Consider the following 281,795-nt stretch of genomic DNA (forward strand, 5'->3'; position numbering starts at 1 on the left):
TCTGTATGAGGTCCTTAAAACGCTGAGTATGAGTTTAAAACTAGAGCGGCTTAAACAAAGGGTGGGTAAAATAAAACTCCAAAACTTTATAGGCAGTAATCTTCATGCACATGTTTATAAAGATTTCAGTAATTGTGCTGTGTTCTCACGTTCACCACTTGGTTTTCCAACACAAATGCTTTTTGCTGCTATGATGCTGTTACAGGACCCAGCTTGAAAGAGCCTGATAACAGATTTATGCCAGGAAATGATTGAGACAGGCAAACGTGTAGCTTCTTCATTCAACGTCTTCTCAAGCTATATTTATTTCACACTTTTCCAAGTGAAAACAATCTCCTGTATGTTTCCTCAGTTTTACATGACAATGTACAGGAAAAATACATTCAATTGTCTCAAACTAAATAATCAAAGTTCACACTGCTATCATTACATTAACAAGTTACATAACTATGTTCAACCCACATATTTGTGGTAGCTTGGGACAAAGCCCTTCCTAACTGCACTTTTGCAATGTGCTCACAGCTACTGTGGCCTCCGTGAGAAAGACACTATTCCACATGGTGGCGCTGCTCTAACAGCATAGCGAACCGCTAATACATGCTAACCAACATTCACAACACTTATATACACATTTCAGTAACATTAACTAACATATTTAGGATGAAACGACCTGCCAGAACATAAAGAGTCCATTCACCTCATTATGAACAAAAAGTAGAATGTGTAGGAGCCAGAAAGAAACAAGGGAATGTAATGCAAGGCTACTATCAGTTTAGCGAGCACTCGACAGTCAGTCTTAAAACAACGTAGCTACCAAACAACCACATGAAACACAAAGTAATCTATAAAAATGTTCACTAAACATTGGTCCCCAATTCATATGTCATATTCGGTGCACTTTACAAGTCACTAACCTGAGAAAACAGGAAATGATCGAGACAGGCAAAGGTGTGGCTCCTTCATTCTTCTCAAGCTATGAGGAGACGCTGCAGGGCCGCGAGGCGAAACCACAGCGCTGCACTGCCACCTACTGGGCATAGATAGTAATACACTTCTAAATAAGTTGTATTATGATTAGCAAATCACAGGAATTCGTTCTATCAAATATTTCTCAAATAAACTAAAATGTGACCATACATTTTGTGTGCGTCACAATGCCCCCTTGTGTTTGAAGCTTTCACTCTGAGGTGTCCATGCCATTTATTTCCCTGTGGTCTTGTGTGGCTGGAATCAATTAGCCTAATAAAGAGGATGAGAAGTATTTACCAAAGGTTTACCAATCTAAGCATTATTTAGGTGAGCAAGAAACATGTCCGAAGCCTCACAGCTGTCACCTCGCACCTGAAGAGGAGGCATGGCTGGACTAGCCTGTTCAGGGGCCCCTACTGCCCCCCGCCCCTCTTCCCTCTGTGCTTTGTTTATACCATGTCACTTCCACAAAGCAGACTGCACATGGCAGCTTCATTAATTTCTACCCAGAAGGCAACCAGTTCCAACCAACTCCTGGTCTGGAATAAAACTGGATTTTATTAAAATTATCAAATTAAATGACAGTAAAGAAAACTTTAGGAATATGTACAATTTGAAAACTTGGACACAGGGCCTCTCTATAAGACAGGGCCTCAATATTATGAGAATGCAGCACCTGTTTGAGCTTTGCAAATTCTCTGAAAATTTAGAAATGAATCCAATTATGTGAAACAAATTGAAACAAGCTGAACCTATGGCATTTGGAAACCCAGAGCAGATGTGTTCTCAGTTACTCCTAGTTTATAATTCAGCTTGTATGGCAGGCCCATCTTTCGTAATTTGATTTAGTAACCCTGCTTTAAAGTCAAGATCAATGATGTGAAGTTATCAAACACAGAACATTGGGATGATGAAAGTTATTACTTTACAATGTTGTTGAATGTGGGGCTGCAACTAACGATTATTCTTATAATCTGTCTATTATTTTTTGGGGTTAATTGGGTCATTGTTTGGTCTATCAAATGTCATGAAATAGTAAATAAGCACAACACAACAGAATGTGACAACATCAAATTACTTCAATCTAAAATTCATATATATCCCGTTTAAGGTAAAGAAAAGAATTTTTTTACAACTACGAAGTTGAATGTAAAAAACAATTTGGCGTTTAAACAAAGTTGACTAATAACCCATATTCTGAAGTTATGGTGTCAATATGGACATGAGCTGTGAGTAGTCCAGAGTAAGATTTCGTCGACATTTCACCATGATTAATACAAAAAAAAAAGTTAAACAAAGATAGTTTATTTTCCTATCCCATAGACCCAGAGGCTTTACTTCGGGTACAAGGGATCCCGATCCACAGTTTGGGCACAACTGGCTAACATATTTGTTTATTACATTCCTAATTTAGTCAAAAGAAACCACTGACTGACTCACGACTTGTCTGTATACAATTATGTTTCCTACCCAGGAAACTAGCCGCTACACCCGTGACCCAAATGGAACGCGTCCTGGGGCGGTCTCGTGAATCATCGGACTCTGTCGGCTTTTCCCGGTGAGCTCAGTCAGTTAGCTAGCCAAGCTGATTAGCCCGCTACGACAAGCTAATGTTTGTAGGATATTTATTGTTAGCTGAATTTGGCTGGATGATACAAAGAGTATAGAAAAAATGGCGGACGTCGAGGGAGAAGGAATTTGTTCATCGGTCCCTCCGTTGCCTCACCCTTCTTCTCGCAACGGCTCCGGTAGCGGTAACGTTACACCGGGCACCGGCGGCAGCTGCCAGACGGCAACTACCGTTACTTCAGGCCCACGGCTGGTTCGAATAGTGAAGTCTGACTCTGGCTATGGTTTCAATGTTCGGGGACAAGTTAGTGAAGGCGGGCAACTACGAAGCATTAACGGGGAACTGTACGCTCCACTGCAGCATGTCAGTGCTGTCCTACCGGGAGGTGCCGCCGACAGAGCCGGTATTTCGAAGGGGGACAGGATTCTTGAGGTGTAAGTGGCTATACTGTCTTAGCTTAACCTGAAGCATATTTAAGTAACGTTAACGTACAGATGACCCCAGTATCTTTTACTGGGAGCAGTGTCAGCCACCAAAAAAGCCCGTGTGAGCATGCACTACCATACTGGTCTTGCAGGGCAGAGGAGCCGTTCTTCCTCATGAAAGGAGTGTGTGTGTGTGTGTGTGTGTGTGTGTGTGTGTGTGTGCGCGCGTGCGTGCGTGTCAGACAGAAACGATTGAGGGATCATTAAACATTCCCGTCACACTAAATCCTACCCCTTGTACACATTAATATGGAACCAGATGCAGTTTGTTATATGTCTGCATGCCCCACTGCATCTAACCATACATGGCTTTGATGTTGCTACCAGTGAGCATGTGTGTGTGTGTGTGTGTGTGTGTACTGCATTTAGGATAGAGGTGATCGTCCTAAATCGTTAGTATGCATGGAGATTGCTTGCTGATGTTAGGCTCTGTTGCTATGGAGAGGAACCCGCAGCATCAGTACTGATGCTCCAGTGTAGTCTGAATAAGGTGATGCAGAAAGGGAGGAGGGATGCCTTCAGTTCAATTCTGATTGGCTTCGCTCTCTAAAAAGCCAGTATCTCATTGGCTGGCTTTTTGCACACTGCTTTGTTGATGGATGGCCTGCAGTAACCTGGCAGTTTGTTGACCCCATTATTTCTGCGTGCTTGTGTGCAAGCATGAGAATGTATGTATGTGCATTTTTGTATACTGTACACACAGGACAACCTGTCAGTCAGGCCCAAATACATACTTGCTATCGATTATATCTTCGCACATTTACAAACTGCTTCTGAACCTTCGGTACAGAATAATTTATAGTGCAAGACAATAAAGTGTATAATGTTAAACACTCGGATCAATACCCCGTCTATCTTGCAGTATATATTGCTGTGGCAGATTTAGCTTTAAAGAACAGCATAGAAAACAGCAGTGATATAAACAAATACAATAACTATTACCTTGAATTATAAATACAGAAGAACTGAAAAAATGACACAGAGGAGAGAAATGCCTCTTGAAAATATTTATGATGCTCAGAAGTGCTGATCGTGCAAGTGCATAGGGCACCACATCAGGTGCTTATTTTATAGTCATAATAAAGCTGCTGAAACGAAAGAGCTGCCAAAATGCTTAGTCTGTATTTTGTGTTGTAGGAGACATTTGTTCTTTCTTCCACCTGCAAGATGGTTTTATTTGTGTCTCCCCTATCGGTCTTTGCTTATTTCCACTGACATAATCGTAGCTTTTGCATTTAGCAAAGTGGCTAGATGAGACTACAAAACGTCATCACTTTCACAGCCTCGTTGTGTATTCTCACGCTCATGTGACCGAGGTGTAATTCCTTTAATGCCTCATGTTAACGTTTTACTTCTGGCGATTACATTCATGCTTCCCGTGTGTATTTGTGAAGATTATCTTGCTAAACAAAACGTGTAATTATCATTAACTTGTGTTTGCCACGGAGCTTTTCTTCTGCAATTTTCGAAACTTCCAACAGAAAAATCCCATTGTTTTGTTTGTCGAGGGAACCAGAGCGATGCTAACTTCCGTGGTTGGCCTTTTAAAAAGACGTCATCCCTGCAGCACTCTATATTAGCACACTGCTGAAAACATTGCAAAAGTACATTAGCACGAAACTTAAAGCACAGAATAATGTGATTTACTAAATCTCATTCTGACACGGTTTACGTCTTAATTTGCCAAACTACCCATTATTTTGGGATTTAAACAAACGGCTGGAGGGGATGCTGAGAGCTTAATGCAGTGGCTGTTTAGAGTAAAGTTAACTATAGGTCAGGACGCTCCAGCACTGTCATCAGTTCTGTCGTGCCCTGACACATGCCGGCCAAAAGGGCAAACACCCAGCGTTACTCATGCTCAGCTTTCCTGATGACATAAACCAAAAGGTCTTACTCCTGAGGACAAAGCCTCTGTCACTGTGCCACGCAGTAACAGAAGCTGTTGCACTTAATTCACTTTTTAACTCTTCTTCACTTTCTGTCGTTTCATTCAGAACGTGTGTTCTATTTAGGGCTCTCGAATAAAAAAACAAACAAAAAACTCAACAGCTACCACATCTCTTCCTCCGTGTTTCCTCTAGTAATGGTGTGAATGTAGAGGGAGCGACCCACAAGCAGGTGGTGGACCTGATCCGGGCTGGAGAGCGGGAGCTGGCGCTGGCCGTGCTGTCTGTCCCGCCCCAGGAGACCGACTGCTTGGATCCCGGAGACGACATTTCAGCCCAGTCCTGCTACGACTACTCCGACAAGCAGGCCGTCCCCATCTCTGTGCCGAGCTACAAACACACCGAGCTCAACCAGGAAAAGTTTGTGGTGGGTGCAGCTGTGGATGAATTCATAGATGACTAAATGAGAGGAGGAAGTCGGATTTTGGAAGCATAAATGGATGAATAAGCGACAGGATTGGTCTTAAACTCCCTGTTATCGCGTTGGGACATTCATTTTTCTCTTTCTCTGCATTCACTTCCAGGTCTATAATGTGTACATGGCGGGCAGGCAGCTGTGCTCCAAGCGTTACCGTGAGTTCGTGATCCTACACCAAAACCTGAAGAGGGAGTTTGCCAACTTCCCGTTCCCCAAGCTGCCTGGGAAATGGCCTTTTTCCCTGTCAGAGCAGCAGCTGGACGCACGACGCAGAGGCCTTGAAGAGTACATGGAGAAAGGTCAGGCGGAGAGAAGGGGATGTACGGTTTCTAGAAAACATTGGTTCAGTCAGATTGTAGTAATTCGTGTCATCCTTTCTGGGGTTTGTAAAGTGAAGTAATGGGGGCGAAAGTGTGGAAAGGTCTGTGATAAACACTCCAGAGTGCATAACTATACCTTTTTATTGTATTGCGTTATATAACCACGGATATTTCACATAAAGACAATCTTTACCTTTTATGTATCTGGTCTGTTGTCTGCAGTGTGCTCTGTACGGGTAATTGGAGAAAGTGACATCATGCAGGAGTTCCTGTCTGAATCAGATGAGGTAAAAAGAAACAAACACTCCCATGTTTGTGTCGTTCTGCAGTTGCATGTGACTCACCGTGCAGTTTGTCTCCCCTTCTCATGACCCAGAACTATAACGGCGTGTCAGATGTGGAGTTGAGAATAGCCATGCCCGACAAAACCACGCTCACCGTTAGAGTTTGCAAAAATTCTACTACTGACCAGGTCTACCAGGTAAACAGGCCTGAGCCACTGTGAGCATTGTAAAGCCGACCTGATTACAGTCATCTTGCAAATGTTTTACTCTTTCTGTTTCCTTTTTTCTCAACTCTCATTCTGTCTTTCTGTTTTCCTCTCAGGCTGCGGTAATGAAGCTGGGGATGGACAGTGTAACAGCCAGCTATTTTGCTCTGTTTGAGGTCATCAACCACACCTTCGGTGAGTAAGAACACGTAGTTGAACTTTGAGTTTGCGTGTGTGTTCCTTTGCTACGTGGAGAAAATGTTTCCCATCTTTCTTTGAAATCTTGCATGCAGGTCACAAGAGTTCAGAATGGTTTCTTTCAGCCCAAAGAATGAATTGGAAGTTAAGAGTGTTGTATCCCTTCATGCGGAGAAAGTCATCCATGTTTTTTTATCAGTGGCAGATTAAATCATCATAAATATTTACATTCCTTCCACTCTCCGAAGTCTGTTTTATTTAAATTGGAGGAAGAATTCTTGGCGCAAAAAACAAAATGATGAAATCGCCTTTTCACACTGGTGACCTTTTTGCATCGTTGTTCACTTGAAGATATGTTTTCTTCGTGTGAGCTCTATAATGTATAACCAGACTCATTTCACTGTCCTTTTAACCCAATAAGCATCTGTTGGCTGCTTCAAGGTTTAGATATATGTTTCCTTAGTCAAAGCTACTTGAATTCAGTCTGTGTCCGTATTGCACGGACAACAGATTGTTTTGACCCGATGATGGTGCTGAAGGAAAAGTCAAAGGATCACCGATGCTTCCCGACTTCATTTTTTCAGTAGATGATATTTGCAGTGGGTTTGTCAGTTGATTGTCTTTTCTTTTTTTACTGCATACCACCAAGATGAGAATATCAAGCATCTAGTATCTAACATATTTGACACTAATCTTTCCTGTGGTTTGCATTTATAGCAACAAACGTCGATAAACTAGGTAGCGTGTCAAGATTTTTGAACAAGGCTTTTTTTTTTTCTCGCCACGTAAGAATGGGACGTCACTCTCTTTCATTCCCTCCCTCCTTTTTGTCTCTCTCTCTCTCTTTCTCCCTCAGTGCGTAAGCTCGCCCCCAACGAGTTCCCCCACAAACTGTACGTACAGAACTATACCTCAGCCATCCCAGGAACCTGCCTCACCCTGCGCAAGTGGCTCTTCACTACAGAGGAGGAGATTCTGCTCAATGACAACCAGCTTGCTGTCAACTACTTCTTTCACCAGGTGTGTGTGTCTTTCTTTATTCTGTGTGTGTGTGTGTGTATATGAACGTGCTTTTTGTGCGTTTGCTTTAACAGTGTCCCCTATCGTTGCAGGCTGTAGATGATGTGAAGAAAGGCTTCATCAAAGCAGAGCAGAAGTCCTACCAGCTGCAAAAGCTGGCCGAGCAGAAGAAGCTGTCCATGGTCAGTCTCTCACATGTGGACAGACACCACACAGCTACTCTACGACTGTTCCTGAATGACTTACAGAGGCAGATATTAGAGTTCAGTGTGGTCAATGTGATCCCTTCTCTCCCACCTGTTAAGTCTCCCTTCACTGTGTGTGGTATAACAGTGAGAGTGTAGGTTTGACTGGGGAGGAAAGTGTGTATGAATAGATTAGCCTCTCTACTTAGAGATTAAACACTCCGACCCTGTGTTCAGATCAGTTTGGCTGCAGACAATAACCAAGGTGTCTGACTGTTCTCTGCTTTTTGGCCATAAAGCTTAGATACAGTTCAGCATCAGAACTACATATTGTCATATATAGTAAAAACATCACTATCTTGTCTCCTCTGACTCTTTTCTTCCTTAGTATATGAGTTTGTTGAGGGATTGCGAGGGCTACAATGAGATCATATTCCCACACTGTTCCTGCGACTCCCGACGTAAAGGCCAAGTCATCACAGCCATCAGCATTCACCACTTCAAGCTGCACGCTTGCACCGAGGAAGGGACACTCGAGGCAAGGGGCAACTGTTTGTTCGTGTTTGCGCGTGTGTGTGTGTGTGTGTGTGTGTGTGTGGACACATTTTCTATGCATGATGGAGCGAGTGTACTAAAGCCTCAGTGTTGCTCCAGAACCAGGTGATTGCATTTGATTGGGCGGAGATGCAGAGGTGGGACACAGATGAAGAGGGCATGGCCTTCTGCTTTGAATATGCACGAGGAGAGAAGAAACCGCGCTGGGTCAAGATATTTACACCCTATGTGAGTATCTCACACGGATTATTACACATGTGCTATAATAGTCTAATTATTCTAGTGACAATACAGCTCTTACAGTTGCAACATTTATAACAGATTTTTCATCTTTAAAAACATGTCTTGATATCCAGTGTTTAAATTCCTGTTGCGTAACATCAGAACCTGATTGTCTTTGTAATTTTAAGGAACAGTTTGACATTTTGGGAATGTGCTTTTTCCCCCTCTGCGGAGAGAGTTGGGTGAGAAGATCGATACCACTCTCTAGTTACCATTAGCAGCCCGCTAGCTCAGCATAAAGACTGGAGAAAGAAATACAGTCTGGCTCGCAGCACATCTAAAGCTCACCTCTTGTTTGTTTAGCTGTTTCTTGGAGACTCCAGGAAGTTAAAGGTCCCAGCCACGAAAATAGTCCCAGGCACATAACGCCCCCTAAAACTGCACATTTCCTTTTTAAGGCGCGGTCGCACGAATGCAGGCAAGTGACCATCGCCTGCCGGGGGGGATATTCGCCTGACAGTTCACCTACGGTCAACTCCATGTGAATACCAATTTGATTTGCCGCCAGACAAATGTTTTTCACCCGCTCACTCGCATAGGATTTCGCGGATGTGTGACCGTGCTTTTACACTTCAGTTTTTGTGTGGAATAAATATAGATACGTGTTCATTCGTGAGCTTTGCAGGTGATGGTCGATGTATATTCTTAGCAATTGACAAAGCTAGGCTAGCTGTTTCCTTCTGTTTCCAGTCTTTGTGCTAAGCTAACCAGCTGCTGGCTGTAATCTTGAGACATGAGAGTGGAATCAATCTCGTGAATGAATTTCCAAAAAAAACGTATTTGTCTTTTAAATCTAAATTTCTGTTTCTCTCTCTGTATTTGCCGTGCATGGCTGATGTTCAGTTTAACTACATGCACGAGTGCTTCGAGAGAGTCTTCTGTGAGCTAAAGTGGAGGAAGGAGGTAAGGACCATCCGTGAACAGGCTAGCCTGCTATATTACAAGCCTTCTGTTTTGTCCTTCGCTCATTCCTGCAATGTGTGTGTTCCTACAGGTGGAAGAGGAGGCTACAGACAAGGACAATAAGAACTGTAGTAAAGATGGTATGTGTGGCAAGGTAAGGCTTTGCCTGCCTCTGTCCGGTATATGATTAATCAAGAGCTTGGATGAATTTTTCTGTTTTCTGTCTCTTGAGTTTGTGCGTCTTCTTCCTGATTGCCGTTTCTGTTTCAGAATATTTTCCAGCTGCTGAGGCACAGAAGGGATGGAGGCACCTAGGAAGGGAGATTGTTACCTCTTAACTAGACACCGTCGTCGCCGACTCAGCTCAGTTCAGCCCTCATCTAGCCCCAGACCCAGCAACACTCCTATACTATTAACTACATGGTCATCGTTTATACTCCATCAGCTACAACCTCAGAAGCTACCCCCCCCCCCCCCCCCCCCCCGATACATGCAAACCAACAAGCACCTGCAAATGAACGAATCGAATAATCCGAAGCATAAACGGCTACAGACACATGAACCAGAACTCTTGAATCCAGCGCACCATCATCTTGCATTAAAATAGAGCTCTGTCCAAAAAGACTTGGTCATGGATTCATGCAATCCTTCTTCTTATTGGCAGGGACTTGAAGTGGAATGTGACTTGTACATGTGGACGTTTTGAACTTCCTCTGAAGGAGTCCTGCTGGGAAGAGAAAGCTGAAGTGAATAAGAAAATATTGTTGGACTTACCAGAGAAAGTGAGGCTGTTTAATGCAGATAACACTGATCAGAGATGCTGACCACAGGAAGACACTTGGTCTTCTCCATTGACGGATGGGAGCAGCAGTTCTTCTTTGTCTTTTTGGCCAGTTGTTGGCGTGCAAAGTGTGTTCGTGCCTGTTAACGATGCGTCCAGGGGGCTCCCAAAGGCAAGGAGCCAACCAGAGTGAGGCCCTCAGAATGTAAGTCACAGCTGAATTACACCACATTTTCATCTGTCTGCCTATCGATTTGCATTTATAAAAGATAACTATTAACATTGTAATGTGGCAAAAGAGAGAAGGGAGAGAGAAAGTGGACTTTTTTTAAAATTTATTTTCTTTTTTGCTGTGTTTATTTCACACATGAGCTGGAACAACGTTAAACTTTAGACTAATGTTGTACTTTATCAAACAGTATTAACAGCCTCCAAATGTGGGAAATGTAACCTAAGAGGCAGATAGTGATCATATTACTGGAACTAGCCCGGGCTTAGTTTACATTCATTTTTGACTGACTACAGTATGATTATGTGCTACATCATCAAATGAGTCATGCATTCAACGTTTATGTATTCATAGTATAATGTGAACACTCCATGCAAATGTTTTGAGGCCATTATAGAGCGGCATTGACGAGGAGCACTGATCAGAAGGTGGAGTACATCATGTTTATCATGTATTACCCAAAAGAGACAGCAGGGGTCCTCCTCCTCCTTCCTGCTCCCCTACCGGCCCTGATTACTCCCACCGGATTTATTATAGGCCTGCAACCCAGAAGACCTTTCCACTCGCAGCACTATTTATCTCTGTAGCTGGTACTGCGCTGTACTGTTGAACCACTTATGCACTTTGGATTCAGGTTAAGTGGAAAGAGGAGTTCTTTGCAAAAAAAAAAAAAAAAAAAAAGGGCAGCTTGCACACTTTATCAACATGATGGATATGAAGATAACGGAGCACATTCACTAAAGGCTTTGTAGCAACTGATCACAGAACTGTGGTGCAGTTTAATAAACATTCAAGCTCCCTCTAAATGAGCCCAGTTAATGTTGTCATTCCTAGAATAATGTAATAAACATAATGTAATACGGTATAACAGAGTTATCTGATGCAACGGTGACTTCAGGCTGACAAAAATAAAAAATGTAATTACAGGTTATAACATCATTAGAATATGATTACATGCTGCCATTAAATAGGAATCATTGCTCAGTGCGATATTTTAACTACCATCGCCTCATTTAGAAGGACATTTAGGAAAGTTCTTATTTTATCCAAAAGATACTACATGTTCAGTTGCTTCGAGCTTTTACACAATGAGCCCTCCTATCAGTGTCATCATGGTTTATTATCACGAATATAAGAACATTCCTAAATCAACTTACTGTATGTCATGATATGGCTGATTTATGCAAAATCACTTGTAAGATAATCAAACTGATGCTCAAAGCACAGACCTGTGTTGCATTACATGTGTGCAAAAACAAAAACATCACCAACTGATGTTTGTTACTTCTTAAGTAAGTCATGTGATCAGTGTACGATGCCAGTGAACGTTTGTAAATGCTAATATTCAATTTTCACCCGTCCTTAACTCCTGCCTGGCTCGTAATGAGAATGTCAGCAGTATTTTTTGTTAGCTACAAGCAAGTTAAGAGTCATAGATTGAGATCAGTGGCTCTCGCTAAGACTGCTTGTTTTAATGATGGTGCTGATCACAAAGGCCATTTAGGGTGATTAATGAGCTTCAACATACCTTGCCGGGTGTGTAAAGGAGGTCTGATTGAATGTGTTGAGCCTTGAATTGAGAGAATTGCCATCCTAAAGGCTGAAAGCATTTCCCAGGATCCTTGTCTGTGTTATTGGACCATGTCTGACGTGGTCGATTGTCTGATCTGCCCACCTTCAAGTTCAGTGCTCTCTCTTTCTCTCTCTCTCTCTCTCATCCTGACTAAAGTTAAATGTCACTAATTGTATTTATTTCAGTAAGATTCTTTCTTAAATTCAGCATCTGTTAAGTTTTTCACCTGATATTGTTTTGGCTTTCGAAAAGTCACACGAAGAGGAGGAGGATGGAGATTGACAACCTGCAGATTCTTTGACATGTTGAAATGTAAAATTTAAGACAAAGTGTTTGGTTACGTCGCTTACTGTAATAAATTGTAACATATTCTTTTAAATAAACCGATTTATTGATGCTAAGTTAGTTTTTTGCGAAATTTTTTGTGTGTGTGTTTGTGCGGCTGTGGCTCAGGGAGAAGAGTGGGTCCTAATGCTTAGCATGGGTTAATGCAGAGCTCAAATTTCACTTTATTGTGTGTGACGACATAAAAGGTTTGAGTATGTTTTGTTTAATGTGTGTGTTGGAGTCGAGTCACACAAGCAGACTTCACTCTCACTTTGTGTACCCACATCTGTTTTCTTTCTTCCCGCTTCCTGCATTGACGTCCTTTTCTCTCAACAACTCCGATGTATTTAAATTAGATCTGGGAGACAATTACCCAGCAGGCCGTGGAACGGTCATTCCATATCGACTTGCATCGAGGGCCTGCATCACGTAATTAAAAGCTATTGACTGTTGGTGGTCTGGGATGTTATCTTGAGACATCTGAATTTTGAAAAGCCAACATCCCTGGGCCAGAAACCTGTCCTGGGAGACGTCTTGCTAATGGTCTGACTTCAGTGTTGATCAGTTTCTTACCAAAACTTGATCACAGAAATATGTGTAGCTTTGAAGGATCATGGAATTAAAAAAGAAACCAAAACAAGTAGATTTTTTTTGCCTATTTGTAGGTTTAAATATTTAAATTGTGACATTGGACATCTGAAATATTAAGATTATTATAGTTGGTTAGGCCAGTCAGAAAGACTGAGAAAAATATTTAATTATTGTGTGTATTATATCATTTCAGTAGTTTTATTATCAATACAGGACATTATATTAACAATTGCTCCCTCTCTTATTTTTCCCCCATGACCAAACGGAACTGAACTGACAGCACAGTCAGCAGCAGTTTACAGGACGCGTGTGTGTGCGTGTGTGTGTGTGTGTGTGTGTGTGTGTGTGTGTGTGTGAGTGTGAGTGTGTGTGAGCACTAGAGAGACATAAAGAGACAGAGAACTTTAGGAGTATGCGTAGTTACTGCATTAGGTCTGCAGCGGGCTTCCTTACTTTCACCGCTTGGTGTGCGTGAGTGGGTTTGCGGTTGCTCTGCTTCGTGTGGATGTGGGTGCAAATTTGTGCGACAAATGCAGCCACACATTGCCCCTTGATATTGCAGAAATATTTATGCATCCCACTCTCCTGCTCGCTGCATCAAGCTCCACTGGTTTTTGTATGACTGTGTTTGCTTCTCTGAACAAACAGCTCTGCGTGAAGTGTCGACACAGGACAAGTGACAGAGCCGCCGAAGGAGGGGAGCATCTTAGATTTATCACATGTGCTGTATTGCTTCTCTCAGCTGTGTGAGGAGGCAGCAGCAGCAGCAGTCACACGGGCAGAAGGAGCTGCGTAGGCCATTGAAATGCACAGCTCCACCAGTAAACTGCCCTGCCTGCACATATACTGTACTCACAATGAAAAAGTTGAAAGCCTAATTAATAGCCTCTGGGCTGAAGGTTGGGGTTAGGCAGTGCCAAAACAGCAATTAACCAAATTCAATCATCGGTGTGTTTGCATTATTATGTCCAGTCACCCCTAAATGCTGGTCTAAGAACAGTTTAGCAGCAGCAGCATCCCGGAGGAGGATGGGGAGGGGGGATTCACTCCTCTCCTCCCCCTCTCTTCTCCCTCTCCCATTAATGAGCAATCAGTAAAAAACTTTATCGTCTCCTATTGGCTTTCTCAGCACTTTTTGTCCCCCCCCCCCCCCTTCTCTGTTTCTCTCGATCATGCAACCACCATGTTCTTTTTCTTTTCCTACTCTTTCATTTTGCATCCTCTCCATCTCTGTGCCCCTGCATAGCCCTCCCTTCCATCTCTCTTTCCGTCTTTCTTCCCTTTTGCTCTCTTTATTGCTGCGCTTCATTACCTCCATCTTGACTCTCCTCTCTCTGGCTCTTTCCCCCCCCTCTCCCTCACTCATCCTGTCCTCTGTTTCTGTGTCCTTCTTAAAACTCAATCGAAGGGACGAGAGCCAGAGAATAGGACATTTGATGCATGTCTGGAGAGTACAAAACACAAGGCTGTTTATTTCACAATGTTTACAGCTCGGTCTGTCACAACTCATTGGCATTCAAAGTGTCCGACACTCAAAATGTGTGGCGCGGTTTACATTCAGGGTACAGCCAGGGTCAGAGAGATTATATTTTTCTGCATTCACAAAAGTCTGAGTGCGTGGATGAAAGACGGTTTGCTGCTGTGGTGTGTGTGTGTGTGTGTGTGTGTGTGTGTGTGTTGCACAGAAGGACAATATTGTTCCACATTATGCATAAAACCAGAGCTTTGAAATATCTGCTCTATGCTGTGACAGTCAAAGTGTATCCCATATTTGGAAACAAGGCAGAGTTCTTTAAAAGCCCTTCTCATCTGAGCTATCGTGTCATTGAACAGTTTCATTTTATAGAAAGTGAATAACAAATCCATTTTGAAAGATATGGAGACAGAATCGTTGGGGTGTCTGGATGCATGGCTTGTGTTGCACTTTCTTCCTCGTGATGTTATATGTTGTAGTATTGTCTGTTCTTCTGTTATTGTGTCTGTTTACACTCACTTTCTTGTGCTGCTGCATATCTTGACCAGGAGTCCCTTGAAAAAGAGATTTTTTGAATCCCAATGGAACCTATCTTGGTTAAATAAAGGTTAAAAACTCTGGCGGTAGTTGTCTCGGGATATTAGGTTTTTTACTTCATAGTAAGCACTTCAGTGTACTATCTAACGTGATTGTTAAAGTTGCCGCAGAATGAATCACCAGTGTCATCATCACATTACATATGGATGATGTTCAGGCTATATTATTGTGATAAAAGAGTGTTGGAATAAATACTGATCGCAATGACTTTAGGCATCGTATTGAAAGGGAACCCTTGGGAAAACCTTTAATGAAATAGAAAAAAATTAAATCCTGTAAAGAAACCTATCACTGGTAACAAACTGTGTGTACCGCTGTATAAATAGTATTTGGGGAAGCTTGTAACGAAGCAGCACACAGAGACTATGGTCTGTATTGTCAGGAAATGCAGGTTTACATGCAGCACGTCAGTGTCCAGTTTCTCTATTGAGCATCTTCATGTAGCATCGGCAACGGCAGTACAAATACTTTATAACAAATTTTGGTAAAGTCATGCTTCCCAGTTATCACATAAATTCTAGGATGATTTTCTTTTAGGATCCTCATTCACAAAACTCTTCATTTCTCATTTCACTGTCAAATAATATCAAATGAAAGGTACAAATCCACAAACGGTTATCCATATTCCAGTCAAGCATTTGCTGCTCTGTTGAAGGTTTCAGTTGACAGTTAAAAGTAAAACTCACCAAAACAATCAATTCATGAGAAAATTCTTTGACTGTTTTGGGCAGGTGGGAAAACAAAACACAATCAATCAAACTTTCATAGAAACCATTGCAAAGAGGATGTGTGAACAGCAAATGCGAGCATCGTCAGGTATATTGTATCGTGAAAAAATGGCGCGCGCAACAAAATAGCATCATAACATCTCTGCATCACAGTCCACTCCAGCTTACTGAATAGGAAATATCTGCTGTTGTATGTCCCAGTGTCATTAGCAGCCATTGTGCTTCCAACAAATCCTAAACATCTCCCACTCTCCCATATTTCTCTGTTTTTGGTCCGTCAGAGGAAGTCTTTTGACAGAGCCTCTCCAAAGTTGGGTGCAGCCATGAGAATAGCGATGGTACAGATGACGTTGAAAACACTGAATCCCATGAAGCACAGGCGGTCGATGACAGCTGCAGCAAACTGCCACTGCTCTGCCAAACTGAGCTGCCGGTCCTGCTCCTTAACGCGTTCGACTAAGAACTGCACCTCCATCAGAAGAGCCTGCAGCTGGTTGTCTACTGCCACAGATCGGATCACACCGCTGTGGGTATGTATAGCAGCTGATCTCCCTGCTACAACCCTAGCCTCTAGGCCGCAGGGTCCAGAGGATGTGGTTAATGGATCAGGGTCCAGGGTCAGTGGAGTTTCCTGCGGGGGGCTCCCAAACTTGGAAGATTGGATGTGGTGATGGATGGGTATATCTCCAGCTGGTCCTCCTCCTCCTGCCTCCGCTCCCTCTCCTTCCCCTCCACCGCTGAACCTCCCATGACTTGTGGCTCTGCTCCTCTGAACTGGCTCCAGCTCCGCAGTGGTCTGGAAGGTTTGGAAGCCCATGTAAAACAGATGGCCATTGGGCTGTGGATGTGGATTGGGGCTGGGATCTCTGTGGATGGGATTAGGGAGGATAACAGCCTGAGAGTTGGGCCGGTGGGGCGGTGGGTGTGACAGAGGGTGGTTGAGCTGAGCCAGGCTGGCCTGCAGGGAGTTGAGGCTCTGGGGGAGGTTGGAGGGCACTGGCGTGGGGATGGTGCCGGTGGTAGTGGTAGTGGTAGGAGAGGACAGGGTCTTACTCTGAGAGTCTACTTGGCAGCTGGAAAGAGGAGGCTCCACTCCCTCTCCTGGACGCTTCATCCGCAGAAACCAAGGAACCCACTGCAGCAGAACCAAGTTCACCTGACACACAAGGACACAAACACTGATAAGAACTCTTAAATGTTTCTTTATGGTCTTAATTGGCCTTCAACAGATTGCTGATCGGGGTTAACGATATCTAGTATTCTTATCATGCCACATTGAACCTCTAGGTTTTAATCTTGATATAACATTTTTCACCATCTTAATTACGAATCACCAGGTTACCAAGCTTGTGTAGTCTTGTAAGGAATATTGTTAAGATTTGACTTTGGTTAAAAGCCACCGTGAATCTCATACGAGACTTTATTTCGGAACATAATTATGCAGTGCGCGTTTCACCTGCCTTGATGAAATATACTTAGACAGGCTATAAAACTCAGCCGCAGGCTTTTAACCAGAACTAAGAGATGGGATACTGTTACATCTGTTTTTGCTTCTCAACACTGGCTGTCTGTTCATTTTTTGAATAGATTCAAAACTTTTACTGTCAACTCTCAAATCACTGCACAACCAGGCACCCTACATTACTGAATTTAACGGTCTTCACATAATCTGTGGCCTCTTGGCAAGAGCCAAATATAAAGACCAGGGATGATCAAGCGTTTTCTTGTTCAGGCCCCAAGACTCTGAAACGATCTGCCAAAGAAGATCTGCTGAGCTGAATGTGTGCCTTCTTTTAAATCACTTTTATTTTTCATTAATTTAGCTCCCGCCTATTTCATCAATTTTATCCAGTTAGTTGTTTTTTTTTGCATTTCATTGTACTATTTTATTTTACTTTTTTGTTGTAGAGTATTTTCAATATCATTTTTGATATTGTTTAGAAAGGTTCTCCGTGGATACAGTTTATTATCGTAATTATTACACTCACCCAACGTGGCATGTGTGCACTGTTGGGGCTGTGGTGATGGAACTGAAGGACGATGACTGTGGCCACTACTGACATCCCGACAATCACCATGGTGCTGACAAAGTACTGACCTGAGACAGACCGGAGGGAGGCACATTTCACTCATTAGGGTGCTGACAATCTGTATGCTATGAACGATGTCAATTCCCCCTTCCAAAAAAAACCACTAAAACTCACGGACAGATACACACATGACCATTATGCAAAAGGAAACTGACCTATCAGGGGCACAGAATCTGAAGTGGGGGGCATAATCTCTGCAACCATCAGCATGAAGACAGTCAGAGAAAGAAGAACCGTGATGCCTGGTGGCAGAAACAGGACACCAGGGATTAGTGGGATGCAACAAAAGAAAAGAAGAGAGAATCCTCAAGAGAAGAAGGTAAGTGAGTGCGCTTAGTGGGACAGTATATTTGGTGCATTAGACTTCTCTCCACAACCGTCGGTCTGTCTGACAACCCGAGGAAAACTCATTTGATTTCTCAAATTCCCTCTGGCTTTGTCTCTGTCTTTTCTCTGCCTCTACTTCTCTCCGTCCCAGCCCTCCTAACACACTAAAGCTCTGCTTTGCTGATTGAAAGTTTTCCAGTAATGTTGACAGAGAGATTGTAAGAGAAACACTAGAAGAGTGAAATAATCCAATGCTTTCACAAGGAAGGAGTAACGAATATGCAGCAAGAAATATATTTGATCTTACAGCAGTCACACATCTAGTTTTACGTATCTCATATATTCTCAACCGTTCTCATTATAACATCATCCCTCACCCCTGTTCTTCTCCACCTTCTCCTCTTATTACTCCTCACCCAGGCTGATCTTCTCCCCCGAGTTGGAGGGGAGCAGGAACACCACCAGAGTCATGGAGGAGAGGAGCACAACGGGGATGAGGAGGTTGAGAGCGTAAAACAAGGTCCTCCTTCGTAAGGTCACCACAAAGGTGACATCGAAGTAGGGCTCTGGACAGCAGTCATAGAAAACTTCGTGACGACCTCCAGGGACCTCTGAAGCGGAAGAGAAAAGGCGCAGGTGCGGCAAAGACGGCATTATAATACACCAGTCAGTGTGTGAAATGAGAAGCATATCAAACAGATCTGACATAGGACCAGCATCATAAAAAGATGCTGTTGAACACAGAATCTGTTGTTTATACATTACTGATTTGTTTTGTTGTATTTTCATTAGATGAAATGTTCATAGGGCAACTTCTACTAAAATCGTTGGCGGTAATGTGAGCTCTGTTACTAAGCAACACTGTTTGTCTTACCCACTAGGTCCCACTCTCCGTTGGTCATGTATCCTGACACATCTGCCTCCTTCATTTGGAGGTCTAGCAGCCAGCCGTCAAATGTCCACGAGCCAAACTTCAGTTCACAGCGCTGGACGTCAAATGGAAACCATCGCACATCCACGGCACATGTGCTGACAAATATTCCTTTCAAAAAAGCAGGGGAAATAGTTTAAAGTGAAAGGGAAGTTGATATCAAAGTCAAGTTAATTCATCTCAAGAAAATATTAAATAGATTGCAGTAAATATAGGATGAATTTGCCGCAGCATCAGTAATACTGTGTGTGTGTGCAGAATGACTGAAGACGTAGTTTGGTTTTGAGGACCAGATGCTGATTAATAAGAACGTACCTGGAGGCAGATACTCACAGAAGCCACTGGAGTTAACCAGCACGTTAGTCTTAAAGGTGGCATCAAACTTATCATGAGCACTGGAGGATAGTAACACAGGGGGGAGATAGTTTAGAGCTCAGCCGCAGCACTGGGGGTGTGTATGCTTATATTCCACACGTACCTGTTGTAGAGCAATATGTCAGGTGTCCAGACCTGGTCAGAAGTGAACCGGAGGTTCTTAACTCCAGGATACTCTGACTGGTTCCACTGGAGGTAGTGGTCATACCACTGCTGGGAAACACAAGCACAACACTGGTTTTACATATTAACATAATAAACATGACAACATGCACACACATACATGGACACACATTCTGATTTTCCATATTGTTCTTTTTTTATTTATTGTAATTTCAGTCTACACTGTACACAAAACATATCCTAGAAAAGGGATCCCTCCTCTGCTGCTCTTCCTGCTCTTCTTTTTGGGATATTTTGAGGAGTTTTTTTCCTACAATTCAAATCAATGGTTGAAGGACAGAAGGTGCCGCATGCTGCACAGATTGTAAAGTGTGATTTGTGATTTTGGGCTCTAAAATGAAGATTGACTTGACAGAGACAAATAGCCTGGTGAATTCTCATGATATTCACAAAAAGTTCCATGCGAGTGATGGGAGGCATACACAAGGCTTTTCACAACACAGATCGATATCACAGTTCATGTTATTCACAACACTCACCATCTGCAGCCAGGCATTCGTGGTGAGGATCTGGTTCTTTTCATCCTTGCATAACAGAAAACAACACAACAGCAACTTTGACATTCATGCCAATAATGGTAATTTGAATTGAATTGAGAGAGAGATCCCTCTGTAATGTGATTCCAGTTAGGATGGAGGACATAATCCACATTCTAAATTCGACTAAAGCTAATGTAATCTGATAAATCAAGTGGGTATCTTCAGTCTTTCTAGCATGATATTCCCTCTTTGTGTTATTATCCCCCTGCTGCAGCCCAACAAGGAAATGCTGTCCATGGAAACACATGATAAGATTACTTCAACTACTTCGTTTGGGAGATTTGATTTGACTGATTCAGACTCAGGAAACGTCGTATGAGCTATAGCTGAACTTTTGAAAGCGCTTTTACATGAGAATTACATTAGGAGGCGATACACAGTATTGTTTCTTGTTTGAATGTATTGCATCAGTGTATGTGCATGTTTATGATACGTGTGTGCCATGCGTACCACATCCATGACCTGCATCAGAGTAAAGGAGAACTGAACAGTGAGACTCTGTGAGTCGTTGGCCACCGGCCTCTCCATGGGGTTGTAGTCCCTCAGCAGCTCCCTGAGCAGAAACCGCTGGTGAGGACCCTGCACTGATACTGAATGAGGCAGAGGGAGGGAGTTCAATGGACGGGATGGAAAAATGGGAGAGTTGCATCAGAAAAGAAGAGCAAGAGAAAATGGGACTGTTACAAAGAGAAAGCTGTGCCAGCGAAGATAAGAGAGCACCGAAGAGAGAGCAATAACAGTAAAATGGTCTTATTACGATGATCGATGGAGAGTTTGAGGAAAAGTGGTGTTGAAATTGAAAGCCAGGGGAACGAAAGAGAAGGAGAAACAAACTAACAGAGGGAGAGTAGAGATGCTCCAGTAGAGGTAAAACAGAGGGTGCGCTTTTAGGGGTAAAGGAAAAGGTAATGTTTTAGAGATGTAGCACACATATATATATATATATATATATATATATATATATATATATATATATATATATATATATATATATATATATATATATATATATATATATATATATATATATATATATATATATATATATATACAGTATATCTACAGCACGGTGGATTACACGGGACAAGACGGAATGAAAATGTGTGAGAAAAAAATGAGAAAAGAAGGCAGGAGACCAGAGAGAAATAATCCTTTTCCTGCTAATCAATATACATATCTGATTGATCACCAGCAGACAGTCACAGTCTTTCCAATCGCTGTAAAAATTGTCAGTTTAATTTCATGCAGGAAATAGTGAGGCTGTTAAACACTGACACACACCTGACAGACACACTCAGAACGATGAGAGCAGAGAACTGCCTCTCTCTTCGCCCTATAACTCCACCAAAGCCCTCGATTCACTTTTTAATTCATTCTCCACACGGCAATCACTTTGATGTGGAGGGAGCTATCATTGGTGTATATCAGAGGAACATTGAATGAATGAAAAAAAACGAATTTACACTTTAAATAGCCCGTTCTGCAGGCAAACAGCACATACCACTTCAGTAGGAGTGCTAAATAGTCTTAAATGAATGGACTTACTGCATGGTGTCAAATCTATATTCATTTACGCTACCTTAATTAATATCAATATGAATCCACAGATATGCATATAATTCAGATTAATAGTCCCTACTGTCAAGTATATTATCCACTAGCTGCCTCATAATCCCCCTCTCTTTCTCTCAGCATATCTATCTATCTATCATCCATCCATCATTACAGTATTGTCTTATAGCAACAACAAAAAAATGCACAGCTCAGCTCTGCAATTTGCAGTAAAGATGATTGCATTTCATACTGCTGCTTGCTCATTACAAACAAAATAAATCCATTTTTTTTCTGTCTGCCTACACACCAACAGACTCTCTCCCGGTGTGGAAATGAGCTGCGGAGTGCACAGTTATTAGGAACAGGGTGCTCGCTTGCACAAGACATGCAAGAGCACATACAGTTTAAACAGCACATGTGGAAAACACACACGTGTTCGAGCACAGTATCTGTCAGAGCACCAATGAAAGTCACTCACCCCGGAGCAGAGTAGCGAGTATCAACAGCCAGAGAGCCACAGCCTGCCACATACTGCATTCCTCGGGATAAACAAAGAAAGAGTGGAAGAGGGAGAAATAGCGAGAGGAGATGAGGGAGGAAGGAAAAGGGGAGAGTGAGATAGAGAGCGGGGTCTGAAGAGGAAGAAGGATTATCGAGAACAAATGGAGAGAGTGCGATACGGGCAGAGAAGGGAGAGGGAGGGGAAGAGAGAGAGCAAGAGATGCAGAGTGTGTGAGAGATGCAGTGAAACGAATACTCCTCTGAAGAGGGAGATACATGTCAGAGTCAGTCAGATACTGAGATCTGTGCTCACCAAATTCACCCTTCATGCTTCTCTGCTCATTCATTCTTGCAGACTTTCTGATATGTGCTTATCTGTCATCACATCAGTCATCCTCTGTTATTTCACCATGGATGTACTCACTGTTGTATCTCCCTGGTGGTGTTAAGGATCTAGAAGGACATTACATTTTTGAGAGTCTATGGATTCAAATCATGGGATTATATTGCAGCAGTGATGAAGGTGTCTTCAAAGTTTGGGAGGAAAATTAATGGAGCAAAAATATTATTGTCTGTGTAAACACGTGGCAAGGAAACATCACTCATTTTTAAATCAGTCAAACAACAATTTTAAGTTACTATAGTACAGTCATTTTCTAATCTTCACCAGCCAGCAATATTCAAAAGCTGCTTTGCTTTTTGTCTGTAACTGACATCACAGAGTCATGGTGACACCCACTGGATGTGTTGGCAAAGTGCAACATGTATTTTGTTAAATAGAATCTGTGGTCTCCTAAAAGCTCTCTATATTATAAACACACTAATTGTAAGTTCAAAGCTCTACAAACATCCCTTGACTTTTACCAAAGAGGATGGTTGAGGAAGACACCTGCATAGTCCGAATTTAACTGAATAGACCCTGTCCCGGAGGTTCTCAATTGTTTGTCAGCCAAGGACCCCGTAGGCTACAAGATAGAGAATACATGGGGACCCCCTCATGTATGTCCTTTGGAATAATTTGGCATGTTTTTTTCCACTTCTTGGTAATGTTGTATTATTACACAAGAGTATATTATTCCAAATTATTCCACTGAATCTGAAAACGTTTCCCGGACCCCACTCTGAGAATCACTGGCCTAAACTGAAGGAAATAAAGTCAAACTTCACCCATGTGCTGATCAAGTCAGACTATACAGAGAAGGGAACCTTGCTTGAGCGACATAAATGTGTAATTTTGGTGGCAACACATTGTTGAAAGCTGAAAACTTTCCCCCGTAATAGTACACAACTCTAAATGTAACAACAAAGCATGCCAAGGACACCGCTGAAAAATAGTCGAACCTTGCCGATGTAGACGCGTCATCCACAGGCGACGCGTGGCTCTGTGTTGGTCGCAATCAATAATCATCACTTTTTTCGCGCACCAGTTCTTTGATTGTTTGTCCATGGTATCGCCGTACCACCGCATTAAAATATTGCACACCAACAAGAGCTCGCTGAGGCGAAACACTGCGAGTTCAGGTAATCCATTAAAGCCATTGGGGGTTCTTTCAATTGTTCTAATGGCTTTGGTGAAGTGTGGGTGTGTATGCTTTTTCGTTAGCAGGCAATAGTTTGAAATGGTGCAGTGCCAGTGCGGTGCAGTGCTACTAGTCATGAGCTAGCAGGCTAGCTAACGTTAGCTGGAGGAGGAACGACGTTCAGTTAGCTGCTGCTAGCACCGTTACCATGGCTCTACCGTAACACACTGCGAGAGTCACACGTCCGAGCACGTGTGTGTCGTGTTTGGTTTTAAAAGTCAGCAACACGTCCAACCTGTAGCTGCTCGAGCTAACGCGCAATGCTCCTTCTGAAACAATACGTCAAATAAAAAGCGAGGGATAACAGCCGTTATCCTTGGTGATTAACGTTAGCCCTCTTACAATAGTCCCCTTTGAAATGGGTAACAGCGTGTATCCATCTCTCCTCACTCACATAAACCCCACTGATGGATGCATTCAGAGGGTCACATTGCCAGGTTGATTTTTAAATGTCTATTGTAGTAAAAGCGACTGTGCCCAGAGTTTAAGCTAGCAGTCTGGTGTGTTTTTCTTCATACATGAGCTTCAAGTTTTCAGAATTGTGTGCACAGTCAGATGGAGAACTGGAAGACGTTATGTTTTGACCATATTAATTTAATGATGATGCAGAAAGGTGAAACTCTGTGTTTACTGTTTTTTTTATAACCCAATTAGCATATTCACGAGTGTAATGTCAAGTATCCAGTAGTGTTTGGTACATGTGTAGTAGAAATGGAACACGCATTGGATTTAATATAAATTAACTCGTGCATTATTAATTTGCTAATAATCATACTTTGATGTAGTCATATACTTTGTGTGAGTTTACGCTGCACTGCTGTTTAGGTTAAGCTGCATTTCAATGAGTGTAGTTACTAGATGGGCTATATTGTTCTTTTAGGCCCAACATGAGTCTGATCTACACTTGTTTGTCACAATCCAGTAACACGATCTCAACGTTTCACTGTGATATTTGTGTCTCCCAAAATCTATTACGTTCCGGTCTCCATCTCTCCGTTGCATTTTGAATGTGACCTGAGCATGTGATGTCTGTGTCCTTTCTGCCACCGTGTGTGCTGTATACAGCAGGCATTCATGTAGCTCCACAGTAACACAGGCGCTGTGGTTGTTGTTGTTGACCACACAGAGCCACATGACTTGTCTATACGCAACACACTCTTCTGTCCATCCTTGAGTCTGTGTGCATTAGTCATGTCTGCCCTCGTTGGTGCGTCTGCTTGTCACGTGACCAACAATGGAAACCAAACTTGTCGTCAGAAATGAAATCGAAACTTTACTTAACTCGTGTCTGCTGGCCTCTTGTTTCCTTTTCCTTAGCACGGTTCAAGCGGTGGGTTTCCCCCCCCTTAACTTTCGTGGTGCAATAGGCAGCAATGTGTGTTCAAGACGTGCGCACAGCATTTATAAGCGAGCGACATCACTGGTGTTTCCAAAGTGGATCTACAGAAAGGACCTCGCTCGTTCAAAGCGGAAGACCCTGCGCGTTACAAAGAAACTGTTTACATATTTTTCTAACCTACAACCGGTTCCCTGCTTACTTCGCGTGTTTACTCTGTGATTCATGTATTGGAAGTTGTTTTTGCTGGGTCTCGGTTTGAATCATCTGATCATTGGGAGCTTTACAACTTCACTGTTTTTCACCGTTGCCACTTTGGTTTGAGATACTCAAGGTGAGATCCGCAATACCTTGTGGGCCCAGTGGGCGTTGCGGTACCCGCAAATGTGGTATGTTGCGTGGACATGTTAAGATAGGTGGAGCACTACCACGGTTCCCTTCTGCACTGCTATGTGGACAGTGGACAGAGGTCTCAGTGATGGAGGAAGCGGTCACTTTGGACATCAGACATGTTTCGCTGTGTCTTGACACAACAGCATGAAGTGTGCAAAAGATTCATCCCTTATCCAGCCCATGCGTCTCCTCCTCAGGCTCACAGCAGTTGAGGAGTATAATAGACAGTGGATTCTGAAAAACAGAGTTGTTATTTTGGCTGTCAACTGTTGCCTTGCATCAGGGTCAAGATGAGTCGGCTCCAGCCCCGTTTGGCCCCTGGGCTTGTCGGTCCCCATTACTGTGATGAACCAACATTATGGTGTTCTCTACTAATGTGGCGGTGTTCAGGCTTGCTCAGCTCAATGTGACGGACCAGTGATGCTGACTGGGCCAGGGGCTTTGAAAGCTGACTCAGTATTGGGTGTCTCCTTGTTGTCCGTCTCACTGTTACAGACATTGAGTGTTGTCAGTTATGACACTTGAGGCTGAATCAATGTTTGTTGTATCAAAGAGGGATACTGGAATTCTACTCATTACCTTTTTTTTAATGTGTGTTTTTAGAGGAAGATATAAACCTAGCTCTGCAAAACCTTCTCTTTTATAGTCGGGACATCAGCTGGCAACTGCGTGTTTGTCTGTCCACAGCGTGTCACCGACAGGCCGCCCTTAACTTTCTTCTGTCCTTGGAAGTGTCCTTTTTGTCTGCACCAGTGTCTCACTGTTCCTGTCCGCTATGGATCCAGATACAGCAACAATTTGTCAGGCCAGAAATAAAACAGAAAAGTCACAAGAAGTTCTGAATTATTAATCACCATCCTTTTACCCTGGGATTAAGTTTCAGTGTGACTGGGAGAAACAATATGTCACCCTGCAGTACTCTTGTAGACTGGCGAGGGTGTAATCTGAACGTTGACAGCGTAGCTCTACGTTGGAGCTTATCTACCCAGCTATTTCATTGTCTACTGTATATTTTATTCTGCATTTCACGGAGGCAAGAATTTGGGATCACATCTTTGAGGCTCGTATAGATTCACTGAGTTATCAAGGACACTTGAGCAGGTTGGAGATTTGCCAGCAGTCGCCCGAACTTGTGTTATCGGCTGAAGCGGCAGTTTCTCTTTCCCTCCATTCAATCCATTTTACTCGATTAGATTATCTGTTGTTTATTTCTTCTTCTTAATATTCTCCTCACATTGTTCTTTTGTTTGTATTTCAGGAGTTATGCTGTGACTGGCCTGCCCTGACTTTCCACCAGGCTCTGCTGTTTGTGCCAGAGGACGTACACTTATCAAGGAAGCTACACACCAAGCTGCACGGCCCCCTTCACGCTCAACCCCTGCGCTATGAGCAGAGGTAGAGGAGGGCCTCTCAGAGAACACTACAGCAGGCATCCACCACCTGACTCCCAGGCCAACGAGAATTACTACAGGCCTGGCCCATCCTCACTCTTCCCTAGACCTGGCCCACAGCAGAGCCCGTATTCAAGTTGCCACAACAGCCCTGTCCGTCCCGTAGTGCCCATACAGCCACCCCCAGCTCCTTCTCTCACCCCCTCCGCTCCACCTGTATCGAAGCACGGTAAAGCGGACCCTAAACCAGAGGTGCTTAACAGCTCATATAATCAGAATCACGGTCCTGCTCCCAATTCCTTTCAGTACCAACAGGCAGAGTTCCTCAGAGGACACAGCTCTGAGGCGCCACAGTTCAGAGCCAGTCATCGCGGAGGAGGAGGAGTCCCAGACAGGCGTCCTAGTTCCTCATACCAGCCCCAGTCAGGCTACGGTAGATATTCATCATACCCCAACAACAGCCCAAGGGGTAAATGGGGGGGGTATAGTCAGGACCAGAGTTTTGGATACCCAGTAGCTCCACGCGGCAACACATGCCCTCAACACCTAAATCAAAACCAGTTTCATGGTACAAACCACAACCCATACTCCAACAGACAGTGGCCCGTCCCAACAGACTCTGTGTGTGACGATTTTCAGACGTTGTCTCTCCATCGAGACAGGCCCAACAGAGGAGGAGAGAGGTTTGACAGACGGTCTGCCTCCAGCAGTTCGGCAAACTCGCGCTCTACTAAAGTCGACATCACTTTCACGTCTGACATCCAGGAGCAGGTTTACAGGGCTTTAGCTGCTTTGAAGCCAAGTGAGGGCATCTCTGCAAAATTGTTAGCCAAAAAACTGCATCTTCCCAAAAAGATAGTCAACAAGGGTCTTTACTCGTTGGCGCGCTCACAGAAAGCCTTCAAGCAAGGACTCCTCCCCCCAGAGTGGAGTCTTTGCAGAGAACCTCTCAGAGGCGAGGAAGATCCACCTTCCCATCTGTGTGCCAGCTCAGGACACCCTCCAGAACCCGAAGCCAAGGTTGAGCTAAAAACAGAAGCAGCAGAAAACAGGGGACAAAGCAGAGAAGAGAACTCTGACACAGAGTGTAGTTATTCTTCCTGCTCCTCTTCAGAGTCATCAGACTCTGAAGAGTCCCAGTCACCAGCAAAAAGTCGGCACCAGGAGAAACAACATCCCGTCACTACCAGCTCACACGATCCGGCACTTCTCACAATGGCAGAACAGAAGGAGCTAGTTCTGCAGTTCCTGCTGGCTTCAAGGGAGGCAACTGCTCTCGTCATAGCCAAAAATCTGGATCTTAGGGGTACCAAGCAGGTCAATCCCACCCTCTACTCGCTGGAGAAGCAAGGTGAAGTCGTTAAGAATAGTGACGCTAACCCGCCCACCTGGCAGCTCTCCACCCACCGCCGAGAGAGGATGGAAAGGAGCCGTAAAGCCTCAAAGAGCAGCCGCGCTGAGGGGCATCAGATGTTGGAGGGATCCGATAGAGATCAGAGAAGAGGAGAGTCTGTCTTTCTGTCGTCGTCGTCGTCACCATTTCCACCAATACTGGGCCTCGAACCACTGCCACCCCCAGAGCGTTGGCTGCCAGAGCAAAGTCGTAGTGAGGCGGTAAGTACAATGTCTGTGCTTTTTATTTTGTATTTATTAAATGTTCACATGAATGTGAATTTGTATCAAAACATAACTAGAAATAACTAAATGGAATCTATTTGACCTAGATAGTTCAACGTAGAACTTCAAGGTCACCCAAAAACTGCTTGAAGAGTGTATTTTTACTAGATTCATATTCAGCTGATGTTACCAGAGTTGGGACTTCCTCCCTGATTTTATTAACCTTTTACTTCTGCTTTTCCCTTTTTTAAGTCCCAAAACTCATTGCAGCCTCCCTCCGTTACCTCAATTAAAGAGGAAGAGACCAACGAAGGACAGTGGGCTACTGACGACATCCCAGAATTCCTCAACGCCATTCGCAGAGAGACGGACGCTGGGAAACTGGCAGCAGAGAAGGTCAACGCTGTGGGAACTGTAGCCGTGTCGCTGGCTGCTCCACCTCCCCAGAACCTGTCGGCCAAATTACAGGAGGTGAGGCTGAAGAACCCCGTCAGTGGCCTCATGGAGTATGCCCAGTATCTGGGCCACAACTGTGAGTTCCAGCTCCTCGACCAGTCAGGACCCTCTCACGACCCACGGTTAGTCAATTAATCTGTATGATATGATGGTGTGTATGCATCATTGTTTTGCTCTTCCATCCACATGTTTGTTCTGTGGAGCAGCTGGTGACAAAGCCATCGATTCAAAATCTGAGAAATAAATCTTCCGTCGTAATGAAGACGTATGATGCTGCCAATTAGGAAAGAAAATGACATTGCTTGCAACACAGTAGTCTGGGAAAGTTGTAGCGGCTCAATTAATCACGTATCGGCAGATCAATGTACCTCATCTGTATTTATTTTCTCTCCCTGTGTCAGATTTCGTATGCAGGTGATGCTCAACGGAAGGCTGTTTCCTGTCGTAGAAGCTTCCAGTAAGAAGGTTGCAAAAAAGGATTCCGCTGCCGCCACCCTGCGCATTCTCATCGGAGAGATTGAGGCAGGGCCGACTACGGGAGACGAGGGAAATACTGCTGTCAGTGCGGACCAAGTGATCGATCTCCCCCCAGACACCAGTGTAAGTTTTTGTTTGAATGTGCTCAAACCATCATCCACCCGAAGACAGACAAATCTTGCTTTAAACACCTGAGGTTGGTCAGGCACGTAATTCGTGATTATTTTTGCAGCCCTGGAAAAAAGTTTGAATACATCAATAGCTTCTTTTTTAAATTTTATTTTTTATAACTCCAACCACCAAAAAGTACAGCCATAATTGAAATACATTTTCCTCCTCCACTGGCCTCTAGGGGCAAGCTGAAGGCGCAGCGGTGATTTTTGGGACTACTAGTGTGGAAGGAATGGATACAGTGGAAGGACCTCGCCAGCCGCTGTCCCGCTCCCTGCCTGGTGGGAAGAATCCGGTGTCTGTCCTGATGGAGTACAGCCAGCGCAGTGGGAATCCCATCGAATTCATCATCACCGGGCAGGCAGGCCCACCACATGACCCAAGGTACTGCCCCCCCGCCCCCCCCATATCTGAATCTGTCCCTTTTGGATGTTGTTCTTCCCCAAAGTGCAAGTTCCCCCTCAGGGAAGCAGTTGATCGGTTATTTCTGTGTAATCTGAAACTGTAGTCAGCTGACGTAGACACAATACCATCTCTGTCTAGTCACTCTTTACCACTCTTTGTTTATTATCCTTCAGGCAGCCGGCTGGTAGATCCAAACTTTTGTGTTCCTCGAGTCACTTTCTAAAAATGCTGCATGCATCTGTCTTGATCACTGTTCCGCCACAGGCTCTACTCTGTTTCGTCTTCTCATTTATCTAAGGTGAAAAGTCCCACCACTTCCCACCACTCTTAACCCGTCTCTGCCTTGTGTTCAGGTTCATGTACAGGGTGAAGGTTGGAGAGAGCTTGTTTACAGAGGCCTCAGCTCCAAGCAAGAAGGCCGCCCGCCAGCTAGCAGCAGAGGAGGCCGTCAAAGAATTGATGGCTGACGGGAGACTGCAGCTCAACAAGGTGAGAAAGTGCGAAGCAAAGAATAACTTGAGTGGTTCATTTGGGACAAAAGGGAAGGGCTTTGCATCTCCCCAAAATGACTGGAATGACTTTAAAAAAAAACACCAGATCACTCAGGCTGAAAGAAATGATTGTCGCCTCTGTCACTCGGTTCTGCTCTGTTTGCTCCATGCTGTTCACATCACTCTTTTTCTCTCTGTTCCAGCCTCAGCTGCCCCTGGGCTCTTCCAGTGATAGTGATGGCACTGGTTCTGGGACTACGTGTCCCTCTTTGCCACCTCTGACTGCAGATGAGTTGCGAGCAGCACACGAAGCAGGGGTCGGAGATCTCATCAACCACTTGAACAACAACGCAGTGTCGGGTCTTCTGGAGTACGCTAGAGCCCGGGGCTTTGCCGCTGAGATCAGAATAGTGGGCCAGTCTGGACCACCACACGAGCCCAAGTATGTGTGAACTGAATGAATGTACAAAAAAAACAACACAATTAACACATAAACACTGGATAAAAATAATATCTTACTGTGCTGGTCACCATGTACTCGGAAAATAATGTTCTTTGTTTACCTGAGAAAAAATATGTATAATAATTAAAAGTTTTGGAACATTAATGAAGGCTCTAAGACTTTGTTCTTCGAGTGAGAAAACCCTGATTATCCGATTTACCTTTCTCGTTGCCCCTGCTCAGGTTCACCTACCAGGCCAAGCTGGGCGGACGCTGGTTCCCTCCAGTGTGTGCGTCCAACAAGAAGCAGGGCAAACAGGAAGCAGCAGATGCTGCTCTGCGGGTTCTGATTGGGGAGGCTGAGAGAGCAGCCCGCACTGGGGAGCTCATCCCGGCTGAGGTACGGACTTTTCAGTGGTTCACATTCTCTATCATGAAACATGAGCCTTGTCCGGCTCAACACGGCATAATGGAGTTACAGTCAACACCTGCATGTAATTATAACCCCCTCACTTCAGCAAATCACTGACAAAATATCAACATATGCACATTTAGAGTAAACTACACCCAGAGACTCCACACACATCGGTTCTCCTCACTGGAAGGCTGAAGCTCTGTAGCAGCTTTAGGAAGTGGGGAATTTGAATCGACAGCATACAAACATAACGCGTTCTCTGGCAGTCTAAGATATGTTTGAAAAAGCTTAAATGTTTTACTATGTTAGTTTTTCAGATTTATCACTAGATTGCACAGTCAAATACATGTCAGACCTACAGAATATGAAATAATCCTCATCTCTTTTCTATTTTGCCTGTCCTGTCCTGTATACATCCCTTTCTCTAGCTTCCAGTGAGTGGCAGCACTTTGCATGACCAGATAGCAATGTTGAGTCACCAGCGTTTCAACGCCCTGACCACACGTATCCAGCACAGCCTTCTGGGACGCAAGATTCTGGCCACCATCGTCATGAGGAGGGGGGAGGGCCTGGGGACTGTGGTCAGCCTGGGAACTGGTATATACATTACCTAAGCATATAAGCACAGGGAGTTGGTAATAACAGGGTGTATAAGCAATTGTGTTGCAACGTACAAGTTACTTTTTCACTGCATTCTTCCATGATGTGAGTACGTTTTATTAGTTTCTGTAATCAGATGCATGCACTTTCAGAAAGCTAAAACAGAACAAAGTCACTGCAGAACCAAGAGGTGTTGCATTGTTGTGAACTTTGACATTGACTGTGTCTCTCTTGTTTTGTTGTTTTCCCTGTCAGGAAATCGCTGTGTTAAAGGGGAGGAGCTGAGCCTTAAAGGGGACACTGTTAATGATTGCCACGCTGAAATCATCTCCAGAAGGGGATTTGTTCGGTAGAAACTGATCTTGTTTTGCTTCTTTTTTTTATTTTTTTTATCTCTCCCTATTGTGGAAAATACCACGCTCCTCTCCTAGACCTAGTCTGCAGGATCTTATCTATAAGTCTCACTCACCGTTTCCTTTCTTCTCAGGTATCTGTACATTGAGCTGCTCAAGCACTACGATGGCGCAGACGACAGTATATTTGAGGCAGCGGAGGATAACAAACTGCGAATCAAATCTGACATTACCTTTCACCTCTACATCAGGTGGGAGTGTCTGATGTTCTCTTTCTCCTTGCCCCCCCCCCCTCTCAATGCTCTCCTGTCATGTCCACCTCTCAGATGTCTCAATGTGGTCTCCTTCCTCTTTTAGACTTTGTGTCATATTAATACCTTCTGTCTTGTCTTTCTCTGTTATCCAAAGCACGGCACCTTGTGGGGATGGTGCTCTGTTTGACAAGTCGTGCAGTGAGGCCGGGGATGAAGTCGAGGGCCATCAGCCGCTGTTTGAGAATGCTAAGCAGGGAAAGCTCCGCACCAAAGTGGAGAACGGTGAGAGATGAAATGGACGCACATATGTCTTTATATATATATATATATATATTAATTATATATATATATATATATATATATATATTAGTGCAGTGCATGGAAGCCAATTCTGTAGGTCTGTAGGCAAACACCTGTGACCTTTGTCTGTCTGTGTGTTGGTGCTCGTGTCAGGCGAGGGCACCATCCCAGTGGAGTCGAGTGCCATTGTGCCCACGTGGGACGGCATCCAGCACGGTGAGAGGCTGCGGACCATGAGCTGCAGCGACAAGATCCTGCGCTGGAACGTGTTGGGCCTGCAGGGGGCACTGCTCACCCATTTCGTGCACCCAATCTACCTGAAGTCAATCACGCTTGGTAAAACACACTATTGCTTTTAAATATATTCACGAGCGTTAAGGTGAGTGAAATTGGATGAATTGCCACTCTTGCATTGCGTCTCGTCTCACGTTTCTGTTCTCCGTGTCTTTGTTGTTCTGATCTGCCAGGCTACCTGTACAGCCACGGTCACCTCACACGTGCTGTCTGCTGCCGGCTGGCCAGAGACGGTGAAGCGTTCACCCAAAGTCTCCCTCCTTCCTTCAAGCTAAATCACCCGGAGGTAACCGCTCACGTTTTTGCCAATGTCAAATGTGAAAATGAATCGGGAGTATTGAGGTCATTCTCAAAAATATTATTAATTGAGCTGCCAACACTCTTTGCCCCTGCACAACTGTTACTTTATTGCTCATCTTCTTTAAATTTGGCTCATCCATCAATTAAGAAACAACAGGTCGGTCACTCTCATATTGCCTACATGTCTGAGAAATACAACTGCTGGCATTAAAGCACAATTCAGCTCGTCCCTTGTTTTAACCTGCTTTTGAACAATTTCTCGGTTGAATACACTGTTTTTAATCGACGCAGCCGTCCCACTGACACATGCAATACGCATCTAGTTTTACACGCTCTGTTTGGAATTGTTGACTCACAATGAAGGGCTAAATGAGATTGACCAAAAATATGCTCTTCTCTTCCCTCCTCCCTCACCACCTGGTTGGACTGTAGGTGGGCAGGGTGAGTGTGTACGACTCCACACGGCACACAGGCAAGACCAAGGAGTCCAGTGTGAACTGGAGCTTTCCAGACCAGAACAGTGTGGAGGTGCTGGACGGGACCAAGGGCAAACTGGATGGGTATGTAACTCATCCCAATGGTGTCTCTCCTGATGGCAACACACACTGTGTATTAATAGCTGTTCGATTGTTTGTAAAAGCCGGTTATTGTCCACTTAATAACTTATTATTTAGTGTAGTGCTGCTCTTCGGTGTTTTTGTTTTTGTCCTTCTGTCATGGTTGACAATCACTTATTTATCCCACAACAGATTCAAGTCCATTGTTTGCCCGGGCAAAGATTGATTTACGCAGCAGCTCAGTATGTCTCTGAAAGGCGTTCCAGAAATGTGATTTTGTTATTGATCATCGTGACATTGATCAAACACCATAACATTGTGAGGAGGCATTCTCGGAGTCCAGAAGACTTATTTTGAAGAAATCACAATCAGTTGTTAAAATGTAATTTGTGTTATGTATGCATCGCTAAGAAATGAGATGTGGTAAACAACACATACACAAGGTGAGAGAACCATTGGCAGCATTATTTTGGATAAACTAAAGTGCTCAGTAACAACTGTCAAGTAACCACAAGCTTCATTCAATTTGACTAAAATTGCCTAAAACGGTAAGTAAGCTAAATAGGAAACGCTGCACGATCAGAGGAAATGTTGCCATCCGTCGTTCGCTGAACACTCGTACTAAACAGCCCTCCAATGTCTTTCCTCTAGGAACAAACTCAGTGTGTCCAGAGTGTCCAAGTCCAACCTGTTCTGTCTGTTCCGCTCCGTGTGCCAGCGTTCTGGCCGCGCTGACCTCTTCGCACTGCCCTCCTACTCCCAGGCCAAGTTGACGGCCATGCCCTTCCAGCTAGCCAAGCAGAATTTCTTCCGAGCTCTGAGCTGCCACGGCTACGGCGCCTGGATCGGCAAGCCGCTGGAAGAGAAGAGCTTTGAGTCGGGGGAGGGAAACAGGAACAATGGGGGGGTCCCTGTGGGATACGGCAGCAGTAGAAATTGCGGAGCAGTGGAGTTGAAGCAAGAGGACGCGTAGAACAGTGCAAGAGTGGGTTTTTAGGTGGGTTGATATGAATACGTGGGGAGAAGGAAAGCACAAGGCAAGGGCAGATTGGAAGGGTGGATGGGACGGGAAAAAGACAATCAAACAATTCGTAGGCCGCAGCCAGAAGTGTATCTTCTGATGAACATGGTTAAAGGCTGCGGAGGAAGAGTAATGGAAGGAGACGATCATGGCAAAAGCCTGAAGGGATGAGTGGAGTCAGTGGAGACAGACGGAGCTGTGCAGCGATCCAACAAGTTTGAAGTCAGTAAATCACCATGGTGTAAACACTGCTACAAAGCTGGGTTGTATTAGTTTGTAAAACAATTCCTTTGTTTTTTTGCTGTATACGGTTTATACCTGTGGGTTGGTTTCAAGTTGTAATGTTAGTTTTTCCTTTTGTCGTTGCAGCGTTTGGCATATTCTCTCGTTATTGTCTCTCCGTTCTACTTGATATATCAACTTTTTTTTTTGACTATTGCAAGTGCAGTTTGGACCCGGGTGACTTGGCCTCTTTCGACTGCGGTTGTCTAATTTTGCCACGAGAACTTAAGTGGCTGACAAGTGCTGCTAATTGGCATTCGACCTAATACGACCCACCATTACAGCAGTGTTTGTAAATGTGATGAAGTTAATTGGAAGTTGGAGTCCTCGGTCATGTAGTGCTTATGATTGTGTCGGCTCCCTATGTTCTGCTGCATTCAAACAAGCAGCAGACACGATGGGACGCTCTCAGCAGGAATCTCACCCTGGATAGATGTCACACGTAAACTAGTCCTTGCTCAGCACAGCTTTCATGTACAGAAGAAGAACATCAATGCCAACTTTTACTCTGACCAGTGACAAACCAAACATTCGCCGTCCAACATTTGAGGCTTTAGCTCCTGAAGCCTTCGATCAGGCCTCTTTCTGAGTCAAATTTAAACTTACTGTACACCCTCAGCTGTTCACGGTTACCAATAACATAGCATATGCCAGAGCGCCCCGTTGATCAATCCCATAATTTCTCTGTGCTTTTGGGCTTTTCTAGAGAATTACTGATGTCAGGACCTCCACAAAGTACAATATTTCTGTTACTGCTTGTGTATTTCTACTTTTATCTTCACTTCTGGCAACAAAGTTCATAAGTCGCTGGCCATGCAAGCAAATCCTGGAGAGCATCAACTGTCCTGCGTATCGGTTTTTTTACATCTTGATACGAACAGGCTTTTAGGTTCTCTTGCATGGCCAGTTTCTGAGGACTGCTGGGTGAAAACAGTTCTGTTGTTTGAGAGTGTGTAGTCTGTTCTTGATTTGCTTATATGTAGATGGATGGTGCAATATATACATCAGGTATATACAAATACATGATCACGCAGATGTTACAGTGGGGTCCAAGAGCCTGAGTCCAGTTCCAGAAACTCATAACTAACAGAAATGTAAAGTCAAACTGTTTCGTATTGTTTTTATGAAGCAAGTGAAAGAAATTTATATTCATCTGGTTGTTTTTTTAAAAATAGAATTTCAGAATCCACTTTATCCAAGCGCTCTTTAAGATTACATCAGAGATGCATTGTGATAGCTTGATGTTACAGTTTGTCTCAGATGTTTGTTGTGTTTGAGGTCAGGTAGCTACAGAGGGAAAGCCGTACAAGTCAGCACTCCGATACGTCAAACCTTTTTTCTCTACCTTTTGATTGTAAAAGCCATTGTTTTGATGGAAAAGGAATGTTTTAAGCTTGAAGTAATGACACGCCTCTATAGAGGGGCACCTCTCTCTGGTCCGTCTGTAGTTATCGCTAAAGTTAAGTTTTAATTGAGGACTTTGTTATTGTCTTCAGCAGTGATTCATGCTATTGGTTGAGCCGTAATAAAGACATTAGACTTAAAAACAAGTAGACAAAGTCTTTTATCAAGTTTCAGCACCCACTGCAATAGGAATTACACACGAGACCTAATATAGAAAAGCAAGTATTTTTAGTATTTGTTTGCAAACATTGATTTGATTTATACCAGTTATGTATTTGAATACAAAGCTTTTTTTAATTTGTATTTGTTTGGGTGTTTTTATCATTAAAACGTAAAGTTGTTGGTAGTGGACTCTGACTCTTGGACCCCCCTGTATGCAAACATAGATGTTTTCGTATAAAGATGTATATATGTCTGTGTGTATGTATTTGTATAATTTTAATGTATATATTTTATAAATCATCTACAATTGCATTTCTATATGTTTTAATGAAACTGCAAATAAATATGCTGTTTTTTTTTACAAATGACGTTTGGAAAATCATTAAAAAGTGTATACCAATGTTCTAGTTGAGTGATGATTATCCGGTATTTTCTTTCTATCAGTGTCTGTTATACTGTCTATTATTTGAGACACAGTTTTGAATTACATTAATGCAGAAACAATGACAGGAAAGAGATGTTCTAGTTTGAGAGAGTATGAGATGCTAATTCTTACAGCCGGGGCTCTTTTCCTCAGGGTGGCGTCTCGGTCCAGCCTGGCCTCCAAATAGCCAAAGAGCTGATTGCAATGCTCCAAAGGATCAGTAGATGGAAACATGTCCTCACCTTAGGGTAGGAGGCTGTGTGTATGTGTGTACGCATGCAGAGAAAGGCTGCATGAAATCAGCCCCAGGTGATGATCAGTTCAGCACTGACATTTATTTTATCTATGAAGTAGTACCTTTATATTACGTGGGCTACTTCAATTAACTACATTATTTATTTTCAAGCTTACAAAATTTTCGTCCTTTTGCTTTCATTTTCAGGCGGCGTAAGTCTGAGTAGTATATTTGATTCAACTTTATTACCGTTGCATGCAGCAAATATCTAACCAGATGCAAACAGCATCAGAAGTGCATAAAGAGATGTGTAAAGATAAACAAATGAACAATAGACCATTTGGGTAGTGATCGTAAGCACGGATGTGATATGTACAAAATAATATAAAAGATGTAAAGCAGCTATGAGGATGAGGATCAAAATAACAAAGCAGGTATTATGGAAGAAAAATGTGTATTCTTGGTGCATTCATTCTGAGATGATAGTTATGTGCTGCAAAATCATAGTGATACTCCACACACTGTCTGAGTGTGATGCAGTAACACTGAGCTGTCATTGGGTGTGATGTCTCTCTGGGAACAAATAGTGATATTCAGTGTCTTAATTGTGAATCGGCTCTGTGTAGCATTAGATCCGGTATTGTCTCCGGTTCAACAGCAATTGTTTCTGTCGAGGGACAGGATTATGGCAGCAATATTGCCAGCCAATCAATGTATAGTGCCTTGTAAATAATTTTATTTTGAATGCCCCCCCCCCCCCCAAACAGCTAGTTTCATTAGAGGAGGCTGTGTCGCAGTGGAATCCCAACAACTTCTGAAAAAAGATTGCTGATACCCCTACACGTAATTACAGCTTGAGCTAAGAAATCAATTGGTGAGATTCCCTGCAAGTTGGCAATAATTATATAAAAATGTGTGAACATATTTGGATGCGTGTTTGTACTGTCCAAATGGTCTGTGTGCAATAGTGAGGGCTTGTTTCAATGAGGATCTCCACCCATCAAGTTGGATTCATACGTGTGTGTATTTGAATGATGGGAGGGCGGGACTAATGATGGAAGGAGAAGAGTTAAGCATGACAGAGCGAACACGGCTGCATGGAGTGAAATATTAGTCCAGACTGAGGGGTTTAAATGAGCCACTCAGTGCTCTTCAATAGAAATAAATGAGAGAGGGGAAGGAGGGAATACATGAAGGCTGAGTGGGGAGAGAAATGGCTTAGAATCTAAGCTAAAAAACACAAGATCAAGAGAACCTGTGGAGTCCGAGGCAAATTTATAATGGCCATCAGACAGGAGGGATGGAGCCTCAAGTCCACGAAGCATCAGCAAAAGAGACATTGAATAAATAGTGCATAGTGGGGTTGTACTTAGATAATACTGTGGCATTAAAAACAAGGAATGTTACTTGTACATATACAGTATGTATAATTGTATACATTCAGAATGAAAATCTGAATTCTGGAAGTATACCAATATATGTCCAAGCTAAACTATGAACTATAAATTGAATCACATCACATTTTTTACTAGCTTTTATTATCACCCTTTCCTCATTTATACCCTCATTTATACTCTGCCAGGAGAATCATGCTTTATCGCTCACACAAGTCTGTGCGTGCGTCCGTGAATGAATGTGCACCTCTGTGTCTGTCCACGGCTAATCCTTTATTCTGCTCCAGCAAACTGCAGAAGGTTTTGGGTGGCTAGTTATTATGGCTGCATGCTCAATTGCCTCTTGTGGTTGCATTGACTCACACTTTCTCAAGACACCTTTTATTGCCAGTTTTATGCAGCCATTGAGTGCCTGCTGACTCCTCACACACATACTCTTAACCGGCCGCAAGTGGTAACACAGCCGACCCCCAGCCACTACTCTGCGCCCAGGAAAACAGTTTGCTCTCTTTGACTGTTTTGGACGGTGTGTTTGGCTAACAGCTAACGGAACTACACACACAGCTGACTGCATCGCAGGCCCTCAGCTGCTGCTCTGCGTCCAGAGACACAGGTATTCCATGCCTTTTAATTAGGCATCAACATGATGTTTACACGGATATTGACGAAAAATAGACCAGCCCAGCCATCTGCATTGATTAAAATGAGAGCGTATCTGTGAGACGTGCAAGTGAAAAACACATCTGATACACTTGTGTTCTAGACAGGAGGGTTAGCCAATTGTGGGCTGTATTCATTCAATTAAACATTACAGCAGTGGTTGTTGCGGACACACCTGGTATAGGTATGAGTGCACCTTTCTAGTATTTAGTGCACAAGCGTCCACTAAAAGCATGCACAGCTGGCCCGGCTATGTGAACAAAGCAAGGAGAAGCTTGTATAACGGCGCACATAGAGCGACATCATTTTCTGTTCAGGTAAACATTATACCACTATATCTTTACAAATAGTCGTTTACTGCTATATTAATGTTCAGAATGTTAACTTCAGCTCTTTTAAATTTGGTAGCTACATTTATTGATGGTTATTCCACACATGCTATTGTATAGCAAAGCTAGTGCTTCCTTAATGCTACAATCATGAGTAATATCACTGAATGTAAAGTTGGACACTACAGTGATTGTACAGTTTAGCACCTTAAAAATGGAGCCACATGGTAATTTGACTATCACCATAATGGTAATTTGACTATCACCATAATGGCACAGTACATCAGATAAAGTAAATCAACTTTTTAAATTAAGGAGTACAATGTCACAAACAGTCTGGCAGAAATCAGGCATTGTCACTTAGCTGAGAGATAGGAGACAGCTGACTCAGGAGGACTGCAGTCATCTCTCAGGCAGACACACACAAACACCAAGCCGGCATAAACTTTAACTATCATGCTGACACTTTGAAACTGTAATTAGCTTCTGAACACTTCTAAATGTTAGTATCAGGACAGCTGATATACTTAGCCGATTGCCTCTTCCATCAAGGGTGACACATAGCATACATCAATAGGCCTGAGACCTTGACTCCCTGCTACCGATACATTAAGAGAGGCCTAAATTTGACACGGCCTCTCAGAAACATGACAACGCAGAACAGGCCACAGACCTCTCGCACCACATTATTCCCCACCATTACAGCATCAACAGAAGAACGGCTGGTGCTGGCGGACGAGGGGAAGAGCTTTGTGCAGTTGATCAGTGGTAAGGTTCAGAAGAAGGATGAGAGTAGCCTATGGGTAGTCATCTGAATTTTTGTGCACTATTGCACACCCTTAAGGACATCGGGCTGGATATCAAGAAAGAAGTTGTTCCAGGGGAGCTGGACCAGGAGGAGCAAGGCAAGGCAGGTTTATTTGTATAGCACATTTCAACAGCAAGGTAATTCAAAGTGCTCCACATAAAACCATTAAAAGCATCAAAAAATAAGGCAAAAGAAAAAGAGATTTAAAAACAATTAAGAACATTCATTGAAACATTAAAAACAGTCATTAAAACATTAAAAAGCGGTGTAAGAAATAAAATACAGTAGTAAAATGCAGAAATTGATTAATATTCTTGACTCTGGTCCAATTAAAGGCAGCAGCAAACAGAAAAGTCTTCAATCTTGATTTGAAGGCGCTGAGGGTCTCAGCAGACCTGCAGCTTTCTGGGACTTTGTTCCAGATATGTGGAGCAGAAAAACTGAACGCTGCTTCTCCATGTTTAGTTCTGACTCTGGGAACAGAAAGTAGACAGGCGACCTAAGGGGTCGGGATGGTTCATAAGGTAGCAGCAGATCAGAGATGTATTTTGGCCCCAAACCATTCAGTGCTTTATAAACCAACAGCAGGATTTTAAAGTAAATTCTTTGTTGGACAGGAAGCCAGTGCAAAGATCTCAGAACTGGAGTGATGTGATCCACCCTCCTGGTCTTAGTGAGGACTCGAGCTGCAGCGTTCTGATTGACTTTTTACAGAGACCTGTAAACACACCGTTACAGTAGTCCAGTCTGCTGAAGATAAATGCATGGACAGGTTTTTCCAAATCCTGTTGAGACATAAATCCTCTAATCCTTGATATATTCTTCAGGTGATAGGAGGCTGATTCTGTAATTGTCTTGATATGGCTGGTCAGGTTGAGGTCTGAATCCATAACTAAACCTAGATTTCTGGCTTGGTTTGTGTTTTTTAACATCAGTGATTGAAGCTGAGCGCTGACTGAGCAGGTGGTATCAAGTAGGGAAGGCAAAGAAGCACAGGTCACAGCCATCATCTGGATAGTGATCTGGGATGTGGTGGTGGCCTCAACAAAAAACAAACAAAGCACCTGACATGGAGCTGTTTGGTGTTTGGTACCATTGTTCGGTAGCATTTCTGACATTGATTATCATAAAGCTGTATCAATATGCTGTGTGTGTGTGTGTGTGTGTGTGTGTGTGTGTGTGTGTGTGTGTGTGTGTGCCTGCTTGTGTTTCATTAAAAGGGCACAGTTGTTTTGAGGCGAGATGCTTGCTCGCCACTGAAAGCAGACGCATTACCCAGAGCTTTCTGCTGGCTCCGCCGTTCACTCCCCTCCACACCTCTCTCTCTCTTCAACTGTATCTTCTACCCCCTGCAGTCTCCCGCTCTCTGTATTTGATTAGGATATTTCAGGCAGTCAGATCAGAGGGCTGTTTGCAGAGATATGTTGTGCAGAGATCCATCTGCATATAGCGGCCGTTTTTATGCTGTGGGTTAGCCCGCACAGCTTCCAGGCCCCTAATGCAATCTGAGCCATTAGGACACAATGGAGCCGGTGTAAGGCAGCGTTTAGAGCATGTCTGATGGAGTGGGGCCAGCCCGGTGGTCTATTAAGAAGAGCCATGCAGCTATGCAATGCACTCACTCATCACCTCTCTGACATTTATCATACGCCTGGTAGCAGGTGTCTGATTCGGAGAGAAAGAAAAGAAAAATCAGTTTCTCCTCTTTCTCTTCCTCAATGACTGACCTTCTAGTTCAGTCAGATGTGGCTGTGTTTTTCAGTAAGCCAAAGTATCATTTCAAGGTACTTGTACTTTACTCTGATTTTCTATATGATTCCACCTTATACTTCTACTCATTTCAGAGGGAAATATTGTATTTTTGCTCCCATACATTGTAGTGGAGCAAAGACACATAGCATGCAGACATATTGTATTACCTGCCAGCTGCGTCCCCCTGTTTCCAGTCTTTGTGCTAAGCTAAGATAAACTAAACTTACATAATAGGCTGACATTTACCTTACAAACATAAGAGTGGTATTATTGTTATCATCTAAGTCCCAGCAACATCAAACTGTTCCTCTCATGTAAAGGACATGAATACTTCCTCCCCCTGTGTATTTAGAGGGTACTTTACAGCTAAGAATAGGCTAGAGGAAAAAAAGTAACCTTTTCTAAAAAACATTTAAATATTGAGAAAAAAGACATAATAGCGAATGTGAAAAGGTTTGAAAGAAATGGTGAATGGAAGAACTCTGCTGGAAATGCAATGATTGCTAGTTTGTGTGAAAGTGTCTAGGTGTGTGTGTCTCTGTGTGTGTGTGTGTGTGTGTGTGTGTGTGTGTGTGTGTGTGTGTGTGTGGTGGGAGGGTCTTTTGTCCTTTTGGTCAGAATCTAATCAATCCTTCTCTCCTTTCACTTCTGGACCTCCTTGTCCAAATGCTCACATTTCCTACACATTACTCTCTTCGTCTATTTCCTCTCCCACCCACCTGTTGTGTCACTTCGAAGTTGTATGTGATTTATACAGTATCATTTCCTGTGGTCGAGCCTTTGTGTGGCATTAAACTTAAACAAAAAAGAGATAAAGGACTCATCTGTGTACTACAGCGTTGGCATAGCAACTGCCATACCTTTGTATTATACCTCTTTGTATTCTATTATTCACTTTCTCGTTCACATACATCTCACACCATACATCTGATGTATGCTGCAGGGCAGAGCTGTAGACTAACCTTTTCATTCAATGGGCCTATCATTACTCCTCTGCCACTCCCCTCTGCTTTCATTGCTCCAAACTCTCCATCTTTCTCTGCTGCCCTCTAACCTCTGTCGATAACAAATAAGACCAGCGAAATATAAATATACTGCCATCATTCTTTTCTGTCAGTCCTAATGTCCCCCTGGACCTCCGGCAGCGCTTTCCCCCCATTTACTGTGCTTTGTTGTATTGTGTTTATCAAATCTCTTGCTCTGTCTCCTGCGTTTTATTCGCAGAACAGCTGTGAAGAAACTGCTGCCAGAAGATTAAAGGAGATGTCTTCAACATTCTGACCATTAATATAGCGACAAACCACTATTTGCAGTAGTGGAGTAATATACCCACTCTCCAGTTCCCCCTCAGGTAAACACTGATAGCTATATCAGCTCTTTTGCCATTGTTAATGCGGTTAGTCACAGGCTCGCCACTGACATGTTGAGAGCCAATGAGAGGCAATAGAAACATTCCCAAAAACAAATAAACAAACAAAAATACAAATTGATATGGTATTGGCAGCAGATTAAAAAATGTAGTACCCAGGATTTGTTCATTATGTTTTGTCATAAATGGACCACTGTCTGCTCTACTTCCACATTAGCTGTCTGAGTGAGGAGTTGGCATATGGGTGGTGTTGTCTAAATACCTGGAATTATCTTCCACGCGATATATGATTTGCTTTATTGATGCCTTTCAACTTGCATAATCCTAGGATAGGTTGACCTGTTATATGATAACAGTCTAATCCGCTTCCACACAGTAGGCTACCTCATGTGCTCATCTGATTAAGTGTGCACACAACACACAGAGAACCACAATGTTAAACCGGTTAGGCCAGGTAGAATAGTCTCATTATGCAGGATTATTCTGTATAGACTTTGTAAAGGTAGAATTATAAATGTATTAGTCTGCTGGGAATTAAATAAAAAAGTCTCTCAAGAAAAACTGCTGTTACATCCATCTCCTGCTAATTATCTTTTCTTTTTTTTTTAATTAGGCATTAATTATAACACTAATATTAAATTGAATTCAATGCAACTCCATTTATCCCTGCAAGAGCAATTGGCAGCTCACGGCCAGATCAACAGATAAGAAAAGAAAGAAAAGACTAATGTAGTTAGAGTCTTACATTATCCTATAACGTCTTATCATAGTCTAAACCAGGGGTCACCAACCTTTTTTAAACTGAGAGCTACTTCAAGGGTACCGAGTAGTACGAAGGGCTACTTATTTGATACAAACTTCCTGAATAACAAAATTGCACAGATCACCTTAATAATAATAATATATGTGAGACTGTTTGATCACATGTCAGTTAATTATTCCTCACAATACTTATTAAGAATGATTTCCACAACAATGATGGTATAGCTACACATACATATTTAAACATGCAACTTTTATTTCTGTTAATCTGTTTCAACATTTGAAAGTCAGAGGTATCACATCTCTGATATTTTTGTATCATCACATGATCAAAGCCGGTTACTTTTGCACATAGCGCCTGCTGGTGAATGATCCAGTGGTAATGTAGACATTATGGGTCACCTTTGCATTGCGCAATGAAGCCTGCATGCCGGCCCGTCATCGCGGGAGCCCCGTCTGTTGTCACCGACACCAGCTTTTCCAATGGTACCTTTTTCTCAACGAAGAAACTAGTAAAAAGTCTCGTCTATATCCGAGCGGGGGATCCAACCCTCCGAGGCGCGCGAGCGTCTGGGCCTTTTCGGTCGGATTGCGTTGCCTCGCCTCTACCCCCGCCACCCCTGAGTTGTTGCCCCGCGGCCTGTTCCGAGCATTTACGGACCTGACGACGGGGTGCGCTCGCGGCGCGCGTCTGGCGCCAACGGGAAGCGCTCGCCATTCGGAACCTGAAAACCTAGTGCGGTGCGGCGGCCTCGTCCTGGCTGTCCGCCGTGCGCCTCCGGGTACCCAACTCTCTTATGACAAGAAATATTGTCATTTTAAAATCTACACTAATGCAAGCGTTTTTGATTTAAAAAAACCAGCAACGACAATTTTAGACGGAGCTCCATGGTGACTCGTGCTATTTTTAGAACATGCCTTACGGGCGACTCACGTGGTCCCTGCGGGCGACAGGGTGCCCGCGGGCACCGTGTTGGCTACCTCTGGTCTAAACCATCAGTTCTCTCAAAGTAGTTCCTGTATTTATTATAAAACACAGAAGTGAGCAGGTCCTTCCCAGCTGAAGGCGCTTCCACAATCCACACACATGTGCTGCAGGTTTTATTTTTTGTTTATTCACATAAATGCGCCCATTTTGCTATACATGTGAAAATAATTCTCAGAACGTCTGTGTTTTTAAGTTGCCAAAACCACCGTCATCAAACAGCCATATGCGACCCAATGGACCATATGGTCTTTATTACAGAAGCAGTTACAAATACAAAATGGATCACATGTTTTCTAACGATGCGGTAAAAAAAGAAAATTATAATAATTAACCCCCAAACAGCCCGGGATAGAATACATTAGACATTTGTTTGGCTCCTACACCTTACAAACCCTGCCACCTGTTTTCAGCGCTTATTCCGCTCCTCTGATTCCGTCCAATGGGAATGAACGGCAGGTCTGGAGGCGGAGAAAGAGAAAGAGGGAGATAAGTTGGAGCAGAGAGTGAGAGACAGATCCGGGGACACAGTGAGCTGTAGATTGAGTGGAAGTCGGTGGAGCTACATATGAAATCACAGACTTCACTGCGCGTCTGATGACTGTTACTTGACGTCCAGCTTTGCGGGGTTTTTTTCTACCGCCGGTTTCATGTCGCTGCACATCTTTGACGTGCAGCCACAGGTTGACCGATTTAATCCACTCCCTGTGGATCATTCCTCTTCATCTCGAGTCGACTGTCACTGACGGAATCGAAATGGGCACCGTCGAGCGATGACCGGTGATTGAGAAGGAAACAAACTGATCGCATCAAGTGGAGACGGAGACGGAGGCAACATCTGTGGGGGGAGCGACGCACAATTTCGAGAGACAAGAGAGGGACCTGTGGAGGGACTTGTATGAAAGGAGGCGAAGCAAAAATATGATGGGATGGCCGTGACAACATGAAAAAGAAAAAGTGTGGAGGTCTATTTTCATCCAGCCAGTGATTCAACACAACTAACCTGAGAGACAGGGACTGAGAGAGAAGAGGTAGGTAGAGACACAGACAGGGAGGAGGGGGCCGTGAAGGTGTCTGGTTATATCATACTGAAAGTAGGTTATTGTTTTGGATCAATCACATGCAGCCAATTTATGGTCAACTGAGGCAAACACAGCACTTCTCCTGCTATCAAAACTGACTGATGTGGAATTATTATTATTTAGTCTCTCAGCTTGATTTCAATGGTGTAAAGCATGAGGATCTGCACCATTCTTCTGGCTAACATCAGTGTAACACAGATGACATTTAATGGCATAGATTGAAGCATTTAGGGATGCGAGAGGACACTGGGAAACGGCGAGAGAGGCACTGAGAGAGGCTGACTGGGCAGCTGACTCAAATGTGACTCAAGGAATAACATATTCCCCAATTATGGCCACTTTTCTTCACTCTGCTGCCCTTCTTTGTCACACGTCTCCAGCTTTTTGAGTTCAGTCTTTACGCTCGTTTGTTTTAACTAACCGTTATCAATCACAGTCCTCCCCCCCCCCCCCAGCCACTCGCTCTCCCTCTGTCCTGTCTGCATTGCTACTGTCATGATAAATAGTCTGTGTTCTCTGTTTTTCCCCATTTCTTTCTTTACAGTTCTTCTCTTGTTTTTGTGTTTGTCTGTAGACAGGTGCGTGGCCACGTCCGTGACCATGGAGCCTCCCCCCTCTCTGAGCTTGGCTCTGCTAGGAGGGAGTGAGGATGAGGACCAGCGCTTCCTCCTTCCCCTGGGCAGTATATCCCATCCCTCCACCACAGGCAACCAGCCCGGATCAAACCACTCCAACCACATGGGAGGATCAAGCCTCGATCGTCTAAATGGCAGCACCCCGTCCCCTGCCACGCCCAATTTGCCTCCAACATCGCTCCCCAAGTTGCCCCTGTCATCCTCTGGAGGCCAGCCTCTACCCCCACCCATTCCCAACGCCCTGCACCCCACCAGCACCCCGCTCTCCTCCTGCCTGGGCTCCCAGCACAGCCTGAGTGGGGACAACTCCCCGGTATACAACGCCCTCTTCTACTCCTCCCACTCGCCCTCCATGGAGAGGGACCGTGACAGGGAGAGAGAGAGGGGCTGCAAACACAGACAGGCCAGCCCTCTGGTTCACCGTAGGGACAGCAACCCCTTCACGGAGATCGCCATGAGCTCCTGTAAGTACACGGGCGGGGTCATGAAGCCCCTGAGCCGCCTCAGCGCCTCCCGCAGAAACCTCATCGAATCAGACAGCGGCAGCGAAACCAAAGAGGGTGGCGTTTCCGCTGTTGCCGGGGCAACGGCGACTGGGGGGCATGACCGACAGCGAGAAGCCCCCCCTACCTCCTTGGTGGCCCTGTCCTCTGCCAATCAACCCCTAATTCAGAGCCCTCCAGAGATCGTGATCTCATCCAAAGAAGACTCGCCTTACCCCAGAGCCGGGTATGACATCACTGACTCCACTTCCAACCAGCTGTCCATCTATCACCAGAACCACGCGCTGGTGGAGAGCAGGCGGGTTCAGCCGGGGAGGGTTAGCAGGCAGGCGGGAGTCGGGCCGGCGGGGTCCGGGGCCAGGGGCAGCACCTCCAAGGCCTCCAAACGGAAGAACCAAAACATTGGTTATAAACTGGGGCATCGCAGGGCGCTGTTCGAGAAGAGGAAGAGGCTGAGTGACTATGCCCTCATCTTCGGGATGTTTGGCATCGTCGTCATGGTGATTGAGACGGAGCTGTCGTGGGGCGTGTACACCAAGGTGAGGGGACAGACCGATGATGCCTAAAGGGGCCCGCCACTGATTTTACTCATAGAGGTCCCTGTACCCAGTCATGGTTATTGTCGCCACAGTTATCTGGAGGAGCAAATAACCCCGATGATGTCATAGTGATGTCATTTGGTTTCGGCTTGGGTTACAAACTGAGGGTGTGTATTTTGAAAGACGCGGTCATTATCAGGCAGGGAGGGTGTAATGAAAGACAAGTTGCATTATGGAAAGTGTAGGATCCAGTCAGACTCTCATTAGGGACTAAAAGTTGCAATATCTCAACCTCTGATGCTAAGATTTGAACCATTCTGTGTTTAATTTGTCAAAGCAATAATAAATTGGTAGATTGTGCCTTTAATGTAGCCTCAGTACGTAAACAAAGTCCACAAATCTCACACCACGCTGTCTTTGTGGTAGCGTTGTGCACTGGCGCTTAGCTGGAATCTATCTTGGTTCATTTGGCTAAATTTGGGTCATATTTGCCTTTTTGTTTTGATTTTAGCCTGTCGAAGTGACTTGAGATTCTTAAAGCCAGGACGACCAAACTTTAGGTGTTTTGGACACGTAATTGGCCCGATAATTAGAGTCAGCTTTCCCCAGTTAATCACTTCATTCACGATGGGTAGAAGTCTGACCAGCACCATGCCCATGTTGTTTGCTTGTGTACTGTTATGACCAGGCTTGACAGTTGCTGCTTCTGGATGATGTAATACAGCGATGCAAAGGACATGGGGGGCAGATTATCAGTAGGAGGCCAGGATCTCATTTGTCTGTGTAATGGGAGGTGTAATAAGCTGGATCGGCCCCTGGCTGCTGTTGTCTATTTATTTTGGTTGTGTGTGTGTGTGTGTGTGTGTGTGCGCACGCAACATTGTCTCAGTGAGCCATTGTCTCAGTGAGCCATGAGCTCACCTTCCTGATGCAGACATGCTTCTGCCCTCGTTCCATCCCTTCTCTCTGTCCGACATGTCACAGAGCTTTGGTTTTCTTTAGCTAATAAGGTGGAAACATTACTTCCACTCACAGCTTGTCTTGCATGGATCACTGACCATGTGCAGGAGGCTATGGGATCATGTGAGAGCACAGGTTCACAGGTAGCCTATGAGAATAGGCCTGCTGGGTGTGTCTCTCCTTTCTATCCCCCTCCTTCTCTGTTTGTAGTCTCCAGTTGATACCTGGTTTATCTCCGTTATTGTCATAGAGAAATCAGCCTGTTCTGTTTTGCCGGCTGTGTCTCCCCTTTTTCTCTTTGCCTCTGTTTCCCATCATCTATGAAAACCTTAGTTTTAGAGGCTCGGTCTTTTTATTAATGAAAATTGATGGTGGGAATTTCTTTCTCTTATGCCGTCCTTGTCTCTGTTATTCCTTTCTTCTCTCGACGTATCCTCCTCCCTGAAGGAGACGGCGGACTTTCTACGCTCTCTGTCTTTTCTTTTCAGTTCTACGCCTGTCTCTTTATCCTGCTTTCTTCCTTTCTTTCTTCCCTTCTTTCATTATTCTCCGCACTTTCTCTCTCCCTCTGCTCCACTGCTCTTCCAGTGGGCGTCAAACTGGGGGAGTGTGATCGGAAGACAGAAGCGGCTGGGCGAGAAATGAAAGGCTGTAGAAGAAGAGGGGAAAAAAGGAAAGGCGATAATGATTTAGCTTATTAAGCTACAACCAATGCCCTCCTTATCTGAATCGGGCAGCATATGTCTGTCAATAAGAAATGATGGACAGCTGTGAATTCAAGCAGAGCGGCCACTGTGTTTGCCGGTGCTCTCACTCTATATTTGTTAGTCGATGTTTATGAAGGAATCTAGTTCAGAACAGAAAGTTGGAGTTGAAGAAGAATAGTATGTTAATATCTTCGCACCTCATTGTTTCCCGTCAGGGTCGAGAGTTAAGAATGCCTCTGCAAATCCTAATCAAAATTAATTTCTAAATGCCGAGTGCCAAGTTATACAGTATATTCCTTTCTTTTTTCATGGTTTGCAGTTTTGGGTTGACTCCAGCAGATACTGGAGTTCTATCAGACAGTTCAAGCCCTCACTTAGATAATTGAGGTGGAAAGAAGCCCGCTGGTTGTTGTGAAAAATGGATATCGAGATTGTGAGGATGAAAGAGAGAACGGAACGGGAGATGGATAGGAGGACGGCAGAGAGGAGAGTAGAGAGCTGCATGCAGTGCTTTCAACCAGTCTAGGGGGGGAGGACTTGAATGATTTCTCATATTGATTATTGATTATCACTCACCCACACATGCACTGTCTACCATACAAAATGGCATATTGGATGCTGGCTTTCAGAGGTGTGTGTGTATATATATATATATATATATATATATAAAATCGCGTTTCTACCAAACTAGCTACTCTATCTTGCTCCAAAAAATAGAGATGAAGAATGGAACTAAACAGGGTGGGTTGGATTGTGCGTGCGTGCTATGAAGGATAAGGTGAGCGAGGTTAACAGAGGAAGACGTGGTGTTCGTGACTGTGGGTGTAGTAAGCAGATGTGTATTCATTTGCAGGAACAGATTTCAATCCCGGTCAGCACTGTAGCTGAAATGTTCCATTCATTGTATTCGAGCTTCTCTCTTCAGTTATTATTCTGTCTGATTCCAAGTCCATCGTCAAGGCCACTTTAGAGATCAGCAAGACACGTTTTGATGCAGATACAAACTGCTCTTATGTCCGTATATTCAGCAGTGGTGGAAAGTAACTAAGCCATTTACTCGCCTACTGCCCTTAAGTACAATTCTGAGGATTCCTGCTGCTTTAGACTTCCACTTCACTACATTTTACATGTAAATAAATATTAAACTTTTTTTTGGGCTGCTATAGTAACGAGTCACTTTTCAGATTTTCCCTCAAAAGTGTATATATAGTAAAGCTCCACCTCAACCAGTCACAATACTTACACATTGATGCATCCTATTAACAATCTATTGATATAATAAATAATAATACATCGCTCACAGAGGCCAGATCAACACGTTCACTTTGATACTTTCAGGACATTTTGCTCCGAATACTTTTGTACATTTTCTTCAGTAAGATTTTTCTAGTGAAGGAGTATTTTTGTTGTAATTTCTGCTCCAATAAAGGATCTTAGTACTTCTCCCACCATTGATATTCAGCGCTCCAGGCAGTGGCAGTAAATTATTGTACTGTAAATGTCCAATCACAGTTGTTGAGCCACAATAGATTGTGCAGAGAGAATATTGGATTATTGATAATTCATGATGTGAAATAATTTGCTTTGCAGAATTGTGAGTTTTCCTACGAAAAGCATCTAGAGACATGTACTGAGAGTTTCTATATACTGTACATCTTCAGAGTGTCAAGCATCACATTGTGTTTTTAACTTTACAATTTATTTTAATGATCAGTGTCACCCAGGACCTTGACACTTCAAATGTTAACAGCAGTATGAGGACACTTCCTCTTAAAAGCACTTTTATGACTTTCTATTATTGATTTTATTAAGAACAGGTTAAAGAGGAGGGAGTTCCGGTCTGACATTGTCTATGTGAGAATAACTGAGGCCTTTGGACACCTCGGACCTGTCGGATCAATGGATCATTTCACAGACGCCCATGTGGCTCCTTGGGGCCCCGGCTCTACGCGACGTTTCAGGCCTGCAATGGAACATAGCTATTCTGAGGGAACCCACAGCTGTTGTCAACTTCACCTGTCACACTGTCAATGCACACACTTGACACCTCAACTTACAGGACATGCGTTGTGTGTATGTGTGACAAGCAGAAGGACGGGGTATCATGTGTGAGCGTGTGCCCACTTACTTTTCACCACGAGCATCGACAATTCCACTGATTAGCAGCAGTGCTCGCTTCCATTGTCCCTTTTTCCTTTCTTCCTTCTTCTCACTTACGGGGAGTGTTAATGTTTCTCCCCTGGTGAGTTTCACATATGTCTCCATTTCCCCAAGGGGAAATTGCCATCTCAGCAGGCTTACAACATCTTTCACATTCCCCTTCCGCTACCTCCGTCTCTTCCTCCCCGCCCTTGCTCCCCTATATATGACATTTCTTACAGACATTTACTGGGGACCTTTCCAGACCTTTCTATGTGAGGCCACTTACAATGGTCATATGCTGCTGTACATGAAGATCATCAGGGAATTAAACCTACCAACTGCCCCCATATTCTCTGAAGGAGCTATCAGCCATCTCAGCACTTCTGTGCCACTCTCACCCTCCTCTCTTCCACCTCCTCCTCTCTTCCACCTCCACTCCATTCTCCCTTCATCTTTTAGATCACAGGCTTCTAAGGGGAGGTAGATCCCACAGGTCTTGCTACTAACAGGTACAAATATGTCTTTCAGCGTAACAAGGCTAGGCTACCTCTCTCTGTATGTGTGAGCGTGTTGGTATGGGTGTGTTAGAACTCGCATCATCCACCAGTAACGCAAACATCCACGTCCGTATACGTCATCTCCTCTGTGTATACACACCTATAAAGTATATGTATTGTCACGTGTGTGTGTGTGTGTGTGTTTATCCTGGTAAGGTGATATGGCTCCTTTGTCTACTGCCTGTTTCCCTGGAGACTGATTGCAGGAAGGCAACGCTCTGACAGGGAGAGACCCCCAAGGCTAACTCATTACAACACGCTCACACACACATACATCCACCTTCAAAGGCGTTACCAACACATAGGGACCAACTTATCACTATGTGAGTGATGTGTTGGTAAGCAACGTGTATTTGCTCTCACATCTGAGTCAATAAGGTGAAGGTGGGGACTATTGGGAAAAACCCTCAACAAGATACTACGTGTGTGTGTGTGTGTGTGTGTGTGTGTGTGTGTGTCTGACGATTGAACTAAAGAAGCTCAAAAAAAGCTCATTATCTCTGCATGCTGTCCACCAAGCCATTTATCAATACACACTTATCACACACTTATGCACAGCTGGACAAAAAAGAGGGGAATACACACACTTACACACATAACACATGCATCCACATTCAACCATACATAGTTAATGTGACAGTAAGCCTTGCTGTTGCTAGAAACTAATGGAGCCCTGCCAGCCAATTATAATCAAGAATTATCCGTGGTCATGGTATAAAATGAACAAAAGGCAAGCATGTGCACACATATGTCTCCGTCACAGTGGAGTCATTCACTATATAGGCAGAGTAAGTGAAGTGGAAACAGGCGGAAACTAAATGCTCTTGACAGTGTGATGTGCAGAACTGAGAAAAAAACAACTGAGCAGCCAACAGACAGCTGGAGGTAAAAGTAGTGAGAGAGAGAGAGAGAGATAGAGAGTAAACTCCAAGCAAATCACATTTCAGCTCACCAGTGTGACTGTGTGTTCACACAGATACGCTGCTGAAATACAAGTTGGGATTTTTCTCATTAGCGCAACAATCTTGGCTTCCTTTGCACCTAGTTTGCTTCAGTGAGTACAAATGAGATGTTAGCAGAGGAGAAAAGACCAAGACAGGGAAAGATTGGAGAGCCAAAGCTAGATGGTATTTTCCAAAGGAAGTGCAGTGTATGGGCAGACGCATGTCGTCTCTATAGGAACTGAGTTTTAATCATTTATTTCTGAATATGAAATATTTAATTTGAATAACTGCATTGAAAGCTGAATCTGAATAGCACAATTTGAATACATATTTCTGCCCTTAGCAGTGACCCATAACCACATTGATATGAGCAACAAATGAACAACACTTACTTAATGCCATTAAGGCCGTGGAGAATCTGCAGAGTCCCTAAATAGATACAGTTACACACTAACGCACTCTATTTTCCAGGAGGCTGACTTACAATATATATTCATGAACCCAAAATGCAATGTAGATTCTGCTTAATAATGTCATGAAGGAAAGGCTGAGTAATATGTGTTTAAACTCAGAGTGCACTCTCAGATTAAGAGGGTGTTTGGCGATGAATACTTATCAGCAGAAATATCTGATCTGAGATGCTGCAGTCTTTAGGGTGCTCAACTCTCCTCTTGAAGAGGACGGCAGGCTGTCGAGTTCATCACACAACTTTGGTGATCTTGAGAGTGAATGCACTTTGTGTTTTTTGTGTGTTATATTCTGCAGTTCAAAACATAGTCCTTGATCTGATGAAGCCAAATTAATCATTTAAGTGAGTGCTTTTTTTAAGAAACCAAAGTACTAAATGCAGCTAGTTTTTTTTTTTGTATGTATTTGTTTTTTTCGTGAATACTTTCATGCAGAACGCAAATATTATGCGGCAAAAAAAGCGGCATTGTTTTCCGAAAGAAGGCAATCACTCCTTGTGGGTAGTGCATATCATATCCATTCTTACCTTTCACAATAAAAGCCCGGGACATATATTATTTACAGGCGGGTATTCTGTATTTTTGTGTCTTTTATTTGTGTGAAGGCTTGATATGTTTTGCTTTACTGCTGATTCCTGACATTTTGCATCTGTGTGCAGAATCTATTTCACCATATATTCAACAGGTTAAAAGAGCTTTTGAAACTGAACATTGACACCAATCTACTCAATTAGAAATTAGGAAATAACACCTGAAACCTGGTGAACTAGGACAAAATCCAATCTCTGGTAAAAGCCACTCTAATTCATCCTTGTTTATAACAAATTGATACATTAAACAAAGAGAAAACAATGTAGGTTTAACTGAGATGTATGTAGTTTTTTTATTAGTTCTTGTTCCTCTTTTCTCAAAAATGTAAAGGATAAGTCTATATTTTTCTTATTGTCAACAAATCCCATAAAAAGAACAAAACCAACAATGACTTGATCACGCTAACTATCACAGTGTGTTCCTCTGTCACTCTTCTTCAGCCACATTCTCCAGGCTCCTCCATTGCCCTTTTCCTTCCATCCACCAGATGTCCTCGGACTTTCACTCCTTTCCCTCTCACCTGACTGACACACACGCACACACACACACACCTGCTTCTAATTCCCTCACCTGCTCTGACTGGCTTCCCTGCTCCCCACCTACCTCCTCAGCTGCATCACCCAATCACCCACCTGTTTTCCATTCCTGATGATAAGATCCAAATACCTGTTCCTTGTTAGTTTCCTGTTGCCTGTTGCTACCTGTTGTAGGGTCTACTGTCTCACTTGAACTCTCGATACCTGGAAGCCCACCCATACTCTTGTTTCCCCATTATTCATCCTGCTGCCTCCTCTACTGTCTGCATCTGGGTCCAGTCCCTGTTGCCTCATACACCAGCAGTGACATTAACAATCATTGCCTGTGTTGCCAAAGCCTGATATATCTTATTCCTCTGTGCCATAGAGCCTAAAACCTACACATCCATGAGCCACACTGTTGAACTGGGTTCCTTCATACACATTCTGCTGTAGATACTAACAGTGCCAAAGCCATATTAATCCACTGCTGAAAATAGTCCCCAACAGATTACGGTTAACTCCTGTTTGATGAACGTTAGCTAAAATCTGCAGTGACCTGCTGTCTGAGGAAATTACTTGTCTCAAGTTTTTTTTAGTTGTTATTTTTGGTGTTATATGGGATAAAGAGTGTTCTATATTTATCAAAAGCATGCTATCATGATCTGCAGCCATGCTAGCAGTACAGTAAACTGTGCTTAATCATAACAGTGATTTAAGCTAAATGCTCACATCAGCATGTTAACATGATTCCAATGGTATTGATTGCATGTTGATGCTGGCAGGTGTAATGCCGATTTGATAATTGCGCTAGATAAAAGGTCAAGAGATGCATTTTATACAATTCATCCTCTGCGGACCATGAATACTTGTACCAAATTCCATGACAATTAATCCAATAGTTGCTGAGATATTTAATTAAAAATAAAGAAAACAAGGAAAGTCAAGGGATCACCAAAGTCAGTAGGATTCATCCTGTGTGGAACATAAACGTGTGTAGAAAGCTGCGTGACAATCAATCCAATAGTTGTCGAGATATTTCATTCTGGACCAAAGTGGTGGGCCAACATACAGACCCACCCACCGACTGACAGACGGACTGACATTGCGATCCCTAGAGAGCCAGAGCCAAGCTACCAGCATGGTTAACAAGGTTGCTTGATGCATGACAATTATGGATGAGGTGAAAGCAAAGCATGGCAGAAGCTGAAGCGGCATAACATCACCTTATTTTTGTTGGTATACCAATGTGTATCAGAAGCCATTATTTAATGTACTCTATGGCCACTTACCGACAAAATAGGCTTTGTTAAAATATCTAACATGCACGCTTTCTTATTACCACCGCTTTTAACGTCATGTTTAAGTTACTCAGGCTTCATTTTCTTTCATTAATTCCCATTTAGTTGACACACAACCAAACATGCGCTACCCAATGAAAATATATTCTGAAATGAACACATTAACTCACGAGAGAACAGCTAACAAAACAATTTAATCAGTTTCCCTTTGCTATATTATCTCTATTTCTTGATTTAGATTAAGTGTGTGCAGTTGTGTTTCTTGTGTAAATGTGTGCTTGTGTCGGCCTATATGTGTGCACACATGCGTAGGATAAGGCTTTGCTGTGCTCCGAGTGTGTGAGGTGAGGGGGTTAAAGAAGCCACTGAAGTGCTATGAGTTGTATTGATCGGAAGTTCCCCAGTGCATTGATTATAAGCCCGATGAAACCAGACAAGCTAAGGATTTAAAGCTCGGCTGCAGTGATATTGAAGGGTGGAAGACTTCCAGTCCACTTCTGCTCAGCGTTTTGAAGTCTGTTTTGTAAATGTTAGTTCTTATTGTCTATGCTGAGGCAGTGCTATGGTACACTTGCCATTTCAGCAGAGGAGTGACAGAGGACGTAGTGACATCTGGGACTCGCTCCGAGTTTCACCTTGACTTGTGACAGAATGTGTGTGGGATCTTACATAAATGTTTTCTGTCATTGTAGTCTGAATATTAAAACAACCATAATTACAAAATTGACCTTAAATGTATATTGTGTTTGTGCTGCTTGGTCCTAAGAATCTGTTTGTCAATTTTCTCTCTACAGAGCTCCATGTATTCTCTGGCCCTGAAGTGTCTGATCAGCCTGTCCACAGTCATTCTGCTGGGCCTCATCATAGCCTACCATGCTCGGGAAGTTCAGGTAAAACACAAGCACGTACATCCACAGGCAGACATACTCGTAGGCCTATATACTGTATATATGCTGACACAAACTAACTCAGTCTTGCTTTGCTGAGAATCGATACTACACTCATGTCTGTGAGTATGACTCGAAGCAGGGGTGAACAGCTATTCTGACTAAATCTGCCTTTCAGCACCTGTGAAGCTCACTAATTAACACATTTTATATCTTGTTTGTTTCAATCGTGTAAAAAGTTTAGGTATGCTAGAAAGTATTGCTAGTGTCAGAACAATCTGTGGATTTACAAAAGGGTTGCGACTATTTCAAATCTACAGGAAGTGACAGCAGCTAGCCAGGAATAAGTTAACGCACTGTAAAACTTTTTGCAAAACTTTAGAGATTGCTGGTAGGAAGACTTTGGCTGCGTTCCAAATCGCATACTTTTTATTTGTACGTTTAGTCCGCACTGCAACTGCCCTTACAAAGTACGTACTGTTGCATGCAGTATGCATATAATTGGGATATCTTTCATAACATTGCACCTTGAACTTTGATGCTCTTCCTTGTATATCCGGAGGCTCCAAGTAGGTCTATCTGCGGGTGCACAGTACAACAGGACGTCAACTACATGATACACTCTCGTTTGGTAGGTTTAGGCAGAAAAACTACTTGGTTAGGTAAACAACATGGTTTGGGTTGGAATAAGTATATTAATCCCAGAAGTTATCTCACAGGGTGTGTCTTGTAGTAAAGAGGATGAGCCGTGTAGCCTGCGAGACTGCAGATAGACCGTAGATCAGAGGTAGCCAACACGGTGCCCGCGGGCACCCTGTCGCCCGCAGGGACCACGTGAGTCGCCCGCAAGACATGTTCTAAAAATAGCACTAGTCATTATGGAGCTCCGTCTAAAATTGTAGTTGCTGTTCTTTTTTAATCAAAAACGCTTGCAGAGAGTTAAGAGAGTTGGGTACCCGGAGGCGCACGGCGGACAGCCAGGACGAGTCTGCTGCACCGCACTAGGTTTTCAGGTTCTGAATGGCGGGCGCATCCCGTTGGTGCCAGACGCGCGCCGCGAGCGCACCCCGTCGTCAGATCCGTAATTCCTCGGAACAGGCCGCGGGGCAACAACTCAGGGGTGGCGGGGGTAGAGGCGAGGCAACGCAATCCGACCGAAAAGGCCCAGACTAGAGGTTTGAACGCGGGCGCCCGAAGACGCTCGCGCGCCTCGGAGGGTTGGATCCCCCGCTCGGCTATAGACAAGACTGGTTACTAGTTTCTTCGTTGAGAAAAACGTACCATTGGAAAAGCTGGTGTCGGTGACTACAGACGGGGCTCCCGCGATGACGGGCCGGCATGCAGGCTTCATTGCGCAATGCAAAGGTGACCCAGACTTCGCAAAATGTCTACATTACCACTGGATCATTCACCAGCAGGCGCTATGTGCAACAGTAACCGGCTTTGATCATGTGATGATACAAAAATATCAGAGATGTGATACCTCTGACTTTCAAATGTTGAAACAGATTAACAGAAATAAAAGTTGCATGTTTAAATATGTATGTGTAGCTATACCATCATTGTTGTGGAAATCATTATTAATAATTATTGTGAGGAATAATTAACTGACATGTGATCAAACAGTCTCTTCACATATATTATTATTATTAAGGTGATCTGTGCAATTTTGTTATTCAGGAAGTTCGTATCAAATAAGTAGCCCTTCGTCCTACTCGGTACCCTTGAAGTAGCTCTCAGTTTAAAAAAGGTTGGTGATCCCTGTAGTAGAGCATGTCGAAAAGTCAAAAACTATACTGACCGTTTTTGACTTTTTTCGACATGCTGATTTTACTTTTAAAAATAAAGTAACTTAATAAGTAACTTAACAAATAAAGTAACTTAAAAAGTAACTTAACAAATAAAGTCACTTAAAAAGTTACTTAACAAATAAAGTAACTTAAAAAGTAACTTAACAAATAAAGTAACTTAAAAAGTTACTTAAATAATAAAGTAACTTAAAAAGTAACTTAAATAATAAAGTAACTTAACAAATAAAGTAACTTAAAAAGTAACTTAACAAATAAAGTAACTTAAAAAGTAACTTAACAAATAAAGTCACTTAAAAAGTAACTTAACAAATAAAGTCACTTAAAAAGTAACTTAACAAATAAAGTTACTTAAAAAGTAACTTAACAAATAAAGTAACTTAAGTCACTTAAATTAAGTAACTTAAAAAGTAACTTAAAAAGTAACTTAAAAAATAAAGTAACTTCAAAAGCAACTTCAAAAATAAAGTAACTTAAAAAGCTACTTTAAAAATAAAGTAACTTAAAAAGCTACTTTAAAAATAAAGTAACTAATTGAAAAAAGTCAAAAACAGTCTCAGTATAGCATGTCGAAAAAAGTAATTCAATCAGGAGCAACTTCATTAGAATTTCACAATCATTTATTACACATTGTACAAATTTGAATAATGCAACGTCTTTGACGATTGGACTCCATCCTGAAGGAAGGCAATCGAGGGCTGATGATGCTGAGGTCAGATAAGGCATAATCCCGCTGGAGTCCAGCCACTGGTCGTGGTGTTGATGAAGGGAGTTGCTGCAGTTATAAACGTCATAGTAGAGCATGTCGAAAAGTCAAAAACTATACTGACCGTTTTTGACTTTTTTCGACATGCTGATTTTACTTTTAAAAATAAACTTAAAAAGTAACTTAAAAAATAAAGTCAATTAAAAAGTACACCCTGTCGTGCACCCTGTCGCCCGCAGGGACCACGTGAGTCGCCCGCAAGACATGTTCTAAAAATAGCACTAGTCATTATGGAGCTCCGTCTAAAGTTGTAGTTGCTGTTCTTTTTTAATCAAAAACGCTTGCAGAGAGTTAAGAGAGTTGGGTACCCGGAGGCGCACGGCGGACAGCCAGGACGAGGCTGCTGCACCGCACTAGGTTTTCAGGTTCTGAATGGCGGGCGCATCCCGTTGGTGCCAGACGCGCGCCGCGAGCGCACCCCGTCGTCAGGTCCGTAATTCCTCGGAACAGGCCGCGGGGCAACAACTCAGGGGTGGCGGGGGTAGAGGCGAGGCAACGCAATCCGACCGAAAAGGCCCAGACTAGAGGTTTGAACGCGGGCGCCCGAAGACGCTCGCGCGCCTCGGAGGGTTGGATCCCCCGCTCGGCTATAGACAAGACTGGTTACTAGTTTCTTCGTTGAGAAAAACGTACCATTGGAAAAGCTGGTGTCGGTGACGGGGCTCCCGCGATGACGGGCCGGCATGCAGGCTTCATTGCGCAATGCAAAGGTGACCCAGACTTCGCAAAATGTCTACATTACCACTGGATCATTCACCAGCAGGCGCTATGTGCAACAGTAACCGGCTTTGATCATGTGATGATACAAAAATATCAGAGATGTGATACCTCTGACTTTCAAATGTTGAAACAGATTAACAGAAATAAAAGTTGCATGTTTAAATATGTATGTGTAGCTATACCATCATTGTTGTGGAAATCAATAATTATTGTGAGGAATAATTAACTGACATGTGATCAAACAGTCTCTTCACATATATTATTATTATTAAGGTGATCTGTGCAATTTTGTTATTCAGGAAGTTCGTATCAAATAAGTAGCCCTTCGTCCTACTCGGTACCCTTGAAGTAGCTCTCAGTTTAAAAAAGGTTGGTGACCCCTGTAGTAGAGCATGTCGAAAAGTCAAAAACTATACTGACCGTTTTTGACTTTTTTCGACATGCTGATTTTACTTTTAAAAATAAAGTAACTTAAAAAGTAACTTAAAAAATAAAGTAACTTAAAAAGTAACTTAAAAAATAAAGTAACTTAAATAATAAAGTAACTTCAAAAGTAACTTAAATAATAAAGTAACTTCAAAAGTAACTTAAATAATAAAGTAACTTCAAAAGTAACTTAAATAAAGTAACTTCAAAAGTAACTTAAATAAAGTAACTTCAAAAGTAACTTAAATAAAGTAACTTAAAAAGTAACTTAAAAAAAGTAACTTAAAAAGTAACTTAAAAAAAGTAACTTAAAAAGTAACTTAAAAAAAGTAACTTAAAAAGTAACTTTAATTATAAAGTCACTTAAAAAGTAACTTTAATTATAAAGTCACTTAAAAAGTAACTTTAATTATAAAGTCACTTAAAAAGTAACTTTAATTATAAAGTCACTTAAAAAGTAACTTTAATTATAAAGTCACTTAAAAAGTAACTAATTATAAAGTCACTTAAAAAGTAACTAATTATAAAGTCACTTAAAAAGTAACTTCTAAAATAAAGTAACTTAAAAAGCCACTTAAAAAATAGTTACTTAAAAAGCAACTTAAAAAATAAAGTTACTTAAAAAGCAACTTAAAAAATAAAGTAACTTAAAAAGCAACTTAAAAAATAAAGTAACTTAAAAAGCTACTTAAAAAATAAAGTAACTTAAAAAGCTACTTTAAAAATAAAGTAACTTAAAAAGCTACTTTAAAAATAAAGTAACTAATTGAAAAAAGTCAAAAACAGTCTCAGTATAGCATGTCGAAAAAAGTAATTCAATCAGGAGCAACTTCATTAGAATTTCACAATCATTTATTACACATTGTACAAATTTGAATAATGCAACGTCTTTGACGATTGGACTCCATCCTGAAGGAAGGCAATCGAGGGCTGATGATGCTGAGGTCAGATAAGGCATAATCCCGCTGGAGTCCATCCACTGGTCGTGGTGTTAATGAAGGGAGTTGCTGCAGTTATAAACGTCATAGTAGAGCAGAGGTAGCCAACACGGTGCCCGCGGGCACCCTGTCGCCCGCAGGGACCACGTGAGTCGCCCGCAAGACATGTTCTAAAAATAGCACTAGTCATTATGGAGCTCCGTCTAAAATTGTAGTTGCTGTTCTTTTTTAATCAAAAACGCTTGCAGAGAGTTAAGAGAGTTGGGTACCCGGAGGCGCACGGCGGACAGCCAGGACGAGGCTGCTGCACCGCACTAGGTTTTCAAGTTCTGAATGGCGGGCGCATTCCGTTGGTGCCAGACGCACGCCGCGGGCGCACCCCGTCGTCAGATCCGTAATTCCTCGGAACAACTCAGGGGTGGCGGGGGTAGAGGCGAGGCAACGCAATCCGACCGAAAAGGCCCAGACTAGAGGTTTGAACGCGGGCGCCCGAAGACACTCGCGCGCCTCGGAGGGTTGGATCCCCCGCTCGGCTATAGACAAGACTGGTTACTAGTTTCTTCGTTGAGAAAAACGTACCATTGGAAAAGCTGGTGTCGGTGACTACAGACGGGGCTCCCGCGATGACGGGCCGGCATGCAGGCTTCATTGCACAATGCAAAGGTGACCCAGACTTCGCAAAATGTCTACATTACCACTGGATCATTCACCAGCAGGCGCTATGTGCAAAAGTAACCGGCTTTGATCATGTGATGATACAAAAATATCAGAGATGTGATACCTCTGACTTTCAAATGTTATAAAAGTTGCATGTTTAAATATGTACACAGCAAAATCGGAAGTGTGAATTTAACTCGCATAGTGTTAATATTAACACTTTGCTGGTGTTTATATAATCCTCACGGGTTCCGAGTTAAATTAACACTTTGGATAGTGTTGATATTTTAACTCTTTAATAGTGTTAAATATTTTTATGACACATGACAGTGTATTTTTAACACTAAATTGAGTTGTTTCCTTTCACTAGGAGTGTTGATTTCTAACACTCGCAGTGTTGTTTAATGACATGTAAAAGTGTATTTTTAACACTAAATTGAGTTGTTTCCTTTCACTAGGAGTGTTGATTTCTGAAAGTGTATTTTTAACACTAAATTGTGTATCTATACTTACATAAGGTCAAATGTTTTCACCCTAAAGACAACAGTGAACTACAACAAATCATTGATACACATTTCGTTTTATTCAGAAAATCTCTGTCTCATCTGTCCAAAGGACATTCTCCCAGAAGCTTTGTGGCTTGTCAATATGCATTTTGGCAAATTTCAGTCTCAAAACTGGAGCTTTTTGGCAAGTCACATCAGCCCTATGTTCACAGACATGAAGCATACAGAGAAAAGAACACTGTACCTACTGTGAAACATGGAGGAGGCTCTGTTATGTTCTGGGGCTGCTTTGCTGCATCTAGCACAGGGTGTCTTGAATCTGCAGGGTACAATGAAATCTCAAGACCATCAAGGCATTCTGGAGCGAAATGTGCTACCCAGTGTCAGAAAGCTTGGTCTCAGTCACAGGCCATGGGTCCTCCAACAGGATAATGACCCAAAACACAGCTAAACACACCCAAGAATGAATAAGAGCAAACCATTGGACTATTCTGAAGTGGCCTTCTATGAGCCCTGATCTAAATCCTATTGAACATCTGTGGAAGGAGCTGAAACATGCAGTCTGGAGAAGGCACCCTTCAAACCTGAGACAGCTGGAGCAGTTTGCTCACGATGAGTGGGCCAATATACCTGTTGACAGGTGCAGATGTCTCAATGAGTTACAGAAATCACTTGATTGCAGTGATTGCCTCAAAAGGTTGTGCAACTAAATATTAAGTTAAGGGTACCATCATTTTTGTCCAGGCCATTTTCATTAGTTTGTTTTTTTAAATGATTCTGTTGAACCACAATTCAAAAGCAATGTCTGATTTTCATTAGTTAATTTTCAGTAAATTTGTATTTATTATTACTTTTGTCAGTTTCAAGTTATTTCAGTGACCATTGTGGGTTTCTTTCTTTAACGGAAGGGTACCAACAATTTTGTGCACGTGTGTATGCACATTTACAAAGAAAATAATGGTACAATATATAGGCTCTCATCTTCACCATAAGCACTTTGTAAATCAAAGGGCTTATAAATAACAAGACTGTCTGCTTGTATTACATCTTTCTCATCAGTTTCATATACTTGGTAGGCATGGAAATGCTCACTGAAATGGTCAACCACAAGCTTGTTCACTTCAAAGTAGATAACACTGTTGACTAAAAGTATCTTCTTTATTCTACAAAACCCAGGCATATCATGATCAGTCTCACTGCAAATGATTAGTCCTGCCCTGTACTCTGTCCCACTGATTTTAAACCCAGTTGGTAGAGAAGATGTCTTTCGGGACAGCAGCATGCAGGGCTCGGGCAAATAGGTCACTATTGTCCACATAGGATTTCAAAGGTCCATACTCAATGTGGTTCAAAGGTGATGTTTCCCAATGATATCCTATGGACATTTGATGTTTTTTTGCAAGAGATTTAGTTATGTTCTTGAAGTTTTTCAGAGTGTTTTTAAAAACCTTGTGTTTTGCTTCAAATCTCATGCTCCACATATGTATCAGGGGTCCTATTTTTCTCATACAAGCCGGGTAATGTATCATAAAGTGATGTTTAGGGATCAGGTTTCTATGTGGATACAACAGTTTGAACAATTCATGGTGTTCCATTATTAAATGCTTTAAATGTACAGTCATGCCTAGTGTAACAGATGGAGAAAATATGATGTTGATTATCTGCAGTAAAAGCAGCAGCAAAGTCCAGTTTTGGTTTCCTTCAGGCACAATATCACCAAAAAGCAAAGGAATGTTCCTTACCAGACAAAGAGTCTGAGTGGAATTGAGTCCTATGTTATTGCCACTACTGTCCAAGTTAATCCTTGTAGGGCAATTTTTGCGCTCCAAGTACCCATAGTCAAAAGCACAAATCCTTGAGAACATGTCAAGTTTTGACAAAACATTTTCTGAGAGATACTCTAACAATAACTTCATCTCATACTGAGCCACTCCTTCAAGAATGTCGTGCATTATGTCCAAAGAAAAATTGTGGCAAACATGAAAAAACTGCAGGCTGTTAAGAGTTGAATTTCTCTTTAAACCAAACACGGATAACTTCTGTGGGTCTGATTGCAACTCATTGCAGTGCATTTCAAAAAGCTCTTTTCCACGCAAGATTATCTTGGGGTCATCCTCATTGTAAACATTCTGTGCATCAGCTTTTTCCAATCAGACACAAACGACAGAAATAATGTCCACTAAAAGACTCTGTAAAACCCAGAATTCCATGCATCCCTAAATTGTCCCCAGTTATCTGACATATAGTGCCATGGACTTTTTCAGTGGAGAAAGGCAAATCAAGGCCGTGACTCTCCAGTGTTTTGATGTCATTAATCAGAGGTTGCAGAATAGGATCAAAGCCATATTTTTTCAAATCTTCAGTATGAAACAGTGCAACCAAATGAATGTTCATCAAAGCAGAGTTAAACTTTGGCGGCAGATTTCTGAGGACAAAATAGAGAGCCCCTATTTTGTGAACGCCACGTTTTGAACCCAGCGGGTTAGCCGTTTCAAAGTCATCATAGTACATCTGAATTTGTAAAGACGTTTGTTGTTTAGAGAACAAAGAATGTGTCTTGAAGTAATTTCCATCGCAGAAGTCTTCATATCCATCAGTTTTTGATACACAAGGCTCCCCAAGCAGTTTACAAATATCAGAATTGCGGCACATGAATTTGATTGTTTCCAAAATTGGAATGTAAACAAAAGTGTCTTTCACTGGGACTTGGTCATAAGTACCGGTTTGTTTATTTCGCCTGGTATCAAATCGAACTCCTAACATTACTTCTACTGGCTCCACAACCCCCCATTTCTCATTGAAATATTTCATTCTTTTTGTTTCAGTATTAAAGTTAACAAATGGGTTTTCGAAATTCTCAAGACCTTCTTCTAATGTAGATCTTACAGGATCATCTTGAGGCACAGCAGACAGTACATCATGCTTAAATTGAGAGTGCAGCCCAGTAGCAAGTTCTTCCAAATCACTAACTATTGTTGAAACCACACTATTTGCCACACTGCTACCTTGGAGTTTAGCAATAATTGACTCGCAAATATTTCTTGTGTTTTCTCTGTAAAGACCTGATGCATTGTCCTCAGAACACCCGGCCTCTGGGCTCTGCGTGGCACTTGTTACAACAGCTTCTGTAGCATCTTGTTGACTGTGAAAATTTGCTTGAAATGACTCAGAGTTTGCTGCATCACCACTTTGACAAATATTCCTCTCATGAACTCTAATTAAATGTTTTTTTAAACCAGAATAAGTTGAAAACTGACGCCTACAACGATCCTGTGCACAAACCAACTTAAACCTGGTGCTAGGATAGAAACTGTGATCCATTCTTAAATGGGTTATCAAGTCCTGGCAGGCCGCATGTACAGCTTGACAAATGAAACACTTTAGCATTTTTTTAAACCACGTGTAAGACTTTTGCCCGGAACTCACGGACTCTTGGAGACTCATCTGTTGTTGTAATATCGATGTTGTAGACTGTTGTCTGCACGAAAGTGAAGAGCTGGACCAGGGTTTCATCATAAGACAGGTTGAACACGTAGTGGGATTTAAACAGTTCATCAAAAGCACCCAACGAGCTGGTGGCTTGGCAGGGGATGAGCTGTTTGTCCACAACGATGTAGAAGGCATCAATTCTGTTTTTGGTTCGGCGAACAGCAAGGATGTATGGTTGTTTAGCCTCTCTTCCCTGCAGGTGTTCAACGATGCTGCAGCATGACTGAAAAACAGAATAACATGAACACCTTAGAGTGGAAGCTCAGGATCTGAGCCATGCAGTGGTACTTGTTCCATGAGAGTTTAATAGATCCTCCAGTTTGACCAGTCACCTGCCCACGTGTTGCTAAAATGCGAGCTTCACTGGGAGTGTGTTCCTCCCAAATGAAGTCCCAGTTCATTTTTAAAAGGAACACACTCCCAGTGAAGTGTGCGTAAGAATCTGAATTATCACTTTAAACTAGCGTAGGAGAGGGATGAGTTAGCAAGTTTTCAACTGCTCACTGCATACCTGGGTCGGTTAGACAAAAGAAAAGTTGAGTTGCTCTTGTGTGTGTCCAAAAAGTCCTCGCTGTTGAGGAATTGTTGTAAAGTTTGCAATATTGAGACATTCAGATGAGTCCTTTTTTTGCAAACTTAAATCTCTTTTTAATTGAGTTAATATAACTGGAAAAACTGGCTTGTGGGATTTAAACAGATGATACATACCTTGTGAAAGTGTAACATTTTGCCCACTGCATCACTGGGACTTATTTTGATCCTCTTCCGTCCAGCTGTGCGTGGCAAGAGATGGAGAAGGAGCAGCAGAGAAGCCATGTCACTGTCCCAGTCTACCAGGAGTAAATGAGACAAAACAAGTCATTAGTATGTACTTGGAATACACAAAGTTAATAGCATCAGCCATTTATTAAATAAACCAAGGATATCATGTAGCTTACTGGTGTGATCGTTCTCTGAAAGGTTTTCAGCAGCTGTCAGAAGTCGGCACAGCTCAGTTGACTGAGTCAGGTGTTTGGCCTCTTTGATAACCTTGGGCTTGAATGCTGTATCCCACTTCTCAAGCATCTTGGAAGCTGTTTCAGCACCAAACAGCAGTAGGAAGTCTTGATTCAGCTGTTGATCATACATAGATGCAAAAACAAAGAGAAGAAAATCAAGCAAATGGTGTGTGCACGGTTAACTACTTACATCCACCCAAATTAAGGACTAGAGTTTAAATAAAAGATAATCACAACTCACTAGTCCTTTGACATCTAAAAAACGTGGAAATGTTTTTAAGACATCTGTGGTTCTCAGCGGGTCATGCACTAGGTCCTGGCGATGTTGCAAGGTCATCTTCATCTTCTGAAACACACTCGTTTCATCAGGAGAGTGAACAAGAAATGATACATCCTCCCTACAGGCATCTCCATCAAGCTGCTGAGGCTCTGTGGCTGCTGATCTTCGGCGGTTTGGTCCCTGTGCTTGAGGCTTCCACTGCTGTGTCAGGCTGCCTTGACTGGCTGTTGGTATTTATTCCTGGACATGGTCTTGAGTCGCCATGCTAAATATCCTGTGCCTTTTTCCCCATCATAGAAGTGCTCCTGTTAAGTTATTTAAAAAATATGAAATTACAAAGGTTACTCATTGATCTTATATAAAAAGGCAATTATGGGATTGTGAATGAATGACTTCATAACAATGCCAATCAAATCAATATATAGAATATTTTGTGTTTGTATATCCAGTCTTTTGATGTTTTGAAGAAAAAAAGAGTTTTTGTGCAAAACTCTAGTCTGTAAAACCGGTGTGTATTCTGGAAGTAATCCTTTTTAAAAACTTACATAGCCCTTTGGAGAAAAGGGATCCTTCAGCGAAGGAAAGAGTGTAATGATTCCCAGGGCAAACTTCTCCTTCTGGTTACGGGAAGGAATCCTCCTTTAGAGCAAAGACGATAAAAAAAAAAACATGAATTTGAAATGCCCCGTAATAACTATAGTGAACCACCTTTGTTAATTCCCTGCCATGCATTCTGAAAATGAATTACATTCCTTCTTAATATAAACCCTTTCAGTCCGAAATTGTTTTAAAAATTCTACAATTTATTGAAGAAACACTTACCCATGCATTTCCGTCATATGGCTAGCCAATATGTTGACAAGCTGTCTACGGGTGCGGTGCTTCAGTGAATTTTCGGACTTGTACTCTTCGAGGACATCCTCACCTCCAGGTTTCGTGAGCAAGGCATTTTCTACCATCTACTCACATAAGAGAATTTTTTTTAGTGTACAATTCAGTCTTAATTAAACAATAACCACAAATTGGTCGATTCAGATTAGGGGTGAAAAGAAATTCCCTGCATCAGAGGAAGGTTTCAAAAAATAAATGAAACAGCAGTGTTGCAAAAGAAGATGAAAAATCAGGTAATGCAGCAACACTTTTTCATGATATGTGGGGCATGTTAAAGCCAAAATAAGCAATATAGACTTATATACACTACAAAAGAGAAGGCACTGTTCCATGTATGTGAATGATAACCTAATTGAATAAATATGTATGAAAGAAGAGTTACACAATACAAAGCTACGCAACAGCTAAACCCTGTGTTAATTTTTTACTTGACACTAAATTAAGTTTCTTAACTTTCTCAATCTGGCTTTCACCATTCTAAATGTCATTATACTCCAATTGGTGAGAAGCTTAATTCAGTTCAACAATTTTCTTGATGATATTGTGAGTATAAATTGTAACTGACATCATGCTCTCAAGTACCTCTTTTGCAGCCTCTGAATCCGAAACCTCTGTGGTAGACCTGTTCATGACGCCAGAGCTGGATATATTTCTGCCTGTCAAACTACCCCTTTGTCTTTGACTGGAGAGGTCATTGTCACTTGAAGAAAGTGACATGGTATCCGTGAGAGAAGATGGTGTTGAATGATCTAAAGGAAAAACATTATTAATAAAATATATCCAGTTACCCGATAGAAATGCGCCATTCCACTATTAGAGATTATTTGTGATATGAGATAAAATTACTGGAAGTCACCATTTTTAACATAGTAAACTGTGACCTTGGGTATCACAAGCTTGGGACAATTACAACCAAACCAAAATTTTCAAACTGTTTTGGCAATTGGATGCAGATCTGTCTTTTGCTGTAATATTGTTTCTTTGTTCATCTACTTTGTCACTGTAGTCAAACAGTCAGGGACATAAAAGGCTTCACAGCAGAAAAACTGAGCATTGATTACAACAGATTTAATAATGAAACCTACCTTCATCTGAAATGCTGTCACGCACTGTCAGGCATAAGTCTGGATTGGACTCCATCAGTTCAAGAAGGATGTCTTCTTCCACTGCTGTGTCAGTTTCATCAAAAATGTGAAGTTCAGCTGCATCATGGAGCCCAAACTTGTTTTTGACTACAGGATGATGAGCATGACAACAGATAAAGATAAACAGGTTTTAACTGCACATAATAACTGACTGATGAACCATATTATCTATAAAACGTATCTGAAATTGCATGCTTTGACTTAACAGCAGTATTATGATGTTGCATTGTAGCCATTACCAACATTGTAGTGTACATAACAAAACAGTAACTTTCATAAGCAAGTTGAAAACTAAAAGCACCATCAGCCGTCTACTAATGTTTATAGCTGTAATGGCAGACAAACTGTTTTCCAGTTGTGGCAACACTTGGATTTTTAGCTAAGCAACCAAGAGAATCCAGATAAGGGAATTTAAAAACTTTTTATTTTACACAAGATGTTACTCACCTTCATTGATGAATTCCAAATAGGTGAAACCAAGCTGTAATCGGATGTACTTCTTGGTACTCTGGTATTTCACCTTCAGCAGCATGATGACATCTTGCAGAAACTGCACACAGTGGAAGAAGCTAGCTGTTCAACTTTCTCCAGGCAAGGAGTTATTAAACATATCTCAAGTCAAACAAGTGGCTAAAGTTACAGGCTATAGAGATGCCGAGTCTACAATTACCATTTTAGTATCAATTAGGCAGGCGCTGCTCCTCTATTGTCAGTGTCGCAGTTTGGCACACACCCGCGCACGTAAGCTTTGTTGAGATGCCCTGTACTGCGATAAAGGCGGTGAACGAAACACCAGTGAAATGCAAGAGATGGTTTAACTAAGTTCTGTTCTGTATGGTGGTAAGCAGTGCCGCGAAACTAGTAACGTTAGCGTTCGAGACGGCAGTGCCGCGAAACTAGTAACGTAAAGTCCTGAGACGGCAGTGCCGCGAAACTCCCGTTTCTGTCCTGTCATGGTGGATAGTCACATTTGTGATTGCAAAATAATGCGGCATACATATTCTCAAAGAAATGTACTGAAATACAAAAGGCTATTTATTATTTTGGCCTGTAATTAAATATGCTCGGCCGGTTTGGACACCAGTGTTTACCAGACATATTGACTGATTTTTAACGTTAGCTAACATTGAACGTTAGCTATATTAGCTATATTGCATTAACAATAATTCACTTCCGAATAGCAAAACCATTTAACTTTGGCCATCTGAATAACATTGAAACACACTTAGCGAAGCAATACATTTGACGTTCTACCAGAGAAAATGCCCCTTAATTGACGAAGTGAACTGCTTGCTAGCTAGCATCTTAACCTAAATTTGTATTAGCTAGTTAGCTATTAGCCACCAGCTTCAATGACATATATCACGTCACACCACACTTGACGTTAACACATCATTTCATATGAAGATAAACAGCCTGGTTAAGTAAATATATTTGTTCTTACCTTCTGAAATAGTATATTCCGGACACCGAGTTTTCTTCACCGTCACCGTGAGTTCAAGAAGAAAGTGCGCGTTACAACCGGATGTGTAAGTAACTCAGTCAGGAGAGCTTTACGTTAACTCGCTGCAAGAACTCCGCCCCCAGAGCTATTTCAGCACTGCAAGTGCTAAAGGAACACCCAAATCAACACTGATCAACTCAAAATATTTGTCACTGGAAAATTAACACCAATTAACACTACCAATTTTGCTGTGTATGTGTAGCTATACCATCATTGTTGTGGAAATCATTATTAATAATTATTGTGAGGAATAATTAACTGACATGTGATCAAACAGTCTCTTCACATATATTATTATTATTATTATTAAGGTGATCTGTGAAATTTTGTTATTCAGGAAGTTCGTATCAAATAAGTAGCCCTTCGTCCTACTCGGTACCCTTGAAGTAGCTCTCAGTTTAAAAAAGGTTGGTGACCCCTGCCGTAGATAGAGTCAGTGAGCTGTCATCAGGGTTTCATCTGTCTCCTCTCTCAGTTGATGTGACGTATCTTCCGCTGAGGATTGTGGATCAGAAAAGCAAGGAAATCATGCTGGCTTGCATACTGCAAAATGCAATTGGATGCAATAGGACATCCTGGTATTTTTGGCATAGTGCTTTTGACAAACTATGTATTGGGACATACTAAACCTTTTTTCTGGCATACTAAATTGTATGGTAGTATTGATATTGGAACGCACCATACGCTACCTTTGGAGAGAGCCAAGCTAGCTGCTTTATGCTAAGCTAAGCTAACGCATTGCTGGTTGTAGCTTCATATTTAAGGGAGGGATATGAGAGTGCTATAAATCTTCTCATCTAACTCTTGGCAAGAAAGCACATTTCCCAAAATAACGAATGCTTCTTTAATGTCTTCACCTTTTTGTTTAGAAGTGTTTTTTTTATAAATATTTAAGCAGAGGCACATCTGAGCTCTGTCCACAGTACATTATCCAGCCAATTAATGACTTTAATGAGGGTCTTAGTGGGATTGACAAAACAGTCTGCATGGCTTTGCATCGAGTAGATACGCATTGAATTGTTAAATATACACTCAGCCAATAACAACCCTGTCATTTGGCAGATGAATCGACACATAAACAGAAAAACACACACGCAAGGCACACAAACACACATAGCAGCAACCTCTTGTACAGCTGAAACAATCGATCAGAAATGCTTTCATGCTTCTTGATATCTGTTTTGCTGTTTGTCATTTCACTAATATAATGGTACCACGGTCATTTAGCCCAAGGTTTCCATCTGAAGCCATTTGCAATCTATGCACATTGACTATTTATGGGAGCCTTGCGGGAGTCGGACCCAATGAGTGCCCCCACACCAGCTATTACTCCCACCAGCTAAACCACTGAGCAACACTCATCCATCTCACCACATATTAGTTTAATGCTGGGACTTTTTTTTCATTACATCACAGATTGGATGTTGCTGGAAATGTCTATTACAGTTCCAGTTGTGATGGAGATTCTGATGCATTCTGCTCTTAGGTTTAGGCTCTCCGTCTGTGGATCAATAACTAGATGGCCATTGCTTATTCACTGACATACACAGGGGCTGATAGACTGGCAATCAGTCTGTAATGGGCAGGCGCTGTGTAATAAGATGCCAGATGATGCGAGTGTTTGTGTATATTGTTCAGCATTCATTGATAAAAGAGCCCTCGTTTCTGCTCACAAGTTTGATGTCACAATCACATACGGAGTCAGTCCTCCTCCCACGCACACCGTGGCTGCCACACGTGACAGGCACACTAACACCATCAGGATAAGAAAAAATGAATACTGTAAGGCGGACAGAGAGAGAAAAAAGATCTTCAGTTGATAAATGAGGGTAGGAGTTAGGGGAGGCGGGCTGTGGAGGTATGGGGGGGAATTGTAGCAAGGTGGGGGAGGTGATGTTGGGATTGAATATCACTTTGATTTTAAGTAAGGATGGTAAGAATGTAAAAGTATTTTTACCGTTTTGGCCGTAATTTCTATTGTGATGACACTCTACTCACAAAAATTGCTGAAATCCGGGAACACACTGACATTGCAGTCAGATAATTTAGGTTTCAACCACTTTATGTCAGACCGAAGTTGAGCACACCTGAAATGCTGGTAATAGTTCCCCCAATGCACAATGGGTTTGGAAGTTGAAACAGGAAGTTTAATACATCTTAAAGTTTCTTTTTTTTTTACTAAATATCTATTTATCTAATTTAATACAATGTCATGATTACCAATAGGAATGAAAAAAAAGAACTACGGTATAATAAACTGGAATTATCCTTTAAACTGTTGCTGAATGCTCCTTAATAAACCTGCAGTTAACATGTTTTTTGGCTACTTGGTGGCAGCAGAACAAAGTTCATATTGTAAATTTGTCAGCAAACAGTTGCTTATTTACGTATCCAGCAGTTACGTAGAAACTTTTCATCCATTTGGAGTCTGCTACTTAACACTCTGCTATTGCGTATACATGGGGCCCATAGAGCAAGCGCACTAGCGTTTCCTTTAACCCCGCCTCCCAGCCCTCGGTCCAGCCCTGTTCTCGGGCTTATTCACATGAACGGAGAAATATAAAAATAACTCTGGATTCAGCTATTAGTACATTTTACAACTTCAAGACCTAATGCTTTAAGTGTACGGGCCATTCAAGTGTTTGTACTGGGAAGTTGATTCCATTAAAAAAATGATCCGCTGAGTTACAGACGTCTCTTTCCCAATGTAAGTCTATAGGAGAAACTCTTTTTGGGCCCAAATGCATCATGTGGCGGACCTGGAAATTGTAATTCCACACCGTTTGGCCACTATATAATATTTGCTTCAAAGCCCTGTGTGCAGCATCCTAGAGTGCATGCTTTCATATATGTAGGCTACACCTACAACCATACACGTGTTTCATTAAATGCATGTTCATGTTACTATTCAGTACCTGCCTGCTGGCGCCGAGCCTGTTTGCTTAGGCTATATACATGAGCAGCATAAGAAGTGCCAGTTTGTCTCTGCTTTTGGATGCTTCAAACAGAAACGCTGTGTGAAATGAAAGGCATTGTTCAATAAAGATCTCATTCTCAGATTATGACACACTCTGCTGGAGCATTTTGCCCAGCATGTAACAGGATATTACATGCACGCACACACAAACATATACACATGCGTGTGCGCGCACGCACACACACACACACACACACACACACACACACACACACACACACACCTACAGGCTACATTTGCACAGACGACGCTAGAGATCAGATTGATGTTATCGGGTTTAACTGGCATTTATACCACCTTTCTCTCTCTCACACTGATATCCATTTCTCTCTCCCTCCTCATGTCTTTTATCTCACAGTACTTTCTGTTTACCACCATCAGTGTGCTTCTCTTTTTCTCTCTTTTTTCTTTCTTTCTCCTGCTGCTTCTTCGTCATTATCCGATTAGATCTGTCTCCTTCTCGTCCTCTACCGGGCCTCAATTAAATTGTGTTGTTGGGTTTCACATCCTTTCTTCCTGACTCCTCTCCTGCCTCGTTACTCAGCATTCAGCTTCTCACCTGTACCCTTCTCCTGTTGTACTTTAACACTCGCCTGCTTTTCTCTCCGCCTAAAACCCCTCACCGTCTGTTTTTTGTTTTTGTTTTTTCCTTTTATGTTTTCCCTCTCTTTTGTCTCTCGCATCTTTCTTCTCTGCCTTAATCTTTTTGATGTTTCTCGCCTCTTCCTCCTCTCTTTTCATCTTCACTGTTTCTTCTAATCTGTCAGGGGACAACTCAAACCAATTGTGCTCAAACAATCTAGAATGTAGTGAATTCATTGTTAATCATCACAGATTATAGCCTTGTTCACTGCCATCAAAGAAAATAATTCCATATCTAGTTCTTGTAGAAGAGAGAAAATTGTTTTCAGTATAAACTAAATGCTGTAACCGACATAAACGTAAAGCAAACGTGTGTCTCATTTATATGGTTTTGTTACAGTGAAAAATGAGCTGACATGAGGACGTTTTAATTTGAAGTGACAACATTGCATTTCTGTGAAGCACATTTGTTGTCAAAAATTACAACAAATGATAACTTGGAACACAAAACATCTTCTATAACTTTCTTTAGTTTACTGCATGTTTAGATTAAATCAGTGGAGCACAAACTAGCACATTGCCAACTCCTCTAAATTATTTGACAGTAAGATAATTGCTGTTGAAATACCCAAATGTTACATTTTGTCATGTTCCAACATTTCACTGGGATGGCTTCTGATTCTTACCAAATTTGATAAAGCCTATCACGTTCTCTCTGTTGTTCTCACATACTTCTTTGAGCAAACTAATCTCAACAATCCTCCTTAAACTTGTACAATATGCAGCCGGGGTTCTGACTGTAACAAAAATACATCATCCTTATAATTACCATCTCATCATCACATATTAACAATTTATTATCAGATTGTATCCATGTATCAGTGCAGATGGGTCTGAGACCCTTTACTATATTATCTGTAAAAAAGAAATATAAACATTTTGGGGATACATTAATAATTCCATTCAATACAATAATGATACATGAATTCTAGATGTTTTAGTGTTTCATAATAGGAATTTTCTTCATTGATACAACAAATATATTCTTCCAATTATTTAATAACTCTACATTTTGATCGTCAGCCTATAGCTATTACATACGTTCATAAAGCAGTGATCGTAATAATTCAACTCCATTATTACAACAAGACATGCAAATTGGTGAAATGCTGATACTAAAGGACAAAGCTTAAAGTAAAAAAAGGGAATGTACTTTCTCTTCCTTTACCTCTTTGGGTGAATGTCTTCGTCCTGATAATATCTCAAACCTTGACAAAAATGTACATCTCTCAAGTGCTTCTTCAGATAGTCGGTGTTCCGGCTGGTATTTCCAATTTGCATAAAAGCACAAGATTGGACTGCAAGTGGCCATCAGACCCCGCTGGCTCTGGCTCGGTGAAAAAGGTTTTGACATTTTATTTAAAAGCAGTCTAGAATTAATCATTTCAGTTCTTAACAGAACAGTTTGTTCCTACACATCTACAGGTTCAGATGATTAAGATTTTTTTCTTATGAGTGGTTGTATTAAGATTTCTTCAGAAAACAATGAGTTGCACAGGTTTAACTGAACTCATATTGTCCTCAAAGGGGAGCACACGTCAACATATGTTAACAAGTGTTGGGGAGTACGTTTGTAACAGTATAGAGCTTTTTGTGGCTCCAGAGGGAGCTACATAAAGTCTGCCTCAGGTGATGTAACTTGAGTCGGCGTCGGTGGAGTCGGAAGACTACAAGGTTAGAAAAAATAAATAAAGAATCCGGGGGGGGGGGGGGGAGCTACATTAGCCGCTATTAGCATAACACACCCAAACCTCTGCACTGTCGGCTTTCAAGTTGCACTGTGGGTAATGTGGGGGCCAGATTTGAATATATGCTTGAAAAAAAATAGTCCTTAAATATATATTCACAAGGGTTTTGGGACAGAGAAACTTTAACCAGACAAGATACATTATCTTATTGTGGTATTTTGCTCAGGCCATATTTATTCATTTTATACTGTGTGTATACACGCCCACTTTTCTCTGCATAAGATTAAAAAATGAAACACTGACTGTTTGCTTCTTTGTAAGATTGCGTCACTGATTCTTTGTTACTGTGTTTACACACCAGATGACATATTGAGACAATTATCTTACAGATATTATTAGAGTTTGAGATTGTTATCACCACCGTGAACTCAGGGGGCTTTTTGAGAGAGCTGTGATTGACTGTCCAATCTGTGCAACCACACACCATTAGTTTGAGTTAACATTGTACCCGAGTGAATAACATTGGTCAGGAATAATGGAGTCTGAGGGTTGAAATATCATTGGTCTATCTATGATGAACCAAGAAAAACACTCTAAAGACAGCTGTAACGATGAACCACAGTTTCCAAGTGGCCAATTAGAAGGATACATTATAAATAGGGCCAAAACCAAGCTAAATGTTTGCTTAAAAAAAACTATCTGCAGATAGCTTTCATGTGTTTTGTGTAGCATCCACGGACGTCCATTCACGCACATTCATGTGATTGATGTTCTGGTCTGTTGAGTATGTCACTAATCTGCCATCTCCAGTGGCCTTCTCTTTATTTCTTCACACATACACACACACACATTTCCTACAGCAAGAAACTGAACGAAAAGATTAATTTTAAGCTCATACTTGAGCAAGAGATTCAGACTTGAAAGGCAAGAATTGAATTGTTGTTGAATCTAATCAAATAGAAACTCTCAGAGAATGTGTGAGAAACAGATATTTCTCCAGTCCATTAGTGCACTTTAAGCATTGGTGAACTTTGTTATTCAGTTACTTTTAAAGGATTTTAGAAGCAGTTCATTCATCAGGAAGACACCAGCTTGGCACTCACAGCCACTCAAGGCAGGCAGATGGTATTAGGAAAATAAAGTGAGCGCTAGTTTTCTAAAAAAGGATTGTCTTCTTTCAAGTGAACCTGCAGTCCTGAGACATACTTGGACGGACATTTCACGATGTCGTGTTCTGCAAACTCTGCATAACATACATCCGCCCTGGGAACTGTAATAGAATAGAAAATGAGACTGAGGTATAAACCACAGCATCCTCCTTAGATTGTAGACATGAAAGAAGCATTTCACCCGCTCATTTCAAAGAAATGTTTTCGGATGCCATTTGTGTCTTACCAGCCTCTGGCCATTTTTAGAAACGGTTTGTTTTTCGTATTGACTGAAGGAGATTCCTGGTCTCAAGACACCACTGGTGGAATCCTTTCTTCACTCTCTCTTCGTTGCTATTTTTAGACTTTCTAGTTGCAAGCTAGGCAACATCGCTTATGCACGAACCAAAACAGTGAACCTTTCCTCATATCTTACACTTTCCAACACTTCCTTTTCACTTCCATGACACCCTCTCTCCGTCCTTTCCGCTGTTGTCTGCGTAGAAACAGTCCCGAGGGTGTTCCCGCAGAGCTGCAATTACAGTCGAGGAAAGCGTGTTACCCTCTCTGCATATTTGCGTATATCTGTGTGAATCTCTGCTTGTGTGTGTGTTTAGCTCGTCCCAGTTATTTTCTGCCTGCTCCAGGAATTTCCATGCTGTAGGACCCAAACATTTCCCAGAGGTGTGTCTATGTGTGTTATATGCGTGCATGCTTTTCAGTGTTCCCTCTGTCACAGTGTTCTTCAGTGATTAGAGCCGTCTCCATCCCAGACTGAGGTTTCTTTTCTCCCCATGAGTAATGCCGATTTGAGGCTGATTTGCCTGCATCTACGTCTTTTTTGAGAGCTCGACCGGCCGTCTGGATGTGTGTATGCACGTGACGTGTGTGTGCATGTGTGTAAAATTGTGTGCCTCTGCATGTCTCGCTTGCTCGCTTGGCAGAGACTGGCCAGCACTGTGTCTGGTTCCGTGATGAGAGGCATCTGCAATCAGGGACTTAACACGATTACCAAGGTACGATGGCCGCGGACTCTGGAAGGGGTCGAGGCATGGGTGGATGGATGGAAGGAAGGCTGGAGGGGAAAGATAGCGGGGTGACAAGTCCATCCGGCAGGTTGCAGATGTAGAAGTAGAGGACACTTGAGGTGGAGAGTCTTCTCTTAGACATCACACCTCCACCTGTGAAAAGACCTCAGCCTATCTTTGGTCATTTTCACACATTTATACATTTTATTTTTTTTTTTGCCTCCATACTCTCCCAGTGGCCTGCTTTTTGTTTGTCTTTTCCTCTTCCTGTTTTTGCCCTCCTTCTGTCTTGTCCGCTTTCTGTTGCCTTTCCTTGCCCCTCTGCCCTGTGATGCCACGTTTTGTTAAAATTAAGAAAATAACAGAGGATTTACCATGATCTTGTTCATTTTCCCCGTGGGCTTGTTCTTTATGTCCCAGTTTACTTAGCTTTGCTGTTCCCTGACCTTCTTCCCTTTTTTCTCATGCGTTTGAACTCCCTCTCACACACACACACACACACACACACATACATAGATAGACAATCCCTACCTCCTTTTCCTCTTCTCATCCGCTCCACCATCATTCCCTCCCTCTGTCCTAGTCATGTAGGGCCAGTGGCACTCACTCACTCCCATTGACAGATGACTTTCCTAATGGAATTTAATTATTTATCCCTTCCTCATGGCGATTTAGCCAGGAAAAGACCAACAGCAGGAGCGCGAGGGAGGACAGGAGGGGACGGGAGGGAGGAGGAAGGGAGAGCCGCTCATTTCCTTCAGTGGCAAGAAACTGGATCACCTCTGTTTTGATTTGGAGACATGTCATTCAGAGAGAGGAGGACGGGGAGTGAGGGAGGAAAAACAGGGAGGAGAAAAAGAGAGACAGGGCTGGATGAATAATGACTGGTTTGCAGACAAAAAGCAATGATCTGAAGTATGAATGAATATACATGTGTGGTGTCCTACTCTCAAACAAGCACACACACAAACTCATTTTTATCACTTAGGAGGACACTGCGTTGACTTGCATTCATTTCCTGGAGAGTTACCATAACTATTATCCATCTAATATATTTATCCATAAAACAAGTCTCAACCCTTAAATTCAGTGGCTTACCTCATGGTAACCAGCATTGTGTCCCCAAATAGGACGTGAGTCCCTACAATCTGACTGCGACTCATTTATGTGCCCAAAATGTGACTCTACACACACACACACACACACACACACACACACACACACACACAAACCTTTGCAAGTGTTAGACAACCTGTCTGTGCTTTCCTCTCTGTACCTCTTCACTCGCTGTCACACACCTCTCCCTCTTACTCCCCAGATCTCCTTTTTCTTTCTTCTTGACTCGTCTCTCTCACTGCGTTTCTCTCTTTTTGACTTCCCCCCCCCCTCTCTCTCTCTCTCTCTCTCTCTCTCTCTCTCTCTCTCACTGGGGATCCTAATTAAGCTTGGCTGCTCTTTGATGTTGTCGCCTTGGCAACAGTCACCATGACGAGGCTGGGTCTGCACACTCTTCCTCAAACTCACTCAGGCATACACAAATACACACAAGTACAGTACACACACGCACACACATGCACGCTCACTGAAATCATTAAAGAATACGGGCAGCGTTTGACCCTCGGTTCAAATGACGGCTTACACAATGACTCGGGCGCGTGCGTAGGCTACATATGTGTGTGCACACATGTTGATTACGTGCACAGCAGAACCAGGGAAACACTCAGTGTGTGTATCCAAAGATGGTTGAGGAAGTGGCAGAGCTTCAGTCTGCCTTCCCTCTGACAGTGAATAGTTGGCTATGACACAGAGCGGCTGGCTGTCATGCCCGCTTGTTCTAACGTTTGACCTGTGATCGTAGTTTTCCAAAATAAACGTTTGTGTGGACTAAAAGCCCTCGAGATGAATCATATGGTAAAGAGCAATTGTTAGCACCAGCTGTTTGTCGAGGCAGCAGCATCTGCTGCTTTACAGCAGGGGAGTTCCTCATTCTCTCACTGTGCCCGGGCCTTCCTTTTTAGGATGTTGTGCGTCTCTTTCTCTCTTTAACCTTTGTTGTCCACTGCAAGAATCTCCACTGAAGACATTTTTATTCATAACTGAGACCTAAAAATTATATTATATTTTAATAATAGTAATTTCACGGCTAAATTGAAATCCAATCCTGTTTCCGTTGCAAACCAAACAGTCAAGAATATTGTACAATCAAGTTCAAGTCTTCTTGATTTATATGAGGTATCCAGATATGAATATCTAGAAAATCCTTAAAACAATTTCTGTGTGCAAGATCATCATTATTCTACTGCCCTAGAAAAAATTACTGACATTTCCTGAAATTTACTGACTTCCTATCTTTATCTCCTCATTTCCTCTGCTCTTCATCCATCTCTTTCCACTGCCTTCTCCTCCCCCCCCCCACACACCCCCCACACCCAGTTCCTGTCAGCACCGTAAGGAAAGGAGGATCGCCCCTGTAATGAAACCCTGCTCTTATCACTTCCCTATATCAGCAGCTTTGGCAACAATATCAAGAGTAACCACAGCAATTACGAATACAAAACATCAACATACAGGGACGGAAAACTGCAATTAAAGTAACAATGTGAGGCACATGCTCATGACACCGGAAGTGGTCGTGTTTTTGTTTGTTTTTTAAATATTGTGATTGTTATAATTAGGAGCCTGTTTTGCTGCTTGAGATGACTTTGGTTTCATTTTAGTGAGACTTGTAGGGTACATGGAAATGAGCCAAATCACTGTGGAGAGACTGAATAGATTACTGATTAGATGGATGCTGTTTTACATCTCAGGAAAGAGACATTTACTCTAAATTGCTGCTTGTCCCTTTAATCAAAAGATCAGTCAGCTGTACTGATGAGTGGACTGTGCCAGCAGAGGATCATGATGAAAAGTGTACACAGTGGCGCATTAAAACATGTGTAACTCCTTCCCTCTTTTAACTCTCCTCATGTCCTTCCTGTCCTCGCAGCTGTTTGTCATCGATAACGGAGCTGACGACTGGCGCATCGCCATGACCATGGAGAGGGTTCTGCTGATCTCTCTGGAGCTGCTGGTGTCTGCGGTGCATCCAGTGCCAGGGGACTTTAAGTTTCAGTGGCGGGCGCGGCTGGCCTTCTCGTACGCGCCGTCGCATGCCGAGGCTGACCTGGACATGGTGTTGAGCGTGCCCATGTTCCTGCGCCTCTACCTCATCGCCAGAGTCATGCTCCTGCACAGCAAGCTCTTCACAGACGCCTCCTCCAGGAGTATAGGCGCCCTAAATAAGGTCAGAAGGGTTTAGTGCTTGCAGGTGTGTGTGTGTGTGTATATGCACAGTGCATTTAAAAAGTGTGGTTATTAAAGCTTCTGCGAGAGAGAGAGAGGCGAGGGGGTTGTAAAGGTATTAAGGTCAAGAGCTCTCTCTTCAGAATTAAATCTGTGTCCACCATGTCCCTTTCATTCTTGGCCTCTATCTCTCTAACAAGTCCTTCCTTCTGTCCTTCTAGCCACCCTGTTTCTTTTCATCTAGCAGTTCAATTGCCCTTCCGCTCCATTGTCATCGCTGTAGATGGAGACTTAGATGTAAGCTGTGGTGGATCTTTTTATAATACAATGTGAGATGGGAGCATGAAATGAGAACAAGATATTGCGTACGGTTCAAATGGAGCATGAAAAGGAGTCGAATGAGATTGCAATACGAGTGCGGAGAAATGTGTGCAAGCCGTGCAATAAATGATTGTGTTTGCCACGTTTGTAATCACTTCAAACGATAAACACATTATTGTAGAATCAGGAAGAAGGGATGTAGCGTGTGGTGGCAAATTTGCAAAGTGCAAGACAGAGGAGGACGGCGGGAGAGATGGAGTCGATTTTAGATGGGTCATTTAGCAGGTTGTGAGTGTATCTGTGATGGCACTATTCTGACCCTCAGGTCACAGTGCTGTGGAGGAGGTGAAGCTGACACTGAAGTGTAGCTCTAGCATGACAACTCATTTATCAGCTGCTTAACCCTTCCAGGGCTCAACCGCTGCTCTCAGATCATCCATCTGCCAGAAGTTGATGACAAATGAGCCACGGGTAAAAACTACATTGAAAAAGGCCAATTACTCAAAGACACTGTATAGCTTGACCCGAGTCAGAGGGCGAGCCCCGATCTTGACTCCAATTACAGTGGAGATTCACAGAGAACTGCCGCTATCAAAAGCTACTCAGAAAACTAATTAGTAAAACACCAAGTCTGGGTGGGAAACGGTGAGCAGGATGAGGATTCAGAGCTACGCAGTAGCCCATCAAAAAACGTGTATAACATTGTCATCTATCAGCTGTGCTACACTGAGTGTGTGTCCTTGTGTGTGTGTGTGTATTGCAGGTGCATTTTAACACACGGTTTGTAATGAAAACCCTCATGACGATCTGCCCCGGGACGGTGCTGCTGGTCTTCAGCATCTCTCTGTGGATCATCGCTGCCTGGACCGTACGAGTGTGCGAGAGGTGAGTTGCGAAGCTGGTTAGATTGTATTTGTCGTGTTTATTCATGGTGTGCGTGCATGAGACGGAGTGACGGACTGACGGGCTGTGATTGGACGAGGAATTCAACTGAGCAATTCAATTCATTTGGCAGGAAATATAATCGCGGACGTGTGTGCAACATGATCCATCTTTAGAATTCAGTTTATGGGGCTTTCTCGTCAGTTGTACACTTAATTTGATCCAGGCGATGGAGTTGTTACTTCGTATGTCCATTTTGTAATATAATTGTGTCCTGAGTTTGCTCAGTTGTCATAGAGAGTAGAAATGTATTTATAAATGAATAAGTGACCATCCCTTTTGTGAGTTTAAATGCTTTTGGAGATAATCATGGAAATATGGAAAAATGTCAGTTGGTTAATTAGCTTGATTAGATGCATCGTTGCCCAGCTGCTTTGTTTGGTCTACATCCAAGTTTAATTGGCATTTCCTCTCCTCTCCAAACCCAATTATCAAAACAATTATCACATGAGACTCAGTTAAACTGCTTCAGACGTGGTGCAAATATGTGAATGCGGAGCGTGTTCCTCTTTAGGCTAGAAAATAGAGCGCTCACAGCAAATGTCCCTTTTGCCAACATCCAAGGCTAAAATTTGACGTTTCTAGTTTTTGTGAAAACAACTTTGTGTTAGATCTGCACCACATGCGGTTGCTATGGCAACAGTGTTGTGCACAGGGTACAGGAATGAATGCGGCCAGAGCTGCTGTTTATGTGTTGTGTTCAGCAACAAAAAAAAGGTCACGTGTTGGAGGTTTGACGCCCACATTCGCAGACAGTGATGTTTTTATTTTTCTTTATTTATGTATTTTACTATTGACTGACTTTGTCCTCCGAACGCGGACGGTGTTTCCTGTTTCCTTTAGGTATCATGATGCCCAGGATGTGACCAGTAACTTCCTGGGAGCCATGTGGCTCATCTCCATCACTTTCTTGTCCATCGGCTATGGAGACATGGTTCCTCACACCTACTGTGGCAAAGGAGTCTGTCTGCTCACAGGAATCATGGTCAGTACATTCCCTCCCTCTCTTCCTCTCTCTCTCTCTCTCTTTCTCTCTCTGTCTCTCTGTCTCTGTCTCTGTCTCTCTGTCTCTGTCTCTGTTTCTCCCTCTCTCTCTCTCTCTCTGTCTCTGTGTCTCTGTCTCTTTCTTCCTCTCTCTCTCTGTCTCTCTGTCTCTCTGTCTCTCTCTCTCTCTCTGTCTCTGTCTCTCTCTTCCTCTCTCTCTGTCTCTCTGTCTCTGTCTCTCTCTTCCTCTCTCTCTCTCTCTCTCTCTCGCTCCCCTTCCCCTTGGCGCTGTCCTTGCCTCGTTCAAAGGTCAGCAGATTAGAGAGCATGCTGTCATTTGTGAGAGAAATTCTGCCATTTGTGTAATTCGGGCAATCCTCTTTGAATTAGCCTGCATCTGTGCTTCTGTGTGTTTTGGGTGTGTAGGCGTGCAAACAAGAGCATGTTAGGGGGTTGTGTGTGTGTGCATGTTATTCCCCTGTCTGTCCTCATTGCATAATGAAGGTCCCACCTTTCAGTGTGCCATGTCCTCCCACTCTCTCTCGCTCTCATTTTTCTCTTCGTACCACTATAGCGCTATCTAGTTCCATCTCTCTCTTTCTATTTATCCCTCTCTCATTTCCTCTCTCCTTCCCTGAGGCCATGTGTTTATTTCTATCTATCGTCCATCTGTTAGTACCAGTGTATAAGCTGCCGCCTGTATCCTCTTCACAGGTGTTCTTCCCTCCTCAAACTATTCATTTATTTCTGTCTGTTTATGTTTTGTCTTACTGGTCTTTTCTCCTTCATTTATAACGTCTATTTGAAATAACCACAAGTTTTTGGGAAATTGATCCAACTGATCAACTCTTTATTAACGTTGACATAACGTTGACACTACTTGTTCTATGTCATCACTTTAACATTCACTGTTCTGGTTAATTGGAGGCTATACGTGTCATTTAAAATGCAAGAAAATTCCAATTTTTTTTATTAGCTCAAAAGCTAAATGTCAAGTGAATTAAAATGTCAATTGATGACTTTTGCAGATTCTTTATAAGGTCAGGAAAGAAAAAATAGGGCTCAAAATATGATGATAATATCTTGGTAATATTTCTCTCATGGGACACGATGCAGCACATGTTTTATTTTGCCAAAAGGGAGAGTATGTGATTAATAGAAGACTGTGTGTAGCTAAATGGATGACAATCACTTCACAGTGGGGGCTCACCTGAGTTGGGTATAATGTCGTTCAAAATCAAGAGGGAAAATCAGAAAGCGCTCAACATAACTCTCAAAATCATAAATCTGCCAATATTTTACACAGAAAGGTACTTGACTTAATGTGATTACTTGTGTCGTTTTGGAAACTATTTGACTTTTAGTCTCAGTAGTGTGAGTGTGCAGCACTGGCTGGATCATAGAGTCACATAGATCATTTTGGAGTCTATATATCTCACTGTGTCTGTCCAGCCTCCCCGTATTTGCCAGCTCACCTACTTTCTTTACTGTATAGTCCATTAAATGTGTAAATAAACACATTCATGCACAAAAACACACTGACAGACCCCCATTTGCTGGATGAATCATCCAATCTGTGTTTTGGAGTACAACTCTTACTGTAATGTAACACACACTCACAATGACACACACCAGGGGGTGGATGCAGAACATCCCAAGCCCACTGTTACAGACCTCATCCTCCACACAGCACTGACACAGAGCTTGACATACACTCTTACTGTGACTCCCACACACACACACACACACACACACTCTCTCCTCTCCTGTCACACAAACACACTCGGACTGCTCTCTTCAAAAGGGGTGAATTTGCATTGATCATCTGAGAGGGAATGAGGATGCAGGTAGAAGGTGAGGGAGACCAGGGGCAGCAGGTCATGGGAAAGCGGAGCGGGGAGAAAATTGAAAAGTAAAATTTTAAAAGGGGTCAAAGGTCGAGGGCAGAGAACAGGATATGAGTTTTTGTTTTTTTTCTTGCTTGCGAATTATTGTAATGAGTTTCTATAGGGGAAATTCTCGACGTAGTTACTATGACAACACATGAAGGCCAATAGTGAGGGAATATACCACGAGGCTACCGGGGGTGGGCCAGGTGTATGTGTGTGTATGTGTGTGTTTGTGTGTCGTTGTGGGTGGGCGGATGGTGGTAGACTGCCACAACATGTTGTTGTTCTTATATACAGCAAAAAAGGTGTGTGTTGTCTAAATCACAATGTCTGTATTTCATTTATATATATATATATCTTCCCCGTTTAGCATTTATAGGCAGCATATACACATTATACTGTAGTTGTAAGCAGATAGTGTTGAATGTATTCACGTATTTGTGAACTACAGTAAAAGTGGACGCTGGTGTATAAACAGATAATGAATGACGATATAGTAAAACAGTTATAATTATATAATATGTCTTATAGGCACAGTTATATATGTTTATACATTGTCTTATATCTGCGTACAGCTCCATTATAATGTGTTATAAGCCTTTTATCAGCTGTTTATATACTGCTTATAAATTCCAAATGGGGTCAGGGGTTAAAGTAAAGTGATAGCGTATGTTTGTGTGTTTGTGTTTGTCTGCAGCCTCTTGATATACTGTCGTTCTGGAAGGTTGACGAGATGTAGAGTAGCTGCCATTTCACATCTATTTTGTGCTTTTGTCTGCCTCTTAAGTGCTTGTGCTGCGCTCTCTAAATGAGCAAATTAAATGTCACATTTTTTGTGTTAAATGTCTTTCCCACTTTTCTCTGTGTGTTCCTGCTGACCTCTTTGGGGAAAGTACTTTCCACTGCATGAAGCTCAAAGAGATGCAGTTTTTTAAACCTGTAGTGTGTGGATGTTACACAGAAGCACAGATGGGTGATTCCCCCTTTTCTGACAGCTTCGTAGATGGCTGCGCTGTAGTGGAGGAAGCGAGGGAAACCCGGGCGTATGAAACAAATCACAGCAGCACAGCCATCATCAGCCGTGTCACTCTGGAGATTGCACAGGGAACCCTGCTGAAATCAAATGGATGCCGGCATATACACAAACAAACTCGAGCACACGCACACATATAGCCTTCGATGACAAACCAATCAGCACCCTACTGTTTGTGACTGATGAGGACAAATTTGAGCGCACACGCATACACACAGTTGGATACGTGCAGGTCTGCACTTGTACACACTGTACTGAAGCAATTCGTCGAGGCTTCTTTTCCCTAAAGCACAGACATGTATGAACGCTCAAAGGGTTTTCCATCATATTTTATTCATAGTTGTTGAATAAACACAAATAGAGTGGGTGAGTGTGTAGACGTGGGCACTAATGCCCGTTTGCGCCTTACATTTCACTGAATCCAGCCAAAGTTATTTTTGGGAAACCTGTGTTATCATTCAAGAGTGTGCACGACGGAGTCTTGGCTATTTCTTACACGCTTGAAAACGTTGCATGATCCCTCGCTTTCCCTCTCTAACTCACCGTGTTTCTCTCCTTGTATCTTTTTATTCTCTCCCTCCCCACATTTCCATTTGACACACTTAATCTTAATTTGTTACTTATCAGGAGATAAGTGACCTCATTAACATTGCCTTCTTCTCCATCTTTCTCCTATTGTGTGCACGCACCCTAGCCTCCTCAATTCAACCGCCCTCCATGTTTCCTTCCGTCCCCATTTATATTTACTCATAGCTCTTCACTCTCTTTATCTTTTTTTTCCTCTCAGTGCTTGCCCCTTCAGAGGAACCTGTGAGCACTCTAACAGCCCCATTTAAAACAGTATCTAATCGGAAAGTTAATTAAGTCTGTCTGCCTGCCCGTGTTTCTGCTCCTCTTCTCCTCTCAGGCATGTCTTTCTGGTTGAGAGACTGCTGTCACTCTCTCCCAAATTAATTTGCCATATGTCCCATGTGGGCCGAGCTGGAATACAGACAAACCAGTCTGTGTTTCATACTTTTACACTTCCTGCAGGCCTCGAGCCTCCGGTGACAGGAAAAAACTGACGCCATGTAATTCAGATTGGCAGCATCCAATTAAATAATATTAGGTGGTGTCAATCTTTGATGTGTTTTTCTTCTATAAAGAGGATCTTTTTCAGCTCAATATAGAGGCGATATAGAGGGGATCTCACACCAGATGGATTGGAAGTGAAAATAGACTTGGCGTGCCGCTCAACATGAGGAAGTGTGGATGTGGAACAGAGCTATCCCTCTTAATCCTCTCGCCTCTCCAATTCACTTCTCCTTCTGTCATACGGCTCCCTTCCTCACATTTGTCCTCACTCCCTTCAATCATCTGAGCTAATTCCCCGGACGAAAGCCACCAATTTACCAATTCGTCCTCTTAACTGACTGACTCAGTGCTCGGTTTTCTCCTCCTCCTCCTCCTCCTCCTCCTCCTCCTCCTCCCTTTCTCCACTCTCTCAGGGTGCGGGCTGTACGGCTCTGGTGGTTGCCGTGGTAGCCAGGAAGCTGGAGCTGACCAAGGCCGAGAAACACGTGCACAACTTCATGATGGACACGCAACTCACCAAGAGGGTGTGTAGGCTCGTGTGGTGTGAATGAATGAATATAGAGAGAAGGCACACGTTCTCTGCGTGCACCACTATTGGGACTCCAACAGAACTGTATTTATAAAAGTAGTTTGTATGTTTTTATTGTATGTGTCATCGTCCGCTGGGTGAATTTATACTATATTTTCAGATTCCTTCAGGTGTTGAAAACAAGGCGGTTGAGAGCGGCTTGTTCTTTCACTGCCCCTCCCTCACCCTTCCCCACTACTACATCACACTCTCACCCTGTATTGCTGTGACAGAGTGCCATGTTATTTGAGTGAGTGAAGGCAATAAAAGGTCATCTGTTTCTCGCCTTCTCTGTTCTGCTCCCTCACTTACCGTCCCTCTCTATCTTCCCATCGACAATCTTTTTCCTCCCACATGGCCATCCCTCCACCCTACCACCTCCCCTCTCCTCTGACATTTGTCTCTCTTACAGTAAATCCCTTTCTCTCTCTCTCTTTCTCTTTATCTCTCTCTCTCTCTTTCTCTTTATCTCTCTCTCTCTCTCTCTTTCTTTCTGTCACCTTCTCTCCTCTCCTCCATCCTTTGCCCTCTCCTTCCCTTCGTGCTTGCCCCCTCGCTGCCTCTTCCTCTCCATCACTCAGTCCCTCCTTCCTGTGGTTCTCTTTAATTTTTCATACAGTTGAAAGTTCCAAGTTTTAAAAATAGCTCCCATATCAAATATGTAGGGTACATTATGGCAGCAGGGTATCTGGGTGACTGAACGCGGTAGGGTTATCAATGATTTCAGTGTGGATAGAATATCGACAGAAACGTTGAACAGACTTTTTAATCAATGCTAGATGGGTCAGTCAATCCACCACGTTGGTTCCAGACTGTCATATCTCAACTATTCGATGGATTGCATGATAATGATTACATTTGTGGTTTCAAGAGGATGAATCCTAATGACTTTGGTAATTCCCTGACATTTATTCTCAGGCCACCAACAAGTGGACATCTTTGGCTTTTAGTGAAACATCTTGTTAACTGTTGGATGGATTGCAAAGAAATTCCCTTCGACTGCACTTTGTGTTTTGAGCTAAATAGCAACAAAGATGGTGTAAATATTTCTACTTGACATCAGCATGTTAACATTGTGAGCACATTTTAGCATGCTGATGTTTGCATATAGCTCAAGCCTAACAGAGTCACTCACATGGCTATAGACTCTTGTTTGCTGCTAAACAAATGGAAACGTGGGAGAGGCTGTATGGTTAATTCATTTAGTCCTTTAGCTGTTTCAACTTCCTAACTTTTCTAACTAGCAGCTCATGGTGTCCAGGTGTGACAGTAAAACTGACACTGGTTGGTTGGAGTTCTGTCACCGTAGCTGGTTATTGTGACTGTAAATATTTATGAAGGACCAGCCTCACACTAATTTCCCTTCTGAAAACAGATTTTAAATGGAAAATGATGTTTTTTTGTAACTTTTAGAAGTAATTGCAATGATATTTATTGCATGAATATAGCTCAAACTGATTTTGATCACTCCCGAGATCAATGAGAGGATCATACTATACATTTTAAAGGGAATGTTCTCCTCAATCAAGTAAACTACTCTCTGAATAAAGCCAGTCACCAAGTAAGGGAGGCGTCATACAGCAGTTTTATTCAACACAATGCAGCATGCTCCTTCGTGACATTTCCTTCAAAGGGTTTTCGGTTTATGCGGTGGTAATTGTCTCCTGCCCTCTATTACTGAAAGAGCAATCATTGAAGCTGTTGTTTGCACATTGATTTACATGGCTGGAGCCATTCTCCGCCATATCATCGTAACAAGAGAATAAAATCACTCACGCTTTATAATGAATAATGCAACGATAGACTTTACATCCTGCCGTCATTGTATATGCACACACAAACACAAACACACACAAATAGACACAAAAGCACATCCCCTGGCTTTCTACGTCCATGGAATAGCATTTGAAGGATTACTAACAATGTCAAGTAAATGCCAATCAGTGGCTGCTGTAGTCAATAACGTCTGTGTTTGACATTGTTGTCTTTGTTTTTACATGTGTGTCATGTAAGAAAAAGTGTTGGTTGTGGTTGCACAGAGAGTCCTAAAACCGCAAGAAAACGTACTTCCTGTGACATCTGTGTACCGCACAGATCATTTTTAGTTCAAATGAGTGTGGTGTTTTTTTGACACTCTCTGACACGCACTTCAAAATATTTCACTTTCTTTCATTTGCGTTTTCTTCTTTCATCCTCAGATCAGATTTTTAGATGCACCCGAAAAGGCTGAAAACTTAAAATCGTATGTGGTGCAGATTGGGTGCAGAGGACCTAATCATCTTATCAAGGAGAATGATGGACTTTAAAAACATCATTCCACATTCAATGCAGAGGGTTCATTTTCATGCAGCGTTCAGTGAAGTGTCCCTTTCCCTTTGATCTGAACAGTTCATATAGCCCTTAAGTCGACCATGTGTGTGAGGTTGCAAGTGCTCATGTTTGAAATCAGGACACTTGTTGCCTTGATGCAGAGTGTTGGAAGTGTGTTTTTAAAAGGATGACACTGGTCTCAGCAGTGTACTGTGGCTCCATACTGAAGTATTGGTTAATTCAGAGAAGTGCTGGAAGTTCATCAGGTCAGAACATCCCCTTGCACATTCAAAGAGCACTCCCGACACTGAAAAAGCAGGACACGCTTACTGTATGCCCTAAGTCAGAGGAGTGGATTATTTTGTCCTTCCTTTTGATAGCACTACAATGTCAATTAGATGCCATTCGTTGAAGCCATAAGCCAAATTCACTGTGTTAATATGTCTGTTTCTGAGGTCAGTATTTGTATTTCAAGCTTTTTAAGCCGCTTTGCAAAGTTGAAAATGTTACGTCCTTCTATAAATTGGCACTCCAAATGTGTATTCTGATTCCACTCTGAACGATTGGTTAAATCAGAGCACTTTTAGAAGTCCCTGTGGCATATTCAGAACTTCGCCCGCTGAATATTCAGAGTGCACTCTGGGCTCTGGCCAAGGAGGAGGTGCTGCAATGCCTTCCAATGTTTACACCATTAGTCAAATGGGAGCAATCTAACCCCCGAAGATTCCTACTAAGCTAGCTTTCACTCCACGCAGTAAAAATAACTTCCATCCGACCGCCTTTTAATTCACACGCAAGCGAAATGGATTATTATAGGTGTGGACGTATTGTGACAGCGACAAAAATGTATTTGACACTCAGTGAAGGCATTTACACATCTCTCTGACACTTTTCACCAATTGAACTCTTCTTTTGACTGGAGCCCTGCCTAGATCTGACCCCATTCAGGAGACACACGAAATACATACACTTATAAGTGGAAGCCAACTATTATTTACATTACAGTCATTTAGCAGACGCTTTTATCCAAAGCGACTTACAACTCCGATTCTATCACATTTCTACACCGCAGGCACAGCTACGGGAGCAATTTTGGGGTTAACTGTCTTGCTCAAGGACACATCGACATGCGACTAGCGGAGCCGGGGATCGAACCGCCGATCCTCGATCGAAGGACGGCCCTGCTCTCCACAGCCGCCTATGCATTTAGTGCATTCATGGTCCTGTGACCATGTCTGCTTGTCTGCGTGTGCCATGTCTCTTCCCTGTGTCATTATGTCCGAGAGGGGAAGGTCAGAGCAGGTTAGGCGACATGTTGCCGTGGCACATGGATGAGGTGGGAGGTTGTTGCCAAGGTAATTGGTCTGTTTGTTTATGTTTTCTGCTCCACTGTAGCACTACAGCTCCTAATCAGGCTACTAATTGCATACATAGGTCATCAAGGCTCTCCAGGGTGGTATGTAAGGGTTAGGTGCCTCGGCTTTGCCTCTCATGTTAGAAAACTGTCTCCATCACTTTGGAGAATGAAGGGGAAAAAATCCAGGATTTGTTTTGTTTTTTAGTTTAAGCAACAAAGACGTGTCGGAGCTTAATGCTTAGTTTTTTTATTTTCTATGTGGTCGTGTCTGTAATGACAATTAAAAAATATTTCCATTCGTACTGATTAAATTATAATCCACAATATGACATCAACCACTCAACATGCTGAGTTGTGGGAACCTCTCGTCTTAACAGATTTCTCATGTACCTGCCATAAGGTGTGCCGTGTAGGGGAGCAACCAGAACAGATCTTTGACCCTAACCAGCCATACATGGTTGCCCAACTACATGCCATATGGTCCGGGAATAGCTGCTGCTGCTGCTGCCGGGTTTTTTTTTGTGTGGAGTATTTTTAGCGCCTTATGTTGAGTTTTTTTGGCAAATGGAATTTCCTCAGTTTCTTCGTTAACAGCCAGGAGGATAGAGAAAGATAAATAAAGAGGGTGGTGGGGCGGATTAACTGCAAAATACTAACAGTGTGATATTATCAGTCATTTGCATGTGGAGCAGTCCTCCTGATTTTAAATTAAGGGTGAAGCTTTGTCTAATTAACTGGCCTGAGGCAGTGCAACAGCTCATACTGCTGCAGATGTTGGAAGTTTGAAAACTTCCGCAGCGAGCGAGCTGGACAGAGACAACATGCCATCATTCATCATATTTCGCTCACCCTGCAGTGATGAATGAACTGACAAATATGATTTGACATATCAATTTACCAATGGGCCTGTAGATATGAAGGGTATTGAATGTGCTCTTCAGTAACCTGGCCCATGAGTAGAACTAGAGATACGATTTACTCTTTACTATCACTGACGTTTGGTTGCAAATATCCTCTAAAGCAGTGCAGTTGTGACTCTAAATTTTATGTTGAAACAATATCTAAATAAATACAACACTACCGTCCAGATAGCACCGTAGGCCCACTAACAAATGTCTTCATTTGGATGAAGCCTCCTCAGGATCTTTGCAGCTCTGTCAGTGCCTGTCCTGGCTAAATGGATGGGAGTTCTGTAACCCTATTGATACACACATGAGATATCAGGCTTTACCTCATACTCCAGCCCTATAGCTTTACATCCCAATTACATTGGTCATGGCGTGTGAACTGAAGATATTATATAATCTTTTTTTATACTCACATGAGATATACATACTTCATTTTAGTTATCTTATCAGTAGATTAACTGTATAAAGCCGAGAATTAATATATTTGTAATGTTAACTGTCATTAAGAGCTGTATGACTATTTATATACCATCTATAGTATATTGGATCAGCTCTTTTCGGTTTGACTTCCTCTGTGTCATTGAAAACACATCTGCAAGGCCCAGGGCCTCCTACTCTCTTCATCTGTGGCCAATAGTGTGTGTTTGTCTGCACGTGTTTATGTGTAGGCGTGTATGTGTGTGAGGAGTCCTTGACTGCGTTGGATAGTTGCTGATTAGCCAAGCTGCCGGGGTCTTTTGTGCTCCTCAGACTGGGCTATAATTGTTCTTTGTTCAGTGTTTGGCATCTCTTTGAAGTCTCTCATTCGATTCATGTCCTTACAGATTCTCTCTGCCCTCTCCCTTCTCGCTTCTCTATGGTATTCACCCGCGTTCTTTTGACTGGGCGTCAGACCTCTGTGTTGTAATTACTGAGCAACCTATAACGATGTACAGTACATGAAACATAGTGGAGCAGATATAAATGAATGTAACTGAATCCTGATCCTTGTACATAGAAATCAACCTGAAGCCTACAGTGACATTTATTTTATTATTGGTTGTCTTTTATTAAATCACAGGAATGTCACCTATATATGGGACAAATGAAAAACAACTGAAGCCTATGTCTGACCAGTACACTGGAGAAGAATACCCATCTTGCTTTTAACTCTGATGGCTATCAGGCGTTCCATGAGTGAACATCATTACATAGGCTATTTCTCTAATATGTCTATTCTCCAGGGATGAGGATTGTCTTTGACAGCTAGTTTAAGAGCAGCTACTCATGCCACCATTGTTTCTTTCAGTTGCTGCCATAATTAAATGGAAGATCACTGGTTTTAATGAACTGCGGTGTTACGGTAATAAATTACTTTCAACCAGCCAAGATAATGACGCCCATTTGAGTTAGTCTAACATATAATGTGGCATAAAGAGAGGAAAGAAGTGTGTGTGTGCGTGTGTGTGTGTGTGTGTGTGTGTGTGTGTGTGTGTGTGTGTGTGTGAGAGAGACTCCTGTTGGTTCTCATTGCCAAATCTCCCTAAGGAGAAGGCTGTTTATGCACGCATGAAAAGCACTGGCAACCAAGCCGGTGTGTGTAGAGAGAGACAGAGAGAATGAGGGCAGCCTCCAAGACGAAACAAATGGTATAGTTTTTTTTTTGTTTTTTTTTATCTTTGCAAGGAGACAACGGAGAATGGACGGAAAAAGAGAGAGTGACAGAGAAAACCTCTCTGAAAGAGAACGAACAGGGCCCCAGAGAACAGGGCTGGGCCCCAAAGAACAGGGCTGGGCCCCAAAGATCAAGGCTGGGCCCAAGAAAACAGGGCTGGGGCCCCAGAGAGAAACCAGGGCAAGGGCCAGAGAACAGGGCTAAGCCCCCCCCAAAAAGGGCCCTTCAGAACATGGCTGGGGCCAGAGAAAACAGGGCCGTAGCCACAGAAAACAGAGCCTTGTTCTCTTTCTCTTTGAAACAGGTTTGCCAAGCCCTGTTCTCAAACCTGCTGCCAAGGACTACCTGTTGCTAACAATGTGTCTGTGTGTTTATTGTCTGCGAGCAGATAAAGAATGCAGCGGCTAACGTGCTGCGGGAAACCTGGCTCATCTACAAACACACCAAGATGGCGAAAAAGATCGACCACTGCAGAGTTCGCAAACACCAGCGGAAGTTCCTCCAGGCTATACATCAGTAAGACCACGCCTTACATCCACCCACACACGCGCGCGCACACACACACACACACTCAAATACACACACAAGCACATAAGCCTTTGAATTCAGCCGTACTTTCTATCCACCCACAAGTTGAATCGACGCTGATGATCAGATGAAGTGCATGAATCTCTAAACACAAACACACACATACACACAGACGCACAAAATGAATCATCATCTACTAAAGGGAAGGTTCACTTCAGGCAAATATAATTGTGGGACTGAAAAATCAGTACATTATGTACTGTGATGATTAGAGATATCATCTCTACTTCCAAGTGTTGTTGATACAAATACATACTGTAGACCTCAATCACGCTTTAAAATTCTCTTCTTCAGAGCATTGTTTGGTTGTATTTGAATGGCCACAAGGGTATTGTCTTGTTAAAGCTTGTCTTACTCAAAGATTTTTGTATATCCTCCGTCTAGCATCACAATTAAGCGTCCCTTTTATGCTGCTTGCTCCTTTGATCTGGAACAGTTCAGTTTAGACTTAAGAACAAGTGCCTTCAAAAGCCAGAGTCAAGAGACCTAAGACTCTTTTTAATTGTGACATAGAAAGGCTCGTCCTGAAGCGTGTGGACTGTGGCTCAGAGGCTGGCTCTGTGAACACAGTAACAGGGTGATTTTGGGGGAATTTGAGTACATTTGCCTGTTCAACCCTGTTAGCGTCAAAAGGGGGACATGCTCATCCGGAGGTGCAGCCTCATAAAATTCACACTTCATTATATTGGATGAAGCCACAGGGTTTATTTTATGAAAACACAGATTAAACCTTTAGTTCAGTAGTTATTATATTGTGTTTTGAGAGTTTTAATTGGACTGAAGAGAGATGATTTATTTTATTTGATCTTATTTCATTCCGTTTAGTTTATTTCCCTGTGGGCTTTATTCCCCTTAAGGTTTCTTAATATTTAAAATACTCTGTTCACTTACCCTAGAGCTTAATGTCTCAGTTTTATTTCAACATTAAATTTATAGATTCACCTGCATTACAAAATTACAGCGTTTCAGAGCACGCTATGTTGGTACATTCAAATTCAGCGACACGCTGCAGGTAGAAATGAAGCTGAATTAGGCAAGGTGACCGCTCTACAGTGTTGTTGTCTGGACCTGGAGGGATTGGCTCTCTGGAGTGACCACTGTGTATTTACTGCGTTTCAACTTTGTGTATTTAATGTGTGTGTGTGCATCTGTTTGCAGATTACGCAGTGTGAAAATGGAGCAGAGGAAACTCAGTGATCAGGCCAACACACTAGTGGACCTCTCAAAGGTGAGACACACACACACACAGCTGACATACACATCCGTGCTCTTCATTTATAGGACATGTAACCATCGCACAGGTTAGTAACTCATACCAAGCATGCCTTTGCCCCAACCCCCCCCCCCGTAATACATCACAACATTCCTCCGTTTCAATGATGACCTGCCCGTTTTCGTGGCTTTGTGTCTCCTAGCAACAGGAACAAGTGTTAAAACAGGGATGACTGTGTGAGAGAGCGAGGAGGAAATGAGAGGAGGGAGGGGGGTGCTCATGTTTTTCTGTTACCGTGTGGGTGTTTGAGTGAGAATGTGAGTGCACACGTGTGTGTGTGTGTGTGTGTGTGTGTGATTGTGATTGTGAGAAGAGGGAGTGCGTGAATATGAGGGAGAAAAAGATGGAGTGAGGGTGTGTATTTATGTCTTTTCTAGGAGCAATGCCTTTAGCACCAAATATTTTGCAATTACACCATCTCAACGACTCCATCTCAATTGGCCACTTGTGCGTTTACCATGGTTACGCAGGCCAGGATGTGCAAGGCAGGGACATTTCATTCTCGCTCTCCTCTCTCTTTCTTCACAATGTTATAACGCCCACACAGAGACTTCCCTCCAGCCTCCTCTTCATTCCAGGTTCTGCTCCCTCTTGGACATCTTTTGCTTCCTGTCTTACTCACTCCTCCCCAGCCTCAGGCTTGCCCCTCCTCACACTTTTCCTTCATACTCTAACCCCTTTTATTGTCTCTTCTTATTCAGTCCAAATGCATTTTCTTGAAACAAGCTTTAATAAAGCAACCATCGTAATACTGCTGTTTACGTATTAGCAATCTGTTCACTGAGTCATCTCTCCTCTGCTCTCCTCTCCACAGATGCAGAGTGTCATGTATGAGCTCATGTCAGAGCTCAACGACCGCAGCGAGGACTTGGAGCGTCAGATGCTATCCCTGGAGCAGCGGGTGGAGCAGCTTACCGCCGGCTTCAACACCCTGCCCGCCCACCTCTCTGCCACCCTCAGTGCCCAGCACGCCGCCCTGGTTCACTTGCTAAGAGAGAGGGATTCGAGGGACGGGAGAGGAGGTTTTGGAGGAGGTGCTGTGGTCCCAATCTCCCCAGCTGCCTCTTTAACCGCTGCACCAGCTTCAGTTTCCTCAATCCAGGTCGCATCTCCAGCCCCGTCCCCATCCCAGGTTCCTACTTTGGCCTTGGAGTCCCCTCTGTCGCCCCCACCTCTGAGCCCAGAGGGGAGCCTGGAGGCTAGTCCCAGCACCAACACCTGCACTTCTAGCTGCTGAAGACAGCTCTGAGGACCAGGAGAGGACAAATATGGAAAGAAAATAGGGAGGGAGGAGGAAAGAAACGCGAGGTGATCCTCTGAGAGTAGCGCTCCATGAGGGAGGGTAGAAGATGGGACTATGAGGAGAAATAATAGGATTAAGATGGAGGGCCAGTATGAGCGATGAGACATGTTAAGGACTTTGGGGCGCTTTCCTTGACAAGGGGAGGAAAAGAAAAATGGAGACTCTAAAAGGTGTGAGGGGGAGGAAGAATGTCAAGAGGGTGAGAAATGGAGGTAGAAAGGATGAGGAGGGGGAAGGAGAGAGGAGGAGAAATAACGAGGAATAATTATATAAACTCAGAGCTCCTAAATGGATATCACTCCAATTACTGAAAAGGGCCTTTTATTATATATCTCTCTCTCTCTTTTTCTCTATGTCTCTCTTTCTCTCTCTCTCTCTCTCCTTCCTCCCGATCTCTCTCTCCCTTCATCAGGAATTAATGACCATGACTTTTTATCCTTATGATGTATTTTCTATCTGAATGCTAATTGTGTGTTAACGAGCATCCCTTTAACAGAAGGTTCAATCAATACGACCAAGATATTTAAAAAAAAGAAAATTTAAAAAAACTAGTGGCATGTACTGCACACACACACACACACACACACACACACACATACATACATACACACAATTTATATTGACGCATCATCCACGCAATACAAGTTAACGCAGCACAAACATAAATACACAATCTTTTACAATGCAGGCCCTATTTACACTCACACAAAGACATAGTGTGTAGTAGCCCACAAGATGATACTAAAGCCTATACTGCCAAGCACTCAATGCACTGCCAAGCAATGTAGACACACTGTAAAAAATGTTCATCCACACGACTTGTCTTTTGTGGGCGTGACCTAATGCATAGTTGTGACATTTTAACTTCTCGGTTTGGAGAAACTTAACCGTTCACTGAACTACACGAATTACAGATGAAGCTAAAATAAGTTGGTATGACACTGAGGGGCATGAGTCATCATAATGTCTGTTTGTGGCAGAGAAGACAGTCGCAGGTGATAAAATAACGTAACACGACAACAAAAGGACTTTTTTACTATTGCATTTATTGAATTACAGATTGGGTTGAACTGATGTGTACATTTCTGTTACTTATAAAAACAAATAGTTGTATCAAGTGCATTAATACTGATATGGTTGTTGGGCGATAGAATCGATTACATTCTATTGGGTTGTAATAGATTACAACACAAACATTTATTAAACTGGCATTTCAATCTGGCTGATTAATTTTGAAGAAACACTTCAAGACAGAGCTTTGCATAAACATGATGCTCCACATTTGTTCAGGTAATATAACAGTTGAAACATTCTCCATCAATAATAAATGATCTGATTATTATTTTACTTGTCTGAAATCAGTGGAGTCAGATTGACTGGGATGCTGTAGTATCTATTGTTTTGCTTTAATTCTCTGATAAATATTTATACTTAAAATTACTAAAATGTTGATTTTTACATTTGTAATTCAATTGAATTTAAAATCCAACAATTGTCTAACTATGTGATTATAAGTTGGTGTGATTCATATTTGTTCACGGTGTACGGTTGTGTCTATGACCCTTTATGAAGGAAAGAAGACCTTACTCACTGCCATTCTTCGCTTGCGGTCCCAAAACGACGTACTGTTATCATGAATGTATTCTGTGTAAAGAAATACACTCAACCCCACTTTCTTGCTCGATCACTTAAACTGCCACGCAGACACAGGAACAGACGCCTACACGCACGGACACACGGATATACACACACCTCGACAACCAAAGTGCTCTCTCTTAAATGGACTTCAATAAGAGGCAGGGAACGCTGCTGTCACTGGGGACAGAAGACAGCAGGAGGCGTTGCAGATATCTTGACAATATTTCTGAGGGAATAACTGTGAAAATCTGGGTATGGACTTGTTACAGTGCTGTACGTGGACTTCACAAGGTGGACTATGGATGAACACAAGGGAACACAAATATACCTTTACAAAGGATTGATGGCCATGAAGGAACAGCTGTTTATAAAATAAATAACACATAGACAGAAATACTTAAGTATATCTGAGAGGAATTATAATGGTGTGATGGGAAAGAGACAAGCCTACCCATTGGAGACAATATCGAAAACTGTCTTATAGCGACACGCTGTGGCCGGAATACTGAATTACATACGCTTGGAATATTGTATAGTATGCTGTTAACGAAATCTAGCTTTGTATTGCTTAGTCTTTTCTACCATTATGATTAAACACAGTTATAGCCGATATCTACTATTACTAAACTATATTATTCTTCTCATTCGTCATGACAATTATGATATATGTATTAACAATAGGTTAAATCATTTTGAACAAGGAAAGTGCCGTTTGAGGTTGAAATTATTTTGTAATTTTTATTTTATCAGAGAAAATTAATAAAGTATATATCTCTAACTTTACAGCTTCCACGTTTTCTGTGTTGCTGTTTTTTTACTTTTGTTTTATTTGATTTTGGGTTTTGCGGTTGCTCGTGAGAGGTTTTGAAAAATAAAACGTATTCAACTAATTCACGCTGTACAGATGGGTTACCTTTCATTCAGTGTGGTTACCTTTCATTCAGTGTAACCAATTTTCACACTGAATAAGTAGGATTTGGACACTACATACTGTCTCAAGCTCATTTTATGAGTTTTGAGCTGTCTAGGTTATACATTAGTTAACTCTTAGCTGAGATGGAGAACAGGATAAACATTTAACCCTAGAAAACGTAATGTTTGCTACAATTACGCTGACTCGGCTGAGTACACCGTGATAGGCCGAAAACACACTGCAAATTGCCCTTTTGCAAGAACTTTATTCTTCTAGCTGTCAACAAGGCTGACTGCCATCATTTGCATATGTTTGTCATATCATTCTAATTGGGTGTATTCCTTTGTTAGGTTTACAATCTTACCATAGCAGGTCTAGCAAAGTTTAATAAGGAGTAACGTTTTAGCAGTGAAAAATGCTCACAATAAGCAGCCATGGAAATAGTTGAAGTTTTAGTTTGTTCATTTCAACAATTATTAGCTTGGTTTTCACTCTTCAGACATTGCAGTTCAGAATACTCTGAAAAAGAACCACACAGTAAGTATTTGTAATTTGTTTCATGTTATTTTTCTATAACTGCTCACTGGCCATACCTCATGATTTAAAATAATGAGTCACATTCAATATATTGAGAACCGAACAACAACTTGTTGTATGTTAAGTACATTCCTTATATTCAGGTCTTCTTTCCGATTGGTGATTGTTGAGTCAAAGCTATTTGAGTTAAACGCCTTCCCGTTAGTTAACACCAGTGTTTGTCCCAAAGGTGACCACACACTAATCTTCTCAGGGCTTATCATGTGTAAGTGCATTTACATGACTGTATGAAAGCAGTCAAAGCATTTACACGATCTCGGAGGAAATTGATTTTTATTTATTTTCACAAAACAGGCATCATGTTGTATGTTTAGCCCGGTGTGAAATTAAAACAGTTAGAGAGGTGTGAAAGCCATGGCAGCCTAAGGCAGTGCTCACAGCACATGCCCAGATGTGATGAGTTTGTTGTCTGTGTTATTTACTGCTCCGGGGGCGTTCATTATCTCTTCTGCTATGTGCATTTTCATGATTGTGTTCTATAATTTTAAGGCCAGGGTTGTGTCCATTTTTAAAAACTCTTTCATACTTATCTCTTTCTCTCTCCACTTGTCTTTCAGTCCATCTCCATTTTTCAGGAAAGCCATTTAGTCTTTCAGGATTGCTGTTCAAGCAGAGGATAGCAAAGGACCCAGAAGAAAAATGGAAAACGGGATCGCTTTTTGCTCATGTTCCAGACAAATTCTGCCAGAAGAATATGACTGCAAGAACATTTTGTCACACATTTGACGAAAAAGCCAAATAGATGGCCACAATGTAACACCAGAAACAACACATCTAAGAAAATGTAAATTAGATGCATTAGTAGAATCACAAACACAGCGCACATTTTTTTCAAGTTTCAAGCCATTTATTATTATTCATAATACTTAACATTACCTCTGCAGTCCATTTAGAAAATCACAAATAACTTTGAATAGGAGCATCGGGTATTGTGCATTCTATGGTGTAAATGCAATGAAACAATAATCACTCTCTTTCCTTTATTTGGCTTTTTATGCTCTCATTCCCTCTGACTGCCCAGATGTGACCCTTGGTTTAAGGAGTTACCGGTCACTTGTAGAGCAACAACGCTCAGACAACTATAACAATGCCGTCAATGTGAACCACGACACATCCATTTGGACAGATGTCTAGAGAAGACACTGACTGCTTCACATCCAAGTATTCATCCCAATGCTCAACCGTCATTGTTTGTATTGTGGTCTATGTTATGGTTCTCGTGACCTACCGTAGAGATGTTCCTTAGGCAATTATTAAGGAACGCATTCTTCTTTCCCTTCATCCCAACTTATTAAAATGACTTAATAATTTGAATTCTGATCGTCTCCCTTATCTCTAAAATGAAATACCTGACAAAAATAGAATTTTTGCTAAATGCTTGTTCCCTGAAGACAGTTTGACCATGTAATTTCTAATGAGATGCATAGCTTACATGCATGCCTTTACATAAAGAATACATCGACACAAAGGTGTATTTTCCTCGTGTTTTTTTCCTCCGGGCCCTATTAATTCTGCTGACCTCCACGTGCCCTGCTGCATGGTGGAGTCATGCAGCCTCATTACGCTTAAAAACGGAGACCTAACCTCACACGAGGATTGCTTGTGTGTGTTTTTTTACGCGTGTGTGAGCGCCTGCAGCTTTGTCAGTGGAAGAGGAGGCAGGCAGGTGGATGCTGGATGTCGGCCACCATTATCACCTGCCTGTACCGGTCCAGGATCATGTGGTACACTAGTCAACTATAATGTAATCAGAACAAACGGCACAAATGTCACCAGATTCTGTCAGCGGGAAACCGTTTCCATCGCAACAGGATCTTTTATCTCCAACACGTCTTTGTGCTGACAGTAGAGATGAGTGGTGTACTGGATGCTTCTACCAACAACACAGTAGGTAGTAGAGATGTAGCTCTTCAACATTGTTGCAGGGGACGGCACACATATAACACAGGAGCAAGCACACACACACAAATACGCAGTTTTTTACTCTCACTCCCTTTACCTTACGATGACCCCCATCAGTCACAGTTCACCAGGAAGTGGAGAGCTATGAACCATTCTGATGCCTTATATCTTGGTGTTTCCCTGGCAACCAGAGGGACAGATCTACCAACACACAGGTCTGTACATGCATGCATGCATGAATCTGTGTGTTTATGTCTGGTGAGAGGGATTAGAGTCCATTGCATTCAGAAAGATTGTATTTGTTGTGCGCTTGTAGTTTTTTTATGAATGTGTGTATACGTATATTTAGGTAGAAATGGGGAATCAGCATTGTGAGCTGGTCACAGAGTGACAGTGATGATGCTGTGGTGATGATGAAAGAAGCTGGACCAGACATATAGAGGCTACACTTTACCCTCAACACACAGGATCTGTGAGTGCATGTACACACACACACACACACTCACTGTAAAAAACAAAACAGGGTTACATCTGCTTGTCTATTCTGCTAAGGAAAGGTGCTTCAATGCTTCCTGTCTCAGCTCCTTTAGCATAGGATACACTGGACCATCCTTTACCAAAGGAAAGAAGACAATCCCGCCCCACAATTCCTTGCGGCAGCAACATTTAAAATGACGTAGTTTTCATCCCCAGGGTGGCCACGTTTAAGATGACATTATACTGTATTCCACGACGGGGACATTTGCAGTGTTACAGTAAGAAAGTGAATATTGCAATAACAACAAGCATCAGTTAAAAGACATCAGCTGTCTTTTTCAAACATCTTTCCTTGACCTCGATGGAGAACGTCATGCGGTCCAGGAAAGATGTGAAGGAGAAATCGCGGTTCGGAAAAGACTTTAGGAGGTAATTCTTTTACTTTTCAACAGTAGCCCAGATCTCTCAACCAGATGCCCTCTGACATTCCCCGCCTTTTGCCAGTCACCTGATCCCGTTCCTCCCAGCACACCTGTCACTTATTCCCTCATTTAGTCCCAGACTGGATTCTGTAACTCTCCCTGTGTTCTCTAGTCTGTAGTCAGCTCTATTGGATTGGTTTGCCCCTTTTGACTGCCTTGATGTGTGCCCCTAAGATCAACTTGCTCCTTTGCGTCTCCTTTAACGGTCCTCTTTTCTGTTGTCCCATACGTGAACAGTAACTTTTCCCAATTTCCCCACTTCTTCCTAGTTAAACATCTTTCTTCTCTTCTCTTGTCTTTCTAGATGTATGTTATTAGTCGCCTACGGAAGAGAAGAGACTGCAGGTAGGGAGACCATCATGCTGCCCAGTTTACCAGTCTTCTCCACCCACATTTCCTGGTACGTCAACTCCTCTTCCCCACATCCAGGGCCAGGCCTCCTCCCTCAGTCAATACCTACTCTGGTGGGTCTCTTTTTTCATTTGTTTCACTGCTTCCTAATAAACCTCCACATCAGCATTGACTCACACGTGACCATCCCTCACTTACGTGTTGCCAACCCCTCCTTTCATAGACATCTACGTAGACATTTTAATTTAATGGTAACACTTACACAGGGCTAGGAATGGCTTGGAAGTTTATTGCAATTAGTTTTCTGTCTTTTCCGTTCAGTCCATTAGAGACTTGACTGGATTAGTGGGTTCTCTAACACTTACACAATCACGGAAGTAATGTTGGCATTCCATTAGTGATATTGGATAAAATATAATAATGTGTGTGTTTGTTGGTGTAACAGATCATATTAAATGTCTACCTGATCCATTCTCACTTTAGTGTGCAGCCAGCTTCCTGGACATTAACATCTAACACACCCTAACTGTACTGCAGTCCTTTCATTTTCTTTTAATCGATAAATGTTTTATGTCGTTTTTATGCCAGGACATAAGGAGGTTAGCCAGCACCCAACAGTAGGATAGGCTGCTCATAATATTTCCAGCCAGACAGTTCAATAAAAGGGTGTTATTATTTCTAGAAAGAACCGATGCAGTCGGTAAAGTGCTTTCCATATTGTCTCCAATGAGTTGGTTGCAGTACAAGAGTAAATTCATTGTCTGTTTTTTTTTTACATACTGCTGAAAGATTTTTTTCTAAAATCTTTTGTTGACATCAACTGCCTGTTTTCTCTTTACGTGTAATTGTTTGCAAACCTTGTTGATCATGGTTCAGGTTGCTGTGCAGGTAGAAGCGGTGGGTCCGGGACATACCCCTGTCCCCATCACCACAGAAACGGACCAGTACAATATCAGCTCCATGGCAACACCGGCCGCCCACACTCCCCTCCGGCTGCGTGCCGGGGACGTGCCTGTGCATGTGTGAGAGATAAAAGGAGTAAGAGAGCAGAGGTTGTTAATTGATCTATTTTTCAGGCTGTTCAGTTGAATCGAGATGAAGGGAGAGACGATGGGGTTTTTAATGATGCCACAGGGGAGCTGTGCTCTGCTTCCTCCCCTGACAGGACTTCTACTGTTGCCACTTGCACTGACATAACTTGGCTACCTGTAACTCCTTTGCGTACTATATCTTCAGCCGGGGACCAGTGCCACTTATACATTTAATTGTCAATTCACTTTTTTCTTTTTGTCTCCGTCTTTCTTTTTGTCTCTCTCTTTCTTTCTAGGTGTCTGCGTCTGAGGCGTTGCCCTCTGTCAGAGTGTCACGCTTCATTGTAAATGAAGTAGATCAAAAGTCGTGGCGTCTGGCGTCTTGGCGGAGGATGTGAAAAGGTTGAAGGTTCAGACAGTCAGCCAATTAGAGTCTAGGAACAGTCAGCGGCATGCCAGCAGTGCCCTCAGCATCCAGGTGGGACTCCGGTATGTGGTTCAAGATATTTTTAGTATCGTAGCCCCACTCTACAGTCATCTCTTGACATCAGCACAACTTCAGGCCCCTCACCGTCGGCCATCAAAGGAGGAGAAGAAGCTGAAAGTGAGCCGGAGCTCCCCGTCTTTGTCCTCCCTCTTCATCCTCCTCCTGCCTTCAGTCTCAGTATCCCACAAGCCCAGCAAGTGTCTTCATTAAGTTGTATTTCCTCTGCTCTTTTCCATCTTCCCTCCCTGCTGCTAGAGCTATACCTTCTTCTGTTTATCACACTTATGCAATCTTAGACAGACCCTGAGACTTGCACTTGCACACACACACACACACACACACACACACACACATACACACACACGCACCCAGAGGGGATTACGTTAGAATTTCCTATTCATTTGATCTGCTTTAACACGCCCCCCTCTCTCTACCTCCCTCCATCCCAGTTACTGAAAAGTGATGTCGGTTTCCATAGCAATCGTCTGTGTCTGTATCAGAGGGGATTTTCCTGACACTGACTAGAAAGGATGCCGAGCAGCAGGAGTCAGAGAGACACACATGCATGCGTCTGTGAAACTGTTGATTAGCAATCAGCATATCCTTCACACTGACTCTTTCTTTTTAATGAGCTCAAAGAAAGCTGTTGATTGGGTGATTCCAACAGGAATATGCTTGAGTGTTTTAAAAATTGGGCATTCAAGTCAATTTGATGTTGTGGCTCATGATGTAATGTGAAAAAAATGTAAATCCTTAAATGTTTCATTATTTTTTTACTGCACTGAAGTGCCATCAATAACAGCAGTGATTGTTCTTTGGGGTACAAGTCATTCTGCAGCGCTGCTCTGTGCTACTTTCATTCGACAGGGTTTACATTTTTTTGGATGAATGCAAAGTATATTTTAGTCATTGCATGATGTCTCTTATTTCATTATTTGACTCTTTGTTGCAAGACGAAAGCTTTTACAGTCTGTAACACAAATAAGGTTATTTGGGTTGTTTAGATAAGAATAGTGTTTGTTGTTTTTTTGCATTTCTGTGTAGTTTGTGTCTGTCTCTTCGGGCTGCTGTGGAATGTAGGTCAGGTGGACAGGAGACTGTAAGTTGCCTGCTGTTGTGTTTGTGTGTTCCCTGTCTTCCACAAAAGGCTTGCCTGGATAGATCTTGGGTTACTATGACCCTGAGAAAAAATGAATGATTATAGATAATGGGCAAATAGAATGAATGGATGGATGAATAAAGTTAAGGAGCTAGATGGAACGTTCCGCTCTTTAAAACACAGGGAAGCACAGGCTTTCAGATTCATCATTCTCATATTTGAGTAAATCCTGTGTCTATGTTCTTTTGAAACACATCCTTTTCATCATTTTTGCTCAAATACCGAATTTATTTACTTTTTGTGTAAACTACCAGTTGAAATATGTATGGCTATACTCATCAAATGCATTTTTCTGACTACATCACTGTTCTGACAGGGAAAATAATCCATTTGCCGCATGTGTAAACACACACAGCAACAACTTGGCTATATATATATTCACATTTTCTGAGTCTCCCTTGCAAACTATTGAGAACAGTCCTAACACATTATCTGTTTCATCCATTAGGAGTAGGATGCAATCAGCCAACACAAAGAAGTGTGCTCAAACAGTCTCAGTAGGTTGGAACAGCCTGTGTTTACATTTGCTGTCTGCCACTGCCTGTTTTTCTTCCTCCAATTAGTGTCCCTCTATCACGCTGTTCCCTGCTTTGCTGAATGATCTGAACAAATATTTTTGGTACTTTTACCACTGAAAAGAACCGCAGCAGAAACGATTTATTCCTTATGTAGCTTTCTCCTCTCTCTCATCTACTCAGTATCATGTTGAATGGATGTAGAGCCATAGTTGGCATGATTTGACCAAAAGGGGGTGCAGTTTGACCACCTCCCCTCCTCAGCGACTCCTCAAACTCATTTACCTAAATGTTCTTTCACACATGGCGCTGGGAGACACACACACACACACACACACACACAGCAAGCAGACTATTTAAGCTACATGGTCAGAATAATTAATGCAGGAAATGATCACAGGCACAGGAATGATTAATTTCAAGCTGTGACAAACTGACATGACTGATTGTTTTTAGTGGGTCGCCAGGCTTTTAATACTCGAGGCCATTCAGGGATAGCATCCATCACAGTGACCCTCATTCCAGGTGTGTGTAGTGTGTGTGTGTGTGTGTGTGTGTGTGTGTTCTTGTTTGTTTCCGTGTGTGTGCGTGCATGCAAGCTTTGTGAGATTATGTGTATGTAGTATGTGTACATGGAACAGTGTCTTTAAGCATATGTTTACTAATCTATCAACTTTCTTACTGTAGAGCTCAGGGGCAACTACTTTCCCCACCTCTGTGTGATGGTGAATAATACGCAGCGAAGCAGACCCACCCTAAACCTTTACAACCACCCTGATGTAACTCCCGAGGGTCATACGCTTACACTTGTATTTCATCATATGTACCTCCTGTTACCTAGACATGGAAGGCGTCCAATCAAAATCCCTTTCTTTTTGCTGTCGGTCTTTCCCTCAGTCTCTCTCTCTCTCTATGTAACACAATGTGATAGTAATTAGTCTTTATATTTTGTGTTTCCATGCAGCAGACGATTTCTGCCAAAGTTTATGGTAAACAGGATTCTCTCATGCAGCAAAACAGTTCAGGATAAATTGGGAAAAGGGGGGGGGGGGGGGGGGGGGGGATCATCAAAGTCATTACCAATACAATAAGAAATTCAACTGTGTGTCTTACACATGGTGTTTTTGCATTCCAGACGCCACCTGCATTTTGGCATTAATCATGTTTTTAATCAAATTTTCAGTTTTTAATCTTCTAATTGGATACCAATAGATTCCATGTGCACATGTTTGTCTGTGTGTGTATGTGTATTTGTGTATGGCATATAAGCAACAGATTAGTGAGCTGGAGGACTCTCTTTGGATGAGAGTACTCATTTTAAAGTTGTACATCAATAAGCGTTTTCTGAGGTGTACATGTAACTATGAAGGGGCTTTAAACAGGGGGGGAGGGGAAGACTCAATAAATTCTTGCAATGAAAGATGCATTTTACCCAGAAATCAAGAGTCTGTTTGTTATAACCACTGTGTTGCAGATGCCATCTGCCCGATTCACCGCACTCTGTCAGTGTGTGACGGGACACAGCTCGTCTGTGTTGACCCCCTGGGGATTCAGACAAGTGGCCCAGAGACGCTGGCTCTGCTCTGCAGGAGGTCGTCGCCATGGAGACGTGGGGTCAGCTAGACTCTGCTCATCAGTGTTCAGGTCAGTTAATTGTGCACCGGATGCTAATGATCTGTAATAGCTCTGTCCTTGGCAAAGGAGAAACTCAAACAAACAAAATGGTGTTTTGTGCTCGATATAGATCTCTCTCGTGTGCTGCTCTTCAGGGCTTTCATCCCTGTACAGCATTGGAGGGCCAAGTCAGCCTGTCCTTCCTCTGTGGGTGCTCTTCTGTGACAACCTTGTACAATAGTTCCACATACACATACACACACACACACACACACACATATTTCCTCGTCCCGACACCATCTCCTGTTCACTCATGTAATCTCTACACGGTTTGTGGTTCTTTTTCTTTCTGTCTTTCTACCCAATCCTCTTTCATATTACTTTTTTCATTCTACAACTTTCGCTTTGCCAGCTGGGATAAGAATGCAAACTGCTCAGGTCAATACAGTAAAAACTCATCTGGCCATGTCTCAGACTGATTTTACTACCCTCTGCTATCGATCCTCCCATTCCCATCCTCCTCTCTGCCTCCCACTCAGAGATGACCTGCCCCCGATGACTTTAGATTTTGGCAGCCATCTTGAGTTTTAGCAGTGCCAGTAGACCCCACCAACACCTCCCTCAGTGCCCACACCTCCCCACATGTTCCCCACATTCCTGCTCTCTCCGCCTATCTAAGGTCAGAACGTGAAATGCGTTGTATACAGCAAACCAGATTGTTGCTTCGAGCAGCCAGGTGTATAAGCAGATGTCTCAGGGCAGCCCTAGAGCATCTTTGGACAGTGATGGGCTACTACAGGCTAGAGGAAGAACAGCAAGTCCTGAAAGAAGCAGGGCTTATTTATAGATGTATAGATAAATGCACAAATGGATAGTGTTTGTGGCTTGAGTTGATTGTGTATCTGTAGGGCTGTGTCTTGTGTTTGCAGGTTAAAAGTGGAGCCATTGATCAAATGGCCTTGCACTACTCCATTCCCAAGGAATTAAGCACCAACCTGAAATGCCTGATAAAAACAAAAACACCAATTTTTACACATTAAACCGAAGCATGTGAGGTTCACAATAAACCAACATCAACCAGCAATCTCACCCATATGCATTGCTTGTCTTCCTATTGCTCTGATGTGTCTATCAGCTTTATGTACCTTATCAAACAGAAAACCTCGGGAGTAAGGCAGCACCCTGAGACGTTGCACTGCAGCACCCCCTACAGCTTCACATTTTATAGTCAGTGTTGAAAGTATCGCCACACTATGATCACAACACCAATAACACACATTACACATATCCCTTTATGATGCATTGCTATGTAAGATTTCACTCTTACTCTACTGTATATTTCCTTTCCTGCAGGTGTGTACAGCTGTCACGTCCACTCTCAGGAGGGGTCTTTTTTCCAGCTGCTCTCCACTGAGCCTCTCGTTTCTCTTACTAAGCCTCTTTGTGGGGTCAGTCCCCTCCCTGTCACAGCCGGTCCGGGTGTCCCAGACCGCTGCCCTACCTGCCGGTGTTCTACTGCTCCGTGTCAGGCCTGTCCCTAACTGGCCCTCAGCCTGGGTTTGAGCTTACTACACCAAGGGATCACTTTCATTCCTCAAGGTGTGTGTCACACAAGTAGCAACAAAAATACAGTTTGTTCCACAGCCTTTTAAAACTCTTCAATGAGCCCTATTTAAAGTCTCATGAGTACATAATAGCAAATTCAATGACTTGCGATTTGTGCATCTACAGCCTTGACATTAATTAATTCTTCTTACAGACAAAACAAGCTGTTAGGTGTTTAATCTTAATACTCAATTTAGTTGTGACGTATTATTTCCTGCTGTCTGAGCCCTGAGAGCTCCTCAATAGCACTGCCTTTCACCAGCTCACTGAACAGGGTTCAGTCCTAAACCCATCCTTCAATAGATGAAATCCGTTTGGGTAATAGATTGGATAAGGATACCTTGATGCTGGGTTTCTGCAGGGTAAACCAAGTTGAATTTAAGAAACTTTTAAACACCACATAGAATACAATTTACCTGTTTCAGTCATACAGGCTAACGCTAAAGTATTTAAGTATAATGGAAAACCATGTGGCCTAGAATTATTTATTATATCATTTTTCAGTATACCCAGCAGTTAAAATCAATAATTCCTAATGATACAATTAATGAAATTGGTGGGACCTGGCTCCAGATAAGCAGTACAAATGGATGGATTTATTACCCACTTAAAATGTATTCTAGTTTTTGCAAAACTCTTCCATGGTCCAAGAAAATATTTTATAACTTCTAAGGCCTTTGTGTTGACAAAACTAAATTCAAGCCGTTAAAAGATCTCCTGCTGTGAAAACATACAAGAGGTGTATATATTTATGTTACCGTTGATCCATAAAAACACTTGTATAAGTCACTCAGTAACCAGTAGGGACATCGAATCATATTCTTCATCATTTTATTTGGAAGCCGTGTACAAGCAAGACATAACAAAAATTAAATTAATTTCTTTATTCAGTATACAACTCAGTCACACGAACAAGCCTAAACTGTTATAACTGAGTGAACTGGAGGACACAAATGATTTTAGCAGAATTATCTCCAACTTCACAAGAATTCATCCCACTTTATCATTTTCACAGGAAGCTGGCAAGCACATTTAAATTCACAACCATAATATTTAGTGTCACGTCACTGTTCTGTGTTTTACAACCATCAGCAGCAGAGCCAGCAATGACTTTCCCTGAAGCAAATCCACGATCAGGCTGAGTGGGCCCTGGACCAAAGCCAATGGCTTCGGAGCAGACACCGATGACATCACGGTCCACCTTTAAATGCAACGCTGAACTGTGGCATTGACTTGGAATATACAGGTATTGAGTGGATATTTTACCAGCTCTACCACAAACCAATAAACAGTCAATTATGCCACGAGTAGCTTTAACACAGTAAAACTGCAGTAACGGACAGTTGTTTTTAGACGTAATTTGCAACTTCAGTCAGTGTATCGCCTTTCCTAGAACTGGTCTAGTGTTTTAAAAGCAAACTTACATAAATCTAAGTGCTAAGAAACTGGTTGAAAATATCACCACGGCTCATCATACACCCCCACCTTCCTGTAAATGTTTAATCATTGAAGGTGTAATGCAAACAGATGCAAATCACGCCACACAAAAACTGTTGAGGCCACACATCTGTACACGTGGAGGAAAAGACTGCCGGAGTCCTGAAATGCCCTGATCTGTACCGGCACATTTTAAAGGAGTCCTGATACTTACAGGACCCCTTCGATGAACCTTAACGAGGTACAAAGAAGAAAACTGGATGACGAACATGCAAGATTATTTTACCAAAAAAAAAAACCTTAAGTTTAATAAGAGGGATGAATAATTGGATATGTGGCGTCTCAGAAATGCCAAGCATTTCTCTGTGCATGTTAAAGAGACTTCTTAGATTACATGATCTGTATTTCCGCTCTCCTTTCCTCATTGAGGCATCAGCTCCATGGCAGTGTTACTTCATGAACTCCAGCTCAGTTCATCCACAACTGTGTCCAACCACGCCTGGTCAAACTAGTGCTGTTTCCTCCTGAATGAACATCCTGAGGAAAGACGGAGAAAAACTGAGGAACGTAAAAAATATAAGCAATACAAAACACTGCATGTTATGTTACGGTTGTGTTGGATTTGTGGTGCTGATGATTGTAACTAATATTATGTCTTCCCTGTTACATCAATGAGAATAGACAACATTAAATACCTCTCAGAACAATGCAACACAGTTGGGGCAGCAACTAAGAATTATCTGCATTACTGACGACTAAAATAATCAGGATAGAGTATAAACGGTCAGATGAGAGAGAACTGAGACTCATTTCAAAGACTGAATCACCTCCAAAAACTGCACCACAGTAACTCAAAGCAGCGTGCACAGAGAAGCGCTTGTTACCACGGCAGCAGAGCACAGGACTGAGTGGGTGGGACAGTCGGTGAAAACAAACCTCGACCTTAAACTCAACCAATTCACCAACACCCTGTACACACCATCATCATTTCTTTAGTGTACTCTGAATGGTGAAGGAATTCTGATCCACCTTTTATCAAAAAACAAAGTATTGGCTGCTTGGATTTCTTGCTGAAAGAAGTCTAAACAAACGCCTGAATGAAAAGGCATTGTGCTTGCAGCAGACTGTGTAGAAATAGATCGATGATGATGAATTTCTGTCACAACCACAAGAGTCACTGTATGCCTTAGTTGACACCCCTTTCATAAAGAACACAATGAAAGGGCAACACAAAAGGCAAATATGTGTCAGTCATGAGGTGCATGGAGTATACAGATGAGTGTATTGTACAGATGTGTTCTGCTACCTGACCCCAACCCAACAGAATATTAAGTCAAGACTAAACCAGTCAGGCTTAGCCAGGCTGGGTCTTAAAGACATGGGTACAGGCTGGGTTCAGGTCTCAGTTTTAAGCGTGTGAAGAACTGTACTGTACGCTGTGCACACGTGGTGCCTTTGTCGTTTATTATTCAATTGGAGTTTAACAGAAACCCAATTGTACATACTGCATGAACTATTGTTAGACAATGCATAACACTTGTACACACAAATAGACAATTGAGAATACCATGGTGTAATTGAAATCTACAGAATGTATCTGTGTGCATTTGTGGATGTTTTTACGTGGATATGTAGTGCTACATGTACATTAGCAGTTAGATTAACGCCTCACTATCCGTGCACGTTACCTTCTGTGAGGCGAGCTTTCCCTCCCGTAGGCTGGCAGAGGACTGTGGAGCAGCCAACACACAGCACGACAGTCTGAGCATGACTGAACACTGTGGTGATCTTGTAGCAGCCTGAACACACAGACGGTACAAATCATTGGATGGGACAGCCATGAAACAACCACAACATAGCAACCACTGCATAGTCACAGGTTACTGAAATGTCCTTGCAGCTGTTTATGAAAAGGAGTCACTTGAAACTAATTTAACAAACAGCCACAAGTGTCATTGTATGCCTTATTTGACACCCCAATCACTAAGGGAACAATGAAAGGGCAACACATAAAGGCAAATAATGTAATACAATTCATGTGGACGATGTAATTCAATTCATCACATAAATGATTATTACACTTCCAACTGAAATGTACTCAAATATCAAAAGTAAAAAAGCTATTTTGATTATTGTACCCAATTTTTCTCCGTTACATTTTACTTAATATATTTGCATAAAAGTCTTCAGTCGCAGCACTTAAATATGAGGATCTAGTTAGGTACAGTAATTGTGTACTTTGCACATACATTTCTCTCTGTTATTTAAATCATCCATTAGGGTTTGGCCAGGTTGCCACGTAAACAAACTGACCTGGACATTTGACATCCATAAAATATGAATTAGGACTCTGAACAAGACGTTTTTTCTTGTGTCGCCTCTTTTCCACCTCAGAGCTCGGGTGTAACAGATCCTGTGCAAGCTGGAAGGGAATCAAAGACAGTAGATTAGCGCAATATTAATATATACACATTTAATATAATCTACGTCTTACATTTATTGTAATATAAGGAATAAGTACACATTTTAATTCTGGTCAGAGTCCACGTTACATCATGTTTACAGCGTGCAAGGGTCGAGATCTCTTTACAACTTTTCAAATGAGAGGAAATGTGATTAAAATGAAAGTAAAAGTAATACAAGAAATGGATTGAATATTGAATCTGATTGTACTCAGAATATAACCTACGATATCTTCAAAGGTTGAGTTTAAACCCTGCAAAAGAAATCACGTGACCATAAGGTGGCCATAAAGGGAGCTCGTGGGCTGCTTTGCTGCACACGTGTTTCTCAATGCCGCGTGCGTTTTCCCATCTTTACGAACACATTACGGATATAAAAAGGTTGATTCCACCAGAAACAACCCACAGCGTGATGTCGTGTTAGAATACCGCCGTCAAAACACTTTAAAGAGTGCTGCTTAATACAAATAATGCGTAGTGATACTTACAGGCATGACTGCGTGTAGAGACCTTCACCGGAAAAGCACAGCGATGACGCACCGGAAACCTTTGGTTGACGGACAGAGACCCGGAAGTAGTAAGATTTGTAATAATATATAATAATAATATATACTATAATACATACATTTATAATAACCGTTGATTGCTTAGGTTTTGGTTACAAAACTAGCTTTTAAATATTTTTGCAAGATATTTTGTTTTCATGTAGCATTGATTCCAATAATAAAGATATTATTTCCGGAGATTTTGAATTTACATGTTCAACTGTATTGTATAAAATATGAGTTGAACATTCAGGTATCATACTTTGACTCATGCAGTGTATGTCGAGCTCCAGGCAATTAAACTACGTGTTACAGGAGACGGTGGATTTCAAATACATATGATTAAAACGAAGTAGGCTCGTTAAATATTACGAATCGTTAAGTTACACTGTGTATGATCTGGTATGGTCATTGGACATTTACAAAGAAACATTACAAATAATGTAAGTCATAATATGCAACCCTTAACATGTGATCAGAATCACAATCAGAAACAGGTTTATTGCCAAGTAGGTTTTCACATAAAATTAATTTGCCTTGATGTTGTGGTGTATGAATATAAATAAATATTCAGAGTAGGAGAAAATACAATTACCACAAAAAAGTAGTCTAAAATAGAAGTTTGCAATACCAGTATATACTTTATATTTTCTTTAGTATAAAGGTTATACTACTATACTTTAGAAGTTGGTTATACAAACTTCCGATCTGTTACAATTAGGTTGGTAAAACACACATGCTTTAAATGTCAAAATGAATCAAAGAAGTTACTTTTATTATTTCAAGTAAATATAAAAAATAAATCAGAGATGAAAGTAAAGATGGGGCTCCAGTTATTTTACTTCAGTACAGTTTGCAAACACATAGGGGCAAATATTCTGACGTTTTTAACAGAGATGCTCAAGAATAAAAAATAAAATAATTTCACTTCCAGCCGATGATGCCACGTTAGTATAAAGGTGAAGCCACGGTTCAAGTCCCCTCAGGTGTATCAGTCGTTTTCTGATTAGATGGCGCCATCTTGTGTTCATGCCGGGTACCTGCAAGTCTGAGCCGTAACTCCCACGAAGCACTCCCACGCTACGTAGTCTGTGATCGGATCTGGGGAAAAAAACACGTAGCCGTGTGATATGGACGTTTGGACGAAAGCAAAATGAATCTGGATTAGATTTGTTGGTGAAGACTGATCGGCAGTAGACAGTTAAACTTTGGATGGAGCGTATTTCTTTAGGCAGCGCAGTCCAAACACAGCACGGAGGCACTGAGGGGGATCGGAATTTACCGGTGACAAGAGAGGGGAAAAAAAGGAAAAGAGGATCCACTCTTTACATGGAGTTTTAAAAAGCCTGCTTCGTTTTAAATACAATAACAACTCGTACTTTTGAAGACTTGAGTCGATGAAAAGTGCTTCCAGAAAGGGACAACCCAAACTTTCCCTCATCTAGCTTTAACATCTGAAGAAACAGTTCCGACCATGGCGAAGAAGTATGATTTCCTTTACAAATTGTTACTCATCGGGGACAGCGGAGTGGGCAAAACGTGTTTGATCATTCGTTTTTCTGAGGACAATTTCAACTCCACGTACATTTCCACCATCGGTACGTTGTTGTAATGTTTGCCTTTCTAACCGCCGATATCTCTGCACCAGCTTCTGCTTGGCCTCTCTAACTTATTTCATGAGTATAAGACAAATGTCTGCTCAATGCTGACATTTCATTCTTTCTCCATTTGATGTTGTCGCCTACAAACTGGTTTCCCAGACTGCTTTCATGTCTGAACTAGTCCGTGTTCTCTCATTTCTTTTTCTTTTTTCATTCTGTCTCTTGTCCTCTTGTTGAATGTGTGTGCTGTCTTTTCCCTGACCCTCTCCCCCATCTCTCCCCCATCTCTCCCTCAGATCTCATTCCTCTCACTTGGCTCTCAGAGGGTACACCCACCCTCATTCCTATCTCTTTTACCATCTCCACGTTCCCAGAAGAATGGTTGGCTTTCTGGCAAGCACAGATTTTTTTTTTTTTTTTCACAGGACAACCCCCATCCTTTCCCCCTCACTGTCTGTCTGTCTGTCAGCTTGTCCATCCAACATAACTCAAAGTCAGTGTGTCCTGCATGGCTGTACGTCTTTCCTAAATGACACTGAGGGGTCAAAATCACCATGAATTAGTCTCCACCCCTGTGACGGTGACCTATATATGCTGTAGTGTGTGTGTGTGTGTGTGCTTGGATGGGTGTGTTCATATCTGAGGTATTTTAACTCTGTCCATCCATTCTCCTCTCTGCTCTTTGCAGGCATCGACTTTAAAGTAAAAACCATTGAAGTGGAGGGAAAGAAAGTGAAACTACAAGTCTGGTAGGAGATGACAGTTGGTTGCTTGTCTGGAAATGTTTTGGTCTCTGACTCATTTTCCTGGGAGGAAAGAGGAAGCTCCCTCCTGTTCTCCAAATTGGGACTATAGGACAGGGTTTATTGTCCAAAATCCATCACACATGTCCCGCCACAGAGAGTCACTTCATGTCATTCAAGGGTGTGCTTGCTATAGCAGTATAAAATGCACATCGTCCTGCAACTTCAACTATCTTTGACAGTTGTATTTTAAAGCTCTTGCATGCATCAGTGCACATTTTTCTTACTTTCACTGTGTGTGCTTTGTGCAGGGACACAGCAGGACAAGAGAGGTTCAAGACCATTACCACAGCCTACTACAGAGGAGCCATGGTGAGCACAGGACGCCTGCAGAACGAGCAGACTGGATAATCACGGCTGACATCCTCGTCCCTTTGTGCTCGCTTTGTACCTTTCACTGACTCCTTAAATCCTCTCCCTCTGTCTCTGTGTCAGGGCATCATCCTGGTGTATGACATCACGGACGAGAAGTCCTTCGAAAACATCCAGAACTGGATGAAGAGCATCAAAGAAGTGAGACTGTTTTCCACTCAGTCCTGACAAAGACCAGGAAATACTAAAAAAAATAGTGCTTAGTCAGGTATTAGTCATGAGTATGGGCCTTTACTCACTGCAACAACCGAGTAGGGTCATTGCACAACTGGTGATTTTAAAGGGTCAGTTCACCTCCCTAACTAAAAGTTATCTTACCTGATAACTTTTTTTCAATTAACTAGTTGCTTTGTCAGAATATGATGAAAATCCACAGTGTAAATTGATGTCAAATAGAAAAGCAGCAAATACTCACATTGGAAAATCTAGACGCAGAGAACGGTTTTGACAATCTAGCTTGAAAAATTATTGAAATGATCAATTTATTTTGAAAGTAGTTGCTGATTCCATCAAGCTTCTCAGTTAATCAACGAATAGCCCAAATGAGAACTGTCCACATGAAGGTTTGTGTATTATCACGAGAAAGTGACACATTTTCTCTTTTTAGTTTTTAAATGTATTTTTGTTTCAGCTCTATTTTATTGTGAAGGCAGCAGGAAAGTCTTATATAACAGAGAAAGACTTTCTCACACTGTCTGTTAATCTCTTTATTTTAGTTTTTCAAAGTATTTTTGAGGCATTTTGGGCTTTAATCAATAGTGGACAGTTAAACAGTGAAATGAAACAAGGGGAGAGATGTTGCGATCACATTATGCGGCCATGGTCACTTTATCAATGATGTTTTGGTCAGGGAAGATAATTTCTTCCTGATCAAGATCTGAGAACAGAAATGTCATTAATTGAATGAGTACTAGAAACCGTGAGAGTGTGTGTGACGACGCTCTCTGAGCAGGCCTCGCCCTCCAGCAGCCTGGTGGACAACTCGCCTGTCTGGCTGCATGACTGGCAGACAGACAGTCTCTTTGTCTCTCCTGGCTTTCATCCTGTCTGGTTTTGTTACATTTAGTTCATCGTTACACTAATTTCCCCTTTAGTTATGTAAAATAACTTATTTTTAGTGAGTCCCTCCTTTGTCCATCCTCAAGCTGATAAATTGGGGGCTTGTCCGGGATCAAATTAATCACGTTAGTAAGATGAAGCATGGGTTTTGCTTTTGGAGGAGAGCAATATTCTCGTCCTTTTGTCCTATTATTTTTTTCCCCTACACTTGGTTAGTGTTGGTCCATTGTGCATTTTGGTTGAAGTCGTCCGTTTGGTTACTGGAGTTTTCTTCCATTTAATTGAGTAACAATCTCTTAGCAGTGCGTTTTTTACAGCTTGATCTATTAAATTGGCAGTAAAAGCGGCTCGAACTGTATGCTTGGGAGACAGTTTTCCTCCAGAGCAGCTGCTGTACGTGCAGCTCATTCTGGTTGTTCAGTTCAGACTTAATGTAGAGATGTATGTGGTCTTTGATTTCTTCTTGAATGCGATCTCCACAAGAACTCAACTAATCGATTAACTGCATTCCTTCGTCCGCAGAATGCATCAGCTGGGGTCAGTCGAATGTTACTAGGCAATAAGTGCGACATCGAAGCGAAGCGGAAAGTTTCCAGGGAGACGGGAGAAAAGGTGAGATGACAAACGTAACTATTCCCTTGTTGTTATTGTCATTACTGTTAAAGTGATGTGATGAAGAAGAAGTGAGTCTCATAGTTAGAAAGAGACAATATAAATGAAGACTTGTTGACCTTTTTTCTGTCTTTTAAAGATAAGGAGTGATTGTTTGAGGAAGGAACTGAGTCTGTAACATGTTTTTGATTGTATCTGCTTTGTATTTACTTTAGATAAGAAGCAGGAAGTGACTATTAGCCGTATCCTGACCTACTGTAATCTGTCCTGTATCTGTTGTTGACAGTTGGCAAAAGACCATGGCATCAGGTTCTTTGAGACCAGTGCAAAGTCCAGCATTAACGTGGATGAGGTGAGCCAGAACACAACCACTGGCTAAACAAACAGTGTCTACATGCCTCATTAAGCTGAGTGTGTTTTGTTGTGATGTTTTGAATGTTGCAGACTTGACTTTCATTTTCTATTTCCTTTAGTCTTTTCTGTCATTGGCAAGCGACATACTACAGAAATCCAGCAAGAAGCCAGTAAGTTATACAGAATAATACCAAACTGAAGCATTTGTTCCTCCCTGAATATAAGACTTTATGTTAAACCAGGTATGTCTGTAATAATCTGTATTTCCTTACTTGACAGGGCCCCACGGGCCGAGAGGTGAAAATCACAAGCAGTCCGGAGAAAAAATCCTCCAAATGCATTCTTCTCTAGATATGACGCTGGCCAGCGCACGTACGAAAGAACCATGCACATTTAAGAGAGCATCAGTATTACTGGGGAGCGTTACAGTACAGCAGGTTTTCTGTCTCCATCTGGTGGGCTCACATATCAAACACATACGGGTGCTAAAACTTAGTTTTTTACATCAAAACTACTTTTGTTCCCCAAAAGCGTACTTTGGCAAAAAAAAAAAAAGAGCTCAAATTTTATTAAAGCGATTGTGCCTGTATTTCACATTGAACATATCTTCTGCCACATCTCCAGTGATACTGTTATTGTCATGAAATTGTTGCAAAGTCGGGGTCCTAAATGACTCCAAACAAATAACTGACTCAGCATTTCACTGAGCAGATCCCACCATGTTTAGTTAAGCTGTACATTTCTGTCTCTGCCTTGTTTTTCTCTGGCTTGACACCACATTTTCATCCCTTCAACAGCACTGCTTACTGTCTTTAAAGGGCCTTTAGCTGTGTTTTTTTTAAACTGGGTTGCTTTGTAAAGAAAAAAAGTCACAACTTAATGGAACTATTTCTTTCTTATGTGTGAGCACACACAGTGGTAGCTTTTAGGGGCTTAATGGCAAAAGAAGAGTTTGATGGAAAGGGTTTTGATTCACATACAGTGCACACAGTAGGCAAAGTTCATGAATCTTAAATACTTGACAGAGTTAGTGAATTGATTAAGTAAGTGGTAAAACATCTTAGGTTAACAATGCACTTTCGCCTCCGTCAATTCACTGTTTGAAATTCAATGATTTGTATAAAGCACAGACAAGTTGACATCCCACTCCTGCAGTAAGATATGAGAGGGCGGAGAAGCATTTTATCTCCCCACATTTTACTGGACCATAAATATATTGCAGAGATGTCAGAGTGAACAGTCATAAATGTTGGCAACATTTGTAGTTGCATTATGTTCATATTGTGCTTATCCTTTGAGAATTGCTGAAATATTTAAATTGTGTACAGTATGTTAAGTCATTCTACAGTAACGGATGCCATTTAACATTAAGCCCCGAGTCTAGCGTGGGCATTTTTGGGGGTTGAAAAAACGCTCTTTGCGTTAATGAATTAAACGAGTTGAGGGATGCGTGAAGTTGAATCTGAAACAAACACTGGTGGTAAACAAGCATTGTTTAAACACATGACTGGATTGAGAATGTGGACGATAGGAACAGAGATAAGTGCAATATGAGGAGATGAGTGGAGAGATGAAAGAATGATGGATAAAGCAAGTGAATGGACAGGATGTGAGGGAAGCAGCAGTGCTCACATGACCCTCACTCATTGGTTTCGTGGGTCGTGCCTTTTATCTGAAGTGCCTGCTTTATCTCTAACTTAACACGAACACATTAGCTACATCTGACAAGACAATTGTTCAAGCAATTTCCGATCATTCAAAATTACTCTGATTAAAGGTGCTCAGCTGATCCGGACAGGCTTGCTGTGTTTCCTGTATCTGTTTTTTATGCATTTCTTTCAAATTCAGTGTCTTTTCAGACATGCCACATGGCTTTGTATGTATTTCACAGACCTGCCACTTGCTGAATAAAAATGCTAAACAACAAATATGATGAGTGTGTTGTAGTGTGACAATGTATGTTGGTAAGTCAAGTCAATTTTATGCATACAGCTCATAATTACAAAGCATTTGTTTTCTATTTGGATAAGGGAAAGCACCCCAAAAAAACCTTCAATAGGAAAAAAAGAAGACATGTCAGGAGGAGCAACAGGTTGGGCGGATATATGCAATAGATGTGGACCTTGTTATGTTTTGGATTTACATTCATTACTGTTTTACTTAAATACCAAAATAAAGATCAATTCAAATAGTCAGACAGCTTAAAGTTAAAGAGCAGAAGGTGGCTTTGTGTCTCAAGGATGCTAAAGGAAATATGTATGTTGACACACAGTGTTAGTTCATACTTTAGACCAAGCACCTATATGCCCCACCCATTCTCACTGTAGGACCCCCTGTTGCCTTCTTCTGAACCACTGTCCTCCGAATACGGTGGCCTGCACGGTGATTCCCCCCCCCCCCCCCCCCCCCATTGCTGGACGACTGCCCCTGTCGCTAGGCAACTGCCCCTCCTTTCCAGCATCAGCACCACGACGGGACGGTGTCATAGACTGTTGTGCGCGCGCTCTGCCGCATCTTCAAGTTGCCTGCACGTCATGCGTGCCTTGTCATCACGCAGGGCAGGTTTCGGTTTGCAAACACGATATATAATTATTTCCCAGTGCCAGAGCTGTATAGCGAGGACCAGAGGAGGAGACGCGGGCAGCAGAGGGGAGGGCGAACCAAAAGAAGAATTACAAATAAACTTGGATGGATTTAAACATGTTTTCCCGGACATAAGTAGGATTCAGGCTATGCTGTTATGTTCCTGTGACGTCTGGTGAGAGGCAGTAAGGTGAACGTCCGGGATACATACACACAAACACACGGGCTGAACGGGATGCCCGCGTGACTGCAGGGAGGAAAGAGGCGGCGGAGGAGGAGGAGGAGGAGGAAGGGGCTCTAGGTGCGTGTGTAGACCACCGCAAAACCCCCGAGGTGGAGTTATGAAAGATCGAAACCTGGGAGGAAAAAATAATTCCAGCCTGACGTCTATTTTTGGTGCAGTTTGAAAATCGATGGAGTATATTTATTTCCTGTTCACGTCGAGGTAATTAGTCTCCGTTACCGAACGAACCGATGATCTTGGGGCTTTGATCTCCATGCCGCCTTTTTGCTTATTCGTGACAGGATGAGGACCTAACATAAGGTCGCGGGAGGGGAGGGCACATGTTCGGATGTTGCTCCTCCTGATTGGACATAGGGACTGACTGATTCATGTCATCTCTGCTGGGGGTGAAACAACGAGGGATCAGCTGCTTTCTTTGGGATGCTTTAAAATTTGCGGCCTGCTCCTGTCTCCAGTTACCGCAATGCCACTGGCGAGAGGTGGAAGGCAGCAGATGAAGAGGAGGGGGCAGCAGATGAAGAGGAGGGAGCAGCAAAAAGCAAATGAGTATAACAGGGATGGATAAGTTGCAAAAACTAGCCCCATTTTGATTGTGTTTAAGTCAGAGAATGGTATTGTAGGCCAACTCTGTGGGTGATAGTGGCCTGTGAACTGCATGAGACACTGTATTGACTGAAGCTATCTTAGTATCATGGCTGAAACGTCATATGAGGTGAGTACGGTGGCTGTGAGTGTGTAGTGGCTGCTCAATTGTCAACTTTCTGCTGACAAAGTTCTTGGACTCACTCACTGGACTACAGTGCGCACCATGGGGCATTGCGCAGAACCTATGGCACCTGCCAGTGGGGAGCTTGGTGCATAATTGTGACAGAGTGGAGCTCTGAAAACCAGCATTTATGTCTCTCCCTCTTCTACTTGCCTGCACTTCTACCCACACAACTGAACTTTGTTTTATGAACCCAGAGTAAGCGTAAAACCTCTCCCAGCCTCCTCCACACACGCCGACGAGCCTGGCATGCCTTCGCCGTCAGACTCCAGCAGCGTGGCTTCGGCCTCGGGGTCTCGAGGCTGGTCAGACAGCCGCAGGGGCATGTCAGGCCGGGGGCCTGGTGGGGCACGGCTACTCCTGTACCTAGGGCTGTGCCACCTGGGCCTGGGGGCCATGGTCCTGGCCTTCTCTTTCACCAGCATGGCCTTCACCTCCTCTGCCCGTGTGAGGCAGTCCTGTCCGTTCTGGGCTGGCTTCTTCGTAAGTGTAAATCTGACTTGAAACCTACAGTATTAAGAATATAACAGCAGAGAGTGTGTTTTCTGATGTGTGTGGTGTCTGTTTGCAGGTGGTGGCATCAGGGATAGTTGGGATAATCTCATGGAGGAGACCTCTGACGCTTGTGGTGTGTATATTTTAATCTGATAAAAGCAGCATTCGAGTCTCTTAGCAATAGGTGCAAAACCATGTTGTGCAGCAATGCTGGATTTCTAAAAAGAAATAGCCGATGCACCATTAAAGTATGAAAAAAACTCAAGTGAAGTGTTGAGAAAACAATCTCATCAAAAGGTCACTTTAGTAGCTGCTGTTGAGCGATCATATCACATGATCTTCATCAGCGGATTCGAATTCTACATGGTCAAATTTATATTATTCCGGGCATTTTTAGGACTTCTCATCCATGTTGGCTTGAAAGCTGACGGTCAAAGTTTTATCCTTGGATTCAGAAACAGCAGTTGCAAAGTTAAAGAGCCTTAAGGTGGCTCCTGCATACTATTTTATGGGCTTATATTTTGTGTATTCATGTATTGATTCAGTAAAAATGACTACAAACTAAGTAATCCACAACAAATCCATCCAAAAACCAGTCCTGGTACTTCGCTGATTAGTTCCTCCTCTTCGTCTGAAGGTATGTTTTTCAGTGAAATCACCTGGCGTAGTCTTTGGATGATAGAATAAGACTCAAGTTTTTGACTCCCTGCCCCAAATCAAAAAAATGGCTCTGTGTTTCCCCCGCAGGTGTCACTGTTCATGCTGCTGTCTGCAGTGTGTGTGATCCTCAGTCTGGCCGGCTCGATGCTCTCCTGTCAGAATGCACAGATGGTCAAGTCTATGCTCACCTGCCAGGTACACTACATTATGCAAGTGTTGTCTTCTGCACTCTCATGCTGAGACGATGCCCTGGATGCATCGGGAATGTGTCAGGAATAATTGTGAATATGTTTTTCGTGTGCAGTGTCACGCCACATACCGATCCTCTGTGTTTGGGAATGTGTGTAGGTGGAGAATGGTCTGTGTGTGTGTTGTGCGCCCACTCACTCCTGCTCCATCACAGAGGAGGAGACCCTGGTCCTCTACCTGAATGCTGACTGTCACTCAGTCAAACATCAGCTCAAGGTTGGTAGGTTAACCAAGTTAACCATTAATGGGTAGGTTCCCCATTTTTCAAGCCTGTATTGAAATAGTAGCCAGGTGCTCATATTAACATTGAAACAGTTTTTCTCTTGCTGTTAACATCCCCCATGTACAAAGGACAAAGTACAAAGTTCTTGTTTTGTGCAAAAATGTATTCAAAAGTTCTCAGACACTAATATTAGGGTTCAGCAATCTGAGTTGGAAAAATCAAGTGGATATATCTTCCAAAGTTAGTGTTTTTTGTACAAAAGTCAATCTTTTTGTTACTATCCTCAACAGGGAAACACTGTAGCAAAAGCTGAACAATTGTGAACCTATCATATAAATATGACACATTTCCACCGATAAATTGCCTCTGTGTTGTCAGATTTTGATTTTCTGACTGCGTATTTCTCTAAAGGACCTTTTGTTCAGTGCATGTGGTCTCAGCATTCTCTCCACCATCATCTGTACTCTGTCCACTGTGACCTGCAGTATCCACATATTCTCTCTGGACCTTGTGCACCTGGTGAGTACAGACACAGCACATTTTACATTCACCAAACTGAATTGACTGACTCAGCAATAAACTACACTGCTGCATATTTGAGGACAGACTTTGCACAACTGTTGTTGCCCATTACATCCATCTGTTGTATGATATTAATGTGTTTCCCATTCTCCTGGCCTAGCTGGCCCCACATCGCTCTCGTTCAGTCAACCCAGAATGCACCACTCCTCAGGACGCCTTCCTGACCAACATCATGGACTTTGAGGAGTTTGTCCCACCTATCCCTCCACCCCCCTACTACCCCCCTGAGTACACTTGCAGCTCTGAAACAGACGCTCAGAGGTACTGCACCTAATAACTATTATTATACATCACTTGTGTGCAGTGTGAAATGTTTGTTTGATATGTTCTGTATTAACGTCCAGCATCACCTATAATGGCTCCATGGAGAGCCCCGTTCCTCTCTACCCCACTGACTGTCCCCCTCCTTATGAAGCTGTGATGGGACAAAGAGCTGCAAGCCAAGTCAGTGTGTGTGTGTGTGTGTGTGTGTGTGTGTGTGTGTGTGTGTGTGTGTGTGTGTGTGTGTGTGTGTGTGTGTGTGTGTGTGTGTGTGTGTTTGATGTCCTATGCTAATCCTTCTCTATTTTGACTGTCAAGGCAACAGTGTTTGACCCCCACGGCACAGAGCTGTCTGGAGAGAGAGGAACTTCTACTGCCTTCAGCGGTGAGTGTGAGAAGATGTTGAGTTTTATAATGTGGAGACATGGAGATTCCTTTGGGTATCAGAATCAGGTGTATATTTTAAGCAACTATAACTGTCTAAATTAGATCATAAAACATTTTTCATGAAAATAAAATGAGCCATTAATTCAATTCAGTTATTACTTACAGTATTTGAAGGAGGTACACAAAATAAAGCAATGCTTAACCTATGCTTTAAGTTAAACTCAAAGCAAACTGTGTCCCTTCATAATAAAGGATTACCTTTCTTTATTAGTGTCCATGGACAGTGGGTCTCTGTTGATGTCAGAGATTGTGGACATCCCTGACGATTCCTCCCCCTCTGAGGATTCCTGTCTGATGGAGATTGGGCTGAGGACCCAGGGGGACAGGGGCAACAGGAACGTTAGCGAGGGGGGAGACGGAGGAGACGGCGGGGAGTACATCAGCTTTCGTGGTCCCCCGTCTCAGACACCAGAGAGTCCTCTGGCAGGAGGACCGAGAGCCAGGCGCTTCCTCAGAGGAGAGAGGTCCAACTCCTGCTCTTCACCCAGCACAGCGTCCACCACATACAGGTGAGGACAAACGCACACATACAGACACAATTTATTCGTGTCAGAGCTCTACGGTTGACAGTGGTATTTTGTGCTGCCCTGTATTGTCCCGCAGGTCTCCAGTATTGCGTCGGCAGGCCGTGCTAGCTAGTAGCTGTTCCCAGCTGGAAGCTATCGGGAAATCCACCTCTCCACAGCGATCCTCCATCCCAGAGTTTCAAGTTTGCCCCTCCACTCTCTCACGCCAAGGAGACACCCCGGCCTCCTCTGCTCCTCCCATTTCATCCCCCTCGCCCGCCAGTGAGCAAAGCGGTGGTCAGGGTAATGGGCCACTCCTCCTGGGCCAACCGTTGTACCTTCGGCGAAGGGCTGGGAAGAGTGAGAAGGATGGAGAGAGTGTAAGAAGGGATAGTGAGTGTCTCCTACGTCTCGTGAGGTCACACAGCGAGCCTGGCATCGGCTCCTCCACTGACACAGGTAAGTCAGATGCAAAAAGGTGTACGTCTCCTACATTACCATGTCGATGTCCATAACCTGTCCTTCTTTCTTCTCTTCTCTAGTTGACTTTGGCTCTGGAGGCAGCAAAGTATCTATAGACACAGGTAACAGCTTATATCTACAGGCCTTTAAAATGTGATGTTCTGGGGAACTTAAGCTCATAACATCCTGGGTTCAAATCTGGCTTCGTTGCACGTCATCACCGCTACTCTCTCTCTTCGTTTTGGTCTCTTTTCACAGTTGACTGTCCAATTAAAGGCAAACAATCCCAAAAGAAAACACTTCCAAGTAGTTTAGATGAGACACATTTCAACACATTTGCACCTGACAGGCGTCATTTATCAAACCCTCTTAGAAACCAGCACAGATATAAACATCAGAGGAGACGTGCAGATCTGTCCCTGTGTGCATCTAGATTTATGATCTATATCTAAATTAGCAGGGATTTGATTACAGGTTGATGAATTAGATTCTGCGGTGGAAACAATAATGTGCCTCACCAGTTCCAGTCATTTTCAAAAGACACATCCTGACTTATGAATGTTGCACTTGTTGTCCCGTCAAGAGGCTCGTCATGGAGCATAGCAAAAGATCGTCAGTGGTTGCTTTGCTTCCCTTTAACTAATTTGTTCTTAATCCTGGATAAATATCTTATTTCAACACAAAATCATCTGGCATATTATGTAATTCCAATAGAGTTCCATACTCTGAGCAGATGTACAGTATACCTAAAAAAGCAAAGCAGAAATGTATCTTACAGCTGACAGAGATACAACTAACAAAATACAGATCAAGATCAGATGTAGTACTTCTGGGCCTTTGGATGAGGATGACAAAATGTGCAAGCTGACTCCTGATATTCTTCATCTAGTTTTATGTTACTCCTCTGTCCCCTAACTTGTTGAATGAGGATGAGAAATATGTCTCCTTCTTTCTGACTCCCTCTCTCATAGGTCCATCCTCTGAGGCATGTCTGTTGCCCCGCACCTCTTTGCCTCCTGCTGCAGCTCTGCCAAGGAAAGGCAGCATGAAATCAGCAGCCACGGAGGTGCAGGTTCCCTCTAAAGCGCCCCCCACCTCACCGCTGCGTTTACCTAAAGACTGCCACCGTTCCCTTGGAGACCTTAAAGTTAGTCTGAAAATAGTTGATGCAGAAGCAGCAAACACCTAAAACTACTATCGTTAATATTTCCCATGGACGTCTTAGCAATAGCTAAGCAAGCTGTTGTTTGATTGCCTTATTTCATCTCCCTCTTCATTGATCTTTTTCCTTTTCCTTCAGGTGACTCGGGGTCTGGTGGCTCGCTTCCTGCAGCGCTCCAAACGCAACCTATCGCCCTCCTCCGAGCATGCTGGGAGCATCGGGCAGGGGCCTAAGAGGAGGAGTGGAGTTGAGGGTGCTGCCACCAACCACCTGCCCTTGGAACAAGTATGACACAAGTTCTGATTGAACTTGTTTATTTCCCCCTGTCTTCAGTTCACTGCATCAGAATAATTCAGTGTTTCTGCGAGTAAAGCGATCTGCTCTTTGTCTCAATGTTTTTTCTGAAAAACTCATCTCCAGGTGTTGCTGACCCCTTGGAGCAACAGCCGAGGGTACCCCAACCATCACTCCCATCGCCGTGGACACCACCATTCCCATAGTGACAGTCGACACAACCGGCATTACAGCAGTCTGGTGCCAGAGGGGATCCACCTGCGCAGCTGTGGAGATTTAAGCTCCTCGTCCTCAGCATCACTACGTCGATTAGTGACACCTCATCCACCGCATGGGTCATCAGGAGCTCTTTACTCAGAGTCTGCACTGTGAGGAGAGGAGGAGGGTGAAGGAGGGACGGAGGATGCTTATGAGTTGACATGGTTGTAAGGAAGATGGGAGGAAATAAGGCAGGCTGAGGAAAAGCAGAGTCTGAGGCAGTTTAGTGGAGATATCTAATACTTCAAATTTGAACGTCTTCCCTCCTTTGTCACCGCAGTTTCCTGAAGCCAACGTTGCAAATGGCCTTATTCAGTGGTGCTCTTCATTACTCTGAACATAATCCCAGAGCTCACACTATTTCACCGTTCAACATCAGTGAAACGGTCACTAGATGCTTATTTCTGAGCAGCGTGGTCCCTGTTCTAACGGAATGAATCCACAACTGGCCGAAAACAACCAACCAGATACATCTCTCCGCTGTATTCTCCACCCGTTCTCCCTCAATACTGATCTGGAGACATATTTTCCTCAAGACTGGAGGCAGAACTCGACTAGCATTCATGCTACAACAACCAGTTACTCAGATGTCACACAATCACAATCACATCACATTATGGGTTGCAATATGCTTCTGGCCTTTTTGTACATTGCAATTCACCCACAGGATCGCTCAGAGAAGTCTCATAGAAACTTATTTTGTCTTCCATTGATTACAAAGAAAGAATCTCAATAGATATAGAGTTAGCTGAGTACGATGTAAGATGAGGTTGCACATGAGGACAAGTGCTCTCACATGGAAAACACTTAACTGAGTTGCTAATTTTGTCTTTTTCTTTTTGTAATTCAGATTGTTTTTGCAATCAGATTCCCACTTTCTCCACGTTTTTCCACCTACACACTGGCCTTAAAACAAAAAGGCAGCCAGCATTTTTAACATTAACATTAATGAATGCCACAGACACATGCTAAAGCGTTTGAAATGTATATTCTGTGAGTGGCCCCTGGACACGGTGGTTTGATTTGCATATGTGCATGTTTTGCTACAGCCTCCCGAATACTGCAGGAACCTTGTGCATTGGACCTGACCATCTGTGTAACTACGTAACATGTCCTCCGAATGTCTTATCTGCATGTTTTGACAATGCTTCTTATTTTTTTTCCTCTTGCATTTGAAATGTGTTTGTGTCAATAGATAGCTGAAGGGGAAGGTCAGAGTCAAAGATGCGCAGTGTTCCCAAAAGTTTTCTGCCAGATGGCCCCAAACATGCCTCTGCATCCTAATTTGATTTTGGTCGGGTTTGAAAATGTTTCAAGTGCACATGCATATCTTTGACACTAGCTAACGCAGCCGGATCCTGTCAGATGAGTGGTGTAAATTGCACTGGGACTGAAGAGTCTCTTGCAATAAATGTTGGTATTTGTTATGAGGCTGGGCTTCACACTATGCTTTGGCACGGTTCTCTTTGGACTTGCAGGGGTTGTGGATAGGTGGTAAATGGAAAAAAATAAGCCATGGGCAGCTGATAGTGAACATATGATGGGTCTGGCAGCTCTGGATACTCGGTATTGAGTATATCAATATTTGTGTCGGATTGGAGTGTTTTTTCTTTGGAAAGTATTTTTGATGTGCTCACAAAGTGATGATATTGAGTCCATATCAGTAAAGGCACATTTTGGATATACTTGTATGTATTTACCAAATTTAAAAAATGCACACGCACACACACTTAAGCCTGCACACAGATGCAGGCACACCCATACACTCCCTTATTAAGGCATTGAGCTGTATTTCTACCTCCTGTCTTGCATTAAACATTATTTATTTGAAGAAATGTATATCTGTATGGCAGGCTTAACAGGCTAGAGCCTTGAAACCTGAATAATAAATGTATCTTAACATTACATGTATTCCAGATTTTAAATGCAGTGTCAATGGCAAAACTTTCAATGCAAGTTATGTATTTCAAAATATGAAATAAATGATAGACAAATACAAATACCTATGTTTATGTTTCTTTACCAAATATGAAGAGCAGAATGCCAGGGTTTGATGTTTTGTTATTTCTCTTTTCTGCTCTAAAAGTTTAACTATTACTATAATTATAATAGTTGAGGCTCACACCTTGTTTAACAAATCTCCTCACTCCACCTTAACCCCACCTCTTCTCAAATCCTATTGGTCAGCCAGTGTGAAAGGCCATCCTGGTTCGATGGTACCGGCCAATCAAACGCTCAACGTCAAGTGGAGCCTTCCAAAAGTCCACGCCCATATGCACCACTCGCAATGGATGCTGGGGGACATAGTTCTGCTGCTGTGTATTAAATATGACAGCTCCACGACAGCGAACTACAAACTGCACATCCTGGTTTAAGGAGACGTTCACAGACTTCAGTTGGACCGAAGACGAAGAAACAGAAGATAAACTACTTTGCTATTAGTAAATCAAACAGTTTGGGACAAGAGGACAGTATCATTATGGTATGTAAAGGCATGTGTATGAACGAAAAAAAAAATGTAATACGGTATGATATAGCTAGCTTTGTGAACAGCCTGGTTGAGCTACCATCATCTACTGTTACCTGCAAAGTCATTGCTCTAATCCTCGCTCTTGCTTACTGAGCTCAGTAGGCGAAGAGACTTTGACGCTATTAGTTTGGTAGTTTTCCTCAACCGGAACACGTTTAACGTTTTTGTAGCTATGTCACTGCTGTAACGTTAGCTTGGTAACGGAACAGTCCGACTGAGTGTTAAAGCTCAGCTTGTTGACGGCTAGTCGGGACGGTTGGACGGTTGAGAATGAGACGTCTGCTGAGTTTGCTCATGAAAGCCCCCAAAACAATCCGGACCATGTGGCACATCGAGTCCCCGCTGAGATTAAAAACAACCTCGGTTCTGATGTGCACCTCGTCTCTGCAGGGAGACAACCTTTGCAACGGGACGCACAGCAACAACAAGGCGCTGCTGTCCGATCCTCAGCTGTTCGAAGCCCAATTTGACGAGCTGGTGACGGAGCTTTCAGAGAGCGACCTCGCGGACCCCGCGCTGGCTGATGCTCTGAACAGGTTTAGAGAGGTATGTATGTCTGTCTGTCTTTTACAGAGTTACGTCTGACGAGTGCACTGTTATTTCCTGTTGTTCCTATATGCGTCTTTCCCCCCCCCTCAGGTTTTGGTGTACAATTCCCCCGGAGGCAAGAGGAACCGAGGACTGTCCGTGATCGCTTCACTGAGGGATCTTCTCTCTCCCACTCAGCTCGCACAGGACACAGTGCGGCGGGCTCTGTTGGTTGGCTGGTGCATTGAGTTGGTAAGGACACGTTGTGTGTTAAAATGTGGCAGTATTCCACATTTTTCTTATTGCAAATAAATCCCAATAAATAGCCAAAACCAGCATTGCAAGTGCAGCCTATCCCTGCATATCTGCCCATCAACTAAACGCATCAATTAGCCATATCTTTATACTTGGTGACAAGTTTCTTAATTATGACTGGCACTTTAGTTTGTTTTGAGTCAATCCCACATACACCATCCTGATGCTGTACACTAAACCTTTTTAAAGATGTGTATCTTCAGTAGGAACAAATGGGCTTGGGACCAAGTGCCACAGACAGGGAGGTCAAAGTACTGTGTGGTCTGAGCAAGGGATGTAGAAAGTCAGGAAAGGGCCAATGGCCACTTTAGGCCCCTGGCGATCCCATCAGATGGTCTCTACTTATACCTCAAATCAATAAATTCACACCATCCATCACAATATTGTTTATTTATGATTTTCTTCACACCCGAGCTCCACAAGATCAAAGTTGGGCACAAAGTTAGGTTTGTGTTTTTTGTCACTAAAAAGCTCACAAGCACAGACTGATTGTTGTAAAGACACTTTGCAAGGTGTCATTAAGTGTTACGATTGTGTCTCTGTTGCTTGCAGCTTCAGGCATTTTTCCTGGTGGCAGATGACATCATGGATGGATCTGTGACTCGGAGAGGACAGCCCTGCTGGTACAAGAAGGTGAGGCCTGATATATTCCAGAAAAAGAGGGACTATACTGTTGTTTTAGTTGTTGTGGGATATTTTATTTTCCACTACAAATGATGCAGTCAGTTCAAGTGAATCCTGTCTGTTTGTTTTTAAGGATGGAATCGGTCTGGATGCCATCAATGATTCATTTCTCTTAGAGGCGGCTATCTACAGACTGCTTCGCAGACATTGCAGGGATCAGCCGTACTACGTCCACCTACTGGAGCTGTTTACGGAGGTACTATATGTCCTGATTGATTACACAGGCACACGCATTAACACAGGATTCTTACTGCACCTCCTTTTTGTTTCAGACATCTTTCCAGACCGAGCTCGGCCAAGCTCTGGACCTCATGACTTCTACCCCTGGTCAGGTTGACCTCAACAGATTCACCATGGATAGGTAGTGAAGATACATCTGAAAAGTACATTTGCAGAGAAGGATGTTGTCTACAAAAGAAAATGGGAGTAATTTTTTTCTCTCCTTGTCTTTCAGGTATAAAGCTATTGTAAAATACAAGACTGCATTTTACTCTTTTTACCTCCCAGTGGCAGCTGCAATGTACATTGTGAGTTTGTTTATATTTTACACACATGACGCAAGTAAGAGAGAAATGTTCTAGTCTTTCTCATAACTACTTTACCTTACTTCTGTAGGCAGGGATTGAGAGTGAAGAGGAACACAATAATGCCAAACACATCTTACTTGAGATGGGAGAGTTCTTTCAAATACAGGTAGCTACTTTTACACGTCCTCCAGCTTTCACGCCACACATTGAACCATATGCTGCCGAGTTAATAACCACCAAATGTTGATCATTTGCAGGATGACTACTTGGACTGTTACGGAGACCCCGCTGTGACGGGAAAGATAGGCACAGACATCCAGGATAACAAATGTAGCTGGCTGGTGGTGATGGCGCTGGAAACCATGACTCCTGAACAAAGAGCAGAGCTGAAGGTGAGACTTCACAAAACAACCCTTTCTGTTCAATTATGTACCGATATTATTATTTGGCAAACATTAAAGGACCAATGTGTAGCATTTTGGGGGATCTATCTGCCGCAATGGAATATAATATTAAAGGTCATATTGTAACGTTTGTGTGTCGACGAATAATTAAAAGAATAATAATACAGAATAACAGAACCTTTAGAAATAAAATCGCTTTTCCTTAAAAAAAAAATGTATGATAGGCTAGAAAGGCCCATTCGTGTTTTCACTTCGGCAACCGAGGTTCTTCTACACGCTAGGCTCGCTGTAGAAGTTTCAGTTGGTTACAATCTGCAACCTCTCCTCTAGATGTTGCCATATCCTACACACTGGCCCTTTAAATACAATGCACACTTTGGTTATATCTCTGTGCTGTACATTTGCATTTGAACAATGACCTGTTGACAGATTTTCTCATTTGAAGTAAGTGACCTTTTCAAAAAAATGGATCAAGTGGAATTAGGCACAAGGAATGCTTTTTTTTAATATATACCACAGTAAGAAAGTGTGGTCATTTACAAGGTAGTGTAGGAAAAGTGGGGGTTTTTTTAACAGAAGGAAAAGCAAAAACATGTGACAAGCGTCACTTTTTACAGATATTTTATCCTTTGCCCGACATCTATATTCAGCTAAAACGTCATTCAACATACAAACAAGTATGCATTGCAGCAAAATAAACTGTATTTATTATAAAATAACTGTATAACCTGTATGTGTTTGCCTCTGCTCCCACCTTTTTTTAGAAATTCTACTACTCATTTGCTAGTACATTAGCAAAACTTAATTTCATCTTCACCTCTTCCTCAGGCATGTTATGGGCGCCATGATGAAGCCTGTGTAGAAAAGGTCAAAGCACTGTACGACACCCTGAAAATGCCAACATTGTACCACAAATATGAGGAAGAGAGCTACCAGCGGCTACAGACACTCATTGCTTGTCACGCTCAAAACCTTCCTCACTCAATCTTCCTCAACTTCGCCAAGAAAATCTACAAGAGGAACAAGTGAGAGGGAATGGTGGTCACAAACCGTGTCGGGTGCATCAGCCTGGTTCTCTTTTGACGTTTATGATGCACAGAATAACTTTGAAGTGGTTTGTAGATATTTGGTCGCAAATGTCATCAAACAGTCTTTTACCCCGTTCACTACATTATTGAACCCAGTTCATAATGCACAGTGTCTCAGGTTGATTCTCCGCTGAAGAATACCATGGATAGAAGTTAGACACTGAAATGATGAACACAAATACAATCGGATTGTTTTAATTTTATAGGAATAGATTTATTAATTGATTAGACTCCAAAAGGAACATATATGACAGCAGATGTATCCTGACAGGGGACAGAGGGTCAAACCTCATCAGCTTTCTAATTCCATATATTTTTATATTGCTGCTGTAAAGTCTGTACTGCCCTGAATGTTATTGCTTTTAATAAATAATGTATGAACAGTATTTTTCCTCTTCATCCTTTTGATGTTTGTTTGTGTGTTGGTTGTAGAGCACCAACGATTTGTTGTTTAAAATTGACATATGAACTAGAGACCATCTTGCGATGGGATCACACCCATAGTGACACCAAATAAAACCAGGGGCGAGGGGGTCTCTTCCAGTGCCCTTGCCTTGACCATACCCGTTTTCCAACTTTCCCTTCATTTTGATCTCATCTACATCCTTGTGAAGTTCCATGACTACACCTTGCATGGTTGTTACACTATCGCTGTGACAAAATCTGTCCACAGACAGAAATATAAACACCTGACAAAGTACTCAGCGCCTCTGTGGTGTTTCCCGCTGCAGTAGGTGTCTCCAGGACCACATGATGACTCACACAGACTCACAAGGTGACAACAATACTAGTATCGCTGTTGCAGCTGGTAATTATATCATTTTGAAAAACACTTTAATTGTTTCAGTCATTTCTAAAGCAAAAATTGACAAAATGTCACGGTTTCTAGCTTTTCAAATGTGAGAATTTGATGCTTCCGTTTGTGATATATTATAGTAAACCGTATAATTGGGCTCTGGGCAATAACAATGGGCATTTTGACTATTAAATGACATTTTATAGATTAAATAATAGATTTATCAAGGATGTAGTTGACAGATTAATCGATAATGATAATAATAAAGGCTAGAAGCAGTAGTTGGTGTTCAAATGAACCTGGAGATTCTATTATTTTGTGTTGGTTCATTTCTGTGACATAAATTCATGAATAAATTGCAGATAGGATGATTTATGAGGAATCCAAGGATATGAGACTCTTGCTCTCAAAACTAATATTCTTGAAGGAGGTGAAGCTGAAAATGACTCAAGATAAATTGGATGTGATGATAAGGCAAGTACGGGGTGTGGCTTGGTTGGGTTGTGGGGGGGGGGGGGGGGGGGGGAGGTTGGCGATGGTTTGCTGGATGCTCGCGAGAAGACAGATGCTGAGGCTGTCACCGTCTAGAGAGATTCACATTCACACGGACTGTGATGCGAGCGAGCCCGACGAGATGGAGACTTTCATCCATCTAACCTGCATCTGATCGTGAGTCGAGTCCTCATTTATTATCGTACTATATATGTCATTTAAAAAAAAATGTTTTTAAATGAACCTGCAGAGTCTAGTCGGGGCAAGCAAAACATTATATGCACAAACGAATCCTGCGTAGATCTAGAAACATGCAATTCCGCTGTTAACAATGATATTTCTTGAGTAATTCTTCGGTAAAATGTATTATCATTATCGGTTTTAACTGGAATCTAAATATTATGTATAGTAATTTAGTTATAATAGGGGCGGACGGGCCTGTATTTCAGGGCGATGCGGTTGGAGGTAGCTGCCCCCTCCTCCCCCTCCTCTCCCCCCCTCCCCGTCTCCATCAGCTCTGTGGGATCAATACATGCAGGGGTAAATACTGTTCACGGGACGGCTTGAATTACATCTGATGATATGCTGGTTTTGTGTGTTATTTCAAGGCTTTGTTGGCTTTAATGCCATTCCGACGAAGGCCCATGTGTAAGCAAGCGCTGGAGTGATTTATATTCCTCAGTGAAGTGAAGGGCACTGTGGAGGAATATAAGAGCAATAGCCTTCGGTAGATGGGCTTTTAAAAGGCAGACTCGGTGCTGTTCAGTGCTGCTGCCTGATTGTTTCATGCTCTAGTTAAATGTTCAGTCATTGCTCTAGGTACGTGTTTTTTTAATTTTTTTTACATAATTTCTTTTGATCTCACTGCCTCTCTTCAGCTTGTTAGGATGGACTGGTTCAGATAGAGACAGTCTGACTACTGTAAACTCATGAATTGAAGCTGAACATGACCGATAAGGATGACAAGTGACAGTTATTAAGCTATAAATTAACTGACAATTATTATCATGGGGATCATTTCATGTGATGTGTGTGTGTGTGTTTGTTTAAATAGATATATAGATAGATAGATAGATAGATAGATAGATAGATACAGCATCTGAAAACCAAGGAAATAGTAAAACAGATGATACTTTGCATGCAGAAAACCATGTTATATACATTTTCGATGTCTAACTGGACGTCTGAAGTCTGAAGGCACCTCAATGTTTCTAGCTGCACAGTATTGCTCAACAAAAGATTCAATATTTTTAAGTGCAGCAACTAGCAATTGTTTCATTAATAACTGACCTGTCCATCATTTTCTTGGTTAATCAATGAAGCATTTTGACTACTACAATTTTTTTTAAATGACCACAGTTTCTCAAGGTGATGAATCCAGGGTGACGTCTTCAAATGTCTTGTGTTGTTCAACTACCAGTCCAAAAGGCAAAGACATTCAGTTTACTATCATGAAAATCTTTGAAAACCAGCACATATTCACATTTGAGAAGCTGGAATCAGAGAATATTTGGAATTTTTGCAAATATTAACATAGAAGCTTATTCATTTACTGTTAATTTATAAATTGATCAATTGTTTCAGCTTGAATTGTTTTCCTTAGGTGGGGATGTTTGATAATGTGCCTTTTTTTTTACAGCGCTGTGCGTGAGACAGTGTGTGTGTGTGTGTGTGTGTTCATATCACTGCTGTTGCCTTCCAGGACTTGGGCTGTGATAATTATAAAATAAAAAGCTTGAAAGTAATTGCGTTTTAATGGATAGTCCAGATGATGAGTTTAACTCCAAAGACTAAGCCTAATATGAAAACATGTAGAGCAAGAAAAAGGTTTTTGAAAAGCAGAATTTTGCTGGTCGTTATTCACTGTGTGTCTTCTTTGATGTTACAGGATCTTGGGAGTCAAGCCAAGATGTGACCGTCACGGCGCATCATAGTTTGGATCTGTCCTTTACAACACTTGTTTCTATAGCAACAGAAATATCAGAGATTCCTGAAAAGTCCCATTCCCACAATGCAGTCCTCCAGCTGCTCCTCTCAGCCTCCAAAGCCGCGGCGCTTTGACGTCAGCAGGCGGACCAATACCGTAGCTGGACCAAAGTCTCAAGGCCCTGGTTTCCAGAGGGAGGATAAAAACATGAACACGATGACCACGTCCTCCCCACGCCGGCCTACCAAAGCTCCCCCTGCACCCACCAGGACCAGGGTGGCAGTGCAGCCTCGAGCACCAGTAACCCAGTCCAGGTTTGGCTCACAGAAACAAGGCTCCACCTTCTCCAAATCAGTTAAGCCCAAACCCAAGAGTGCTCGTGCATCTGCGGCAGCCAAAATTGCACCAGCAGCCGCATTACCTCCGCTTCCCTCCGTTCTCCCTCTTGACCCGAACTGCAACGAGCCGAGCCTCCCGTGTCTGTGCTGCGATGGCCGCTCCCCGCAGGACAATAACAGCATGTTCAACCATAACCACAACAACAACAACACCATCTCTATCAGACAGCAACTGCAGCTACCCCCACCTCCGGCCCCGTTGCCCCAGAGGCAGGATGGGAAAGGGACCAAGGAGAAGCCTCAGCCTCCCGCCAAAGCACAGGCCCAGCTGGAGGCCTCTGCCCGCCCTGCTGCCAGTCTGGAAAATGAAGGCAAGAATGCAGCCGCAAGCACTAATCTGGACAACAAGAAAAATGTAAAAGTAGAGGAAGAAGACGACGAGGAAGAGAGCAGTGGGGATTTTGATATTGATGATGTTGAAGAGGCTGACAATGATGACGACGACGACGATGATGACACCCTGGTCCCCTCATGCTGTGACTGTCCTCCCTCCCTCCTGGAGTTTTCACTCTCCTCCTCTACCTCGTCGTCCTCCACTTCTATCAGCTCCTGCTCTGATCTGGATTCTGACTGTGCAGATCAATCCGCCTCCATCTGCTCTTCTCACGACCAAGATAATCTGACAGTTGCTCTGTCCCCCAAAGGCCGCTCTCACCCACGAGCCCCTGAATGCAAACCTCCTGCGCGTTCACCCCCATCCCTTCCTCTTAGCTGCAATCCCTTCGTCTTAACATCACATTCCCCAATGTCCCCTTGCTCCCCAGATGAGGGCTACCCCTCTGCCCTGGACTCCCCTTCTCCTGACTACTTAGGGGCCAAAGGTGATTCTGAGGTCACCAAACAAGGTTTGCTTGACTTTCTAGAATCTGTTGGTGAGTTTGCGAAAATGGAGCGCTTCAGCCAGGTGATCCAAGTGGCTCGTTGGGATCTGGAGGAGGAACAACACTGGGATGTTCTGAGGGATCGGCTAGATCACTTGGATCGCTTGGAGAAGGTGAACCGGGAAGTAAAACTGGCCTACATCGCCAAACTCCACGAGGAGGGATTTGATCTTGGAGATCTGGAGGAGCAGGATCTCTCAGATGTCATGGATGAAATGGGCAACATCGACATTCCCTGGAAGTTGTATAAAAGTGGCCGAGGAGCGATGGGAGACTCTCAGGAGTTTTCAGATGCAGGGGTTGACCTCACTGCTCCATCAGACTGTGAGGATCCTCTTGTTCCTGATTCCCTCACCCCTTCTCCTGTCGAGCCGCCACCGAGACCCCCCAAACCTCCAGCGCGTCATGCCAGCGTGAGCTCTGACCTCCACACCTACATCAATATCAGTAGGGAGACCACCTCCATGGCTGTGTCCACCTCTCCTACATTGTCTAATTTCTCCCCTAACTCCTCATCCCCCACTTTCACAACTTTTAGGTGTGAGAAACCCCTACCTCCATCTCCTCCCTCCATCCCTTCTCTTCCCACCTCTAAACTGGTCCCTTACCTCACCCTTTATACCACCCCATCTCCACCTCCATCTATCCCCACCCCAACTCCTCCCATCCCTCCCCCTCGGAAGCGTCACCTTGCCAGGAAAGAGGCACAGCGGCTCGCTGCTCTCCAAACCGAACAGGAAAAGACCCCCCTTTCCCTTCCTCCTCCCACCACACGTCCCCCACCTCTGCCTCCTCCACCAGTTATCTCAATCTCCTCCTCATCTCCCCCTGCAATACCAACTCCACCTGCCCTGCCTCCTCCCCCCTCCTTCCATGCACTGGATGTAGAGATTCGGAAGCTATTAATGCTTGCTGGATTGACCCAAGCTGAGCTCCTCAAACTCAGCCCAGAACTTGGTGTTTGTGTTGGAGGGTTTGAGGAGGATGAGGTTGATGGAGATCACGTTATCTCGCTCAGGTCTGGGGAGCTACATGAGTTCAGACTAAAAGATCAGAATGAGATGAAGGACTGTGACACAGAGTTGATGGCCAGAGACAGATGGAGAAGCAGAGGCAAGATGGATGGAGATCGAAGAGCAGATATAGCTGAAGATGGCAAAACAAATGAGGAGAGCACACAAAGAACCACCTCGTTCACTGATATGGCAAGGAGAAGGAAGAGAAGCAGTGGTCTGACCTCTGACCCTAACTACAGCACTGGTTTTAGCAATACACAGGAAACCAAAACAAAGAATATGGGCTTTGAGTCTTTCCGGTATCCTGCCGAGGTGCTAGATTCACCTCCCCCTCCTCCTCCTCCTCGCCCCTTACCCCCAATCCCACCATCTGTGCCACACCACAAAATCAGCACTCTGAAGGCTAACTCTGCACAGCCTGAGCGATTTGATTGGCTCATAGCATTCACACCTGACCCTGAAGCCCTACTACAGCATCCAACCCTGGCAGTGAGAAAATCTCTTGTGGAAAATCAAAAGAAGCTCAGTTCTTCAGGGTCATCTCCAGGGTTAGCGCCAAAAGTCACGACTTTTAAAGAGCTGCGTTACCGCAACAAGAGCACCTTCCTCCAAACAAAGGTGATCACTGATCCAGACCCTGACCCAACAGTTATTACTCCAGATGCAGATATACTGTACAACCTGAGGTGGAGAAGAGAGATGGCAGGCGGCGACGGCAACCAATGGGAGTACACCTCTCAGGCTCAGGCCTTTTTTATGCAGCCGCCACCGGCCCTCACCTCAATGGCCGCTCTGAAGGAAATGCTCCAGAGAGCTGACGAGGAGGGTAGACAACCGGAGCTGTGCCCATCACAGAAGATTGGCTGCTCAGTCAGTGAGAGCAGCCTGTGGACCATGGGCAGAGAGTGGGAGGGTGAAGAAGTTAAGAGGGATGAAAATGAAAGGAAAGAAGAAGAGGAGGTGGAGGTGGAGAAGGTGGAGAAGGTGGAGGTGGAGGTGAGAGGACAAGCCGATGGCGGAAGGACTTTAGAAACAAGAACTACAGGTGAGTGGGAATTAGCATGATGGTGCAAATGATAATAAAGGAGTCAGATTAATTTAATGACATAGGGGAAGGGATCAGCGTGTGCATGCAGTTTTGTGTGTGCATGGGAGAAAATAAACACATCAAAGTAACTCAGTGTAATTTAAACAACAGAGCAGATCTGGGATGGGCGGATGATGGACAGAAAGAGATGCACAAATAACATCCTCGGACAGTGGAATAGAAAGAGACAGAAAACCAAGGGTTGACTCATTTATGGAAATGATAAATGGAACGACAGTGAAGAGATGGAGGACGAGCATGAGTCGCAGAAATGCGTGATACGTGATATGATGACAAGGGATTGACAGAAGGTGGTAGATGAGGGAAGCTAACAAGACAGTGGAAGCTGCAGAGGGAACATGAGCAATATAGAGATGGAGGGATAAAGTGAGGGGAGTGAAGGTAATATGAGGAGAAAGAGAAGGTTGGAAACTTTCCAGCCAGTTTTCCTACACTGGTTATTAAAGTGTGATGTCATCACGGCCTTATTCAATTATTCATCCACTCTTTAGACCCACGGGGAGGGGGATAATGGAATGCCCACTGAGCTCACCACCTTTCTCCTCAGTCTTTCTACCTTCAACTTCTCGTTTCTTTCTATCTGTGTCCTAAAAAAATGTCTTCCTCTTTCTCTGCCTCTTTACTGGTTTTAAATAACATCTACTTGGGATGTTCAAATGCTTTTCTCTTTCTGCCTATCCTGTCTCTCTGCTTCCCCCACGTTTACTCCCTAGAGTTGCACAAGATCAAGTTACTTATCTCTTTCAGTGCTGCAGTTTGCTACATAAACCCTAAGGATTAGATTGTCAGTCGGGTTTAAGCTTGATTTAAATTGCTCATATTCTCCACCAATCAGCTGCTAAAATTAGTTCTCTTCTTGTATAATTACTTGGGCATTATTTAACCTTTGCTTTCTGATTATAAAAGTCGCTGAATTACTAATGATTTATACGCTGCAGGAGTTTCCCTCAGAAACCCCTGCAACAAGCCAGAAATAGGTGTGTACACCTTTAAGAGACCAGGGGGTGGATCCAAGTATATGGGCCAATTGCTGAAAGCTGGTGTCAGAAAAATAGGAAGTATCATGTGTTTGTTACAGTTCAGAGACAGCTCAAGTCTGACCAAGGTATGGTTGCTTTCCAGCTCATTTTGTAGCCCATAGCCGAGCAGTCTGTCACAGGTAATTGAGGAACGAAAATTATTGTAGCCACAATCTCTTAATCTCAACAGAGACAGGCATGGTGATTGTGCAGGAACCGACAGAAGTCTGCTATCTGTTGACTGACTCAGCATACTGCTGGAGAGGGGAGGGGGTGGTGGTGTGAAAGAAGCTAGAGAGGTAGAAAACAAACGGCAGCGCAGAGAAAAAGAGAAGAGAAGGTGATCCAGAGGTGATGATGGCACTGCAGTAAATTACAAAACTGTTACACTGTTACTTTATATTCATAACTCTTACTTCAAGTATGAAATAAAAGTGAAACCAGACGCTGTAAAGAAAACCCACATTGAAATATGATGAATATTTGCGATTGATGGTGGCATTTGAGATGATGGTGTCAGTGGGGAATACGTAGTATTTCTACTGTGCAGCTGTGAGAAGTTGTGTCAAACACTCTCAAATGAAAAACTGTGGTTATTGCCCTTCATAAATCAACTCCATTGACTCTCATGCACTGACAATGTGTAAGTGTCAATCAACTGTTTGAATTGTTTAAATACTGCATTACTGCATGATGTTACATGATGACGATTTCTGCTGGAATACACTCATGACTGTGCATTTTTCTCTCGACAGACACTAACATTTTCTGCATCTCTCTCTCTCCTTCCCATTTCTCTGCCACATTTTTTTTTTGTTGCTTTAAACTTCCTTGTTTTTCTCACCCATCCATCCCATTTTGTTGTTTCCATTGTTTGTCCATGGCTCCACTTTGCTCCCTCATAATCGCTTTGCTTGTGCGCCTGCCCTCTCCATCCTGACTTCTGCACCTTCAATTTTTTGGCCTTGTTACCCTTTCCAATAAGCAGTTTCCTCCCCACCACTGTCCCTCGCCCAGTCCTCCCAACCCTATTTCCTCCACACCGCCCTCCCTTCCTATCATCCAGGCTACTGTAACTCCCAGCCCTTTGCAGATCCCAGACCCCGCAGTCATGCAGGCAGGGAGTCCACAGACAAACACTGTAACACACAGTGGGCCCCTGCTGCCGGCTCAGCTTGTATCCACAGAGATGATTCCAGCCCTGATATAAACTCTGGCTATGAATCTCTGGAAGATTTTGGTGCAGACTCTCCTTGTGATTATGGGAAGATGTTTAACACACACAGGGTCCTTACGTCTGACTCTATCTGTAATTTTGACTCTCTATACCGCAGTGACTCAGACACACACACTAAGTCAGACACACCTGTTAGTGGCACCGCAGAGGCTCCTGGTTGCACGACCCCATATAAGAACATAGATGTCATGATGACGTATTCAAACAGTGTCAGTACTATGGACTCGCTGTATTCAGAAAAGCGCACAAACTCGTGCACGGATCACAACAGCAACAAGGCCAGGACATCTAAGGAGCTTCCTCCTCTTCCTACGTATTACTTGTACCACCCAAAAAACTGCCCTCTGCACAGGGGTGCCCCTCCCCGCCTCTCCCCTATCGGCGCCCTCTCCCCTCCCCAGCGCCCCGGTGCGCCCCCCCCAGGCGTAGCAGGCTCCTACCTCAGCTCCCCGCTTTTCCCCCGCTCTCACACCTTGCCTGCCCTCGCTGCTCCCCTCTACTATCCAAACCTCTACCCTCCTATACCGCCAAGGGCGCCCGCCCTACCCCCAAAACTCTACCAGGCTCCTCCGCAGTCACGCGTGGCGAGTAAGATTTCTCTCGCTCTCTCTCTCTCCATCTTATACACTCTCTTTGTCATCTTGCTTGCATGCATGTCTGTCTGTCCTTTTTACTGTCTGTTTCTGTCTTTGGTCTCTGCCCTGCATATAGTGTCTCTCAGACTTTTGTCACTTTCTCGACCCGGGGGATTTGCAGATTTGAAAGAACTAGGTAACTGTAGCTTCTTTTATGTATCAGAAGGTAGCTCCCTGCAGGTCATCTGGTACGTCTCATCTACACTTTCCTTTCAAATCTGCAAAGGGCCTTCAGAGGGGTGACAGCTGTTCCTGTCACAGGGTGCCTAGAGTTGCTCTCATGGCTCTCCCTCTTTCCTCGTCTCCCTGTCTGTCTGTCTGTCTTTGTGTCGGTCTGGTCTGTCTCCATGTTGTTTCCGTTTTTTGCACGGTATGTTGAAATGGACACATGCATTTCATGCCAGGCACAACGCAAGTATACTTGTCCATTATGTTGTAATGTCATTATTTTAAATTTTAAGTTCAACTTTATTATCTTTGTGTACATCTAGGGCAATTTCAAAGTCCACTGCATCTTGTTCATTATATGAATGTATTTATATAACTAGTTTATATAAATCATTTTATATGAACTGTACACAACACCTGCCCTTTGAACGTATGTGTGATTGGATCTGACCTGACTGATGTGGTAGCTGATACAACTGTGTCGCCCCTAGCTCGATAGTTTCTCCTGTCTATGCTTATATTAAGTATGTATGAGTGTGAGTCAAGATTAATGCATGGGATCCTACTTATCCCTGATGTGTCCAGAAAGTTGTCTTCACAGATCCAGATGTTGAAAGCGCACCACAACCAACCAATATTTACAGGATGTCTTCACACACTGTTTGTTGTCAGTAGCACCATCTGCTTCTATCTGCCTACTCCGGTGCTCCTCATTGCTTAACTGCTCCTACTAATAACGCAATTTTTTTAGTTATGGTATTTATTTATTTATACATTTAATGTATGTGGTGACTCATTTTGCTTCTGTTGAATTTGTATCTTTTTTATACAAATTGTAGTAAGTAATTGCTCTTTTGCTGTCGCTGTCAGCTGTTCGCAGTGTCTCATTCGCTGGCTCTGTCCAGAGGACAGATACATCCTGGATGGGCGAAGATGTGAAGCATCCAATGAGAGGTCTGGGCCTGTCCGCTCTGTGCCTGCAGGACAAAAAAGGTGTGTGTCTCACCTGTGTGTGTGTTCACCTGTCCGTCTGTGTGTCTCTGTCCCTGATGTCGAGAGGTCTTACAGTTTAACCAAAGACCATTGTTCTTCCCTGCAGCTCTGGTCAGTGCGGTCAGTATGGCAGTGGAAGCCATCTTGGCCCAGTTCAGCTCTTCTCGCACTGTAGTTCAGAAGGTCAGTCACTGCTAAATTTACGTCACCAGTGGGATTTTAAATAACAGAATTAAGACGTTTTTTTCTTTGTTTCATTAATGAAAACTGTTTTGTTTCACATCACTCTTGATAACGAAAAAAAATGTCATATTGTTTTGAATTTAGTGTTCATCTTTGAAAATGCTTTCCCTCGCTTCCTTCTTGTTCTGACTCTATATATGTTGTTCCGTCTCTCCTCAGTCTTTCTCAGTTAACAAGGTACTAGAATATCTTTAGATAACCTAATCTAGTAGTCTTATGAATTTGTTTGTAAACTAACTCCAACCACCCAACTCATGTCTATTCAAATCATACCCATACCCCCCCCCCACCCCCCTTTCTCGCCAACCTCCATTTATGTGTCCCATTTTCCTTTCTTCCCTCTTTCTTGAATCATCCTTGCTGTTCTATTCCCCTGTCCCTCCCTATCACTGCACATCTTCCTCCTTTCCCTTCTTCTTGTCTGCTCACCCCTCCCTAGGCCTTATCAGGAGACAGCACTATAAATCCATCTCTGGGCCGTCTGGTGCTGCAGTGTCTCTGCCCTGCCCTCCACAGCTTGCTGACCGATGGCTTGAAACCTCACCAGAGTGACCTGATTGCAGGCAGGAGGCCAAATTCAGCCTGGGGTCTGGTCCAGGCCTCAACCAGGCCAGGTAGCACTCCAATTGTCGGAAGATTAGCATTTATAGACTTGGATATTAAGGATTTGATATTAGTTGTGTCTTGTTGTATTCCCTGGTTGATAATGATAAGCTCTGGACTTATTCTGCCTCTCATTTTCCCACACATCAGTCAATACTTGTTGATTTTAGTGTCTAAAATGCTGAATTAACAACAGGATGCAGATATTGATTGGTTTATGAGTGCCAAGTTTCACTGCAATTTTCCGCAGACCTCTGTAAGTTCCTCTCTCTCTCTCTCTCTCTCTCTCTCTCTCTCTCTCTCTCTCTCTCTCTCTCTCTCCCTCCCTTCTTCCTCTCAACCCACTTTTCAAGGTCCTAAAACTCAAGCGTTGTTCAAACTACAAGTCCGTGTTGGAGAGCTGCCTCAGCTCAGACAGAGCAAACACAGGTTCAACGCATTCCTCCTTGGTCTACTGAAGTGAGTCATGGCTCCTCATCCTTGCTGGTCTCTACTGGTAGCATGACAAGTGCTCAAATCAGTCATAACATTATCAGTTTTTTTTTCCTCATTATATTTTAATTTCCCCGCACATGTTCTCTTTGGATCCTCAGTTTTCCTGTTCTCTATTTTTCTTTTCTTCTAGTACCAAGCTTCTTGATTTCTGGCTATCTCACCTTCAGTCTTGCAGTGGTAAGTTTCCATCACTTCCCTGTCATTCTTGTGGGCATGCATGTGCTTTTAACAGTGATCTCTCTTTCTCTCAGACGTGCTAGAGACATATTACCGGCCCTCTTCCTTTATGCATCTGTCGCTGACTGCCTGCCAGCCTCTGTTCGAGGAGCTGCTCCTCGTGTTGCAGCCTCTCAGCCTGCTGACCTTCAACCTCGACCTGCTCTTCCAGCACCACCATTTAGAGCCAGACAGTCCCACTCCAGAGATCCCCAGTCCACCTTCACAGGATGCTGGATCCCAGCGGTCAACAGAGGGGTCCAAATCCAAAATCACAAGCTGCAAATATATTGAAAGCCTCTCAGAAGTAGACTTTGGAAGCCCAGAATATCGGGCAGCCAAAGAGAAATTGTCACCGTTGAGCAATCCAAAGAATGGAGTACCAGGGGAGTCAACACATAGCAGCGCTGCACCCATAAAAGCTTCGGTCACTCAGACAAGTCCTCAGCTGTTGTGGGTGCAGGAGAAGGATATTGGAGACTTCCCTCTTCCTAATGCTGAGGACAGCCTCGCTCAGCAGGCAGGACAGGTACTCACCTTTGCGTGGCTGTTCAGTGTTTGTAGTCAAATATGTTGTCTGTGATCCTGCAGAGCTGACATTTTTGTTAATCATAGGTGATCCAGCAGGGATGGGGGGCTGTGATGCGCTGGGGAGGCAGACTGAGCCACAACCTGTCTGAGCCGAACCTGAAAAAGGAGGAGGTAAAGACGGATCTGCCGGACCGCCAGGCCCAAGCAGGAAGTGACTTTGCTGCGGTCAGCAGTGGGGCTCAGGTTCCCTGGGGTTTGGGGCGGCTCTTTGGAGCCTCTAAAAGCCTCAACAGCCCACCAGGTCACACACCACCAACCAGGTTAGCCAATGAATCACATAATTCATTTGTTTTTCTTAAGCTAGAGAGAAAAGTGATGAATTTGTGAATTCAACCACTGTAGTTACATTAAGAAACTCTAAAGTCACTGTTGTACTTGTTTGGTAGCTTTATGTGATTCCTCTCTGCCCTTCTGTCCCACACTCTCTCTGTTCCACTCGTCCTCTTTGTGTCTGTCTCTGCAGGCGTCCCTCTCAGTGGCTGGCTCCTGGTGTCACTGCACTGACACGAATGGTGAGCAGCAACTCCACTCCGATAATAAGGAGGGGCCCAGAGCCCCAGGGAGAAAGTGAACCAGAGTCAGAGAAGGAGGTTGACACACTGGAGATGAAGGACAAACCCAGACCGCTCAGGTACAACCGACATAAAGTGACAGTGATGGCTGAGACGCAGTTCTGTGGATAATGTTAGCTGATTTTTGAATGTTTTAAAACTAACTTGACCAGATCTTGCACATTGCGCCTTTAAATATGAGTTGTGGCATGTTTTTTTTCCTTTTTGAAATGACTTCTTCCCCCCCCCTCCAAGAGCACCAGTGGGTGTAGTAGACACCAGGAACGCTCCTATTGTCTTTTTCGTCTTTGAAAGTCTGTAATTGGTGACTCACCATCAATCCTGTGTTGTGACTCATCCAAGGATCGACTACCTCATATGTTGTCTGTGTAGAGAATTGTGGCTGAGAAGATCTCTGCTGTCTGTCCTCAGGTCCGTACGAACGCTGTGTGACCACTCTGGAACAGGTTCGGAGCTTAGCTTCTGCAAAGGGGAGAAACTGGTGGTGTTAGGAGGAGTCGATCAGGACTGGATTCGCTGTCTTCAGGGAGACAAGGAGGGACTGGTACCTATTGGCTACACCTCCCTCATCATGTGACTTCGGTACCATAACTGCTGCACTCAATCAATAAAAAAAACAAAATGAATATATATAAATATATATATTTAGGCGAGTGTTATGGTGAGGCTTCACTACTCTAAAAGGGATATTTCACACTTGCTCGGTTTGAGTTGAGTGTATAACACCATCTGTTCTGCTTTACGTGCATCAGGAGCAGTCTGCAGCCCACTCCCTTTATGAACATATGGGAGGTTTTTTTTCCCCATCACAATCCATCCAGTTTGGTAGCATTAAACTAATGGATGTTGGCAGCAGGAATGCAGCAGATGCTGTGAAATAATGACTCGAGTCAAACTTAAATCATTTCATACCTTGATCTTGGGGTGAAGTATCCCTTTAAAATGTTCTTTTCTCAATGTCTGCATTCCTTGTCAGCCACTGATCTGAAAATGATCTCAGGGCAACTTTTGCCCGATCAACAACTTGCAGATGTGAGTGCTTTCAGATCAGAGGCTGCCTGTCATGAGGAGGCGACAGTCATATTTGGTGCCTGGTGGTAGCCACGTTGATATCTCTCGCCGTCAGCTGTAGAGAGTCGTGGCTCGCAGGTTGTCGAATGGAGAAAGGATGTGAGAGTACTGGGCCGTAGCTCCTGTTGCATACTGCGTAGTAATGTAGTGAATTGTAGCTGTGTAGATCTGTGTTCTATTGACCTTTCACCCCTATTGACCTCTCACCTTTATCGCCTGGTTCATGTGTGTTTGACATGTTTCTGCTACTATATTTGACTGTATAAATATACATAAAAAAATATATATATATAGGTATATAAATTGAGATTGATATTACCAAGATAGATAGAAAGATAGATGAACAAGAGAAAGCAGATGGTAAAACACGAGCAGCAGCTTAATACTGTGGCCACATTGAGGAAGTGGATGATTGAAAATGAATGGATTCATTCTAAATCTTTACATTTGCAACTTTACACCCACATTAAGTGGCTGTCATCCATGCAAAAAAAAAAAAAAAATGTGTAATGTGTTTAAGTATGAAATCCAGTATCTTCCCTCCTGTTTGCTTCATGTATTGCTATTGTCTTGACATCATATTCATACAATTATTAGATTTATCCTCATACCTTTAACACTGTATGCATTGTAATGTGCCATGAATGCTTTGAATGAATGCCAAAAAATATCTATCGATCCATCCATCCATCCCACACAGTTATAGAAGATAATATCAGACAAAAGCAATCTGGAGCTCATCTCTCAACTCGTCCAAAACCTCAAGAGGCCAACACGTGTCAGAGTAAACACCTCACACAACTATGCTCAACTCTTGTTCAACACTATCTGACCTTAAACTTAATGCAGTGAGAAAATCCCAGATGTATTTATGAAGTATTCATAAATGCTACTGTAAAGTCCGTAGGTTTGGTGGCTGGTCTTCACCTCATACCTCCGCTGTTGTATTTATCTTACCCCTTCCCGCCATGTTTGCTCATCATAATCATTGATATTAATGATAGTGGTAGTGGTGGAAGTGATATGTTGATTCTAACCCCATTGCTTTATGTCATATATTTATTAGTTATTCTCTAGATTCTGTATTGATGACTATGCATATGGTTAAATGTACAACTAACAGCCTTTTTGTTTGTTTTAAACTCAAAGTTTTGATTTGATGTTGGCACATGAAGCCAAAAACAATCGCTTAGATAGTTAAAGTTAATATGAAAGAGATGGATTTTAACTGGTCAGGAAAGGCTGACACTAAAGTACCTCCATTTAATACAGCAGGAAAGTTTCATTGCTCTTGATCAATCAGGGAAAGCTCAGTTCTTCAAAGTTTCCTCGTTTTATTGTGTCAATGCCATGTAGCATGACATTACAGTCACGATGGCAACTGTCCAGTAGCATTTCATCTAACCAGTGCTCATAACCTATGATCACAATAAAATGCCATCAAATGGATAACACCTAGGTGTTTACAAGAAATAATGTCTCGATAAAGATGAAGTATCAGTTGACACATTCAATTCTGTTTATATTTTTTGGTTTGTTTATTTGTGAGATTCTGGTCTAAATGCATTTGTTCGAAAGCTGTTAATTTATTGGATGTACTATTTATAGATCATGAGGTTTCTGAAAGGAATAGCTCTATCTGACCCATCTAATGTCTCTCTATCTATCTGGGTCTTGTGTGTGTGTGTGTGTGTGCATGAGAGAGAGAGAGAGAGAGTGCATACATGGCAGCGTGTTTGGCAGTGAAAGCAGAGATGAGTGTGAGCACATCGTTGTGTCTGCACATCCTGCACTTTCACTGCGTGTGTGCGTGCGTGTGTGCGGCTGCTTGCGTGTAACATTGAGATGTGTACCTCCCTCTCCTCCTCCTCTTTCTCTCTCTGGTGTCATGTAGCCTGTAGACATCCCTGTGTCCTACTATTGCATATAGTTCAGTGCCCCTCTAGTGTCAGTCACTGTCAACCTCCTGCATGTGCTTGTTTGTAAATACACCAAATAAAATGATCAGTATAAACCAAACTTGGGCAGCTGTTTGAGTCATATTTCAGCACTTAAATTGATGTTAAAAGCCCTATTAATCAGTTTATACATTAAACCATCATGGAAATATGTATGAGATACCTCACTCAGAAATATATATGTCAGTATATGTCCTGTATTTGTATCTGAAATGTGACAGGAAACTACCTACATGTGTCAGATTGCAAAGGAAGTCAAGACTGAAACCTAACTACAAATGTTGTCTTTTTTACGTTCATAGGGGACATTTCTATTACTTCTTGGTTTAGATTAAAAAAAAAAAATGGGAAAAAAATCCCAGGATACCCTCGGATGTTGTGAAGGGCAGAAAGAGGGGAACAAATCTCCGGAGTGAGCTGCAGCCCTCCCCCATCTTGTAACCGTGTTCCTTTGATATCGTCCTCCATTGTGGGTCATTATGGAGGACAACACAGTGTGAGATATACATGCAAACACCACTAGATAGCACTGTTAGCTCAACCTGATTAAAATCACTGCAATAACCTCCCAAAACACAGAAAGCCTTATAACTGATACACCAAGAGTCTGCAGGGTTTAGTACTAGTTGACATAAAATGCTTTTATTATTATGGTTATAGAGGCAAATAGTCTGAGCTGACATTCTATGGCATTGAGTTATAACTGTTTTTGATGTTTTGTTTTTTAGATGCATATTATCAGAGGCAACAGGCAAAGGTTACATGTCATGCAAACTAGATAAATAACTCTTTATGTGTACCTTTGCTATAAAGTTAATCATCCACTGGCAATAATGTAGTGCTCTTAGTTAAAAAAGGAAAGAGGAAGAATATACATACAGTATGTAAACAGTCAAAGAAATTGCACTTTCTTGGCTTGTTATTAGAAGCCACTACTGAAAGAGAGCAGAAATGTAACACTGGAAAGACTAAATCACTGTCACTGATTGTCTAACCAATAATTAGAAAATGAAAAATGTACGCTCAGCTAAGAAAAGAGACAAATTATGTAATTCTACAAAATAAAATCATATACAATCATAGTCAATTTTAGGGACAAATGACTGGTATATTGGTCAGCTTTATACTCTGTTAAAAACATGTTAGTAAAACGAAAGGTTTGATTAATAAGTTGTATGTATAATCCCAATAGTATTGTCACGTATAATACTCATTTCACACGCTACTGCTGATAGAAGGAAAACAGGTCTCTCTCTCTCTATGTACATTCATGAAACTGAACGCTACTTCCACTAAGTGGATTAGCCCAATCCTCCTAACATGAGGACAATCTACTATGCAACTGTACAGAAAAATGACCTCCAATCCTCAGATATTCACAACTAAAAAAAACACAACAACAGAAGTCCTTATATAGTCCTTATCAGATGAGATATTGCTTTTAAAGACTGCATGAGTTCGCTTAGGTACGTACACAAGACAACATGGCACTTCTACAGAGCATTTGGGGCAAATCAATTCTAGTTTCGTCTCTCCTCTTCCCCCTCGGACATTCTGATTGTCAATGCTCTGGAGCAAAAACATTCTCAAAGGCAGTCTGAAGTAAAGAAAACCCTTTTTACCCCTCTCTCTCTCCCTTCCCCAGGAAGCAATACTGAAAATAGTCAACAATAAACATTCCTATCATGAATATATTTTGCCCATCTCTTAAGCAGACAGTGCTCAAGCTGTCTTTTTTTTTTCCAAAAATAAGTTCTTTCTTAAAACCTCATTTGAAATTCTCTTGCAGCGATGCCAAAATTCCTATCACAAAGCCCACCCCCTCCCCTGCCTATTCACTGGTACATAGCAGACATCGTCTTGGTAAAGTGAAGTAAAAACCCCTACCACTGTCTCAACAGCTTTCAACTGGTTCATTTCTCTTTGTGTCATTTCCCAAAGGTGCAATGTGACTTTGAAAGCTTAATGAGTAAATGAGGGTTCAATTTTGACCTACTTAGGGCCCAGGCTACATTTTTATATCCCCGGGCAGCTCCTGAGCTTCTCGTCTCTTGGAAACTTCCGAGCTGAAATGCTAAATACCATATATGTCCACTTTCAGACTCGGACCGATGTCTGTCTTTGCTTAAGGTGCCTAAGTAAGAGCAATCAAAGTGTATGTGTTTGTGTGTGTGTGTGTTTATATTGTGTTCACTCAGCATACATACATACAGTCTTTAGTGTGCTTGCTCATCCAGCACTAGTGCAAATTAATTTCAGCTGGTCTGTTTCTTTTATTTCTTTCATCCGGGACAGTTTGTCTCAGTTTGTCTCATCCCTTGCCGCTTGGACAAAAGATGTGTTTCCATGGTTTCATCCTTGGTGTGATGCCCTTCAGAGCGCTAGGTTCACCACACTCATCTGTCAGTGTGTGAGATGTCTTTCTTGCATTTTTCAGCTGCTATAATTCTCCATCTCGCGTTTTCTTTTTCTCGCTTGTTCTCCGCGGCACTACTACTGTTAATAGCAGTGTTGTGACATCAGTTCCTGTCCATCTGTCCGGTGGTGGGCCTGGTCCCTTTCTCAGAGTGGTCCCACCTACGTAAAGGCAAGACAATATCAACAAGACAATGCGTATACATCAACGAGACAATGCGTATACATCTCCGAGTCCCTCCTGTTTCTGTATCTGATGCTCTACTTACCTCATTGTTAGCTTATGAATGCTGCAGGGTCAAAAGTATATCATTCAGCCGTTTCCTCCTCTGTTCTCTGCTGCAGACCTCTTCTTCCCCTCGTTTTTCTTCCTCTCCCTCCTCCTCTTGTCCGTTCTGGGCTTTGGTGGGCTGTGGTGAACAAGTATGCACAACTAATTGCAAAAGTAGATTTTTATCATTGTGGAAACATGCATTCTTAAAAGAAAAGACTTGTTTTTTTTAGTAGGTGGGTGGTGTTTCACTCACACAGGGGCTGGCAGTGAGCGAGCTGGAGGTGTCCTGACTCTGATGGTGGGGGTCACTGCTGATAACCGTCACCTCCACCCCCACTTCCTGATCTGAGGGTCAGAGTTCAAACAGTATTCTGTATGTTAGTGAAGGCATTGTAGGAGGGAATGGCAACAGCGCATAATTTATTTTACAGATATATCTGTAATTATGCGTGTGTCCTTATTTTCCCTTGATTCCTATCAGTCAGGGAATCTTTGATGGTAACGATGTGGTTTCACTGCTAATGGGGAAAGTTGATGTCAGCTGGGTTCTTGGACACCAGCGCTGGATGACAGAAATGGGGAAACATTTCTGCAGGCTGAAATTCTGTGGTTGGAAAACCACTTAGTTTGTGCTGCTGAGAATGATATGGAAAGACAGGCCAAATATGAGGACGACGGGCTGTAAGCAGAGCACACACACACGCACGCACATACATGCACACATTAAGTAAATGACAGAACACGGGACATAAGAAGAAATCTATACAGATGTTGAAATGAAAATGTATAGAGTTCAACCACATACACGTATGCATACACAAACACCTACAGGAACAAAAACTAACACACACACTTGCTTCATGGACCTGACTTGATGTGGCTGTCGTCTTCATTGGCTCCATCACAGGACAGGCGTCGTGAGTTCTGCTCCTCTCCCTCTGCGTCTCTCTCCCTCTCTATCCTCAGTCGGATCTGTCTGTCTCTCACGAGCTCCCAGTTCCTCACAAGGAACACGTGGTGTTCCACCACAAAGCTCCTGGCCCGGCACACAAGGAAGACACATTAGCTCACTGACATTAATTCAGTAATAGTTTACTGTATCTATGTTAATCGCGCCGTTCTTTCCGTACCGCTCACTGCTGGTCAAAGGCTCCATGTCGAGGTGCGGAAACAAGCTAGTAATGTCGCTAGAGCTCTCCTGTAAAATAAAAATAAAATGGAGGGACGCTTGTAAGTTTAACACTTATTAAAGCTGCGCTCTTCACTGGAGTGAACAACCCCAAGCCACATGAACTCACCGATGTCCGATGAGAGGATACAATCCTTTCCTTCAGCCGGCCTGAGTGAGAGATACAGAGTAAGACGCTGTATGAGAGACTTGATTTGATCCATCTACTGAACTTGAAGATAACACATTGATTACTGGCAACTCACAGTAATGCCGCTTCCTCTTCAGGGGGACAGTAGGCTGCTTTTGAAGCTGTGACAACACAACATCAGAATTACATGCACATTCATGACACTCCACAAATTCCCTCGTAACACTCTTTTATCTTCAATGATGTTTCAGGTTGCCCGTCTAACTTCCTGATTCTGTGTTGTGGGGCTCCACTGTACCTGATTGTTCTGCCACAGGCACATAACATCATAAGGTAACTGGAAATGAATCTTCTTCAGCCTAAGGTACTTCCCTGGAGGACACAAAGACAATTAGGATGAACAATCGCAGCTACAACAAACTGGAATTTTATTAAATACTCACCAACATTTATGGGAGCAGGTAAAAGGCTGTATTCATGCTCCCCCGGTGAGTAATCCATACTCTCTTTGCACAACTGCCGGGCTTGGGAGGGCGGGCTAGGAAAGAGACTTAAAAACATTAAAAAACATAAACAAACAAAAAAGAAAAAAAAAATGTTGTAATAGTTTGTTTATGAATTCTGTCAACTTACTCTGTAGTTTTGTAATCATCAGAGTAAAGACCCGCCCTCAGAAACTTCTTCCTGGGAGGCCCATCTGCTTTCTCCTCTCTTTGGATGGTTACTGGTTGAGAGGGAGCCTGGTCGACATCTAATGGGCTAAAACATTCAGGGGGGGTGTCACACTCGGGTTTATCCTCAGCGACACTAAAAGGAAAGCATGAAGAGAGAGAGATAGAATGATAGAGAGGAAAAAGAGAAAGAGAGAAAAGGCACTGGTTTAGCACACAGTGCTGAAAACAGTGGGTTAATAAAGCAATAGTGAGTGGTTGTATTGAATTTTCAAGTCAACCAGCTCAGGTACTTTATAATACAGTTGTGAGTGTTTACCTCTGATGACAAGGAGAGTCACCATGTTTTCTTTTCCGTCCCCTTTTCTTCCTGGCCTGCAGCTCCAACTCTGTCACCTGCTGCACTGTGTCACCTCCTCTATCTCTCTCTGGCCCTCCCACTTCTCTCCAATCTCTGTTGTGTCCTGGCAAGAGGTCGGGTGATGACATGGAGGGAGCTGCAGATGAGTGCATGGGGGAGGACACAGTGGAGGGCAGTGGATGCTTTCTGGGCCGCCCTGGCCTTCTTTTCCCCCCTCCTGCCACACTGTCTGGCGTTGGCACGGTTTTCTGCTGCCCCCGGCTTCTTGAATCACCTTGTAAACCTGCAGTCATTGAAATGGAAAGAGGGAAGGAGGGGTTGAGGCACAGGAGGAGGGGTGTAAGTGGCAGAGAGGAAATGAGACAGATGTGGATCAGCGATTGAGCCAGCAGGAGGTGTGATGTGAGCCCAGTCTGGGCTGAGTCATGCGGATGGGACACAGATTATGTGAGTCACAACATTTCCTCTGACCAGTTTACTTCTGGGAAATGCATTAAGAGGGGATTTATGTACGCACATTCACAGCAAAAAAAACACAAGTATGTCCACTGTGCAGAATGCATACTTTATGGTATGAACATGCACACGTATGCACTCTTCCACACAAATTGTTTTTGCACGATCGGTTAATGTGGAACACAATCTCAAAAGGCTGAGCAGACAGAGAAAAAATGTGGATGAGCGTACCCTTACTGGCGTGCTAAACTTAAAAATGTGTGTTTAGTTAAATGATGAATTGATGTCAAATGTTCTTTTAAAAACAACATTTTCCCCTCACAAGTTCTTTTTGCACCCACTCTGACCTCCATGCTATTCCTTCATTAATCTCTCCTGAGGTCATCTATCTTTATGATCCATTTTCCACAGTCCCTCACAGACTGACCACGCTTTCCTTTTTCCAAGTCAGTTGGCCAGCAGTGAGGGGTAGGCCAGGCTTTAAATAGCCAATCTGGTGGTTAACTAATGACTGTGTTCACTGGGTAGCCCCGGGCTGCAACAGCGTGTGGTTCGCTGCAGGCCGGGAAGATTTCAAAGATTTTCTGGAAGATTCCCATAAACATGTATGTGCGTGTGTGTGCGTGTGTGTGAGCTAGGCACATATCCTGCACAGCAGCGTGAGTCTGAAATTGGCTATAAAAAGAACGGAGTCTGATTTCCCCTCCAACACCCTCCAGGCTTTGATGTGTGGCTCAACAACACCTGAGAGAAAAAGCAATGCTATCACTATAGTGGGCAAACTATTGGTGCCAAAATCTCATCTCCACATTCTGCAAATAAAGAAATCTGTCATAACCGCGGAAGTGTAAAGAGCCTCTTGGCTTACAACCTATTCACACAGCTAGCTGTCATGATTTGGGTGCTGTTGGTGTATTTCATTGGTAAGCACAGTTGATGTTAGATTTTCTATATCATCTGTCAGTATTCTATGTATGCATGTTTTTTGCCGATGAAACTATAACACAATGCAACTACGCATTCACACAACACATAGAGCATGTTAACAATGGAGATTTTTTTGTAGCATTTATCAGCACAGACAGCCAGAGAAATACTAATATTGCAGTATTTGCACCAACTTTAGCACTAATGCTAACATGACCTCACAGCCATCACACAGAAGCACAGTCATGTCTATTCAGTCACAGATTTATTGATCAAACCATTCATGCATCCTTACCTGCTTCTCTCCTCTCAGTCCATGCTGGCTCATCTTTCCTCCATGACCTGTCCCCACTTCCTGGATTCCTACCGGCCAATCCGATCCTCAGACCCCTCCCCCCTGTTGCCAACGCAGCTGATGTGAACAGGTTGGTGTGTGTTGGGGACGGTGACGTCCTGTACAGGTGTGACTCGTCCTCCCCGTCTTCGTCCTCTCCGTCTGATGCGATCAGTCTGCCTGTATGTTGCTCTCCAGTGAAGCCTCTCCAGCTGGGAGTTGTATTTCCAAACCCTGTCCCTCCAAGGCCCCCAAATTTTGTCCAGCTCTGGCCCAGACCGCCCCAGCTTCCTCCAAATGAAGACAGGTGAGAGGAACCCAGCCCCAGTGAGGTGAGAGATGTGTGTTTGAACCTCTCTGCTGAGGATGATGTGGCAGCAGCAGCAGCGGACCCCATTCCTCTTGCCCCTTTCCTTCCTTCTTCACTTTGCCCCAAAATGAACCCTGACCTTGGCTTTGAACTAGCCAAACCCTCTCTCTCCATTCCATCTTCCTCCTCTTCCTCGTGTAACTCCTCCTCCTCATCCATGTCTCGTTCGCAGTGCCGGTGTTTATGTTTGTGTTTGTGTTCGCTCCTCCCACAGCCACAGGAGAGGCTGGATGTGAACCCTGAGCTGAGGTGTGGGGCTCCTCCACTGCCTCCTATATCTCCCTCAACCTCTCCTCCTAAAGCTCCCTCCCGCAGCAACCTGCTCCTCCGCCTGTGGAATCTGGCAGGGTTGAGGAGGAAGTGGGCATGATGGGACTGATGGGGGGCATACTGGTGTGGTGAGGGAAGCTGGTAGGAGCTGGGGAGGTGGTGGTAAAGTGTCGTGGCTGGGGGATAGCCGCTGTAAAAGCCCATATTTTCAATGCTCTCCTGAAATTTTGACGAGCAACCACATTGCCTGCTGTCTGGCTTCCTGCTGCAATGCACAGGCTGGCAAGGGTAGAAAGGCTGGGGAGAGAAGGAGGGATTAGCAGAGTAAGATGAAGGGTGAGGAGAGTAGAAGCCATTCAGATTGATCCTGAAGATGTTGGAGCGGAGAGAATGGGAGGAGGAGTGATGACGCCTTCCCCCAGCAGCATTCCTACTCGCATCAAAGCCCTGTCCCAGTCCTGTCCTCGCCCAACTTCGCCGTCCGATGTGGACCTCACTGAACTGACCGATCACCTCTTCTAGCTCGGCCAGAAACTCTGGATCCTGCATGTGTAGCTGCTGGTGCTTCTTCTTATGTTTATTTTTCTGTCTCTTCAGTGCATTGTGTCCAAGGCATGGGTAATAGTCCAAATGATTGCACTTGTTGTGTCCCGGGCAGGAGCACAGGCACAAGCAAGTACAGGAAGAGGAACAGTCATAATCCCTTCGCCTGTGCCTGTGTCTGTCTCTGTGCCGCTCCACAGTAGTTAAGTTGGTGATGGGGTTTGTGTGTCTCGGCATTAGAGAGAGGGGTGAAGAGACAGGAGAGGGACGGTCGACAAGAGAGGAAGGGTGCCTTTGACCCCCCAGAGTCACTCCTGACCCCTGACCCAACCTGAAAATGCCTCTAACCCCCCTCATCTCCGCTCGCTCAGAAACACTGTTGTTATCCGTTCCAATCCCACTATCGCTAGGCAGCGTGTCCTCGCTGTGTGACTCACTCCTGGGGGAGGGGGTGGCCTCTTTCAGGTGGCCAGGAGAGCCTGGTGTGTGATGCAGTGGAGGGGTGGGACAGGAGAGCTTACATGAAGACTGGTGAAAGGGGAAATGATGCCTTCCCTGACATGGACAACTCTTCTTCACAAAGGGAGAGAGGGATGAGGAGGAGGGAGGACGGGGGGAGGTACAGGAGGATGATGGGGAAGGGAGGAAGAAAGGGTGAGGAAAAAGTAGGGAAGATGTTGGTTCTGTGAGGCTGCCTTCACTATAAGGGCTCTGGGCCCCACTGGAGTGGGTGAGAGATGGAGAAGGAAATGGGTGAGAGGGAGGATGCTGGGGTTGGTTAGATGAGAAGAGAGATGTTTCAGAGGGATTGTTAAACAGGGACGACTGTGTGGTGTTCTGGGAGTTGGCGTTAGCGGTTTGGGCTTTAGGCTTGCGTCCTCGTCTCTTGCCCATGTAGATGGTCCCTCTCTTGCTCACATTGATCTGAGGGCCCAACTTGCTCCCAAAGGAGGAGGACAAGGCTGAGAGTGTGTGTACTGTTGTAGCCTCTATTGATTTACTCATTCTCAGAGAGGTCTCGCCATCTGCTGCCTGGCCTCCCCTTCCCTCCTTTCCCACATACCCAGACAGCATTACCTTGTGAAGTCTCCTCTTCTTTCTTTTCTTCATCTCATTAATCAGCCTCCTGATCTTTAGCTGCCTGTTCCCCTTTTCAGCAGTGTGAAAATCTTTACTCCTGTCAGTGCGATTCAGTGCATCGCGACTGTGGTCCTCGGGGAGGGGTCGCTTAGGAGGACGGCCACGCTTCTTGGGGCTGGATTTAGACTGAGTGGCGCACTGCAGTTTTGGACTTGGCTCCAGCACAGGGGCTTTTTGATCTCTGTCACACACCATAAGAGGCACCTCCGTTGGGATAGCGTTTGATGAAAGTCTCGTGAGAGGTTCATCTGAGCTAGAGCTGTGGGATTTTGGCCGGCCCCTTTTTCGGGCAGGGGTTATGGGGCATCTGGAAGCAGGGGGACTTGGGTCTGATGTGGGATGACTCTGCTTTGGGGATGGAGGTTTGGTTGCAGAAGAGAGAGGGGAGGAGCTGCTGTTTAAGGAGCTAGAGTGAGCTGTGTGTGACTCATCAGTCTGATGAATAGTGGCCTTGGCAGGAAGGGACATCTTGGGGTTCTGGGGGAAATTTAGTAAAGGACTATGTTGGGAATCTGAAGGGGCTTCCTGATTTTCCACTCTCTGAGCCCGGTGCACCAGCTTGGTCCAGCTGGGCCGCCTGGCTTTACGTTTCTTAAGCGGACGGCTGTCCTGCTCTTGGGGGAGGAAAGGGGGAGAAACAGGGGCACGGGCAGAGGGAGTTGGCAGAGAGGGAGGAGCAGAAGAAGAGGGGTGGCTTGGAGGCACAGTTGAATGTCTTGAGATATCTTGTTCTTTTGATTTACTGGTGTCACCTGTTGCTGTTGCTGGCTCAGCTTGTTTAACTGGCTGGCAACTGTCATCCATCTTGTCTATCTCATCTGGTCTGCCTGGGTTCACAACTTTACAGGTTTTATCTAGTTTACTCGTATCAACTGTTTCGCCAAATGTATTATCCTCTGGTCTTTGTCTGTCTGGGCTAAGCTTGTCCCTCTTTTTCTCTGCCTTTCCTCTTTCAGTCTTTAACTCATCCCTCCACGTATTATCAGTCCTATGTCCTTCCTCTTTTTCTTTGCCATGCCTTGATTTCCCATCTTTCCCTTTCTCCTTTTTCTTCTTCTTGCCTTCCTCCTTTCTGGTCTGACTCTTTGCTCTTTCAGTCTCCAATCTATCTCTCTTTGATTTTTTGTCTTTCCGCTTGTCTTTCTTTGCTTTCCTCTCTTTGTCTCTCTTTTTCTCTAGCGGGGCCTGTATAGAAGGATCCTGATCTTGGGGTTGGGTAGAGGAGAGAACCACAGTGGGGGAGGACTGTGGTTTAGGGGTGACTGAAGAAGAGGAAGGAGAGTCTGGTCTACTCTTATTGGACAGGCTGAGTTCTTTATGGGAGGTGGTGAAGGCTGGAAGTCTTGCCGAGGAGTCCATGGAGGAAACAGAGGAGGAACTGCTGTGTTTTCCAACTTTGCTTTTCTGCGAGATGGAAGTGCCAAGGATGTCGACAGAGCCTTTCCCATTAGATAGTCCCTTCTGTTTTGCTGACTGAACCAAACCATTATGTTTTTTGGAGGTCTTCCCTTCATTCCTGGTTTCCGATGAAAATGGGGCTTGGATGCATGCGGTGGAAGGAGTAATTGAAGCTGTCTGGTCTGTTGTAGGCGAGCAGGGTTTGTGTCCTGCAGAGACACTGGGAAGCTTCTCTTTCTTCACTTTCTCAGATGAGCCATTTGAATTCACCTCTGTCTTATCGGCCAGTTTGATAGGAACCTGGGGAGTGCAAACACGGAATCTCTGTCATAGACAACAATGGCTGTGACATCCACTAGTTTGTAAGGACAACAGCGAAGGACAATGGGGAAGAGACAACAACTGAAATGCTTTTGTTTTTGCCTGCCCATTAAAAGAGAGAGTGAGGACAAAATGACTCAATCAGGCAGAGAAAAGAGGGCATACTGAAGAGATGGAGACAGTGAGGTGATGGAAACAGGAATGGGGCTGACACAGAAAGGAGAAATACAAAGGCAGAGAAACAGAGAGGAAGGGAGTGGGACAGGGACTGAAGGGGAGAGAAAGATAAATTAGAGCAGGTAGAGAAAAGAGGGGATGTAAAAATAGAAGGGAGGGACAGATATAGAGAGCCATGCATAGACAGAAAGAGAGAGAGAAAGCTGTGCTATTGGTAGCTATAAATTGCCACTAATACAGATGAGAAGGCCTGACATTTCGTACTTGTCCTGTAATTTTGGTATGCTGCAGCTTGAGTGGTGTTTTTGCAGCTAAAGCAATAAGCTTCCCCTTGGGGGATTGTCATAGGGACTGATGGACCAATGTCTGTAATAGCTCCAAGTGGTTGCCGTGCTGTTGTCCTATTTATAGGTCGGTTTATTTAAATGGGCTGCTTAGGTTTCAGTATTGAAACAATAACCAATTTGACCTTATTACAGATAAGCACAAAGCTGCACGATTTTGCACCATGTAAGCATGTTTGTGTGTGTGTGTGTGTGTGTTTGTGTGTAGCCTTGTCCTTAACTTACCTGTTTGGCAGACTTGGTCCCTTGGCTGGTTATGGCAGGGACTGACGCTGTCGTGGAAGCTGTTGATGATAATGACAGTGGCTGCGATGATGATGATGATGACGATGATGCAAGTGGTGGTGAAGCGGCAGATGCAGTTTTTTTGGATGTGGTCTGGACAGAATCCAAGCCTGAACGTTGATCTCTGGTTGGCTCGTCTGGAGTGGAGCTGGTTTTGTTCTGCGGTCCTCCTTCTCCATTCCCCCTTAGTAGTCCCCCCCTGGCTTGTCTCTGATAGGTCCTGACGGTGGGCTTGCAGACGTAGCTCTCCAAGATCTTAGGCGGTTTCTTGGTGCGTTTGGCCTGGAGTCCAATCCGGAGACGTACATTCCCCTCAGGGCAGCTGGTCTCTCTGCCAGAGATCTGAAGCTGTTGCTGCCCTGCGCTTCCACAGCGTCCCTCGATGAGCAACTCCAGCACTGCCCCCTTGTCTCCTTCTCTCTTTTTCAATGCTCCTCTTTTCTCCTCCTTCTTTTCCCCTACATCTCCTTTCTCCCCCTCACCCCTCTTCTTTTTCTCTGCCACTTCAGAGTCTTCAGATGCAGAGGTGGGGTCCAGAGTGGAGTTTGTGGTTGTAGGGGTCCCCCCCTTCACTCTCTGGTCCATCGGAGAAGTCAGGGGGGAGAGGCAGGATGCTGTGGAGCTTCCAGTATAACACTATTAAATTACCCCAGTGGGGTTGTTGGGATCAAGAGCAAAGAGCAGAATGTAGGTGTAGGTCAGGAGATTTCCAAAAGAATATCCTGTAATAGTCCAAGTACAGTTGCTCTCCGTCATCCAGCGAAGGAAGGGTCTCTCTTGTCCTTTAGGCTTGAACTGAGATGGAGTAAGTTTGAGACAGAGAAAGAGGGAGAGAAACGACAGACAAACACAGACAGAAACATAGAGAGGCCAGTGATTAGTCATTTCAGTGAGCTCAGATGCTGAGTAGCAGCAGTACAGGAATTGAGGGGAAAGTCCCGTTCCTGCAGGCAGCTGTAGAGAGATGCTAAAGTCTCTGTCCACAGAGATGATCTCATCATACAGAACCTACAAATCTCATCCACCTGGGGGCCAATCAGAGCCACCGATTCCCAGAATGTCGGCACTAACTGGAAGAAAGACCTACTCACATTCCTCAAAAACAGCTCAGCAGGTTTTCTCAGACAATCTGTAAATAACGGCAGCTCTGAAAGACAGCAAACACTCTCTAAACCTCTACACTTTTACTGATGTTCTAAGCCTAACTCTGCCCCTTCTCCCCAAATCAATATATCAATCAATCAGCTCCTGACTAATTCAAACACTTGATCCAGCCTCCTCCCCTCCTCCCCCCACTGTCTTTGCGCCTTCTGTTCTCAGCTACTCCCACAAGCACTTCTCCTCCCACCCTTCCCTCTAGTGTACTTTCTTTTCTCTCCGAAACTCCGCTTTTCATGTTTGGCAGAAAGCTTTTGCATGCATTCTCTATTAGTCCCATCCTCTCTCTCTCTCCCTCTCTTTCTCTCTCTCTCTGTAGACCACACAGTAAAATGGTCAACTCATACACTGTACCCATGTTAATCAGAACCATATTTCCTCCTCCACTTCGTTCTTTTCCTCCTCTCCAACCTAAATCCTTCCATTCACGGTCCGACCATTCCCCTCCTCCCCTCCTCCCCTTTTCAGTAGTGGTAACACAAATCCGTAGGAAAGGGTAAAACTTATTTTTGGAAAGGAGTGCAAATTCCTTCTCCTCCCATTGCTTCCTCTAAGTCAAGTAAGCTTTTCATTGACCCCATTGTAAATTGACTTTTAATGTGACATTACAGCAAGTAACACACCCTAAAATAACATTCTCCCCACCAGAAAAAACATTCACTCTCGCTCGCACGGTGTTCAGCCTAGTTTTTAACATATCGAAGGGAAGCACCATCTTCTGTCATGCTTCCTTCATTATACTCTCTCATTAAGGGAGACGCTCATCCATTTTCTATTAAAACACACCCAGCCAAGCATTTTTGCAGCTCTCTCCTGAGAGCCTCTTATGAAATAGCTCATTTGTCTCACAACGCACTGAACTGCCCCGCTTAAACTTACAAGAGCATATCAGATAATGTTTTCATTTAAGAGCTCAGTGGGCTATCTCTCCTGACTCTTGGTCCCTCCACACCCAAACCCTTTTCTTGAATCATACGGAGCTCAAATCAACATCTGTTCCAGTAACTGCTGTTATGTAACAGTTTTGGAAAGCATTTCGGAGGCCAAACCTCCTTACAATCAAATGAAATGAGCACAGAGATGGACAGTGGTCCTCTGCCGCTTTCATCATGACCTCTAGGCCAGAGGCCTGACCGCATGAAGAAGAGGATACAGGTATGAGGAGAAGCTTGATATGGGTTGCAATCCTGTTTTGCAAAGTGGCTAGAAGAGAATAAGAGTGGCAGGTTTTCAAACTTAAAAGGGCAAGCCCATTCAACATCAGTCAAAGTGCATACTAATAGCTTTTTATACTCCCGAGCTATACCTCTCAAACATAACTCAAAATTATTCCAACATTAGACCAGAAGCTATTTCCAGTGACAGGATGATGGGTGGACTTGACACTGCAGTCAGTGTGGGTTCCTCGGCAGCGCTGAAGCGACGATTAAATCATGATAATGGCCCACCCCACCATATTTCCAGCCATAATCACCATCCCATGACGGTGTTATCATCAATAACTACAACACCATTATCCTCTGCCTGACAACAGTACAGAAGTCCTGCTGTGATGGCATCTTAAAATACTGAACCATGAAGCTTCACTCCACTCCACATACACATGGAAGTTTCTCACGTGAGTCCCCCCCCCTCACACACACACACACACACACACACACACACACACTTTCTTCTAGTTAGTGTATTGGTCGTAGGCCTACATTGTGTACCATGCAGGTCGCAGCTGCGTAGGTTGACTGATGTTGCTACTGTAGATACAGTATGGGCAGTGGGGGTGTTACCGCACTGGAGCAACCTATCCCCGGTTTACTGAGGACGTCCACAGGGGCTTCCTTCTCCATAATGACTTTGCGCACCTCTGAAAAACACTCTCCGCCTGATGCTATCGCACTTAAAAATGATACACACATGCACGTGTTGTTGTTGTCGTCACTCTTATGTCCATAATACGATATGAAACACATATTAAGCGTCCAAAAACATACACAAATTGAAACTCAACATGGAAGTGGGGTTGCTACGTAGCGTCCTAATGTGCTTGCTATAGTGTTTGTGATGTGGATTAGTCCCCGAGCCACCTTTTTTCCCCTCTTCTATCTGTCCTCTGCCAGCCCTGCTGGTGTCAGCAACATTGAAATAAGAAATATCACCGCGCACGGAGAACAGAGGGAGAAACATACTCGGCAACAAGGGATAAAATTAGCGCACCGCGGATGCACAACATTATCGGTAACCCTACAGTGCTGTGAGCTCGCTGGTGATGACAGGCCTGCACACATTAATACAGACTGCCATGAAAATCTGTAATAAGGCTACGTAGGCTACTTACCCGAGAGCGCGTCCCGGAGCCAACTGCGTTTAGGCATGAGGTTAAGGTGTTGCTGTCCTGCTTTCCCCTCCACACCAACAGCAATCCGGAGCTTTTTGGTGCATTAGATGTTGCTTTGATTACATAACTGAAGCCAGCGGAGGTTAAAACACCTCCTTAAACCGAGTTTCAGTCTCATCGGAGCGCAGAGCCTACTGTGCAACAACATTGGCGCGGGTGTTTTCATTTTCATACAGTCGACAGATCTTCGTCGGCGCGTCTCCGCAGCTAGGTGGCGGACTGGTTACACTAGATCGTATTTCTGCCCACTTCTCTCGGGGAAAGTTACATCGCTCCCCGCCAGTAATAATGGATCAGATTGTGCTCACACGAGCTGTTAACGTGTCAGTATGACGGGGGACGAAGGGCTGCAGCACCTCGTGTGTGTGCGGGGTTACAGGCGGTGACAGCGCAGAGGGGTTGGTGGATGTGCGGGAATGCAATTGCGTGGCCATTTTCGTGTGGCCAGAGGAGGGGATAAAACGGCGAATAGAGCACAGGATCTCAATGCGGTTCATAATAGGCGATTGGGGAGGGCTATTTAGACGTTTAATAAAATGGCGACGACTTGTCTAAAGTAGGCTGGTGGTAAGAATTAAGGGAGCAGCTCAAAAGTTGTGTCACTGTAGTGTAACGGGATTCAGTTTACTGTAGTGGGAGAGGAGAGAGAGAGAGGCAGCATGGAAGAAGCACTTATTAAAAAGTTCATATGTGAGAGCTGTTTATCATCACTGAAACATATTGATCCATACAAGCAATGTTTTCCTCCACTCAGTGGAATAACACAAAATAACATAGGGCTTCAACAAAACATATTTCTACTACAGATTTTACGTAATTTTTTGGTATGAACATAAAATAATGTAATCTAGAATTGCATTAATATTAATAATAACGATTATTGTAATAATCATCATATTAAAATTACATTATTATTACTGTTTATTATTCGTTGTTACAATAGTATATAGTACTAAAGCAGTAGTAGCAAATAACACTTGTTGTTTTGTTGTTTGTAAGTCTATTGAAGGCCAGATGACAAACATGATCTTTTGGGCCCCTATTGGCCCCTTGTTCCTCCTGCAGTCAATGCAACTCTGTAACAGGACAGACTCATGAATTTCACCTGTACCCAGTAAACAACCACTATTTTAAGAGGGATTGCTGTATGTACAATAGTTTTGGGTAGTTAAAATGAAAACCACTGTTTTATTTAAGAATATGTAGCCTACATGTAAGGATAATATCACAATAACGTTTTTTAAAACTAGGGTCATTCAAAAAGACAGAACTTCGGGATAAGGTAATGATGCAAATTTGGAGAGCAAATTAGAAATTCATTAAATTACTATACCAAATGACACATATTGAATCTGGGTATACTGGGGCTGTTGCCAACTTTGCATGGTTGGTAATCAATCTTTGCCTCAATGCATGGCCAGATTAATTCTTTAGGGTGCCCAGAGAACATGTTTATGGCCCTTATGCCTCAAACCCTCACTCCCCATCTCTTCTGCTGTGTTTATGTGTCCTGTCAAATATGAGTTCCTATCAAGTACAGTGCACACAAAAGAACGCCTTTTTAGGGGTCCTGGGAGTACAGGAGCATGGGGGCTCTTGGCATCTTTGCCTGGATGCTAATCCAGCCTGGGATATACATCTTGCACAGTATTATTTAAAAATAATTTTCTGTTTTTGACAACTGATAGTTTGATTGTTAAAAAAACGTAAATGCTTAGTTAACATTTACATAAAATGTGAATAATGTAAGTAATACAATTCATTTTCAAATAGGAACATCATAATAAGCAAATCGAGGCTTAAGAAAATAAAAGAATAAGGAGGTAAAAGCTGGCTGGAAAACATTTGTTTTTCATCATGCATTCACACTTTGTAAAAGGGAATTGTGACTTTTATTTTAATCTCCCTAGAGCTACTACAGATCTATTGGTTAAAGGATATTATAAAATTAAAAATACTGGAGGCCTATTTGGTTGAAAAGACAAACGTTGGCAACAGCTCTTATAAATCCTATCAAGAGAGTTGTGTTTAGTGCTTAAAAAGAGCACTGTTCTTCTCCAAAGAGTTAATTATGTATTGGACTCCTCCGCTGTGTGTTTACAGCCGTCATAACTCTAACAGCATTCATTATTATTACAGGTAAAATGTGTCAAAGTCTGACAAACTCCATTTTCTTCAGTTGTTGTCGTCTGGCTCGCGCCTTCTCATTGGCTAGAAATATTTGTGATGGTACAACGTCACTTCCGGCTCTGAGGTGCATGATGGCGGTCTCCATGACAGATCTGGCACATTGACTTCGCCTGGAGGTGTGCAGTTTACCCTTTCCTTAATCCACTCCGGGGAAATTTTACCAATAGATGACCTTAACCGAAATCGTCGTGACTGAATCTGAACTGAATCGCAGGTAAACAGCTTTCTGCGCTAAAATAACGTTAGCTAACATTGCTAATGTTGCCTGTAAGTGACATGCCTGCTGGGGACCACAGCTAGCTGTTAGCTAAGTGTTTACGCAAGGTTAAAGGACACTGCTGGGTTTTTACATACTACTTGATTCAGTGGCACTTGCGACCCCTGAAATATAACTTAAACTCGTGTCGTCCTCCATGTTTCAGATCATGGCGCTCCACAGACTGTCCTTCAGACTACGGCAAACGGTAAGGTCCATTTAAACAGTAGGTTTGAGTACTTTTGGAGAAGCTGCACAGACACATAACCTGCACAGTATATGAAGAATAATCCATTTTTTAAAATATTTTTGTATATCTCTGTTTATAAAGCAAGGATGCAGGAAGAAAACTGGAGCAAAACACCTGTATTGTTTTTTTTTTGTAGCGTGTGCATTACATGTTCCCAAAATGTACAGTATGTAGTGATTGACAGTAGGTCAATTTACATGCCAACCAATACCAAGTAGTTTTAGTAATGTAACACTTTAAAAAAAATAATTTAAAAACAGTGTTTTAAAAATGTTCAAAAGGAATATCAAGCAAAGCAAACTGTTATTAAGCACATGTTCAATCCAGAGCATTACTGTATATCTCACTAAGAATGGTTAATTAATAAAAACAGAGCTTAGATGTATCTATGTGCTCAGTTAGGATTCAGCATCCTACCTTAGGTTGTAGACACTGGATGCTTCCATTCAGTCCCAGAGGAGGACAGAAAGCATCACCTGTATGATCTTCATTTTATCATAATATTCGAGTAAATCCTTTCTTGTAATAAATGCCCTCTAGATATCCAAGTCATAATGACAGATTAATGTAGATGTTGCGCGCGGTGCCCCCGCACGCTTTCTCAATTAAATTTTTAATTAATAATTTTTTTTTTAAAATTTTTTAATTTAATTTATTCAAATTTATTTCTTATCAAAATGTTTTAATTCATCAAAAAATAATAAGTAATAAACAAATAGGAGGCCTTTTGTTTGAAACGAACAAAAGTGGAACAAGGGGCCCTCAGCTGTGGATGCGCGAACTGAGAGGACCTCTTGCCGGCGACGGACAGACACGAGCTGCCGCCGGAGTGACCACGGATTCACGGGACTCGTGCCCCGAGTTCCGGTCACTCCCTGTGCACGCCCCTGATGCAATAAGAGACTGCGAGAAGGGGGAGAGAGGCGGAGTTCAGTACTCTCTCTATGTGAATCGCTCACCTGGCCTAATGGTTACCTGGCTGGTAGCTCACCCCTCCCTGATTTGCCTCAATGCCTCCGCTTAAGAGAACCTCAGACCGGTAGCTGATTTGCACTAAATAGTAATAAATCGCCAACACGAGCCCAGTATCGATAGCTCGTTTGCTTTCTTTTCTGAATCGCCAAACAGTGATATACTAAACAGTATAATCGGTCGTTCGAATAGCCGTCGGTCTTATAAATTCTTTTATTGAATTTATTTATTTTATATTAAATTTAAATTTATCCGTCCCTGCTCAGAGCTCAACAGATATAAAGCTCTTTCAAAATCAAGCCGGACTTCTCCGGGTCTCTCTTCACTTATAGAAAACTGGTGTTAGTATATGTAGATGTGTGTGCGCATAAAGTATGCAATCAGTTGTGTGCCGTGCTGAGATCGCTGCAGACTTACCACAGGGGCTGAGTGGTCCCCTAATCGGAGGAGACCTCTCCTCTGCAGGTTTTCCAAAACAGATGAAGAAAAAGAGTCGGTCGGAAAAAGCTAAATCGTTACTTATTTATTCTTGTCCAATTCAAAGTATATTCTCTTGGTTCAAATACAGAGAAAAAGTGATTAACAGGAAAATATAAAAATCAACAAAGTATTTTAAAAACCTCTTGTGCCCTCAGCTGAGCAGGCTGTGTTCAATTGTCCGGAGAAAAAAGTTTAAAGATTAACCCAGCGCAGGTTCTAACCTGGTGGGCTTCTCCCCCGACTCAGCTCACGATCCTTCAAAACCGAGAATACTTATACTCTTAACAACACCTGGGGCAAAGTAACCCCCTCTTCTTGGTGCCTCCGTGGGTTAGGACAGTATCAGGGTAACACCCCTTACATTTTGTCATACCTGGATGACCGTACTGTTTATCCAGGTCAGAAGTATAGGCCAACCCAATTACATCTGCTAGTACTCACGACACATGACACACCCTGCTCACTGGTTGATGCCTACAGGACACAGAGATGCATGCCACTCCAAACAATACATGATTATAAAACATAAAACACCTTTTTCCCCAGCGTGAGATTAATACCAGGGTATTCTTATTTATATGTACCCATTTGCGTAACTGGCGTCTAAATGCAGGAATGCAGACGTGGTCCCATGACCCTAACTGAGGTTTCAATTAGCCCTAAAGGATATATAAGAATGCAGACGGGGTCCCATGACCCTAACTGAGGTTTCAATTAGCCCTAAAGGATATATAAGAATGCAGACGAGGTCCCATGACACTAACTGAGGTTTCAATTAGCCCTAAAGGATATATAAGAATGCAGACGAGGTCCCATGACCCTAACTGAAGTTTCAATTAACCCTAAAGGATAATAAGTAACTACCGTAAATGCAGAGACGTGATCAAGTGCCGGTGCTTAAGGCAACCGGGAAAGACAATAAGTAATAAATCGTGAGTGCAGAGACTGGATGGCGCCTGGGCCTCGGTATTTCCAGAACGCCAATATCGTGCGTGCAGCTGTGCAAACATCACATCTCCACCTGTCCCCTGAAGGGGGTTCAGATTAATACCAAGGTATTCTCATATTTATTCATAGTTTGACCAGCTAAAGGGTTAATGCAGAATGCAAACCTCAGCAGGTGCCTTCTGTGTGAACCTATGTGCAAGGGTGGGGAAAGTCCCCACAAGCCCTGCTACCATGTGTGTGTGTGGGTGTGTGTATGTGTGCTCACATCACGTCCCACTGAGGGTAGGTCGCAACCCTGTATTACCAAGGAGATCATGAACCTTAATCACCTACGAAATCGCCACCTGAACCGCCTCAGGAACGTGAGTGTGTGTGTGTGTGTGTATGCTCCCCTCCCCCGTACGTCCGTACGCAGAGGGTGTGTGACAACAGAATCTTGTCTGTTTTAACAGGTACAGTCTTACAAGAAACACAGCTTCCTATGTCTCTCTCTATTTTATTAAATTTTTTCTAAATTGTTATTTGTTGTTTTTTAAGGTGTTTGTTAACACCTAATAACCCTGGCCTTCCGTCTAGGAGCATCACAGTTTCGCAAAACACTCCACCATGTCTAACATAGATTACAGTACAAGTTTGCGTACAAGCTGTTTTAACTGGGCTCAGTTTTTGTTGAAGGCTTTCTATCAGTGTATTAATGTCTTGTACTTTATAATTGATTTATTAGGTTTATATCTGTTTTAATGTGTCTCATATCATTACAGTACCATGTGTTCTGTTTCGATCATTGTTCTGGTTTCTCAAGAGTATTCATTCTATAATTATTTTTTGCAGGTAATGCATGTAAGGTCCCTTCATACCAGTGGATGTGGGCAGCAGCAGCAGGAGGCTGTGGCTGTGGAGCCTGAGCAGTTCTCAGTTTTCAGAACGCAGGAGAATGATCCAGTAAGCAAATCTCACTCAAGCAGTGCAAATGTCTTCATCAAGCTATCAAGCAGGGAAGAACGGAGCACAGCTGCCTAGTTGCTGCAGATTTATATTCGTAGCAGCAAGTTGTCTATACATTTGCATGATTTTAGCTGTTGATCTCACGTATTTTGGCTCTTTCCAGGCGTGTCATTCAGAGAAACAAATGGGACAGTATTACACGCTGCCCTCTGCACACATCCGCACTCTGTTCCCTCACGGCCTCCCTCGGCGCTATCAACAACAGGTATGTGCTCATGTGTGTGACAGCATCCACATTATTTTAAAACGTACTGGCTCATAGATAGTATTTTGTGGCTTGATCTATTGTTTTTGGTTAAATGTACCAATGCCGACAAATGTGTGTCTTTTAGGCGAAGACGTTTAATGAAGCCTGTATGATGGTGAGGCAGCCGTCTCTAGAAGTCATCTCTTACCTGAAGAAAGCAGACTACAGCAAACCTTCTCTACGATATGTATTCTGTATCCTTTGCAACACGTGCTCACAACCACACACGCAGATAAATATACTCTTGGTGCTTCTGATAAACGCCGTTGTTAACCTTATCAAGTTGTTCAGATGGCTTGAAGGGCAGTGGGAAGACGATGTCTCTCTGTCACACACTCCACTTCTGCTACACACAGGGATGGTTGGTGCTGCATGTTCCTGATGGTGAGACAAACGCAATCACACGAGGGCCTGGCTGCTACCGCTGCACAGAGGGTGACCTACTTCTCTGTTTTTTTTTCTTTCTAATATAGCTCACCTCTGGGTGAAGAACTGCAAAGAGCTGCTGCCCTCCTCCTATAACACCTCTCGCTTTGATCAGCCATTACAAGCCACCGAATGGTTACGCAACTTCAGAATCACCAATGAGCGCTTCCTCTCAAAGGTAGAGATCTTTCCGCAGTGTGCCTTTTTATAAACATCCGGCATCAGATGATATTTATATAGGCTGCAATTTTACAATATGAACTCGATGACTCTTGAGTACTTATCGTCAAAATAAAGGCTTGTGGAGTATTACATCATTTGTCACATTATTAACAAGCATGTCGGCATTTATAAACCTCGAATGAGCCATGACAGCATCTTCACAGCGGTTTCGGTCACATGCTGATATACATAATTAAACTGGTTTATGACACCACCTGAATTTCCCCTTATGCACCGCTCTTAAATGCAGCGTTCGTAGCACAGTGTCTTTGCATGACAGAGTAGCTATATAACAGCATGATATGGTTTGAGGTTTATTATTTGAGGGATTTTATATTGTAATGTACTGAGGACGGAGCATGTTGAGTACTTTAGTGCTCTTTAGCATGGAGAAAGGAGTGTTGAAATATTAATAGATGTAATTTGTGTCATGAGGCAAATGAAAAACATCTGACACCTGGAGCATGAATATAAATGAGGACCATGAACATGGTCAATTAAACGGTGTGGTTTCTCTCCCAGATAAAGACAAAGCAGCGCTATTCATGGACAAAGAGAGAGTTCACTGAGGAGGGAAGTCCACTCGGGCAGCTGGTGGATCAGGTGAGTTTTCTCACAGTATTTATGTGTGTTTATTTGAGATGCGGTTTATCTCGCCCTCCGAGACCTTCTCATCAATTCTGTAGTTTTATTCTTTTTGTTACCTATCCTTTCCTTCATCTACCGATTTCCCCACTGGGGGTCATTAGAGTTTCATCTTTCACCTCGACTGTGCTGCTTAGTGGTGATCAATAGCCAATGAACTGAGCACGAGGATGATCAGCACAATATGTTTGTACCACACTCACTGACAAAGGCGGAAAAGAGCAGGAGAGTTATGTTCAGTCGGGGGATTTTTCACCTCTTTCAATCAATCATTTGCTCCTTAATAAGAAAAACACGTTTTTCAACACCGCTGGTGTTGCTGTGAGCTTGTTGTGGGCTTTAATTAGATCTGATATTAATAGCCAGCCTTCTGACAGCACATTATTAGACAAAAGAAATCAAACCAGTTTCTAACCTCCTGCATCTGTACCTAAAGAAACGGAGCATGAAATTACTGTTCGCTTCGAACATAACTCAGTGGCTCAGAGTTTGACCTACAAAGTTGTTTGTTGATACTCAACAAAAGAGTAAAATGCAATAAAAACATTTTACATTACCCACAATTGGGGTTGTAATGGTATACTCTTCAAGACCTGTAAGCAGACTTTGATGTGTTAAAGAGATTGTCATCGGGCATCTGATGGATGTTTCTTTTGCTGTAGGGTATATCTCGCGTGAAGAGCAGCAGTGATGTGGTGGGGGCGGTGATGAAGGAGCTGAGGACGCAAAGCGGGCAGCCAGAGTCAGACTTCCGCCTGGCCGTGGCTGTGGATGGTGTCAACGCCCTGTGGGGAAGATCCACCATCAAGAAGGAGGATAAGAGTGCTGTGAGGAAACGCATCAACAAACGTGTCACTTCTCATTTTTTGTCTTCATGCTTCTCTGTCAGCTGACGTGTCTCTCTTTCTTACTGTCATCAGGTAGATCCAGAGCAGCTCACTTTGGTTTATAACCTGAAAAAGCTGATGACGAACAGCTGGGTAAGAAGAACGCACTAAAGGAGATGACCACAGATGCATGAGAATATTACATCTCAGATTTCTTTATAACATTCACTCTTTTTGTCTCAGACTGGAGGCGCCATCATCACCACTCTGTCTCAGACGGGGTCTCTCTACACTTCGAAATCTTCCTACTTGCCTCAAGAGCTGCTGGGAGAGGTCAGAGATCATTGTATTGTACTTAATAATCTGTAGCACTTCTCCTCGAGCTCTGACAGCAGATTAGTCTTTCCTTCTCTTTTCCAACTTCATTCATTAGTCGGGAATTTGCAAACCTGGCCTCCGTACAGGATCAGGGCAATCCTCAGAACTGAACTAGTGCTGAAGATGTTTTTCAGATTTAAATAAAGTGATACACACAAGACATAATGGTTATGATTTGTTGATATTTGTGGCGAGCATCTCATCTTTTTGTTGTCTGTCGAGCAACAAAACAGCCTGTAAATCCACCAGTGTACAGATTACTTTTGTCAACGGAGCATTCTTGAACAGAAACTTAATCATCATTGAATCGTCAGATGTGTCAATACTGTCCCGATCCCGTCTACCTTGTTCATTCCGTTTTATGCCAAAAGCTGTACCTGTTTGCAGTGTGATACCAGTGGTTGTGTTGTTGCAGTGGGCTGAAATATTATTTATAGCGGCCGTATTTTTTTCATGTCTGCATTTCATAAGCTCAATTGGGGGTCATAAAACATTCTTGTCTTATCCCCCCAAAAAAATATGCATTTAGATGCATTATTATGCATATTTCGCAACTCTGCATTTAAATTAAATAATTATGAATATCTCAATTTGCTTGACTTAGTAACAGGGCCTGTGGTGCATTATATATGATGATATAATTGTCCGTATTTTCTGATTCATGTTAGAGATTAATTTAATCTAAAAAGTGTTTAGACGTTCTTTTAACATGACTTTTAAAGCGATGTTTGATGTCTCATATGCTGACTTCCTGTCTGCGTTTGGCTCATCAGAGGGGGTTTGACACCATGGACCCGCTCATCCCGGTGTCGGTGCCCAACTACAGCGAGAAGGAGTTTGAGAGCTGTTACCTCTATTTCATGGACCGCCAGTGGCTGCAGCATCCACAGAGTGAGCGATGATACTGTGGATGCCTTTCTTCTTCTACAAAATAACATTTAAAGAAATGCTTTTTCATTAACTTTAAATTATTTTTCCTCTCATCAGGTCGAACAGAAGATGGAAAGAAAGAACTCGTCTTTTTGAGCAACAGAAATCCATCGATGTTGGACAGAATTAGTTCCTTCCTATGAAGTTACAGAAAGACTTAACTCACACACACACACACACACATATCAGTGTCCTAGAAATACATAAATATACAAATGTCCATACCCATATTGTCTGTAAATTATGATGCATGTGTGTAACTTTGATAATAAAATGTTGAATAAAGTAAAAAAAGAACTTTATTAAAAATTAAACCTGCAGTCTTTAATTGCAAGTAGTTCTGTCTTGAATCGAATGAATCTCTATGTGAATCTGAAAAGCATTATTTAGGAATGCAAAGGTATTATCTGCCACTTAGTTAATGTCTTTGTGTGATAGAGATGGGTAAAGTGGGAGAAAAAATAAGTGCAAAAAAAGTAGTTTTATTTTGACACAGATATTACAATTTGCACAAATACATTTAAAAACAATACTAAAACATATTGAAAAGACGTGTTACAGGCTTTGTAAGCGTCTAAAAACAAAACAAACCTTGAATGAGACACTTATCAGTCTGCGTCCTGCTTTTATGGCCAAGCGCCACCTGGCGGCGGTTCACAGTCTTCAGTTCACGTGATAGTTTACAAGGTCACGTGACTGAGCAGCAGTCCATTTGATCGCCTAAACATAGTGGTGGTGATAGAGGAAGCGCTGGTATGGCAGATTGGTTAAAGTGACGGCCGAGTGTATTTTTAAATATTTTTAAAATCAACCCGCGGGACATGACAGAGTTTCTGTCTGCGTCCTCTGAGGTGAGGACATCTCTTCAGTGATCTGAATGACATGACAATAACGTGTGTGTGTGTGTGTGTATCAGCTGATCGCAGCAGCTGGGTCTTTATTCACTTTTGTTTTACAGTTTGAAGTGCTTCCGGGACACTGATTCAATCCGTGCTTTATCGAATTTGAACTCTTTTAACCTAATTTAGATGTTTGTTTCTAGATAAAATGGCGTTGTTGTCGCCATCATCTGTGCTTTTGGCACTAGTTTTCCTCGCGGCGGAAGTGACCCTCTCTACAGGTAACACTGCACAGGTTGTCCCAATGCTTTGTATCCTCTCGCTTGCATGCAATCATACAGCTTCTGTTCACCAGTACAGACATAAATTAATGTTGCTGTGACTTCTTCTCCATTCCAGGAAGCAATGCATGTGTTGCCAGAAACTTTGGCCATGACTCTGTGGTGTGTGAGTGTAACTCAACCTACTGTGACAGTGTTGGGTCAGTCACTTTGCCTCCACTGGGCCAGTACTCCTCCTACCTGACCAGCAGGGCCGGCAGCAGACTGAAGGCGGGCCGGGGTCCGGTCCAGGTGAACAGCACCGGTGCAGGTGAGGGATGATGTGGGCTTCAGCTGCAGCAGTCTGTGGTGTTGGAGCATCTGTCTCATCTCTTTATGTGTCTCCTTTCAGGCCTCAGGTTGACGATCGTCCCCTACCAGAAGTACCAGAAGATCAGGGGGTTCGGTGGAGCAATGACGGACGCAGCGGCCATTAACATCCTGGCTCTTTCTGCTGGTGCACAGGACCAGCTGCTGCGTCAGTACTTCTCCCCCGAAGGTACACTCAGTGAAAGGAATCTCCTGTGTGCAACAGTAGGGTGTCGGGTCAGAAAAGCATAACGTGGCCATGAATTCCAGGGATAAGATACGCATTTGTTATTCTTGTTTCTTTATTTTTCATGTAAAAACACTTTGCAACCAGTGTTGTCCTGCTTCAACACAATGAAAATACATTTCACACGTTCTGTGAGAGGTGTCTATATGTGCAGGTTTCCCACGTCAACCGAATCACCATCACCATCCACGTCGTCTACATATAAGGATGATAATGATCAATTTGGAGAATAGAAATTTGTAAATATAAAACGCAATAGCATTAAATATATAGATATATTCTGGGATCAACTGCTAATATTTGTTATGTGTTCAAAGCAAAGAGTAAACAAAGATGAATTCTCTTAAAAATCTGATTTATATTGCTGTGTCTCTGGCAGGTATCGGCTACAGCGTGGTGCGTGTCCCCATGGCCAGCTGTGACTTCTCCACCCGTCTGTACACATATGCTGACACACCTGGAGACTACAACCTGGACAATTTCACACTGGCCCCCGAGGACGTCAACATGAAGGTCCCTCTCGTCTCCTCCTCCTCTCACAAAACGCATGTCCATCTCTCCATAGCTCTAACCTCTCCTCTTCCTCTGATCAGATCCCCCTCCTGCAGCGTGCTCAGGCCTTCTCTCCTCGCCCCCTGTCTCTGCTGGCCAGCGCCTGGAGCGCCCCCGCCTGGATGAAAACTAACGGTGCTCTCATAGGAAAGGGCTCCCTGAAGGGCCAGCCTGGGGGCAAGGAGCACAAAACCTGGGCTCAGTACTATATCAGGTGCCATGTGGGGGGCTTTAACCTAAATGCAAAGTCACATGTTGGTAATGCTTTCGACAAGGGGAAATTATTCTGATGGTTGCTTTTTTTTTTTTTCTTTCCTCTCAGGTTCCTTGAGGAATATGCTAAATATAACTTGACCTTCTGGGCTTTGACGACAGGGAATGAGCCCTCTGCAGGACAGATGACAAACTACAGGTCTCTCCTCACATTATATTACAAATAATTAACCATCACCATGGATCATGAATTGCACAACAGACTGAGAAGTATCTAACTGCAGTTTCCAGGCTCTTGGCTTCACTCCTGAGGAGCAGAGGGACTGGGTGGCTCTGGACCTGGGCCCTGCTCTGCATGCTTCTTCACACCCACGCACACACGTCCTTATCCTGGATGACAACCGCCTGCTGCTGCCTCACTGGGCCAAAGTGGTGAGTCCAAGGACGGAGAGATATAGTGGGTAAAGTCATGGTAAACTTTGTTCTACCTGGGGCGACTCTGCAGTTGCAGGCAAAAGAAAATTGGATTTTTAACATAAATCAGTGCAAGAAATGAAAATGTATTAAACAATACTAAAAAATCTTAACATGATAACTTAATATGACATAATTCAGATGCATTCATCACAATAACGAAGATGTTGGGTCCAGCTGCAGGAATAAAGGACTTTTATTTACTCTTTCATTTTGAATTAAAGAGTCTAAAACTATCAGATAGGAATCAACCTGAAGAAGGGGTTTGTTTTGTGGTTTATCAGGGCTGCAACTAAGGATCATTTTCATTGTTGAATATTTTATCGATTAATCAGTTGTTTGATCTCTAATATGGTGAGATAAATGCTAACGTTGAAAAATGATCAGAGTTTCCCACAGCCTCAGGAGGAAGTTCTTAAATGTCTTGTTTTGTCCACAACTCAAAGATGTTCAGTTTACCGTCATAGAGCAGAAGAGAACCTAGCAGCTGGAATCAGAGAATTTTTATTTGAATTTTTCTTAAAAAATAGTTCAAACTACCTAATCAAATATCAAAATAGTTGGCAGTTAATTTAATAGTTGACAACTAATTGATTAATCTTTGCTGCTCTAGTTTTGTTGTTTAATGCCACAAGAGTCAAGGACAAGATTTAAAAAAATAGATTTCTGCAGGGTTCAATTTAATACTTTTTAATACTGTTTATTGACACAAAGAACACTATTTAATAATGTATTATTATATTACACTTTTGAGTTTTTACCAGCAATATATAATAATAATTCTTAATGTTATAATTAATAACGTTATTGCAGCCTGGACCCAATGAGCAGCATAAAACGTAGTGATGGATTAACCAATTAAAAATGAATTTACGTTCCTTTATGTTGTTGCTAAAATTGACACTTGCCCAGAGTGAGCTACTGTAGTGCACAATCCACTCAATCACATAAAATAATATTTACCTGACATTACCTTCTTCAGCAGGCAAGAGACGAAATAAATACTCTTTAATTCCATATGAGGAAGAAACTAAATGCAATGTGTTTATGACTTTTTCAGTACCTGCAGATATCCTGAAAGGGGAGGACGTCGCCCTCTTCCTGCATGCATTTTAGGTGTTTAAAAAAAATATTTTTTAACTTTTCCCTCCAGGTCCTAAATGACATTCATGCAGGAAGGTTCATTCATGGCGTGGCAGTTCACTGGTACATGGACAGCCTCGTCCCGGCAGAGATAAGCCTGGGAGTCATCCATCATCTCTACCCAGAGTATTACCTGTTTGGCACAGAGGCCTGTTCTGGCTGGAGCCCACTAGACAAAGGGGTGAAGCTGGGTAGCTGGGACAGAGCGGAACAGTACGCACATGACATAATAGGGGTAAGATCATCTTATCTGTTGCATGAGGCTTGTTCAGTCACATCCACTGTGACAGATTTGACAAGCTGTGAGCTGTTCCTGAAAGCTGAATCACCTCAGGTTTACAAGTTGCTGCACACAGTCTTTAGAAATGACCCGCAGGCCGTCAAAACATGCTGGAACTGGTGTTTTCTTTCTTCTTTCTTCACTCTCTCTCAAATGAAATTGGACTCCCTCCGTTCTATCTATTTTGCATGACCGCATTCAGACTCTAGACATCTTGAGAATCAGGAGGGATTTGTTTGTGTAGATATGCTGTCCTGAACAAAACGACACCTCTTAGTGCAAAGTTACAAAGCACAGACTAGATGCTGAACTGTAAGTGTTTTCCCCCACGGCAGGACTTAAATCATTATGTTGTGGGTTGGACTGACTGGAACCTGGCATTGGACCAGACTGGTGGGCCAAACTGGGTTAAAAACTTTGTGGACAGCCCTGTTATAGTGGATGCAAAGCGGGATGTCTTCTACAAGCAGCCACACTTCTACAGCATGGCCCACTTCAGGTATTAAACTGGCTCCCACATGATCTTTTTCACACTGAATGGCATTTTTCACCTGTTCCATCGTTACAAGGTCTAATGAGATCTTCCTTTTTCTACAGTAAGTTCCTGTGGGAAGGGTCTCAGAGAGTGGGCGTGTCCGCCAGTCAGGAAACAGAGCTGGAATACTCTGCTTTTATCAGACCAGATGGATCAGTAGTGCTCATCATACTCAACAGGTACGTGAAATGTTTTTATGTGCAAATGACAGGAAATTCATAATACTAAACCGTGTACTTGTGTTTTTTAGGTAGGGCTTAACGATGTTGAAAAAAATATGTAATTGCCATTATTTTTATATAATTTGTAAATTATTTTTTATATTTTTACGTAAATAGAAATTGCGTTGTGATTTGTAATATTAGAGGGGATGATCATTTTCGTTAAACCCGTTTGAATGATTTTGGTGGGATGTTTGCGTAGATATGTACCAGACAAAGATGTCGTTTAGGTCTGTAGAATATGATACAACTCCTTTAACTAATATTGTGCCTCCTGCGGTTTGAAAATTTCAGTAAGCCATATTACGATTGTGTTAAAATTTCGATTAATTGTGCGACCCATTTGTAGGTCATCGTCAGTGATCCAGTTTGAAGTCGGGGATCTGGCTGTGGGCTACATCTCCTCCACCGCACCGGCTTATTCATTGCTCACACTGGCTTGGAACACACACTGATCATTAATACAAGTTCACATACACCTCGACCACATTACTAATGTTTTATGCACATTTCATGTTGAAAACCTATTACTCTGAATGCCTTGTCTCTATTAAGCCACTCGCACACGTTTTCATAATCTGCTGTGCTTTTCTGCACAGCTTTAGTAATTCAGTAGTCACTTAAAATAACCTCAAACATGAATAACGTCATTAGATTTTCCTTCAAAAGCCTAAAATGCAGCGATTCCTATTGGGAACCTGAATGTATCAGTTCATCTGACTGACCTGTGCCAGAACTACTGCCTTGATTTCCAGCTAACAAGATGCTTCAAGTGTCCTCACAATCACCAAGAAATCATGTACAGAAATTGTAAATGCCTTCTGTTGCTATTTAATTTTTAAAATAAAGCGTAAATTGTTTGAAAATACACGTTTTAAGTATTTTTGGGTGCAGTCACCCAGGTTTGAGAACATATACCGTATATAATATTGAGAACAATGAAAATTCAACTACGACCATTTTTTTGTCAATTTATTAATACATCATAGACATTTTTTCATATATATAATATACAGTTTGATAACCAGGTAATTTCACATTTGTGTCAACATTCTCAATGTTTATTTTTTTTCCTTTGCAAACGATAAGTTGGACTAAAATTATTTACATCAAAAAAGTGATAAAAAAATGTGAATGTCATAAACGGAGGAATCAAACGACAGAGGGATGCCATCTGTTAATATATATACACCAGGAGGACTATTTTTAATCTAAATGACTGGATAAAGGGACAATTGTATTCCCTTACTGGTATATTCAATGTTCTCCCCCCCGAAAGGTGTAAGGAATCACTTGCTTTCATTCGATGTCAGCTTCCATTTGGGGCCGTGAAACAGCAGCGACTCAACATGATTCCTAAAAAAAAATGTGTTTATTGAAGTACACCACAGAGAGTGGACACAATAACATGACCACCTTTTACAATGCAATCCAATAAAACACCGCCAGAATAAATAACAAGAGTTCAATCAAGATCATCTCAACAAAAATGTATCATTATACCCTTCATAAACATAACATTTATTGCAGGGCGATAGGTGTTCATGTTGAGTCCAGGCCCTGTAAATGCTGAACGAGCGAAGGTAACCCCTACAGTATTCCCATCTGCCGTATAGGGCTCAGTTGCAGGATTTAGCTAATTTTCTGATGAGTAAAGAGGGCATGGTGTGATATAAAGTCTGGAATTTCCCCACAATAGTGTATTGCAGCAGTGCATTTCAAGACGGATGGCGTTTGCGGTGGAAGTAGAGAAGACATAGGCTTGATCATCATCAATCTAGGCTGGTTTTTATGAGGCAAAAAAAAAAAAAAAAAAAGAAGAGATCTCCCAGACCTCAACTGACTGTTAAGACGTCTGTACGGGTATCTGTATGGTAGGTTGAGGAGAAAGGCGTTAAAATAGAAAATGAAAGTACAAAAAATATCAGACTGAGATGATTAAGACGGCAACAGAGAGGAAAGTGATAAGCGCTTTGTCTTCTCGGTGTGTTGTTGGATGTAGGCGAGGAGAACCGAGGGATGAGACAGGTGGGCGTCTCAGAAGGACCATCTCTCCTGTGTGCGGGGGTCCATGGAGAGGGTGGGGGACTCTGATGGGGGCTGGCTGCTGCTGTCTTCTCCATTCAAACTCTTCCTACACACTGGACATGTGTCATGCTGAGTGGCCACAGAACAGAACATAGATAACGTTAGCTTTAGGCGGGAGTTTTCCAGAAGTTGACTCATTATTTTAGTCCCCTCAGGCTGCCAGGGTCTTTCTGTCTGGTCTACCATTTAAATAAATAAACTGATCCAATTAACTAACAAGTATTTCCTGTCTCACACAGCTTATTCCCCTGTGCAATTAACCTCCGTTGTCCGAAAACTATTATGAACACATAAATGAGCCACTCGGTTGCACCGGGCAGCAATGTTTCTTGTTTACTTTGAGCCGCCAAAGCATTTGTTCAAATTACCTTTAGGCCTTAATACTTAATGCATGAGCGCTGTGAATATCTCATATACAGTATCACATGTCAGATCTATTTTGTGAGTTTGTTAAACCCTCTTTGTCATGACTCACCATTTCCAGCCATGGTACTATACAGTCTGAATGAAAGAAGTGGTTACAGGGTAGCTGTCTGACTGGCTCTCCCACTGCGAAGTCCTCTTTGCACACTGGACATTCCATACAGCAGTCTACAGGAGTGGAGATAGAAATGTTTTATCAATACCCTTGTGGTTTCTAGTGGTAATCATCAGTGACTTAATGACTTGCTACAGATCAGTTCTTTAGCAGTAAAGCGGTACCACGCATGGTTTTTACTAATTACTAAAAACAATTATGGAAAAGGGTAAAGGCCTGACTCCTTAAGACACATGGAGAGTCATTTCTCCAAAGAAGTCAGCTATTGCACACAGTTAAAGCAAAGTAGTAAAATATGACCGTATACATAGAAGAGGAAGTCAAGAATAAAAATCTAAAAGTAATTTATGGAACACATCGATACTCAAGGTTAATGGATTTTTCGTTCTAAACAGACAGTTTCAGCGGCTTCTCTTGGCAGCAGCAGCCTTTTGAAGCTGCATCTAAGTGCTGCTCAGCCTTCTGAACAAATAAACATGTATTCACATGATGGCAGCTCTGTTATTAGTAGTCCCTTTGTATGCATATATAAGCCATTAGTTAGTGTGCCTTTTCATACAGACTTAATAGATTCACAAACAGCTGGTCCAACCCAAGGTGTGCATTTGGATAATTGTTTAAATACAGTTATTGCATCCACAGGTACAGTCATGTCCTGTGGGGCCGCGTAACAAGAGCAATATTGCTATTGGGGCCGCGTAACAAGAGCAATATTGCAATTTGTACTTAAGATAAAAAGGCAAACATGAAAAAATAAGGAATTACTGACCTGCTTGTTCCTGAGAGATATTGACAGTTGGGAGAGAAGAGATCTTCTCTTTCTCTGCTGGAGGAGGTCCTGTGTTCTCCAACTGACCTAGTAACTACACACGCAAACACATTAGTAAACTGCAGAGAAATTGAAAGGTGACCGGGACAAAAACGTTCTATTAAGTTTGGTTTACCTGTGTTATGACGGCGTCTAACCCTCCCTGTCCCCAGGCGTAATCCCCCGGGTTAGAGTGCAGCATCCCTGTCCTGAGAGAGTCAGACACCACAAGTTGATAAGAAATAGCGCTGACACGGTGACGCTAGCACTGTGATGCTACCGTAATGTCATCTTACCATGAGAGGGGGGGTGAGCCAGGGACCCCAGAGTTGGCAAAGAGGCCGGCGAGGAACTGTTGTACAATCCTGAGAAACGGAGAGAAAATACATAACTGTTAATGTCCTCACCAAAACAAGAGTATATAGTATTAGAGCATAAATAGCAATGTTGTTTATAGACGATGGTAAGGAAGACTGAACTTTACTCACCCCTCAACAGCAGGCGAGCGGTCTGGTCTACTGCTGCCTCTGGACCGGTATCTCCTCTGGCTGTGCAGGCGAGGGGGACGTCCTGGTCCCCAGTGATCCCCGGCTCCTAGTAGACCCCCCATAGGTCCCCCTAGGCCTGCTGGGACTGACCCCCCGATTGGTCCCCCTCCCAAACCCCCCAGGTCACTGAGACCCCCCAAGCGCCCTCCGGGGAGCCGAGGTTCTGAGTCAGGTGTGTCGTTGTCTGCTGTAAATGGCCGCTCCAGTAACAACAGGTGCCATAGCTACAGGGATGGTGGGAGGAGACAGGTAAGGGGTCGAAGAAATAGATTTTCAGACAGAAAGTGGGATTAAGGATCGGAAAGCAGGAGGGACAATGGGAAAAGAGAGGAATAAAAACAGAAAGTTCAGTCAAGAACCGGGCAGGGAAAGAAGAAGTACAAGTTCATTAAACACATAAATGATTGCAATCAATTCTCTTTGCCCACTTCCCCACCCAATTCTCTCCGAAATCCGTCAAGTCAGCTTCTACCTCTGCAAATTGTGTGGCTGCGTCATCTATCCCGTTAGCGACACCCTCTAGGAGACTGAGGGAAACCGCACACAAAGGGACAAAATACACTTTATTAGCAACGTCCACTGAACCCTATACACATGTTCAGGTTTAGTGCTAGCCTGGGACAGAACTGCATGATACGCCTACACGTTTCTACAGCACAACATCTGGCTTCTTGTTAATAGCAAGATGAAAACAGCTCATGTTGCTGCTTTTGTTCCAGACTAACAGTGAGAATGAGGTAGATTCCTAAAATAATAAATGTCTCACCTGGAATCTTCTGTTACTTCCTCTATGAATCCTGAGTCACATCTCGGACAGATATACTCCTGAAATAAATTAACGACATTTTCACCAGTCCCCAACCCAAAGATTATAAATGATTATAAACGCAGAGAAAAGCTGCTTTTTCTGTTTTAAAAATGATTGAAATGAATAATTGATTATCAAAGTAGTTGCGGATTCATTGTCTGTCGAGCGACTATGTTGATTATTTATTACATAATTTTTCTGCTCTACTTTAGTAAAATCAATTTGTGATGATACGATCTAGTTGTATGATTTTGTTATCCAAAGGAATAATTACAAGAAAATATTTATTAAAAGAACAAGAAATTCATGGTTGAGGCTTTTGTACACATGTGATGTCTGGTGTAGTGCACGAGAAATGAACATAGATGGATTTTTAAAAAGAAATATCTCCATAGTATTTGCCAAATTGTGATATATTAATGCCTAGAAAGTCATAAAAACAGAGTAAAGACATTATGCAGACCGGTTTGATTAACAAAACAAAACTTAATCAGTTTGTCTTCACGAGAATAATATCAGATTTGTATGACGCTGTTTTATGAATGTAGCCCAAGAGGTAGAGCTGGTCTGCCAACCACACCTAACTGTAACATGTGTGTGTGTTATAGAAGCCACTAAAATAGAATGTGAAACACACAACTGGTAGCTTGTACAGCTGGATCATATGTTGTCTCCCTAGTGTAAGAGAGGGAATCCCCGACTATGGGAACAGGACTGAAGTCGGGTCATTTAATATACAGAAGAAGAAGTGATTAGACTGATATGTTTATGTAAACTATGTTGATGGAAAAAGTAGGTCAAAAACATATTATACATTTTAACTCAGTTCTATTTGGAGCTCACTGAATGCGTTTGAAAACAGAGAACAATAGAATACCATGCTCACATGACGATATAACATCCTGTATTAGCGTAGTTTACAAACATTTGGGGATGTAAAACTATCGTCATGTCTCGAATCTGTTGAGTGTGTGTCATTTGCTCATAGACAGGTTATCATATGTTGCATAAATGGATCCACGACTCTTTGAGATATACTGTAGTAGTGTGTGGGTGTTGCAGAAAGTTGGCTCAGTGACGACATGCCACAGGATTGAGTGTTCTTGAGACAAGCAGATCAGTTGAGAGTCAATGACGGGGCAGGCTGGAATTACCCTCAAACATACCATATGAATATGGATTCAGCTGACAGCAGGATAATCTGGAGGACTGAGTTACTGTCACAGAGACAATGCCCGTTTATTAGGTACTTTTTGTTCACCTCATTTATATCAATCAAGATAGACCCAGCTAAAATGTTACATATTTGGTCAACACCTACTTTCATATTCAGTTAATATACCAATTATTTGATCCTTTAATGGATAAATCATTTCGTCAGTGTAATAACGATATAGAAAAATAGCTTGTGTACAACTAACAGACTTAAACCGAAAGATATGAATTTTACTATCATAAAATTAAAAGACTATGAAAACCTTATCATCTTAACATTTGAGACTAGAAACATGTTTGCATTTTACTTAATGACTTACATCATTAATAAGTTACCAATATTGTCTCCTTATCTATTAATAAACTAATAATTTCAGCTCTAGTCAATTTAACACATAAGTCAGACTGAAAACAGAAGCTTCCAAAATAAACCAATAAATTGAACTGAACACCTTTTTAAAACAGTTTAAACTAAACCATTATAACCTTGATGAACCTCGGGTTTAGTGCTGGATTAGTTTGAGCTAACGCTAGATGTACCTAATAAACTGGCGACTGGGTGTAAATAGAGAACCCTAACAAATACATAGGACATGTATGTGTAATATATGCTGAGGTTAGCAAAGGCCTGTCAACATGTGGACCATGTCAGCGTCTAGACATTACACTACTCTCACTTTTCACTTTATAACTGAAACTGAAAACGACGTGTTTATGTTCCTGAAAATTCCCCCAACTCCTCCTGTCAAGTGTGTTTTTAACAGGAACAACCCTGGAAACGAAAGGAACCCTAATATCAGACCGCTAATGTTAATACCGTGTATACAACAAAACAAGAATAACATAGCTTCTTCTCTCAGCTGTTTCTGTTATTCTGATCAAAACACAACATCCACAAGCTGTCAAAGCGAGGCGTCAAGCACAGTGCTTTAACTGTCTTAAACATGCTAGCCTGACAAATATGGATATCTGCTTTTGATTGCCTGTTTTTTGACAACACATTTGGAGTGTCACGAGTTTTATTTAGAGAGTTAACAACAACAAACGCCGCTAAATGCTAACTGGCTAGCTAGTGTTTAGCTGTAGCGAGCAAGCGAAACAAACGGCATTTCGGGAAAAAGGTTGACTTGTCAACCGCACATTTTGCACAAGAGAGTACAACAGGCAAACAAAGAAATACATCTGCCTTACCGGGAGTTTAGGGTTCACTTCTCCCTTACAACAGTGACAGAAAAACCGATGCGGTGGAACAGCCGCAGCCTCCGCCATCTTCCCCGGACCAGCACAAACACTGACGTCGGTCCTCCACGAACTGAAGACAGCTGTCCGCCTCCAGCCCAGCATGCACCGCGGCACCGCGGATCAAATCCAAACGAGCAGAGCTGAATACCGGAAGTGCTCGAGTGTTGTCTGTGATAAGACTCGTGTGTCCGGTTGACTTTCAGTGGGATGCTTAAGGCAAGGAATTCCCTGTGTACTGAAACTTGTCTGTGGGAAAGGTTTGTGAAAAATATCAGACTTTTCGGATGACATAATGTAAATATTAGCCGTTAACTAGCTAGCTAGTATGTAAAGTGTTGCTGTTGCATTGCTACCTGCGCAGCTACGTTCACTTGTAACCGTGTGAAATAAGGTTACTTGTTTCTTATGTTTTTAAACTAGTCAAGCTGTGTATTGCTGAACGGCTGACAGTGGATACTGTGCGTGCGTGTGCGTGTGTGTGCACGCTTTAGCCTTCTGTTTGTATTGTTATTATGTTGCGTTTTGACAAACACTGACATTTATTCCTAACGTTACACTACCAAGGAGGCGTTTCTGTACAGTATCAAGCAATACATTCATTAATAGACTAAATTAGAAAATGTAATTATGGGGAATAGGCACAGTTGAACTCAGGAATGCTGGTAACTTTTTCTTAGAGAAGTGACCAAGTTTCGTTGTCCAAACAAGTCTCTTAATCATAGTTGATGCCTTAAATCACTCAAGTGATTTTGTACAGCACCTCCATAAAGTTGTGGGAGTTTTGCATGATAAATTAACAATAGAAGGCCCAGATATTTTGACTTTCAGTCAGCTCAGTTAGTATGGGTCAAGCTCCAAAAATGCTGTATTTTATTGGTGCTGGAACGATCAGTTGAATATCGGACAGAAATTTAATCTGCAATTGTCATTTTTCAATTCAATATGCCAAAACATCATCCAGTTCTAGCTTCTCAAATGTAAGGAGTTTGCTGCTTTTCTGTGTTTTATACATTTTAAACGGAATATTTAGCGGGTTTGGACTGTTTGTCTGACAGAACAAGAGATTTGAAGATGTCACCTTGCACTGTGAGAAACTGTCAGACATTTGTCACTGTTGAGACCTGATAATGTTCATCTTGGCTCTCTGTCGCTGACTGGAACACTTCAATGAAACGGAGCCATTGTGAATTGTTAATATATTAGTAACATCTGTGCTGCAGTGAAAAAGGTGTATGCAAGTCCATGCACTTGATAATACATCAGAAAAGCATGACATTTGTTTGCAATATACAGTAATAAGAGTGTATGTTTTTCATATAACACATAGTAACCAGTGTTTTGCACATAGTCTTACTTCAACATAAACACATTTTACTCATTGTGTAAAATGCTCGTATTCCCCTGTAAAATAGCATAATTCCTTGCAATTATGACAACTTATCCATGATACGTTTATTTGTAAATCCTTTTATTCAGTGACCGTTTACTTGGCAAGCTACTTGTTCCTTAGTATGTTTTTAGTGAGTGATTTAGAATCCGATGTTCTAGAAAGGTCAAGCTAAGCCTACCGTATATAATGTGTATTAAAAGGCACATAGATAGTGTTGTATTGATTGTTGTGTTTATGATATAGGTGCTTAATATAGATTGTAGTGTAAGGTTTGTATGGAGTCTATATGTGAGACCTTTCTTCCTCTGTATGTGTTTTTCTGTGCAGATGACTGCCCAGGAGGTGCGTCTGTGTGGTCTCCTGCTGCGGGAGCATTTTGGAGAAGTGGTGGAGAAAGTGGGAACACACCTGCTCAGAGGTGGAGCACAGAATTTAAGAACCATCATTCATGAGACTGGCATCCCACTGGACCTGGTACCACTCCTACCCTTTCTGTTTCAAGGCTGTTACTCTCTCCACTTCACACCATGGAAATATAATTACACATGTTGTATATACTGTTATACACACACTGATTTTTAGCATTTTCAAATAGAGTTCAGCAGTCTTTCTGGTTTCATCGGTGGACTATAAAGCCGTTCTAGGCGTAATTTACAGTGCGTTTACATAGAGTAGTTTTTTGCATCACCCGTAACCTGATTATATTAACACCTTGACAAGTGAAACAATACCATGGAGAAAAAAACAACAATCAGCTTTTGCAAGTTTTTTTATACAAAAATGTGCTGTTTATTGGAACAATAAGAGTAGCACAGTATGCTAATGCATATAATATACAAATACATTTTCTGCCTTCATTTGATTAGTAGTGCAGTGGCCATTTGTCTGAAAAATCCAAAACAAACATTAAACAAAGGGCCACTGACGCACCATGGGTTTGTGGTTTACGCAGGCAAAATAATGCGTTGTCCATACAGAATTCTGTTTTTCTCATTATTTATTTAGCAAACCAAACTCCTATCGCTGCCTCTCTTGCCCTAAAAAAAAAAAAACACAGGCCCACCCCGGTGCATGCTGGTCCTGTACCTGCCTACTCCGATAGATGTATATAGTGTTATCCAATTCATAAACAAACCACAAAACTAAGTATACTTAAACAACAACAAATAAAATAATTAAACTAAACGAATAACTATCAAAAGAAAAGGCTATCTTAATGTATACAAAAATCTAACCTCAATAAGCAAACATCTATAATAATTAAACAATACTACTTATGAATGAAATAAGTAAATACTGAAATCAAATAAATAGCTCTTACAAATTCTATTGTTTTGTGTGCATGTGAAGGGAATGGTGAAGGTAAAGCACCTCTTTGCTCCCCTTTCTTTCTCCTTGTAGGTAAAGAAGTCCTTGTGTGTACTCGTGCAGCATGGGGCCTGTGTGTTCAGCTCAGGCCGTAAAGGACCAGGGAGCCCCACAGAGTATCGGACCAGCTGTGATCGGATTCTGAGAATTCTGAGATACCCGCGTTACATCTACACTGCCAAAACCCTGTACGGGGACACCGGAGAGCTAATCATAGAGGAGTTACTGCAGAGAGGTCACATGACCATGAGTAGCACGGTTAAGACGGTCGCCGACCGCCTCACACAGAACATGGAGGGTCAGTATCTCAGTGTCTGTATTAATCAAAGGCTATAGAAAAGCTTCTCCATCAGTTTTCTGAAGGCATATTTCGAAGCCTAGTTTTGGGTTTATCACTCAACACTTGGCAGTTATCCAATCCAATAATAAAAATCCAATTTTTGTCAAATGGCAGCCTTAGTGGAAACCAGGCAGGATGTCAATCAAGCAAAATGCACCAAAACATAAACTTAATTTATGATCTTATTATCTATATAGAGATTGAATATGACGAAAAAGTAACAACAGCAATTTAAATTGTCCATGTTGTTCTAGAGGGTCGCTGCATGGATTACAGTGAAGTGTCCACTGCCTTCTCCAAACTGGTGGAGACCCATTTTCTTCAGCGCTGCCCCCCGATGGTGAAAGCAGGAACAACAGGCAGTGCAACTCCAGCTACCCCGGCGACCCCTGGTACCCCAGCTGCCCCTGTTAGCACTGCTCTGCCCACTCCGGAGAGCTTCCCCGACTGTTACAAGGTGCCTCACATGACACTTGTCGGGCGAGGCAAACGCCAACTCTGCAGTGAGGAAGGAGAGGACCAAAGGAATGCAAAGAAGGCTAGAATGGATTCACAGGTGAGTGTTTGGAACATGATAGTTACACTTTAAACACATTTGCTTTGCTTTTAAAACTCAAATGACCTCTTCTTTTCCCTGCCCCTTGCATATAACGCGTTGCTTATCTTTTGTGTGACCCTCCGTCTCTCTCTGTGTGTCTCTAATGCTCAGACTCATGGTGATGAAGGGATTAGCTGGCAGGTCAATTTTGAGAGGTTCCATCTCCACTTCAGAGACCAGGCCATCATCAGTGCTGTCGCCAACAAGTGTGATCAGGTCAGCTTTTTACTCATGACTGTTTGAAATATATTGTTTATGGAATAGTCATTTTGTGAAATTCGCTGTCTTTCAGAGGGTTTAAATGAGAAGATTGATACCACTCTCGTGTCGATTTGCTCCAGCCAGCACTACGTTAGCTTAGCATAAAGACAGGGGGAAACAGCTAGCCTGTGTCTGTGCAAAAATAACACATCGGCACAATTAATGTTATTTTTCGTCCACCGTTTTCATAGCAACCTCAAGGTGACGATAAGACTCAAAGAAGTCACTGTGCCCGCGCCAAAAAATAAAGAAATTGTTAAACTAATAATCTTGGAAGATTTTCATTTAAATAAATGTCTGTTAAGTCACTCTCTTTTGCTGAATGAGGTAACACAATGGGGATTGCGCCAATGATAAAAATATTGCAATATTTACATACTTACAGTATTATGAACTGGTTGTTTGTGGCGTCATTCCTGGAACAAAATCTAAAAAGTTACTGCTAATGCAAACCAAACATTTCCTACTGCTGCAGCTTCACATTAAAAGTGTTTAATTGATGAAACACAAGTTGACTATTATTATTATTATTATTAGAATTTACAGGAAATGCAATGTGTTTGTCAGTGAGTTTTTGTACAAGTTAAACAAATATAAACCATGTCAATTAGTGAGCTTTAGAGGCGTTGGTCGGGAGATTTTGATACCTTTAGACAGAACCAGGCAAGCTGTTTCCACCTGTTTCTAATCATGTTACAGTCCGCACTGCTGTACCGATATCTGCCTGTCTGTTTGCTTTACAAGGAAAAGGTATTATTATGGTTATAATGATTGTCTTTCTACATAATTGATTCCTAATAACCCAGACGAGCAGTGAGATATTGAGGACTATGCTGAGGATGAGTGAGGTGATGACCTCGCCCACAGCCACCTGTACAAAGCCTCTCTCAGCCAACGAGATCTTCAGGTCCCTCCCGACCAGCTACAACATAGCCAGACCCATCTTAGACCAGTACCTCACGCTACTGGTTGATGACCCGGTATGACCTTTGCAAGGAACCTGTCAAATTTTAGAATCTTAAATTTTTATCTGCAAGATTTGTTTTGATCTCCTTGTCCTTTTCATATCCTAGATGGAGTTTGTGGGGAAGGCTGGCGAAAGTGGAGGAGGAATGTACGTCGTCAGTATCTTTTTTTTTTTTAGGCTCATGACCATATTATCAAGAACCAACACACACGTTTTGTACCATTTTAAATTCATGAAACACAAGGCGTGGGTGCTTTTCTTAACTCGCCTCTCAGATCTGCACACAGCGCTGGCCAATCTGGCTCGAGCCACGCTTGAGTCTGTAGTACAGGAGAGGTAAGTGTGTTTTTTTTAATCGTGTATACATGTGATCACCCGGTAATCATTATTAATCACTTTTAATCTGTTATCAGATTTGGCTCCCGATCAGCGCGCATCTTCCGTCTGTTGCTGAGGAAACGTCACCTGGAGCAGAAGCAGGTGGAGGATTTTGCAATGATTCCAGCCAAAGAGGCCAAAGACATGCTCTACACGCTGCTGTCACAGAACCTGGTCCAGCTACAGGTACGAGCTTGACCTGTGAAGAGGCTTTCACGATGCCCCTCTTTGCATCAATGCATTCTTAGGGTGATGGATTGTTGACCGCTTTTCCTCCTGATTCCCGCAAAAACACTTAAATACAACGTGGAAGAACTTCCAAAGCAGACACTCTGAACTGTTGCCACAAATGATTTGTAACTTTGGCAAAAAAAAGAGAGGACATACTGAACACTGTGATGGATGTAAATATACAAAGCACGTCTCTTCTATTTTCTTAGTGAATTAACATGAGTGACAACGTAGCAGTAATAAAAAAATAAACCTGATCCAAAAACCTACTTTGAAAATTATTTTGGCTTACTTTTTGAAGATACACTAAGTGAATGAGATATTCTTAATTCCTTACTTATAAAGGACCGTAGCCTTATTCTTTATTCTGTGTGTGTCTGTGGACAATGACGCAGGAATAATTAAATATAAGTGACCATTTGGCAGTTACACTGAGACATTGATAATCTGAATGGACACACTTTAAATCATCAAATTTGAGGGAGCAGCCCCAGCTGGTATTCTTTTAATCTATCTACTTATTCTCTCTGAACAGCCATGACATTTCTTTCTATTTATTCTTCAGGAAATCCCAAAGACTCCTGACTTCGCTCCCTCTCGTACTTTCTATCTTTACACCGTCAACCAGCTCCCGACTGCAAGAATGCTGCTTCAGAACTGCTACAAGGTAAAAACAATGAATGCGCCGTAGCCTTCAGAGCTCTGGTTAGAAGAGGACTACGTATGGCATGCTTTCTTTGTCTTTAAATGTTGGTTGGTTTTGCCTTCGCCTTCAGTAATGTTTTGGGTCTTCACGTTTTTCTCTTGCAGACAGTCGCTAACCTCATAGAGCGACGCCTGTTTGAGTCCAAAGAGAGCAAGTGAGTTCATCATGCCCAGGAAGTCAAGATACTTTCACATGAGGAACTCTTAAGAGCTGTCTGGCTCACACACACTGTCACACATCAATGTTTGATTGGTTTTCTGCTTGACTGGTAGGCGTCTGCTGGAGAAATCCCAGCGAATCGAGGCCATTCTGGCATCTCTTCAGGCCAGTGGGGCTGAGCCTGAGCAGCTGACAGAGGTCGAGGAGATGATCACTGCTACTGAAAAGCAACAGCTGGAGGCATTACGGCTTCATATCAACAAGTAAGAGCACAAAACAAAACTACAACACCCTTTTCTACTGGTGACTGTTGGTTACAGTTCTCACTCCTGTTCTTTTCCCCTCCAGGTTAGATTCAGCAGAGAACCAGGTAGATGAATCCATCTTTCTTATTGAGTCCTACGTCACCTCCACTGCATCCACAAGTTGAGGGCATTACAACTCACACGCAGTACTTTTGAAGATTTGTTCCGTTACTTTTTGTGTATGAATGCTGTCAAGTATGGCTGTTTTATAGTTTATATGACTGGATTGATGCAGTAAAATCTTAATAGATGACTTTGCTTGTTTTTATTGCACGTGTCAGCAAATCAATAAATTGACCACTTCTTTTCAACAGTTTTAATTTCATTGAAGAACAAACACAAAACTGAAAGACAAACATAGGGCAACGTGATTGTTTGAAATGTAAAACCATGAAGATGCCTGTGTATTAAATAGAAGAATTGTGGTTTAGGACACTTTGGTTTTTCCTTCAAATTAGAAAAAGATTATTTACATAAGTGCTCCCGACCCTGGAAATAGTGGGTAGTGCATTTCCGTTGGACCCTCTCTCTTTGGTCCTGGAGGTCCCTGTTGCATCTGCGTATTGAGTCCAAAATTGTCTCTGTGCCTGGAAAGAGGTGGACTCGGCTCACGTGGTAGGCGTCATGGCAAATGACTGTTGCAAAAGTTGGACTCAGTCCTCGTGGTTCTCATCCTCTCCTCTCTGTTTGCGTGCGAAGAATCCCATCTGACGAGAAATAAGATAGAGATTGATATTTTGTCCACAAGACACTTCATTTTCCTGAAGATATTTTAAGGTAAATGTAACATGAGAATACCTTCCATAGTATGAAAATGATGAGGGCCAGTAGCAGCAAACCGCCAATGATGCTACCAATCAGAATCCACAGCGAGATGGGAATAGCCCGGCCCTTTAGCACCTCCAGTACAGTCTACAGAAAAATGGATGAAGGGAGAGATTGGAGAAAGAAAATTCCATTCCCATTGTGCCTCTCAAAATCCTGCCACAGTCATCTTACCTCCCTCCAGACTGTTTCTGTGCCCAGAGTAATAAGGTTAGTCTCCTGAGCTGCGAGGCGATAGGCACCTATTATCTTCACTGACTTGTATTTGGCCTACAAAAGGAGAGACAGAGGTGATGACCAGTGTTTGTGTCACAGGACAGAAATATTAAGGCTGCGTGCGGTTGTGTAACTCACTTTTCTGAAAAAATCATCATGAACTTGGCGACTGACGCGAATGGCGGCGGTCTGCCCTTTTAGAAGCTGCTGGACTTCACACACAATCTCAGTGCACCAGGATCTGCTGCAGTTCTAAAAACATAGATATCAAACATGCATGTTAACTTGTACACTGACACAGTGTTCAGTTTTCAGCAGCTGCTGTGCTACCAGAGGCCTCACCAGTATGTCATTCTGCATCATGTCTTCAGGATGAAGGGAGCGTACATCTCTCTGTCTGGCCTTCAGCTGTGCCAGATCACTCAGCACGCTGCAGTTCACTCCCGTGGCCTACGGGGCAAATTAAATCTGTCAGATCTGATGTAAAAGAGAGATACAAACACTCACAAAGCAGCACTACTCACGTTGTGTGAGACATCGGTGACGGTCATGAAGACTCTGTCTCCTGCAGCCACGGAGGGCAGATGCAGCCTCAGCTCCAGATTACTCACAGAGTAACAGCCGAGGTTCTGCAGCTAAAAGCACAGACAAAAAAATGCTCTAATGTTGCCTCGTTTTTATGCCTCCTCGACAGTCCGTCCCTCCCATTTTGTGATTGCAAAACGACTGGATGGAATTTTTACAAATTTGGCCCAAACGTCCAATGTGACTCGAGGATAAACTGATAAGATGTTGGCTGTTCAAAGGTCAGGTTCACTGTGACCTCACAAATCATGTTTTTGGCCATTACTCAAAAATGTATATTCTATTTATGACAATTTTCACACACGTCCAATAGGATATCATCTTGAAGTGTTGACATTTTGGACGGACATGTGCATAAACTGCAACTTAAATGGTTGGCAGAGGCATACAAAAAGCTAGGCAGTAATTCTAGTTTAGAGTGATGATGACAAGAGCATTACAAGAACTTGACCCCGTGGGTTGCATTAAAGTTCATAAAAAAAGAGCATGTGAGCCATAGCTTTACCCGGAGGTGAGTGTAGAATTCTGGTCCAATTGCTTCCGACACTGTCCGAGTGGGGTGGACCTCATATCGGTTCAAATTAGAGTCACTGCACAGATTTAAAAAAAACACATTGATGCAAAAATATTTAAAGTAGCTAAAATATCTGATTGTTGAAATTTCAAAACAATATGCTGCGCAAACATACCTGCTAAGAAACAAATCTGGTTCATACTGAACAAAACTCTGCAGCTGAACACTGTTGTCCCCCAAAGTATCCTCTCTCTCGACACTGTCGCTGTAAAAGAACCAGAGAGTTGCAAAAACGAAGGTGCTTTTTACAGACGAAAAACCAAATGTTTATTGAGGTTTTCAGTATTTTGTGAACTGTGCGTGTACGGAGTATGTTGAACTTGCTGCTTTAGTCGGCTACCTGGCAGCGCGAAGCTTCATCTGCACTCGACTGTGCAGGGATGTGCAGCTGAACTCAAACTCCAACATGAAGTTAACCTTCAAAAAAAGAAAACAGCATGCTGCAGTGAAACATTTCACCTGGAGGAAGTGAAGTATGAGTGGAAGTCGAGAGAGTGATGGGAGCTATTTCCTTGGTGCGGACGTACTTTTGACTGGGAGCGAAATACTGGATAGCTGACATTACACGAGTGGCTGTTGGCGCCAAGTGCTGTACACTCGATCTTGAAGTGGGCATCCTCCTACATCCAAAGAAAAGGTGAGTTTGTCAGTGGTGTGTATAAATGTTTATGGTGAGTTAAACATGGTTCTTCATGTGTTTGCAGTATTTATGTGTGGTATACCCGAATACTGAGGCTGGAGAAGTGCAGGTTGCGTGAATAGTGCAGCGTCAGGCTGGTGTTGTAGGCGTTTTCCAGTCTATTCTGAAGCTGCACCTCCACCGCCATACGCCTACGAGGGCTGCGAATCACATAAGGCTTCTGTCTGTGGAGGAAACACAATGGAAACTCACTGAAACCCAACAACCGAGTAGATATCTGATCTTGATAAACCGATGTGGAAATAAATGAGTATAAGGAGAATATCTCAAATCCGTACCTTGTCCCAGAGATGTCCATGTGAGCCTGTAGCACCAGGTCTGTTGTACACACATCGTCCTCACCACAGTCTTTAAAGAACTGGATCTGGAGAGGTACAAGTGGAGAGGACAGTGTGTTTGATGGAGAACAGAGGGAGGAAACGTAATGCAATAAGGACGCTAGAAATCACAACCACTCACAGATTTCTTGACAGTTGTTGGCCAGCCTTCATCCAACACTGGACCGCTCTCTGTATTATTGATCTTAAACTGCAGTGAGAAGCTAATTGGTCGGATGTAATCTGCCGTGTCCTGCAACAAAGACAGAAACAAATGTTAGTGATAAAGTAAAGTCACCACATCATTTCAATTTCAAACTTGTGGTTGATGTGTGTACTCTCATGTGTGTACTCTCACATAGACATGGAAGGGCAGCTTGTAGCAGAGAGTTTGTCCTATGCGAACTCGGACTGCTAGCTGGGTCTGCCGGTGGGAGCTCTCGTCAAACAGCGCCCTCGCAGACAACTTCCTGTCATCCAACATGGCCGACACCCACAGATCTGAGGAGAGAGCAGGTAATTGGGACCAGTCTATGATTGGGACAGATGGTGAGTGTTGGGAAAAGTCCCATTCTAATTATTATGTGTGTCTGGCCAATTCACAGCACTAACAGTCCTCGTTACGAGGATTAGTGAGGGTAGAATATAAAGTGTTATACCGAAGCTGTTGCTGTGTGGTCCAGGGGAGCGTGAGACGGTTGTGAAGCAGGCGGTGGCGATGAGACAGGCTGACTCTCTGCCGCCCCTCTGGCAGGTCTTCTGAATGACGTTGATGGAGTGAGGCTGGAAGGACAGACTCACGTTGATCTGGACGATGCTTCGAGAGCTGGGCACAGGAGGAACAGTGAATAAAACAGGATTTCAGTTTTAGCCATGTGACACCACAAAATGTAGATCATTTCAGTCTACATAGGAAATTAATTAATTATTTTTTCAATGTGAAAACTATCTGTCTACAGAGGGCTGCGGGAACGAGTCCTAAAACCTGGAAATTAGTTCACATAATTGAACTACCGGTTCCCTCGTCTCGAAGTCAATAGGTATTTTGAATCACAAGCTTAAAAGAGTTTTAACGTTATAACATTTTGTTCCACAATATAAAATACATCAGTATATACCCCTCTCCTGAAGCTTTTAAGTGTCTAAAAAAAGGCAGTTGCTAACTAGTGGCTAAATAAAACCACAAAACGTCATCATGCTGACTAGTCCGCCTTTACAGCCTCGTTGTGCATACTCGCGCTCATGCAACCGTGGTGAAGTTAGTTTGTTGTAGTTCGCTTGTCGCCTCACATGAGCTTTTTCTGACTGTTGCATTCATGCTTCAATAATCATTAAAGTAGAGTTCAATTGTAAAGATGACCTTGTTGAACAAAACTTGTATCAAAAAATGTATGTTTGCCATGAAGCTCATTTTCTGCAATAATCCCAAATCCCATTGACTTCTTGTGAAGGGACCGTGGGAAGCTAACTTCCGGGTTGGCCTACACAAATACGTTATCCCTGCAGCACTCAATAAGGGGTGCATTTAATGTGCTGTTAACCTTCATTATCTCCCAGTGCTTACAGCTATAAAATCTGTTCTGGCAATGCCCTTCCGTCTTATAACCCACCTGAGCAGTACAGCGTTGCCCTGTGCTCCAACTGCCAAATCTATTAGCTCATCTCCATCCAAATCCAACCGAGCACTCAGACTGCGGCCAAAGTACTGCAGGGAGGGGGAAATGGATGACCCTGAGATACGCTAAGAGGACGAGAGAGGCAGAAAATTAAACATCAGTTTGATTGAATACTGAAATACACTCAGGGAAAATGTAATTGTAGGCAAACAACAAGTACCTGCTTGTAATTGTGTATGATGTAAATACCATCTCCGTGGTAGACATAAATGGCCCCCGTGTGCTCATCCTCCAGCGGGGCTCCAACCAGCAGGTCAGTGAAGCCATCGTGGTTGAGGTCTGGAGCGGCTGCCAGGGCGTAACCAAACCTGGCATCCTGGGACTTGTCCTCAGACTTCAGCGTACCGTTAGACACAAACACCTCCTCCTGGGGGAAAAGAAAGAGGTTTTGTCAGTCGAAACTGTTATGGAACCCTAACAAGAGTTTGATAAATGTTGTGTTATAAGAATCCATCAGCAGAAGAAGGAGATGATCAGTGCCACTGCTGTCTTACCCCACTGAGGGTGTAGATGTAAACTCTACCAGTCTCCTTGTTTCCTGAGCCGAGGTACATTGGAGCTGCAACCAGAAGGACATCAGTGATGCCATCCTGGTCAATATCCAGCCCACACACCTCACTGCCATAGTAAGATCCAATCTACAGACAGAAACATGTGCTCTCAGTTCACTGCCACTAGGTGGAGTCCTTGCTTCAATCTCTTATCAAATGAGATTTGGGCTTTTATCTTAAGAACAAACAAAGGTGGCAGAAGGATTGAGGAGAGATTCATGACTAGACAGCTTTACCTGTTCTCCATTGAGAGCCTGTACGATGTTGACATCGCCCTCATCGCTGAGTTCAAACAGGATGACTTTGCCTTTGTGTTTGAATCGAGGAGCACCAGCTACATACAGCGTCTTCCAGTCACCAACGATCACAGATGACACTGTGTAACCTGGAAACAGGTATAATGAAATGATTTTTTACATCATGTAACACAAGAGTCACACTGTTAAAATATGATTAAAATGTCCTTGATTCAAGTTATGTGTCACATCTTGTTGGCCGTATATATTTTTGTCTGTTTGCGTCATAGTACACATTCGTGCTGTTAAAAGTGTGGGCTGACTTCAGCCTACTTTGAGGGCGGTGAGTTTTTAAGGCTGGTATAAAAGACCTCTGACTTCACGAGCAGGCCCGCCTATAGGGGGTGGAAAGGGGGAAGCTTTCAGGGGCCCAGGCTTTAGGAGGCCAGCAGTAATTATGTTCATATTCAAGCAATGATGGGCAGATCTTATTTTGAACCAAAATATTCACCATTACTTATTAAAACAACAAAAATATAAATTGTATTTATTAGTAGAATGTAATCTGTTTCCAGTGTTGGGCAGTAGCTGCATTACAGGGTTATTAGTTCAACCACATTCCTCACTGTTTCAATAATACTGCGAGCAACACCACACAATAACACAATAATCTGTGATAGAAAGGCATTAACATGGAAAAACCATGAGCATGGTCCTTTTTGGTATCATCTTCAGTGATGAGATATGCGGGTACCTAAATAAGCAGCATGGTTTTTGAGCTCCAGTGGAAACTCGCTTTCAAAAGCCTCTCTGGGCGGCACGATGCGTCCGTTGATCCCTTCCTTCAACACTCCACCGTCCCAGTCGTAGGCGCCCACCATCCCAAACAGTATGCCATCCTGAAGAGTGGAGCAGGGCATGGATGAGACACACAAGTAAAACACATGCACTTCACACATAGAGATTAACAGCTACTGGGCTTACATCCAGTGTGTGTGTCGAGAAGCCGATCTGAGACATCTCCATGTGGAACGAGCTCTCGTTGTAGCCCAGTGTGCCTAGAAGGGTAGAGAGAGCAAGTCAGCATTCTCCGTCGTCACGTTTCTTCACACACGTTCCTGCGACTATTGTGAAAGCTGTACACTCCTTCCACCGTCTTTTTCTTGCTTTCTCTGCAGCTTCCTCCGACACTTTCTTCCACCCTCTCCTAAATATTCTTTCTCCACCTTTATCTCGTCTATTTCAGACTCTGCTTTCAGTTTTTGTAACGTCATGCTTGTGTCCTTTTATAGTGGTTGACAATTGGAGACGTCAATCTAATTTAATGGTTAATTAATTTATTAAAAGTAGTGTTGATTAATCTGACAGTGTTACTGTCATGCAACGTAAATAAAATAAGTGTGACCAACAGCTAGTCCATCCTGTGACAAATGAACTCGACTGATAAATGATGTGGTTTGCAACCCTTGAGATCCTCAGTGCTAATCATGAGTGACTTTAAAAAAAGTTGCTGCTTTCTTTTTCTTTTTTTTAAACATTGCATCTTTCATTCCTCCAAAGCCTTTCTTCCCGTATCACAAACCTTCCAGCGTGAAGATGCGATCTCCCAGGGCATCCACGATGTCATTGAGCGCAGCTTCATCAGCCACATTGAAAAAGTATTTCTCTTCGGGGTCGCTGGCGATAGACTTGATCTCTTTAATGAACGTCTTGGGGTCCTGCTGCCGGCGGATGTAATGACCCAAAACCTAGAGGCCAGCGTGAGAGAACGAGGGAGAAGAAAGATGATGGCTTAACGCTGAAAGCAGAGAACGGGGGTGAGAACAACAAAAATAGAGCACATGCACATAACTTTGGCATGTATCAAAGCAAACACTTCTCCAGGTTTGTGAAGGGACAGTGAAGAGAGAAATATATCATAGAAGTCTGAGGGAAGAGAAGATATTTACTCTGAAGTAGCACACAAGTAACCCGGAGCTGCAGGATTTAAGTGTAAATGAAGTGAATATAAACAAACATTCATTGCCTGTGTAATCTACTGGTAATTATGCAACACCTAAAGGCAACAAGATGACTGGAGAACGGAGGAAATGGTAGCCACCAGAGATTTGTAAATGAGGAGCGCAGGCCTAGCCGCGAGGTGAAGAGATGACTGATGCAGAAGATATACTGTAGCAGCAGCGGCCTATGGCTTAACGCCTGAAGTACAAATGAGAAAAATTCCATAAGAGAAACCAAACCCAAGAATCTCCCCCTGTAACTTCAGCTGCCAAGCAAACTAAGGAAATCCTCTGTTTTCAAAGGGTAGGGGGTCAGGGTTATGGGATGGAGGGGGCTGCAGTGTGTAGAGAGCCGACATATAAATATGTATATTAAGATCATATAAATTCCTCTCAGGCTGCCAACCGCCGCTGGCTTTTACATGAACAGAGAAAGAGAAGAATAAAGACAGAAAAGAAGAATTTGTGTTAAAATTGAAAGCAAATTTACAGATTTAAGGGACTTGAAAACACAATGGAATTTGAACATAAGAATACAAGTGTGTGTGTATAGATACATGGCCCTGCATAAACCCCTCCACAAACACACACTTCCAGCTCCTGACACTGACGAACACAGTCTGCAGTTACGGTGCACACACACACACACACACACACACACACACGCACACACACACACACACAGAGCAACGTCAGAACAAGGCTGTTGTTACAAGAAGCTCTTACCTGTCATTGCTTTGGACTTTTTGGACAAACACTCGACCACAAGCCACCTTGTTTGTTTCTTTTTGCATTGAAGGCTGCGTATACAATTTCTGCTCTGCCCGTACTGTGACTCTCTATCTTTGGCTGTCTGCCTCAAACTAAACGTTTGCTGACCTAGCATTATGTTGCGCCCATGTCAGATAGAGTTGTTGTTTCTGTGGATTGTCCAGAGTAACGGTTGCTGTTGAATAGGGTGGTTCTGTCTGCATGTCTACCACTTTGATCCAGAGTGACATATCTCAACAACTACTCGATGTATTGCCTTTTAGATTTTGGATAAATATTCATGTTCTCCAGAAGATGAATCCTAATGACTTTGGTGATCCCTTGACTTTTCCTCTAGCGCTACCATGAGGTTGACATTTTTCTGTTTTTAGTGAAATGAAATGGTGGATGGATGGTCATGAAATGAGGCACACACATCCATGTCCCCCTTACGGTTGAATTGTGATCACTGTGGTGATTCCTTCATTTTTCGTCGAGCTCTGTCATCAGTCTGGAGGCTCCTGTAGGCTTCTCTTGTGGGGAAGGGAGGGGTCTGCAACCAGTCCTGCCACGAGAGTCTGCCTGTCCCTCTGACACTAAAAGCATGCCACCACCACTCTGTGTGTCTCTGTGTGTTGAGGGGGTCGGGTGGGGCTGAAAGGGAAGAGTTTTAACTCCCACTTGGCTATTTTAGTAGCCCCAAAGGTTTCATCTGGTAATTTAGAGCCATGTTATTTTTGGGGGAGTGGTGGTGGTATTGTGTGGTTGCTTGAGGGTTCATATGGTCACACAATGTGTGAGGAATGTCAGGGATGCTCTATACACCCAAATGTAGGTTAGTTGTTTGTGTGCTTCCCACTATAGTTTCCCTGATTGTAGAAGGTTCCCAAATCTACATTTTGAGCATCACAAGACACTAAAACTCACTCAGACATTTCAAGTATTTTAGGTTTGCAGGTGCTTGAAGCAGAATGACCGATTGGACTTGATGAGATGTACTCACAGCGATGGCGTATCTGGTGATGTTTCTGTCGATGCACTCGTCCAGAGCGTCTTGTAGCTCCTCCCCGTCATGCGACTCTCCGTCCGTCACTACGATCATCACCTTGGTGGCGCCCTCCCTTGCGCCGCGCTCTGCACTGAACGCCTCGGTGCTACAAAGAAGGAAAGGGACAGACTGAGATAAAGAATGTCATCCAGCTGAAATAATGTTGAATCAGGACAAACGATGCAAGAAGAAGAGAAAATGAAAATAGAAGGGGAGTGCAAGGAGTGAAAGAGCCTGAGGGAGAGGGAGGATGTCCGAGAGAGTCAGTTACTTGGTTTCATAAAATCTCAAATAAACATCCCCTTTAAGATAATATACGATCTCCTAGTAGAAAATGAATAGCCAGTAAAACACTGAGAGATTGAATTTAAGTTGCTTCCCATCAAGCCAGATATATCAATGGTCTAAATCACAAGTGTACCACAACTATATTAGTCATATTTGGCACACATACGTTTGCTGCCAGTTGACTTGAATTAGTCATGGCATGCAGTGTGCATGTGTCATTGCACACAGCGGCCGCATCTGTGCATTCCCATCCTGTTGTGCCATGATACAGAGAGGGAACCTAAATGACAAACACACGAACAGACCCAAGCCGCACCCTGTTTGTGTCCAGAAACCTGTTCTCAGTGGGACCTGATTCAAGCGTTGAATAGGGTTGGTAAGCCTCAGACCAACACGCACACACACACACATTGAACTGAGGAGAGTAGTCACTGCGAGTGAACTCAGTCATTTTCAGGCCTGACTCCAGCCCTTGTCTAAATATAACATTGTGGTCAGCCGCAAGAAACTCAGAGTTAAAAACAACCGTTTCCCCCTATGCAGTCTGCAAATTACATAGGGTGCAGAGAGGAGAAAACAGAAGAGAGGAGTGGAAGGAAAATAACTGGGAGGAACAAATGGATGAGAAATAAACTGGATAAAAATGAGAAAAAATAAATGGCAAACAGTTAAACAATTAGTCTGGAGAAAAGGGAGAGGAACAGGAACTCGTAGGAAGAGAAAAGGGTTGGGAATACAAATTAAAAGAATGATAAAATACGGAGTCAAATATTACAACTGAGAAGTTCAAATCCTGCTCTGATGTGGCAATACGATTGCGTGATGTATCCAGTTAAATAAAACTGGTGGGAAAGAGAGAAGAGGGAATTTTACAAGGGAGAAGTAAAATGGTAGACGAGAGGGAGAGAAATACCGTGACAAGACAGACATGAACAGGTAAGGAGGGATGGAAGAATAAAAAGTAAAAGAGGGAAGCATAGAAACAATTGGATTTAAGAAACCTGGAGATGAAACAGAGGGAAGGGGAGATAAAAGAGGATAGAAAGTGAGTGGCGCTAATTGGGAGGCCTGGTTGTATTTACAAGCCATTTTATGGAGTCACAGCAGTGTGGTAATGGCACGGCGCAGCGGTCTGTGAGTGTACTTTTGTGTGTGTGTGTGTGTGTGTGTGTGTGTGTGTGAGGGTGAGCGGGAGCGTCTCAGACGGGTGGAGCAATATAGAAATCAGTGGCTAATCCAATTGTAGAGGGCTGTTTGATGTTCATGCATCAGTCTGTCATCTACTTTGCATTCAAACCATTACTGTCATTTACATCTCAACATCACACTGTAAGCAGGCTCAAAGCAGCTCATAGTTTTGCCCTACACACATTTATGCGTTGGCAGCTCAATTTTTTTTTAAACTGCATTATCACCGTTCTTTTTGAGACCATGTCCCTTTAAATGATTAGTTGAAAAATACATTATTTTCTTTTAATGTGAACTAAAAACAAAGAGTGACATTGTTATAGGCAGGGATGGAAGTTACAATTTAAATTGACTCTCGTTACTGTAACAATGTCTTTTTTGAGTATCTTTAAAAGCAGTTCGGCACGCTTGATCTGGCTAACATTCCGAATGCTAACAAGCTCATTGAGCCACCAGCTGTGACTTCTGTGTTTACGGAGGAATGTTTCACCTTCCATGAGGTGTTTGAGGACTTTCTGCTGTTTGAGACTGTCAATCCCTGATGTGATGGCATGTGATTCAGAATTTGAGGAACGCAGTGGAAAGTGGACTGGTTATATTATGTTTTGAGAATGAACAAGTACAGAAGTTGAACCTGGAGTAGTCTGTGGAGGACATTGTGGTGCTCAAGACTTGCTGTCTGCGCGCACTGCCTCCATGTGGTCTTGTTGGTCCACTTTTCCCCCGGTGTTGCCCTCATTTTCACTTTTATCGTGTTTGGAGGTTCATTCTTTTGCAAACTGGTCAATGTGAGCCCTTGTGAGAATAGAAATACAATGTATGCATGTGAATTTGAGTGTACGGTGTGAGCCCTTAATATGTGTGTACTGTAAGTATGAGAGTGTGTATTTTTACAGCTGTAGGAGCGCTACTTGTCTGACCAGGCTGGGTCTGGCTGTGTCGCACCTGCAGCCGTGCTGAGCCAGCAGCCCACTAGTCCAGCTCAGCTAATCCACATGTTTTTCTACCCCGTCACTTTCCTGCATATCGCAAGCTCTGCTATCTGCCCATCTGTGTGTGTGTGAGCGGGAATATGTACTGTATGTTTGTGTAAGTCAAAAGTTGTTATGTTTTGACATTACCTCATCTTGATATCAAATTAATTTAAAATGATTGAAAAAACTGTAACCCCGGCTTGATTTCTTTACAGTGACAGACACACACTTGAGAAAATCTTCACTAAAGCAATTTATAAACGTTCTATATTTAGTTTTCTTGTTTTGAGTCTACTGTTTGATCGTCTGTTTTCACCGTCTGACAGGGTAGTGAGATCAAAAGGTCAAGTATGTAGAAGTATCTGGATTTTCCATCACCAGTGTTTTAATGCCACAGTTACACTATTTTACTGGCTCCATTTTCCAGTCACTGCTTTTCAACTACCTTTTAAATGTTTCTCCTACACTTCCTCAACTTTTACCTTTTTAAATGTAGCAGAAAAAACAGGAACTCTCCAATTACCTGTGTGTGTGTGTGTGTGTGTGTGTGTGTGTGTGTGTGTGTGTGTGTGTGTGTGTGTGTGTGTGTGTGTGTGTGTGTGTGTGTGTGTGTGTGTGTGTGTGTGTGTGTGTGTGTGTGTGGAACAAGAACACCTCTCCAAGACACACACATCCCAAAAAGGAAGCTGTAGCCACACATCGGGTCTGGGTGTGGTGCTCCATGTGGGTATGACTTTAATAAAGCAGGAATTTTATTTTGAAAGGAAAGAGATATTTTAAGACTAAGAGGTTTTCACTGACCCTCAACGTATAGAGCTGTTTCTTAACACTTGGGTTACCAGTTTAAATACCCTAAAAATACTTCCACAAAGAACAGTCATGAAGGTGATGACAAACTGGGCAACAATACAAGTTTATAGGAGAGTATTTTACAGATGGTCTGAACATTTTGTCAGGATTTTATCATTTATATATCGCTGCTCAAGTGATTGTGCCCCCCCCCCCCCCAAAAAAAGAGAATAAAAAGCTATATGAGCCTAAAAATTATATTAGCTAAAATAACTTTCTTTAATTGAAACCTGCATTAATTGACTTTTGGCCACATGGCGGTAGCACAACAAGCTGTCAACACAACATTGACATATTATCGCCTCATAAAGTTATGTTAGTAAATAGGTGCTTATCATACATCACACACAGAGGAACATTATCAAGACATCAATTAAAAAACTTTTCTTTTAGCTCTGTTTTTGGTCTCCACCGACTCCTGAGTGAAATATCTTTCTCGTATGAGCTGCTAAATGCTCTGCTACATTCACCAGCTAGTCTGTAATTTTGTTTGTCTGCTGATTGATGCTGTGCAAGTCACATGTAATGGGTTTGTATGAGATTTTTTGTTGTTGCTGATAACAGCTGCCCGATCTAGCTGGAAACGTGTTTGATTAGAGTAGTGAATCGAAACAGTAAAGTTGAAGGACGCAAAAACAAAATGTATCATAATTATGTGTGGAATTGTCACTATGAGCGATTGATGCATGGTTGAGATCACAATATTGGATTGGAGCAGCTTTATGTATCCTATGATACAATATTTAATCCTTGGCTGTTTTGGAATTCACATACTAACATCACATAGTAAGATTGTGTGTGAGCAGCCTGATGGTGGCAGACTTAATTGTTCATTTAGTTGGCAGTACGCTGTACACTGATTGAATAGTAGTATACAGTACGTTAGTATGCGATTTAGAACAAAGCCCTTGTCTGATATCTTAGCAAGCGGTTAACCAAAATCAGCCTGATGGGATCATACACATATTATTAGAAAGACCAGAAAGAAATAGACCTAATTGTACTTATAACTACAAATTATACAGTGATATATTTAGAGATAAATGTTATACCAAAATCTAACCAGCCAGACAGTTTCCAGTTAGCCAGCCAGATCTAGAGAATGTTTTAGTACAAAGAACATCAGCCAATGAGAGTGAAGTAACAGTGGTTGACAGGCCTACCAGGCCTTGTGGATGGCGTATGCAGTGCGCGTCTCTCGTCCCTCCTGTCTGCTGATGTTCTTAGCGGCCTCCACCACCTCCTGTGTGGTCTGGTAGTCCTTCAGAGACCACTCGTGGACTGCTACCTCGCCATACTGCAGTATACCAACCTGAATGTGCGCACACACACACACACACACACACACACACACACACACACACACACACACACACAAGTATTTCAACAATGCCACATGTTTATGGTTGTGCTGGCACATAATTGTGGAAAGCAACATCTGAGACTCTTGTTTCTGGGGTGAACTATCTCTTTAAGTACCAATCTTGTTCTGAAAGCAAACAGTGCTCTTGGGGAATTTTTGAATTCATTCAAAAACCAGAGGTATTTCCTCTTCACCTCACTTTGCCTGCTACCCCTTATCCTCCCTTTTCAAAACCCAAACCCCCTCTCTCTTCTCTTGTTGTTTGGCTCAGAATAACGTCCCCAGATCCCCCCCCCGACTTCCATTCCTCCTCAACCTCAAGCTAGCTCTGCTCACGTCCCTTTACATTACTAACGCAGTTCATTCTGGACATATTTGCCAAACTGGCTCCTCTGTCACTCTGTGCATGTTTTCACTCAAGAGACTATAGCTTGTCTTACTCTTCTGGGCAACAGCTATGGGGTTTCAGAGATTTAAGTGGGAGACTCACTCAAATTCAAACCCACAAGTTTCCATTACTAATGTAAATAATATTTATAGGCAGTGCAAATAGACATTGACTTGCACTTTTACCTGCATCTGGTCCAAGCTGATGTGGAACTTGCTGAGGATGTTGCTGAGGAAATTCTGGACCTCGTACCAGGGGTAGATACTGTTGGAGCCGTCCAGCACGATCACAATGTCCATGTATGTGGAGCACCCTGCCACATGTGGGAGTTAAAAAACACAAAGAAAAGAATTGGTTGGCTAAAGCAGGCCTGTGCAGCATGTTTCTGTGCCGAAATGTGTGTGTGGAAATGTGTGGTTACTTTGCGCTGTTGGAGCGATGGTCTCTCTCGGTTCTAGGTCGTCGCTGACAGAAGCACAGATGCCAGTGCTGAACAAAGACGTTCCACACTCCTGAGACCACAGAGGGGCACATGCCTGCCAGACACACACAGACACATAGGAACACATCAGCATCTGTCTTACAGATGAAGCAATTTCGGGAGCAATTTGAGCGGTTTATATTTTCAAGTGTTTGTGTTTCGCTCACAAGACGCGTAGGTGTATTTTTTTAGTCGTTATCAAAGGGTTTAAACACGTAGACAAAAATGGTCGGGTAACTGAATAAACACACACAAAAAAAGGCTAAACTAGGGCAGATGGGAAACAAAAAGAAAACAAGTCATGAGAGGGAATAAGTCATGAAACTACAATAGTGTGGTTTGGGGGGCGAGGCAGAGAGATGGAGACTATTGTTGACGTGTTGGCAGTCGCTGTTGTCATGAGTGGTTTAACAGAGCTGGAACACCAGAGCAGTAAAGCAATTTAAATCTGATTGTGTGAAGGGGGGTGAATAAGGGGTGTGGGGGGGGGGGGGGGGGGGGGGAGAATCGTATAAAAATATTTCTGTCTTCAAAGCGGGCCGTTTATTTGGCTTTTATACCAAGAGGGAGGAATCAGGGGGGAAGTGCGGAAGGAGAAGATGAAAGAGAAACTCATGCATACAGCAGAGAGACAAAAGAAAGAGACCGAAAGTGGGGTTAGATGGGGGAGAATGAGGGACAGAGAAACATCCTGGTTTTGCTCGCCCTGTCATTATGAACGTGTTTCTCCTCAGGCACTCAGACAGGCAGAGGGGAAGGGATGGAGAGATGGATCAGAGAAAGGAAGGAGGGAGAGGACGGAGGAAAGCGAGAGAGGTGCTATGGCTTTTGGTAGGTCTGTCATTAACAAAGGGCCGGAGACGCATTCCGATCCTGTTATAGACCTGACCACTGGGGTTAAGATAAACACACACACACATTAGAGTGGGATAAGCTGGATGACGTTCATGAACTGTACTCGACTCAACACCCAGAGCAACAGTAAAAGCCTGGCAGACACCAAAACACGCTAGCACACTTGCTTGACATACACATGATAGACACAGTATCTAACATACAAAACACACATTTCTGCCTGCTGGCTCATGCAGACATGTGTTCCTCTGCAAACCAGAAGCCTTAAAACTGGAGGCTCAGCCACCAGATGTCTCCATATGCTCTGAATACCGTATATAGAACCTTTTATGTCACAAAAATGAGGACTTGCACTTGACTGATCTGAGATTTAACTTTGACTTGAAAACCAAAACAGTATTAGTCTCAAAACTGTACCTCCTACGATCTCGCAAAAATAGAACAGAAATTAGCCAGAGGAAGGCGGGCTTTGCATAGCTGCAAAAACTTGTGTAATTACACTGTTATGTGTATTCATTGAAGCATGTTGTCAGTTCAGTCAGCCGACTCAGTCTGTGTATGACTTTGTAAATGTGCATATGAATCTCCAAAAAATGTATCCAGGAAGGTGGGGATCAGTGAACCGCACATGGTCACATCTAAAGTCAAATTGAAAACACACCAACGGAGATGATTCACTAAAATTCTGTCAAACAAATACAACCTGCATGGTCTCACCACATCCCTGCAGGCTCCCAAACACAACAGAATGCCCACGTAGCATAAATACAAAGTCAGTGTTGAAACCACATACCAGGAAGCCATCAGGGGAGTTTGGAGTCAGTGTCATTCCCAGGTGAGAATTTCTCAGGTTTTTAGAAACGTTCTGGAGAGCAGTCTCACCTGAGATAGATAGACAGAACCGTTTATTGAAGCCTCTGGGTAAAAACAGGGAGAGTTGAGTCGTTACGGATATTTGTTTCTCTCACCTAGATTCACTTTGCTGCAGTTTGAGTTCCTCTCCTCTCCCACGATGCATTTGTACACATCGCCTTTCCTGTTGTTGGGCGGCCCGTCCCAGGGAGCACCGACCAGCATCCTTCAACAGAATGTCAGTCGTTTATCGTCAAAGTATTCATTGTACATCCTCTCTGTCTAAGAAGTATGACAGTTTAATTATTTGTTGCTCTTTCTTCATTCCCACTAACACAAACGTACGATTTCTCTCCGTCTGATTCATGTTGTAACACAGAGAAGCCAAACAGAGCGTCCTCTGGACCGGAGAAGATGCGCGGATGCTTTACATCTATGTTGAAACACTGACACAACCCTGAAAAAAATAACAGAAAAGATAATTAAACATAAAGAAAAGTATTTTTTGTATTGGCATTCCTTTAACCTCTTTAACTCCATGGCTGGTGGGTCAGTCATCAGAACCATCTAAACTTTGTTCAGTCCCACATAATAACTTAATGGTAAATTCTAGTGAAGATCACAAAGTTTCCAAAGATGCCAAATATGTCAGGATGAATTCTGAGAAATGTATATAAAATGATTCATAAGACATCTACAATATTTCCATTTGATGAGATGGTGTAGTCATAAAATAACATGGAGTCTCGGGTTTAAATCTTTCACTCAGTGTAAACATAATATAGCTAAAATGAAGAGTTGAAACAAGCTGATGTGAATATAGATGTGGTAATACCAGATAGTGTGGAATAATAGGAATTTTCCAACCGTAACGCAACCGAAAGGGAAAACTGGATGTTTGCTTTTTTCCCCGAGAGTTAGATGAATGGATCGATACCGCTCTCATATCTGTCCTCCGTATGAGGCTACAGCCAGTAGCTTGCTAGCTTAGCTTAGCATAAAAGCTGGAAAAACCTTGTGTGATCTCTCGTTTGTTTAATAAGTACAAACTAGAATTACCGCCTCACAGTTGTGTGCCTCTACCAAGTTGCAGTTAACATCCATGTCCGTCCAAAATGTCATCATTTTATCCTAGTAGACATTCATGTGAAATTGTCATTATTAGCATATCGATTCCTGAGTTGTGGCCAAAAATGTGTTTTGTGGGCTCACAGTGACCTTGAGCTTTGCCCACCAAATTTTGATCAGTTCATGCTTGAGTCCAAATGGACGTTTGTGTCAAATGTGAAGAAATTCGCTGAAGGCATTCCTGAGATATTGTGCTCACGAGAATGGACCGGATGAGCGGAACCGACAGACAGACAACCTGAAAACATAATGCTTCCGGCCACAACTATCACTGGTATGAAGGCGTAATCACACAGCTTAACAACGACAAATCCTACGGTGGGTTACTTTTTAGTAGCTTTATATTCACTGTAAAAACAATGGAGCGTTATCAATCTTCTCATCTAACTCTTGACAAGAAAGTGACGCACATTTCCTATTAAGATGAACTTTTGCTTTACGGCGTTAAGAATACTAGTTGGCGTAAACAATATCGATTAGCCGCTAGAATGAGTGAAAAATATGAAAACTTGGAGCAGTGTGTACACAACTGTACAGTCCAAAGTCGGATTATTATTTTCCCTCTTGGCCTTGGGAGAGGGGATTCGAGGGAGGGAGAAGGGGGGGGCGTGAAAAATGGATAAACAGAGTGACCAAAGGCAACCTCTGAGGAAAGAGGGAGTTCAGTCTGAGAGGAGAGGGGGAGAGGAGAGGGGAGAGAAGAGGCAAGGCAGGGAAGGGTGTGGGTTAGAAAAACTATGGAGTATAGTAAGCCCCCTGTTGTAACACACAAGCCTGCCCTTCATTCAACGAGAGAGAGAGGGGAGAGAGACACAGAGAAGACAGAGAGCAACAAGATGGTAGTCAGTTCACCGAGTTGTGAACATTTAGGTGTAAACTGAAGCATGAAAACATGTTCCAACTGGCAAAATGAAAGACACACATCTTATTTGTTCACAGTCTGAATGGGAAAGTTTAAATATAGTTTTCCAACGCCAGAAAAAAATACATAAAGTTAGATAACACACACCTCTACTCAGATTAACTGTTTCTCTTTGTTCATCAGAGTGAAACTAAATGCACAGATGAAACAAGGGTTAACTGATGCTTTTAAAACGTTACATGAACCATAAATACTAGATATATAATTCAACAATATTTTTTCCTTATATTTTGTGCAAAAATAATTTTTCCTTTTGATGGATAATGTCATTATCTGGCCTGCTCCGAGGTCATGTTTTTCCTCGTTTCAAATCACTACCTTTGTGTAATTTACTGTCAGTTTTGATTGTCTGTCCCACACTTGTTGGTTTCACCTGTTCCCCATTAGCCCTGCAGTCACCTGACCTCCTGCTCATCATCTCTTCTCACTCCCCCAATGAGTCTGTCTCTATAAATACCTGCCTCGTTTCTTTGTTCTTTGTCGGTTTGTCTTCATCTTTTGTGTGTCCTGCTTGTATTAAAATGCACAGTATACTGTACAGACCAGTAACAAATAGATCCACATTTACTGTGCGTTCTAATACCCATACTATTTTGTATGCCAGAAAAAGTGGATGTATGAGCAAGAGGATCAAAGCTCAAGGTGCAATGTTGTGGAAGTAGTATATCCCAATTGAATGCACGCTGCATGCAACAGTACATACTTTGTAAAGGAAGCTACAGTATCTACTAAAAGTGCAAAGCATGTGATTTGAACACAGCCTTTCAGCTAAAGTGTTAGCTGATGTTGTCAGCGACTGACAGGAAACTAACTCTCCTTGCCATTTCCTTTAGATACACAATTCCATCTAAATGAAAGAGCATCATCACGTAGGCTAGTGTTTAGCCTCAGAAACACTAAGCTGTGTGACAGTCCACAGTTGGTATTTGACTTGTCACACTTGTGCATCTACAAGTTATTTGTGGCCCTGGAAAGCAGACTGTGTTGGATCTGTTTTGTTAAAGGGGATTTCTAAATACATTTGAGTTGACATGTAATTTAGCGGCATCCGGGTCATCTACAGTAACTATCCTACTGTGCATAACTCAGTGATTCCACTACAGAAAAGTAGTCCAGATGGGGAACAAGACCAGAACCCTGCTGCTGTGATTATACACCAGCTCACGAACAGATACTTCCCCACAAATACACACTGACATACACAGACCGTTACCTCGGCCAGGCCAATCAGAGGGGGATTCCACTTGGTTTTGAGAAGGAAACTAGATATGTTCAATGTTTCTCTTCCATCTTTGCTCCTGCCTTTCCCACACACTGTTGTTTCTTTTACCTGCGCTTTCATTTTCTCTTCTGTACAGATGTTTTCCCTGTATTGTCCTTGCATTTTCAGCCAAGTCTCTTCTCTTTCTCGTACCCAGATTTACTCAACAGACATACAGCTGCAATTATGTGGGTTTTTTAAAGCATGACTCCAAGGATGGCAATTTCGTATTGCTGATTGGTCAACCAGATAGCTACAGACTTCCATGTTCCCCAAAGGATGAATAGTGTTGGCTTCGAAGATCCACTGAGTTTTGTCCTGACGTTGTTCAATTGTGGTTTTGAGTTCAATGTTTCAACAACCATTGGATGAATTGGCCTGACATTTGGAGCACACATTCATCTCCAACGCAAAATGAATTTGAATGGCTTTAGTGAGCTGTTAACATTGTATCTAGGCATGATCAGGTCAAACCTTTACTTTGAATTATGACCAAACAGCTGCAATAGAAATGGCAATCCCATCATCCTCAGCTGTACTTTAGTAGATGTTAGCCTGCTAAGATATTGGACATGATAGACATTAGACCTGCTTAACGTCAGCATGTTAGCACTGTCATTGTTAGCATGTTAGCATGCCAACATTAGAATGTATCTCAAAGCAGTGCTGTGCTTAAGTAGGGCCTTACAGAGCTGCCAGTATCTGTAGACTCATAAGTCTTGTTTCTGCTCATCTTGCAGATCCGAGTGAGCTTCCAATATTTCAACATCCAAACCTCCAGTGACTTTGAGATTCAGCCATCTACCTGATTCTACACAGATGCTTAATGCACTTCACCGATGGGACTATGCGTAGGCAGGGACAGATTCAGTTCTTGATACTAAATCTTACGTATTCATGGCCAGAATGAATATGAATCTTTCCATCCAGCCTTCGTTATTCTCTCATATTCTATCCCACCACCCGTCTTATACACGGTGTAGTAAAATGTTTCTCTCTCTTCTTGTGGCAACATCAACCACCCTCTCCAATTCCAAATTGCTTTCCACAACAAACCAGCCCCCCTGATAACAACCCCTGCTACTGATTTTCTCTGTCATCCTCCTATTTCACTCATTCTCTCATAAACCATAAATTGCTCCTTTCTTTTACCCCCCCCTCCCCCCCCCCCCCCCCCGACCCCCCTCCTAAAACACACACGTTACCACAAGGCCCCCTCTCCCTTCACAACCCACAAAACTGTGCCATCGTTCCCTGTTTTCCCTGTCCTGTCCTCCCTCCTCTGCTTCCATTTTCATTTGGGTTTATATATGACACTGTGCCGCAGCCTGTCTGACCACCCATCGCCGTGACAACTGGCTGCAAACATTTATCAAGGCGAACTTGGTCCAGATTCTCTCAACCGCACATACGGCTCTGGGCGCTCCTGCTGCTGGATGTGTATGGCTGTGACTGTGCAGTATATGTTCACAGAAAGGGAACTTGACACTACGATGTTTTGGATGATATAGAGACATGCCAGCACTTATAGCAGTATGCAGAGACACTGATGTATGTGGTTTTAATTGGACTAGCATATTTAAATGTCCCTTTCTCCTTGTCTGTTCCTCTGGTTCTTAAATATACATCCCTGACTTATAGCCCCTCTGTGAAATGTCCTGCTGTAGAGAATACTGCTCGACTGTCTGTTTCTATCATCTTTATTTAACTGACTCATGATGTTTCCCATGCACCCCTCCGCCTCTTCTCACCCCCTTTCACAGATTTTCTCTCCATTATCTCCCTCGCGCTCTGTTCTCATCTCTGTCACCCTCTCGTGGGGATTTGGGGGTGGAAGAGGGGGAGTAGGAATGAAAGTCAACAAATTATGGGAAAGTAATAAAACACAAGAAGATAGCTGGGAGAATAATAGCAAAAATGTGGAAATGACTGGAGTCAAACACACACACACACACACACACACACACACACACACACACACACACACACACACACACACACACCCCTCATATGAGCAGTTCGACATCTCAGTAAAGCATAACAGAGTGTAACAGGCATGTTACAGTGGGATGCCTGCTGTCCACATCAGGGGAGCTCTGCTGAAGCCATTAACATTACACACATACTCACTCACCTCCATGCTCCTGTATGACACATGCAGCAACACTTACGGTCACATAAGCTACAGTACAATTTACATCAAAGATTGCAGAGTAAAAAAAAAAGGGGGGAAACAATTACAACAATTACCATGTACATGCTTGATTTAACCTGATAATGGTGAGCAATGTGTAAAAGCTAACCACAGGCTGCTGGCATTTGTAATTGGTGTGTGTGTGTGTGTATGCATTGCTGTGTGAGTATGTCTCGTTCATTCCTCAGCTTCTGGATGAGAAGCATTTTGCATTGCATCAAAATTGATTGACTAATCACTCTTCAGGCTACATGCCAATGTCTCAATCTACACATTGACTTCAGCGACTGTGTGATTCAGAGCAGGTACAAACTTAACATGCCTTGCACAACATAATATCTCAGCCCATTGATCTCATTTTGCTTCACTGCAGGCCATAATACAGCAGTTAAACCTCTGCTTATCAGCTGCACAATCACTTTTGTAGACAACAATGGTCTTTTTCTTAGGTTCCCTGCCGGTGAGCGTGAATGGCTCAATGAGGTGTGTGAGGCTGCTCTGCCACACCGAACATAAGTAGAGGAGGGGAGCTGATGTTCATGCTCCATGGAGGAAACGCACATGGCACAGACGCCTTATTAGGGGAACTTTAGACATCAGGTCTAAGCGATGGATGGATATGGCCGGTAGGGTTGAGTTACTCAGCTGCCAGGGTCAAAAGGAGTCGGCTGTAAGAGGAGAGGAACTAACCTTTTGGCAAAGGATACATGCAAATATCGCTGATCGTTCCAAACATCTGGTAACTTAAGGCCTCCAAGGAGAATGAAATTCTTCCACTGACATAACTGATAGATTTACTTAAGGGTCAGACTTTGAACAAGGAACCATTACTTTGTTGGACTCATGCGCAATTTCCTTTTCCTTTGATCTATTTGTCAAATGGAGTGTGGACGTATGTTTTAATATTCCTGCTTTACTCTCTTGCACACGATCACGTTCGGAATGTCTTCATGCTTACTCACTTATACTGTCACACAGAATAAAGCTCTTTGGGACTCAGGGAGGCACATGTGACACGATCATTCACACAAGTCTTGAAGTGCAAGAGTTGTGGAGGTTAAGGACCGTATCACCCAGTGAGACAACGCTGGAGGAAAGGAGAGCAACTGGGAAGTGAAGAGGCATCAATCATGGACAAGAGGTTGACTTAAGTTCTCCAAAGTTCACAAGTTGACTTTAAGAGCAGTGATCCCCCCCTCCTGTTCAGACTCCCATTATCCTTAAGTAGTTCCATCTTATTTTGAAAACAAAATGTTCAAAACACAAATTTAAAGTTGACTTATTAACCCAAATGTATAACTTTAAAAATGACCATAAAGTGGTTCTTACCTGTTAGAAGAAGGATGAGCTCCAGGCACAACAGGTATTTACGCAGATCCATTTATGAAGCCGAATGAAAGAAGAGTATCTCCTCTATTTTTCTCTGTTTACAAAGTTGTCTCCCTTGAGCTGTTGTAAGTGCAATGCATCGGCGTCGACCACACACACACACACACACACACACACACACACACACAAACATAAACGCACACGCGCGTTCTCAGCTCTCTCTTTCCCCAAGAGATGCGTAAAATCCAGTGAAACGGTGCTCCAGTGTCTGCGTTCTCGAGTTTTTTAATATAAAAAAATAAAACAAACCTCGACACGATAATTCGTGAACGTGGTTTTGTTTTTGTTTCTTAAAGTCCCTGTGGAAATATTCGGGTGACACCACAGAAAGTTATACCCTCTTGTAGTGGACGAAAAGCCCTTTAAGATAAAGAGAAAGGACTAAGTTGACACCTCGGTGACCCATGTTATACGGGCGTGAAAATCCTGCACCTGTCCCATCCAACAAGAGGTTGCAGTTGAGAATCATTAAACCATTACTAATGTGTAACACCTTCCCAAACAGCCTGTCAGCACCGCGCGTTATCCCCCTTGGCTCCGGAGCGCGTCTTTGAAGCTCAAGCTCTCATGTGGACAGAAACTCCGTTCATCAAGACAAACGTTTAAGTTGAGGTTCCTCAGATAACTTGTTATCCATGATCCTCTCCGCGGATTTTCTCAATTAAAGAACAATCTGCTTGTTCCCCGGGAGTTACTGTCGGTGTAAATATGTGCCTCTATCAACGGATCACTCTCACTTTGAAATGAAAGAGCGCATTTATCCTCAGAGTTCCCCTCCCTCTATGCGTCCTCCTCCATCCACCAGTCCTCTCTGAGCAACTGCTTCACATTGACAAACCTCAAACCCACATCTCTCTCCCTCTCCCTCTCTCTTCTTTTTCAAACTGACGACTTCTCTCAGTTTGCTCACCTCTGACTTACTTATTTCTTTTCAACAACCCTTCACACATAGGCCTACGATCTCAAACTTGTGGAAAATAACAAAGTACTATGCTTTTTAATAGGGCACCATCTATCGAGGGCTACAAGCTCCTAATTGATGGCTTAATTATTGCTATTATTGGTTAATAACTCATTTAGATCTGTTATAAGCCATTAATAAGATCAAATTGTGGGTGCAGGTTGTGGGAAAGTTGTTCTATTAATGGCTCACAACTCACAACTTTTTCATTTGAAAAAAATAATTTTTTCAACTAATTAATGACAGCTTATTGACCATATACAGGGTAAAAAGTACAACAATTCAGATAAAGGGAAATACAAGTCTGAATGTTTAACCCTCACAGCTGCTCTGCTGTATATAGGGACATTCAACTGGCCTGTCAAACAGGTGTAACTGATAACTAGTGATGCACCAATCAGACTTTTCTCCAATCCTGGTACCTATAGCGATACCCGGGCTTTGGGTATTGTCAAATACCAAGTACCGAGTGTTTAATTAATAAGCTGTATTCCTCATTGTGTGGAAGTGACTATCATTTCTTTGTGTAAGGCAACTACAGGCTTCACTAAAACATTGATTTCTTAACTTCAAAATAATAAAAGAAATAGGCTGCAAATACCAGACTAGTATAAAAGAGCATGAGGTGCTGTGCAGTAAACTGTGCAAAAGTATATCCCTGGTTATCATATTTTGCCATGTAATGAAGCTTTTGGTCATGAATTTATCACAAATAAAAGACGTGTATAAATGTGTTGATGGACCACGTCAAAATGGCAATTTTGTTTTGAGATTGTCCAACCTTGTCCTCGGATTGCCATCAATGCATTTATCCCTATTTTTAGATTTAGTTTGGTGTGCCACCATCTAGGAGGGATTCTGTCGGATGAAAGTGGAAAACTCTGTAGACTGTAATGAAAACATGTTTAAAGAAGCTCTCATACATACTGCGCTACATGAATCCTATTTGTGAGCCTTTCTTAAATTCCCCAAGTCAACTGGCATCTTAAATGTCTTCTTTAACTGGACCTATAGATTTAAACTGAAATCAAATGATGAAATAATGTCAACATGGATAAGGAATTGCACCTGATACACTGACCCCTCTCCAGAATATTCTTGTAAAGCTCTTGGGCGCCACTCTCAGGTCTCTACAGTTACTGCTCCACAGTGACTCAAGATACAAAAATACAATTATGCCAAATACATGGGATTATATGGGGTGCATAACTTTCTTTAAATATCATTTTACATCATAGGATAGTAGCAAGTGTTTAGTGCTAAGTCTTATCTTTATCCATAATACATCATTTTTTATGCCTATATTTTGTATTTTTCGAATCTGCAAAGCGTGTGTACGTGGAGTGGAGTAGAAGTATAAAGTGGCAGAAATTGGAAACACTGAAGTACAAGTATCTCAAAATTGTACTTGAGTATAGTACTTCAGTAAATGTACGAGCCCTCATTCAATCAAATCCTTGTGGGTTTAGTGTTGATGGTGGACATTGGTGTAACTGTAAATTTGATCTGCTGCAACTATAGGGAAGAAAGGATAAAACAAGAAAATATTAGGGAAAGGGACCGTGTGGGTATTCTGGGAAGGTGCAGGACACACAGAAACAATTGTGAACTATTTGAATACATCATAGAACATAGGGATTGTTATTAATTATTAGTACTGTCATTTAATTCTTATTACTTTTGGCAATTTACCTAATTATATAAAGTTATCCAAGGACAATATATTGTATAAACTCTGGTAGATTAGTAACGGTTGCAACCCATCATTAAACCAAAAGAAGAAGAAGGAGGAGAAGAAGAAATGTAAATTTGCAAAAGTAAAACCTCACTTTCATGTTTTCATGAAAGAAATCGAGCTGTATGTTAAGACAACAACTTCAACAAAAAGCAAAAAAAGCTATTGAGACTGTGCTTACAATTTAATGTTTTCACTTTCCTTTCTATTTATTTATGGTGATCCCTGGCATGTTTTATGTTATTATCCTGTCATTTGCGTTTATGTTTCCATATGTATCTGTTTGGATGGATTTTTTTTAATTTATATTGTTCACTGACTTAAAAAAAAGGAAAGTGTAGGGTGGAGTTTAGGTCTATGAACGGCGATGACCATTATAAGTAGGATTGCAGAATACCTTCCTACCGTTAGAGGCAGTATTGTTCAGCAGCACTCAAGTCGGAGCGAGGAAGACATTCTATGCCATATTTGATTTAACGTCAGTTGTTTTAGCATTTAATATAAATCATCCCCTCTCCATCGGACTAAGTCATGTTTTTGTTACTTTACACACACCTGTTCTGGACATTCCCCCACCTGAAAAGTCACCAAGAATACTGTATTTTGTCCGGTGAGCTTGCTTCTACAACATTATATCCCTAACGTCCTAAATTGAAACCTAAATGATTGAAGTTACCATATGCTACTTTCCCCGCAGTGAGGTGAGTGACAGGTGAACAAAGTGGAACATTTATGCTATTTTTTTAAGACTTTGCTGGCCAAACGAGGACGATAATAACAAATAGGAATATTTATCAGGTGCCATGAAGAAGACCTCAAGGCGTTGACCCTGTTACCGTGTTTCTGCTGGATGTGTAAGTAGTCAGTTTCTGGCTAAGAACTTCATAAACTAGCTAAAACTTCTGACCACTAGTGACCAAGTGTCACTGCACCAGGGAATAACTTAAGTTAGATTCGCAACATTTTGTATTTCAGTTAGTTTTGCATTAATTTGAATTTTGGTAAGTGGACACACTTTTAAATTGTACAGGCCCATATCTGCCACAGAGCAATTGTTGTACGTTTGTCCTTTGCTCAAGTCAAGAGTTGCATTCATTTGGAGGCTGAGGACCTAAATCCTGTTCCACTTGTGCTTGTACTTTGTTTGTTCATCAACTCCCTCAATAGAGGGGAATATAATTGTGACTGGGTCTGTACTGAGGTCATTAAAGGTTCAAAAGTGTGGGGACAAAGCAGCAAAGAGTTCTTTTAGTGGTGGATCAGACAGGAAGCTTCCTTGTACACTCTTCCCACTGTATCAACAAAAAACATTTAAAAAAAATTCCCTTAACACAAAATTCTGAAAAAGAAGTTGCTGAATTCTGATACTGTTTTGTAACATGCTGTTGCAAACGTGGAAAGGTATAGCCTTCAAAAACTGCGAAGAATCGTAGGCTTACTGTTTATAGTCTGATCGTTTTTATATTTAGTTTTTTCTGCCTCAAGAGCTGAGGTTCAACCAGAGAGGTTTTTGGTGTTATGTGGTGTCATCTAAAAAAACAACAACAACCAGCAGTTCTGATTAAATGTGCTGCTATTGACTGCTGTTAAAACAATTCTCCCCTGTCACCACTTGGTGCCGCTCCGTCTCAACTATTGTACTTTCCGAGCCTGTCTGCACTAGTCTGAACAGCTTCCTGGTGTGCTTCTGTACTATAACAGCTTTTCAGAATTGGTAGGTTTTCCTTTTCAAACGCTAATTGCAAAGATCATCCAAGGGCCAGTTTGTCTACTGATTCTCATGATGCTCAGCTGATTTATATTATGCTGAATTCCGCCTTTCACATTTGTGGTAATGTGTCTATTTCTGTCTCTTGCAAATCAGCGCTCCCACTCGAGACTCGTCATGTGGTGATGGATTTCTGCCTGGACTGGGAGAGAGAGAGAGTGCAATGGGTTTGGAGAGTAAACTCATGAGTGGCTAACACATCCAGGAATGAGAAGAACTTCATTAGCTTTAGATTTATGAATCCGGTGGTGTTGAAAGATAATGATTATTGGATAATTGACCTCTGTCTCTCCATCATTGCTCTCACAGTTACTGCCTCGTTGACATTGGTCTCCATCAGTGTCCTTGCCATTATTGCCCCCTCTTCTATCTTCTTCTTTCTCCACCTTCTGTCTTCTTCCTCTTGGATCCGAGTTCAGTTCTTATCTCATACCACCAAAAGACACGCACACTTTTTGGGTTTGCAGTGACCTACCTAAGCATTTTTTTTGGCAGCTGCCGTTACTGTAACTCGACTGGCAGCATAGTAATGCTGACTGGCAGCAGCATGTTAAGTCAGATGCCCTCGCTCACAATTAACCTCACCGTACACAACCACAGATTCCTGCACAGAGGTGGAACTGGAGTGGGAGCCAAAACACACTCCCACACACAGTTTCACATGGAACTATAAAGGAGCCCACTAACGTCGGGCATAAAATCAAACTTTGCAGAGTTGCGCCGCTGTAACAACACCATTTGAATCAATGAAGAGGAGCTAACTTTTACAGCTTTTACAAAGTGCACAGTAGAGTGAATACTGAATACAGTAGACGGCACACTTTATTCTCTGTGTTCCCACTTGGCGATATAACATTGATCAGCCATTGAAGACTTGTCTTAATGGTTTAGATTTTCTACACAGACTTTTAAAGCAAAGATTAAGCATTTTAAGCACTTCCTAGATGCATATTTGATGGAATATGTATATAAGATTACTCCTGATTTTGCATATTATATTCCAATGTGCATTTGTGTATTTTTTTGGTCTGAAATCGAGAAATGCACCAGCAGAAAATCTTCTACACTTCATGTGTGCTACATCACAGACAGCAGCAGAGTTTAAACACTGAACTGACGTCTAATGCTCAGTGTGCCGAGTTCCCCTTTCAAAGCAAATACACATTTTAGGATGGGGAGCAGAAGGAATGTCTGGGCGTACTACATTGGCTGGCATGTCCCTGGGACATTTTGCCTGTTGGATGATCAGTAAATCAATGTCAGACACAGAGTCTGGCTGCATAGATGGATAGGTGGAGGGCAGTAGGAGACCATAGCACAGATGTGTTACATATCATCGGTGCAGTACAGTAGCTGTGATTTGCGGACAAGTTAGACGGTAGTGACGGTGTAGTGTTAGCAGACGAGCCCATTTTCTATCTGTCACCAGGTGATCCTGCAACATCACTCCTGCTGGGTTTGGCAGCAGCCATGCCAACAAGTTACGCCTGTGGTTTTCATGATGATTTCCTGTCAATATGCAGCGCTTCTTCCCACGAAGACTGCATGGCTTTGTTATCTCAGAAAACTTTGCTTTCTCACACATACAGCAGCTTGTGGTTCTTTTCATGCACACACATGTTTCAGTGTGTTTGTGCAGCAGCTGGTATTTTTTTTATTATTTTTTTTTAGTTTAGTTTTTACAAGGTGTGCTTCCTCCACGTCTGTTTCCCAAATCACAGTCCTCTGCCACCAATCAAACGACACCACAGCACAACTCAGCCAGCGTTACGCTGTGTCCAGCTTTGACAAACTGGTCTCCGGTATGTGTCGGCCTGGAAACCGTCTGGAGCTTGTCAAATGAGGAAAGAGAAGGAGCGAGTGAGGAAGGGAGGGAAGTGAGAAAAAAAAAATGGAAAAGAAAGAGAGGGTGATAAGCTGAACCTCATGTATGCAGTAATCAAATGCAGGCTCTTTAAAAGTACCACTGATGTGACTCCAAGTATTACTTTTCCTTTTAAGAGTTCTTCATGTTATACCTCATTAAACCTCTTTGATTCCCTGGAGGCTCGCTGGGATTACTTGAAGCTTAATGTATTGAATACACTCATCCCCAGGTTTTTCTGTTGAAATAATCAGTTGATCCGTCACAAAAGCACAGCAGCTGTGGAGGACTCCTGTTTATCTTAACAAACCAACAAGTCATGTGCAAAGAAATGGGCATATGCTTGCATGTGTGTGTGCACCCGTATGTTCCTTTGTGAATTGGTGTGTGTGTGTGTGAGAGTGTGTCTTGACAGTGAGCTGATCCTATAAATAAAGGAATGATTCACGAAGCTCTGACAGTCAATCATCCTGAAATGCCTGATGAGCCTCCTGGGAGCCTCTCTTCACGTTCTCTACTTATAATTGTTATGTTGCTGGCTAGATGTCAACATGTTACATTATGACCATGCAAAGTATGCTCCCACATTTGTGTACAAAACTAATATTTTCGACAACAGTATACTTCCAAGTTTCAACGAAAGTCTGGGGAAGGCCTGTCTCAGCACGACAATGTCGCGTGCACTAAGCGAGGTCCGCGCTGAAATGTTTCACTGAGTTTGTTGTGGAAGAACTTGTTGTCCCAACATGTTGCTGAAACCAGAAGAGCGGAGGCTGTTACAGCAGCATTTTACCGGCCATGTTTTTTTGGAATGAGTAAGCAGGATATTATTATTATTTTTTTTTTTTTATTTAACCTTTATTTAACCAGGTGAAGTCCCATTGAGATTAAAAATCTCTTTTTCAAGGGAGACCTGGCCAAGACAGGCAGCAACACAAGAAACACATAGTTAGACAGAAAACACAGAACAAGACAAGTTAAAAGAAATTAAAAGTTAAGAGACAGTTAATTTAAAAAACATTGGCATTTTTGGGAACCTGCCTCTATTTCTTTCATTTTAGATTTAGATTCATTTTAGATTTAAAAGCAGTGAGTGGTATCAGTTCTTTTAGTTTTAAGATATATATGCAAACAAAGATGACAGCTACTGTCAGAGATGGTGAGAACAACTGTGTTCACGTTATAAAGTACACCTATACAATTTAATCCAATACTGTTCTGCTATAAAGTTCACTTTTATGCACGTTCTAAAAACCTTTAAAAAAAGAAACCTGTACGGGCGGTCAATTATACCAAACAGTAATATATGACTAACAACAACACGATCAGTTGTTCATTCGTTTTAATTTTCTTGACCGCAAATCATGGATCTTAATTTTTTCTCTTGATGTTAATAAAATGTTCCCTTCACTCCCTATACCTATACGTATACGTTCTAGTATAGTATAGTGCTCGGACAGCAATTGGTTTACAAAGGATGATTTTTATATCCTTGCTCTGAGATCCACAGGTTTAAATCTCTTTCAAACTCTCGGCCGTTTGTGACCGGCTCGGAGCGAGGTGTCCCCAGGTCTCTCCTACTTTAAGAATGCATGTGACTGTGTGTGTGTGTGGGGGTGAGATGGTATCAGTGCATGTGCCGTGGTGTGAGCGTGCTGCAGCTGAGGGGCTGAGCGATAGAGGAGACCCTTCTCTCTTGGTTCCGATGTCCCGACCGAGATGGAAAGATGGAGCCGTATAAAATAGTTAAGTTTTCACTTGTTTATTTTAATTCAATTCAAAGTATATTTCTTTGGATTCCAATTCAGAGAAAAAAAACTGGTCCACAACAAGTTTTCAACACCAGAAAAAGAATGACAGCTAAACCAGTGAGAAAAGTGTATTGCCAAAAAGTCCGGAGATTGGTTAAATCTCATTTTAAATTGAACACAGGTTACGACATGCCGCTCCCCCTTCTTCTGCCCCCGATCTTCTAAAATCAAAGGTTTAAATCATCAGCTTGAGCAAGCGCCAGAGGTAGGCAAAAGGTCATAGGCATTAAATAGATAGAATGTATGGCACATTATATTGAACTCCAATAGATTGTATGTAATATATGTATGCTGCTTTTGTCCTGCACCTCCACCCAACTGGGTTTGAAAGTGCACTCTATCCACTTTCTATGCATGGCAGTTTTTGACTGTCCCTATACTTTTAGCTAAGTAGAGCATTTATACCTAGAAATAAAGCAATGTCTAAGAGCATATCTCCCTCTCTTTAACTTCTCCCACACTCTTTAAATGGTATCTTCCATCTTTCCATCATCTGCCTCCGTCTATCCAGAGGTCAGCGTCAGAGTCTGTAATCACTTTTAATATTGCATTCTTCATCTCTACAAAGACTTCATTCAGCCGGGTATACTGTGAGACCATTGTCCTACACTAAGCGGAGGAGCAGGAGGATGATGCTCATCGGGGAGACTCCCCACTCAGCTGACGGTACATCTGCAGATGTCTGAGCAAAGTACACAAATATATCTTTGGCCCCTTTGTGTGTAAGTGAATGAATCATCTTTTCAATAATTTGCCATAAAGTTAAAAGGAAGCTTACCTCAGCGCTCAGTTTAGTCAGTGACTCAGCGTCTCCTCGTCTCTCCATTCCACTCCTCTTTGATTTGATTTTCCCTAATGGAAGGACTCTCTGCCCAGACTTAAAAGAGAAGAGCTTTTAAATGTTGTTGGGTTGAGTGTCCTGTGTGTCCTCGGCGTCTTCCTATGACCTTTAATGAATACCTTCCCCACTCTCTCATGCCTCTCCTGTGGCTTATTAACTCTGCATCTTGACAGAGAATAATGGGAATTTTAAGATATTTTCAGATCATATGTAAACATGTGCATGTGTTTGAAATTGTGTTTCAAACTGGCCAGTATGGTTTTGGTGACTCCTTTTTTGCTACTTTATCTCCCATAAACATGTAAACTGTAACGATGTAAGAGCAGCAGTGCGTGTGTGTGTGTGTGTGTGTGTGTGTGTGTGTGTGTGTGTGTGAGATGTATGCCCTCGGTGTAGCCTACTATTCCTGACCGATGTTTTACAAGTGGCCTCAAAGGTTCCTGGGTGGTCTAATTGCGTTGGCCACAGGAGATTGGTGCACTTTACCGCGGTGCGTGCAACTGTTAGATGTGTGTCTCAGTTTGTCCAGGCTTGCAGGTGTGTGTGTGTGTGTGTAAACAGAGACAGTACAGTATGTGAGTGCATTTAATAACAATCACCTGTCATCACACTGTCACATGCATTCTATATCTATGAATTTATGTGCGTGTGTGCAGACTATCACAAAGATATGGGCCTCTTTTTTCCCCCATCGCGCGCTCCCACTCAGTTACCCGCGGGGTATTTTTCCACGAGTCCTCTCTCTTCTTTACTGTCTGACCCAGAATGCATTTGACCAGAATGGCAATAATTGCTTCAACCAGATCACAAATCACCCGTCTTGCCTTTTGTGACGTATACTCTGAAGTATGCAGACAAGTACACACACTCCACTGCTCCCTGCACATAAGTCATCTATCAAAACCCTGGGGCACCTAAACTAACCTGCTCTCATACAATTGATTGACACTCAGATAGTTACTATGGTCACCTTGTTAGACATGTTAAATGTGATCTGATTTCCACCTTATTCTGATTGATAAAGTGAATTCTGCGTACTCATTCAGCAAACAGTTGTTTTTCATTTTGTTGGCATGCATCTGTTTTGACTCATTCTACGATGTGTCCCTGTTTATTTCTTGACTTACAGGGAGCGTGTGGAGTGAGGTATGTTTGTCCCGATGTTGCCAAACTGTCTTCTGCTCCTTGTTAAGTTTTCTGCAAAGCCACCAACCTGCAGGGATAACGATGCAGCCAGGATATCTTCAGCAGAGATGATGTGTTCTTGTCTTTTTCAGACCTGCTTGTGATGCTACGTCTTTCAGGGGTTTTCACAGGGTTTTGTGCACCAGGCAGATTGTCTGTCCACCCTTTGGCTGAGCCACCGCAGTGTTTTATGAGCTGTGTGTACAGTGCGAGTGTTTGATGGTATGTGTGAAGAGTTCCCAGAATGTGTGTTTTTAGTTTGGTATGTGAATGTGTGTGTACATGTGTGTTTTTTTACAGGGGTCCGGTGTTTTGAAGGAGGCCAGACAGCTGCCTTTTACTGCCCCAGGGGGTAATAAACAGCGAGGGAGGGGTAGTTATTTACCCCTTTTATTAGGGCAGGAGGCAGAGGAGGGGAATTTATTGGGGTCACACTGTAACCACACACAGCTGCAGGGCAAGAAGAGAAATAAAGGAGAGATAGTTGGTTTAAAAAAGAAAAGAAAGAAAGAGCAGTTTTAGCATCACAAAATTCCTCTCTCAGGAATCTAGTTGTTACTTGTGTGTGTGTGTGTGTGTGTGTGTGTGTGTGTGTGTGTGTGTGTGTGTGTGTGTGAACCTTGGGTCATCCATCTTTCTCCCCAGCCCCTTTTTCATTTCCAGGTCCCTTAACAGTCCACTCCTTGTTAAGCACATCTGCTGTCAATCCGTTCTACCCTGTAATCTAATTGGCATTTCCTGCCATTGGAGACACGCCCACTGATCATTTGATGATTGGTCAGGTAGTTCAGTGTCCGACCCATAATCGTTCCAAGTTGACCTCTGTTTGTCTTATCTACCTTGGTTGCCATAACAGCAGATGTTCCTTAAATTAGGACGTTTAAAGGAACAGATCAACAGTTTGGGAAATGCTTTCTTGCCGAGAGTTAGATGAGAAGATTGATACCGTTCTCAAACTGTGTGGTCATTACGCTGAATATGTAGCTCGAGCCAGCAGCCAGTTAGCTTAGCTTAGCATAAAGACTGCAACAAAAGGAAACAGCTAGCCTGACTCTGTACAAAAAAATGGCAAAAACCCACCTGCACATTATGTCTTGTTGATCTATACAAAACCCAAAGTGTGAATGATGACAGTTTGCCATTTCGGGGGGTTATATACTGTACTATTGCTGCCTTCAAATGGAGCTTGTGGTTACGACGTGGGAAGCTGTGTACAAGATATGGTTGTGTTCAAGTGGCTAAGTCATGAGAACACCTCTGGGAGAAGCCAAGTGTATTCAGCTTGCTAAATAATTTAGCAAGCCAAGAAAGGCCAAGAAATGGTCTGGCACATCACCTTCAGTATAACGGTGAATTGCCATTTTGCCACAATTCAGGTTTTGTTTGAATTAAACAAAAAAGATGAATTAGTGAGCCAGAGGTGCCAGGCTATTTTTTTCCCAAAATGTGAAACTATTCCTTTAGGTCGAGGAACCTTTAAAAACTTTCCTGAGAAATATGAACCAAATTTAACCAACTGGCAAGTTAAATGGAAATAAAACTGAGCAGTGTTCAATGGTGGCATTCCCACAGCTGGCTCTCTGTATGTTGCTTCACATGCCAGGGAAAAATTTCAGGATGGGCAGATCCACGTGAAATGTGTGATAAAAGTGAGCAGACAGAGAGAGTCAAATGGAAAAGTATTCAGCCTCGAGAGTTTGCGAGGGAGGAATAATGAGGGCATGTGGCAGAGAGATGATTGACAGAGAGAGATGAACGGGAGGGATGGGGAAACAAAAAAACTGAGAGCGAGCGAGACTGAGAGGGAGGGGGCAGACAAGTTATTCTAGTTGCAGACAGCTGACAGAAAGCCTAAAATAAGATGGAGCCATCTAATGTGCACATATTCCACAGCTACACTCACAAACCATAAAACATGCGCACTGTTAAATGCTGTTATTTACCTTATGGTTTTCAGTTCAGGAGGGCCAAGAGTCGACGTCAGGCTGAGTTAATATCGTGCTTTATTGTTTTCCCATAGAAAGTGTTGTTTCCTATGATCACATTTCATATAAAAGAGACACAAAGTAAAAACGTAAGCAGTACTGTAGCAGGCTCCTAGTGTAGTAATAAATATAAACGTCGTCATGAGATAGAAAAGGTTAAAGTTGTGGGGCAGAACAACTAAACAAAACTGACCTGAAACTGGAAGAGCTCAAAGATTGGTTTACACGTCTACAAATATAGTCTCACACCTCTTCTGCTGCCCCACACACACACACACACACACACACACACTGCCAAATAAATGGAGCTGTCACTCAACAAATCCAACATACATTTTTTTTTTTTTATGTTTAAAACCCAGCTGGTCACGTTTGATGGAGCTGCAGAGAGAGGCAGATAACTGAGGAGCTAAGACCGTCGTGTAGATATGTGACACACAGTTGCCACACTCATTACATAGTGAGGCTAACAGAGATAATGGAATACAACTAAAGACTGCCATCTCCCAGTGCTGCCGTAACAAAGAGGGTGACGAGATGCAAGTGGTGATGCAGGAGAGGGGGCTGGCTGGAAGGACGAAAAGTGAGAAGTGCTCTTGTTCATTGTCGCTCGTAGACTCTGGTGCATATCACATCGTCTGCTCCCATGGTCTAAAAAGAGAGGAGAATGTGGATGTTTAAATACTGACACGGTTATCTGCAGTTCAATGTGAATTCGTATAAAAAATATTTCGTAGAACAAGTCATTAATGTTTATTATTTCTGAACCTCCAAATTAAGCTTCTTTTTTTTTTTAAGCATCCAGCAGTTTAGACCAACGTAATCTCACTGTGCCAAACTGTTTTGAACAAACATTTACGGAAAGTTGTTTACGCAACCATGCAAGTCTGTGCAAAACTCTCACACGGTTATACTGCTGGCTTCTTTGGTTGTTAAGAGCACGTCAGGAGTCTTAGAATTTAAGTCATTGCCAGCTCTGCCCCATAAAAAACAATTGACTCCAGAGCATACCTGTGTCATCTGGTTGTACTGTTCTGTGTACTCAGATTCTTCCGTTACTACTATACTACTACCATACTACTACTCGTCTATGTCGTCTTCCTTTTCATCTAGTTGCATTCTTCTAAAAGCATTACCAACATTTGACTGTGATCGGTTGCTCGCTTGACATTTGTATTAAAACGTAAAACAAAGATTAACCGATTAACTTTATGACCGCTATGAGTTCACCATCCAGGTACTCGTAGTGCACTGCATTTAGCCATATATTTGTCACCGGGTGTGCAAGCTCTTATGTAAGTACAGATCAACGCTAATTGAGAGACAGCACTGGTTTACCGCTCTTATGTCTAACAATTATTTTTTAATACAAAATAAGTTTGAGTCAACATGAAGTGCCAGCTAGGTGGGTTTTCTTATTGAATACAGTTCTGTTTGTGGACAGGCATCTTATTCACAGAAATGAGTTTTGGTAGCTGTCTTTGTTTAGTGTTTCTATAAAACACTCATCAACACACTAAAACACAGGCATTCATGACATCAAGCTGATGCCTGTACGTGCATTTGTAATTGCAACAGAATCTATTTCATCTTCTGCCAGTAGACATCATGGTATTCGAAGCGCAATTATATAATTATATAGTCTAAAGGCAACACTTCACATCACAGTAAGTTACCGGGTCTTTTTGTTGTACAAAGGAAGTACTAATATATAATATACCAGATGCTATCAGTACAGAACTGTCTTTACAAATGTGAAAAAAAACCAAAAGAGTTGCATATTGTAGTGGCATAGTGAAAAATACCCTGCAACTATTAGATAGGAAATGCAAGATACAATAATCTAATTCCTTAATAGAAAGTATTGGAAAAATGGAGGCACAATACCGATATTCCGGGGAATTTACAGTTTCGTTTTGGTATAATTAATTTAAATATATACGACCTACACTTTAAGACGTTTTTAAATATGGTGTACAGGGTATTAAATAACTACAGGGCACATTCATTCCGGTACTCAGTATGCAATTAAATGATTACATGGCTACATAATGAAAAAACTGGTATTGCGTGTGCTGTTGCAAATAAAGTCGTAATTTAGTTCGAGCAACGTTAATTAGCTCCTAGGTTTAAAGTTTGAATCAATACTGGAGCATTTTGGTGGCCTAAAAATGCACCTACAGAGGTTTATGTCAAAGTCAAGTTGATTAGTAACTCGAGTCTGACTCGAAGTGTGCAAGATAAATCACGCTGTAATCTCGATACTGTACAGTAAAGTGTTTCCCTTGTTGTTTCTAAATCTGAACTCTGGTTTAGTGGATAGTTTGTGTGCTTTACCAGGATCAGTTTGCCGTCATTGGTGATCTCTCGGGTCCAGGACGTCTTAGGCCCCTCTCCTTTCGGCAGAGTCTGCTCACAACTGATCTTACTGTCGGTTTCCCAACGTGGAGAACTCTGACGAAGAGAAATAGAGAAGGAGAAAAAAAAAATGTATATTGTGCCATTCAGAGGGAAAGAGAGATCACAAGAGAGTGGCTAATGGAGGGAGAAAACAACAACAGTGGAGCAGGGCGATCACTGAGAAGTGATAACTTGTGATGCGCTCATTGCTACTAAAGCGGAGCGCTGGCTGCTTGCATGTGTTTGCTTTGGAGACGGCCAAACAGAGGCCATGTATGGGAAACGGGGAAACCAACGGGGAGAATTAGGGAGGGACGGAGGGCAGGAAAGGGCAAGAATGGGGAACGAAGGGAAGACGGGAAGTTGAAAGGAGTCGTAAAGAGTGTGAAGGAGCATAATGTAGCATGACAGGCCTTCAGAGACTAAGGGAGGAGGAAAGATATGCTATCAGTCCAAATATGATGAAAAGCCAAATCAAACAGATTGATGTAATCTGGACTGTTCCCTCCCCAAACGGACATTTATTATGAGTGTGTTTGCTTATGTGTATGTGTGTGCAGAGAAAGTAGTGCTGTGTACCGTGCAGGGACGTCCGTCCACCGTGGCCTCGTTGAACTCCTGCCCCACAGTGAAAGTGATGTGGGTGGTGCGGACTGTGGTTGAGGTTTTAATGGACAGCGTCTCTCTGTCCTGCGTGATCTCCACCAGAGGCTTGGAGGCCGCCTTCACGGCAATTAACCGAAGCATCTTGTTCACACCTAGAAAACACACACACACACACACACACACAAGTAAGACGAGGAGAAAATTACAAAACTAGACAGAGTATATATAAGAAGAGATTTGCTCACAAAGACACAAGTAAACACTTGTTCTTGCACAAACTGTTGTAGATACTTTGAATGAATATTCCCATGGAAGCAGTACACTGCTGCAATGAGGCAAATCTTTTTTTGTGCCACAGTTGGTTTATAGGATTCAGCCCTCAGGAGCAAGGCAAGCTAAACTTGTTTTTACCAAATTATGTATAACCGCAGGCCTTAGGCCCAGTGTGTGTGTGTGTGTGTGTGTGTGTGTGTGTGTGTGTGTGTGTGTGTGTGTGTGTGTGTGTGTGTGTGTGTGTGTGTGTGTGTGTGTGTGTGTGTGTGTGTGTGTGTGTGTGTGTGTGTGTGTTTAATTATGTGGTGTGGTGTTGATGCGTGTTCTCCTGTACACTCAGGGTAAAAGGAGACGCCTAGCATTGCACAGCTCTGTCCAATAATAATGATGATAGAGGAAAAAATGAGGTCATACCCAGCACATCTGCATTCTCCTCTGACTTGATCATCTTTGCACACACACAGACTCAAACACACAGACAAATTTGGTGATTTTGAACTGTAATCTGCATTATTCTCCTTTTTTTTTAACCAAAGAGAGACAGCACACTCATATTCCCATAGTGTGCTGCTGCAGTTAAACTAATTATGCAGCCCGCGGGGAAAAAAGAGAGGGAACCAGGAGCAGACCGGTGCGGTGGGAGGGAGGGAGGGAGGGAGTGAGGGCAGTGAGGAGGGGGGGAGTCAGACAGACAGACAAGGGGCAGTGGTCTGTGTGTGAAGATCTCTGCCCAAGTGTGAGGGGAAGTTTGTGTACGTCGTCCAGCGTGTATCTGCCGTCGAGTTGGGTTTCGCACTTCTCACCTCTCACACATTCCCACCTGTCATCGAGGGTAAATATATACAAACCATGAAATGCACAGTCATTCAGCATGCATCTGGATGCTCAGGCTGTATATGCTACACACACAACACAGTATTTATGTGCATTGTTGTTATTATTATTATTATGTGCAGATACATTTTTAATTGTGTAAAGCTGATTATTACCTCTCGCATCGTACATTGTGCTGGAGTCAGTGTCTTATTAACGTCTTTTTTTCGTATGTATGGTACCAGTTTCACAGAGATGCAGTCGAGGGTAAGAAAAAAATACATGTACTCCACTTCTGCCAGCTGCAACATTAAAAACTATATGTATATATATATATATATATATATAATTTTTTTTCTTCATATTATTAACATGCTGTTGGATGGTTTTATCTATAATGATGCATCATATTTCTGTGAAGTTTTCTTTTCTTATGATGGAGTATTTTACACTGTGGCATTGGAACTTTTATTTAATGTGGTGACAAAGGTGGTTATAGTGCAGAAATGATTGGTCGATTACTCAATTAAAAGTTAAGATTATTTCAGGCAACAAACCGAGCTGTATGTTTACTCAGACTAAAGAGAGTACGCCTGGGGACCATTTGGGAAGCTTCTCAAGTAACTGTCAGTTATTAAAAGTTAGAAATTACCTGAACAGACTTTTGCAAACCTGCGAGCAAAATGCTTAAACTCACACAGACCCGGCCACATTAGGACACACAGAGAGACACTCGGTCAGAGTCAGAGGTCAAAGAGCAGAGGGCAGAGGAAGCATTTGGGACACGGGGAGATGAGGGAAGAGGGGAGGAGTGTAGGAGAGCAGGAGTGAAGAAAGGAAGAGAGGATGGAGGGAAGGAGGAGGGTACTGGGTGCTGACAGGCTGCGTCCAGCTGCGGTTTGTTCCCCAATGAAACCAAGGACCTTTCCTCTCCGGCAGCCATGCCAATGCTGAGGAATGACTACTGCGGTGATGGTGTTTTTTTTTTTTTTTAGTAGGATACAACAGTGTCACATAGTGGAGTTTAACCTGCATTCTTGTTGAAGTTCCTCCCCCTTTTGCACACAAGTATGAAGAAAACACACACAAGCATAAACCCAAGTACCCTCTCAAAAACATGCACAGTTGGCACAAACAAACCTGCCCCCTCATTATGCCCCCTCATCATGCCATTTTTGTTATAGCCCCCCCCCCACACACACACACACTTTCTGCCTTACACACATGCAGAAGGAGGTGGAGATTAACAGTTACATTAACCCCTAATTGGTAGATCAGTGTAACATCTGAATTCACACTCCCGCCCAGTGATGTCTATATTCAGACCAATAGTGCCATACTTGACAGATATTTCAATAACCTTCTTAGGCAGTAAGCTGTGTGCGTGTACGTCCGCACACGCGTGTCAGTCATCTCTGTGTGCGCTTATGTGATGATATGAATTCCAGGTGTGCACTGGAAAAGTAATCGAATGGAAATTGGCTATTAACGACAGACGGCTCCCACGTCGCGCGCGCATGCACATGCACACACACACACCGCACACAAAACATACCCTGGTGCCTGTCCAGACTCCATATGCACCAGTGATGTAAAAAAACAGTGTGAATCTCAGCAGCAGTTTATCCTGACTTGTCACTTCAGATAAGGATGTGACTGTCCTGCACTGTATCGTGCCATAACGGTCCTCTTCCACACAAACACACGCGCACGATCTGCGGCCACAACACAGACAGATGTGCCGCCGTTTGTCTCTATTGTGATAGGGGAGGCAAGAGGGGGGAGGAGAGGAAGAGGGGTGATGCTGGCTGGAGGCCAAGCACCGAGTTTTGGGTTCTGCAGAATGACAAAGACCCCCCACCAATGCGGTACAGGGGGTGATCATCGCTGATGCATGGGCACAGATGAAGATTTGACCTATAATGTGCTGAGAAAGCTACAGCTTGAGCTGACACAAACTGACACATCTGATCTCATTACGCACAAAAATAAAAGCTTCATTAGAAACCACTCTCGCGCAAAAAAATGGGTCAAGCTGCCACATTCGGCAGTTTTTTTTTTTCTTCTTTTAAATAATATATTCTATCACCTACCCAACTTTTTCAAAAGTTCGTCAAAGTTTTCAGAACTCTTCATCTCCCAGGTGCCGGCGAAATCAGGGATTTTGCGCTCCATGTTAGGCTGAAGGTTTGCCGATTAATGTAGGAGAACTGTCAGGTCCAAGTGTGGTCGGTGCTCTGCTGTCTCTGCGCGTCTTGTGTCAATAATGCTCCAACGTCCCCTTATGAATCTCGTCTGGGTGTGTGTGGTGCTCCGGCTGGTTTGACTCTGCGCGTCCAGTTGCTTCTGCCCTCTTCCCGGGATGAGTGACCGACTGTCAGAGCCCTTGTCTTACCTCTGTACCGGTGCACTATAAGTGGCTGCGCTACTAATGAATGGCTCGGCAAGCAAGGATACTTGTGTAGGGATACACACGCCCCTTTCTGTACGGGCACGCCCGCACGCCACCAGATTACAGGCAAAGGTCCTTAGTGCCTCAACCTGACCACGCCCCTGAAGGCAACATGTGCATTTTAGAACTGCCCATAGCCAGCCTTTGGAGACGCCTCTCATCCACGCTCGTAGCTTGAATTGCCAAAGTCCTGTGCGCTTAGTATGAAATTCTACATAATGTTCAGGTGTATGATGTGTTTTGCCACTTGCAGGCATTTTATAGATCTGTTGAATGAATGACTTGACGGTCATTATAGGTGCAAAACAGGAAGGATGTCAGCCAGGCCAGACTGTTGATAGAACATGTCGTCTTGGCAGGGCGGTGCGAAAGAAGAACCAGTCCGCTGCCAGACTGACTGGAGAGCAGAGCGGGCGTGTTTGATAGAGAGAGGGTGTGTTTGTGAGGAGAGAGACAGAGAGGCCAAACACCCCCCCAGCCTCCAGTGCGCCACGCACGGTGGTGTGTCATAAAAATAAAAGCGGTGGTAATGAGATACAGCGCCTGGCCTCGACCGGTGGGCTATCCATTCAACGGGGCCTGCGTCAGAGGAAAAAACACCCCGAACCCAGGAGGGAGGCAGATTGAGAGAGAGATTAAAATAAAACGTGGGATTGGCGCGGGTCGGCTGTGTCTCCTCAGAGTTTTTCGCCCCCCGCTGCTCGGACGGAAGAAAGGGTACAGAGGAGGAGGAGACGCCGGAGCATTTGGAGCAGCGCGTCAGACGGACCACTGGGGCATGCAGGGTCAGGGGCCCGCGGGGTCGGAGGTAGTCCTATAAAGAACACACACACACACACACACACACACACACACACACACACACACACACACACACACACAACATGTCTACGCGCACGCACGCACGCGCTGATGATGGATGGCAGCGGGACAAAGCCGACGTTAACTATTGACTCTTGATGGATGATCCCATCCGCTACACTGCACGGCGAATTAGCGCGAGGTAAACCGGGCGACTTGGGGGGGAGGGGGAGTCATCCACACACACACACACACACACACACACACACACACACACACACACACACACACACACACAGCTAATACACTGGATCAGTGCCAGACACACTGACTAACAAAGGTGAACATTAGCCTCAGATTGATATTTGGTAACGCGATACGCGCTTTTACGCACAGACCTGCGTCCACATCCAGCGCTTTGCACCGGGCCCGGTGGCTCTATTTGATGTGAACAAAGCTCTCACATTGTTTCCTTTATCAGCACGCATGCGCGCGCGCACACACACACACACACACACACACACACACACACACACACACACACACACACACACACACACACACACACACACACACACTCCTTATTGGCCACACACCATGCCACAAGCACAGCATGCCCTCACAAGTTACTCCTGGTCCAAACAACGGAGGTGAGCCATCAGATCAGACAGCCATACCATCTGTAATTTCCTCTCCAATCCTTTTTTTTTCCCACCTCGTTTAACTTTTTGACTTGCAGTTGTTAACCCTTTGAGGGCTCTGACCATAATGAAATATCACAGTAAAAGTACCCTGTAAAGGTGAGATGGCTTCATCAAGCAGCAGCAGTGAGGCAGCCTGATGCTTATAACACTGATATAAGCATTAGTCCGCCTCACTGCTGCTATGGTGGTCTGTCGAACATGGCCTGTTCGGAGAGAGGGAATTGATCATGCCCCGCAGTTTGAAAGTGACTAATGCAAACACAAAGGTTACAATAGAGAGCTGTCTAGTGTTGGGAAAATTCATCTTCAGCCTCGCCGCAGGCCATTAGCATATTACCATGACACAACCAGAACTGCATCAAAGGCTGCTGAATCAAACAAGCAGCCTTGCAGCACACATCGACAACTTCACCCATCGTGTGTGTGTGTGCTGTCCAGAGGGGGCTTGATAAAGAGCTCTGAAATGTGTGTGATGCTGCATGTCAGCACGTGATGACAAAGCACAACTCAGCATTCAGACCCACTCAACCGTGCTCCGCTCCTCTCAACCTTTTTCTCTCTGCTCATTCCTTCCCTCTATTTCCCCTTTTCCTTTCTGCCTGTCCTTTACCTCACGCAACTTTCTCCCCCTCCCCTTCTCCTTTTATTCCTCCTCCTCCTGTCAAGCTTTTGTTCTTTTGTGCTGCTCTGACACATTCCTCAAACACGCTGAAGAGAGGGAAGAGGGGAAAACAGAAGGGGAGAGGATGGAAAGGAGAAGAAAGAGAAAGGGGAAAACATTAGTGAGAAAGTTAGACTAGAGTGCAGGTCATTTTTTATCTCATTGTTGTGGAGAAAAGGGATAGGGAGAGTGAGTCAGCAAAGAGAGACAGAGACCGAGAGAGCTACGAGATCAAAGACAAACAGATAGTGACAGAGATGGAGAGGTTGAGAAACAGTGAAAGAAGGAAGGCGACAGATATGTAAAGAGAGACTCCTCTGTCTTCGGAGGCGAAAGAGGTATTAGTTTGCTCCTCTGGTGCCAACTTTATTTCATCTTCGTTTCCTTATGTTCCCCTCCAACTATTACCCGCCCATATACTGTTCACTTCTTTTGTTCTGTCATCTTCATCTTTCTGTGTTAAGTCTCATACCACCAGCCTTGTTGGTAACTGATATCTCCAACTGCCAACACAAAGATTCACATGCCGTACCACATGCAAGCAAAACAAAGAGTATTGTGACTTGTTTACAATAATGTTTGACTCGTATCAGCGTGAGTTCACGACAAAAAACCAACTCGACGACACCAGCAAGAATAAGACGCTCACTTCCTCTTTTGCTGCTTTTTTTTCCCTATTTCCTCTCCTCATTCGAATGAAACAGATTTGAACCATATCTGTGGAACATCCACACGGTCTTCAGACTATCTATTGTCCAAATGTGAATTAATCTTGAAACTGTCATGTTATACTTCATGCAACATTTGCTGTATGGTTAGTATAGTGGTGCCCTATTGTTGCAATCAATTTTATTTTTTTTAAAGGCACAAATGAAAGCGTGTGCATGTGAAAGTGTGTGTGATCAGCCCTTAGTAAAGTCACACTTCAGTGGCATTCTCCACTTTATCATCCAGATGACCTCCAGTACAAACTGCTCACCCCAGTAACCCGGGTAATCCCAGATGTGAACTTGACCCTGGACTTCCCCACTGCCAACTCCTGGAAGTCATTATCACTGGCCTTTACCCTCAGAGGAAGCCACTGGGCAAGATGTGCACATGCGTGCAGACAGAAATTAAGAATTACAGTATCTGTCTCTTATGATTTACTTTGGTTCCAGTGGGGGGTTATGACCTCCCCAAGGGGTCGTATGATAAAACTGAGGGGTTTAGAGAAGATTAACTGGACAGGAAGGACCCAAAAACTGTGACGCAAAGTGGGGTCCTTTTCTTTAATCTTCGCGCTTTTCTTGTGAAATACTGCACAGTTCTGCCTCCTCGGGCCTCTAAAAATTAAAATCTTACATGCAGAAACCAATCATGGCGCACAGTTTCCTTTTAAGGAGTCCCACGGGGCCAACATGTTTGTGAGATACTTCTCTGTTGGACATGCACATCAGTTGTGCACAACAAACAGTCCCAGTGACTCACACCCACATTCACAGCCAGAAGTGTGTGCGGCACTGTGGGGTGCTGGCATGCACACCCACCGAACCCATGTGGGTTTGATTAGAGCAGAGGAGACGGCAGCGTATAACCTACGTGGAAATGAGAGGCAGAGAATGAGGGAGATCAAAGAGAGAGAGGAAAAAGATAAGAAAACGTGAAGAGAATCAAGAGTGAACGTTGGCATGTGCAGGAGTGTGTCCTCGTCTGTTTGTTATATTGTAATGTGTGTGATCGCAGCTTGCCAAAATCCTGAAACAAAAAAATGTTTCGTAGTCAAAAGTTCCTTGTTTCACGGCAAGATAAGGCCAGCTTTGTGCGAATGCTGTGAATGCATCTCTGTCCACATGAATGTGTGTGTGTGCGCATGCTCGTGCATGTCTCTGTGTTGAAATCTTCCTCTACCAGACATTTGTTAGTCATTTATTATTCCTTAAAATCAGATTTTTCAAGAATCAGAGTGTGTCAGACATTTCTTAAAATCGTTGCCACACACATTTAGTCACTGTATACAGGATGTTTTGTATTTAAAGTGGACAGTGAGTGTGTGTGTGAGTGTGTGTGTGTACATGAGTCAACCTGAGTCTCTTGTGTACATGAGACTAAACCTCCAGATGCCTGGGCAGTTGCACCCAGACGCTTGTATTACTCACACTCTATTCCTTTTGTGCTTCAGCCCCCCCCCCCCCCCCAACTCCTAAAATCTCTCTTCCCTCCCCCTCGAGTCTTTGTGGTTCTAATTATCGCGCTCATTTGTTATGAGTTGGTCTGGACGGAGAGTGAGCGAGAGCTGAGAGAGATGAGATTAGGAAGGAGAAGAACTGGAATTGTGCTGAACCCGTTTATTTTGTGGAAGTCCTTTTTTAATGTGGTCCCGCTCATGATCCAATCTTCCCCTCTGTTTTTGCAGTTTGTCTACTCTGTCTGCCACCTACAGTTTAACGAGCCCATGGGCCCCTCTGAGGTGCTACGTGACAACGGCACTGTAAAACGGCATTGTGTGATCTGAATGATGCTGAATTGCTTTACGCTCTAACAGGAAGATGGAGGACAAGAGAAGGGAAGGATTTAGAAGAGGGAGGTGAAATATGTAAAGAGAGGAAGGGAAGTAGATGGAGATGTTTGTGAGGACGGTTGTGTGAAGTACAGTGAGCCGAAGTGGTCTGGAGTAGAAGTGGGATGAGGGATAGACGAGAAGAAAAACAAGCGCTGGTTCCCAGACTCTCGCTGCTTTTCACCTCATTTTATGTCCATGTGTTGTGTTTTTTCTAAAAAACGCCAGAAAAGTTCATTAAAAGTGCAGCCCTGTTTTTTTTTTTATCGTGTTACCCCTCCTTCTTGCATCCTACCGCTCTGCCCCTCCACCCTCCACCCTCACACCGCCTCTCACTCTGCACTCATTCTTTTATTCTCCCGTTGCCTTTCCTCTTTGACCCGAGTCAACGATTGTTGTTCGCTTTTGATTTTTCCTCAGCCGTGTGTGTGTGTGTGTGTGTGTGTGTGTGAGAGAGAGAGAGAAAGACCCTATGATGATGTCATGGATTAGGAAGGGCCATAGTTGGATATTTCACTTGAGGTCAACCTCTGGTCACTGTTACTGTATGTGACCACTGTGGGTCCCTCAAGCCTCCAGAATGAACTGACGAAATGGTAACTTATTTATGTGTTTTATTGTTTTTTAATTGTCTTGTATCGCACTCAGAGAAATATCATTCCCTGGTGCCACTGGGCAGGAATCATAAAAATTACAAGTTTAGGTGCGTCCTGTGATTTCTTCATGATCATAATGACTTTGCCAATACCTTGTGACAACATGAAAGCATTAAAAAAAAAGATTAAACTTGAACTGTTAACTAAGAAACACTTTTATTTTCCTGTCTCTGTAACAGAATCACAAGAAAGAAAAGGAGAGAGGGAAAGGATGTACAGTGATGCACATGAGGGGATCGTTTGTGAGCACTACTACCTGCTCAAACACAAGTGCAGTCCATGCACCAAAAACAATTAAACAAACATTTTGAGCTGCATCTGCATGCTAAGATAAAAAAATAAGAGCTTGTTGGTGGCTTTGGATACTAAATGTTCATCTCTAATCTTCTTCTTGAGTGAGACTTCTTGTTTCAGTGATCACAGTGTTTGGAGTTATTAGTTGTTACTTGACACTGGGAACATAACCAGCTTTGGAAGCAAAGATGGGCAGGTTGATTGCATCAGAAAAAGCATTAGACATCCGGTTTCAGCATTTCTCCTGATGCTCTGTAGGGAAATATTTTTGGTTTTTTAAACTTGCAGTTGTTTTAGGGCTTTTTAGGGGTTTAGGACATGGATGTAGAAATAATATTTAAACTGCCATGACCTTTAATAACGTGCAGTCTGACCGTTTAGTAGTTTTCCTTGTGGTCCAGCAGAAGGTGCTCTTAAACGTCCCTATCAGCTGGACCCTAATGCACCAGTTAATTAACTAAGCTAATACATGTAACAATGGAGGAGGACACTAGCAAGCATTTCATTAACTGAATTGATCAAGTCCTCAGGGTAACACCTGCATTATAAATAATCTCGTACAGTGGCACTGAATCAAAATCTAGTTTTAAAGCCTTCATAACTTCAGTAAATATTGTGGTGTACATGGTGCATTTTACTAAATTAATCTGTGCTTAATCAACTTCTTAATCATTTAATACTCAAGTTAATCCAGACTTGTTAGAGGTAATATATTAAATGTCAGCTTTAAGGAGCAGATCATTAGTTATTGTATGCTTCTAGCACAGAAAGACATGAAATAATCTGTGTGGAAAAGAGAGAAAGAGATGGAAAAAAAACCTCCATCTGAGACATACCTGGTTGATTTGTGTGCTCAAATTAGTATTTCTAATTTGGTAGATGCAAACAGCTAATATAAAAAAAATTAAAAAAACCTGACCACCATCAGCCTACATCGTCAGTTAGTCAGATGCATCTAAAAAGAGTTTACATGTAAAATAATAGAAAAGTGACTCTTTTTCTTTTTCTAACAAATTTGTGCAATACTGCCATCATCTGTGTGTCGACTGTATCAGCATGTGAGGAGAGCATGTTAAGGCTAATTGATAGTGTGTGAAATAGTCCGATCGTCTAATATTCTATATGCCTTTGGCTGTCTACTCTGCTCAATAAGCTACTGCCTCCCAGTACTAGTGATGGTTTTGTTCTCTAATCTTTATGTTCTGACAAAGAAGTGGTTTTGGTGGAGTTTGTATTTGAAAAAGCTTCTCACATGAGCTGTGAGTTTCACTACAAATGTTTATGATCCAGAGATCAAGCAAACATTTAAACTGATATCTGTGGGTGTTGTTTCTCTTGTTTGTCTGTTTTAGATTGTCCAGATGATGCTTCATGTTCAGGGTTAAGTTGTTACAATGATCTGTATCACATTTTACGTACTGAAATTAAACCGTCGTGGAAATCGTCTTGTTTATTAAATCATACCATAAATTTATCAAATTAAATTAAATCCAATTTATACAGCAATTCAATTTATGTATTTTAATGTAAAATACACATCTGTGCCATTCATGCACTAATTACTGTTACTTTAATTGAAATGAAATGCCTTTAGAGCACCACCCCTCTCATTATCTCCCAGTGATGCAACGGATACACAGGCATGAAATAGTGGAATATAACACATTACATAAATGTTTTTTCCCTTTCAAAACATTGCTGTTCTGAGATTAACATAGATATAACAACAAACACTTTTCAAATTAAGGTTTTTCTCAAACGTGTTGAGAAGTCTTAGTGTCCCGTCTAGATTCTCAAATTAATGGTGGTAGCCATAAACAATAACAAGAAGAGCAGATAACAACCAGAGCCACGTCATTTTATAGCTGGGAGCATCATCCCCGGCGCGTGTTTCCTGGCAGCCTCTGGCGTTGTTGTTTGGCTTTGCGTCTGCAGAGTTTCCCTCAAAATGGACGGGCAGGCACTGGTTGCTCAGCTCCTCACAGGCCAGGATCAGATGTTTGGTCTCCATTTGGACGCTCCTGATCCCGCACGTCTCCGGCTGACTCCTCACCGTGACAAAAGTGAAAGGCTGCCGGCTGATGCACATGTTTTCCTTGTGTACCGCCCCACCCTTGCTGGTGCACACAGCCTTCACTCTCTCCAGATCGCGTGAGAACAGGAAAGACTGTGTGGGTCTGTCACAGCCCCCGTTCTCCCTGATGTACTTCTCCCACTCGTTCTGGTTCAGAGAAGGAGGAAGATCAGAGCGGATGTGGCGTTTGACGAAGGTGGCGTGGCCGTTGTTCCATTTGGAGAGCTGGCAGGCAGCGTCGTTTTTAGCAGACGTTTGATGACCGATTAGGAGACACACAGCAAGAGTGAGAAAAGCCCCGAGAGCAGCCATTACCCAGCAGCCCTAGAGTGAAACAAAGACAGATAAGTCACAGCACTTAGAACAAACAATGTACCGTTCAGCTCTATTAGCACTCACAGTAACCTTTTAAATCTTACTTTTACTGTTTTACCAAATAAGTTACATGACACGTCCGGAAACAATGCGCGCAGAAGAGCAGAGCAAAGTCACAGCTGTCTGTCTCTTCAGTATTTTAAACACGACAGCAGGAGAGGATGTAGAAAACAGCTGATTCATGAGGGAACTTCTCTACCTTGTTTTGGTAGCAGGGGAGTCGTCTGTAGTGACCTAAAAGGTCTTGTAAGATACTTCCTCGTTCCTTCAGTTACGGTGCCACATTTCACTTCCTGTGGGAGTGGACTAAACTGTGTGTGTGTGTGTGTGCACTACTTAAATGTGTCCACACGGCTGTGCTTTAGAGCATGGGGGGATCCAGTTACAGCCATAAATAGCCTACCTGTTTATGGTCCAGTGAGCTATTTTGGGATTTCTCACTGTGTGTGTGTGTGTGTGTGTGTGTGTGTGTGTGTGTGTGTGTGTGTGTGTGTGTGTGTGTGTGCTGCCGCCTTCAGCACAGCTGTTTGTATGAGTTTTCCAAATACTAACTTTTGTATTTTAATTTGTTTTGATCATCAGGGCTTAGAATATTACTATGAGTCCTCGCTATTACAGCAGATGGGTGAAGAGCGGAAAAGTCTAATTATTATATATGGAAAATAGAGTACTGTTTTCACATATATACCTACAGGCTTCACCTTTCCACCGGTTTACTAAATAAAAAATATAAGTATCAATAAAAATAGGTTTAAAGTATATTTTCTGCTAAATACGTCTTAATAGAGACATCAAAATCATGGTATTTCCAGTTAGATCTACAGTAATTCATCTTCTTATACCACTTCTGTATATATATTCTTTAATTGTGGGATACTTAAATTGCTTGAGATTTCATTAAAATGTCCAAAATATAAAGTGATCAAAATAAAATGGGACTGGAAGTTTATATACATGCATACACACTGTGCTTATGGTTGTTTTATTCAGTTTAATCTGAATAACTATGGAAAAAACATGTCTCCCATTTCCAATTGATTCTACTCTGCAAACATTAACGTGATATTTAATACCAACAAATACAAAATTTGTTCAATGGCGTCATAAATGCATTACCAACATCAGAGAATAGTAGAGCAGTTGACTTACGTGTTAAAACATAGAAAAACAAAACAATTGCTTTCATAGTAAAATATATAAAGAAAGCTTCGTGATTGTCTCGTCTCGTCTCATTTCTGATTTCTCGGTCTGTTCAGTTTAACTGTGAAACAATCATCAGTCCTCCAGAGTCGAAATGATGACAATAACGACTATCCCTTAAAGTAAATACATGAAAATATTATAAACGTGCATACTGAGAATTAAATATATAAATGCTTAAGTTATTTATACATTTTACTGTCTCTTTCTCCTGTTGGCCTGATTTATTCATTTATTTTCAAAATGCAGTTAATGACATACTCTTATTTATTATTTTTCAAACCCGTGATTTAAAAAATTTATTCTAATTTTGAGAAGCCAATCACGATTCTGGGACAAGTCAAAGGCTTTATTTAATGTCCCCACAGTCTGCATAGTTGAGTTAATTAGGTTATGCCTTGAGCTGCTGAAGGTTAAAATACATAAAGCACAACCACTAAAAAAGCACAAAGACACCATGTTGTACTATGTGCTGTTGTGGTCCTATAGGTCCTTCATGAATTCAGAGCATAATGAATAAGGACGCACCGATCTGACTTTTTTAGTCCTGATACCGATAGTGATACCTGGGCTTTGAGAATTAGTAGAAGTAGAAGTATCGATCTGATACCAGTGTTTAATTAATAAGCCATCGGCCTCACTGTGTGGAAGAGACTGGGGTCATTCTTTATGCGTAAGCAACAGCAGGCTTCACTTTAACATCACTTTCTTTCTTTGTAAAACAAAATGTAACAAGGAAATATGTAGATATAAATTCAGTGAATTGTTATTTATTATTAAAATAATGCAACAGCAACTTGGTAAAACATCTTCAAGATTAACAGGAATTACAATTCAAGTGTAAATCTTTTCAATGCAGCAAGAAAGTGGTCAAAACTTCAACAGGAATTTAAACTGCAGTATATAAAGTTTATAGAATTGAGTAGATCGGCCCCATTGTCATTGACTGATTGAGTCGGTATCGGCCGATATCCGATATACTGTAGGTGTATTTCAGCAAGTTAAATGTTGATGGATCTTTGTAGTTTAATAGTTTATTGTCTCTTTGTTTAATTATTGAGAATTCTGTCAACAATATGTGGACATTTTGTAAGATTGCTTTGCTCCAGACTAAACGTTGCATTGTTGCAGTCCAAAGAAATATTCCCCCACTTTGAAATAGCTGTTGGGAGTTGTAGTCAGAACAACACACACACACACACACACACACACACGCACACACACACACACACACACACACACACACACACACACATACAAAATGAAGAAATCAAAGCAGGTGAGGTTTCCAAGTTTGGTATTTTAATGAGGTGCCCATGTTGGCAAGTTATATATGACAAAAAAAATCAGTCAGACAAATAGAACCAATAACACTTTTTGCAATAGAATGAACACATGTACATAAATATAACTCATCCATTTACAATATATTCCTCTAAATTGAGTTCAGGGACGTAGTGTTTGAACAGCATCAGTCTGTACTTAGTACTTTAAATCCCTCAAAACCTTAATCATAGATTTTCATTTCATAAGACCTCCTGTGTGTCAATGCTCAAGTCCAGGGGCTAAATAAAATCGTAACATTACATTGAATTCACAGGTAGATATTTCATAAGTCTATTACATGTCATACAGTGCAGTGTGCTTGTGTTTCAAAGCAGGAAGATGAAATAACATCCAAACGTGTAACAAACAAAAAAACAGCAAAATATATCTTACAATGTATTTACATGAACCAATCATGCATCCCAGACATTGCAAGAGCGAACATACAACTCAGCAAACTGACGTAGTAACACCAACTGCTTCGCGTGCAAACTGAGTGTGTTGCGAGTGTCTGGACTGAAGCCCTGAAGTGGGCTGTGCCGTCAGCTAGGGCTCGGTGTGAGGAGACGGTGAGGGCTCTGCTTTCTTTTCTGCTTCAGACGTCGGGTTCAGAGCCATGTCTTGTTTTTTCTCTTTCTCTTTCTCTGGCTCCTTCATCCTGAAACATGAAAGACAAGAGCAATTCCCACTGAGTCTGACGAATGCTTCTAGCACGCTGTTAGTGTAGAGTGCTATGTTGTCCAGCAGAGGTCCTCATTTGTTAAAGAATACATGGAAGGTTGTGCATGAGTCGATGGCTTTGGTGTGTTTTTTGGAATGTTGAATTTAGGTCCACCATGAGAATGTTTTACCCCTCAGCCACTGAGATATGTTGTATGATATGTAAGTGGATAAATAAGTACAAATCATTCATGTTATAATAAACAAAGAGGGAGGGAATGTGCTAAAGTGGCTGCATAAGGCTCCTTTACAGTTTGAATGTCCACCGGAGGCTTTTCAAAAGACAGTTTTGAGTTGTTTTGCCGAAATTCTTTAAGCTCTAATACTACAAAGAGAGGTGTTATAGAAGAGGATGAGTCACTATAAATGGGTGGTTAAAGCAGAGAGAGGTGGTCAGGAATCTAACTCTTAGAGGTTAAGGTTTTGAGGTCAAAGGTTATAATTTTTGACGTTAACCTTGACATGGGAGCAGGCCGGTTACTGGGTAGGACGTCCCAGCTAGAGGTAGAGCTGTCACAGATCAAAAGACAGAATCACATGACCAAAACAGAGAGAAGATATTTATCATTTCAAAGAGGCCGTGTGCAAAGAGTTCAAAACTCACTCTCTCTCCATCCTCCGCTCTGGGAGGTGACATTTTAAAGTCATCGCACACGGCGGATTGACATTATGAAAGCCAGTGGTTCCCAAAGGGGGGTGTAGGGCGCTCTGAAGGCTCCCTGGATGCTTGTGAAGGGGGAGTGAGGGTTATGATAATTTCACTGTAATCTCATTTGAAGATTGAATCTCTGTTCAAATATCAAAATCGTATTTTGATCCTTAACATCAAGACTCTGAGATAACACATACTGGAACCTTTATGGGGACTTTGGGAACCCCTGGAGAGGTTAAATGACTGACTGGTGGGACCCACCACATACTTTCATTAATCAGTGGTGATTATGAGAGAAGATATTGGGAAACAGCCATGTTATTGCAGCATAATGTCAGAGAATTAGATTATCCTTTGCGCTGATCTTTGAGTTGTTTTTAACTTTTATTGTGAAACCTTACAAAGAGGATTATACATTTACTGACATCTTCAGTAGAGGTCAATGCCAAAAACATCATTTGACCTTTTATTTTTTATTTTTTTTAAAGAAAGCTGATGGTGTTTTGAATCCGGTCTCATCAAGTGATTGTATGTGTCTGTACTGTGATACTCACTTGTTTCTTGTAGATGCTTGAATAGGTTCCTTGACCCAAAGTTTTATATCAATTTATTATCAATTCATATCAATGAGGATAGACTTAATAATAGAACAATTGGCTCCGATAAGGATGTGGATTGAAACACTATGAAATGCTGTTTCTGTATTTCCTCAAACATATTTTGGCCATTTCTTTTTACTTGTTTGCTACATATACCAATATATGTGTTATAAACCCAAATCAGACAGTAGTACCAGCCATGCCAGTGTGTTGGTCAGACTCTAAGTTATATCAGAAATCTCAAATGTCCCTGCAGTGTGCACACATGACTTCAGTTTTTGTAAAATAAAAATGCTGTTTATAAATAGATTTTAAAATGCTGTATTATATTCCCAGTTTTTTCAATAACCCTTTGTTTGTCATGCTATTGATCAAAGATCTGCGCTTCAGGATATCTGTCAAGCACAAAAAGAAGAAGTCACGCTGTCAGTGCAAAGTTGTGCATCCTTGTCAGTAATGAGATCAGGTAAACCACCTGTTTACCACGACTGATTCACGGTGGAGGAGTGTAAAAAATCTGCCAAGAGATAGGAGAGGGAGAATGAGAAGAGACGGGGTACTTCCACATTGACAGCTCCCACCGTTTCTGCAGATTAAAACCAGTTAAACCAGAACAGCGGCAGACTTGTGGCAGCCTCCAGCCATTGAAAGAACCAGAAACAGAGAAAGTATGGAGCATCGCAGCGAAGCGCCTCACCGTATCGTCTTCACGATGAAGCGAATGATCACTGCCAGACCTACACAGCCACACATCACTCCTATTACTATAGCTGTGACTTCACCTGCAGAAGAAAAGAAAACAACAGAGCTGTTGAATAATTAAAAGCATTGATGTGATTATCAGCGGTATCAGGCAGACGGTTACTTACAAAAAATACAGTAAAAGCACAAATATACTTACCGGAAGAGAGCTCCTTCCCCGATTCTACAACAAACAAAAGATTGATTAAATCAGTAGATTTTTAGATCATACACATTTATTTGTTGGTGAATCTCAGCAAAATCTGCCTTTCAGCTGTTTAAAAATATTGCTTCCTTTGACAACAGTGCTGATATCACAGGTCTTCCAGTTCAGTCACTCACTACAATGAGGACTTTACACAAATTCTTTCTCCTTTGTCTTTGTCTACCACTCTGTCTCCCTCTTTCCCTTCTCTGTGTCTCTTTTTCCTCTCCCTTTTTCCTCAGTTAGACTCTTGTGATAACAATGGAGTCACTGTTTAGTTTCTGCAAATCCTTTTTTTTTTCTAATCAGCTAGCAAACAAACACTGAGTCCCCCTTGCTTTTCCACCCCTCCCCCCTTTATTTCTGTCCCTCTCTCTACTCCTGCCGTCCAAAGGCTCTTTCACTCGGACAAAGTCACCGGTAATCCTTAATATTCCCACATTTCTCTGCACATTCCACTTTTCATTCTCTGCATGAATTATGCGAATTGCTATGGTCCACATGGCCACCCACTGGCTTATTAGTGTGGTTTGCATTACAGCGGGCTGACGTTACAATCCACCAGCTCAGAAGTGCTGTTCTGCTAAAACACTGGAGGTCACCGCAGATTGGCTGTGACCTTTTGCAACTTTTCACATTTGTGCAACCTGAAAGGATAAACTCTAAGAATATGCTTCTCATTTATTACCCTAATAAATCCCTAACATTCTAAGGAGGTCATTTTCAGGCAAATGATTCCTAAGACAGCATGTGCTTATCTTTCATGTCAGCAGTCAACACAATGATGAATTGTGTCGGTCGAACCTGCGCTGAAGGAGGCGAAGGCGACCCTGTGGTTGATCGGCTGCGTCGCTCGGTAGTTGTCCTGCAGCAGCATCCTGTCTGGATCGTTGGCTTTACTGGAGTAAAGTATTGTCTCCATCTTCAGCAGCTGGAGGGGAGAGGTGAAGAGGAGAGGAATTGGGAAAAAAAACAGTTACAGTCGTCCTGATGCATGAAACTTAAAAGAGAAGGTAAATGACCGAAGTAGCAGTAAACAGGCGGTCAACAATTAGCAGTTCAAATATAATAAAAGTCCCTTTGTAAACTGATTTAGTGAGCAAATGTTAAGTCGTGTTATCAAGTGGTGGATATTACTTTCCATATCTAGGTGGGGACTTTGACACTAACAGTGGATTGAGGTGGTGATTAGAATACTTTTCACCACTGTTCAGTCGTGTCAATAACTTTATTTTGAGACATCATTTCAATTCATGTTGGATCAGTTTGTCTTGTAGAAGATCCATCATGGATCACAAATGAAATCAATGTCTACATGAAAGGTAAACGCTGAGTTGAGGCTTGTGTGATCCACTTCTGCACACTTTAGACGAGTCTCTGTGTCTCAGCTTTACCTGTGCCTTTGAGATTTGAATCCTCTCGTTAAACAGTGTCCACATCACACTCTGGTAGCAGGGCGGCGTCGTTAGGGAGCCGTTGTAGCGGTAGTAGCGTCCCAGATCCTCCGGGAGCAGGGACTGGATGTCAAAGGCTGGAATGGACACCTTCTGATCTGCCAGTCGATGGAAGGATGAGAAAATGTTTGCTGGAGTCAAAAATCTATATGAATATAAAGTATATGCAAATATGCTTCACAACAAAATATGTAAAGAATTTAGAAAGTAGACCTACCAGCATGTCTGATGCGGCTCAGGTAGTTGAGGATGTTGTTAAATGCTGGGTTGATCTCCTCACCCGTCTGGGAAACCAAAACTCAGGATTTAATTTTTATTGCTTTGCTCAAAATACAATTAATGCCACTGTGAATTAGCAGTTGTTTTTATTACCACAATGAGAACTCCTAAAACAGCCAAGCCGTCACTCTGCGTCATAGCTGTGGACATGTTGGGGTAGAGCTCAGAGTTGTAGTGCACCACATGTAGCTGGGGAGAGGAGGGACACTGTTATAGTTTGTCCATTCACACTCATGAGAAGGAGAGAGACGTCCTGGTTTATCCTCCTGACAGCCGAGGGTTAAAAGAAGAGCGAGGGGGAGGAACTGGGAGAGGGAGAGCTGCGTGCAAACTCAGTTTTCCTTCTGAGAGAATGACCGAAGAGCAACGGGGAGACTGATGTGAATGAGAAAGAGCTTAATTGTCCCATTATATAATAAGACCACTCATGCACGATATGTTCCATTCTTTACTATTTGTCCTCTCTTTCGTTATGTTTGTGATTTTTTTTTTTTTTTCACACCATCTCATGATTTTTGTCTTTTTAATCTGCTTAAATTCTCTCGTGCTGGGCTCCCCGGCAGCTCACTTGGTAGAGCTACAGCCCATGTAGTAAGACTGACTCCTTACCGAAGTGGCCTGGGCTCTCTTCCCCTTTCTTGTCTCTTCAGCTGCACTATAAAATACAAGCAACAGAAGCTGATCCCTCACACCTCCAAACTGTTTAAGCAGTTTATGTTTGGAGAGGATTAAAATTGTGTCACTTTGTTTAGTTTTTGTTGGGTCCATTGGTCCTGTTTTCGTGGTTTATTTTCTGTTTTGTTTAGGTTAATGGTGGTTCAGGATGGTGGGGGGGAGGGGAGCCCAGATCCAAGGACCCATCGTGGATTGGTCAGGATGTCTTCCCTTCTGTTGTTAACTTTGGATGGCCCAAAGTGTGTGTGAGGTTTGGGATGGGTTGATTTGTTTGGTGGTCATTTTTCTTCTTTATTTTGGCATGTAGATTTGGTGATTTAGTGTTAATCTGGACATTTTTATTAATTGTGCTTGTAGCCAGTTGTACTTTGTGTTGCATTTCGTATTTTGGCTATTTTTGCGGATGCAGTTCATTGGCTTTTGTGATGATAGTGCTTGTTGCAGTAATTTGGGTTGCAGAATTTATGAGTCGGGAGTTTTCTGTTTTGAGGTTGTTTTGCAGCATTTTGGGCTGTGGCTGAATTTTGTTGGCTCACCTGAACATGAGGTTCAAATTGGAGCAGTTTGTTGACTCTCCTACCAAGGAGGGGCTTCATGGGTGTACTGAAGGTAATATACTGTTAATTGCTGAAGGCCAGAAATAATAATGTTCATACATAAGGAATAATATCAAATTTGATTTTGAGGCAAAATTATTAAAACAACATAATTTCTTCGATGACATAATGTTAAAAAAAAACACGAGAGTGAATTTCGGGAACATCAATCAGGTAAACTTGTGTTTTCTTCTCTAACTTGATTTGCAGGGTGTCTCTCTTGTCTTTTTTTGCTAACCAAATGTTAGCTGGGCTGTGCATCTCTTGGTCTGTCTATGTCTTACTCACCAGCCACTTCTAGGGCTGTTCTGTTGCTTTATGCCTGACAAAAGTGAGAGTGAAATACAAGTACGACCAGTCGATCACAAGGTAACCACGCCTAAAGCATACCCTGCTTTACGGTCTATTTTACTCTGAATGGAACCATGATTTACTTAATGAATATCATGTTTGTATTTGATTTGTTTACTGGGCTAACAAATCAAGTGAGTAGCAGGACAGTTTTTTCATAGAATTCTATACAGTCAGACTCCAGCAGAGTCGCCCCCCGATGGCACAAAGAATGCAGGTTTAAGGCACTTCTGCATCGGCTTCACTTTTTAGATCCAGAGGTTGCTGCCTGGTAGATGTGTGTCCTGTAGAAATGTGTTCATACACTGCTTAAATCTGCAGTGTAATCCACGTTAATCTGCTGTTTCATGTTTGTATAATTATAAAGGCTCAGTTAAGTCACTATTGTCTAACTTTAAAAAGTTAATTGTGTAAACACACAATTGGCCTCCTGGTTTATCCTAATTCTTTTACCTGCACGAATGTCACTTAATTAGTTTGGTAGAACACTTTTTTTATCCTCTTGTCTATAACAACAGATTGAACAGATTTCTTTTTGCCTCGGACATTGTGATAAATCTGTTTGGGTTTCTTCCATTTAAATAATATCAGAATAGATATAATCACAAGAGGTAAACTGTCGGTTCATATTTTTGTACAAAATCTTAGAAATTACTAACATGACACTACTTGACCTCGACCGCCCCTTTACTCTGGTTATTTCACCTTTACTCTGGTTATTTCACCATTTACAGTGAGCCGTGTTTAAACGTACCTCTGCATCTGCACTCAGTCCGTTGATGGTGTGTTCACCGCCCCCGTGACTCGGGCCGCCGCTGCCCCAGTGGAGGTGCATTTGCACAGCTGTAAAGAGCCAGGGCAGCCCCCCTAGTCCCATCCAGTCAGGTAGCTCAATGACCGCTGATGGAGAGAGGAGCAAAACAAGAGCTGACTCTCTGAGTTCAACTGACAGGGGAAAGATAGCGGAGAAGAAATACTAGGAAGGCATTTTTCTTGAAAATTACTTTTAAAAAATCTTAACATTTGAAGCATCTCCTGAATTTCAAAGTCAAAGGTTTGCTGCCAGGTTACAATTGAGGATAGTGCAATATAAACAGATCAAGCGTAAGGCTGCTTGGATACCTAAGTGGGTCGTGTTAGGAGGCTGGCTGCCACAGTTACCTGTGTGTCCATTGTTGTACATAGTGAAGGGCTTGTTGCCGTGCTGGCTGTAGCCCAGTGGGGTCAGGGGGATCAAACTAGGGTCATATTTAGTCTGGGTGGTAACCACATCAACGGGGGACTGAGAAGTACCACCACAGTCGGGGAAGTACTGCGACCATTCGGACTGACCCACCAAGCCTTTGACAAGAGAAAAGACAGAAAACAATGATGTCACCAAATCACACAGCCAACTGGCTTTCAGTCCTCCAGTGAAAAGTCTCCATTGATTGGTCTCTAATTATATAAGACAGTTAATTGGGTTCTTCTTAGGTTCACAGCCTCATGGTGGTGAATTGGATAAAACTTATGATAAGAAAATAAACACAAATATGATTTTTGAAATTGGATTTCTGACTACACAAGATTCTATTGTTTATTTTTGGGCCATTCGGGTTATAAAGGATCGACAACAGCAATGTTCATTGAAGCTACATTGAAAACAAGTTGAATCTGAATAGATTTTTCATTAAATTCCACATTCCAGCATGAACCTCGTTTACAATTGTTCTGCCAACATTTAGCCAGGTTTTCCTTCAGTGATGCATTTTGCCAGTCAACACTGGCATCAATCAGAACACATGGATGTGTGTGTGTGTGTGTGTGTGTGTGTGTGTGTGTGTGTGTGTGTGTGTGTGTGTGTGTGTGTCCATAACCATAGATACCATCGTCTCAATAATCATTTCTAACCACAGCTGAAATCTTTTGTTGAACTGTAATGAATGCTGCTATGGATCAGACTCTCAAGACTAAAATTGAAATCAATTCAACTGCAGGTGACGTGTACCTCCCATGAAACAAAGACACACACACACATGAACGGTGACAACAATAGCAGGTGATTGAGGCACCTCATTAAATAACTATGTCAACTGACAACCACAACATAATCTATACAGAATGTCACTTGAGCCTTATATTACCTTTTCCAGACTTGGCTCTACACTATTATCCAGATGCTCTGACATCTTTAGTATGTTTGCAGTTAAATTACAGAATTAAATGAGCCTCTGAAGATATAGATCGAGAATAACGGAATAACTGTAATGCTATTTAGCTGTATGAGCATCTGCAAAATGTGCACAGGTCACAAACATAATAGATTTTTTTATATACAAAATGTATTTGATCTTGCATTAAAAGTAATATGAAATGTTTTTTAGCTAGCCTGGAATTGAGACGAGAAAATAAAAATGAATTCCTATATAAATATGATTATTCTTTAATTAAGTGTCCCTTTCCTGTATTGCAAACAGATGAAAATATTGTATCCCAAAGCCAGACATTAAAGATTTACAACTGAATATTTGCTTGTTAGATAAAAGTGTTTTTTTGTACGTTTTTACACTAATCATCATATAGAGATTGAATGGTTACAGTTCGGTTATTGTAAGAATCTACTGCTAATATCAGCTAATATACTCATATGTATAGCCGACTGCATTTATCTAGTAAAATATGTTCCATTTCAAATTCAACAATTAATTGGCATGTGAAAAATTCAGATACATATTGAGAAAGTGATTGAGGGAGAAAAGAGTGATTCAGGCTCTGGTTCACTGAGTAAAAAAGGAAACTGGTCTCCCCAATTGCATAATAAAAGAAAGTTAGAGAAAAGACGAAGAAGAGAGTGACATGTGAATCAAATAATCTGAATTTCAATTGCAGGGAGAGGAATGCTTTAGAAAACAGATGTCACAAAAAAATGTGTCAGTCATTGCAAAAAAAAACATAATTCATATATTTGCAATTGCAGATTTTGCAAATGCTGAAGCTGTTAATAACGAGCATGTATGTTTATGTAAAAAGGCTGAATACAAAAGTAAAAGCCAAATGAACCCCACAATGAGCACTATACCGTGTTCGTCATGCAGTCATGCCTCTCGCTCTCTTGCACACACACAATGTGAGGAGCGCACTTTACATTAGTGATGTAAACACGTCACAATTCTCCTCTGATTCTCACACTGCTGCTTTCCCAGCGCCTGCAGCCCCCACCTTGCACCTCTAATCTGTTTTCTGCCACCCCCCCCCCCACCCTTCACTCCTCTCCACAGCAAACGACCCAACTTCAAAAGTGAGTCCCGTGGCCCCGCCGCTGGTCGCCATGGAGGTCCCCATGGTAACCGGAGGGGACGAACATTCTGACCCTCTGCACCTCCCCGAGCATGGCATCAGGCAGGATTAAAAAAAACACACATACAGTATATGTATTTACTCACTTATCATGATGAGGAACTGATGGAATGAGAGACCGACTCTCTCTTCAGTACTTTATATAACTGTCCGTCTCGCGTGGGGAAAAAAACCCAAACATGTAATACCGCTCTTTCGTGTGACATAATGTTGTGCATAACAAAAATGACTTTCCACTTCAGCTAACAGCTCAGCGGCGGCCACATCATGCAATACTGCATTGCACAACATGCCTCACACACACACACACACACACACACACACACACACACACACACACACACAGAACCTCACTCATTCATACGGACTGTGGATGAACCTCAGAAACTGTAATTTGTTTGTTTTTTAATTAACAAAAAGACAAATGAAACCCATCTGAACCCAAGATGTCACTAAACAGTCTACCAGTCAAAAATTACACCCTATATTTCTGCACAATACACTTGCCTCCATATATTAAAGCCTAAATTAAAGCCTCTATCAGTTCTCTCCAGTCACAGCCTCTTTGGTTTGCTGTGTATTCTGTATGTACTGTACACCGACGTTGCTCTCCTGAATGCATGCCGAGATTGGTGGTCTGTGTGCCCCATTCATTCCCACAATGTCATTGTCCGCGGCATAGGCGGCCAGTGTGCGTCCACAACACAATCAACACACAAGTTATTGTGCGCTGCAACAATACAGGGCAGGATTTGCTATGCTTTTGCTTCATCCCGTCCCATCTCCCTCTCTCTGTCCAACACCCTCATCCTCGTGCACCTGCCTCCCTCCTCCCGCCTCCCGCCTCTCTCTCTCTGCCTTTTTCTTGCTTTCTTCCTCTCGATCCCCCTCCACCCCTTCATCATCTCTGTGTGACTGCTGTGCTCATGCCAGCTTGTTCAACTGTTACTAATACAGACAGAGAGAGAAGTAGAGGGAAACAGAGGGAGAGGGGTTAGGAGATATGAGGGGGAAATCCTACACAACGTACAAAAGAGTGTATGAATGTTTTAGAGATACAGGTTTAACATGTGAGAAACTTTACATATGAGTAGTTTCATTCAGATAGTTGCACTGATTTTCAGTAAGCTTTAGGATGTCTTCGTCATTAGCAGGCAGGATTACTCCAAATTATCCTAAATTAGGACAAAAGAAATCAATCATATCAATTGCCTCTTTATTTATTCCAGAGTTGACTTTTGGATTTTGCTAAAGTTTATAATAATCAAGCCCCAGATTACAAATCATATCTGACATATGTAAAATGAATCCAGATTATCATTCACCCTCTTTGTATGTTGTTGTTTATCTTTTTTAATCAGGCCGTGCTAAACTTTACATAGAGAGAGATGAGATTATATGTGTTACAAATAAACTTGAACTCACCAGTGTAGGTCCAGGAAACTTCCTCTGAAAAAAATAAATAGAAAAACTTGTAAAACTCTTATTTTTGTCCTCTTCCTTTAGTTCACAATGGTTCTAGATTTGATTTTCATAAAAAAATTGACCATGTCAAATGCATCACATCTGTGAAATTAAATATATTTCACATAACTCTATAATAAGCTGGGTTTTCATCATTTCTAATCAGTTATCATTAATATCATTACAGTTCAATTTTAGTGCTCCAATACTACTGAAATCCAATTGTTATTTCGGAAATTTGAATATGGCTCACACTGTAACACCCAAACAATGCACAAGAGCAAAACAATCTTACCAGCAGCAGGGGCAGTCGTCCACTGGAAACACTGAAGCATTAGAAGGATAAAAAGACCCAAACAGTCCATGTTAGCCCTCCTTGCCCATACACAGCAATGAATAAACGTGAAAATAGAGATGAGGAGCAACTGGGAGAGAAAGAGAGAGGGAGAGAGAAAGGGAACTGGGGGAGAGATCGACTGGGTCCAGCGATCCCACCTGCCACAGCTCTGTTTAACAGCCAGACTGTGGATGTTACATGCCGGCTCCACTCTGGCATGCAGGGCACCAGAACAGGTCTCAGCAAGAGAGAGATGGAGAGAATGTATGAAGAGAGGAGAGAGCGAGAGAGAGAAAGAGAGAGTGGGCAGAGATGGAAAGAAATCAGGGACGTAAAGAGGGACCAGTGAGTGAGAACTAATTCAGTATTACATAGTTGCTGGAAAAGGAGGTTGAGAGGACAGAAGAGAGGGCCAGAATGCAGCGCTGGGAAAAGGAGGTTACTGCGTTGTTACAATGGGACACAAAAGATGGCAATAGGGGGCCATATGAGAAATGTGTGGATCTGAGAAGAGGCGTCTGAATGCTAAACGTTTTTAAAAAGTGTTTCTGAGTTCTTGCTAGGTGAGAGAAAGTTGTTTCAGTTTGACAATAAATTTCATCTGACCTCAATTTTCAATATCTTTTTTTGTAAATACTGGATATGAGAAGACGAACTGACAGAGAAGAGAGGATGAGGATGTGTCACTTAGTGGTTCCCAAGTATATATATCGCTTAATACAAAGCAATAAACATAGTATGTGAGCAATCGATTTATTTAAATAAAAGTCTTACAGATTGTCACTTTAAGGTCTTTAAACTAGATCTTGACACAGATGTTCACTTCTTACAAAAATAAATGTAGTTTTCACCTGAATGCCTTCAGATGTGTTCACCTGCAGTTGGAGAGGTTTCACTAAAAACCGAAAACAGCAGATTTGAGGAATCTGAGAATAAAACCTCACTTTTTCCCACGATGGGATGCTGCTGCAGCTTCAACCGAGTGCAGAATGTTTCTGATCGTACTGATCGACGTTTAAAGGATCAGCCTGGTGTTCATCTTCATTTTTCTTATTCTTATTATTCTTACATGGCTGTTTCATTATTTCTCCAGGAACCCACAAACCAACCATCGTGCTCAAATGAAAAATTGATTCGTTGATTGACAGGAGATTAATCTGCAATTATTGTTTTTCAAGCAAAAATGTCAAAACAAATGATGTGATAGTAAACTCAATATCTGACTGTTGGTCTGATTAAAATAAGAAAAAGTTAAACAATTTGGAAAATGTGATCTTGGGCTTCAGGGAATAGTGACGGGCATTTTTTTTTTTTTACTATTTTCTGATATTTCATACACTGAACAACTAATGTTTATTGAAAAAAAAGAATCGCCAGATGTGCTGATAGTGGAAATAATTGTTACAGCCTTAATATTATGACGCCGGCTGTGCTCGGGCCCTAAACTGCTTGTTTTCTTATGTAGTTCAGATCAGCATTCATTTGAGACTGTTTCATAACCAGTCAAAAGTTCCTCACAGCAACTTTAATGCTAGCCTTAATGTTGTTAGCTGACTAACAACAACATTTAAAAATGGCACTTCATATCAAAATGTTGCAGCAATACAAGAATAGAATAGAATATAAATATGGTATATGGCATATGGCATATGGCATAAGAATAATTTGTAATGTAATATATGGAAAACAAATTAAACCTTTCCGAATCAAATGGTGTACACACCATTTAGTTTTTTGCTTTTAATTTTAAATTTGGTTTATTAATGATAAAAGTAACATGTGCTTTTCGCACTATGACAAATCAAAATGTCTGCTGTGAAAGAAGGACTGGGTTTTTTCATGTTCATTCTCTGTTAGGATTGCATAAACCTCCAACGTTCTGTGTACTTAAATGTTTTATGTAGTCCGAACAAATACTGGAAGTGAGTTCTGTTTTAAAATGCTATGTTTCGGATTTACAGTATGTCTCTATTAAAAAGGGAACATAAACTGAACATACTGTGCAGGGACTTGAACGGACGACTTGTTCAGGTTTGAACACGAGGGGGAGCCCTCTCCACGTGACATGTTTTAGGCTGATTCTTTATACAGACACTCCACCCTAAAACTGAATTTACATTGTTTCATTGTAAAGCTGTTACAACCCTGGGACTGCTCCTCAAATAACGAATAATGGAACAACGGTGGTCATTTTGAGGAGAAATGGTGGCTCACAGCTATGTTACAAAATGCATTTGGATGTAACTTAACCAATATATTTTTCATATTTTTATTAGAAATGGCTTTTTTTAATATTTATAATTCTTGACTTTCGCAGTACTTTATTTTTCTCTTACTATGTGTATTTCATGCACCAAAATACCAGGGTGAATCCCATATGTGAAAACCTACTAAAACTGATTCTGATTCAAATTGTGTTTTTAAGGTGAATTCTCCCTTTAAAATCTCAAAGGAAATCCGGCCGAGAGTCTTTTGATCTGGATTACATCACATTCAGGGGTCAAGGATACATTTAAAACGTTCGCATAAAACTGCAAAAGGTTGCATCACTTACTGCATTGAGCATGGTAACTCTAGGAGATGGATGGGTGGACTATGACGTATTTGATTGTCTTTATTTGATTGTCTAAATTCTATTTCGTGGCCTAGTCCGCTGAATTCAGTAGGCCTATTAAATATCTATTGATTAGCCTATGAGTATTATTAGTCATTGTCAAACTCTTGTATTCTTTTATTCTTGTGGTGACTAATATTTCTCACGTGATCTCTAATCTCTGGCGCTATAAATCCACAGTTTTATTTATCCTCCATCTCCTCTGTCTCTCTCTCCGCTCCATCTCTCCACACAACATGAAGCGCTTCAGCCAAATTATGCAACAGCGATAAAACCTTTGCAGGCCTCCCATTGGTCGCTCAGCGTTCCATTAAAGGGCGTGGTTAGAGACTGCTCACATACACTATTGGCTGCGTCTTCACAGCGGGGGGTGTCATCTGATTTCATTCACAAATCTAGCTGCGGAGCGTCTCTCCGACATGTGAAGATGCCTCTGTTTATACTGATGAACACATGTCCCGGATCCGCAAATGTGAGCGGGCGGAAAAGGCTGCAGCTCTGGCAGGAGAAGGAATGTGACATGGTTTTAAATAGATGTTGATGTTTTTCGTGATTTATGGGCAAATTACAGCCTTTTACAAACATAACATTATATATAATCTATGATAACATAAATAGTCCAATGCTTTAAATTTGAAAAACAAATAGCAGGCTATACTGTTCCTGCTTGTCACAGCAGTAAATATGAACTGTAGCCTACTTTCGACGCTGAGGGATATACAACCATACATATAAACAGTAGAAAAGGGAATATGTCGTTCATCTTGTTTCTTTGTGAAAGTTGTAGTATGCCAGTAGTGAAGAAGGAGAAGTCAGATGGACAAATGCAGTGCAGAGAGGACACAGCAATGTGTCACTGTTTCCCTGTTGAAACAGGATATGTTGCTCGGCCTCTGCAACCAGAGTGGGTGGATATTTACTATTTAGTCTGTCTTTGGGCCTCCCTCTTCGCAGGGGCAGATCATATTTCTGTTGTGGTGTCTTGCTCTGACCACACCTGCTTGCACGTTTGAACTCCTGCATGCTTTCACTGCATGGACGCTTGCATGCTTTCCCAATAAGCAAGACCTCAAGACAAACAACTCCTGGTTATAGATAATTAATCTATACGCCTGAATTCAATCCACTTCTGTCGGTCTTGTCCTGACATAAACCATATAGGATAATTTACACACCCTATATGTCCCGTAAGCACACGGCCTCAGCAGTTAATCTACAAATAATTTTAGACTGTATTGTAACTTAATCTGCAACATATCTGTTTTTATTCCAGATGTATAAACATCTCCGTCTTGAGCAACCTAACTGAAACAGGCTGTGTTTTCCATAGGTGACCGGTTTGACACACTGCTCTTTGACCCACTTGCAGTGACAAAAGCACCATCCATGGACTTAGGCTTCACGTGCTCACGCTTATTGAATTCTCGACTATGTCAATACAAAGGGGCTGATAATGAGAAGGGGATGGAGAAACAACACACAGAAACCAGGTGGGGGATGGGACGGAAAGGAGATGTAAGGATGGAAATGACGGGGGTGGTTTTCAACCCGTGAACTGTTGGGTTCACGTGCTGCAGAGGAATGCTGTGGGGGTTGGAGAGCTTTTTCCATTGACCTAGTCCCAGTAACCTAGAAAAACAGGAACCTCTCCCTTGGTTTACTATTACCAAAGGTTAACCTTTATTGTGTTTTGACAAAAAGAGGGGCTGGTGTGATCACCTGATGTTGAGGTGACTAATTGATGGTACACAGTTACAAGGCTCAAAGACAAGCAATGTCAATCAAACAAGGACACAGCTTAATGTGTGTGTGTGTGTGTGTGTGTGTGTGTGTGTGTGTGTGTGTGTGTGTGTGTGTGTGTGTGTGTATGTGTGTTGAGGGGAGGGTGCAGTGGGTTCATGTGTATGTTGTATGTATATAGTGGGGGATGGGAAGACCCTTCATCCCCGACTCTAACATGCAAGGCGCTTAGAGGCATCCACCACTCCTCATGCTCTAAACCGGTATTTCACGTCTAAAAATACCAGTAAAAGCCAGCATAATAACTGAACCACAATTAAGGACTGATGAGGAGCGAAAATACCAATATGAGCGTGGGACAGCAAGTGTGCATGCGCGTCTTTGGTCTGTTCATATATGGCGGTTGTATACTGCACTGCACTGCATGTTTCAAGTGAGGGTCACTGACTTCACTCTGCAGTAACCTTAAGTGGAAGGATAAGCTGCTGCATGGCCATAAATAATGGACCTGTAAACGGACCTGCTGCATTATGGTCAAATCTCTGTCACTATACATTCTCATGTATTAGTGACTTTAACAATAGAGCCACGGCGACACAAAATAGAATTTTGTCTTTTGCCACTTTTCCAGTTGTGCAACCTGTACAATGACACTTGTTATAAGAGAAACATGTTTTTGTGTCACAAAGACTTTAGGTCAGTTTAACATATGAGACAACTGAAGAAAATACAGAAAATACACATCTGTTAATACAGATACATATACAAAAATGTGACAATAACACATTTTGAGTGTCCGCTATACTAGCCAAGATAATAGGGTTAAATAATTATGTTGTAATAATAGGTCGACCTATATCCCCAGCCATGTGACTGGCCTGATCCAGAAAATTTCCCATCTTGATGACTGACCCAACTTATATTATACCTTTACTGTGTGATTACGTATTTAATATACCTGTTTTGATCTTGTTTTTCTACTTTTGCCTTTTCCTTGTCTGTTTGCACTATCCACTATGCTGCTGTAATCCTGCAAATTTCCCCGCTGTGGGACTAATAAAGGATTATCTTATCTACCTACCTATTTTATTGGATCTTATCTTTATCTTACCTCGTGAAGAGCCTTATTTGCAGGGCTGAATAAAGGCGGAGGGAGCCATTGAGGTGTGTATTGGCATTACTCAAATATGGAAGGTGAATTGTGTCATTGAATCAGGGGATTATGGATGTTTACTGGAGACTGAGTCTATGCACTGTGATTAATGTAAGAGTGCTCTATTTCACCATAATCCCATATGATGTCAATGGCACGGTCTGTGTGAGGCCGGACTCTCCACACAGAGGTCATTGTTAAGTCTGTTTTTTCAGTCAGAACTGTATGAGATGAGATTTGAATGACTGATTATAGGTCCGTCAGTCTCAGAAGCAAGAGAAAATGTGATCTCTGCTTTGCTGGTGTTTATTAGATCTGCAGGCATTTATTCAATTATATTAGTATGTTCCTGAACTGGGTTTCTTACTTTCTGGCGTGTTCAGTCTTTTAACGTTTTGGTAGCGACTTGTGAAGAGGCGGGGTGATGCATATTGTGCACGTTCCAGGCAATATTGATGCATATAACATATTGAGCATCTCGCGTGGCGACGCCGCGGTGCGTGCTCGTGTTTACACCCCGCTTTGCTTGTAGTAGAGCAGGCCTGCCCCCGACACCATGCGCACGGGCGACACATGAGTGGGCAGGACCGTGAGTGCCCGGGTCGCTGTCCAATCAGCGGCGAGCAGAGCGATCACTGGCTGGACGGGTCGGCCACTAGCGTACGACACCGCCGGGCCGGCAGCCAATGGAATGCGCGCAAAACGTGGGCACGTGGATCCGCGCACATGTTAACGCTCGTAAACTGCCGAGAGAAAGAGCGAGCAAATACACAAACCGATGAGGTGAGAGAGAGAGAGAGAGAGAGAGAGAGAGAGAGAGAGCTGAGGCTGGACGCCCCGATGCTGCTCCAGCTACGTGTGTATTGACGGATCTGTCGTATCAAAGTAGGAGATAGAGCCGTTAACGATTGTTTCTGGCAGCTGCTGTTTTATCCCACATTACTAAAGGTGAGCATGTTTACTCTAGCATCTTTGTTTTGTTTTGTTTTATGGCTAACAGCGTTTCACGAAGTTGGTCGGCTAGCCTACAGGAATTTCCTGTCTCTCTGTATCCTGTATGTGCTCCCGGTAATATTTGGTAATAATAGCCAAAAGCTTTTTCTTTTTTTTTTATTCTCACGTGGCTTTGTTCCGTCTATTTTTGTTAATAGACAATTAAATGTAATGATCACCGGGGCAGAACTTTACATTGATAAAAGCGTGTTTCGGTCTATATTTGTTATTTACTTTCGTGTCATGTCACTCGGGTTTTATTCTGGTATTTTAAATATTACGTCTTTGTTGGAATTGTACGGACCATTTTGTGAAAGCACATGCGGTGTGTGAGTTCCTGTTTATGGGCATCGCGCCGCGAAAACACACACGCAGCCAACACCTGAGACGCAGCCTCATGGTCCATGCATACCTGTGCAGACCGTGCCGACAAATGCACCACCACCACCACCACCCCGTCACACCCACTCCACCTCCACCCCATCCACCACAGGCTATGAACTAGAGCGCACGGGGCGTGGAAAAATAGGAATAAGCACCACAGATTTGCAAGTTTACTCGTGCAGATGCATGTAAACAGGTTTTAAGAGGATGCAGCTTGCCTGAAGGGAAGCCGGACACTAATACAATGTAAATGGTATTTGCTTGTTGTAAAAGCAGATCAGGCTTGTTGAGAATGTTAGTTATTCCTGAAATTGAGATTATTATTTTTGACTCAAGAAGTAGTTCTTGCCCTTCTTTCGTCAGTGTGGCCACACTGCAAAAAAAAACTGTCTCCTTTTGTCTGAGAGTGATTTTAGACTTTATTTCTTCTATTGATAAAAGCTGTATGGGTGTGTACCGGTGTATTCATGTGGTCCCTCTGTATTGGTGGGATCAAAGAGCAGCGGCAGCACTCGGAGATTACACAGAGAGCGAGAAGAAAAAGGGAAAGACGGATGAAAGAGAGAGAGGCACATGGCCAGAGATGGAGTGTAAAATGTGAGTAAGAAGAGGAGGAGGGTTTGGTCTGTGGAAGAGTAGCACGAGGCGTGTGTGCATAACGAAACAGGATGAGCTGCAGGGAGCGATGAGAGGCATACAGAAATACAGCCTTAGAGGAAGAGGTTTGTGTGTGTGTATGTGTGTGTGTGTGTGTGTGTGAATCCAAGGGGGGATGGAGAGCAAGCCCGAGACAGAGAGGAGGGGCTAGAGAGAGCACCGGAGGCATAGAGAGAGAGAGAGAGAGGGAGGGAGGGAGGGAGAGAGAGAGCCTATTCTGATTTCACTACTCTACAAGCTCCCATCCCCCTCACAGTTTACTCTCCTTTCCAGTCTCCGATCTCCTCAATGGGAGCCAGACATGCACTACCATTGTGTGCCCACTGCCTACCCCCAGTCCCACTCTGCAACATGTTAAACTAGGGCACTGGTATATCCACCATTTTGAGCAATTGGGGTTATTATTTTTGGGAGTAAGATAGGGAAAAATAGAGTATTGCCAAATGGAAAGCAGTACTTTGCTATTTTGTTTTCACAGGTCTTCACCTCTTGTCTGTCTCTCATTCTAGTAACACCCTGCTGATTTGGAGTGTTTAGCCAAGTGTTTTTTTGACTGTCAAAATAACTCCAACCCTCTGCTTCTGCCCCAACAGCAATGCAGTCCCAGGGCAGCACTTCCTCCCAGCCCTCCTTCGATTCCCTGAGCTCGAGTGACAGCCTCTTGTTCAGCGACTCGGAGCAGGCCGAGGACGACGCGGACGTCTTCCTGACGGACAGCTCTTCCTCCGGCGTCACCGGCGGGGCGGTCGGGGCCGAGGCCAGCGGCGGCAGAGGGTCGGAGAGCCCCGGGTCCCAGTGGACGTGCGATGACTTCGCCGATAAAGAGGAAGAGGAGTCATACAGGCCGAAGAGCGGCAGCAAGGCAGCGCACGTCAGTTTGGACAAGACGGATCCTACGAGCCAGATCCCCAAATCACAGGGAGACCTGCTGTTTGCTCAAAAGGTAAGGGGGCCGATGAGGAGAGGGATTGACGGAGCAATGTGTACAAGAGGGAAGCCCAGCAGACTGATTCAGACAGCAAGGCCTAACCCAAACTCTGTAGTAATCCATCTTCCTCTTCCTCTGTCAGTGTGCTGAGCTCCAGGGTTTTGTCAGGCCCATGCTGGAGCTGCTGAATGGACTGAAGAGGGGCCGATTCGATCGAGGTAAGCACTCTTTACATGGCTGCTTACAGTCGAGCCCGTGGGCAGACTGGCAGCAGAAGTTGTAGATGCTGAACATGGTTTTATATGAGCTCTGTGGCCTCAGTCCATTTCAATAGAGAGTTTTCCTTTTGTGCAGCAGTCTGTATTGATGCAGCCTATTGATGGAGTCCAAAGTGCAGCGTGTGTGTGAAGAGACAGTCTTGTGGCTGACTCATCAGCTCACGAGAGTTCGCTGGTATCACAAGTGAAAGTGCTGTGTGTGTGTGTGTGTGTGTGTGTGTGTGTGTGTGTGTGTGTGTGTGTGTGTGTGTGTGTGTGTGTGTGTGTGTGTGTGTGTGTGTGTGTGTGTGTGTGTGTGTGTGTGTGTGTGTGTGTGTGTGTGTGTGTGTGTGTGTGTGTGTGTGTGTGTGTGTCAGAGGAAAGAGAGTGTGCATGTCTATCCATGCATGCATCTTCTTTTTTTCTCGTGACTATGGAGTCTTGCTGTGCAAATGCTGACTGGCGGATTATGTATTTGATCGGCAGGTTTGAGTAGTTTCCAGCAGAGCGTCGCCATGGATCGAATCCAGAGGATTGTGGGTGTTTTACAGAGACCCAACAGCGGGTAAGATGTCGTCCACATTGTCCCAACATCCACCCTCAGTGTTACTGACTGTTACTCTTTCTTGTCTTGCCTCTGCATCACTAGACACTACATCTTAGTTAGGTTTTTAGCATGTAAATGAAGCTATAACAAGAAAAGATCAGTGAAGTAGTCTTCCATTTCAAGCCTCATCTCCTGCTCTATGTTTTATTGAACAGTCCTTTGGGAAGGTAAAGTTACAGAATTCACCGGCAGTGCAGAGAAACGCCAAACTTCAGTTTTTACGCAGGACCACAAACGTCCGGATTTCTACCAATGCCATAACACAATAGCATTGACAACTTCTCCTCAATTATAATGTATGTTGTCTTTTTTTTAATTTTCTGTAGGGAGAAGTACCTGAACACTCTGCTCCAGGTGGAGGGGATGCTGAAGCTTTGGTTTCCTCAGATCCACCCTGAGGTTGTCTCCAGCGTCGCCGCATCCCCCGCTACCTCCCTCCATGACGCGCTTCGCTCCACCCCGCCTCACAAGCACAGGGATCAGTTACACATTCCCGTCAAGGTGAGATCACGCGCATTCCTGTGTGTGCAAGAGCCTACCCGTGCACACACACACACACACCACAAATCTCCACAAATTGAATTCTATATTCACTTGCAAACTGATCTCCTGCTCATTTTTCAGAAGCGCAGACTCAGCTGGACCGGTACGGACTCCTCCACGCCTTCCCCCGTGCTTCTCAAGTGCCCTCGTGTTGGTGCAGAAGATGCAAACCAAAATTCAGCAGATGTGGCCGGCGACGACCAGCTAAATGGGGACACAAAGGGAAAAGACAGCGACGGCGAGGAGCTCGGCAAGCAATCAAAATACAAAGCGGGTCAAAGCTCTGAGCCGAGCCTGACCTGGGTTCACGTCGCCCCCATCCTGTCCCCACGAAAGGCCTGCCCTACACACGAGAGCACAATGGTGGCCAGTAACAATGAAAAGCAGCCCGTCTTGCCGGTCCTCCCGCTCAGACGGAAGGGCAGTCCAGAGACACAAAACAGCTCCATCTCTTCTACCACACAATACAAGCACCCCAAAAATCTGAAGAAGCCAATCCAGTGCCAAAGCCAGCCTATCACTGGAGAACAGAGCGAAAGCGAGAACGCCGAGACATGTCGGGGTCAAAATCAAGCTCCTCTTGTCCCACCTGCGCCTTTGCCAGTGGTGTGCCCCACCCCCCCCGTAGACCTGATGCATTGAACAAGCAAAGAGCCGGCAGCCTTTGCTGGTTTGGGTTTAAAGCTGCTGTGTGAGAAAGAAGAGGCTGAATGCCCGTGATTTTAAATGCATTAAAGGGAGGAAGGGGAGGAAAGAATTGTAGGTGCTAAATGTTGAAGACAAAGGACAGATCATACGAAACCCCTCATCAGAGCCACATTTGCAACCAATATTTCGAACATCAGGGCATACCGTGTTTTAAATTAACCGAAACCAATAGAGTTGATGATCACAATTGCGTAATAATCTAAACCTGCACGAAAGCAGTTGTGGTTGAGGGGATAGGAAAGGACACTTAAAGCTGAGGGGCTTTTTTTTTTTAATGAAATGATCATAGGAGAGATTTTGAAGAACTACGAGGAGCAAATAATAGTTTCTCCTCAGCATGAAAGCAATCACTGTATTCAGAGACGACTTGTTTCTGCAGACGTCTCACTTGAGGGACGCACTCGATTCAAAATTAGAAAAGCTGATGTCAACATTCAGAACGAAAGCTTCCGAGGTTTATTTTGATGAGGTAACTTCAACACGGGGCGAGCTGAATGTTTTTGATGTCACCTTCACTTGTAGATAGACTCGAGGAAGCGTAACACTGAAGTCATCGAGAGTCTTGTAGCTAGAGATGTGAGAAACGCGGTGTACAGAATGCAGCGTTACACTGTACGTGTGGTGTGTTAGAGTCATCTGAGACTGTGGAAAACAATGATCAACTCACGAATGTAATCCAACAACTGTTTGGGCGATTGAGAGGCGTGTCGTCACAGCAATCGGAGGGAAACTTTTTTTTTTTTTTTTTTCTTGTCATGCTGAGGATCAGGATCAGGTGTTTCTAAACTGACCAGAACTCGGTGTCATAACAATCCAAGAAAGACTTTGAAAAGACCAACCAGAAGACAAAAACACACGGATCACTCAAAGACGTACGACTCTCGAGTCCCACAGTTAATTTATTCATGTGTTGATCGGACACTGCATTTATTTATTGTTTGTATTTATTTATTGGGCAGCTGGTTATTGCCTGCTGTGCGCTTGCATAGTTTGGCCCACACTTGTTTTGAGGGGATTTGGAAGTTGCTGTTGACAGTTTGTGGTTTTTTATTGCTATCATAAGGAGGGTAAAAACGAAGGAAGTGAAATGTTATGATTGGACTATTTGACTACTGTGCCTTTTTTTACCAAATAGGATGTGTTCAGAAAAAACATTTGGTGCTTTCAGTGCATTCATACTGCTTTTTGATTGTTTGCTTGAGTTTCACAAAACCAGTACACATTCAATCATGAAAGCCTACATGTAGTCATTTTCATTTTGCTTCTGAAACCACACAGCATCCAAACCAACAATCTATCTACTGCTTACCCTGGCGTCCAGCTCTACTATTCACACATCTACAGAGACAGAAACTGGCTACATGTCCAACCTTAACACACACACACACACACAGCAGTGGCTACTATTTGTCAGGTAGTACTAAAGTGTAGCCTCCTTTTTGGAGCTTTTTTTCTTCCTGATCAATAGAGGAACAGACTGGACCGCATGTGAAGCTGGTGCCCTTGAAAAATATAATTGTAATGGAGGAAATCTTCTATTTGCACCACCCTCTCCTGCTGCTATTGTTATTTTGAATCCAGTTCTAATTTACGTGTTTGAGAGGAGAAATCTGCTCACAATATTCTTCTAAATGTAGGAGGGGTTTTAGCGATGTGACTATTGCAAAAGTATTGTAAATATTTAGACTAAAATATTTTTTAAATTGGTATGAGTGGTTCATACACTATTTACATAAATAGAGAGAGAGGGGGGGGGGGGGGGGGGATATCTACGTACCTGTCTCCTCCAAAAAAAAGTGAACACAGAGCCACTGGCAGCCTCCATTTTACTGCCTGTGTTTGTGGAGTAAGGAGAGTAACAGCCCACAGTCACAGGGTCAGACCGTCTCACCCCGTCCCATCTTCAAACACGACGGTACGACGGGCCAGGCGCTGACTCTGGATCAGAGGCTGGGGGGGGTGTCCTCCACTCCACGCCTGTTTTTATATGGTTGTGGAATGACAGAGAAACCAATTGCACTTCTTTTACATTGTTGATGTCCCATTTACATGTATGTTTTCTACTGCAACGACCACTGCTGATGGGTCCGGAATACTACTTCTTGTTTATTTTAGCCGCTTCAACCGTAAAAGCTGACTGTAGTCCCCTCCCCCGCCTTTGCTGCATTCGTCTGCCCTTGCCCTCTCTCCTTCATCTCCCTCAATCCTGTTAGTATCTTTTCTATTGAAACTAAACTCTCTCTCTCTCTCTCTCTGTCTCTGTCTCTGTCTCTGTCTCTGTCTCTCTCTCTCTCTCTCTCTCTCTCTCAGCTCATCTTTACATGATATTACTCTTCTGGCTACTTTTTCAATAATGAGAAAAGTTTTAATAAATGACACATTTTTGAAAGCTGAAATGTCCGTGTTGTTGTGCTTGTTTGCTAAACTTTTATACATTTATTTGTGCACCAACATTTTTTTTTTTTCCCCTTAATTTAATATGCAATGATGTGAGAAAGATGTGTGTTTTGGATAGCAGCTCTCATTAAACAGATGTGTGACTCAGTGGGATGCAGATTTACAGACTTTACATTTTGAAGGTTGCGGGGGGGGGGGGGGGAGGAGAAGGAGGGGCGGCAGGGTGTGAGACTACAGTCTCGGTAATCTGACTGGGGGGGCCGGCTGATCCTCCAACCAGCTGCCTCTATGGAGCGACTCATAGCTTACATGTGTGCTGTTTTCGTCATGAGATCACGATGAGTAAATACCTTCTATAGGTGTCAGAGAAGGGCCCGGCAGGGCTGGGTCTGTAACAACAGTCAAATAGGCTGAAGTCTGATCCCAGGCGTGGTCATTTTAGTCCCTCTAAAGAAAATCAAAGGGGTAGAGTCAAAAGTTAACCTCACCACAGCGCCTTGTGCTCCTGTTACAGGCCATAATAAAACGTCTGTGTTGCCAGGAATGTGTGTATACAAAACACAACAGCTCATTTTTATACATCTTAAACATGATCGACGAAAAAACCCAAATTGCTGAAAACTTAAACACACAGTGGGTACTGGTAATATAATGTAAAATAGCAGATTTTCTTTTTTACATTTTTTTGTACTAAAAGGCATTGTGAAAATCACCAAAGCTGAGTACTATTAGTAAAATAATGATCTGCAACTATTTTGATAATCAAGTAATTGTATAAATAGATTTTTAAGGAAAAAACTCCAAATATTTGCTAGCGTTGCCAATGTGAGGTTTTCTTTTTTTTTTGTGAACTGCATATCTTTGGGTTCTGGATTTATAGTCTGACAAAACAAACATTTTGGGCTGGATGGATGGAAAATATTCACTATATCTGACATTTTATAGACTAAAGAAGTAATCATTGAATCGAGAAAATAATAGATGGCTCGATTGTTTAAATAATTGTTAGTTTTAGCTCTGATTTCATATATTTAATCAAATATTACATATCATTTAACTCCGAATTACAAATGCTGAAACATTCACCATTTTCTCTCCACTCCAATCACTCATCCATGGACACACGAGCACATGGGCACGACATTGGCACATTTTGAGAGGGTGTGGTTTGATTTCTCCCTGCTCCGACATGAAATTAGCCATGCCGCACAAACACAAACACACACACACACACACACAAACACAAACACACACACACACATACCCAGCCAGAGTCGTAAACACGCACGCGTGTGCCACTCCCTGCACGCTCTGACACACTGACTGGCTGATTTTGTGATGGGCCTGTCTCTGACACACTGACTGTGTGCTAGGTTACAACAACAGAGACCGCCCTCCCTCCCTCCTCCCCTCTGCCTCCCTCCCTCTCGGCCCCCCCTTGTATCTATGCAGTTTTTAGCAGAGAAGCCCTTGCCCTCCATCTCCTCCCCCCGCCCCCCCTCTTCCTCTGGAGAATGTAAACGAGGGGCAATAGGAAAAGGACGGGAAGAGGATGTGTGGAGGGCACAGGGAGGAGACATGACCTCACTCAGTGTTTTGGGGAGCATGAAGGACATTTGTTTTTCCCACTTGTTTTCAATAATATATATATATTTCAGTTGCTGCACCCATTTGTTTTGATTTGATATGTTTTTCAGTTTTTTGCTTCCTACAATTTCTTTTATCGTTGAGATAAAAAGTTGAATTCTTCCATCACATTACAGCCAAGTTATCCATCCAGCATTACATCACATAGTCAGCAGCAGGCTGAATGAATCAGTGATTGTTATTGCATCATAAATGTGCTGAGTTGTTTTCCCTTCTCTGAGTATTTAACCAGCTTGCGTTGGATTAACTGACCGTGTGTGTGCACGTGCATCAATAGGATTGCACAGCGTGACCTTACCCCTTCATCCCCCGTGTGTAGCTTTTTAACTCTGGTTTCACGTCTTGTTATTGGTTTTAACAAGTTAATGATTTAAGGGTGTCAGTCCAGTTTTCTGCTGCGTGCTACGTGCAGGATGAGGGGAATAACACAATGAGGCTCTCATTCACTTCTTCTGAACTCCCCTCCCCCACAACACACTCACTTCACTCCAGTAAAACTCACGTGAGGTGAAGCCACACTGTGACTTTACAACTACACACATTCGTGCACACACAAATGCAAAGACCCTGGTAGGAGCACGCTCACACTCTCGCTTTTTACTCACTCAAAGTCCTCAGGGGGGGGTTTTAGTGCAAACTAGTCCCAAAACATCCTTGATGCTCATTAAAATTGCACAGTGGCCAGTGGATGGAAATCTGAGATACTTAGAAGTCACATCTGCCACAGTGAGGACGGGCCTTGATGTGTGTGGTGAGATGCCGCTCTGCCCACCATCTGTGGTCCCCATCACTGTGACGCCACCAACAGGGGACACGGTAAAGACAAGGGATACGATTGACTACATTTTCAAGGACGCACGTGGATCTCACGACATTGTGTGTGATAGTTTGGGGCACGGCCGAGCTACAGGCAAATAATGTCCTCATCGGTTTCTTTGGCCTGAATGTGTTCTCTGGGAGCTTGCTGGTGATGACGCCATCTTACACGACTGCTCAATTATTCAAGTACAGTGAATGAAAGGGAAACACCGGCTCGAGTATACTGACAGGAAAAAGAAAGGTGCGTAAAGAAGGCAGGCTTGGCAAACAGAGGGATGTTATGAATCAAACAAAAGTGAGAGGTTAAAGCTTACACTCTTGGTAGACGACTTGGGCTTTAGTGCAAACACTTGCGCTCACACTGACACACACACACACACACACACACACACACTGAGGTCCCAGCAGCCCATGTGAAGTAAAGACAGAGTCCCCTGAGATTACATATTCCAAGATGATTTACAGCCCCTGTCAGATACAATGAAATAAAACTGGGTCAGCATGATGAAATGTACCATAACTACACACTTGATGAATCAAAAAACTGTGTAAAGGAACACAGGGAATATCTTAAATGAGGTGATAAATTCTGCACTTATGTAATATGCATTGCGTCGTGGCAATAATGAACATTAATACATCTGACATGACATGGTGATTAAGGATGTTGAGGGGGAAATTGTTCAGCCAATGAAGGGAAACATTTTTGTGAGACTCAACAATTAGTGCTTTGCCGATATTGGACTTGGGAAAAGTACAGACTAAATGCCTGCCAGTGATTTGATTCATTTGTACAGCTCTCACCATACGCCCCCATGATGCTGTATTACACTTGTTTTAGCTGCACAGACAAGTGGTGCAAGAGCATGTCTGTGTGTGTGTGTTTTTTTTAGTGTGTACTTGTATAGAAATATCTGTGGTATTGTCATATTATGTGCTAAGGTGTCATTACATGATAGAGTTGGCTCGAGAGAGAGAGAGAGAGAGAGAGAGAGAGAGAGAGAGAGAGAGAGAGAGAGAGAGAGAGAGAGAGAGAGGGGCAGACAGCACGTGAGGTGCCAACGAGGAATTCAGGTTGACCACGGGTGGTGTGACGGTGATGGCGAAGGGAGCCGGGTGGGCGAATGTGAGTGAATGTGTTGTTTACTGGCTACTACTACGCTATTGTTTAGATTACAAACAGAATAAGGCATTACTGCCAAATGTAAATGACATTTAAATATTTAACCAGGTTGTTTTAACAAACTGAAGGTCAAAATTGGAGCTAGAATTACAGACTAGTTTTATATATTAATCTTGCAATTACTGTCTTATAAAGTGCTGAAATTATTAAATCAATGTGTTGATCAACAGAAAATTACCGCCAGCAATTTTGCTAAATGTTGAAACCACTTATTCAGCAAAAATACCAAACATTTTCTGATTCCAATGTGAGTCACAAAACTAAAGATATTCAGTATGTACAACATACATTGGTAATAAACGGTTTCTGATTTACAGTCAGAGAAGACAAACAAAAGCAGCACATATCCTCATTAATCAATAAGACACAAACATGTGAGTTGCAGCCTCATTCTCTTTTACACCGTGGTCTATATTCATGAGGGTGTTTTCCTTTTGCAAATACACCTGAAAGGTCACAGAGTGAACTGGGTCCAAAGTTGTGTTTTTTTCACATAAAGAGGCTTGAAGTGGTGGAAAAACTCATATTTCAGCATCAAAAAGAAGTATCAAATATCCTCCCGGATACCAAATTGGGGGAATGCAAAAAAAAAAATCACAATCCTCAATCTGGTTATTCACATAAATCTGGCTGGAGTATCCATGTGAGCATGAATGTAAGCAGTGAGCAAGTGAGTGACAGAGTGAAGGTAGATTTTGGGGGATGTCTCCTTTACGAATCAAAAGCATGTGACGGGGTTGATGATGAGCGTGGGCCGTTCAGAAGGAGCAATTGAATGTAGCTATAATGAATGGCTGACACCTTGATGACTGTTATGACTGCAGAAAGAACATGTCTGGAAAAGTTTAATGTGCTGTGTATCTATTCAGTTTACCCTGACGGATACACACAATAGTGAGTGTAAGCAAGGACGTGGATTGTTGTAAAGGGAGTGGCGGGGAGGATCGGCAGACCGGTGTAGCCAAAGGCTCTCGACTGCATTCATGCTCACACTACTGCCACTGCACTAAGTTGACCTACATCATGCAAAGATAGAGAAAGAATTTAGGGGTGGGCCTCCAGAGGAAGGAAACACAGATCACCTGATAATGTTTTTAGGGGAGTGTTTTTATGACTAGTCTGTGGTTAGTTAAGCATTCGCTAGGCAATGTTTCACTAGACTGAGTCGTGATAAAAGGAGTTTATTGATAGGTTGGACTTTTACCATGTTATCAAGTCTTGAGTCATAACCTCAGGGTGGACAATTGGAAATGTAAGGTAATCAAACCCACTTTGTGGACAGTTTGATTCAGTTTATCCGTTCATCTTCTGGTTAATACGCAATTTAATGCGTTTGATATCAAGTTTGTGAGACAGACCAAACAACTTTTATTTTGCTGACAACTTTTAGGCATGATAATTAAACGTCATTGATAATTAGAACAAATAATAGCTATTGGTCTACATTGACTCTTTATCTAAATATGGTCATCTAACATGACCAACTTTGGATCAACTAAATTCACCATGTTAGTAAATGAACCAAAGCTGCTGCAATAGTTAAAGAACAAGTAATAACCATTCGAAATACACAAATCGATAATATGATGCATGGACATCCATAAAGCCCGCTGTGGTACAATTTAGACAAACTTTACCAATTTCACCAAGTAATTTGTACCAAAATTGCCTCTTAATATAAATCCATAAACAATACCAAAAATATAAGTTACACTACAGTATGAATACAAACATATATACGCAAATTTAGTTTGTCCTATCTTTTAAGGGCTATTGTGCTTTATCTGATGGTTTTAACCTTGAGCAGTGACATTCACTCTTCACCTTGAACAGTGTGTGTGAGACAACCTTTCTTTCTTTACATATGTGTTGTTGAGCGGTTACAGTGCAGTTGCAGTTATCACCTGCAGCTACTAAATAGCCAAAATTACAGTGATTAAATACAATTTTAAGGTCATTGTACTCTTGAGTACTTTCATTGTTATGCTATCCTAAATTGATGTAGCTGCTGAACACCTCTGAGGGCAACTAATGTAATACATGAATATGGTGAGCCTACGGGGTCCATGGTGAGCCTACGGGGTTTATTAGAGTTAGGCAACTTGATTAAAGTAACGTTTTGTGTCTCTCGTTGGTTTTATGGAGAAAATAGAAAACCAACCGTTTTACCCAGTTCTGTCATAATGTGTAACAATACTACTGTTTAACAGCCTCTTTTATAGCCTGTTCGTGTTCTTTCCATCAAACTTAAAAAAAAAAGATAGTAGTTTTCTCTCGAAACCTGGCTCTTCGTCTGTTACCATTACCTCGGAGGGCACACGGGACACTTTCCTTCGTGTGCCGCTAGGTAGAAACAACGAACATTTGACCAAAACGACTGCGTGCAAATGCTCACGAAGAAGAGGCAGCAGCGTACATTTCCTCTTCCGGGTCCTGGACCAGAAACGTCGCGTGAACGGCACGACCAAACAGAAAGTTTTACAGAAAACTTAGCAGGTTTGAGTGATTTACGCGTTTTGAACGTGGTCCATTTTGTTTTTGACAGATACAACGTACGTCTGATAACGGATAACGGCATAATTAAAAGGTTTGTAAGTTAAATTGAGCGGATATGCGCTGATGTTGTTAGCTCACATGCAGCAGTGTGCTAACGTTAACTAGCAGGGTAACGTTAGCCGGGCAGTTTTGGCGGATGTAACATAAATTGATTTGTTGCTCGTGTGTTGCTCCTTGTTAGCAAGTCTAGCATTGTAGCTAACTACTGACAAGCAACAGCTCATTTTGTGATGGTGTGAATGGGATTGTTTGAGAAACGGCAAAATAATATGACGTTTGTTTATGTAACGCTACGCATGTGTGGAGACAGCGGAGGGGTTTGTGCTCATGTTACGATGACATGAAATAGTCTAACATCTTTAAAGCTATAAGTGCGGCGCTATTATATGCAACTTTTGCGCCTTTTGGCTGTAATTGGTGCTAGGATTTTCGAATGAAAGCGTTGTTACCTTTGTTTACGTTTGCTTGTTCCCACTTGACATTGTATTGATGATGTTGTTGCTTGTGTGTCGCATATGTATTCCATGTGATATTGTCTTAAATAAAATGTTCTACAAACATTAGCCCTGTTTGGGATGGACACATCAGTTTGACACAGCTGTCCCAAAGAGACACATACTTAATCATCTGGTTCTTCAACCTATATTAAATGATGATGCATTTTGTGATGTTCTGCAGGATTGGAGGATGTCTCTTCCTAAACGGGAGGTGGAGGAGATGAGGCCGTGGGTGGAGCGGACTGTGAAGAAGGTCCTGGGTTTCTCAGAGCCCACAGTGGTTACTGCTGCTTTGCACTGTGTTGGAAAAGGACTGGACAAAAGGAAGACCGCGGGTAACGAATAACTATTTGAGACCTGCTGTGTTTGATCCAGATACGCAAAGATTTAGTCAAGATGCTAAGCATCAGAAAAGGTCCTGATTTCCTTTGTTATGTTTTTCCAGCCCAAGGTGGATGATTGGCTGTAGTGTACTGCACATCCTTCTTGACTCAACTGTCACGGTGTTATGTTGAAAATGACTGGATTTGCGCTAATTATTTATCACTCATTTCCCCTTCAGACCAGCTACGTCCCTTCCTTGATGACTCTGCTGGAGGTTTCGTGGAGTGTCTTTTCGAAGCTTTAGAGGAAAGTCGCAGTTCACGCGGCAACAAAGGAGCAGGAGAGAAGCACCGCAAGAGAGACCTCAAGGTAAGCAGACACTCTCGAACTGTGTTGTCACTACATACTAAGTCTGCAGTTATTGATTATTTTAGTATTCAAGTATCCTAAATAATAAGACCATAAACTAATCTCAGTGACAACATTTACATGCAGTTTTACAAAAGTGCGGAAGTCAGGAAATCAGACATTGTCTGTACACATGCTCAGTGTCATTACTTAAAAAAAACAACAACTAGTTAACTCACTGTGTTTATTATTGACAAGAGCAGAGACTCATGAGATAATTATATGTCTAATCATATTATTGGACTATGTCTAAACACACATGTTTGGCTTACATGTGATATTGGTGTTTCTGTTGGTCTCAGGATGTATTTGGTGATGAGGCTGAAATCGGTGTAGTGCGAGCAACTCCAGAGGCGGGAGATATGACGGCACCAAAGAGGAAACGGGTCCCTCGCTTCGAGGAGGTAGAGGAGCCTGAGGTCATACCCGGACCTCCATCTGAGAGCCCCGGCATGCTTACCAAAATGCAGGTATGAGATTATAATGATGAGATTTTGTCTGTTAAAGATTGTTCCTAAATACCCTTTTTATGATGCAATAACTAACCTTTTCTCTGTATTATTAGATAAAACAGATGATGGAAGCAGCCACTAAACAGATAGAAGAGAGGAAGAAACAACTGAGCTTTTCCTCTTCAGTCCCTGCTGCACCAGTAATGAAATTCTTTCAGTATCAGTATCATGCATTCAGTTTGATGTCAAATTATTTCTCACTAACTTTAGCGGTTGCCCCTTCCCACACCACAGTCCCAGCTGGAAGCCCCTCCACTCTCACGGCTTCTTGGCACGTCCGCTGCTGCAGCTACAGGCGGTACCTCGTCCATCGCCCCGT

At 42.7% G+C, this 281,795-nt stretch overlaps 19 protein-coding genes, 1 long non-coding RNA gene and 2 other non-coding genes across 42 annotated transcripts in view; 12 read left to right on the forward strand and 10 right to left on the reverse strand.

The window, feature by feature from the left end:
• The first annotated feature begins 2,527 nt into the window (after positions 1-2,527).
• On the forward strand, positions 2,528-12,328 carry snx27b (sorting nexin 27b). Of its 3 annotated transcripts, none has more exons than XM_076109274.1 (13): positions 2,528-2,973; positions 5,109-5,340; positions 5,498-5,690; positions 5,934-5,998; positions 6,088-6,192; positions 6,318-6,396; positions 7,256-7,419; positions 7,512-7,601; positions 7,993-8,142; positions 8,259-8,387; positions 9,285-9,344; positions 9,436-9,498; positions 9,615-12,328. In XM_076109274.1, the coding sequence occupies exons 1-13, from the start codon at positions 2,642-2,644 to the stop codon at positions 9,657-9,659; spliced, it is 1,707 nt and encodes a 568-aa protein (XP_075965389.1). In that variant the 5' UTR covers positions 2,528-2,641; the 3' UTR covers positions 9,660-12,328. The 3 variants fall into 3 exon arrangements, with proteins under 3 accessions (XP_075965389.1, XP_075965388.1, XP_075965390.1); XM_076109273.1 differs by having other exon boundaries at positions 9,436-9,484; XM_076109275.1 differs by lacking the exons at positions 9,285-9,344; positions 9,436-9,498; positions 9,615-12,328 and adding an exon at positions 8,840-9,190.
• Positions 12,329-15,137: 2,809 nt separating this feature from the next.
• Positions 15,138-25,168, reverse strand: LOC142969136 (neuronal acetylcholine receptor subunit alpha-7-like). Of its 4 annotated transcripts, XM_076108791.1 has the most exons (11): positions 22,569-25,168; positions 22,122-22,275; positions 20,540-20,679; positions 20,030-20,074; positions 19,471-19,580; positions 19,308-19,387; positions 18,936-19,103; positions 18,478-18,672; positions 17,890-17,976; positions 17,633-17,742; positions 15,138-16,800 (listed from the first exon to the last, which is right to left on the reverse strand). In XM_076108791.1, the coding sequence occupies exons 2-11, from the start codon at positions 22,171-22,173 to the stop codon at positions 15,922-15,924; spliced, it is 1,866 nt and encodes a 621-aa protein (XP_075964906.1). In that variant the 5' UTR covers positions 22,174-22,275; positions 22,569-25,168; the 3' UTR covers positions 15,138-15,921. The 4 variants fall into 4 exon arrangements, with proteins under 4 accessions (XP_075964906.1, XP_075964907.1, XP_075964905.1 ...); XM_076108792.1 differs by lacking the exon at positions 22,122-22,275 and having other exon boundaries at positions 22,569-25,166; XM_076108790.1 differs by lacking the exon at positions 22,569-25,168 and having other exon boundaries at positions 19,471-19,577; positions 22,122-22,559.
• adar (adenosine deaminase RNA specific) lies at positions 23,523-37,245 on the forward strand. 3 transcript variants are annotated; one of them, XM_076108785.1, is made up of 16 exons: positions 23,523-23,665; positions 26,712-28,458; positions 28,714-29,039; positions 29,319-29,517; positions 29,747-29,949; positions 30,324-30,459; positions 30,665-30,903; positions 31,146-31,302; positions 31,746-31,914; positions 32,173-32,266; positions 32,405-32,521; positions 32,679-32,806; positions 32,978-33,160; positions 33,292-33,404; positions 33,851-33,978; positions 34,627-37,245. In XM_076108785.1, exons 2-16 carry the CDS (start codon positions 26,839-26,841, stop codon positions 34,946-34,948), a joined length of 4,134 nt encoding a protein of 1,377 aa, XP_075964900.1. In that variant the 5' UTR covers positions 23,523-23,665; positions 26,712-26,838; the 3' UTR covers positions 34,949-37,245. The 3 variants fall into 3 exon arrangements, with proteins under 3 accessions (XP_075964900.1, XP_075964903.1, XP_075964902.1); XM_076108788.1 differs by lacking the exon at positions 23,523-23,665 and adding an exon at positions 24,952-25,054; XM_076108787.1 differs by lacking the exon at positions 23,523-23,665 and adding an exon at positions 25,081-25,394.
• A 9,999-nt stretch (positions 37,246-47,244) lies between these two features.
• On the forward strand, positions 47,245-100,886 carry kcnn3 (potassium intermediate/small conductance calcium-activated channel, subfamily N, member 3). The gene is made up of 9 exons (XM_076109656.1): positions 47,245-48,321; positions 57,300-57,395; positions 81,990-82,286; positions 83,370-83,491; positions 84,392-84,533; positions 88,942-89,052; positions 95,714-95,841; positions 97,072-97,141; positions 98,001-100,886. Exons 1-9 carry the CDS (start codon positions 47,245-47,247, stop codon positions 98,421-98,423), a joined length of 2,466 nt encoding a protein of 821 aa, XP_075965771.1. The 3' UTR covers positions 98,424-100,886.
• Positions 66,605-69,106, reverse strand: LOC142969330 (uncharacterized). Its single transcript, XM_076109168.1, has 5 exons — positions 68,803-69,106; positions 68,526-68,619; positions 67,641-67,815; positions 67,411-67,475; positions 66,605-66,925 (listed from the first exon to the last, which is right to left on the reverse strand). The coding sequence occupies exons 1-5, from the start codon at positions 68,937-68,939 to the stop codon at positions 66,605-66,607; spliced, it is 792 nt and encodes a 263-aa protein (XP_075965283.1). The 5' UTR covers positions 68,940-69,106.
• Positions 100,887-112,074: 11,188 nt separating the features above from the next.
• On the reverse strand, positions 112,075-115,701 carry rps27.2 (ribosomal protein S27, isoform 2). Its single transcript, XM_076109163.1, has 4 exons — positions 115,648-115,701; positions 115,011-115,119; positions 114,386-114,496; positions 112,075-113,234 (listed from the first exon to the last, which is right to left on the reverse strand). Exons 1-4 carry the CDS (start codon positions 115,651-115,653, stop codon positions 113,206-113,208), a joined length of 255 nt encoding a protein of 84 aa, XP_075965278.1. The 5' UTR covers positions 115,654-115,701; the 3' UTR covers positions 112,075-113,205.
• LOC142969724 (small nucleolar RNA SNORA13) lies at positions 113,804-113,936 on the reverse strand. The gene has a single exon (XR_012959134.1). It is a non-coding gene; the product is annotated as a small nucleolar RNA SNORA13 (small nucleolar RNA).
• LOC142969723 (small nucleolar RNA SNORA13) lies at positions 114,584-114,715 on the reverse strand. The gene has a single exon (XR_012959133.1). It is a non-coding gene; the product is annotated as a small nucleolar RNA SNORA13 (small nucleolar RNA).
• Positions 115,702-115,890: 189 nt separating the features above from the next.
• rab13 (RAB13, member RAS oncogene family) lies at positions 115,891-122,427 on the forward strand. Its single transcript, XM_076109162.1, has 8 exons — positions 115,891-117,302; positions 117,994-118,054; positions 118,360-118,420; positions 118,544-118,621; positions 120,062-120,151; positions 120,438-120,503; positions 120,625-120,675; positions 120,785-122,427. Exons 1-8 carry the CDS (start codon positions 117,179-117,181, stop codon positions 120,854-120,856), a joined length of 603 nt encoding a protein of 200 aa, XP_075965277.1. The 5' UTR covers positions 115,891-117,178; the 3' UTR covers positions 120,857-122,427.
• A 1,920-nt stretch (positions 122,428-124,347) lies between these two features.
• fam189b (family with sequence similarity 189 member B) lies at positions 124,348-131,688 on the forward strand. The gene is made up of 14 exons (XM_076109684.1): positions 124,348-124,581; positions 124,670-124,726; positions 125,341-125,448; positions 125,602-125,718; positions 126,137-126,244; positions 126,408-126,568; positions 126,652-126,751; positions 126,887-126,953; positions 127,227-127,524; positions 127,619-127,980; positions 128,064-128,105; positions 128,955-129,130; positions 129,284-129,430; positions 129,566-131,688. The coding sequence occupies exons 1-14, from the start codon at positions 124,348-124,350 to the stop codon at positions 129,809-129,811; spliced, it is 2,223 nt and encodes a 740-aa protein (XP_075965799.1). The 3' UTR covers positions 129,812-131,688.
• Positions 131,689-132,022: 334 nt separating this feature from the next.
• Positions 132,023-136,159, forward strand: fdps (farnesyl diphosphate synthase (farnesyl pyrophosphate synthetase, dimethylallyltranstransferase, geranyltranstransferase)). Of its 2 annotated transcripts, XM_076109224.1 has the most exons (10): positions 132,023-132,179; positions 132,618-132,773; positions 132,867-133,007; positions 133,623-133,703; positions 133,828-133,950; positions 134,027-134,115; positions 134,209-134,281; positions 134,370-134,447; positions 134,539-134,673; positions 135,514-136,159. In XM_076109224.1, the coding sequence occupies exons 1-10, from the start codon at positions 132,177-132,179 to the stop codon at positions 135,712-135,714; spliced, it is 1,080 nt and encodes a 359-aa protein (XP_075965339.1). In that variant the 5' UTR covers positions 132,023-132,176; the 3' UTR covers positions 135,715-136,159. The 2 variants fall into 2 exon arrangements, with proteins under 2 accessions (XP_075965339.1, XP_075965338.1); XM_076109223.1 differs by lacking the exon at positions 132,023-132,179 and having other exon boundaries at positions 132,202-132,773.
• Positions 136,160-139,072: 2,913 nt separating this feature from the next.
• rusc1 (RUN and SH3 domain containing 1) lies at positions 139,073-152,253 on the forward strand. Its single transcript, XM_076109686.1, has 11 exons — positions 139,073-142,328; positions 144,399-145,235; positions 146,321-146,443; positions 146,550-146,626; positions 147,126-147,300; positions 147,643-147,748; positions 147,915-147,961; positions 148,036-148,529; positions 148,616-148,851; positions 149,055-149,222; positions 149,575-152,253. Exons 1-11 carry the CDS (start codon positions 139,073-139,075, stop codon positions 149,738-149,740), a joined length of 5,685 nt encoding a protein of 1,894 aa, XP_075965801.1. The 3' UTR covers positions 149,741-152,253.
• Positions 152,254-152,807: 554 nt separating this feature from the next.
• On the reverse strand, positions 152,808-167,584 carry LOC142969202 (uncharacterized). 9 transcript variants are annotated; one of them, XM_076108924.1, is made up of 14 exons: positions 167,288-167,579; positions 163,738-164,592; positions 158,911-162,970; positions 157,191-157,515; positions 156,834-157,007; positions 156,644-156,750; positions 156,499-156,572; positions 156,316-156,361; positions 156,180-156,220; positions 156,012-156,079; positions 155,748-155,917; positions 155,135-155,226; positions 154,877-155,017; positions 152,808-154,769 (listed from the first exon to the last, which is right to left on the reverse strand). In XM_076108924.1, exons 2-13 carry the CDS (start codon positions 164,380-164,382, stop codon positions 154,889-154,891), a joined length of 5,931 nt encoding a protein of 1,976 aa, XP_075965039.1. In that variant the 5' UTR covers positions 164,383-164,592; positions 167,288-167,579; the 3' UTR covers positions 152,808-154,769; positions 154,877-154,888. The 9 variants fall into 9 exon arrangements, 4 of the variants coding, with proteins under 4 accessions (XP_075965039.1, XP_075965040.1, XP_075965042.1 ...); XM_076108925.1 differs by having other exon boundaries at positions 156,644-156,738; positions 167,288-167,578; XR_012959097.1 differs by lacking the exon at positions 152,808-154,769 and having other exon boundaries at positions 154,969-155,017; positions 155,739-155,917; positions 167,288-167,584.
• Positions 166,544-177,437, forward strand: dap3 (death associated protein 3). 3 transcript variants are annotated; one of them, XM_076108929.1, is made up of 13 exons: positions 166,544-166,573; positions 169,960-170,001; positions 173,275-173,385; positions 173,552-173,653; positions 173,781-173,889; positions 173,987-174,079; positions 174,169-174,299; positions 174,866-174,946; positions 175,651-175,815; positions 175,909-175,968; positions 176,059-176,148; positions 176,967-177,084; positions 177,181-177,437. In XM_076108929.1, exons 1-13 carry the CDS (start codon positions 166,559-166,561, stop codon positions 177,264-177,266), a joined length of 1,203 nt encoding a protein of 400 aa, XP_075965044.1. In that variant the 5' UTR covers positions 166,544-166,558; the 3' UTR covers positions 177,267-177,437. The 3 variants fall into 3 exon arrangements, with proteins under 3 accessions (XP_075965044.1, XP_075965045.1, XP_075965046.1); XM_076108930.1 differs by lacking the exon at positions 166,544-166,573 and adding an exon at positions 169,569-169,751; XM_076108931.1 differs by lacking the exon at positions 166,544-166,573 and adding an exon at positions 169,606-169,653.
• A 378-nt stretch (positions 177,438-177,815) lies between these two features.
• gba1 (glucosylceramidase beta 1) lies at positions 177,816-183,736 on the forward strand. Its single transcript, XM_076108815.1, has 12 exons — positions 177,816-177,974; positions 178,166-178,243; positions 178,362-178,553; positions 178,635-178,781; positions 179,218-179,351; positions 179,432-179,604; positions 179,713-179,802; positions 179,888-180,035; positions 181,231-181,455; positions 181,836-181,999; positions 182,098-182,214; positions 182,606-183,736. The coding sequence occupies exons 2-12, from the start codon at positions 178,171-178,173 to the stop codon at positions 182,709-182,711; spliced, it is 1,569 nt and encodes a 522-aa protein (XP_075964930.1). The 5' UTR covers positions 177,816-177,974; positions 178,166-178,170; the 3' UTR covers positions 182,712-183,736.
• Positions 183,211-189,628, reverse strand: rnf115a (ring finger protein 115a). 2 transcript variants are annotated; one of them, XM_076108818.1, is made up of 9 exons: positions 189,453-189,628; positions 187,005-187,063; positions 186,711-186,765; positions 186,179-186,462; positions 185,987-186,055; positions 185,827-185,899; positions 185,652-185,745; positions 184,820-184,935; positions 183,211-184,413 (listed from the first exon to the last, which is right to left on the reverse strand). In XM_076108818.1, exons 1-9 carry the CDS (start codon positions 189,603-189,605, stop codon positions 184,294-184,296), a joined length of 1,023 nt encoding a protein of 340 aa, XP_075964933.1. In that variant the 5' UTR covers positions 189,606-189,628; the 3' UTR covers positions 183,211-184,293. The 2 variants fall into 2 exon arrangements, with proteins under 2 accessions (XP_075964933.1, XP_075964931.1); XM_076108816.1 differs by having other exon boundaries at positions 186,675-186,765; positions 189,453-189,610.
• Positions 189,629-189,631: 3 nt separating this feature from the next.
• polr3c (polymerase (RNA) III (DNA directed) polypeptide C) lies at positions 189,632-196,517 on the forward strand. The gene is made up of 13 exons (XM_076108814.1): positions 189,632-189,760; positions 191,221-191,367; positions 192,295-192,559; positions 192,856-193,157; positions 193,311-193,415; positions 194,267-194,440; positions 194,534-194,585; positions 194,703-194,763; positions 194,841-194,991; positions 195,602-195,703; positions 195,847-195,896; positions 196,015-196,164; positions 196,250-196,517. The coding sequence occupies exons 2-13, from the start codon at positions 191,221-191,223 to the stop codon at positions 196,329-196,331; spliced, it is 1,641 nt and encodes a 546-aa protein (XP_075964929.1). The 5' UTR covers positions 189,632-189,760; the 3' UTR covers positions 196,332-196,517.
• Positions 196,518-196,859: 342 nt separating this feature from the next.
• On the reverse strand, positions 196,860-219,808 carry itga10 (integrin, alpha 10). Its single transcript, XM_076108813.1, has 30 exons — positions 219,757-219,808; positions 213,268-213,379; positions 213,039-213,148; positions 212,864-212,952; positions 211,156-211,270; positions 210,920-211,047; positions 210,147-210,295; positions 205,640-205,790; positions 203,469-203,634; positions 202,871-202,944; positions 202,641-202,785; positions 201,887-202,035; positions 201,594-201,737; positions 201,260-201,466; positions 201,034-201,164; positions 200,083-200,249; positions 199,782-199,924; positions 199,566-199,676; positions 199,385-199,470; positions 199,129-199,270; positions 198,934-199,026; positions 198,747-198,823; positions 198,522-198,611; positions 198,338-198,422; positions 197,772-197,882; positions 197,590-197,697; positions 197,386-197,499; positions 197,206-197,301; positions 197,005-197,118; positions 196,860-196,913 (listed from the first exon to the last, which is right to left on the reverse strand). The coding sequence occupies exons 1-30, from the start codon at positions 219,806-219,808 to the stop codon at positions 196,860-196,862; spliced, it is 3,513 nt and encodes a 1,170-aa protein (XP_075964928.1).
• Positions 219,809-232,020: 12,212 nt separating this feature from the next.
• crabp2a (cellular retinoic acid binding protein 2, a) lies at positions 232,021-238,239 on the reverse strand. The gene is made up of 4 exons (XM_076109444.1): positions 238,152-238,239; positions 234,946-235,124; positions 234,304-234,420; positions 232,021-232,617 (listed from the first exon to the last, which is right to left on the reverse strand). Exons 1-4 carry the CDS (start codon positions 238,231-238,233, stop codon positions 232,567-232,569), a joined length of 429 nt encoding a protein of 142 aa, XP_075965559.1. The 5' UTR covers positions 238,234-238,239; the 3' UTR covers positions 232,021-232,566.
• Positions 238,240-245,600: 7,361 nt separating this feature from the next.
• Positions 245,601-246,965, reverse strand: LOC142969375 (uncharacterized). The gene is made up of 2 exons (XR_012959124.1): positions 246,814-246,965; positions 245,601-246,563 (listed from the first exon to the last, which is right to left on the reverse strand). It is a non-coding gene; the product is annotated as an uncharacterized LOC142969375 (long non-coding RNA).
• Positions 246,966-248,379: 1,414 nt separating this feature from the next.
• Positions 248,380-272,316, forward strand: LOC142969374 (uncharacterized). Its single transcript, XM_076109244.1, has 6 exons — positions 248,380-253,070; positions 268,684-269,033; positions 269,161-269,236; positions 269,762-269,840; positions 270,209-270,383; positions 270,507-272,316. Exons 1-6 carry the CDS (start codon positions 253,052-253,054, stop codon positions 271,065-271,067), a joined length of 1,260 nt encoding a protein of 419 aa, XP_075965359.1. The 5' UTR covers positions 248,380-253,051; the 3' UTR covers positions 271,068-272,316.
• A 7,253-nt stretch (positions 272,317-279,569) lies between these two features.
• Positions 279,570-281,795, forward strand: part of prpf3 (PRP3 pre-mRNA processing factor 3 homolog (yeast)) — a 6,597-nt gene continuing 4,371 nt past the window's right edge. Inside the window, exons 1-6 of one of the 2 annotated variants that reach the window (XM_076109232.1) lie at positions 279,570-279,675; positions 280,414-280,567; positions 280,795-280,925; positions 281,267-281,434; positions 281,530-281,616; positions 281,711-281,795. The exon at positions 281,711-281,795 is cut by the window's right edge and continues 178 nt beyond it. In XM_076109232.1, coding sequence (XP_075965347.1) covers positions 280,423-280,567; positions 280,795-280,925; positions 281,267-281,434; positions 281,530-281,616; positions 281,711-281,795 — 616 coding nt within the window. In that variant the 5' untranslated portion in view covers positions 279,570-279,675; positions 280,414-280,422. Of the gene's footprint in view, positions 279,767-280,413; positions 280,568-280,794; positions 280,926-281,266; positions 281,435-281,529; positions 281,617-281,710 lie in introns of both variants that reach the window. The other variant, XM_076109231.1, reaches the window with a different exon arrangement.

Source organism: Anarhichas minor, unplaced genomic scaffold, assembly GCF_050575085.1.
Source record: "Anarhichas minor isolate MPS153535 unplaced genomic scaffold, ASM5057508v1 ptg000041l, whole genome shotgun sequence".
NCBI lineage: Eukaryota > Metazoa > Chordata > Actinopteri > Perciformes > Anarhichadidae > Anarhichas > Anarhichas minor.

What these genes read in the sequence shown, in the direction of transcription:
- snx27b (XM_076109273.1), top strand. Translation starts at nt 2,642, where the DNA reads ATGGCGGACGTCGAGGGAGAAGGAATTTGTTCATCGGTCCCTCCGTTG. An exon ending in TCAAGATATTTACACCCTAT is followed by an intron (nt 8,388 to 9,284) that starts GTGAGTATCTCA and finishes GCTGATGTTCAG; the next exon opens with TTTAACTACATGCACGAGTG. An exon ending in AGCTAAAGTGGAGGAAGGAG is followed by an intron (nt 9,345 to 9,435) that starts GTAAGGACCATC and finishes GTGTTCCTACAG; the next exon opens with GTGGAAGAGGAGGCTACAGA.
- LOC142969136 (XM_076108789.1), bottom strand. Translation starts at nt 22,491, where the DNA reads ATGAATGAGCAGAGAAGCATGAAGGGTGAATTTGGTGAGCACAGATCT. An exon ending in CGAATGCCTGGCTGCAGATG is followed by an intron (nt 19,581 to 20,029) that starts GTGAGTGTTGTG and finishes TGTGTTTCCCAG; the next exon opens with CAGTGGTATGACCACTACCT. An exon ending in GGGGGAGAAGATCAGCCTGG is followed by an intron (nt 17,977 to 18,477) that starts GTGAGGAGTAAT and finishes TTCTGCCACCAG; the next exon opens with GCATCACGGTTCTTCTTTCT.
- adar (XM_076108785.1), top strand. Translation starts at nt 26,839, where the DNA reads ATGAGCAGAGGTAGAGGAGGGCCTCTCAGAGAACACTACAGCAGGCAT. An exon ending in GGACCCTCTCACGACCCACG is followed by an intron (nt 29,040 to 29,318) that starts GTTAGTCAATTA and finishes TCCCTGTGTCAG; the next exon opens with ATTTCGTATGCAGGTGATGC. An exon ending in ACCAAGGGCAAACTGGATGG is followed by an intron (nt 33,979 to 34,626) that starts GTATGTAACTCA and finishes TCTTTCCTCTAG; the next exon opens with GAACAAACTCAGTGTGTCCA.
- kcnn3 (XM_076109656.1), top strand. Translation starts at nt 47,245, where the DNA reads ATGGAGCCTCCCCCCTCTCTGAGCTTGGCTCTGCTAGGAGGGAGTGAG. An exon ending in GTATAGGCGCCCTAAATAAG is followed by an intron (nt 82,287 to 83,369) that starts GTCAGAAGGGTT and finishes TGTGTATTGCAG; the next exon opens with GTGCATTTTAACACACGGTT. An exon ending in TTCCTCCAGGCTATACATCA is followed by an intron (nt 95,842 to 97,071) that starts GTAAGACCACGC and finishes ATCTGTTTGCAG; the next exon opens with ATTACGCAGTGTGAAAATGG.
- LOC142969330 (XM_076109168.1), bottom strand. Translation starts at nt 68,939, where the DNA reads ATGGTAGAAAATGCCTTGCTCACGAAACCTGGAGGTGAGGATGTCCTC. An exon ending in CATATGACGGAAATGCATGG is followed by an intron (nt 68,620 to 68,802) that starts GTAAGTGTTTCT and finishes TTTGCTCTAAAG; the next exon opens with GAGGATTCCTTCCCGTAACC. An exon ending in AAATGTTACACTTTCACAAG is followed by an intron (nt 66,926 to 67,410) that starts GTATGTATCATC and finishes TCTGTTTTTCAG; the next exon opens with TCATGCTGCAGCATCGTTGA.
- rps27.2 (XM_076109163.1), bottom strand. An exon ending in TATGGATGTCAAATGTCCAG is followed by an intron (nt 114,497 to 115,010) that starts GTCAGTTTGTTT and finishes CTGTGTGTTCAG; the next exon opens with GCTGCTACAAGATCACCACA. An exon ending in GAAAGCTCGCCTCACAGAAG is followed by an intron (nt 113,235 to 114,385) that starts GTAACGTGCACG and finishes GTCTTTCCTCAG; the next exon opens with GATGTTCATTCAGGAGGAAA.
- rab13 (XM_076109162.1), top strand. Translation starts at nt 117,179, where the DNA reads ATGGCGAAGAAGTATGATTTCCTTTACAAATTGTTACTCATCGGGGAC. An exon ending in CCAGGGAGACGGGAGAAAAG is followed by an intron (nt 120,152 to 120,437) that starts GTGAGATGACAA and finishes TGTTGTTGACAG; the next exon opens with TTGGCAAAAGACCATGGCAT. An exon ending in AGAAATCCAGCAAGAAGCCA is followed by an intron (nt 120,676 to 120,784) that starts GTAAGTTATACA and finishes CTTACTTGACAG; the next exon opens with GGCCCCACGGGCCGAGAGGT.
- fam189b (XM_076109684.1), top strand. Translation starts at nt 124,348, where the DNA reads ATGCCTTCGCCGTCAGACTCCAGCAGCGTGGCTTCGGCCTCGGGGTCT. An exon ending in GACAAAGAGCTGCAAGCCAA is followed by an intron (nt 126,752 to 126,886) that starts GTCAGTGTGTGT and finishes TTGACTGTCAAG; the next exon opens with GCAACAGTGTTTGACCCCCA. An exon ending in CGGCTCCTCCACTGACACAG is followed by an intron (nt 127,981 to 128,063) that starts GTAAGTCAGATG and finishes TCTCTTCTCTAG; the next exon opens with TTGACTTTGGCTCTGGAGGC.
- fdps (XM_076109223.1), top strand. Translation starts at nt 132,498, where the DNA reads ATGAGACGTCTGCTGAGTTTGCTCATGAAAGCCCCCAAAACAATCCGG. An exon ending in TTGGCTGGTGCATTGAGTTG is followed by an intron (nt 133,008 to 133,622) that starts GTAAGGACACGT and finishes TGTTGCTTGCAG; the next exon opens with CTTCAGGCATTTTTCCTGGT. An exon ending in AGCCCTGCTGGTACAAGAAG is followed by an intron (nt 133,704 to 133,827) that starts GTGAGGCCTGAT and finishes TTTGTTTTTAAG; the next exon opens with GATGGAATCGGTCTGGATGC.
- rusc1 (XM_076109686.1), top strand. Translation starts at nt 139,073, where the DNA reads ATGCAGTCCTCCAGCTGCTCCTCTCAGCCTCCAAAGCCGCGGCGCTTT. An exon ending in TTTAGAAACAAGAACTACAG is followed by an intron (nt 142,329 to 144,398) that starts GTGAGTGGGAAT and finishes TCCAATAAGCAG; the next exon opens with TTTCCTCCCCACCACTGTCC. An exon ending in GGTCACACACCACCAACCAG is followed by an intron (nt 148,852 to 149,054) that starts GTTAGCCAATGA and finishes CTGTCTCTGCAG; the next exon opens with GCGTCCCTCTCAGTGGCTGG.
- LOC142969202 (XM_076108924.1), bottom strand. Translation starts at nt 164,382, where the DNA reads ATGGACCAGAGAGTGAAGGGGGGGACCCCTACAACCACAAACTCCACT. An exon ending in GACTGAGAGGAGAGAAGCAG is followed by an intron (nt 157,516 to 158,910) that starts GTAAGGATGCAT and finishes CAATGACTGCAG; the next exon opens with GTTTACAAGGTGATTCAAGA. An exon ending in CGACAGCCACATCAAGTCAG is followed by an intron (nt 155,227 to 155,747) that starts GTCCATGAAGCA and finishes TCTGACCCTCAG; the next exon opens with ATCAGGAAGTGGGGGTGGAG.
- dap3 (XM_076108929.1), top strand. An exon ending in CCTTCAGACTACGGCAAACG is followed by an intron (nt 170,002 to 173,274) that starts GTAAGGTCCATT and finishes TATTTTTTGCAG; the next exon opens with GTAATGCATGTAAGGTCCCT. An exon ending in CTCAAGAGCTGCTGGGAGAG is followed by an intron (nt 176,149 to 176,966) that starts GTCAGAGATCAT and finishes TTGGCTCATCAG; the next exon opens with AGGGGGTTTGACACCATGGA.
- gba1 (XM_076108815.1), top strand. Translation starts at nt 178,171, where the DNA reads ATGGCGTTGTTGTCGCCATCATCTGTGCTTTTGGCACTAGTTTTCCTC. An exon ending in GGAAGTGACCCTCTCTACAG is followed by an intron (nt 178,244 to 178,361) that starts GTAACACTGCAC and finishes TCTCCATTCCAG; the next exon opens with GAAGCAATGCATGTGTTGCC. An exon ending in ACGCACATGACATAATAGGG is followed by an intron (nt 181,456 to 181,835) that starts GTAAGATCATCT and finishes CCCCCACGGCAG; the next exon opens with GACTTAAATCATTATGTTGT.
- rnf115a (XM_076108816.1), bottom strand. Translation starts at nt 189,605, where the DNA reads ATGCTGGGCTGGAGGCGGACAGCTGTCTTCAGTTCGTGGAGGACCGAC. An exon ending in TATCTCTCAGGAACAAGCAG is followed by an intron (nt 184,936 to 185,651) that starts GTCAGTAATTCC and finishes CCACTCCTGTAG; the next exon opens with ACTGCTGTATGGAATGTCCA. An exon ending in TAGTACCATGGCTGGAAATG is followed by an intron (nt 184,414 to 184,819) that starts GTGAGTCATGAC and finishes GTGGCCACTCAG; the next exon opens with CATGACACATGTCCAGTGTG.
- polr3c (XM_076108814.1), top strand. Translation starts at nt 191,221, where the DNA reads ATGACTGCCCAGGAGGTGCGTCTGTGTGGTCTCCTGCTGCGGGAGCAT. An exon ending in CCTCACACAGAACATGGAGG is followed by an intron (nt 192,560 to 192,855) that starts GTCAGTATCTCA and finishes ATGTTGTTCTAG; the next exon opens with AGGGTCGCTGCATGGATTAC. An exon ending in TCGCCAACAAGTGTGATCAG is followed by an intron (nt 193,416 to 194,266) that starts GTCAGCTTTTTA and finishes CTAATAACCCAG; the next exon opens with ACGAGCAGTGAGATATTGAG.
- itga10 (XM_076108813.1), bottom strand. Translation starts at nt 219,808, where the DNA reads ATGGATCTGCGTAAATACCTGTTGTGCCTGGAGCTCATCCTTCTTCTA. An exon ending in GAATCAGACGGAGAGAAATC is followed by an intron (nt 213,149 to 213,267) that starts GTACGTTTGTGT and finishes ATTCTGTTGAAG; the next exon opens with GATGCTGGTCGGTGCTCCCT. An exon ending in CATCGCTCCAACAGCGCAAA is followed by an intron (nt 211,048 to 211,155) that starts GTAACCACACAT and finishes CACATGTGGCAG; the next exon opens with GGTGCTCCACATACATGGAC.
- crabp2a (XM_076109444.1), bottom strand. Translation starts at nt 238,233, where the DNA reads ATGGAGCGCAAAATCCCTGATTTCGCCGGCACCTGGGAGATGAAGAGT. An exon ending in CGAACTTTTGAAAAAGTTGG is followed by an intron (nt 235,125 to 238,151) that starts GTAGGTGATAGA and finishes TGTGTTTTCTAG; the next exon opens with GTGTGAACAAGATGCTTCGG. An exon ending in ATGACGGCAAACTGATCCTG is followed by an intron (nt 232,618 to 234,303) that starts GTAAAGCACACA and finishes CTCTCTTTTTAG; the next exon opens with ACCATGGGAGCAGACGATGT.
- LOC142969374 (XM_076109244.1), top strand. An exon ending in GAGGGGCCGATTCGATCGAG is followed by an intron (nt 269,237 to 269,761) that starts GTAAGCACTCTT and finishes TTTGATCGGCAG; the next exon opens with GTTTGAGTAGTTTCCAGCAG. An exon ending in AGTTACACATTCCCGTCAAG is followed by an intron (nt 270,384 to 270,506) that starts GTGAGATCACGC and finishes CTCATTTTTCAG; the next exon opens with AAGCGCAGACTCAGCTGGAC.